The 248,895-nt window shown below is 39.2% G+C and overlaps 5 protein-coding genes and 2 long non-coding RNA genes across 13 annotated transcripts; 3 read left to right on the top strand and 4 right to left on the bottom strand.

Moving 5' to 3' along the window:
* Positions 1–2,697: 2,697 nt before the first annotated feature.
* Positions 2,698–11,929, bottom strand: LOC129350596 (uncharacterized). 3 transcript variants are annotated; one of them, XR_008604053.1, is made up of 4 exons: positions 11,738–11,929; positions 8,933–9,033; positions 5,732–5,855; positions 2,698–5,668 (listed from the first exon to the last, which is right to left on the bottom strand). It is a non-coding gene; the product is annotated as an uncharacterized LOC129350596 (long non-coding RNA). The 3 variants fall into 3 exon arrangements; XR_008604051.1 differs by having other exon boundaries at positions 2,698–5,855; XR_008604052.1 differs by lacking the exon at positions 11,738–11,929 and adding an exon at positions 9,807–9,996 and having other exon boundaries at positions 2,698–5,855.
* Positions 11,930–43,410: 31,481 nt separating this feature from the next.
* Positions 43,411–48,217, top strand: LOC111564273 (elongation factor 1-gamma-like). Its single transcript, XM_055018079.1, has 2 exons — positions 43,411–43,505; positions 47,743–48,217. The coding sequence occupies exons 1-2, from the start codon at positions 43,411–43,413 to the stop codon at positions 48,215–48,217; spliced, it is 570 nt and encodes a 189-aa protein (XP_054874054.1).
* Positions 48,218–61,944: 13,727 nt separating this feature from the next.
* fam135b (family with sequence similarity 135 member B) lies at positions 61,945–117,356 on the bottom strand. The gene is made up of 20 exons (XM_023263746.3): positions 117,069–117,356; positions 108,258–108,354; positions 102,988–103,067; positions 90,507–90,646; positions 86,094–86,164; positions 84,440–84,613; positions 83,083–83,209; positions 79,668–79,827; positions 78,939–78,988; positions 77,021–77,176; positions 74,405–74,478; positions 74,165–74,319; positions 72,084–74,058; positions 69,914–70,080; positions 69,521–69,612; positions 69,299–69,396; positions 68,213–68,364; positions 67,940–68,050; positions 67,285–67,398; positions 61,945–65,350 (listed from the first exon to the last, which is right to left on the bottom strand). Exons 2-20 carry the CDS (start codon positions 108,332–108,334, stop codon positions 65,145–65,147), a joined length of 4,179 nt encoding a protein of 1,392 aa, XP_023119514.2. The 5' UTR covers positions 108,335–108,354; positions 117,069–117,356; the 3' UTR covers positions 61,945–65,144.
* Positions 117,357–125,064: 7,708 nt separating this feature from the next.
* Positions 125,065–155,165, top strand: LOC111565485 (collagen alpha-1(IX) chain). 3 transcript variants are annotated; one of them, XM_023265573.3, is made up of 38 exons: positions 125,065–125,257; positions 128,440–128,525; positions 129,984–130,055; positions 130,945–131,074; positions 133,891–134,287; positions 134,678–134,758; positions 137,525–137,542; positions 138,070–138,159; positions 138,279–138,314; positions 140,690–140,761; positions 141,025–141,069; positions 141,200–141,235; positions 141,332–141,355; positions 141,469–141,522; positions 142,633–142,704; positions 143,974–144,012; positions 144,172–144,228; positions 146,647–146,700; positions 147,038–147,091; positions 147,189–147,242; positions 147,319–147,372; positions 147,475–147,528; positions 147,629–147,682; positions 147,780–147,833; positions 148,659–148,712; positions 149,300–149,344; positions 149,497–149,550; positions 149,669–149,722; positions 149,808–149,861; positions 150,504–150,575; positions 150,672–150,707; positions 150,795–150,839; positions 150,929–150,961; positions 151,242–151,388; positions 152,139–152,193; positions 152,309–152,503; positions 152,973–153,059; positions 154,190–155,165. In XM_023265573.3, exons 1-38 carry the CDS (start codon positions 125,229–125,231, stop codon positions 154,390–154,392), a joined length of 2,850 nt encoding a protein of 949 aa, XP_023121341.2. In that variant the 5' UTR covers positions 125,065–125,228; the 3' UTR covers positions 154,393–155,165. The 3 variants fall into 3 exon arrangements, with proteins under 3 accessions (XP_023121341.2, XP_035801994.1, XP_035801995.1); XM_035946101.2 differs by lacking the exon at positions 137,525–137,542; XM_035946102.2 differs by lacking the exon at positions 143,974–144,012.
* Positions 155,166–155,763: 598 nt separating this feature from the next.
* col22a1 (collagen, type XXII, alpha 1) lies at positions 155,764–234,813 on the bottom strand. Of its 3 annotated transcripts, XM_023265602.3 has the most exons (65): positions 234,522–234,813; positions 231,572–231,720; positions 230,906–231,472; positions 225,829–225,909; positions 210,874–210,985; positions 206,545–206,668; positions 205,953–206,228; positions 205,779–205,859; positions 204,191–204,307; positions 204,034–204,078; positions 203,868–203,930; positions 203,598–203,636; positions 201,956–202,009; positions 201,806–201,859; positions 201,662–201,715; positions 198,169–198,222; positions 198,019–198,063; positions 195,320–195,373; positions 195,159–195,212; positions 194,591–194,626; positions 193,754–193,783; positions 192,061–192,114; positions 191,853–191,906; positions 187,465–187,518; positions 184,219–184,272; positions 184,051–184,104; positions 183,889–183,942; positions 182,521–182,574; positions 182,345–182,389; positions 182,195–182,257; positions 181,820–181,873; positions 181,576–181,617; positions 181,451–181,483; positions 181,175–181,228; positions 180,692–180,745; positions 180,560–180,613; positions 180,420–180,473; positions 180,249–180,302; positions 179,562–179,666; positions 177,832–177,876; positions 177,240–177,317; positions 177,112–177,147; positions 176,976–177,029; positions 176,743–176,787; positions 174,427–174,462; positions 174,221–174,334; positions 173,853–173,906; positions 173,528–173,581; positions 173,358–173,411; positions 173,144–173,197; positions 172,914–172,967; positions 172,745–172,798; positions 172,604–172,657; positions 172,466–172,510; positions 170,868–170,921; positions 168,639–168,692; positions 168,440–168,493; positions 163,239–163,310; positions 163,105–163,140; positions 162,949–162,993; positions 161,503–161,682; positions 161,300–161,366; positions 161,011–161,193; positions 160,140–160,217; positions 155,764–160,055 (listed from the first exon to the last, which is right to left on the bottom strand). In XM_023265602.3, the coding sequence occupies exons 2-65, from the start codon at positions 231,660–231,662 to the stop codon at positions 159,862–159,864; spliced, it is 4,869 nt and encodes a 1,622-aa protein (XP_023121370.2). In that variant the 5' UTR covers positions 231,663–231,720; positions 234,522–234,813; the 3' UTR covers positions 155,764–159,861. The 3 variants fall into 3 exon arrangements, with proteins under 3 accessions (XP_023121370.2, XP_035801992.2, XP_035801993.2); XM_035946099.2 differs by lacking the exons at positions 203,598–203,636; positions 203,868–203,930; positions 204,034–204,078 and having other exon boundaries at positions 234,522–234,812; XM_035946100.2 differs by lacking the exons at positions 201,956–202,009; positions 203,598–203,636; positions 203,868–203,930; positions 204,034–204,078 and having other exon boundaries at positions 234,522–234,812.
* Positions 218,503–219,779, top strand: LOC129350736 (uncharacterized). Its single transcript, XR_008604228.1, has 2 exons — positions 218,503–219,444; positions 219,559–219,779. It is a non-coding gene; the product is annotated as an uncharacterized LOC129350736 (long non-coding RNA).
* Positions 234,814–240,469: 5,656 nt separating the features above from the next.
* On the bottom strand, positions 240,470–244,032 carry LOC118469975 (uncharacterized). The gene is made up of 2 exons (XM_035946120.2): positions 243,945–244,032; positions 240,470–242,435 (listed from the first exon to the last, which is right to left on the bottom strand). Exons 1-2 carry the CDS (start codon positions 243,984–243,986, stop codon positions 241,353–241,355), a joined length of 1,125 nt encoding a protein of 374 aa, XP_035802013.2. The 5' UTR covers positions 243,987–244,032; the 3' UTR covers positions 240,470–241,352.
* Between the last annotated feature and the right edge of the window lie 4,863 nt (positions 244,033–248,895).

The following is a 248,895-nucleotide window of genomic DNA, read 5'->3' as shown; positions in this document are numbered from 1 at the left end:
TATATAACGCCAGTTACAGGTCAAATTGTCTCAAGACGCTTTATTTTTATATTTTTTTGTCATATTTAAAATATGACAAAGTAAGAAATGTAAAGCTCTTGACTAACCCAATTTATTATTTGGTTTTTAAGAGATTAATTGACAATTAAAATAACTTTCTCCACTAAAACTAATAAACGTGAGGTCAAATAGAAGGAACAGTTTTAAATACTGCAGTCCCACGACGACAAGAATAAAGTTTGTCAACAAAAAGTAAATCTGCTGGTGGATTCCATTAAAGTCCTAATAAATTATAATAAAGTGTGATACTAAAGGTTTGTGGTGCTAAAGATGTCCAAGTAAGGATATGAAGTTGAACATGTGGATGGAGGTTGATAAAAGTTGACCTCCCTTCATTTCTCTGGAGCCGACTCCATGGATTTTATGGATGGTGGTTAAAGACCTGCTCTTCTAGTGGTCTTTCTTCTAGTCGCTGTAAAAAGTCAGTCCATCCTGGCTGACTTCAACACCTCTTCATGACAACTTGTTCTGCCTCCGACCTGGTGGAAACTCCAGAAACTCGGGAAAACCCATGGAGACTCGAAGAACTCGTGGAGACTCGAAAAACTCGTCGGGTGGGGGAAGGTGTGGTGGGCGGTGGGGGAGTCCGGGTGGAGTCAGGGCGGAGAGTAGGCGGGGAGGTGGGTGGCGACCTCCCCCCCTCTACTCCCCCCACCTCCCCGCCTACTCTCCGCCCTGACTCCACCCAGACTCCGCCTTGGCTCCACCCATGTGGTCACTTCAGGAACTACGATGCCAAAGGGACGACGAATTCATTTCTTTCTATCTGATCTGTAGCTCAGTGAGTTAAGGATTTGCCTATGGAGCTGCAGGTCGCTGGTTCAAGACCAGCCACTTCTTAAATTTATATCAAAATCCTGACAAAGACAAAGAAAGAAAACTGCCAGCGGTGGGTCTCGAACCTGCGACCCTCCAGTTGGGAGTCTGTCTTCTTACTCCCTGAGCTACTCGCTCAGATACTAATTCTTCTTTTTTTTGCGCATTTATCATCTATTTTTTGTCGTTTTCGAGTTTTTTTTTAACTCGTGTCTCGACTCGGCCGTTTTTCTCAGGAGGTTGGACTTCAGCCTTTGTGCTGGAGGGTGGAACCCTCAGTTCTAAGACTTTCCAAAGCCTCCACACCTCCCGAGTCCTCAGGACCTGAGCTTTCAGACAGTCCAGGGACTGAAATCTTCAAAGTTCCTGAGTACTTCTCTGTTAGTCTGAACCTTCAGACAGTCTGAGGACTGAAATTTTCTAAGTCCCACAGTAGTTCTCTGTTAGTTTGAACCTTCAGACAGTCCAAGGACTGAAATCCTCTAAGTTCCTGAGTAGTTCTCTGTTAGTTTGAACCTTTAGACAGTCCAAGGACTGAAATCTTAAAAGTTTCTCAGTACTTCTCTGTTAGTTTCAACCTTCAGACAGTCTGAGGACTGAAATCTTAAAAGTTTCTCAGTACTTCTCTGTTAGTTTGAACTTTATGGTTAACAGAAGCCTTAAAACTTGTGACCATGAGTCTTGATTTCACATTTAGACCATCCGAGTTCTTCTCAGACCTTCACCTGTGGGTTTTTTAGAAATCCTGAACAAACTTTGATTCTCTTCACTGAACAGTAAAGTTTGTGGAGATCAAAAGGTAACATTAGTTTGATCAATGCCTTCAACTACTAGTAGACTTTATCTGGAAAGTAGTTTTCTTAAGTGAGTTCTTAGTAAATCTGTCCACAATCAAACCAAGAACATAGAAAAAAGGAAATGTTTGAAGAAACAACTTGATATTTTCATTTCAGACTAGAAAACGCTTTCAGACCTTTATCTGTTTTTGCTCTTTTTGATCATTTTATTGTCTCTTCTGTTTATTTGATCTTCTAAAGTTTAACTGGTGTCTTTTCAAATGTTTTGTCTTTAGTTTGATTCTTCTTAAATGTTTCGTTTTGCTCTTTTCTCACCCTTCATTCTTTTCTAATGTCTGATTTGATTTTGAAATGTTTTGTCTTTTTAATGTTTGTTTTTTTTTAAATGTTTTATCGGCTTGTTTGAAAAATTTTCTTTTCTTTCCCAATGTTTAATTTTTTGACAAAATCTTGAAGGTTTTTCTTTTTAAATGTTTTACCACCTTTTAATGTTTAATTTTCTTTTTAAATGCTTCATTGTATTTAGTTTAATTCCTATTTAAAGTTTTATTGTCTATAAGATTTAATTTTCTAATTAAACATTTAATTTTTTCATTAAATATTTTGTCTATTTAAAGGTTTAGTAATCTAATGTTTTGTATTTTTTAAAGGTTCAATAATCTAAATGTTTTGTATTTTTAAATTTTTTAATATTCTTGTTTAGTCATATTTTTTAAATGTTTAATTATCTAAAATATTTCAGCTTTAATGTTTAATATTTTTGTTTAAAAAATTTAATTTCATAATTACATTTTGTATCTTCTGTTTATCTAATTAAATATTTTGTGTGTTTAATATAATTTAATTGTATTTCATGTTTAATTTTCTTTATAAAAGTTTTATTGTATGAAATGTTTTTCCTTTAATTGCTTTTTTAATGTAGTTTATTTCTTTAATCTTTTTGTTCCTGTCAAGATTTTAACCCTAACCTTAAAAATGAAATAAACTCTTAAATCACAGTGAAAATACTTCTGTTGTCACAATCATGAGTTAGTCAATTATTCAGTTTATCAATTCAACTTTATTTGTTTAGCACCTTTCACACAGATGACAAAATTAAACAAAGAGAAAAAAACTATGCTAAAACTATGATTAAAACTCAAAAACATTAAAAAAAAAAAAAAAAAAGATTTAACATCATAATTAAATGTGTTGTGTCCAGGGGATGGGGGGAGTTTATTGAAGTCTTGGGCTCACATGGGAAATCATTTAAAATATAAACTTGATATTCAGTCTATGGAAACTGGAAACTGCAGAGTGACAGAAGAACCAACAATATCACCGGTTTTCTCCTTTAATGAGTCAACTCTTCTTGTGCTTTCAGACCAAAGAACTACAGACTCTTCACAACCTGCTCAAACTCTTGGTACAGGACCTAACCACATGGGTCAAGAAGGTTTCCGTCTCATTTCTACTCTAAAGCTCACCTTCTCCTGCTCAAACTGCTGACAAATGTTTCTGCTGCTCTAAAGTCTGGTCTCCAGAACTTCCTGAAAACTCTCAAAGTCTCTTCTGCTGCAGGTTGCTATGTAGAACTGTTGCAGAAAACCTCACTAAACCACATGGAGGGGCCTCAAGATAGTCGTCTAAATGAAACCGTACAAAAACCAAACTAGCACAACCCAAACACTAAAGTCTCCTACAGCCTACCAGAGAACCTCTGAGAACAGAGAATCAGGACAGGAACTCTTACCTTCTGGACAACCAATGTTGCTTCTCAAACAAGAATCCAGAATGTGTCTGAGCAAAAACCTCTAAAGACTCACTACAGCCAAGATAAAGACACAACTCAGCTGTACCAAATCCACTAATCACTGCACACATTAGCACCACGTGCTAACTGGCTAAAGAACCACATTTACCAAGACAACTATCCAGTACAAAGCCCTAAAACACACCAAGAAACACATTAAAGATGATTTTACTGCTGGAAGCTGCAAGCCAACGCCTAAAGAACAAACTAAGGCAACAGAGCCAAACCCGGTTCAGTGGTGAACAGAAGCAGAGGAAATGTTTGTCTGCAGCTAAATAAAGCAGGAAGACACTGAGCTGCTCAGGTGTTCCTGATAACACCAAGCAGCCACCTGGACAGCCAATAGGAACACAGCTTCCTGGAAGTCCAGAGGGCGGGGTTAGTGAAGGAAATTTAATTTAAAGTTGAAGCAGAAAGTTAACAAAGAAATCCCTGAAATCTGAGTTTTCACACAAAGAACGCCTGAACATGTCAAACTGGTTCCATAGTAGAACCATCATTGTAAAAACGTCATAGTATGGTGTGTTGCTCAAAAGACATTACGACCTGGCTGTCTAGGGTCGCAGAGGAGCAACACAAAAACAGGACAAACGCTGGTTTCCAGGGGGTTAGGAGGATATTTATTTGAAAGAGGAAGTTTACAACAACATGTGAGCAGAAAAATCAGTCTGTCTTTAGTTCAGCTGAAAATATTAGTTTTTGTCTTTTTTATTGACCAGACTTTTCAGGAAGTAGATGAAGAATAATTAAAGCTCTCATGTAGAAGTCCAACTTATTTTGGATCCTTGTGGAGAGTTTAATCTTAGAGTTTGTAAAGCTGTTGAGTTTTTAGAGTCACATGGATTGTTTTGACATTGAATAACTGAGTCCTGAAATAAAATTACAGTTGTGGATTTCTGTCATTTAGTCTGGACTAAAAAAATAACAGCAGCATAAATGTCAAATGTCATTATGAGGAGTCTGGATTGAGGTTTCTCACTTGAAAATGACCAAAACATGAAATTTAGGTTGGTGTAATGGAATATTCCACCTTAAATCTTTGAATGTTGACCTAAAGGGTTGGTTTCAGGAAGTATTCCACCTACAAGGTCCTCAAACATCCACCTTAAAGGAACATTCCACCTAAAATCCTTGGACATGCACCGAAAATGTTGGTTTAACCGAGTATTCCATCCAAAATCCTCAGAGACCTGAGGGGCTGGTTAAAAGGAATATTCCACCTAAAACCTCAAATATAGACCTGAAAGGGTGGTTTAGAAAGAATCCTTCAATGTAGACCAAAAAAGTTAGTATGGAGGAATATTCCACCTGAAATGTAGACCTGAGAAGTTGGTTTGGAAGAATATACCATCCTAAACATCCTTAAATGTAGAGTAAAAGACGGTTTGGAAGAAAATTCCACCTAAAATACTCCAATGTAGACCTAAAAGGTGAGTTTAATGGTATATTCTACCTAAAATTCACTACTGTAGACCTTGGAGGTTGGTCTGATGGTATATTCCACCCAACATCCTTGAACAGAAACTTAAAAAGCTTGTTCAAAGGAATATTCCACCTAAAATCCTTCAATGTAGACCAAAAAATCTTGGTGTAAAGGAGTATTCCACATTAAATGTAGAGCTAAAGGATGGTTTGGAGTAATATTCTACTCTAAAATCTTCCAAAATAGACCTAACAGGTTGATATGATGGTATATTCTATCCAACATCTTAGAACATTTACCTGAAAGGTTGGTTTAATGGTATATTCCCAGAAGAACCCTTGAACATCGGGCTTATTGGTATATTCCACCCAAAATACTTGTACATATACCAAGAAGTCAGTGTAAAGGAAATGTAGACCTAAAAGGCTTGTTTAAAGGAATATTTAAACTATTATTTTCATTATTTAATAATCTGTTATCAGTCAGAACCCTGGCAAACTTATTTTCATCAGTTTTTTTAGTGGAAGTCACAAATAAAGGAGCTCTTGGTTTTTCCCGGCGTTACTGAGTCCAAAGCTGCTGTTTCAACACAGATACGTTCACATGCATCCACAAACCTCTCAGCACTCAAACACCCACAGACAGGAGGCCGGCTGGACCGAGGCTCGACGGCGTCCTCAGACCCACGAGTCGGGGAGTCAGTGAACTTGTTGACGTGGATGTTTGATGGTCTTCCTCTCTAGTGCCAGATGATTCATCCATGAATCCAGCAGCTACAGACTGAAATGAAGCTCATGCTGCAGTTATTGAATTCCTGTTCCAGATCAAATGTTCAGAGCTCACCTTGAATGCAGCCGTCTGCTGTCTGATAGTTTTTCTCATTGTAGTCTTCAATAAAGTCTTTTTCCTCATGTCAGGATGTGGTGAGACTCTTTCTCAGTCACTGCAGACGTCCTTCATTGTGCATCTCCAGAGAAGAAACAGAAAAACTGGTCACTGCTTCAGCATCAAACGCTCTCCAGCATTGAGAGAGTTTTAGGAATTCATTCATTGTGTTGTGAACTTTGAAGGAGCAGAAACTTTACAGCTGCCAAAGATATGAGCTCCAATTCTGGATGTTTTAGGAAATGAAGTTCATCAAATGAACACTTGATTATTGCTGATAACGCTCATTAAATTACTGAAGAAATCCAACATAAAAACCTGTAAACTCTGAGGCAGCTTTTGTTAAAGTTTGTCTATAATTCTATCATCATGTTCTGGAACCAGGACTCTGCGGAAGTTCCTTCAATCAGATACTTGTGTGTTTCTATTTAAGGCCTCAGGTTTGAACGTACAGCAGAGGATTAGAAAGAAGTGATTTTTATGTTTAAATCAGTCCAGAAAATGTTTGGTGTGAAAATTATTAAAATTTTGATTTAGATAGATTTGTGTCAAATAATATTGTAGAGTCTCACTTAAATATATCCAAATGAGTTCAGTGTATTTACATTTTATAGAATATTTGATTTCTTAATCTCAATACTGTAGGGTCTGACCCTAAATATTATAATAATGATGTAAATCTAAATAATAAATAATATTGTAGTGCAGTCATAAACTTTAATCAGTTAAACTTACATAATAAATATCACTGTACAATCTTAACCTGAACATTCATATTATTGAGGTAAATTTACATAAATCCTGATATTCTAGAGTCTTAACTGGAATATTTCTAACATTAATCTTTTTGCATTGTGCTGATAAACAACAATAACCCGACTTTCAGATAATATTGTCTGTGGTTGTGAGACTAAATTCCTCCACATTCTAGAACTTTAAATGCAGCAGCTGGAGGCATAATTAAAAATAGAATCTGTTCATTTCCACATTATGCATATTTATTTATTCTTAATATCTCAGACTGAATGGTAGCTGGAGGTAAAAACAAATTCATCTGATCATTCTGATCAATACTTCATGATCAGTATCATACGGTGGCCGAGGTGTGCAAACGCAGCACAAAAACGGAACGCCCTGCAAGAGACAAAAACACCCACAAAAAATAAATGCTGCAAGATAGAAAACACCTACAATAGAGAAATGCTGCAGGAGACATAACACGTACCAAAATGAAACCCACTTCACAACAGAAACGGACTGCAAACAGAAACGGACTGCAAACAGGAACGCGCTTCACAAGAGAAACGCACGGCAAACAGAAACATACTACGAAACAGAAACACAAAAGATAAATGCTTCAAGAGACAAAACACCTGCAAAAAAAAAAAAAAATAGAAATATTTATTTGTTGTTTTTTGGGTTGTGAATTAAAAAAAACATGGGGCCTCTCCATTTCTCTTGACATTTTTTGCTAACACCTAAAAACAAAAGTAGTAGAACAAAGAAATGTTCCTATACTTAAGCACATTTAGCAAGTTTAGAAAAATCATTCAATATTTGTTTTAATGTTTTCTGTTTTCTGGGACCATGGTATAGGCGGATTAAACAAGTTGGAGCCACTAGGGAGCTGTAGGGCCCTCTGCAGAGTAACACCACTCCGTGGAGTAACACCTCTCTGCTGCACGTTGTAGTGTTCCCAGTCCGCAGCTTGTCCTGGTGTTCCTGATCCACAGCTTGTCCTGGTGTTCCTGATCCGCAGCTTGTCTTGGTGTTCCTGATCCGCAGCTTGCCGTGGCTTTCCCACTCCAACCTGTGACTTAGAGTGGTCTAATACACGGTTCGAAGTTGTTTAAATCTTACTGAAATTGGAGAGACAACTTGAAAAGGTATACTTTTCTCTTTCCTAAGTTTTTACATGTGGCCCTCAGATGCTGCTGTGAAAATACTTGCGTAGGTTTTGCTGATTTACACAGCTGATTTTAGTGGGCTTGGGGTTGTGAGAAGTGAATTTGTAGTGTTAACGTTACTGTAACAAACATTAATTTCTGGGACACACCAGGTATTTAACAAGGTACCTGGACGACTCGCACATGGGACATGACAGCCTAGAAGAGAAGCATTGATAATTGTGGACTGCTTCAAAAACACATAAAGTGATTAAATTAAATGAATGTAAACTAAAATGAATGCAACACACACACCTGGTGTGTCCCATAATGTTAGTTACAGTAGTCACAATCTCAACCCCACTAAAATCAGCTATGTAAATCAACTATACCTACACAAGTATTTTCACAGCAACATCTGAGGGACACGTAAAAACGTAGGAAAGAGAAAAGTACACCTTTTCGAGTAGTCTCTCCCTCCAACTTCAACTTTCTTATTCACTCGTTATCTGTTTCTGGTGTTGAAACTCAGCTCTGCCATCTAGTGACCTGGAGCACTTCCGTTGTGGAATCCCCTCCATTGTGTCATCCTATTTGTGGCGCGTTTCTGATTTGCAGTGCGTTTCTCTTGTGAAGTGCGTTCCTGTTTGCAGTCCGTTTCTGTTGTGAAGTACGTTTCATTTTGGTAGGTGTTATGTCTCCTGCAGCATTTCTCTTTTGTAGGTGTTTTCTATCTTGCAGCATTTATTTTTTGTGGGTGTTTTTGTCTCTTGCAGGGCGTTCCGTTTTTGTGCTGCGTTTGCACCCCTCGGTCACCATAGTATCAGGACAGATGTTACAACTCCAGCTGTTCCATTAGACTGCAGTTATTCACAGAGAAATTAAAACATCACATTCCTCATAAAAACTAGACGGGACTTTTATTAAATAAAGTGTTGGTGAATAAACAGCGTAAAAAGTGCAAAGCAGCTCCATTAAATCAGGAGATGTGAGACTTCCACAGCATGGATCACCATCTGCTGTGTTGATTCATAGCTGAATGTCAGAATGAACTGAGATAGAAAAGCTGCTTTGAGCTGCAACATTACGGTCTGACAATCCAACACCATCACAGTTTTCATCTGGAAGGATTTACTTCTAAATTCTAATTCAAGTTTCAGTTGGAGCTCATTGCATTCACAAAGAAAAACAGCGATACCTTCATAGCAACATTTAATAAACCTAAAGCTTCCCTGTTGGCTCATTGGTGGAGTTTGTTATTGAGCATCTGTACCTTAAATCCAGTGAGACGACCATCTTCAGTCGAGGCCAGTCAGAGAACTTCAAGACCTTCCATCAGCTGGACCAGATGTGGCATCATCTCCCTCTGAACATCTGGATGACAGGAGAAAAGACAGAAATCAAACACAGATCACAGAAATACAATTTATTCACTTTCATCATTTTATAAAAGTAGCATGAACTTTATTAAAACTTGACAACATCAGTAATGAAAGTAAATGTTTTTATCTCGTGTTGAAGCTAAATTTAAAGTCAATTTTAATGACAGTTTATCCTGAGAGGAGTGAGAATGGAGCTTTTCTTTCCTTTTTAGAATATTCCCTCAAAATATTCTGTTTATTATTAGCTTTAGAAGCATTTTTCTTTACTTATTTATTTTTAGATACCTCAGACTGATGCACTTTGCTGGTTTCCAGATAATTTCATGTACAATGACAATAAAGATCTTCTATTATAACATATTTTGCTGAAACAAGAACTGCAAACCTTCTCAACCATCTCTCAGGCTGCAAAATTCCAACTGCAACAAAGAATTATCTGATGTAGTTATTATTATAATCTTTACTGAACCAGCCCTGGAATTAATAAAAATCTGTATATGGATATGATTTTCTCTGATGGGACCACTATGGAAGCCGTAGTAAGAGAACAACATCCATCATCTTGTTCTAATGCAACATTTTGCTGGGAAACCTTGACGTTCATGTGGATGTTTGACATGTACCACCACCTAAACACTGCAGGACAAACAACTCCCTCGTCCCCATGGCAACAGCAGTCCTTGATGCCAGCTGCCTCCCTCAGCAGGACAAAGTGAAACTGCTCAGGAGTGGTCCGAGGAACACGACAGAGCTAAGCTGTTCAACCTGGGTTCCACACTCCCCACATCCACATCTGATTGAGCATCTGTGGGATGGTCCAGGATCAGCCTGGTCTAGGTAGGACCCACCCTGCAACCCACAGGATCCACAGAATCCACAGGACATCCCCAGAGGTTCTGATGAACCACTGGGTCAGAGGAGTTTTAGCAGCATAAAGGGACCAACACAGTATTAGTCAGGTGGTCAGAATGTTGTACTGTTATATTGTCATGCTGATTATATGATCAGTGTACTGTAGTATCATCAAATTCACTGGAGCCATCCGTTGGCTCCTGATTGTCATAATACAACCCTTGGTTTGATATTAAATTTAAAAAATCTGAATTTTAAGGAATTTTTGTAGTCAATAAAATTCTATCACTTTACTCTTAAACACTGCAGAAAAAATAAACTCCATCCAACCATCAAAAGGTCCTACTGATCATACCTTCAAGTTTTTTCTTCCAAGTATTGTCCGTACAGTCCTTAACGGAAAATATTATTAGCTGTTTAACATTATGGTTTAAATGAATCAGTTAACGCTGCAGCCTTGTAAGAAGGCATCTTATTGTCTTTCTTCCCAATCGTCAGTACTTGAGGAGACAGTCTAAACAGTTTAGTTTGGTATATTGGTGTTATCTGATCCTCTCTTTGGTGAGGATTCCAGGTTCCATTACTATTCAGTATCATGTATTTGGACAAACAGGTGCGCTGTGGATCTAAAAATATAGCACCACATACATCAAGAGAAGAGCCATCAAAGCTAATTTACTGATAATCCTTAAACTTCACACACAAGCATGCACACTAAATAGTGTGCACAACTTCACATGGCAATAAACAACCCAAATAAAATAAAATTCAGTTACTTTTGGTTATTAATGTTCCACAATCTACCAAAAAATGGATGAGCACTTTTATCTGCTACAACAAAAAATATTTGAGATATATAACAACAATTTCAATACTAATAAAAAAATCCTTAAAATCATGAAAAATAGTTAAATATCAAACCAAGAGTTGTAGTATGATCAACAGGAGCCAACTGATAGTTAGACAGTGTAATCTTTCTGCAGTACATAAGAGGGAAGTTACTGAATTTTATTACTAATAAAATAAGAAAATAAGAAAAAAATTCCTTAAAATTCAGATTTTTAATTTATTACCAAACCAAGAGTTGTAGTAGGACCAGGAGGAGACAACTGATGGCTCCAGTGATTTTTGGTGACACTACAGTATATAAGAGGGACGTTACTGAATTTTATGACTAATAAAATAATAAGAAAATAAGAAAAAATCCTTAAAATTCTGATTTTGTATTTAGTATCAAACCAAGTGTTGTAGTATGACCAGCAGGAGACAACTGATGACTCCAATAATTTTGGTGACACTGCAGTATATAAGAGTGAAGTTATTGAGTTTTATTATTAATAAAACAATACTAAAACAATGAAAATTCCTTAAAATTCAGATTTTGTATTTAGTATCAAACCAAGAGTTGTATTGTGACCAGCAGGAGACAACTGATGGCAGCAGTAAATTTGGTGACACTAACAGTGTATAAAAGTTAAGTAATTGAATATTTGTCTCTCTTTGCTGTTGCAGCGGTTTTGCTATTTGCAGACGGTCCCTGTTCACTCGTTGCACAGCCAGCTGTTCATCGACATCAATGTTATTTCTGCAGCTTGAAAGACAACGACTTTTGATAAAACTGGCCTTGTAGCACATTGTCTAGCTTACAAGGATGGGAAAGAGGCATTGTTTATGATTTTACAACGTATATCTCATGAGTTATTGATGCCGGAAGTCCGAATCTGTGAATATCTTGCCAACTCTACCTAACTTACATATTTTAATACCTAATAGATAAACTGCAGCCATTACAGGGTCGTTCACAGGATTAATATACGATAGCTAGCGAACTAGCATTAGCTTACCCTCATATCATAGTTCATATCCTCTTGTCTTCAGCTTGATACTGCTGCATCGCCTCCCAAACTCTCCTGTGTGTCTCCTGAGTGTTTCCACTCGCCGCTCTCAGCTTTCTCCGACTCTTCTATTACTTTGAATCTGACAGAAAGCCACAGACCGAGCAGCAGGTGAACCATCGCCTCCATGTTCGTTGTTGTGTTGCGTTTGTGTCGCACACAAATGACGGTAAGGGACTTCCGGTCCGCCGTGCTATGACGACTCCACCCACGATGAGGTGGTACTCAATGTGATAGAAAAACAACTAAGCCGAGTCCAGTACAGTAGTGGCGAGCCGTACCGCGCCGAGTAGGTGCTAAAGGAAACGCTAAAGGAAATTTTGTCTTGCACCGCGCTGTATCAACATTTGGGGTAGAGGACCGAGTCTTTACGGTTGCCAATAAAGTTTTGTTTAATCCAAACCAACGTAGAGGTGAATAGCGCCACCCAGTGTATCGGAATGTGTTCACAAGCTCTGCATCAATCCATTACCTGGAATCGATTTGCCTTGACTTGATGTGCAGGGTAACCAATCAGGTGTTAGGATCCGCCCACCGACTTTGACGGGCGAGGTTGACAGATAAAATAAATTCATGATCCCCTGCAACACAAGGACCATGAAATCATTAATTAATTAGTGAAATAATAATATATGTTGTTATTTCTTACCTAAAATGAATTGCTATTTTAATGAATTAATGACATATTTAATAACACATTTATGTATTTAATACCAATTTTAATGAATTAATGACATTTAATTCCAATTTTAATTAATTAATGACATATTTAATTAATTATTTAGTGATGTATTTATTTATTTAATTTTGGCGCTTTTAGTCCTCCATGTATTTCAAGTTTTTAAAAAAAGTTTGTAGGATGTGTCATGTTGCTTTTCTCTCCACTTAGGAAAAGTAAAATTGCTTGTTTTGCAAACGGCTGCAAAAATTTGATTTAAATGTTATGAACTAAATAGCTGTTATAAGTGGAAGCCTCTGTTTTGCTTAATAATTTTAGTTTCCTGTTTTTTTTTTTTTTTAGTTTGTTTGTTTGTTTTTTGATGAATGTGACAGAGTTCCATATTGAGTTTAAGGGATCTTTGCCTACCACACCTAATATACTATTTCTTTGTCATTTCATTGTAGGCGCTTCCTTGGTATCAACCCTGAGAGGGGAACAAAGGCCAACCAGGAGAAGGTGATGTCCAAGAGGTCAGGAAGCTGCTCCAGAAGAAGGCATCTCCTGTAAATCCCCATGTAGCCTCCTTTATAAACAGACTCATGGACTCTGAGTGGGACTTCATGTAAACCCACAGCACCTTTTCCACACAGAACCTCACTTTCACAAAGGAAAAGCCCAGTCTGCAACCAGATGTTCATACTGTCATTCTAATGTAACAAGTCTCAGTATTGTGTTGGGTTCAGTAGAAAATACTTCAGTTCCAGGTTTGTTCCATAACTTGGTGTTTATTGAACATGATCATGAGTTATGAAAGACTGATTCTGAAGGCAGGGTACCTGAAATGTGATATGCAATTTTTAAACAGATTGTTGACATGTTAAACATCATTAATTTTTTTTGTAGATTTTATTTTGCAAGACTTGAATTACTTGAAATTTGTTAGCTGCTGAATGTGTTCAATGCAGTATTAAATAATTTAAATGATATATAGATATCTTGCGTTACACTTCAGGAAAAATGGAAACCAAACTCAGTGTACCTGAACTAGAACATGCACAATGGGAACCTGTTCACCATGAGGAAATGATTGTATGTGACTAAAATCTAATGGGTTAAATAAGTCAGTTTTTGAAATATGTTTGATACAGAATTGGTTTTAATAAAAGCTGAATGTTGAAAAGTCATCTCTTGTCTGAGCCATTTCTATGCTATGCTATTTCCTGGGGCTTTCATTTTGAGATGTGACATTTTTAAATCATTAGTTTTCAGCAATGTTATCACTTCATATCATCACATTCTCTGGTATCAATTTTACAGTAATAAACTGTTTATGAAGATTACAGTACAAACAGTAAAATAACAGTATAATGGCACCAAAATACTGACAGTAATATACTGTAAGCATAAACTGTAAACATCATAATACTGTAATATTTTTACAGTAATAAACTGTTTTTGTAGGATACGGTAGGTTTACTGTAGAATAACAGTGCTCTGCTGGCAACTTTTGCTGCCAGCTCTTTACCGTGAATTTACGGGGAAATTTCTTAGAGTGTGCTTCCAGACTCATCAGGGCTCCTGATAAATAACAAACTTGATATTTTTTAGTTAAAATATGGATGGGTGTGATTATCACAGAATCATCCAAAACAATGGATGAACAATGGACAGATGCTGTTGCCAAGCAGCACTGAACATTCAAGCCCTCAAGGCTAATGCTAGCTACAGATATTAAAACTGATTAAAATCTTCCCTCCAGTCCTTGCTAAAATAAATCATATTGACCACATCTTTCCAAACATTTTCCCATCCACACTCATTCAGCCTCTGCTTCTTTTTTTCCCCCACTGTAAGGTCTTGTCATATCACAGCAGGTTGTTGCACCACAGTCTCCATTTAAATTCATGAGCCAAAGTTTACACAGAAACACACATATCATTGTCACAAAAGCAATCAGGCATTTTGGTTATTCCATATTTCAAAAATATACATAAAGCAATTCTAATACTCGGTTAAATGTCCCTCTTTATCATTTTTGATGTGTGTTTTGGTTCATTGTCTTGAAACACCGAACTGTTTCCAAGTTCCAACCTTCTGGCTGATGATTTTAGGTTTTCCTGAAGAATGTGGAGGTAATCCTCCTTCTTTATTATTCCAATTACTTGCATAAAGCACCAGTTCGACTGCCACCAAAACACCCTCAGAGCATAATACTGCCACCACCATGCTTGATGGTAGATTTGGTGTTCCTGAGGTTAAAGGCCTTACCTTCTCCCCTACAAACATAATCATCGTCATTCTGGCCAAACAGCTCTTTTTTTTTTCTTGTTTTGCTTCATCTGACTGCAGAATTTTCCTCCAGACGGCCTTACCTTTAATTTCAGTCACGATGTAAGGTGCTGGTTCAGGAGAAAGTGCTTCCCTCTGATATGGCATCCTTTCTGTTCATGTTGATGTACAACACACATGACTGTGGACGCTGACAGCTGTGTTCCACCAGCTTCTATTTCATATCAGATCTGCTTTTTGGTGATACTTGGTTGAGTCTTGACCATCCTGACCAATGTCTCTCAGCAGGTGATAGCTTTTTGTTCTTTTGTTCTTCCTTGCGATACAACTGTACCATGCACTCAAAACTGTCAAATTACTCATGATTTTTACAAGTGTATGTAACATTTGTTGACTGTAATTTCCATCTGCTTCCCTATGAAATCATGTGAGTTGGTTCTCTGCTCTCTGACTGCTCCCTCTGGCACCATAATCTTATTAATATATCTTGTAATGTGTGAATTTTTAGAGAGAGATTTGAGAGAACATTTTCTGTAAAGTTCATCCTTACATGTGTGATGCAACCCGATTTAAAATCTGTTAGCATTTTAAAAGTTCTGTGGTGTCAGCCTGGCTTTCAGCAGTCAGCCTAAGCAGTAACATGAAACTTGTTATCAACTCGTCAACTTTTCTGAGGCAAACTCTGAGTGGGTTCCATAAAAAGGTCGGTGTTGGCACCAGACAATCAATCACAAACACGGACAGGTCTGGAGCTGCATATTTTTCACATGAAAAAGAAACTATTATCCTTAACGAGTATGAGAGGTTGAAAAATGTAATAAAGAAACACAGCTACTGCAGCCAAAATCAGGAGGGAAAGCTGGAAAAAAAAAAAAAATCTGACTGTGTGAATGTGAAATAGGCTTATCAATATCACTGCCCAATCATAAAGGCACAAGTAGCTGTGACTACAATTGCAATTGTGTCTTCCAATAAATGTACTGCTTAGATGTTGACTGTTCTTATGGTGTGTAGGACAACTTTAGCCTTATTCTTTCAGCTACAATTGTGGTGCTGTTAAACGGTCTTGGGGGCAAGTAAAGAACAAATATTAATACATAATTCAAACCGATAAGTAGGCTTACTGCAAATCTTCTAAAGCCAACAAGTTCAAGGCATTAATGCTTTAATCAGTCATGTTTTAGGATTATATCACTATACAAAGGCATACAGAAAAATATAATGGCTTTGAGATAGCTTTCAGTCAGTAGGCAGCAAATAAAGTGAAGAAGACTAAATTTTCCTCCACTGAGAATCTATATCTCTCATTGCTACCATGGGGATGAACCCTGGTAAGAAGTGAATGATCATTGTAACCCTGAAAACCCAGGGTTAACCTAAGGTTACCTTGCTCACCTCAAATCCTTCTAGCACAGGCCTCAGGAGCTTTTTCAATATTCTTGATGGAGTTCCCACATAATCCGAGCACTTCTTGGCTGGTTTTGCTTCACCCTGTGGTTTATCTGATCCCAAACCATCTCTGTTGGGTTTAAGTGGGTGATTGTGGAGGTCATGTGATGCAGCACTCCATTACTTCTTGGTTAAACAGCACTGACCCAGCCTAGAGGTGTATTTTGGCTCATCGTGGTACTGTGCCACAGCAGGATTTTGTGTTAGACATACTGGTTAAGTGTTGTATTTTGAATATATCTCAAACAGTGTCACAATCAAAGCCCCCTAACTTATGTTTCTTGGCCCAGACAGCTGTCATCTTCCTATGGGTCTCCCTTCGTTGTGGTTTCTTTGCAGGAATCTGGCCATAAAGACCTGATACACACAGTTGACACAGTTGAAACATTAAAAAGATTGATTCCACGTTAGGATCTCATGAAGCTGGTTAAGATACTGTCAACAGTGTACACAACTGTCATGAAAGCAAATGGTGAAATCTAAACTATAAATCATGGTTTGGTTTGTTTAACACATTTAATGGTTGATATATGTGTTATTTCATATTTTATTCAAAATGTAAAACCTAGTGAAAAAAATAGAATAGAATAAAATAAAATAAAATGATATTGCCCTTCTGCAGGGATATCTTATACACATTCATAGTGGATTACATTGCCTAAGGCTTAAGTTTGCACTTGAAATCTTTTTTTTTTAAAGCAAAGCAAAAAATCAAAGAACACGAAAAAAATCCTCTCTTGAGCTGCATAGTAAAGCTGTTTCACATGGTCCTCATCAGCAGAAAGAGTTTAGTAAACTCCACTGACTCATGCTATGTGGTGAAAAACTTCAAACAAAGCTAGAACTATAAGACTTTTTGGCGGTAAACTACTACAACAAAGGTCATAAATAAAATCTGAAACTCAATTAAATGACATTAATTCTAATCTATGTACAAACTGTGACATAAAAATCAAAATCAAGGCAAAGATGTCCTGAATTTTAGTTTCTAGAATTAGTCAAGCTTTAAAAAAACCTTGATTCTACATTTTCCATAATACAGCACTAATGATAGATTCATTCGAATGTTCCTGTCTGACAAACATCTTTCAGAAATCTTTCAGATTTCAACCCCCAGGTTCAAGCTTTCTTTTGAACAGACATTTTGAAGTACTGAAGAAAAACTGAGAATACCCTGAATATATCATCAAATAGGAATGATTACATTATTAAGATTACTAAACTGGTGAAATACAAGCATCTGTTGATTGAACCACTCGAAGGGGCAGCCTCATCACCTTTGTCTCTGTCACCGTGGCCAGCAGATAAGGAGTGTTTATAGGTGGTGGTGATTTTCTTGCTGTCCAGGTTTACAGGAGAAAACAGGTTGCTAATGTGACCATTACAGGGCAGCTAATTAGGCCATGAGGTAAATTATTACTCCAGATTCAAACAAGACCAAAACTCTTCAGCCATGCTGGCAGTAGTGAGGCGGTAATGATAATTACAGTGCTTAAACTATCCACTACCATTAGTCGGGCACAAAATGTAAGTCTTGACCCGAGGGCAGTGCTGGAAATGTTGTCTAAATCAGAATACGTTATCCTCCATTTGTCACACTCTATTCATTGCTCTCAGTTATGCAATGCAAAACTTTTATACTTCTCAGCTTTGATGGCTCTAACCTGGGTTTTGCTTTACTTAGATGTACGTAGGTTCAGCTATGCCTTGGAAAAAGTAGTACAAGAAAAGACTCAAATAGCCACATTAGCAAAACTGTGAGATAGTTATGCTCATTAAGTGTCAGATAAAGAAGTCATTGGCTGGATGACAAGTGCCTCAAGTAGTTCCACTAATGGGGCCACAAGATGTCAGGTTAGACTTAAGGATGGCCCTAACGAAAAGTTATCTGAATCAGAATGACTTACCCTCTATAGGTCAGACTGTCATTCATCTAACTTGTATTTTGTCGGCCTCAGCTCTCTTTTGGACATAATTTTAATCATCATCTAAAATGCTTACATTTGCATTTTAATATGTGCTTATGCTTACCATGTAACATTAATATTCAGTGTGCCATGTGCTTTGAGCTTAATGCCAATCATTAGGCCATCTTCCACTGCAGGAATTTGTATGCCGTTGTAGTTAGGCCTGAACCCTTGCACATGTTCTGACTGCATGAACCAACCCTGTAGAACATCTTTCAGGGCCATTATCAGGGAGTAAAAGTACCTAATCCAGGGTCTGTACCTCTGAACTGTCCTGTTTAATTGCTGTGCAGGTCTTGACGGAGACCAGATAAACTTGGAGAGGACAACAATAGTCATTTTTCTATTCTGTCAGTGTCTAGTTCTATGACAAGTCTTCAATGAATGAGGTTTTCACTCTCCACAAACAATCTGCTGATGACACTGATCTTTCTATTTTCATAGCATCTTCTGCCATCTTTTGCTTTGCTGGGCCAACATCCACTGGGAATTTTATATTGAGGATGGCAATGTTTTACATTACATCTAGTAATTGCTATTTTAAAGCTGTAGGACGTGCCCATGATACACCACAATATAAACAGCAAAACTGAAATGGCGAATCGAATAAATGCTTGCACCACATTGCACCTGCTCCAAGTTCCTGCAGTTGTAGGCCGCATATTGTAATAGTTTAGCATGCTAATGTTAACATGCTTTAATATTAAGTGTGAGCATGAATAGTTCATAAAAAAGAACAAACCAAGAGGAACTTAGCCATGTTAGCAACTCTGTAAGGTTATAAAACTATAGGTACCATAAGGAATTCCACTGATGAATTTATTTGCATGATTTTAAATGCAGCTCTCCTATTTTTGTCTCACTTATGTTTTTACTCTCTGTACTATGGCAAGTCATTTTAACTTCTACCTGCTGAATTACACCATATGCAATATTTCAGATATCTATTCTGGTGAGTTAAAACAGCAGTTAGAGATACAGTATGTGTAAATCAGTGTGAGTCTAGTCAAAATAATAGTAGTAGTTGCAGATATCTTAAACATCATGATGACTAGTTGAGCATGATGCTGTTCACATGTGGCTTCCCAGTGGATGCCTGGCAAAGCATTTAAACAGTTCAAGCAGAAGTGATGGTGGTTATTGCAATATGCAATTACATTTTGACTAGGCTGAACTCCAGTTTGAGACATCTACAATATCATTCTATATACTACGTATGTATACTGTGTATGCTTATCTTTTCTTATCTGATTTTATTAATAGCAACAGAGGAAGAGGGATGAAACCTCATAGCAGTACTTCTTTCCAAATCCAATTTGGCTGTCTTCTGCTCCACTGTCAGACATTTTCGACTCGGCTCATCAGGCTCAGCTATACATTGTCAGATTTTACAGTCAGAGTTCTAAGCTCTAGCATGTACTGCCCTTAGGCTCAGTAATGCTTTAAACTTAATGCTTATGGCCTGTCTGCACAGTGGTGGGATTAATTGTGGCGTTTCTCTCCAAGCAGCCTCCTCAGTTTTGCCAGCATTGTGCTCACTGTGTCTTGTGAATAGCTATCGACAGCACATCTGCTTGTTGAAGAGTCACTAATATGATAACGGACCACCCAAAATGAGGTACATCACTTATGAAACGACTCTGAGCTCAGTTGCATTACATGATACTGATCAGAGACACGGCATCCCCCTGTTGCAGTAATTATGCACCGTAATGGTGCCAATGCATTTAAAGCAGCCACATTATTACAACTGACAGTAGACTCATCTCTTCATCACTTATTCAGCGCAAGGCAATTTTTCAAGGCTTCCCCAGATGGTTGTCAGTTTTATTCAAAATGGAAAAGAGATTCAGTCCAGCCAGGCTCAAATTGATATCTCCCAGCCATGGGTTGGATAGTTATTTGAAAGCCTTAAAATAAAGTACGGGGTCTTGGTCTCATATCTGTCTGAAAAAAGTGACAGAGAAAAATATATGTTTCTCACAGATATTTTTCAAGAAGGATGACAAAACATCCTGGCTGGCTTTTATGGAGCCATTTATTCCACTTTAACATCTCCCACACTTTTAAGGGTCACTTAGGTTGCGTTAAAAGTGGCCATTAGCACAGCTTTCAGAGACAGGGACCTCTTGTACGAGGAGCACTGCGAGATACAAAGAGCTTTCTTCATCTGATCTTTCTGTCTAAATGCAGCGCTTCAACCCAAAAACAAACACATCACGCAGGGTTAAATTAGAATGTGTCCAGATAACAGATCTCAATTTGCTGGAAATGCATTAACACCACAAGCATCAAGAGTATTCACTTGTATTCAGCAGCCTATAATTATTATTGTGACATGCACAATGTGATGCTTCATTATTTGTATAAAACTTGATAGAGAGTCTTGCTGTTCCATTCATGCACATCTTGTAATTCTAGGTGTTACGTAGGTTGTAAAATGAAAATGACTGTAGTACATAGAATAACACTTCACTCTTAGTAATATAAGCATTGAAAACACTCAGTAACTTCATAACAGGTAGTCGCCATCTTGGAACTCTCCTTCTACTTCTTTTTTACGGCATCTTAGTAAGCATCGTATTACACAGTGACACCTAGTGGCATGATGTATAAATGTATCTAAACACAACACTAGGTACAACTGTGATTTATTTTTTCTCTTTTGTTTTTGCTTTTTCTTTGAAGGGTTGTTTCTTTTAGACCCCTTTGCTTAAAAGCTCCTGATGACCTCAGTGAACTACTGCTTTAGTATCATCGAACTCACATCCAGAGCTGTGAACTAAAATGTGCTACAAGAATATAATTGCTCCTGCCAGAAATGTTTGTTGAACCAAATTACTTTAATTTTCACCCACGTAAGTTAAGGATGGGTGAAAACTAATCAAGGGCTGCACAGTGGCTTGGTGGTTAGCACTTTCGACTTGCAGCTAAAAGATCCCTGGTTCGCGTCCCAGCATTACCGGGATCTTTCTGCATGGAGTTACTATGTTCTCCCTGTGCATGCGGGAGTTTTCTCTGGGTTCTCTGGCTTCCTGCCACAGTTGAGAAACATGCTCAGGTTAATTGGTGATTCTAAATTGTCCATAGGTGTGAATGTGAGTGTGATTGTTTGTCTCTATGTGTAGTCCTGTGATAGACTGATGCTCTGTCACAGAGCTGACTTAAGTCAGCTGGGATGGGCTCCACCACCCCCGCGACCCTAATGAGGATGAAGCAGTGTATAGATGATGGATGGATGGATGGATGGAAAACGAATCCAACTATTCAGTATCCTCATCTCGCTAATGCTAGATATCCACTAGGTCTGTTTTTCCCACATGTAAAGGCACGTACCTTAATTCATACTATGGTCATTATACAGCATGGCCATGTTTGAGACAGAACAGCAAATTTGGGGGAACACTGTATAAACCTCAGGATCTCCAGATGTTGTAGGTACACAAATGTGTTGTCATTATTGTATGTGTTTACATGGACTGAAGAAAACATTAAATTAATCACAAATACAGCCTAGACATTGTTAATGTGGTAAATGACTATTCTAGCTGAAAACGGCTGATTACTCCTCCAAGCAATGCGGCGGAGTTATGTGATGATCGGCGTACATTTGTCTGTCCGTTTGTTTTTCTGTCTGTGCACAATATTACTCAAAAACAGACTAACGGATTTGGATGAAATTTTCAGGGAAGGTCAAAAATGACACAAGGACCACCTGATTAGATTTTGGCAGTGATGCGGCTTATAGTCTGGATCCAGAGATTTGTTAAATATTTCTGTATGGCATCACTGTAACTATGACAACAAGTGAATGCTACATCCCCTGCCTGCTGACGATCATGATTGTGATCCTACTACAAAGCCACCACTGCAGACTTATCCGTCCGACATTGTACAAGGAACAATTGATTAAATTGTGGGGGTGTTTCTGAGTCCCATCAATTCCCTCCTCCTGCTACATATTTAGGTCAAGCAATTTGGTATCCATACATAACGTACACATGCATAACAAAAACATGCAAAAACATGAAATTGCCTAGGTGATCACAAACTTTTGAACGGTAGTGTACATGCTGTCCAGGTTTTTGCCAAGTGCAATAAGAGAGACACAAACCAAGCAACATTCCCCAAAACTAGAGAGATTGTACAACACTATGGCCACTCTCATGTGGAATGGAACTAGTGTTTGTACTATTGTTTTCTCTGGTCTCATGGACAGTTCAACTGTGCCAAACAGCTGGGAAAAGGATGCTTTACTAACACAGACGTTTTGTCTGCACTTGGGGTCACTGAACTCCATCATGGTGACCCAAACCCACCACTTACGGCTGCATATCTTCATCCACCGCTCCCTTGTCATATGTTGTGACAGTCACAGTGACAGCCTGACACCAGTCAAACTTGAGGACATGTTTAGTATTTCCTGTGGCTCTCATCTCCCTTTGCTGTAAGTAAAGTGAATGAGGCAAATCCACAAAGCAATGCTGGTATTTAAAAGTGCATTTCATAGTTGGCATCTAAAAACCATTGATAAGCCAAATTAATTTACCAGTTACAGAAATGTCAAATTGAATTGTCGTCTTGTCACAGGCACCTGTACAAACAGAACACAATAACCAGGATACAAGTTTTTGCTGTATACACCTGGATATGGAAAACTTGATTTTTCAGTTCTCTGTATAAATTCTATATCTCAAATGTTCTCAAAATTGGGATGAAGCCCTATTTTCACGAGACTATATGGGGGTCTCATATGATTTGGAAATTACCTCTCATGTCTGTGTTTTCGGAAACATATTGGCAGAGGATTTTACTTGAATTTACCGAGACTGTTCCTGGATATGATATTAACTGACAGCCACATAATACCTGTTGAGCCTGTTGACGGTGTGACAGCCTAGTAGTAGTAGTTTTTGAAGTTTTTTTTTTTTTTTTTTTGGCAATGCAGAAAGTTTTATGAAGTGATACTTCTTTTACTCATAAACATTCAAAGGCTGGTTGACAGCAGCTTCCAGAGAGCATTTAAATCTAACAACAGCATTTATTTTGACTCTGATATGGAATAAAACACAGACAAGAACAATAAAGAGAGGATCTGTGCTTCACTAGCTTTAATATAGCTGATACAGACCCATTACTGTCAACTATATTAGAGCATACAGTATGAGACTGTAATGTCTGAGATGTAGCATAACAACTCCTGCTATCTGCCTGGATCAGATTTTATTAAGTGTGGTCTTACCCAGAGACTACAGCCATGCCAGAGGTTTACAAGACTGTTCTTTCCATGTTTACATCATATTATATAAACCAACAGGAGCAGCTGAGTGGAAAAAAATCACATCAATTTAAGACTAATTCAGCATCAGACAATGTTTTACAATGGCAAAGAAATACATTTCGAAAATGATTTAAAGGTAGACAGACATTAAAATCATACAAATAAAACATAACAGTAGACATTGAGATCACAAAAGTGCATTAAAAGACAAGAAAACAGATTGAGCATCTAAGAGAAAGCTGCAGTAAACAATATGGTCTTCAGGCCTGATTTAAAAGAGCAGACAGTTTGAGAAGACCTCAGGTGTTCAGGAAGTTTGTCCCACAGTTGAGGAGCATAATAGCTGAATGCTGCTTCAGTATTTTTGGTTCTGGCTCTGGGAACACTCAGTAAACCTGTCCCTGATGACTTGAGGGCTCTGGATGCTTCATATGGAGCTAATAAGTTCAGGATGTATTTTGGTCCAAGACCATTCAATGCTTTGCAAACCAGGAGGCTATTAAAATTTACCTAACCTATATGCCAAAGCAAATTGATGCATTAAAGAGTGCACCCGAAACTGGCAGTTCTGAACCATATTCTTATCCTACAGGTCTTTTGCTTCCCTTTCTTACCAACCAGATCCCCTCCTGCATGCACTCCACCGCCGGCCAACACCACCCGGGACGTCGGCTAGACCGCTGGTTCCCGGTACCGTCACCCCCCTCCCCGTCACTCCCCTTTAGTTAGTTGCATTAGTTCTTCCCCTCACTTTACTCCGAGTTTTTCTGTTACTAAACCGCCTTTTGCCTCAGTCTCTTTCCCTCGTCTGTTTGCTCTCTGCACGGGTTCACACCCCCTCACTGTGACAACACCATACTGTACAGTACCTACATCTCAATGTAAATTCCATTCATTTCATAGCACAGACTTGAAAGCATTTTTAAATCTACCAATTATAGCGAGCCTTACATTTCTTCTATTTCACATTTGTTCATTTACCACAGTTCAATATTTTGCTACATTTTCATCTCAACGTAGTACAGAAATCTTTTCAAAGCTCTCCATTTTGCACCATCATCAGTTGTAAAGAAACAGCAGCAGAATGTTTGTCGAAGGTTACGTTTTTAAGTTATGGTTTAAGTTTTAGTATTTTGATTGTAAGAAAGTCCACAGGTTTAGTCAGAGATTCACTACTTTTTTACATTTCAGATGAAAAAATATATTTTCATCCAGTTCAGTGCAAATTTCCAAAGAGCTCAGACTGCAGCCTCTATGAAAACAGTCTTATGGTGCGTCTGAGTTCTGTCAGACTAATCTTTTTAGGATCCAGAGATAAAGCAGATTTCTCTTTAATGTCCCTGTCTGAAAAAAAAACTGCACTGAAGACAGTCCTCTTTATGACAACATACTGTATCTGCACATTGTTTTCCTCTATTTGTTTTAAGCTGTCTGAACTGGAGCTGCTACTTACGGAGGCTGGCTCCCTGGATGCTAAATTCATTTGCTTTCTATAAAATTGATTTAATTGCTTTTGTGGAAGCTTTGGACTGAGTATAAAGAAAGTTGGCTGCCATGTTAAATAAAAAGTCCCTCCTGGTCAGATGAGGAAATCTTACCCTGTGTGTCCTGTTGTTGTTTCTCTTCTTGATGGCTGATACTGAAGAGAGCAAATAACAAAATGTAGTAGACTATTGAGAGTATTTCACTTTGGACAAAAATGTCTCAGTTCTGGTTATCAATAAAGGTGAATGTGTGGCCATAATGGTATAGCACAGACTGTGGAGGGACTGAATCTTCATAACTACAATCCATTGTCAGCTCTGGAATCTCATGAAGTCCATTTACTTTCTGTCAATGTATATTTTTGAAAAAAAGAAAAGAGACCACCATACAAACTGAAAATATGTAGATTCATTTGCTGTTATAGAACATGTAGAGTATCATCATTTAAACATGTGAACATTTCATATAACCCCTCATCCAAGTGTTTTAACCAGTATGAGGCCTACATTCAACATCTGATAAATTTTTAAAATACCTAGCAAAGCTTTTGCGAGTTAGTTATGGTATGTTTGAAGATTTTCACTTACTACTACTTTTAACATAGCAGAGAAACAGCCCTGGTGAAAGTCAACAATGATCTTCTTAAAGCCTCAGACAATGGAAACATCTAAATATTTGTCCTTTTAGATCTCGGCACTGCATTTCACACCACTGTTCACAACGTTTTATTACAGAGACTGAACATGACATTGAGATCGAAGGAGCCACCCTTGACTGCTTTTGATTACATTTACCAGATAGATTCCAGTTTCTCCCAGACACTCACAAAAGTTAGTCCGAGTTCCACAGACAAAAACCAATACTTTTCATCTGATACAAGCTTCCCTGAGGCAATATAATTATAATTAGGAAACACCGTGTGCTATGATGATGACACTCTGGTATATATATATATATATATATATATATATATATATATATATATACATATATATATATATATATATATATATATATATATATATATATATATATACAGACTTATACACTTAGAAATGTCCTTATTTCTCAAAGAAAAGCAGTTTTTTTCAATGAAGATAACATTAAATTAATCAGAAAATCCAGTCTAGACATTGTTAATGTGGTAAATGACTATTGTAACTGGAAACAGCTGATTTTTAATGGAATATCTACATAGGGGTACAGAGGAACATTTCCAGCAACCATCACTCCTGTGTTCTAATGCTACATTTTGTTAGCTAATGGTGTTGAAAGGCTAATTGATGATTAGAAAACCCTTGTGCAATTATGTTAGAACATGAATAAAAGTTTGAGTTTTCGTGGAAAACAGGAAATTGTCTGGGGGACCAGAACTTTTGAATGGTAGTGTATATACAGACAGACAGATGAAACAAAACAATCTGAACTATAAGCTTGTCTTAAAGACATAAACCTTTTCTCCCAAAAAATACATCCCAACAGTATTTTCAATTATGTTTTGAAAGTAATGTTTGTTTGTTTTTTTCCCAGCAAGATAGTATTACCTTGGAGGAAGTGTTTCCAGTGTCTAAGAGTCACAACGTCATCCTGGTTGAACTGGTAGTGGTGAAATTAGTGAAACACGGGACTTCCTGGGGTTTGTGTGTGTGTGTGTGTGCCAGTTATCATTGGGCTTAAGTTTCGTCTTCGCTCTCTGTTTACTTTCATTGTCACTGTTGGGTTACACTTCGACAAAATAACCATTTCGTTAAAAAAACAAAACACATCATATGACCCTCTGACAACATGTTTGAACCTTATCCTCCATTTTCTGGGTTAGCAGGGGGATGAGTCCCACTCCATCCAACATATAACTGTTTGGCTTTAAGACAGCAATAGTTGGAAACAAATACAGTAAATGAGAAAGAAATGTAGAACCCTATTTGGAAAGCTTCCCTCAAAACGAGAATGCAGTTCTCTGGGAATGTAATTTGGGAGACAGGGCTATGCCTGGATGACCTGTAATTTTCTTCCTCTAACTTTATAAACTGAAGTTATTGCATTTGGACCTATACATCTGAGAAAAACACTCCCTTACCATGCAGTCACTCTGGCTGGCATTAATTTAACCTCCAGCACTACTCTGAGAAACTTTAGATTTATTTTTGACCAGAATATGTCCTTTAATTCACTTATAAATCGGATGTCACGAATGGCCTTCTTTCACCTGCGTGATATTATCAGAATGAAAGTGTTGCTGAGAAACTGTCCATGCATTTGTTATTTCTTGGATGGATTATTGCAATTCTTCACTTTCAGGATGTTCCAGTAACTCTCAAAACACTCCAGCTGATCCTCAAACATCAAATAGTATATTTATCATTTAGACTGGCAGCTTTTCTTTACTATAGGAATGTTTTGTGTCCTGTAGGAAGTGAAGGTCCTTGTACAAGTTTCCAGCATGGTGTTGCTCATGCTAGACCAGCAGCATGCCCTGAGTAATCAAACAGGTGCCATGTTTTGGAATGATGACTATACGTACAGGCTAAATTACATTATGAGAGACAATTCTGTGCCCATGCAGCTGGCGAGGACAGGGCTTTATTTTGTCCTGTGTTTTGTTTCAGCAGTGCTGCCTGATGAAAGACTCTGCTGGAGACCCTGCTGAGAGCCACAGAGGTTTATATTGATGGGATGACTGTAAAAGATGCGGTACCCTTTGCTTTGATTTATTAGCTAGTGTTCAATGTAACTGTACCCACATTTGAAAGGTACATATTGGTCACAGCCCGCTATCGATTTTTCTACAGTTAAATGGATGGCTTTGTTTAGCAGTGAAAAAGTGAGCAATTTTACCCGCGCTAGCAAGCTGTTTAATAGTCCCAAATCTATATTTCATTAAAATGATGACACATTGCACCCCTAGCCCCTCTCCTAACTCCTGTTCTATTGATCTCCAACAGTTTGGGCCTTGTAGAGAATAATAAATCGTCCCGGCACCGGTGGCACTCTTTTTAAACACTCACCTTCCATTTCACATGTAATGAAGCACAGGAATTACACAGTGACAAGAGGGAATTTGAGGTCACCCTGCTATTAATCTTTATCACTCAAAATGTGTTATAGAGCAATTTCATCCTCATGATTGCCATGCACAGCAGATGGACAGTAAACACCGTCTAGAATGTTCTCACATGACGTACTGCATGCTCTCCAGCAGAGGCAAGAAACAGGAGAATTCATCTCACTTAGCCACTCATAGTTTCACAGTTTTTTTTTTTTTGTGGATAACAGCAAGGACTGCAACAATCAATAGCACTTTCTCTATTTTTCTCTACTCTCGCACACTCAGGCTCACACTTGCCTTGAACGATTACAGATTAAATCCTTGCCTAATAAGCTCACAATGTGTCATCATTCATGAAACGATGACCTTTACTGTTCCTAAACACCCATGTAGCATTGAGCTGGAAAATACGGCGCCGCACTTCTCCTGCCAATCCTTTCTTTTCACTTTATTTTCACGCAATTAAACAGGAGGAAAGAGCCAGTGCAGCTCAAAATGGGATGAAGGAATGTTCCAGTAATGGGAACCTGTTGTGTTTATGATGGATACTGGCCAATCTGTCTGCCTCTGGAGGGTAAACACGGTTGACATTTGGTGATGACCTTATCCCTTCTATTAGGCTGCTTGTTTTTCTGACAGAGATGGATAAGCATGCTTTTTCTCATTTCATCATATAGAATGATGCTGGTTAACAAGGTGTCCTTGTTAGGTCAAAGCATATTCACATTTACATGTTTCACTGGGACTGTCACAGCTGAGGTGAGCTCAGAGTGAACACATGCTACTGATCTGCTTCAGTAAGGAGGCTAGGAGTGCCATCCCTTTCAAATCTAAGTGTTTAATGATTTTAAGCAATAACGTGACATTTTCAGATAAATGTATTTCTCTGCTCACTATCAACCACTAACATAATAGCGAAGCAATGTCTCACAACTTCATGAAAGGTTTCTGCTGCATTGTTATTAGCTTGTATGTTAAAATATTCTCAGATTAACCGGAAAAAAAAACAGTTTGAGAAGCAGAAGCTATTGTAATAACAGACAACAGTGCTCTGCTCCTCACACAAAGTCAAACAGTAAATCAAAGAGACGTCACATTACAGAACACACCGCTTGATTGACAGGTGACCTCTGGGAGGTGCTGGGCCGAAATGCCGCCGCAAGATGCTAATCAGGGTTAGAACGTAGGCTCTGTGGCAAGCAGTGGCAGCCAGTGATAAAATAGTAGATGTGAAAACGTGACCTGGTCTCACGTAGACGCGCTCCACGAACCGCTGCACGGCCCTTACAGCTCACAGTGTACGCATAAAATGGAGCAAAGTATTCTAAAAGCTTGTTTTATTTCACTTATCAGAAACAAATATAAATTACATTCAGTCAGTTTGGTCATTTCCAATTGTGCTTGGATTTATTGTTTTCACACAACACAACCAGTCTGACATTGTTATTTTAGTGCATAAATGTATAAATAAAATCGTGGAATGTACCAAAATACAAGTTGGAGGGGAGGATATGGCACTTATGTCTTAGTTAACCATTCCACCAGTCTAAACACACCATGATCCATCACTGTCAAACAGCATGAGGCTTTTTTTTGTATCTGTGTAGTGGAACTCACTGCTGGATCACAGGTCAACCACTGCAGGTGTGAATTTCCAGCTGCTCCATATGGCCACATGCTCTAAAGCTTACCTCTAGTGAAGTGGTTCAGCTCAGATTTTCTTAAATTTTGTTCACTGGGGTGCTTTTGACCAAATGTGAAGGTCTGTTTTTATATGGAAGGTTGGACTATAGAGCTCAGCAACCAAATATGAGACACATTTATGTCTTAATTTGCTGCTTTGAGCAAGAATATAAAAATCATACACGGTTAACATCCATTTTCAATGTGTTTTTATTATATTAAAAACTTGGTGGTTTGAAATAAAATCTGTGGAAATCAGGAGACACTACTGGCATTCCCGTGGACCCCTTCTTCTAGGTGGCCACCAGCTCTAAAGGCCAGTCAGAATTTCCCATGCAGAAACCAAGAAATCAATAGTTGTTGACCTAAAAATTGGCAGAATCCTGCTCCCTCACTGCCCCTTGCTACTAATGTGAACCACTACGAATGAGCAGCTACCTTATAGTATATGTATTTCAATAAATAAATGTCTAAAGTAAATATCTAGGTGATTAAGTGCAAAAATATAAGCAGCCATGAGAGCATGGTGAATTCCTGTAACAGGTTTTTGGTGACAACATAACAGACATGTCTTTATCCTCACTTTCTTAGGTGTGGACAATTAGGACAAAGAAGCCCATGAACCACCCAAAACACTGTCACTTGCAGTGACAGGGGGTAAGAAACTAATAGGATTTACCTCAAAACTGCAAGAAAAAGTATTCAGTTAATCATATATTTATCTACTGAGTGTCATTTATTGAAGTCTTATCTAAATTTGTATGTAATTAAATATAGCAGAAAAAAATACATTCTAAATTAGAAATTAAATCTTCTATTTTTTAAAAAAAAAGTCTAATTTGCCATTATTAGCTTAAAGTTTAAAATAACTGCTGGGTTGTTAATTTACAGATAATGTCTGTAATTTTACAGGCTTGTGTATACAAATTCAACAAGTGAAAAAAACCACAGTAAAATTACACATTCTGTCTATTTTCTTTATCCATACTATTAACTAACAATGACAGCAATTAGCCATACTTTAGATGGCTATTTTCGCAATTTATCCTCATTGGTGCATTCCATTTTGCTGGCCATTACTGCTTAGCCATTAAGTGTAGTTAACTGTTAACCTTTCTGCTCAGACCTGTTCAGGTCCACTCAGCTCTTTAATTATGCTAGAATTTCTGTTTTTTTTCAGCTGTGTTGAGCTAATGCTTCTATACAACAGGCCTATATTTTTCTGTTCACATGTAGCCAGTAATTCAGGTATTGTGAGGCTTTTTACTGCAGCATAATGAACCAATCTATCCATCCATCCATTATCTATGCACCAATTAATCCTCATTAGAGTCACGGCAGGGCTGGAGTCCATCCCAGCTGACTTAGGGTGAAGGCAGGGGACACTTGGGACAGGTCACTAGTCTATCACAGGGCTACATATAAAGATAAAAAAAATCACACTCATGGACAATTTAGAGTTACCAATTAACCTCAGAATGTTTTGGGACTGTGGGAGGAAGCAGGCGTACCCGAGAAAACCCACACATGCACAGGGAGAACATACAAACTCCATGTAATCCTGGGAAGGTCGGGACACAAACCGAGGATCTTCTGTTTGCCAGGCGAAAGTTCTAACCACCAAGCCAATGTGCAGCCCTTGAACCAAACTTATTATTCACAAAATATAAACTAATTAAAAATGACTAACTATCAAAAATCAGAAGAAAAGCAAACTGAGTTTGTCCTCCACAGAGGGGCACCAGCAGCTGGAAAATTTAGCTTAGAAGATGCAATGCGGCCCGGAAGTATATCTACACTCTACTCATCCTCCACTATGCAGCATATTCATAGTCTCCAGATGATAAACCCCTGATGACTTTATTGATCCCCTCACTTGTTCTGTATGGCAGAGTTTGGGGCAACCCATTGGCCAAGTAACTTAATGGATAAACAATCCTGCAAAACTCGTCAGCCTCGACTGTTCTTATGCAAATTAGCAATTATTAGTATGCTAACAACTAGTACATGTGCTTATCATGAGCATGATGCCGATAAAGATTAATGTCAGCATTTTAGAGTTGTTGTCGAGAGGATGTTGGCAGACCTACATTAGCATTAGCATTAGCATAAAGCACCATAGTCCCTTTGGTGCAGCATCACAGAGCCTGGTTGCTGTTTGCAACTGACAGGTTTAACATGGGTTTACTGTCTATAGGGCAGCACAGAACAAGCTGGAGACAAAACACATACAGCATACCCTTCGAGTTGCCTATTTACACATTCAGCACACAAAGAGCAGCAGCAGAATTCAATGGGACAACGTTCACCCTTATTTTAGCTCTGTATCTGCTAAAGGGTTCACTGTGTTTACCGGGTAGTCAATACTTTTGTCTGTCTGTGGTAAAGAAGGTTTGTTTTTGTTCCGTAAAGTAACAGTTACCTGATACTTGTAAAATGCTGAGGGCAGTTGCAGAGTTGGGTGATTTTTTAATTTTTTTTTTTTTTGTGAGTTTGTTACTACAAGCAGCTAAAGTAATTTGATCCACCAACAAGCTAAAAAGTATTGATCAGAGCAGCTTTAAGCAGCAACACTTTAAGGCATCGGTGCCATTTGAATTTGATTTTTGCCAACTGCCCGTATTGATTTGCAGTTACACAAAATAAATAAATAAATAAACAAAATCCGTAAAACGCCAGTGGGAATGAACTGGTGGTAATTTGCACATTCTTATCCAGCCTTTTGTCACATTTCATGCATTTATCATGTAAGAAAGAGAAAGAACAAATTGATAATCCCTTCCTGGATGTGTACACATTGTGTAAGCCAAGGTTCACGCTCCTGAATCTCTTGTACTTTTGGAGCTCGTGAGGCTCACAGAATCATAAACATCTTTCTTTTGTGAGTTCATAGTCTCTGGGCCCTAAGAGAACACATTACAGCGCCTGTGCTTCCACCTGAACCCTGGCTTTGATTACAGAAAAGAGCAGGTGTGAATTAAGCGAGTGCAACAGGACAACTTCCTGTGAATAAATGCATTTTGATTATGAGCAAACATTGCCCTCCTTTGGCCCTCATTATGCAAATTAGGAATTGTATTTTAGGGGAAGGGAAGGGATGGAGGGCGAGGGTGATTTGTTTGCAAGAGGATTTTGTGCAGCCTGGCAGTCATATGCTGTTGATTAACGGACTAATGGACAGGCAGGAGAGTGGGGTGAAGTAATTTCATACCAATCACTATTCATTACTTAATGAGAGATGATGACTCGGGGCACTCTCCCGCTCAAACGGCAGCAAAAGGCAAAGTTGATGAATCGTAATAAAAAAATCATATCATTATTTACCTCTTTAAATTCACCAGGGCCATGGAATATAATTAAGAGGCACACGGGAGAAAGATGGAACAGTTTTTTCACAGAAAGACAATCATTTATCATGACCTAATAGGATTTTTGTTTATAGCTCGGGCCATCACAACAGCTCTAGTCTTTACCTGTTGAACCAGAGCTTAATCAAATCAAATAAACCAATACATCTACCATATATTTCGCTTTTGTAACGCAGCTCAGTAATGCATGGCTTCCCATTGACTTTGTAGATGAATGAACCAGAAAGAGTCACCTTATATAATGATTTTGTTTAATTAAATTTTGCTGAATTCTGTTTTAATGACATGTTATTTCTGGGGTTTGTGCAGCAGATAATGAAGTGGTTTTAATTTTAAAACAATGATACATGAGAACATATTTATCTGAGCACCTGAAATGGGCAATTCTGTCTTTAGTAAATGGATTGACAAACGGAGCGTGGCTAAACATAAGGTAGCAGTGTTGGTATAATGAACACAGTGTTTGTCATGCCGAGGTAGTTGTTGAAGTTAAGTATATACAGAACATTAGAAAATGTAAATTATTAGCTGTATCTATCACATTTCTTTACTTTTTGCAGCCTACAAGGCCATAGAAGCTTCAAGTTCACAGTGTATTTGATGAACTGTCAGTTCATTTGAGGATATAGACAAACAACTGTCACATCTACTGAAATTTAAGGGCCTGAAACTGTGGCCAAATCATGTTTCTCACATATCTAGAGTTGCAAAATACAAATATTTTCATTATCAACTGACTTTTTAATTTGTCCGTTAATGGTTATCTACATAATGGCATATTCACATTAGCATAGGGAATACCTATTGTGCCTCCTCATTATTTTGTAGTACATTAGCTGCTGACCCACAGATTGTGTATAGACAGACATAGCCTTTAGGTCTGAAAAATTAAGACAACATTGTAGTGTCTTCAACCCGCATTCTTTTTGACAGCCAGCATGGAATGACTCCTCCGGTTGCAAAAAGAAGTCAGATTGTATAGAAGTCAATGGGAAATTTATCCAGTTTCTCAATTTGTTTGGTCATTTGTTAGGTAGCATTTTCATAATGAGAATATGGTTTTGATCGCTAGCATGAAGTCATTTTCAAGACAGCATGATGTTCATTTTTACACCGCCAAGGAGCACGGACTCGAACTTTGTGGGTGCAACAAATAGCTGTTGAGCATCCTTGAACTTAAATGTGAATGAAAAACTGTGTTTCGTGACCACAGTCTGCCATAACTGTACAACAACAGTAACTGCATTTCAAGACCAGACAAAAAATAGCAACATGAAAATGTTGCTGAAAAAAATGCATCTACCAGGTTGGTTCAAGTCAAATGAAATGTAGCATTGTAGTGAAAAAAGCAGAATTTAGTATGAAGCAAATAAGAGTTTCAACACAGTAAATACTACGCAGACAAACATCAAAAAAGTCAAAATGTGAAAAATCAAAGTGAAAGCTTTAGATTTTTTTGTAATCTGTTGCCCCAAGTAGCTGGATATCATAGTAAGATATTTCATACTAGAGGTGTAACAGTCCACATGTACATCCTGAACTGTTCAGTGCACCGCATTCAGTTTGGTGTGTGAATTCTGTAACAGTGCTGGATGTTTGCTTCACTTTCAGTGCACTTCTTTTAAGTTGTGTCCTCTCACCTCAACAGTCACTATCACTAGTTAATTTGTACTAACTTAGAACTACCATCGGTGCACTGAACTGTCCACATACACAGTTGTGGAATGGAAATTCTGTAGCGTGAATTCCACCTGGAACATTTTGTCAGAGTATCATCAAAGTTTTACCTAAAGCATGCTAGTAGAGTTAGCCTTTATTGCTGCCAGACATTATGCCATCTTGTATTGCTTGTACTATACATTTTAATTGGACTTCCTGTATAAAAATACGATAATATCTGCCAACAGGCAGGTTAGTGTGTGATTCATTTTTTTCTGTTTGACAGTATGCTGCATCTGAGTGTCCTAACTATAACAGCAAGAACTATCACAAATGACACACTTTTGAATGTTTTCATTTTTCTAAATATAAATGTCTTCTCTTTTGTAATGTAAATGTAATGTAAAGAAATGTTCGAAACCATTAATGCAAAACCAAGGAACATGCAGACTGTGTTTTTGTGCACCTTTATATTCCTAACTGGCATCTTTCAAAACCGTCAACACATTTTGAAGAAAAAGGATTCATATGAAGGGCTGCACAGTGGCTTGGTGGTTAGCAGTGTCGCCTTGCAGCTAGAGGATCCCTGGTTCACGTCCTGGCCTTCCAGGGATCTTTCTGCACGGAGTTTGCATGTTCTCCCTGTGCATGTGTGGGTTTTCTCCGGGTTCTCCAGCTTCTTCCCACAGTCCAAAAACATGCTGAGGTTAATTGGTGATTCTAGACTGTCTGTAGGTGTGATTGTTTGTCTTTATATGTAGCCCTGTGGCAGACTGCTGACCTGTCCAGGGTTTCCCCTCCCTTCACCCTGAGTCAGCTGGGATAGACTCCATCCCCCTACAACCCCAATGAAGAATTAGGCAGTGTATAGATAGTGGATGGATGGATGATTCATATGAATCTTAATCTTGTTCTGTCTGTCATTTTTATTGGTTACATGAAGTACTTTAGCTCAACAATTAAACTGTAAAGACACCATCAGGTAAGTTATTTAAAGTAGTTATTAATATTAATAACAGAAAATGAAGCAAACCATATAAATGTTACTCAGAGTTTTTTTGTTTTACAACATGTCTGATTGTCTGGGTGCTCTGGTTTCTAGCCCTAATTTAGCTAGTAAAAAAACTTTTTAAGGAAAACACCGGTTGCTATAAATGTTTGAACAATGTTAATGGCATTTTTGTTCGATAAATGACTTAACAATTGAGCAATTATTATTAATACTATTGTCAGGTAATTTTCTGTCAACAGACTAATTAGCTAAACATTACAGAAAAGTATCTTATTACCTGATAAATGTCTGCTAGCATTTCAGAAGGGGCCTAAAACTTTTTTGTCCAAAGATCCTCCTTCAAGGTAATCCAGCCATGGCTAATTTCTTTCAGATGCCTCATCCACACTAATGCAGCACATATCCTCTGTGCAGAGACGACAACCACCTCTAACTCATTAAGAAAGGTGCTCTTGACACTCTCAAGAAAAAAGCATTAATGTGCTTGTTAAAGGTCTTCAGGCAACTATCTGGCAGAGTTTTTAACAATATGTGTTTTATGTCCTCATTTTTTTTTTTTTTTTACCATTCTTGTTTTTGAAGTGAGCTGAGTTATTTGGTGGTCTTTATGGGATTTGAAGCAGCTTTTATTTCTTCTCTGCAGGCTTTTATGGGGTTTTTTTTGGAGAGATGCGCGTTACTTCAGCAACTGAGGTGCCCAAATGAAGAGCTGAAGTACATATGGTCCAATAATCTAATCCATATGGCTGAAGTTATTCCTCATGTAAACATCCAATTAAATATGCTCTCTCGTTCTCCTCGCAGTGTTGATCTATCATTACTGAACAGGTGCTGTTTGAATAGTGAAATGTGTAAATTTTGGAGCTTGCCCGAGTCGCTCCTCTCCCATGATAGTTGGTGTGCATGTGAGTGCACGAAAAGAGAAGGAAAGAGACAGGAACTAAGTCATTTTTCAGATCGCAATATTCCACTGTGGGATGGAGTCGGAGCGCCTGCAGCGGACCGATCCTGGTCATCACAGTAGATCATATTGCAGGTTCAGTAAATCTGAATTCTAAATGCTGCCACACTAGAAACCCAACTATGTGGCTGCGAGCTTTCTCTGTATCTATAGTGTGACTGTAAAGCATATGGTATATGTGTAGCCCGACAGATATTCATCACTCACTAATAATGTCTGCTTCACCAATTTTTTCCTGCTGCATAATGACTCTCTGGAGACATAACCATCACTTCAAGGCACACAAGGAAACTCTTAATCTGTCATCACACCAACATGTAAAAACAAAGATATGTTATCATTCAAAAGTTTGGGATCACTTAGAAATGTCCTTGTTTTTGAAAGAAAAGCTTTTTTTTTTTCAATGAAGATTAAAATAAAACTTGTGCAATTATGTTAGCACATGAATAAAAGTGTGAGTTTTCATGGAAAACATGAAATTGTCTGCGTAACCCCAACCTTTTTGAATGGTAGCTGGAAGCCTTTAGTTTAAGCTCAACCAGTCTGGCTAGTATACTGTCAGTTACAGAGATTCTTCCACAGACAACTTGCTATCTCAGAAATGTCAATATATAATTGCACAAGGGTTTTCTGATCATCCACCACCCTGTCAACACCATTAGCTAACACAATGTACTGTTAGAACACAGGAGTGATGGTTGCTGCAAATGTTCCTCTGTACCTCTATGTAGATATTCCATTAGAAATCAGCCCTGTCCAACTAGAATAATCATTTACCACATTAACAATGTCTACAATGTATTTGTGATTTATTTAATGTTATCTTCAATGAAAAAAAATGCTTTTCTTTCAAAAATAAGGACATTTCTAAGTGACCCCACACTTTTGAATGGTAGTGTGTGTATAATTTAAAACGCATGACTTTCACTTGGTAAGAGTAATTATACACCATCGTTTTGGTACTTTTACTCAACCTAACTGAGCACTTCCTCCACCTATGACAGTTTCACCTACACTGGATCTACATATTCACTCTGTATTGTCTGAGCTGTACTATAAAGTGTTGCTGCTATCATCCAGTTCAGTTCTACAAAAAACATGACATCCACTTTAAAAACTAAGTATTACTTTTAATGTTACCACTGTGTAAGTCTGACTCCACAGTCGTACAAGTTTCCAACATCCTCCAGCTGTTAGATAATGAAAAATACATCACCATTGATCCCCACTCTGTTGCAAATTTTGCATAACGTCGACTCTGCTCAACAAACCGTCGACTTCTATTTCTGTTATTCATTCTTTGTCCTACCTGGTCACCATTAAAATATAATCTTGACAGTTAGAGCGTCCAACATAAAAGCCGCTGGCGCCGCTTCCACCCAAATGAAACGAGGCCTCCTTTCAATTAAAACCGACTCCTGGCTGTTCTTTGTCAGAATTCCTGTGTTTGTGAATTCCCTGTAACCCTTTCATCACCTGCTCCTCATTAACTCACCTCACAGGGCTTCACTGTAATTTTTCTCCTCTCGCTCTCCTGTTTTCTGACTCTCGTTACCACACGTCGGCACCAAATGATAATGAAACTGAGAGTGGCCACCACAGGCTGTTGTCCACGTTCCATGCAAGACTGCATAATGTGGGCTCCTACAATATGCACACACCTCCCCCAACACACACATCCAGCTGCAATTTCAGCAGGTCGCTCTGCTCGGCGAGGGTTAGCATGAAGGTACAATGAGGCCTGGGCTTAATAGGCCAACACAGCTTTACTTTAGCAGAATTTTTTTCCCTCCTTTCAAATTCATGAAGTTGTCTGTCCCTCCCTCCTTGCTAGAATCCCTGCTGGATGTTTCCACTGAGGCGGACTGAGACTTCATGTTTAAAAATCATCTGCATTTGACCCAATATCTCTGCTTGATTCCTCTTGCAGGCATCTCTGCCAACATAAACGGCTCCATTCCAGAGCAGCATCTTACAGTAGAGCTGCTGGAGATGACATTTTAAAGAAATCTCCACTAAAATCTTTTGTCTTCACTATCTTTTCCCAGAATCCACATCTGCTAGTGATTAAACGGCTCAGCAGCTCTAAAAATTAGCTCAGAATCATATTACTTTTTATTAATAGACTTCTCCCTTATAGTCTGGAGAGAGAAAGCTATATCTCTGTAAAATGAAGAGTGAATAGCCAACTTCTCAATTCAGTTCTGAAATTCAATCAAATTGCCAATTAACTGTATTAGCTGGGGAGACTACATGTTTAGAATTGATGGATCCCAGTTGCTCCTCTTCCTGGCTCTTTATGAAACTGTAAAGCAAGTGAAATCTTCTGAGGAAGACTTTCATCTACTAATCTGCTAATTAAATTTGAATTAAACTTTGATGCTTGGTTATTTACCTGCATATGTACAGCTAAATATTCGCAGATTCCGGGGGGTACAGCATAAATAAAGATGAGGGAATTTGTGTAACGTGTCTTTTTGTGGGGTCCAACTGAAGCCCAGGCGGCTCTTCCACACATCCTCCCTCATCTGTCCCTCCATCCATCTCAATCTACCCTTCCCCCTACTTATTCCCATCGAAGCCCGTGTCAGAAGGAGGAGGGAAAAAGCATTTAGGGAGGAAGAAAATGAAATAAGATTTTACTCTTCCACGGAGGACTGTGATGCTGTGAAAGTGCACAATGCTTAGTTTTTATGTAGCGAACAGACACATTTACCGAGTCTAAATTGCAAGATGGAACAGAGAAAACCACCTGCAGTGTAAAATGTCTGATAATATTATGACCTCTCAGCATCACCTTTTTATTATATTCTTTTTTTACATTCAATTTTATGTCTAATGGCAGACAATTTTTCTGTAAGTAATTATGGAGTTACTTTCCTTTCTTTGAGCAAGAGCAAGGTCTTACAGTTTGAGAACTTTTTTCTAGTGCTTTTCCCTCCAAACCCTGCCCTCTGCTCTGGTGCAAATCTGCTCTGCTACTGCCTGCACTCAGATATGCTGCTGCTGCACAAATTTCTTGAGTTTTCTGTGCACTCAAAAAGCTTCTGCTCTCAGATTTGTCTTCTTGATCTCGGATCTTTCAGAAAACCTCGTCGCCAAACAATTAAATGCCCACTATGGCATGGACCAGTGCTGTCATTTCTGTCTCATTGTAGGTGTGCTCCCTTTACCTTTTGTAGCATCCATACAGGTGGTCACTACATAACCAGGCTCATCTACTCCCACCCTCCAGGGCTTATTATATGTTATGAGGTTAGCAGGGGAACCCAAGCGCAGACTCACAGAAACTGACAGACAGCTGAATGAAGGCTTATAGATTTAATTAATCAAAAAAAACAAAACCAATACGTAAATGGAGAACTGAACTGAGAGAACAGAATAAAACCAAACAACTCAAAGCTCGACAATAAACACTATGAATACCAAAATGGAAGTCAACCAAAACTAAACTGAACTTACAAAGCTAAATTAAGGAGGAGTACTCACTAGATGGGGAACTGAATACAGAGGGGAAAACAGGCTGAGGTAATCCAGGGGCAAATGGGGAAGAGGAAGGAACAACTGGCTAGAGACTGAAGCTGAGCTGACGAGAAACCGGGAGGAAAACTGAGTCCATGTGTGAGAAAATCCAGGAGGGGGGAAAACGGAGTCCAAAAGCAAAGCCAACAGAATGTCTTGAGTCCGTGACAAGATGTGAGTCTTTGAGGGTATGTGGGTCAATGATCCGGCAGGGAGTGAATGAATGAGCAGGGTTTAAATAGTGAACAGGAGATATTGCGGGCAGGTGAGCTGATTACTGCAATGTGAGTCAGGTGTAGTAATCAGGTGAGTGTAGACAGGTGAGAAGGGAAAGCAAGAGACAGGGACGAGAGAGACAAGGGGGAAAGAGATGACAGACAGAGGGAGCCAAAGGGACAGGTCAAAATAGATGCAGAAAATCAAGGAGGAAGAAAGAAAGAGGGAGAAAGAGGGAGAAGGAACAGGAGCAGGAGCAGAATCATAACATTATATGTACTTTACGTGCTTTCTTGTAAGTCATTTGGAGTTAGTACATATACTACTGGTCAAAAGTTTTAGAATGACGCTATTTTTCCATTTTTTTTAATTGAAATTCAAGTAGTTCAAGTCCAATGAATATCTTGAAATGGTACAAAGTTAAGTGGTGAACTGCCAGAAGTTAGAAAAAGGTAAGGTTACAAAAAAATGGAAAAAATAATGTACATTATTACAACAAGAAATGAGTTAACAGAAGGCCCAAAGCCACAACAGAATCTGAAGACAAGTTTCTGAGAGTCAACAGCTTGGTGATAGGCAGCTCACAGGACAACAGCTTCAAGCACAGCTTAATAGTGGTCGTAGTAAGAAGTCTCAGTTTAAGCTGTGAAGAGATGGCTTGGAGTTGCAGGTTTGACAGGATGAGTTGCAGCAAGAAAGTCATTGTTAAGATGTCTGAATAAGAAAAAGAGGCTTGCCTGGGCCATGAAACACCACCATTAGAGTACTGAAGACTGGAAGAAGGTATTATGGACTGATGAATCAAAATTTGAAATATTTGGTTCATCATGCAGGATTTTTGTATGCCGTCAAGTAGACGAAAGGATGATTCCTCAGTGTGTGACATCAACTGTCAAACATGGAGGAGGAAGTGTGATGGTCTGGGGCTGTTTTGCTGGATCCAGGGTTGGTGACTTGTACAGAGTGAGAGGAACCCTGAACCTAAACAGCTACCACAGCATTCTGCAGCACCATGCAGTACCCTCTGGTATGTTCCTAGTTGGTCAGCGGTTCATCCTACAGCAAGATAATGACCCAAAACATAAGTCCAAGCTATGCCAGAACTACCTTAGGAAAAAAGAACAAGATGGTAAGTTTGAAAACATGGAGCAGCAGCACAGTCTCTAGACTTAAACCCCATGGAGCTGGTCTGGGATGAACTGGACAGAAGAGTGAAAGCAAAGCAACCTACAAATGCCACACATTTATGGGAACTTCTGTAACAGAGCTGGGAAGAACTTTCTGAAGAAAATTTGATTTCCATTGTGGAAAGAATGCCGCAGGTGTGTTCAGCTGTTATATCTGCCAAAGGTGGTTACTTTGATGAGTCAAAAGTTTGGAATACATTTTGATTTCTAAATTGATTTTTTTTTTAAATTTATTTATTTGTTCTATGCTTTCATTTTAGAGTACAGTGAGACATTAATGTGCATAATTTCCAATAAAAGACTGGAAACACTGTGGTGTTCACAAAATTTTGACCAGTAGTATATATCAGTCTTGTATTATTTCTTAGACAGCACATTTAATAGTTGTCACATATTACATTGGCTTCACGTCGCTAAAAGCAAAAAATTGGTCCGTTCATTTTTATTGAATTTTCAGCAGACACTGCAGCTTGTACCACCTAAATCAGAGACCTCAAGTAAATATTTGATTTTAATGATACTGTCACTTTCTTCAAATAAAATTGCTGAACACATATTCATAGCATTGGAGCACAACTATGATGATATCCTTGCCGTCGCATTAATTATGCTCAGTAATGCCAACACAGTTACTAGGCAACAACAAAATGGACACCAGCATGTGTGTCTGCTTCCCTGTCCAGGGTTAAAGATCACATGTTACATAATCTCTGTAAAGATACCAAAATAACTCCATGGTAAACAAGTCGATTTTGCAATGAGCAGTATTAAAACATGCTCCTGGCCCTGGACTCTACCATATGCCAGAGAAAAGGGAGATAAGGTGGGGAGAGACCTCTTTAGACTGTGAGTGTTTCAAGTTGATTTTATGAGTTTATATATGTATATATATATTTGTTTGGGGGGGGGGTTCTTTTTGCAAAATTGATATTGAGTTTGTTGAAAACTATCTGTCTTGTGTTCATTTGCAGTTCTGTTAATTAATTAGTGTTTTTACCTCTTCTAATGTGTCAAAATGGTTGGGTCAAATGAGTGTATATATGCCTATGTTTCTGATTGCAGTTCAGTATGCTGTGTTTTGCCTTGAGTTCTATCTTGTCGACCTCTTTTAGGCTCCCTTTCATTAATATCCTCTTTTGTCCTTGTTACGGTAAATAAATGCAATTCCCCCTTTTTGAAATCTTTAATGCTTCAGTCCCTTCAACCATCGCACAACCACACTGATGGAGATATTGCAGATTTGTCATTTCATGTGTCAAGTATAGTTCCTTCTCTAATCTCTGCCGAATGAAAACCTCAGCAAAAAACAACCTCATTATACAGCAGAGAGCGACGGCTCCACCCAGAAAAAAGTCGGACTCATCAACATTAGATCTGCTGTGTCTCTCAACCCTTTGTCCCTCTTTTCTTATGGAATATAAAAGGTAAAGAAAACAAGACGAGTCTGAGTTCTGTTTCGATGTGCTTTGAAGTTCGACCCTCCCCTTCACCTCTCAGCTTTCTTTGCATGAATATCGCCCATAAACAATCTATTATACACAGCTTCTTCAGGTTGTTATGTAGCTATCAATTACTCATCTTGAAGCATCTTATCAGTCTGCATCCCTTCAGTGTCTGCAGCCTGAGGCGGGCCTACAGCGCTCCAGCTCTCAGGACCGCCGCACCTTTGCAGCTTCCACATCGCCGGAGAGGAAGCAGGTTGAAACTGTAGCTAAAGCACAAGTAAACAAGAATGCGCCTTGAGGACAAATGCTGTGCGAGAAAAGCATCTGATTGTGCCTCGGAGGAGTTGTGTGATGTTCAGACGAGGATCACAGCGGCCCCTGACATCTGAAGATGGCGTTGTTGATTCCCAACAGTCCTACACTGCTCCAGATCAGGAGGCAGATCCTGATGGGGAGGGAAGGAGGGGTGGGAGGGGGACTGAATGCGTATGAATATATGCAGCTCTGATGGTGGATTTGGGTGCATTTCAGAAAAGCGCACCATATGCACTTGTCACTGAGTGGATAATCCCGAGATATGCGGGATCAAGGTTAATCTGTCGTTAAAAATGAAATGGATTCAGAACATATCAAGACGCAATATCTCTCGCTCAGCATGTTTGTGGTTTTTGCCAACGCAGCACATTTAGTTGAAGGGCGAAAGTCATGATGACTTACTTGAGAGTCCAGACATAAAGCCTGTATGGGTTTTTCTCCAACTCAGTACATTCTCCACCACCTTTCTTTCACAGTCTTTCTTTTGCACGATAGAGAGTGGACCTTTGCAAGGATCATCTATCATTACATGAGATTACCATTTCTTTGCATGCAGGGATCTCTTAGGATTACAGGGAGATTACTTCATATTTTTAAACCCCCCTGTGCCAGATCTGCCTTTATCTTTTCCATCCAGCAGTTTTTGGTAAGACGCTGAATCTCAACCGAGCTGAATACTTCTCAGGGAATTCATTTCCACATTCTCACCATTAGTAAAACTTGTAATTTATGTGCGTCCTTCTTCATTCCAGCTACTTTTGTACAAACAAATGAATATTATATGCCTCAGTCTTTACATTTTTCATACCAATTAACCAAACAAGCTTTAAATTTCCCTCAAGACTCGCTTGCTCCACATCCCTAAGGCTTTGAAGGAGATGCAGGAGTGGTGCTGTGGAGGAAACCACACTTCATTAACAATGCGGGGAGCCATAATGGGTAAATGTGAAGGTCATGTTCTGATGATATTGTCATTACAGGACTGACGTATTACATGGATGATACAGAGGATAAAAATGATGCATGAAAATCTTGTCACCAAACAGACAAGCAGGCTTTAAAAAAATGAGAATACATTACATGCCTCTTAGAAGAGGATATTACATGCCATATGCTTATTTGCTTTCTTTCAAAGAGTGAGATTAGAATATTCATATAAAAGTCAAAGTCTAAAGCTGAAGTTAGAATTTGTTTAGACCAGCTTAGCATAAATACTTGTAACAAAGTGGTACATCTAGCCTCGCTCTGCACAACATTAAGAATTAACATCCACTAACACAGCATGGAAAATACCAATATTGTTTAACTGGAGTTTTCTCAGCTCATGAACTTGTGAACCTTATCGTACAAAATTGTGAAATTTGAACTCTTGCAAAATGTCTATCAACACGAGAGTAAGTCTTGCTAAAAGTAGCACTCATATTACCAACACATGTAAATGACAGACTCCGTATAAGGAGGGAAGAACATCACTCATAGGTTTCATTAAGCACAGTTTTGATCCTCAGTGTGATTTCTTTATCTATTGCCATTGTGAGGGAAAAATTACTCTTTCTCCTTTCTAAGGTATTTCCTTGCAGCTGTTTGCTGACATCATCCTTAATTATCTTCAGACAGGCAGATGCTATAGGAGGAAGATATACAAGGACTCTCTGCTATAGTCAAGGTTAGATATCGTCAGTTCTGACTTGACTAAGCAGACGAGTTGTCTCCATATTGGTCTGTAATCTAAATCTGACCTTCTCCCAACTGCAGTACATACCCAAAGACCAGAGAGAATCCTCAGAACTGATGCTGGCATTGCTTGCATGTCCTGCTGCTCTGTTGGTGTCACTTCTCCTGATGTCAGTAAACCTTACTCACAATATAAGTCATCTGAGTCTCCAGTGTGTCTCTCTGAGTCTGCCTCCTCATCCTCTCTCGACCTTGTTGAACTTCCACAACAGCCAGTTCCTGACTCATTCTAACTCCTGGCTAATCCAAAAATGAGCAACAAGGTGAAGCGTAGGTGGTGATAAGGCGTGTCAGGCAAACATCTCTGACCCATAAAATGTTCTGTGGTGATATCCTCTTGTTAAATCGGTGAGTTATATAAAAAATTCTATAAAAATTCACCTTCCATACAGGTGTCATTGACAGGGAAATAAGCTATAGAGCCTAAAAGTGCTTTTTTTTCCAAACATTTTTCCAAAACTTCACTTTAGAGGTGGTCAAAACTAGCAAACCCATCGTCCTGTGTGGAATAGTAAAGCAGCTATAATCATGAGTATGAAACTCAGTTAAAAAAAATACTAAAAATCTCCTTTTAACCCAAAAACTGATATATAAAGCAACAGTTTGTGATTTTGATGATGTATTTTGGACCTGTGCAAAAAATGGCATGGGGGTTTATACATGCATGTGAGCTGTGTATACAGCTACACACTTATAGGTTTTGTGTTAGCACAAGTATGACAGTACAAATCATTAATGTCACATTTTGAGGGTACATTAACATTAAAAATGACTGTATTTCATTCAGGTGACTGTGTGGTTTACTAGAAAACTTAAAGGAACCAAGGCAGCATTAACAAAATTCGCTTCATATATGCATTTCTTGCTGTGACAAGCCAAAACATCTGGTCTGCTGTTTTCCAAGAAGAGATACCAGTTAAAAAGGTACATTTGGAAGTAGCAGCGGGCATTTTCCAGTCTCTATTTTTACAGTGTCAAGACAACTGTTATATCCGAACATATCTTGAGCTGGAGTCCATCACCATGCTAAATAATCTCATAACATCCTGACTCTACCTGATGCACAGAAATGACATTTATATCAAACTTCTCATGTCACTATCGGGGAAAAAGGGTCAAATAAGTATAGTTATCCAAATGTTGAACTCTTTCTTCAACCATGTCTTTTCCCCTCTTTCCTCCACTTAGCATCTCGCCGCTCTTTCTTGACAGCCCATCATCCCCCACAGATGTATCTGGTGTCAGGATTCACTGACCTCTACAGCTACAGCCCACCCCAGCGTAGAAATGATATAGCTGTGACTGGTGAAGTGTGTTCTGTTCACCAGCAATGCCACAAAACTGCTGGTTATTGTCTGAATCACTTTTAGAAGTCGACTTGTTATTATCCAACACCTGACAGGGTTGGTCACCTTGTGGACAGGGGGGAGTAGGAAACGGGCTCCGACTGACACCAAGATGAAGAGTTTTAGTGTATTTTTTTTTCCTCACTTTCGTTAATCAGATGTTTTTAGTTGTTGCTACCACTTATTGGAGAGATGAGGAGGCATCTTGACACTATGTTGTCTGTACAGATACTACAGTCAGCATCTCCGGATCAATATTGTTTCCTATAGTTCTGCACAGTGCACAGTCTCTCACTGCTCTGCTCATTAGAGATCTGTCTGACCTATAGGTTTACAGTGTGGTCCAGCTCTAAACCTGCACAAACAGGAGCCACCTAAACATAATGCAATAAGACGGTCTATCACAGTGCAAAGGGCATTGTGTTGATTTTTTGTGTCTCATATTACTGACAAAATGGCTTCATTGCTGAGCCTTTTAATAATTGCAGCCTGTTTCACGTAACAGGGGAGAATAGAGAGTAGCAGCACCATCTGCTGGTCAGACTTGTCATGACAGAAAGAAACCAAACAATATTTACATCTCCCCTTACATACTGTATATATGTGAATTTGCATATATAAGAAATGTCACCATACATGGCTGCTTTTCTCATTCTGACAGACAGAGGACAGACTATAAATGACTGGAAGAAGACAAGCCTTTTCCTGGATTCACAGAAATGTCTCCAGCAATTAGGGAACTTCTTGAAATTGTACTTCTCAGTGAAACAATCTTTGATGGATTTCCTAGACACTAATTGTGAAGTAAACATGGACTCCTCGGTGACAGATGAAATATGTTGGACGTCCTCAACCCTGTAAGTGCTGCATACACAGCAGCCCCCGGTGGTTTTATGGTGCCTGGAGAAGTTTAATTTATGCTCAAAAAACTTTGTATAAAGTGGCCCATCCAGTAAAGGAAGCACACCCCTGTGCTAGACACGGTGACATGCAGCACTGTTTTTGCATATTTAGTTCAGCCAAAAATGGGCTGTTAGTATTTAAACATTGTCACCTAACTTTTGCTGCTTCACTTCAAGGAGCATGAATAATTAGGAAACCATCAACCACAGAGGAAGTAGAGATCTCACAGGCAGTACTGCTCACCAGACAACAGGCTGAGACAAAAACGTGATTAAACATTTTGAATGAACTCTTCCTTCTTCTTTACTTAACCTGGTCACTTAATTTTTCGCTCCAGGGATTAATAGTCATCTAAGTCTAAGTCAATGCTTAACTTGCAAGTCTATGGGCCACTGGTGTCTTTTGTAAACTGTCTCTTTAAGTAGCTGGTTTATAGTAAATAGTAGAAGGAATTGGAAAAAAGAGAAGATGCCTACTCCAGAAGAGGAAATGGATGACTGTGAGCCTGTTTTGGCTGCAGAGCCCAAAGCCAAGGACCCCTTTGCACACTTGCCAAAGAGTGCATTTGTCATGGACAAGTTCAAGAGAAAATATTCCAATGAGGACACCATGACAGTAGCCCTTCCCCACTTCTGGGAGAATTTCGACCATGAGGGATACTCAATCTGTCTCCAAATACCCCGAGGAGCTCACCCTTACCTTAAGAGCTGCAACCTTATCACAGGTATGTTCCAGCACCTGGACAAACAAAGAAAGAATGTCTTCGTCAGTGTCATCTTGTTTGGCCCCAACAATGACAGCTGCATCTCTGGTAGCTGGGTCTTCAGAGGCCAGGAACTAGCCTTCACTCTGTCTGACTGGCAGATTGACTACAAATCATATGACATGGTAAAGGAGTAGTTTTAAAATATTACTGGTCCTATACAGGCTTAATGCAAGAATATAGAGTGTAGTCAAGATGAGACAAGCATGAAGTTTCAGTCATAGATGAGTTTATTTCGAACAAACGTTTAGCCACATCATTGTCAAGCTACACTGTCTCTAGAATGTGCAGATCTATGTAGACCCTGCCTTTCTCCCCATACACTCCTCCCATTCACTGCAGCACGAGCACACCAGCTTATCTACAGCTCTGCTCAAGCACAGTAAAACTACTCTACGCTACACAATAGCAAGTTGTAACACTGCAGTAACTCAGCCAAAGATGCTCAAACCAGAAACTGACTCTGAAGAAGAGCATAGACAGAAAGTCACTCTGCAAGTTGACATGATTGGTTCCTTTGGTTGTTATTTGTTTGCGACTGTTTCAGTGTGGACATGTTCAGTCACTGTGTCTTCCACGATGTGATAAACACCATATGGACAAATTTGAAATATTTGGTTCATCACACAGGATTTTTGTACACCGTTGAGTAGGAGAAAGGATGGTTCCTCAGTGTGTGACATCAACTGTCAAACATGGAGGAGGAAGTGTGATGGTCTGGGACTGTTTTGCTGGATCCAGGGTCGGTGACTTGTTCAGAATGAGAGGAACCCTGAACCAAAACAGCTACCACAGCATTCTGCAGCACCATGCAGTACCCTCTGGTATGTTAACAGTTGGTCATGGGTTCATCCTACAGCAAGATAATGACCCAAAACATAAGTCCAAGCTCTGCCAGAACTACCTTAGGAAAAAAGAACAAAATGAACCCCATGGAGCTGGTTTGGGATGAACTGGACAGAAGAGTGAAAGCAAAGCAACCTACAAGTGCCACACATTTATGGAAACTTCTGCAATAGAGCTGGGAAGAACTTTCTGAAGAATATTTAATTTCCATTGTGGAAACATCGCCTCAAGTGTGTTCAGCTGTTATATCTGCCAAAGGTGGCTACTTTGATGAGTCAAAAGTTTAGAATACATTTTGATTTCTAAATAGATTTTTTTTAAAACTGAATTTGTTTGTTTGTTCTATGCTTTCATTTTAGAGTACAATGAAACATTACCATGCAGCATTTCCAATTAAAAAAACTGGGAAAATTTGGAATTCTAAAAGTTTTGACCGGTAGTTTTCCAGAAACATTCAACCAATTCAAACCAACTTCAACCTCCTATAAAACCACTTGTTTGCCATTACAGAAACATCTGTTGCTGTAGGGAGCAGTTGCATCTGGAACACAGTATTTGACAAAATGTAAGCATAAGTACTCCACAAGATGGTCAAAAACATTTCTAAATAGCATTTTTATGTGGATTGGATTGTTGTTTAGTTTTGAGTGATGCTAAATTTTGGTTGATGACATACAAATTAAAAACGCTGGCATGCTACAGACAGTCCACAGATTTTAAATTGGCCTTCCTGAAGCCAGAATCTGATACATGTCTGCTCACACTGTCCAGGTCAATCAACCCACCACCAAGCCCTCATTCTGTCTGTCCACTCACAGTTCAATAAAAATATGTCAGATACAATGGCTGTATCATTTGTGTTCACAAAAGAGAGGCAGGCAATGTCACTTTGTGCAATTTTTAAAGCTGAAGTTGCACTGTTGGCTTTTATTCTGCTGTACCTGTATGAGCAGACATTTTTTTGTTTGATTTAATTAATACTTGAGAGTCAGCAGCCGTAAGTGTTTTCTTATTAAGAATATGTAGCATTAAATGTCTTATGTGTTACAGTGGTCCATTAGAATGTTTTCATTTTTCAAAATAAATGACGTGTTATTGTGGCATTTCTTTTGTGCTCTTTCTGTTGTACTGGAAACTGTTCCTCCAAAACCAAAGTTCATACCAAACACTGAATAGTGTGTACTGTTACACAATATGACTGAATCCAGGAGAAAAAACGAGTTTAGAAAACCAAAAGTCTTTTACTGGTATTGATTTACATCCCTGTCATGTCTCATTATGGTCATTTTGTGTCATGTAGCAGCACCTTAAATAAAAATAAGTCTACTCCTCAGTGTCTGCTGCTTGTAATAATGCACTGCACTTGTTTTTGAAAGTATGTACTTTGTAAAAGGCTGTTATTGTTATCAGGTTGAACTTTCTTTCAAAGGAATTGGTCTCCAAACAATTATAACTATGCTGGAAAATCTTCAACGATTTGCTTTCCCCTTTACGACTCATGCACTTCCATACATCAGAGATAGAAAGACATCTTTCAAAGCAGTCCTGAAAGTCCAGTTCTGCCGCATTTGTGCTGCTTTATCTTCCTGATATTTAGGTGTGAAATCCTGCTCATCAGTGTCAGGGGAGATAATGAGACCATGTGAGATCTTATTACCTTCCAGCACCGACAGTTTCATGCAGCAATAATTACTCCCACTGGCGGCTTGCTTATTGACGATGCCTGCCCAAAGTATCACTCTGGGACTAATGGTTTCCCTCCTTCACAAGGCAAACAATGGAATGAACACTGCTTCAATCAACTCTGAGTGATGGATTTAATGACAAAATCATTTTTCCTCCGCTTTATGGCCGAGGAGGAGTGACATATGCAGAATAAGATGGGTCTCCGAGGGGATGTGTTTGTGCGAGAGCCGAGCTGTAAACAAGAGTGCGCCTTTTATTTGCTGTGATTTCATTGCATTTGATGATAAGTGAATGTGACCAACCAATTGCTGTTAACTTGCAGCAAATGAAATGCATTACTATGTGTGAGCGCGACTCCCTCATCAGTTTTTGGCGACGGAGCGATGTCTTTAGGGTCGGCGTGGAAAAATGAGCTCTATTGATTTCAGGGAGGGAAGAAAGAGAGGGAAAAGGCAAGCAGAGGGACTCCAACTAGCCTCAGTTGGATCATGAGTTCAACATGCAGTGACAAATGGGTGGCGGAATGAGAAAGAGCACTCTGAAATCAAATTGAGTATGGATTGTTGTGGGCCTGGATTTATAGCTCCAGGGTATCCCAAACCTGGAAGTCATAAATTGATGTAGTTGAAATGGGGCACCAGTGGGGGATTGGTGCTATGATTCGTTTACTGCGCGTGTCACTGACGCACAATACAAATGGCGAGTCATTGTTGTCCCACAACAGGGCTCGTTAATAGAATATACACAGACAGAAGTTAAAGGCCGTGACAAATCTGTCTCTGAGGGCCGAGCGGCTCAGGGAGCCAGGAAACAGCCACATATCTGCACACCACAAAGCACTGCTCAGACAGAGTGACAAGGTGACCGTCTGCAGAGGCCACTGGATCGGTCCTCAGGTACAGCAGACTGCAACACAGAGGCAAAATGCATTAACAATGTGAACGAAATTAGTCTGGAGTCATACACCCGTACTAAGCACTGACACCTGTTGGGGATACACAACCTGTGTTGCTCGTAGTCCACTTTTGCAAAATGTCCGGAGACAAGTGGACAGTTATTAAACAAACAATACTATTTATCAGACAAAATGAAAAAAGGATAACCCTGTGAGGCTATTTCCAGGGTAGTTCCACAAGCTTTACCTTGAAACTCTTATCTTGATCGTTATAAGGACCAGCACTTCTGTTTTTTTAGAGCAAAGCCATAAACATCTTTCACCACTGGATATGATGATACTGGCAGATTTTTCATAGTCGCCTTAAACATCCCATATGGTGAAAATCCGTTTTTATTGTGTTTTGTGCTCGTAGTAAACTTGGAGGTGTAACATAAAAAAGCTGTTAGGATATGCGGATGTTTACTTCAAGCCCCCCACAACTAGATAGACTTCACAAGCCGGTGAGAATTTAACTTCAGGTGTTATGTAGCACTTCACCAGCGGCCATCCAGCTCAAAGTGTGATTGTCACCTCCAGGTATCAGTCACAGATGCAGACAGTGTGTTCTTCCTGAAGGGGGCGGGAGCAGCAGTAGCTCATTAGAGGAAAAACAGCACTTTTAGAACATCGCTAAAACCAACAGTTACACAGTCATGGTAGATTGAGCCATGTTTGTAGTATTTAGAACTGAGAAACTGAAAGACAAACTGTGGGGACACATGATAATTTGATGAGTTTGCTAAATATAGAAAACTGAATGTCAAGGAAAAATCATTGCATATTATGAAATTATTGCAATTTTATATGTATAGTAGCTGGTGATAGGGATATCTTTTCATAGTTGCCAAGAGGAGATTGTATGGAATCTGGCACTATCAGGACCATATTGGTTGCGACTTAGAAGTTGACTAAACTATGTATGTAATACCTAACTGGAGTTCAATGAGGAGAGATCATATGAAAGTAAAGAACAAACTTTAATGCAGAAATGTGAATGTGGTAAATCAAAGTATTCTATATTTAGACTCTGATAAGAAGCAACATCATAGAGCGGAGTCCCAGATGAAGGAGGGAGATATGGACAGGATCTCCAAGAGAGTGATGGAGCAAAGTTAGCAGAAGGCTGATGGGACATTTGGAGATGGCCTGAACCACAGTGCTGAGATGGAGATGGAGAGGAGTAGGGTTGATCTCGAAGGGAGAGTGATGGAATTACAATGACTCTAAAGAACGTGATTGAAGCAGATAGATCACTGGACAAGAGTAGCGATGCTCAAGTTGAAAATCAAGTGACTCTGGCAGCTTGGGAAAATGGAAATGACAACGAGAATAGACCAGCAGTAAAAACCTATATTCACAGAGAAGAAAGAGAGAACTTGAGATCTTCCTTATGAATTTATACATAAGCTTTGTTCAACGCCATTGCTTCATTCACTGATGTGTTCACATACAGTATTTGTAATCGCAGCACTACGGTGGAGACAGCGCACAAATTTGCTATAATTTGAAAACTGCATTACTCCTCACGGCACAGATACACAACTGGTATCATCAGAAAAGATGAGTTCTGCTGCTTATTTTGTTATGCAATAAGCGTATTTTATGAAGCAACAGGGATTTTGTGATGTCTTCAACCAAGAATATTTTTTTGTGCATTTATCATCTATTTTTTGTCGTTTTCGAGTTTTTTTTAACTCATGTCTCGACTCGACCGTTTTTCTCAGGAGGTTGGACTTCAGCCTTTGTGCTGGAGGGTTGAACCTTCAGTTCCAAGACTTTCCAAAGCCTCCACACCTCCCGAGTCCTCAGGACCTGAGCTTTCACACAGTCTGAGGGCTGAAATTTTATAAGTCCCACAGTAGTTCTCTGTTAGTTTGAACCTTCAGACAGTCCAAGGACTGATATCTTCTAAGTTCCTGAGTAGTTCTCTGTTAGTTTGAACCTTCAGACAGTCTGAGGACTGAAATTTTAAAAGTTTCTCTGTAGTTCTCTGTTAGTTTGAACTTTATGGTTAACAGAAGCCTTAAAACTTGTGACCATGAGTCTTGATTTCACATTTAGACCATCAATCTGAGTTCTTCTCAGACCTTCACCTGTGGGTTTTTTAGAAATCCTCAACAAACTTTGATTCTCTTCACTGAAAAGTAAAGTTTATGGAGATCAGAAGGTAACATTAGTTTGATAAATGCCAACTACTAGTAGACTTTATCTGGAAAGCAGTTTTCTGAAATGAGTTCTTAGTAAATCTATCCACAATCAAACCAAGAACATAGAAAGAGGAAATGTTTGAAGAAACAACTTGATGTTTTCATTTCAGACTAGAAAATACTTTAAGACTTTTTTGTTTTATTGTCTCTTCTGTTTAATTTGATCTTCTGAAGGCTAACTGGTGTCTTTTCAAATGTTTTGTCTTTAGTTTGATTCTTCTTAAATGTTTAGTTTTGCTTTTTTCTCACCTTTTATTCTTTTCTAATGTCTGATTTGATTTCAAAATTTTTTCTCTTTTTAATGTTTAATTTTTTTTCTTTCCCAATATTTAATTTTTCGATTAAAACTTGAAGGTTTTTCTTTTTTAATGTTTTACCACCTTTTAATGTTTAATTTTCTTTTTAAGTGCTTCATTGTATTTTCTGTTTAATTCCTATTTGTTTTATTGTCTTTAAGGTGTAATTTTCTAATTAAACAATAAATTAATTTTTTAATTAAATATTTTGTCTTTTTTGTTTAAAGTTATTTTTGGGCTTTATTTTATGAGGCACAGTGAGAGAGAGACAGGAGAGAAGAGTTTGGGGAGGACACGCAGCAAAGAGCTGCAAGCAGGAATCGAACCCGGGCCGCTACATCAGAGACCAGCTCTGTACATGGGTCACCCGCTTAACGCGTTGAGCTAAACGGGCACTGTTCTGTCTTTTCAAAGGTTTAATGACCTAATTAAATGTTTTGTATTTTTTAAAGGTTTAATATTCTTCTTGTTTAATTGTATTTTTTGAATGTTTAGTTGTCGAAAATATTTCATCTGTAATTTTGAATATTTGTATTTGAAAAATTCTGTTTAATTTCATAGTTACATGTATTGTACCTTGTTGAATTATCTCATTCAATATTTTGTCTGTTTAATAGAGTTAAACATTAAATTACATTAAATTATATTAAACAGACAAAATATTGAATGAGATAATTCAACAAGGTACAATACATGTAACTATGAAATTAAACAGAATTTTTCAAATACAAATATTCAAAATTACAGATGAAATATTTTCGACAACTAAACATTCAAAAAATACAATTAAACAAGAAGAATATTAAACCTTTAAAAAATACAAAACATTTAATTAGGTCATTAAACCTTTGAAAAGACAGAACATTTAATTAGATTATTAAACCTTTAAAGAGAAAAAACATTTAATTAGACTATTAAACCTTTAAAGAGACAAAACATTTAATTACAAATTAAATGTTTAATTAGAAAATTACATCTTAAAAACAATAAAACTTCAAATAGGAATTAAACAGAAAATACAATGAAGCATTTAAAAAGAAAATTAAACATTAAAAGGTGATAAAACATTTAAAAAGAAAAACCTTCAAGTTTTAATCGAAAAATTAAATATTGGGAAAGAAAAAAAATTCAATTTTGTTTTATTTCATAATTACATGTATTGTATTTTGTTTAATTATCTAAATCAATATTTTGTCTGTTTAATAGAATTTAATTGTATTTAATGTTTAACTATATTAAACAGACAAAATATTGATTTAGATAATTCAACAACATACAATACATGTCATTATGAAATTAAACAAAATTTTTCAAATACAAATATTCAAAATTACAGATAAAATATTTTCAATAATTAAACATTCAAAAATATTTTTTAAATTATAAACCTTTTTAAAAGTTTTTTGTATTAATTTTTTTTCCCTTTGATTTAATTGCTTTTTGTTATGTAGTTTATTTATTTAATCTTCTTCTTCAGTCACAATATTAACCCCAACCTTAAAAATGAAATAGACCCTTAAATCATAATGAAAATACTTCTGTTGTCACAATCATGAGTTAGTCAATTATTCAGTTTATCAATTCAACTTTATTTGTTTAGCACCTTTTACACAGATGACAAAACTAAACGAGCAAAGACAAAAAAAAACTATGCTAAAACTATAATTAAAACTCAAAAACATATTTTAAAAAAAAATTTAACATGGTAATAAAATATGTTGTGTCCAGGGGATGGAGGGAGTTTATTGAAGTCTTTTTGGGCTCACATGGGAAATCATTTAAAATATAAACTTGATATTCAGTCTAAGGAAACTACAGAAGGACAGAAGAACCAACATTATCTCCTGTTTTCTCCTTTAATGAGTCGATTCTTGTGCTTTCAGACCAAAGAACTACAGACTCTTCACAACCTGCTCAAACTCTTGGTACAGGACCTCACCACACGGGTCAAGAAGGTTTCCTTCTCATTTCTACTCTGAAGCTCACCTTCTCCTGCTCAAACTGCTGACAAATGTTTCTGCTGCTCTAAAGTCTGGTCTCCAGAACTTCCTAAAAACTCTCAAAGTCTCTTCTGCTGCAGGTTGCTTTGTAGGACTGTTGCAGAAAACCTCACTAAACCACATGGAGGGGCCTCAAGATAGTCGTCCAAATGAAACCATACAAAAACCAAACTAACACAACTCAAATGCTAAAGTCTCCTGCAGCCTACCAGAGAACCTCTGAGAACAGAGAATCAGGACAGGAACTCTTACCTTCTGGACAACCAACATTGGTTCACAAACAAGAATACAGAATGTGTCTGACCAAAAACCTCTAAAGACTCACTACAGCCAAGATAAAGACACAACACAGCTGCACCAAATCCACTAATCACTGCACACATTAGCACCATGTACTGACTGTGGCTAAAGAACCACATTTACCAAGACAACTATCCAGTACAAAGCCCTAAAACACACCAAGAAACACAAAGTCTATTTTACTGCTGGAAGCTGCAAGCCAACGCCTAAAGAACTAAAGCAATGGAGCCAAACCAGGTTCAGTGGTGAACAGAAGCAGAGGAAATGTTTGTCTGCAGCTAAATAAAGCAGGAAGACACTGAGCTGCTCAGGTGTTCCTAATAACACCAAGCAGCCACCTGGACAGCCAATAGGAACACAGCTTAGTGGAAGTCCAGAGGGCTGGGTTAGTGAAGGAAATTTAGTTTAAAGTTGAAGCAGAAAGTTAACAAAGAAAGTTGAAAACCACCTTCTGATACCTGAAATCTCTGAGTTTTCACACAAAGAACACCTGAACATGTCAAACTGGTTCCATAGCAGAATCATCATTGTAAAAATGTCATAGTATGGTGTGTTGCTCAAAAAACATTAGGACCCAGCTGTCAGGGGACAAACATGTAAGAAACATGAGAACAGAGAGAACCCAACCAGTAGGTCACAGTTTATCATCCCCCAGTCATCTCCTGAAGTCCATATGGTGAGAGACATCAGTATCTGGTTGTTAATTTACCAGAGGATGCTTATAATCATGCTGATGTGGTCATAGACTCTACAGTATTTTAGTGACTCAATAAATGCCTAAGTTGTTTTTTTAAAAATGCTTTTTAGTTTTTAATAAACATTTAAGAGCCTATATGTAATCAATAAATGGCCTTTGCCTATCTTAAGAAAAACTCACTCAGAACTCTGATATGTTAACAGTACTAAATAAATCAACAAATACATGCATACACACATAAATAAGTTAATACATTAACTGTGTTAAGATAAGATTTAGATTTTTAAAAAAGTTGTTTATGTTTTTGCAGAATCCAGTATTGCTCACTGGTTGGTCATTACATTTTATTAGTTTGATTTCACTGTTTAAAATGATGCCACCTCTTTTCAGACAGAACCTGTGATAATAAAACAATACAAAATTTTTAGTTCCGTGTTAATAAAGCACTTAAAGCTTTAAGTATGGCTAAATGCTTTTTTCAAAATTAAATATATCACTCCTTAGGTGGTAGTGGCCCCAAGTTCAGTAAAGTTGGAAAGATATTCACAGATTCGGACTTCCAGCATCAATAACTCATTAGATATAGGTTGTCAAAACATAAGCAGTGCCTCTTTCCCATTGTTGCAAGGCAGACAATGTGCTACAAGCCCAGTTTTATCAAAAGTAGCTGTCTTTCAAGCTACAGGAATAACACTGGTGTCTATGGAGTGAACAGGATCCGTCTGCAATTTGCAAAACAGCTGCAACAGTAAAGAGAGACAAATATTCAATAACTTCACTCTTATACATTGTAGTGTCACTAAAATCACTGCAGCCTTCAACTGGCTCCTGTTGACAAAGTGTTTTAACAGAAATGTAAATGCTGTAATTTGATTCTTTTAATGAACCATGTAACTTGAATGGATGTGATGCTGGTGTGACCACAGTGCACACGTCTGATGTTGCTCACAGTGGTCCAAGGGACGCTCAGGGAGTTTGTGTGTTTGCTCAGACTCATGAAAAATTACAGGGAACATTGGTCTAGACATTGTTAATGTGGTAAATGACTATTCTAGCTGGAAACGGCTGATTTTTAGTGGAATATCTCCATAGGGGTACAGAGGAACATTTCCAGCAACCATCACTCCTGTGTTCTAATGCTACATTGTGTTAGCTAATGGTGTTGAAAGGCTAATTGATGATTAGAAAACCCTTGTGCAATGATGTTAGCACATGAATAAAAGTGTGAGTTTTCATGGAGAACATGAAATTGTCTGAGTGACCCCAAATTTCTGAATGGTAGTGTATGCTGCACCTCAATGTAATAAATTCAGCTGAGAAGAAGTGATGGAAATATGGACGCAAAGTGCAGCTGTCGGGCTGAAAGGCTTAAAAGGCTTATCACTCATCTTTGTTTGAATTTATTTATCTTTAATATAACTGAGCAACAACAAAGGGGCATCACTGAACATTTACTATATAAGCCAACAAAATAATTTCCAGTGTTAATCAATTTCTTTGCAAGTTACAAATCCATCAGTGTGCCAGTCAGTACCCTATCTGTAAGTTTAGTGTCACTGACCTGCAGTACAGATCTGATTATTTATGCAAATATCCAATCACCTGGCAGCAATGAAGTACACAAAATCACACAGATACAGATCAGAAGTGTCAGTTGATGTTCACAATGAACACCTGAATAAGGAAAAATGCAAAAAGGAAAAGATAAATAAATTAAAAAATCTAATTCCTACTACCTCCTGCACTGCCTGTAGACACCACGGTCCTATTATCACACTTGAGCTTGTTTTATGACACTTTTCCAGGTTGTTTTCGCCTGACCTTGCTTGTGTTGTATCTACTCTCATATGTACATCGCTTTGGATAAAAGAGTCTGCTAAATGAAACTGAAGAAATTGTAAGTTGTGATCTTCGTGACGTTGGTTGCGACACCATGGCTGGTTTGAGTGTTTGTGAAACTGCTGATCTCCTGAGAGTTTTCTCAGAATGAAAAATGAAGTAAAGAACAAAAAACATTTAGTGCAACACCTTTTTGATGGTCAGAGAAGAACTGCTAGAAAGTTGGCAGAAAGGCTGCAATAACTTAGATAAGGACTCTTTATACCTGTGCTAAGCGGTAAAGCAGCTAAGACTCACAACACGTCCAGCTTTGAGGTAGATGGACCACAGCAGCAAAAGACCAGTCAGGTTCCCTCCTGTCAACCAAGAACAGACATCTGTGGCGTCAATGGGCAACAAAACAGGGAAACATCACTTGGTTTTATCTATCTTGATTTCTGCTAAGGCTACAGATGGTAGGCCACAATTTGGCAAAAACAGCCTGAATCCACAGACACAATCTGCCTCATGTCAGAAGTGCAGGTTGTTGATGCTGTATTGATGTGAGAAATATTTTCTTGGCAAACTTTTTTGGGGCCCATTAATATCAATCAATCATGGTGTGAATTCCACAGCCTGTCTGAGTGTTGTTGCTGACCATGTCCGTCCATAATGACCACAGTTTACAATCTTCTATTGGCAGCTTCCAGCAGGATGATGCACCTGACGCAAAGCAAAACTCAAATTGGTTTCGTGTACATGACAGTGAGTTCAGTGGACTTGTCAGTCAGCAGATGTGGGGCCAGAACAAAACCTTTGGGATGTGGTAGAACAGGAGATTGGCAGCTGACAAATCTGCTGAAATGAAGTGATGCAATTATGTCAACATGAAGCAGAATGTTTGAGGAATGTTTCCAACATCTTCTGGTATCCATGACACCAAGAAGTGAGACTGGTCTGAGAGCAAAGGAAGGCGTTAGTATGATGTTCTTGATGAAGTACTCCAAAAATGCACACTTAATTTTCAAGGAATATAGTAAGAAAAGCACTAAAACTAAAACACCCCTGAGTTCCCTGAGATTCTGTTTGTTGGTTCAGTTAGTTCACTTTTCCTCCTCCTATTCTGTACTTTAAATGGGGAACCTCAGTGATTTCCTTTGATCACTCAACCAGCTCAGATTTAAAGATGAAATAACAACAAAAAGTAAATATTCCATGTAGTATATTTCTTTTTATCATTTAACTGCAATGAAATGTGATCTCAGTGCTTATTTGTATGAAATGAAGATTAAATAAGTCTGATGCTCCTTTGCTCATCCACTGTGTATCCTCTGTTCATCTGCCTCGGCGATTTGTTCAAAGAACGCTCTCTTTTTGTTCTTAGAAAATCATCAGACGCAAAAAAAACAATCTGCATCAGCAGGACAACATTGGATTATATTCTTTAAAATAGAGGTGCAGCGGTTAGTCGCTGTTTCCTTAAAGCTTCTGATCACAAACCTGCTGGTCGACTTCTGTGTGAGTGTTTGCATGTTCTCCATGTGCCTGTGTGTGTTTCCTCCCACAGTCCAATTATCCTACCATGTAGGATAATCACCAATTATCCTACATGGTAGGATAATTGGTGATTCTGAATTGGTTGTAGGTGTGAGTGTGAGCGTGCAGTCAACTGAGGGTTACATAAAAAAGCTTATTATGCTGTATGTGAGTTCTCATGTAACCCTGTGGGCAGTCCTGCCTGCTTAAGAAAATGACAAGTGACCAGAGAAATGACCATTTGGCCGACAGTGTTTTGCTGAAAAAAGAATTAATGAGACATTGTGCCACCCCACTGTGGGTAATTGCATCAGCCTGACCATCCCTATTAAAAGAGAATTTCATTTAAAACGATTTTCCTCAGTATGAACTTTTATGCTGCGTTTACTTTCATCTTACTTCAGCTGAGAAGTGTCCTCCGATCTGTGGGTCTTAAGCAAGAGTAGTAGGTTCTGTTGTATGAGGAAGTAAACTTTCACTTATTTTGTCTCATTAGGTCCACTCAGATCCATGTCCTTTCTAATATTACACTGTCCTTAATGACTACATGCACTACTGTTCAAAAGTTTGGGGTCACTTAGAAATGTCCTTATTTTTGAAACAAAGGCACGTTTTTGTTTTTTTGTTTTTTTTTAAATGAAGATATCATTATATGAATCAGAAATACAGTCTAGACATTGTTAATGTGGTAAATGACTATTCTAGCTGGAAATGGAAATGGCTGATTTTTAATGGAATATCTACATAGGGGTACAGAGGAACATTTCCAAAACTATCACTCCTGTGTTCTAATGCTACATTGTGTTAGCTAATTGTTGCTAAGTATCTCAGGATCTTGGTCACGAATGATGGGAAAATGGAGCGAGAGATAAACAGGCAGCTTGGTGTGGCGTCAGCAGTAATGCAGACTTGGTACTGAACTGTCTCAAATTACCAGTCCATCTACGTTCCAACCCTCACCTATGGCCATAAGCTCTGGGTTGTGACCGAAAGAATGGGACAAGCAGCCGAAACGAGCTTCCTCAGCAGGGTGGCTGGGCTCAGCCTTAGAGATAAGGTGAGAAGCATTTGGTCACTTTTTCTGTTAACCCACAATAAAGTCATAAAAGAACCAAACTTCATGAATGTTCTTTGTGACAAAGAAGTATCTGTTCCAATCACTCTATCAGAGAAAAATCAGAGTTGTAGAAATAACTGGAAACTCAAGCGAGCCATGACATGTTCTTTACAAGTGTATGTAAACTTTTGACCACAACTGTATTTGCTTAGTTAAATCCAGGTGTTAGCTTTTTTTGGACAGTGTATATCCAGCACAATAAAGTATTTATCAAGTTCAGGAATCTCCTCAATTACAGGATGAAATGTCAGATTTTTAAATATTGCATTTGGTTAAGGCAATGAATCACAAAGTCTGTTGCAATGGATGCTGGGTTTGAAGGCATCCGGGAAAAAACATCTCTATAAAAAAATCTTCTGGTAAGCATGCATTGAAGTGAACAGGGACTTGAAAGCAGGCTCAACAGACACACACAACACAAAAATTATGCAAAAGGAACATTTTTTATTCTAATGTCATATCTGTTATAATAATACTATGCTATGTATAATATACATATATATATTTATATTTTTGTATTTATATTTTTACATAGAACACAAGCTACTAAGGAATACATACAGTACAGTCAGCAACATAGAAAAATATTGGAGTAGTATTGGCACAGATGAAGTAGTATTTACTGTACTTTACATGTTGTACATTCAGCAAAAGAACTGCAGAATGAAATAAATACATGTTCCTCACAGTGACGCCAAACATTTTTTACATTCAGTTCAAACACATGAAGGGTGACGCAGCAATGGGCAGACGATGATAACTCATCTCCTTTCATTTCAAACACACACACGCACATGTGCTACACATGAAAAAAAGACTCTCAGTAAAGGGCAATCAAATACAAAAAGGTTCAAGTCAGCTAGTTTTGAAGGTTGACAGCACTTGCAAGGATCTATTGAGTTTATGGATCACCTCTGAATTCACTCTCAGTTATGACAGCAGCATAAATGTACAGTTAACACTTTCAGAGACACATTTAGCCACACAAAACAAACTGTTTGTCTCAACAAGAAGAGTTCGGGATGATGTACATACATTTTTATTTGTTTTCTGATTCACTACTGCAACTTCCAGTGAAAGCTTTTACAGGGCAGCCGTCCATCTCATCAAACTATTTCATATTTGCCCTTGAAGCCGCCGGTCTCCACACCTCTCAAACACTTTTTCCCTCCATTGATTCCTGCTGACCCCTTTGGGTAAACAAACCCTAAACATACAAAGGGAGAGCAGCAAACAAGCGAAAGCCTCATCCATATACTGGATGTGTGTGTGCTGGGGGAGGTTTGTGGGCTGAGAAATGATGCATGATGCATGGCAGCTCCTACAGATTGCTTACGCAGCTTTGCTTAGTGGCTTTTTGAAAAGTTTCTCTACGTCCTAAAGGAGCCCATTTGATTAGAGTCAATCACGGTGACACTCTGCTTACCGTGCAGCAGCTTCCACACGGAAACCGAGCACTTTGCGATGTCATCGGTTGTTCTCTGAGACAGCCCACTTTGAAGACGATACAATGCTTGAATGGCCAAGACGGACAGCCGAGGTTAGCTTCTACAATGAGTGCAGGACGCGACCTTCACTTCTAAAAAAGCAGTGCATGTTTTAACAAAAAAAATAGCTGTTTGTATTTTGTAAAGCAAGTGGAGGTTGATTCAAGGTTGTCAATAAAGTGCACTTGCCATCAAACCAGTGCAAAGGTTAAAATATAGCTCTCTGTATGTACATAACTACATATGCAGCAGATGCACAACCTCCGCTGGATATGAGACGTCAGCGATAACAGTTCTCTAATGTCAAAATATGTAAACATCATCTGACGGACAGCTCAGCGGTGAGGAAACAGTCCTCACCATGATGCTGGAAAACAACACTTGGCGTGCGACAGCAGAGGAAGAGAAATTCTAAATACTTGCTGATGAGATGTTCAAAACATGGCATCGTGCATTTTGACGTACATGAGACTGCTACGACAGTGCTTCCCTGCTATCATCATGCATCACGTTGATTAGATAGACAGTGTGTGAGGGAGAATCTTGGCAGTTGGTCTGTGTTACATAATATCAAGCAGTTTTGAAGAAAAGAAAAGTGATGACACCCTAATTTACACCATTTAAAACACAATGAATTTCAATTTTCATCTGCGGTTTTAAATGGCTCGTTATAAAGGTAATGTCTTTAGACAAGACTGTAGTGTATAATCAATAATAATATGCTTTTGTTCACATTATTAGCATATGATATCCACTCTTGATTATATTAATCAGCCTGTTTGCTGCCACACAGTTCAAGGAGCAACATGAAAATGACTCATTTCTTAAGTGGCTTATAGTGGTCGCCATAATTCATTAAGTTTGCTTCAATGTCGTTGCTGTTCTTCCAAACAAAACTGCATTTGCTAAGCCCCACCCATGAATAGCAATTGTCCAATCACAAACTGGCCTTTCCTTTAGTAACGTTAGGAGTAAATACTGCTTGAAAATATAAAATCAGAAGCCAAGCAGTCGAATGGGGTTAAGTTAGAATAAGAAATCATCTTACATTTTCCATAATGTAATGTCATGTAGTCAAGCCAGAGACACTGTTTTCAACCAGGTAAAATTAGCTTATTTAGCAAGCTACACCTGAAAAAAAATCTCTTGACAGCTGACAACAAAACCTAGACCAAGCAAAGTCTGCTTTGTGTTCCTCTGTCTCATTCTTTCACAAATTATTTCAGGTTCAGTGGTTATAATTGTAAGCTACATATGTACCTGTTGATGCCAGAAAGCTGGACAGGTGTGTAGCTAAGGAGGGCAGGGCTCAGCAATTTCTGCATTTAGTTTTTCAATGTGTCAACCAGTCAGTGCAAATAATCAAAAAGTGAAGGCTAATGTAGCAGACAGAGCCATTCTTATTAAATGATGCATGGTTTAGCATTAGTAAATGTTCAAAAAAAGCATACTATACTGAATTGTCAGCTACATGGGGTAACATTTCTGCCTGCGTTGTATAACACTTTGCTTTTTGTTTGACGGATTTGATGATAACACACAAAAGATCACATTTAAATGGACTACTTACAGTGTGGACACAGAAGCGGATAAAAATAAATAATTTGAAACAATATATTGATTTCTGTATAAAGGAACATCTAACAAAATTCTTCATGTACAATCAAGGGTTTGCCTTGGGTGTAACAGTAGTGTAAGACTATCATCGATGTAACCCTTAAAGAAGAATTCAATCAACGACTGACACTGAAGGCTCTAAACCAACTCTAAAGGGAAAGCAGGTAAATGCTTTAGACCACAATTAGCTTCTGTTAGTGTTCTGGCTGAGAAGTTATTCATAAGGCCAACAAAACATCTACAATCAATCCTGCCATCGATGTCAGATGTTTTGTTTTGCATGGCTGCATTTCAGACTCAGACTTCTGAGTTAGCAGTTTGAACAGTCACAATACACAGATCCTTTAATAACAGCTGCTAACAATCCTAACAAATGGGATATACAGTTCTGGCCACTTGGATACCAGGAATTATATACGTTACATGTACTGTACAGGAGACGGTAGAGACCTTATCCTCCAAATCCGACTCTGTCAACCGCCGACAGCATCTGTCCTGTATGCCTGCAGTACTAGCACCGTTATTTGAAGTAGTTGAGCCCTGCCACTAAGAAGAACTTCTCCAGGAAGAGCTCCGAGTCCAAGACGGCGATGTGGGCGGCGCGGCCGATCAGTGTGTTGGCTGTGTTGGGCAGAGCATGGAACACATTCTGGCGGATCAGCCGGCACTCTTTAGCCTCCACAAGCGGCTGCAGGAGGTTGTTGATCATCTCGGTGTACACGGGACCTTTAGGGCAAAGAAGGGGAAAGTTACAGGAGTCCTCTTAAGTACTAAGTGAAATCAGCAACTACAGTCATTGGCAATAAATCTGATTAGCTTAGTCTGTTTATACATTGTTTTGTTAGAAAATTGTAGCAACATCATTTCAAAGTTGGAAAACCACATAGTTATGGTTTTTTAGAAGCCCCAAACAGAATGTTCATGTATGTATGTGTACTGTACTTAAATGTTGTATATAGTTTTTGCTTCCTGTTACGCAACAGTTAAACCAAGGTCTGGGAAATGAAATGAAAAATAAGATACGCCATCTGTAGCAATAAGATTAGATAAGATAAAATTCATCCATCCATCCTCTATACACCGCTTAATCCTCATTAGGTTCGGGTTCGGGTTAAATTGACCCAGGACAGGTCACCAGTCTATCACAGGGCTACACATAGAGACAAACAATCACTCTCACATTCACACCTATGGACAATTTAGAATCACTAATTAACCTCAGCATGTTTTTGGACTGAGGGAGGACGCGGAAAACCCGGAGAAAACCCACACATGCACAGGGAGAAGTTGCAAACTCAACGCAGAAAGACCCCAAGCCCAGGCCGGGACGCAAACTGGGGATCTTCTAGCTGCAAGGCAACAGTGCTAACCACTTAGCCACTACACAGTCCGATAAGATGAAAGCGCTCAAATGTATTAGATGCAAACCATAAAAGCACGTGAACAATTACAATTTTTGGTTTTATGAACAACTTGACATGTATTTCCTCCCTGGTTCATAAAAAGGCTTTCATATCCTTTGATAACTGAACCTGTCTGCTGCGTTGCTTTCCCTATTTGCTTCCGTGCACGTCTCCAGCCAGTCCACACCTGCAAACCTCCCCTAGTTGTAGTCAGCAGGGATCTGTGGCTGCCCTTGCAAAGCAGTCTTCGTGGTCTATAAACACCCATGACTGTATCCTAGGCCACCTCCACCAAAGTGACCCTCTACCAGCAGCCTGCTCTGGGGGCTGACGGACTTGATGTCGGGTTGCATGGCCAGTCATCAGGAACCTTAAGCCTTAGTGCGAACACGATGCAGCTACTTCAATGGCCGTCTTCCACATGCCTCCAGTTACCCAACACTTAGAAAACCTTTTGTAACATTTTAAGTTGAACACTTTCTTTAACATTTGTTCTCTATTGCATCCTACTAATGCTTGTTTAGTTTATGTCATAGCTGATGTTTCTTTATTTATTATGTTTTATCTGAGATCCTTCCTGTTCTTATTTTAAAAAGAAAACTATTTATTTGTGTGTTTTTCATTCTTGTACTAGAATAAACATTATCATCAGTGTGCCTTGATAATTTGGTTGGTAAATTTTTTTAAAAAGTCTGTTTTTGAACACAAATAGGTCCTAATTAATAATAAAAGGTGATCAATATTGACTAAAATGAAGCATTTTATTGTGATAAATTTTCAGCGCCCTTCATCGCCCAGCCCCAAGGGAATCTGCATATGTTTTGTTGAAGCCACTGTGGCTACATGACAATTACAGAATATGCCAAATGTGAACATTTGTTCCCATAAATAAATGTTATAAATTTCCAGAAAGCACAAAAAGTCAGCAAACTTTCAGTGTGTCAGCTACACAGTAATATGTATTGGAAGCTAACATTAGCCACCATGAGCTGCTGCTTCTACCAGATCAAGTACATTATAACACCAAACCTCTGAGTACATTAAGCTGGTCAAGGATGAATTCTTTTCTTTTCAACTTCAATACAAAGAATACATGGTTTCTTCTTTCCAAAGTTGCACAGTGGCACTTAAATTGATTAGCTGAGTTCAACATCAGTACTCACTAACTACATACTGTAGGTACTGAGGCATAAAAACAGAATGTGACACAAAACTATTGAAAGAAGAATCCGTTATAGCATGAATATGTGCACTGACCTGTGGTTCTGTCTTTGAGAGCAGTTTTGCACATCTCTATTCTGGCAGAGTGGAAAGGAACATAACGGTCCTGTGGAGACGCCACCAACACCACGTTCTTGAAGAACTGGAGCCCTAAAATAACACAAAACAAACGAGTGAGACAGACTGCAGAGAGTGTGTGAGAGAGGGGTAGAGAGGGCAAGACAGAGGAAAGGAGTGAATCAGTTGTAAAATGCAAAGTACAATCACAAAGTGCAATGACAGGCTTGATACGATAAAGCTGTGTTTTTTATTCTCCGGTCTCCTGCGTGTGCTTTTAAGAGAGTGCACTGGTGGGTTTGCAATGACAGGGTTTGGATCATTTTGTCAGCCTGCCACAGCTCTAGAAGGGGGAGAAAAAAAAAACGTTTTCAGGCTTATCTTCTTCAAGCCTGTGTGACAAACGACTGCTTTGTTCCACTCACACAGTGGGGAGGCCTCTCACAGGCCTCTCACAGCTCGCTGGCAGGGGTTTGAGTGTTAGCGAGCTGACACATACAGAAATTTGACAAAAAAGACAAGATGACAACATTTTCATGAATATTTGAACAGACTGTCTTTCAAGTAACAGTCTGTAAAGCGCGGCAGTCAATACACTGCCTCTGTTTCACATTTGGCCGCTTTCATCCCGTACCTGGTTTCTGACTCAGGAGATAGAGGAATGTTTTCCGTGGATCCACGTGATCTCTGAAGGTGAGCTGCAACAAGGATCCTGATTTCTTCAGCTTCTGCATTAACCACAGACCTAAGGACGCACACACATGCAGTCAGGCCCCCACAGCCAGTAGCTGAGCAGTATGATATTCTTAGATAAAAGGCAAAGAGAAACGCAGGATACTGGGATGCAGCGCCGCACGGCAGCACATCTGCAGCGCGCCTCCTTCCTGGCGCTGAGCGGTGGCCTCACCTGTGCTGACCAATGTGCTGTTGTTGTACAGCGTTCCCAAGTGTGGTCCTGACAGCGAGAGGAAAGTGTGCAGTTTGGGCAAATAGCAGCGGAAGCGAGGCCTCGTCAGCACCGAGCGGATGATGATGTTCCCCAGAGAGTGGCCGATGAAGCTGTTGGCCGAAGACAAACAACTTTCAGAGAGAGAAACTTGCAGCTTGAGTGGGCGGCTGGAAAAAAAAAAACAGTGCCTCCAACGCTGCTGACCTATGACACTGTGCAGTAGCTTATCATAGACTCCTCTGGAAACAGGAACTGGTTGCAACGGAAGCTATTGTAAAGATTTGTACTACAACATTCGATAATTAGAGAAAACACATTAACTTGTTAAATGTTTAAACATTATCAAAGGCAAAGACAACTTAATGTTGCTAATACAGAGGACACACCATATGAATTAATAGCATCTTTGCAGCAGTGGGAAATATTAGATTCATCAAGCTATGTCTGTCACTTAGTTTAATTACTGTACTGTTGCAGCTCTACCCAAAATCCCTCATCAGCACGCCTGCTCCTTCTCATCTGTCTCCTACCAAACTAAATATAGAGGTAATGTGGAAAGAACCAGATGCTGTTGTGGCAGTCCATTGCTTTTGTCTTTGATACTTGCTCTCTAGAGAATACGTCACAATAAGAGAGTTAAGAAACTTGGGTAGAAACTCTTACAAAGAAATAAATTGGCACATTGAGGGCAATTAAGGAGGAAGATGAATAGCTTAATTTGATTGGAACCAGGCAGCCCAGTGCTGCACAAAGGAGCACAGTCTATCAAGTGAAAGTCAGAAACTTATTGGCACTGTATGATAAGAGCTTTTCATCCATTCTGTGCCGCTTATCCATTTTGACTCTATACATTATCATGAAACAGTGATCCTCATAAGTTAAGACATTCATGCTGAGCACAAGAATCAATGCACAGTCTCTGCTGCCATCTGCTGACCAGACTAAATGCAGCTCTGTCCTGCCGCAAATAATCAATCAAAATCAATCAGACAGAGGTTTGTCAGTAATGTGTACGCTGCACAGTGTTAAACCTGAGCAACTGACCTTATCCTGCCTATGGTGAGATTGTACAGCTGGATATGCTGAATGATCTCATCCAGCAGCCTGTCTGTCATGGTGTCGAAATCTGCAAACGTGTCAGCCTGCGAGGGGGAAATGGCAGAGAAAAGCACGGCCGTCAGCGCTCTGCAAATTGCCTTGAAGCGCTTCCACGGAATGTGAGCGCGCACGTGACATCGAATTTGCTCCCATTGCCGTCAAACACACCTGGTTCCGCTCAGACATGAGGAAGTCGAGCCTGGATCCCGGCAGGCCCAGCTCGATAAATGTCTTCACCAGCCGAAGGTCTGCACTGTTTCCTGGAAACAGAGGAGGAAATTAGACTCACAGTTTGCAGCTCAGCTTTTATGAATGGTGGCTATTAATCATTTAACAGATACCTGGAATGTGTTTTTAGGAATTAGCATTCACAGACTATACAGTGCAGTGTGATATTTTCAGATCGTACGACATATTCTCATATTACATTTACAATGCTAATAGGAATCTAAAACAAGGATGTACAGAATACTACGGATGTGTCAGTTTAATAGCTGTTACACTCCAAGGAGGGAATTGGACTGCAGTGAAGCAGAATCATTTAGCTGTGTGCAGCCTCACCATCAAGCCCGTGGACACATACTACGAGGTGTATGCCATCATCAAACTCCTCGTCATCCTCCTCAGGGGGGAAGTAGGGCAGATCTGATGCCAGCAGAGGAAGGTCGCTGTACAAGCTGGCCTGGAAGGTCAGCTCTTTCAACAGCTCCTCTTTGGCTTTGTAGAAGCTACAGGAGAGCGAAATGCCATTTGGAAAAAAAAGAAAGAGATATTATATTCTGTATGTTAGCAATAAAACGAAAAACTTTCCTTTAATGTGCAAAAATTTTAAAAAGCTGATCTAAGATTTTATTCTACTGAAAAATTAATGTAACACTTAAAGTGCATTTCTTGCAGTTCTCACCCTTTGGGTCAAAATATAATAGAAAACCTGCCCTGCATTTCTGTATTTGATTAGTAGCATTCACTCTTCCACACTTCTGAGCAAACCAAAGGCTTCTAAACAAAAGTTTTAGACTTACAAGTAAGCTCCTCAAAGTTTCATTACCCTGTCATCCCGCCAGGTTACAGATTTTGTCAAAACAAATCCGATTCCAGTTCCTGTACTTCCAACTAATCAGGATGGATTTGTCGGTGCGCTCTTTGATGTGATTTAATACACTCAGGAGGCATTTCACCTCGTCTTGACTTGCTCGCTTCAAATTTGCCCTCACTTCATTTTGTTATGGTAGACTTTCCAAGGATGAGTAACTGCCAGCTACTGCACCAGATGTCAGCAGCCGTCTCCCATAAAGCCTTGTGTTTTGGCCTTGTTTCCTGTAGTTGGTGTGGATTATAATCTCACTCCTACAAAGTTTCCCTTTGGGAAGACAGCCCAAATATTTAGAAATGTTATTTACTGACATACAAGTGGGAAAGGCATTATTCTCCCTTGCCTGAACACACATAACACGTTTGAGCTTTCAAGTCCACCCTAAATCAAAACAGTCACTACTTATTGAAGTTGAAAATCTTGTCAAAAGGGTTTTCCAAGTTCAGTGTTCAGTGAGAAGCAGTTATACATCAAAACAGTCTCCAAGCCTTTGATTCAAGAGGACATGTTTGATTGATAGCTGAGGAGACAAGCACCATGATGCTGCATTTTAGACAACTTAAGCATGTCTGACCTTGTACTTGAAAAAGAAAAATGGAGTGACTTTGGAAGAAGGATGAAGAACATTTGAGAAACTTGGGCCAGTTTCTGCTGTCACTTAGAACAACAGGGGACAACAGAAATGAAGTATGTCAACACCTTAAATGGTGGGTAACTGGCATAAAGCCATACAGTCACTTCCTCTGCCTAAAACACTGTAAATACATTTATCCTCTGTTTCATTAATACATACAATTAAGCTCTGCAGATATTGCAAATGTTCATATGTTGCTCTCCATTAGATGACAAATTTATTACATACGAATGAGGTATTTTCAACATGAACATTTCTGCAGCATGATACATAATATAACATTAGCAAATTTGTAGCCTATTAAACTAAAAGTCAAGAAACTGCTTAACAAGTATAAAATAAAATACAAATTTACTGAGCTATATCAAATATTAAGGTTAAAACCCTACAGTATTATTTATTATGTAAATGTACCGAAGCAATGTATATGCAGTCGTCTCTCGCCGTATCACGGTTCACTTTTCATGGACTCACGGTTTTTTAAATTGTATATATATAATTTTGTATCGCGGAGTTTATGCTATATCGTGGGATTTTACAGTATGTGGGTATTTTTATATATTTGTTATTTTAATTATTTTGCGATAAAATAAGAATTTTCTAGCCTAAAAAATGAAAACAATAAAAAATATTTTTAAAATAATACTTAAAACAATACTTAAAACAGTATTAAATCGAAACAAAATGCGTAGCATACAGCGCTGGCTGCTGATTGGCTCACTGACCGTAGCATCAGTGTCCTCCATCTCTCTATCTGTATATATTTCCCTTTTGTCCAACCATAACTGCCACTGTATCTCTGTCTGACAGTGATGCTTACTAATATCCAGACAGCATCCTGCTACACAACACAAAAAGATACACTGATTTTAAACTGCAACTTTTTTAAGTAGAATTAGCTTTCTTTCAGGTAGAATACATCTGTATCTGTGCATTGTCAGATTGTAACATTTACAGAACATTTAGTCTTTTTTAACACTAAATTCAGCAAAAAGGAAACTCACTTTAGCATCCGTTCATTGGTCTCGTCATCCATGTTCAGGGGACTGAGCGAAGATGAGGAGATGATACCAAAGGAGCCCAGGGGCTGATGGGTGATTGGTGAGGTAGCCTGGCGAGTGGACATGCCACTGATGGAGGGAGAGTCTCTCAGGACAGATGAAAATGGCAGACAGGTCGGGGCACAAGATACGGACATGTTCACCACCTCCACCATCTTCTTATTCACAAAAGCCAGGCCCGAGTTAGGGATCTTAGAAGGCTTATTCTGGCAGTCCAACGGCTCTTTGTCACTGGTTGGTATCCCATTGAGCTCAGCAGAAGATGTGATATCGCTGGCTGTCAGCCCTGTGAGGTCGCTTGGCCTCTGTGTGGTGGTTGAAGTGTTGGGGAGGTCACTGGAGTGTGGTGGTTCTAGAGATGTCTGCGAGGGATCCAGATATTCCTGGTCCTCAACACTGTGGGGTTTGCTGTGGTGGAAACTTTGGCACTCATCTCCAGCGTTAATACTCTCCTGATCTGCCACACATGGTTTGTTTCCACAGCTGCAGGGCGCTGCTTCCGATTCAACAAGATGCACATCCTCCAGTGAGGCGCTCACTCCACTCATGTGTGTTTGATGGTTCATATTCTCCCTTTGGCTGCTAATAACCGCACTTTCCTTCGCATGAGGGCTTTCTACAGACTCTTGTGCAAGCAACACTTCAGACACACCACTTAACACTGGCTTGATTCTGTGTGTCTCTGACAGGTGCTGTGGAGAATTTGACTCTTCAGAGCTAATATTCTCCTTGAGAATGTGGCCAAGATTTGCTGTTGAACTCGTGTCTAACAGAGATAATTCAGATTGCTCTGAATCCAGGTTGCTGTTCAAAGAGGAACAGTTTATCCTACATGAATCCTGGTGTTGCACTAAGCTCTTACTGTCTGTTTCCTGGTTAAGCAGCATGTGGTCCTCATCTGCATCTTCTGGGCTACTTATCTGCGGTGCAGAGACCGACTTGGTCAGTTTGCTGAGCTGCCTCTGCTGCTGGTCCTCCTCATAGGGCAGGGAACTAATAGAAGTGAGGGAGGCCTGTATACCTCCACTTGGAAGGCTGCCATTGCTCTCCATCTGCAGGCCTTCTAGAGAGCTGCGGTGGACTGGGTGGTGACAAACTATTTGCTGTGGGATCTCCCGTTCACTGGAAAAGTCCAGGGGAGGTCGACCTCGCAGTGCGACCTCTACAGGCCACACCACCGAGCTTGGCTCACTCTCAATACCTGAGTCAGAGATAACAGAGGATGAGCGCTTCATGATCTTGGAGCCGACCAAGCCTCCACGATGAGTCATCTCTTTTCTGAGATCACCGGGAAAGGGAGATAAAACTGGATGCACATAGGCAGTGGGTATGCTGCTAAGAGGGACATCCTCACTCTCATCATCCATGGAGTGATTTAAAGGCATGGCAATGTCAGACTCCTCTTCATTGTTTTCATTCTCCTCTGCATTGCTATGGTTTGTGGCATCACAAAGCTGGATAATTTCTGTGACATGATGAGCAGGCAATTCCTCTCTGCTGTGAGCAGAATCAACGGGGGGAAGATGGTTTGAGGATACATCTAGAACAGTCTCTCCTCTGTATGGATCCACATCACAAGGCTTAACGGCGATGTGTGCCTGGCCAGAATTACAGCTCTTCTCATCTTGGCTGTATTTCACTGGTTGTTTTGAGTTTTCAGCCTCTGCCAGAGAAAATACAGCACTGTCCTCAGCAGGATTGAGGTTCTGGGTACTTCTGACGTTCTTACACTGGTCTGCCATGAGTGAGACATACGTGGGCAGGTCCATGCATTCATCACTGTCCAAGGAATCTTGGGGTATTGCTGGTGATCTGACTCCCTGGCTGCTTCCAAGAATCCTGTTGGCAGGAGTGATGGTGGGATCTGAGTTGGTTTGCTCGTCGGTGGTTCCAAGCATTAGCACGTGTGTTACCCACTCTGAAGACAAGGACAGACCAGTTGCAGAACAAAAGTTCAGTGTTGAGACAATCAGTGATGATATGTGAAGTGCAAATAAATAAATACAATGGATATTTTGTATTACCTGTCTGAGGAGACTCCACATATCTGTCCTCAAAGATGATGGGCAAGCTGTTCCAGTCCCCATCGATGTCCAGGCACTCAACAGGTAAAGGAGGCATCTTGGTCAGGTAGTCTGAACTTCGCACTTCTGCAGCTATCTGGCCATGTCTGTTGATTCTGAAATAGGAAAACAACATAAACAACACACTTCTCTCAACCCAGAAAATGCTTTCTGAGATTTTCTGAGAAGACTGGTACTTACAGTTCCTCTTGAAATGTCAGAGATATCTCTTTGGGGTGTTCTGTGAAGAAGTAAGCCTCTGAGAACCTCCTGACCTGGTGTTTCCAGAAACAGACACAAGTCATTTCACCATGGTGGAGCCTCAGTCACATCTTTAATGCCATTAGCACGAGAGGATAAAAAAACGAAAACCACAGTCTGTGCAACAAGCCTCACCCCATGCTTTCTCCGTCTACAGCTGCAATTAGAAATGCATCACCCTCGAGAGTCAGCCACTATGACAGGCAAATCACCAAGAACACTGTTTCTGGTGTATTTCCAGCCCACAATAATTACAGAATAAGTGTTAATTGAAATCTAACTCCACTGGTAGGGTGGAGGCATGACGATATCCCCTCAGGGTAATCTAATACTAAAGCAAACATGTTCATTATTTTCCGACAACTGAGACAAAACAGGGCTGCATAATAGAGCATGAGAGCTACTCCACTGTGGAGCACATATTCATATTAAACAGCCCAGTGATTAGATTCAAATTGCACTAGATATCATATCAGCCTCCACAGCTACTGAGGTCAGGAATGGCATCTTATCATTTCACTAATTCCCTCTGCAACACTTGCAGCTCACAGAGCATCATGCGGGTAGAAACTCTTGTATTTACAATCCTCCCAATTTACTTTTTTAACAAGAATACGCATTCGCTGTGGTATTTTTAAACATATGCTTTACTCCTATTCAAATAGATGTTTTGAGAAAAGAACATTCCCTTTGCTCTCACCTTTATGTCAAGCTGCGCTGCTGTTTTATACATTCATTTTTATTCCTTTATGAGACTGAGGTGCTGATCCCAGGTGTGCTGGTGCTCTGTAATTGTGCTGCTGTCTACTTTCTCACGCCTCTGTTCATAGCAACATAACAACAATGAGACAAAGTATGTTTGGCCTCATGTTTTATGCCACAAACTCAGAGTGGGAATGCTGGTCTGAGGTCAGTACATCCCAGAACTGTCATGACACTGAACTGACAGACAGCAGTAAGTGTATCTGTTGTCTCAGTGCTAATAGGTTTAGGGCAACATACACACAGTATTTCATGCGTCAAAACTACTCTTTATTCTTTCTGTGCTTATGTTATTATTGGAGCTAACTGTGAAAACCCCAGAGCAAATTATGCGCATGAGGAAAAAACAGGCAACTTATAATACTGCTTAACAAGTTACTTATAGTTAACAATGACTGTAGACATGGTAAAATGATGTCAATTAGATTTTTTTTTTATTATTTAAAGTTATATTTTTGGCTTTTTTTGATGGATTAGTCAAGACGCAGATAGGAAAGTAGGGAGAAGAATGAGGGGAAGACCTGTAGCAAAGGGCCATGAACTAGAATCGAACCCAGGCCGCTGCGTCGGGTTGTTGGCCATTTTAGTTTTTGCTATAACCAAATTATATAATTTGCACCACATCTCCTGAATAAAATGTGGTAACAAAGATAATGGATGTCTCCTCTATGTTTTCATGGTTAAAACAGAGACAGATAAACTGATTCTTTTGTTATTGTTGTTTTCATTCTGAAATAGAAGTGTGCACTGAATGGAACTCTTTTGCATTGCCCCCAGCAGCCTATCTTGCAGCTGCAACTTCAGAGTTCAAGGATGGTACATATATCACCTGAGATCACATACCACCTTAAATTCAGCACATGTCATCTGGTACACTTATTGTCTTTATGTGATTGGACAGGGCCATCCTTACTTTCATCTGTTTGGAAGTACCTACACTACCAGTCAAAAGTCTGGACACACCTTCTCATTAAATTGTTTTTATTTATTTGTATTATTTTCTACATTGTAGATTAATACTGAAGATTGACACTTTTGTTCACAATATCATCCCATATGTATTCTTTTATAGTTTTGATGTCTTCAGTATTAATCTACAATGTAGGAAATAATTAAATAAAAACCATTGAATGAGAAGGTGTGTCCAAACTTTTGACTGCTCGTGTAAGTCTATTACACTGTACCATGTTGAAACTCTTTATATTTAGTTTTTAACGGAAGTAATCTGGTTATTTATTTACTGAGTCAGACAAGCATCTGAGAAAGCAACTCTCTTTTAATCACAAAGTGACCATAAATACAGGTGTATGTTCGATTCTTTACCTGAGCAAGGGCAGCTGCGGTTGACATGATGACAGTGATATCCACACTAAATCTATTTTCTGCATATACTGGACTGGATAAATACTGTTACTTCTAAATAAATATTTGTTTTTACAAAATACCTACTTAACCCATGTCTTGTCACAACTTTAAAATAATTTTCCTGGTCTTACAATCTTCTCAGTGAGATTATTTCAGTGTGCCATTAGAGAATTTATTCAATAGCATGAAAAACCTTTAAGAAATCTGGTCACAACATGCCTTAAGGAGCTGCTTCCAGGAATAAATTGTCGCTGGTTACGAAACCTGCAGTATTTTTGTATTTTAGTGTGGGTGCTGAGCATCAGCCTGACTATATTTAAACATATCTGCACTGGGCTCTAATAAAGACACAGTAACTCAGAGGACACACAGTAAATGATGACGCTGGTGCATTGTATAAGCCTGCCTTTTATGGAGTGGGACTCTCACCCTGAGCGTGTGGTGCTCCTGGGCCAGATAGGACAGGATGTGGGGGTTGAGAACAGCGGCCTCCAGGAAGCGGCTCCACAGAGCAGCCAGCTGGGAGCAGAGCTGGCTCACGTCCCTGCTGATCTGCTCCGCTACCTTCTCATGGCCTTCCTGCAACTGGAAAAAAAAATTAATTCCTGTGATATCAAATTGAATGCGCTAGCTTTCAAAGACCTCCCAGAATATATCCTGCGTGATTCTTTGTTAGGGTCTTTGCTTTTCCTGCTGACATATTTATATCTACCAACAGTGTAGAGTCTGCGATGTGTCTGCCTTGAAAGACTGTGAATTGTGGGCCCACTGATAATAATAACTTTCTAAAAAGTCCAGGAACAACTGTTGGGTCAGGGACTGTCGGACCCATGACTTTCTGAACGTCTGAGATACAGGTGTAAAGCATACACTATCATTCAAAAGTATTTTTAAAAGAAAAGCAATTTTTTTCAATGAAGATAACATTTAATTAATCAGAAATACAGTCTAGACATTGTTAATGTGGTAAATGACTATTCTAGCTGGAAACAGCTGATTTTTAATGGAATATCTACATAGAGGTACAGAGGAACATTTCCAGCAACCATCACTCCTGTGTTCTAATGCTACATTGTGTTAGCTAATGGTGTTGAAAGGCTAATTGATGATTAGAAAACCCTTGTGCAATTATGTTAGCACATGAATAAAAGTGAGTTTTCATGGAAGACATGAAATTGTCTGGGTGACCCCAAACTTTTGAATGGCAGTGTAGATACTGTTGCAGACAAAGCACATCTCCCCATGGGAACAGTATTCTCCAACAGACACAAGGGGTCCTACACAATATTGGACATGTTGTTGTAATATTGTGGCCAACTGATGTGCATACCATAGTAAAAGATGGACAGCTATCATTTAGTTAGTATAGCTGTACTGAAGAAAAAAGAAAGAAAGATATACTAGTGTATGCCAATGTGATGCACATCATCAAACTGACATCAAGCTGACATCATTGACACATTGTGCTACTACAACACATGCTTGTATGTGCTGAGACAACAATGCCAGGTGTTGGTTATGTATCCCTGTGTGTCCCTTCAAATCCAACCATCCCCCTGAACTAATTACTTATTAGCACTGTCTGAGGTAAAACCCACTGTGCTACAGTATAGCAAAGAATACATATACTAGGGCTGTCCTTGACTTATGTCAGAGTTCTGTTCCTACGGATTGACGTAAGTCAGAACTCTTACAAAAATGTAAACAAAGCTGTTACCTGTATCACAATACCAATCAGTTCTTCGGAAAAGTCATGAATACCAATGACTTTCATGCATGTATGAGTCATTTTACAATTAGATAACAGAATTTGTTGCACTGTTTTTACAACTTGAGCGTTTTATTATCTCTAACTTCACTTGCATTTCTTCAAAGCACTGTCATCAGAAGAGTCTGACTTATGCTTGGGAGCCATAATGAAGGGCAAAAAGTTAGCAAATGTAGCACAATCCAAGGTGGCGTACAAGCGGTGAAAGTAAACAAAACCATCTTATAGCGCGATGTATTCATCCACTCCACTTGCCAACTAATTCCACGTAACCAGTTCCGACGTAACGACGAAACGCTATAGGTCGAGTACGTCGTAAATTGAGGACGCCCTGTATGGAATAATAATATTCATATTTTTGAAATAGTCACTGTAACTAAAGCAACTAATAGAGACCAATTAGTGGAGATATGCCAGAACTTCCGAATGTGTTGACTATAACAGCAAAAATAGCAGAATAAGTCCGTATATTTGTCTATATAGTATAGGGTTTGTGTGGAAGCACTCTTTGGATATAATGAATATCTACAAACAGCTTGTTTTTGTTTTGACTTGGTGTAAATTTTCAAAAGCACTTACCTGCAACTCTATTGTCAGCTGATTCAGAGTTTCTTCTACCAGCAGCTCCTCTGTGGAAAGAAATGTTAATTGCAGAGATTAGTGCAAAGGTTCATCACACTGTCTGTACTTGTAAGAAGGCAGAATTACTGCAAATTTAATGCCACAGCTATCAATTTGATTTTGAAAATCCCATAATACTTATTAAGCTTGAACATAAGACTAAAGTTTGAAAGCCCTCTATGAAAACTCAAAGCTGTAAAATGATACTCATGGTGACTGAATATCGAAGTTATAAAAGTCTGAAAAGCAGCCAAATACAAGTAATTGCTAAAGGGCATATAATCATATTGTTAACCAGCAGGATCAGTAAAGCATATTACCAGGTGCTTGTATTTATTTTTGGAGCATTTCTATTTGCTGTGATTGTATACTTACACTCAACTACATTTATTTAGCAATTGTCTCATTAAGATGTCATAGTTACCATCTACAGCATATGGGTGGCTTATAAAATATGAAGCATTATATAGACAGTTATAATCAGCTCCACTGTGTTTGTGTAGATAATAACACATGTTAAATGCTGAACCCGTGCTTGTAATTTTACATTAATACTTCCTCCACCCTTGTTACTGTCCTAATGATATTCATCTATTTGGGCATAAAGAGCTGAATCTAATGCTGGTATTTCAGATCTCATTAGATGTCCAATAAAGAAATGAATACAAAGCTTTGTACATGCATCACCTGATTCTAGTGGAATCTGCTGGAGCTGTGGGATTTCCTTCATCAGTGCTGTGTAGTACGTGTGCAGGCCTCTGTGTGCCACCAACAGGAGGCGACAGAGCCGCCGGTGCCACGTATGAGCTCTCTGCAGGCAGTTTTCACTGGGCACATAAAAGCTTCCCTGCAGAGAAGGAGGCACAGAGGAAATGTCAGCTGCTATGTAGGTCAGTAGTCACCTCTCAAGTAAAATGGCCTGCCTTAATGATGGGCATGTACACATAGTTGAACTTTACAGCCTCCACTGCAGCAGTTGTGCAGGCATGTCGTACTGACCTTGTGGTAAAAGGAGCTTATTTCTACATGTGCAAAGTCACAATAATTACTTGGAGGATCAGATACCATGTTAGGGACAAATGGGCCCTAAACACAGCTTGCTGTGAGCTGTAAAAGCAGATCAATACATTTATGTGGCACAGGGGGATGTACATTTTCCATGTAATGATCTTTGAAGGGCTGCAAGTGTGGGAAGTTGACCCAAAATCCAAGGTGTCACCACTTGAGAAAAGATCAGATTTGAAGAGCTATAATAAGCAGCTAAGACACTTAAAAAGGACAAGTAAGCTAAAGACAACAAGCAGCAAATAGTAAGAGAATAGCCGTGGCTTACAGACCATCCCTAGCTTTAGTGTGAGCTGTCTAAATATGAGTTGTAATATGGAGCGTGTTTCCAGCAGATGGCTCTCTAACAATAGAGTAAAAATATTAGCAGTGCTTCACCTGGTCAATCTACAGAATGAGTGTAACACAAGCCTCTGTACAAACAGCTACAAATCACCAACACCCTGTTCATTGTGTCACTCTGTCTTCTTCAAGAACTAATGACCCTCAAACCAAACAACTATTATTGTACACACCAGCCATCATAATATGGAGATAGGGGACGAGTGACTGCCCTTGTCTCACGGACCTGAAACAGCCATCCATGGCGTTCTTCCCATGGCTGGGATGTTTTGGCAGCGCCACTGGGGCTCAGCGCTCTGAAAGGCATGTTATGCCTGAGTATCTGAGGATGTACTGTAATTTGCCCCGAGCAAGTAAAGTCTCTGGCCCTATCATCATACTTGCACACACTCTGTAATTGCAGCAGTGCAGTATCCCCAAACCAGGAAGGAACATCTGTATGTTTACTTTCATAATTCTCTTTAGCTTTATAGAGGCCTGCTGGGATCAGTCTGTGAGCAAAATGCTGAGAAAAATAGCTATTTTTTCCTGTATGAACTAGTCATTATCCTAAAACCATAGTTTCTCTCCACACTGACAATGATTGGGATGTACCTCAGTTCCAGTGACATGTGACTTTCTGCTTTTGTGACTAACAGTGTTTAACGTTATCTTAGCAGTCAATCACAGCTGCTATCAAAGACGTTTTGCGCTCGTATAAAAGAGATTCATTCTGACAAGATTTCTGAACTGTTATCTCTGATTTGTGTTTTATCCTCATCAAAATCACCTCCACCTAAAGTGTCACTACTAACAGCACCATTTTCCTCTCAAAATACCCTTTTATACCGACATGTTTTTCCTTTCAGGTGACATCATTTGAATTTTACAATGTGTAATTTTTCTTTTTTCTCTAAAAAATACCAGGATGACAGTTAGAGGAAATGGCCCAGTGTTAAAGGGGAAAGTGCTGAAAACGAAACATCGCCGCAGGTGAAAAGCTCTAAATAAATAAAGGTGAAGGAGGAGGTGGCGTTGTGTGCAGATTTCACCTGCAGCTATGTGGTACGTGGCGCTTGTGAGCAGAACTCATTACTGCGATCAAACGCAACCCCCCTGCTTGGCTAAACGCAGAGCTTATTAAAGTGCCCAGCCAGGGGTGGGAGTAAAAACCAGGAGGAGGAGCGGGGAGAGGGGTGGAGGGGCCAGGGAGCTCATTAGGATTTACAGTTCGGCCTGTGACGTCCGCAAGAACCTGGAAGATGCAGGTTATAAAAGGGTAGAAAAAATGGAACCTGCAGCTTTACAACTATACGTACGGTGTGTTGCAATAATTAGCAAATCGAGCACAACACACCGACCACATATTTGTACACTACCGTTCAAAAGTTTGGGACCACTTAGAAATGTCCTTATTTTTGAAAGAAAAGCTGTTTTCAATGAAGATAGTATTAATCAAAAATACAGTTTAGACATTGTTACTGTGGTAAATGACTATTGTAGCTGGAAACGTATGATTTTTAGTGGAATATCTACATAGAGGTACAGAGGAACATTTCCAGCAACCATCACTCCTGTGTTCTAATGCTACATTGTGTTAGCTAATCGTGCTGAAAGGCTAATTGATGATTAGAAAACCCTTGTGCAATTATGTTATATGTAACAAATTAATTAACAAGTCATATGTTGTTTACTTATTCTACACAAAAATCTGAATATAAAAAATGTGAATTTCTATTTTTCTTATGCTGAGCTATGTGTTTGAGCTATTTCTTGAATTTTGAGAATATCCCAGTATAACCACACTTCCAAAAATATTGGGCTATCCCTTTGCATTTTTAATAGTCTACTATACTGCATTTCTAAAGAGGTTTTCTAACTTTAACCAGAGTCTGTCAGAATTGGTAAAATCTGTATAATGTATAATATGTAGTAAGAAATGGATGCAGAGCAAAGAAACAATTGACCAAATGCTAGAGACTAAACCTATTCCTGAAAATATAACTTGACTTCTTGGCATAAAATTTAGTTTTCACACACATCTGCTACTAATGCTGTACTATATGCCGTATAACTATATGTTTAGGTGATTAAAGGGTGATATAGTTATTTATCTCCAATAAAGTAAGCCATATGTAATCATGATTAATAATAATGATAAAACTAATTGAGTTATTATTTCTGTCATCGTGTAGTTGTGTATGTCAAGTGTACTTTAAATGAGCACAAAGGCCTGAGAGACTACACCATCATTTCCAGAGAGAGCTCCTATCAATTCCAGATGCTCAGCCTGCAGCCTACATGCCTGGGCAGGTGGGTTAATCAGATATTATGAAAAGCCACAGCACTGCATGGTGATAATCACTGTGTTGGCCTCTGGTCTTTAAGCCTCCAAGACTCCAGCGAGGCCCGACAAACGACCAATTCTAACGAGACAGACTATAGAGGTCTAGAATCTGTAATCCAGATCAGAACAACTCTCTTTTCAGCTCAGAATCCTTTTGCTTCTGGATGACATGCTAAAACAAATTCCGGCTAAATCCGTCGGCCTCTGTCCTTAAACCATGCCTGCGTCATCGCTTGGCATTTAGCTGCTTGCTTGCGAAAAAGAGAAGAAGCAGTCGAAGAGGGGTTTTCAGCTTTGCAAGACAAAATGGGCTCTGGCTTCCTGCGACTCTCTGTTTGAGCACAGCTGAACTGCTAAAGGTTAACATACCTCAGAGATGACAGGCTTGCAGTAGCCAGCTCCAAACACAAGGTTCTCTACAGACATGGCAGATGGGTCGCTAGCGCTCTCCGGCGAGCCCTTCCCCAGCCAGGAGCCCTTCCCCGTACGTGCAAAGCTGGAGGGGGAACAGGGAGGACACAGGCAGGGACAAAGCGTGAGTGTGAAGGAAGACGGATAAGCTGAGAGACAGGAGCAGGTAGTGTTCCAATCATTCAAGTGCCGCAGTAATCTATGTAATGCATGCCTGAATACTGAGGTTATGGTATCGACAGCTGAATTCATCAGATAAGTGTTTGGAAAATTATCCATTCAAGCAGCTAACAAAACACGATGAATCGCAACAGCCAAAACAAACAGGAAGGACAACAGCGCCGTGCCAGTAATCCATTCTCAAATTCTTGTTTATTTAATGGTATGGATTGCAATTAAACTTTGAATTCTAAAACTAGGATCTCCTCATTGCAGACAGTTGACCTTTCCCTTAACCCTCTCCTTAAAGAGCGTTTGCATGTTGCGCTTCAAAACCATTGTCAACCTTGGCATGGCTGTAAAGATTTAGATTTCTTCAGTGATACTCAGAAGTCAAATATAAGGACAAATTTTTAAAATATGGATACAACATCTGTAATCAGCTCTAATGTAAACTCAAAAGTTTGGGGTCACCCAGACAATTTTATGTTTTCCATGAAAACTCACACTTTTATTCATGTGCCAACATAATTGCACAAGGGTTTTCTAATCATCAATTAGCTTTTCAACACCATTAGCTAACACAATGTAGCATTAGAACACAGGAGTGATGGTTGCTGGAAATGTTCCTCTGTACCCCTATGGAGATATTCCATTAAAAATCAGCCGTTTCCAGCTAGAATAGTCATTTACCACATTAACAATGTCTAGACTGTATTTCTGAGTAATTTAATATTATCTTCACTGAAAAAAATGCTTTTCTTTCAAAAATAAGGACACTTGTAAATGATCCCAAACTTTTGAACGGTAGTTTAAATAGTTACTTAGAGCTTTCATTAGCATGTCCTGCCAACTACCTCAGCACCAAACGAGGGCTTACATTCAGGCCAAAGATTACATCATTAATGCCCTCTGCAGTCAGAAATTAAACCCATAAACACTAACCTTTCTGTTTGAAAGTTGCATACGTTTAGAGTTTTTTTTCCCCCATGACAGTAATTCCTTGCTGCTTTAAAAATACTTTAGATGTAACTCGGTACTATTGCTTCCTCTAGAATTTTCAGATGTATGAAGTCTCTCCATTCTTTCCTCCCCACTAATGGCAGCTCAAGCACACCAGCTCCCCCACGATTCTGCTCAAACACTGTAAAACTACCTGATTAGCGGCTGATGTAAGGCAATCAGTGAAGCATGTATGGAGACGGAAATGACGGACAGGTGGAAGTAATCGAACATGACAGGGACGTGGTGGTGGAGGCCTCGTTGCGGGTGGAAGTGGAGGCTGAGGGTCCGACTGCTGATCAGAGGGACGGTTGCTATCTCTGCCAACCTGAAGGAGCGAAAGAAAGGATAGATTATTACACAAATAAGACTTAGCTCTTTAAGTACAAAACAAAAAGCTGTTGTGCTAATTTCAGTTTGACAGTCAAACACAGCTTATAATGGGTTAAGTACAGGTGAGTAACAAATGAAACAAAATAAAACCAACATGAGTGGAGGAGGAAATACTCAGATACTAATATCACACTAGAACAAATTGTCCCTTGGTCAGACAATTAAGATGTTAATGAAAATATGATCAGTAAAAAGCATTTAATCAATAGAAAAAACTGTTCTCTGTGACTAATATATTGTGCATTTTGTCATTAGTGATACATTATTGTGTAGTGTTGCAGCTGCCTGTGTGGCGCTAACTTGAACTCTTGTGTAGGGTTGCATGAAATCTGCAGATCAGTAAATCAATTGACTGTTTGAGGTGTAAGGAATTTAAAAATAACTGTGAGAGACACAATTGCAAAGGCTTGTTTCGTCCCACATGCTTGTAGATACAAGTTCAATTTGTGATAAAGCACCATTTTTACTAACTGCTAACTAAAGCTGCCAAACATGTATAGTAAACATTATTTTTGTATTTATAATGGAGTAGAGGCTTAAAGTTCCATGAAGAGAAAATAACTAAAATAAGTTTGTCCTTATGTAGAGTGCTTTAGTAAATATACTGTAGTTACATTACAGTACTGGCAGTACATTAAAATAACAATTAAACATCAGTTAATCTCTGTATCAGTGCCAATTCCAAACTACAGAGACTGCAGTTTAATTAAAGGAGTGCAAGTTAAGTGATTTTATTGCATATACTAAAAATGTGACCCCAGAGAGTCTGTAATTTGGCACTAAAAGGAGCAGCTCTTTCTTAAGGGAATGAGAAATATCACTGACAAATGTCTTTACTTTTTGCCAGACACTTTTTAAAAGATGTCTGAGAATGCAGACTGCTGCACACTAATAATCTACATTCATTCTCTCAGGACATGCACACTGTCCTTGTAGCTGTGAAAGAAAGAGTCTGAGAGAAAGAGTCTCCGTGTTGACCAGACTATCAGTGAAAGCAGCCATGCTAAGGTATGAAGGAGCTCCAGAGTTCAGTTTTGTGTGATGTTTGTGGACAACTACTGTAATCAAACAGGTATGACAAAAAAATTTTAAACGCAACACTAACTACACCTCCCTGATGCGTGGCTGCTGGTGGATACAAAAGCCTTTTGTGGTGAATGCTAATACAAATGACCCATTTCTTCTTTGATTCGTCCCAAACGAACCGAAAAATCACAGTAATCAGCAAGTGCGAGCACAACAGTAGTGATCAGGTGCTTAAAGCGATGGCTATGAGCCAAAAAACATAACAGCCTGTCCTCATGCTAGTTTGCATTCTCACTCCTGCATAAAAGCTGCACAAAGGGACAGTCTAGCATTTTCCTGTTAGTCCTCTTAAACACACACACACATTTCCATGCAGCTCCAAAACCTACTGTTGCTCATTGTCTGTGAAATGAAGATCCAGCTTCAACTGGAAATCCACCTCACTCAAGGCTTCTTCCACCTGCAAAAGATCATTACATTAGTGTTGCTGATGCATGAACGTTATGAAAGTGACAAAATAACAAAAATGGTGTGTGGAAATAGGCTTATATTTTCAAGTTGACTGCTACAAACTGCTACAAAGGTGGGTCCTGGTTTAGCATTTTCAACATGAATAAGCCAACAGAGGTGCACAGAGACCAAATATTTATTATGCTGAAAATATATCCACCTTGAGAATGTGCTGTGATACACACAAAAAAAGATAACACACAGCATAGGTGACAGATTAAAGGAAGAACAACGAGTGTCTTATTTGTTTTCTCAGAGCCTCCAGAACAGCCTCAGTGCTCCTTTAAGGATTATTTTCACCTCTTTCTGGTGTTTAGATGCCTCCTTCTATATTTTGTTTACCTGTGAATCAAGCTGCCTATTAACCTGAACTAAGTTCTGTATCATACACATTCAAACCTCAAATTATTGACATCTTACAAGCTATGTTAATGTAGTTTTGCTAGTAGTGGACTACAGCATATGCATAATAAAAGCTACAAGAAGTTATAACTTGTCATTAGCTTAAAATATAATAAAACGGTAAACTTGCAAGAACATTGTTTTACCTGGATATGTTTGTTGTGCATGAACCAAGGTTTCTCTTGATTTCAATGTCATTCACTCCACTGACAAATTATACTATGAATGGAGCTGTTGTCCTTTCTGTCTACCTTTGATATTTTATAACTAATATTCCAGAAAATTGCTATTACGTCCTTTACATGTCTCTCACTGATAATGTTGGATAATAGATTTACATGCAAAAGCTTGACAGGCATCGCAGCAGTAACCAAAAGGGGCAAGACTAAGTGAGGAGTCAGTTAGTTACATCAAAAACCTACCCACTTTTCCAATTTAATTGTATATAAACATCATTCTTAGAAGACAGGATTGGTTTAAGATGTCCAGAAATCCTCCACAGGTGGTCAGTTGACTGTGACAGTCATAGCAGGATTATCAAACCGTTGAGAAGAACCTGCCTCTCATTTATTCACTGTCACTCATGTGCATGTCAGACATGAAATACTGAATTAATGAACAGGAACCAGCCATCCCAAAGAGACATTTTGGATTTACTGCCATTTGGCAGAGAAGCTAATGTGACCAGTCTTGTTTGTAATGCTTGTTTAGTCACTTTGATGTTCTCTTTAATGAATCTATTTATGTTCTCTGTATGCCAGCATTTCTTTAATGTGATGTAGGCTCAACAAAATGGAACCACTATCATGTTCAAAGTGCCATAGAATGCAATGGCATAAATTTGGACAGCAAAGTGGGGGAAAAAAGCTATGAGTGAACTACAAAGGCAGTGCCGAGAGTAGATGTGACAATCTTTTGAAGACTGAATGCAGTCTTGCTGATTTCAATAGAAGTAGTTGTATACCTCTCTTTCTCCTATCACTAGACTGAATATAAACTCAGATTTATAGTAAATGTACAAATCTTTGCACTTCTGACCAGTATTGATGTACATATTGATTAAGCATACATATGGTTGCACACAGGAGAAATGAGGGGCTATTTTTGTCTGTGCTCTCTGTAGCTGTGAGCAGCAGATAACCTCCCGAAGGTTAATGAGCGGGGAGCCTTCGGGAGGGCTTACAGCTGAAATCTGATATGCCTTTAAGCTCTTCTGTCTCCACACTTCCATATGAACGTCTACATTTAATGAAATCTTCTAAATTTAGGAGTCATGTGAGACAGAATATCCACATTCTGGCAGGAGCAGGGATCTCACTGCAGTGAACCAAACATCTATAGTGTAGCTATATGTCAGAGAGCAGCTGAGCAGGGTAATGTCAGTGTGTGAGTTATGGCTATCAAATGGATGATTAGCTTCGAGCAGGGGCCATCTTCAGTCCCACACATCCCAGCCTCAGGCCTGTGCCATTGCTGTCACCGCTGATGGCTCCAAACAGGCAGAGTGGATTTTCAGGGTCGCGCCCACGTTGAAACCGTAAAGGATAGTACATCAATAACTGTCTGGCAGGTTTACACGCCTGATCATTTCAGCTAAACATGGGCAGTCTGGGGCACAAGCAATTTACATGTGTCTGTCAGGTAAAACACATTATTTCCAAGAGGCAAGTAGTGAAACTCAATACTCCTCATCCTGGTTGTGTGTCTTTAATGGTTAGGGCAGCACTCTTTTGAGACTGGGGATTAACATTTTAACTGTGTAAGCTTTATGGCACTTTGGGGGAGCCACACTCCAGTCAATCATTGCTTTACCTGTCAGGTGATGATTAAAAAAAAACTAACAAATGTGCAAACACAGATTCCCATGGAATGTATAGGGGTCAATAACAGATTTGAATCTCTTAAAGGAACATGTTTTTAGTGGTTGAGAACTCCTTACAAAGGATGATTAAAAATGTCCTTTGGGATCACCCAGTGATCATCATTTTGCCACTTTCTGCATTTAGTGAAGGGAGGGGCTATGCTGTGTTTGAGGCACACCAATCAATTGTTCCCACTTTGGAGATCAGGCTCTATAACCTCCTCCAGAAGCCTAAAAGACAAATCTGTGAGAGAATGAGGTTCATTTTATGTTTTACTGCCCTGTATACAAAGATATCAGGGAGGTACCTTTCAGTCAGATGTCCTCTGTTTATTTTGATTTCTTTAGGTTGGATGACCATGAAAAACTTGAGTTATGTTTTAGAAGGGGGATCTTTTTTATGGCAGAGTTTCTTTGCCAGGAATGGGATAAAAGGCAACATATTTTGTTTGAGAACTGAGCAACAGAATACTGTGTTGTGGATATATTGCTGCAATGCTAGTACATTGGTGTCTTGTAAACCCATGAGGGCTGGGCATGCTTGTGCGCATGACACAAAAATAAAGAAATCCATCAATCAATCAATCTGTTGGGGGCAGCATAGGAAAGAGAAAAATCCATAGTACTATTACTACTACTTCACAAGTTAAGAACACTTTTCTCGAATCTGTTTCTTTCTTCTTGTGATCCTTTTATAAATTCTGTCATGAAACATTGCTCCTTGGTTAAAATGTAATCAGCATATGAATATAAATATTTAAATAATCTAGAAAACAGTGTAAATAGACCATTTAAGGTAGCTTTAAAGAGGCTCTATGCTGATCATGCGTGTCCATATCTGTCAGACTTGAGCAAAACCATATGTGGAAACAGATGCACATGGAGTGGAGTAAAACGAGAAAAACGTGGAGAAGGAGAAGCAGAAGATAGTCACAAAACAGCGGCAGAAACTCCTTCAATGAGCTCAAATTAAACAACTGCCAAAAAATCAGGGAAATAAAAAGTATTAAATACACTGTTTTAAAATTCTTCAGTTTAATGGCACCACTTCAAAGCTCTGAACTGCACTTTCACTTTTAAAAAGCAGTGTGAGAGGCCTTTTTGGTCCGTTTATAAATGTAGTGAGGGCCAAAGTTTCAAAGGAAAGGACTCTCATTCACTAAAATGCAGATATACCACATAACACACAACTAACATTGATCCCAGAAGCTCAGATTACAACACAGACAGAGTGAGTGTGACCTCATTCTTATACCTTCACATAGCAGATAGCTGTTTGCTATTAGATAAATGTTTAACATCTCACATTACAGAAGCTCTGCATGCTTGCTGTGACAATAACATCAACCCAGTGTAGCATATTAGCAGACTAACATTTGCTAATTAATTTGCTGTTCAATTGTTCTTAAGATACTTTAACAGTGGACTGGCCATTGTCATTCATGGAGCCGCATCCCTAATTTTGGAATGTTATCTTGAAGAGATAAGTCTGAAAACCTGCAAAATGGATATCAAGACATTTAGATCAACTGAATGCACAAAAATTCTACACACTGTTTTTTCAGGACACTTTGAGCGTAGTTATTCAGCATAATGATGGCATTTCTTCACTAAATAGCAATGTTAAATATCTGCTCTTATTAGTAGGATTAAATGTGTCTGTTATGAAACGTGAATATTGTTTGTATCAGATGATAAAAGCTTCAGCGTAGGAGGGAATAGAGGATGAAGAAATGCATTAATTAATAGTCATTTAATATGCAGTAAAGCCACAAGCTACAGCTGTGGAGCAAAACGATTATGCACTTATTTTCACTTTCATTATCTATCAGGCATTTTACACTTTTATAATCTAGCTACAGATAAAACAAACAACCAAATGGCATGAAAATTTCTCTACACTTCATTTTTGCTTCAAGGGAATGTGTGTGTGTGTGTGTGTGTGTGTGTGTGCGTGCGTGTGTGTGTGCGTGCGTGCGTGTCTACGTGTGTGTTTGTGTGCACAGAAAATGTCACCAGCATGACTCACCCTTTCTCCATCCAATAGCAGGTGGACTTTGAAGATCATACAGTCATTCACCACAATCTCCTCATTTCTGTAGAGGATCTGAAATATCCGACTGAACACGGTGCCGTCGTAAACCCCCGCAGAGCTGAAGCTGCACTCTCCTGATGTGGGACACAACAACACAGAACAAAAACTATGAGCTCACTGCTACAGCAGAACCACAGCATTTACACATCTCAAGAGACAGCGCTTTTCCACTATTAATCAGTATGTCTCAGAACTACACTGACTATCATGACCACAAATAAAAGAGGGATCCACTTGGTAAATGCATCATTTGCATGCCATGGACAGCGCAGTGAATATGTGCCCAGAGTTTGAGATGCATAATAAGAATGTGTGACCTGATATTTGCAATTGTTTACAGAGATTTATGAGGGATTGGAGTGTGTATATTCAGATCTGGAAACATCTGCTTAGATTTGTGAGTATGTTTTCAGATTTGAAAATACAAATTAGTTTAACAGTAGCACATGTTTTCCTTCAGATGTCTGAACATTACAAAATGCATGGAAGAAGTTTTCCCGCAAGAGCTCTTCATAATTATCAAAATGTGTCAGAGAAATCTCACCTTCTCTACATATCTGCGTGTGCATATACAGGCAGGTCTTGAAACTTGAAGGGAAATATTAACTTTCTTGCCAATTTCGATGAGAATATAAACACCACTCTGAAATCTCTCTGATAAATCTAAAGCTACAACCAGAGGCTAGCTTTGCATAATGCCCACAAACAGCTAGTTTGGCTCTGTCCAGCTGTAAACCAATATACCCAGCAGCAGCAACAGCAGCTATAAAGCTCACTAATTAATGTGTTGCATCTAGTTTGTTTATCCCATACAAAACCCAGAGCATAAATATGAAACACCTTTAAAAGGAGGTCACTGCACCCTGCCAAGAAAGTGCCTGATAGATAACTCACTTTAAATCTTTAATTTTGTCTTATTTTAATACTTATCTTGTTGTGTGGAATAAACACAGTATATAAGGCGTTGATTAGCAAGGTTAAGAGATTTTTGTTGTTTTTAAAAAGATCCAGGCTAGCTGTTTTCCTTTCCATTATTAATGCTAAGCAAACGGCTGCTGACTGTACCTTTCATATTAAGTGAACAGACAAGGAACTGGTATCAGACTTGTCATAGTGAGGCCTGGTAATGCCAGCATTTAAAAAAAAAAAAAATGTCATCAAGTTTGATTTTGGTACACTGTAACCCTCAAGTTTGTGTCACTGACAGAAAGTCAAATAGCCATCTGGTTAGTGATGGTGTTTAAGGGGACAGAGACCTGGAGGTACCAAAGTGAAGGATTGTCGCTTATTTCAAGTGTGTGCATCCACTTTTAATGAGTCTCCTCTGCCATGTTGCACTGGAGAGAGGACACTGACTGCTCCACAGCAGAGATGTGTTTTGCAGCTATTAGAGAAGGAGCAATGTATAAATACATCTGTAGATTAAACTATTATCCCATTTACAAGGGCACTCGTCTGACTGTGAGTGAGCTTGCTGACTTGGAGAGCTTTATTATCCCGTTTCAATGAGCACTGACTCAAAACCACCTCATGCAAGTATAAAAACTTGAGGATTTTTTTCAAAATTTTCCAATTTCTCATGCTTCAGTTTGTTACAGAATCACAGCTATAGACTTATCTTGAACAAAATCATGTCTAATCATGAGCTAAATGCCAGAGGAAGTCAACAGTAAAGTTAAACTGAGAGAATACCCAGTGGTTACACAAAGATACCTGCATGAATTTTGCTGCATCACTTTGTGGTGTGACCACACCTCAATTCCGCATTAATGTCTATCCATCCATCCATTATCTATACACCGCTTAATCCTCATTAGGGTCCCATCTGACTTAGGGCTGAGGCAGGGGACACCCTGGACAGGTCACCAGTCTATCACATCTCTGCATTAATGTACAGAACATAAGTGTATTTCCCAAAATGTTGAAATATGCCTTAAATGCAGAAATAGGCTACTTGTTATGGACAAATGTAGGAGGGGAAACATACAAGACACAAAGAGGTTAAGATACTGTAGCTTCCCACCAGCTTCTCAATCATATCACTTTTTAAACACAGAAAATACACTTGGCTTACAAATACATTAAAATGGTACTAAATATTCATGTTTTATTGTAAGGCAGACTGATTACACAAAGTCATTCTCGGGACCGAGTGCTCAGCGGTGCAGTACTAAAGAAACAAGATGAAATCGAGGCATTAATGGCATAACTTCACTCTGAAAGGAATAATGAAAAAAGGAAATAGTACAGAAAATGCAGAAACAACAGTTTGAAATCTATCAGTTATAACATGTTGATGGTAGAGTTGAGGCTTGTGTGTGTATAATTTAATGTTTTCTTTATACCAGTATTTAAGCACACGAAGAAACAGATCAATCTGACTTTTTGAGCAGAAATATGCTCAGACATTTAAGCCCAAAATTGTTTCCACTGTCATTTCGTATGCTGCAGTACTTTTGCATGCAGTGTGGAGGCTGTTTACTGTTCAGCACCGGTACACTCTCTGTGGCAGAACTGCAGTCGCCGAGCTGCAGCCCAGCTGTGAGCCTTGAGAGGTCGTTGAAGTCACCTGCTGGGGTTGTGCTCTGTTCTGTCTTATTCCTACTCTCCCTCTCTCCACAGGCCTCCTCCTGATAATGCTGTCACCATTTGCAGCATCAAGCAGCCCCAGCCAGGATGACGGATGTGCGGGAGCGTGACTGTTGTCAAAGACTTGGTGGATGTGTGACAGAGGCAGCGTAATCCCTCCGGGGATGTACTTTATATGGAAGGAGTTGTAGCTCTGTGTTAGCACTGTCGCCTCACAGTCAGATGAATGTGACTTTGATTTTTTTTTTGTTTTTTTCCTCTTGTTTTTGTTTGTGTTTCCAGGGCCCGTCCAAAGTAAACTGGATTAGAGACTCTAAACTGTGCGCTGAAATTAACATAACTGATTCTCCACGTGTATCCGACCTGTGAAGGACTCATCATCTCTCCCAGGTGCTTCCATGCCCTCTGCTATGCACTGGGTGGCCCTCGGCTGCAGCCAAAGTCACTAAATCAATATGCTGTAGCTGCTGCAGTTGCTGTTTTCACACCCTAATACATACCTTCAACGCCAGTTTTTTTTTTTTTTCCCCACAGGATTGATTAAATGTAATGTTATGTACCAAGGGACCTGAAGTGATTAGACCTTGATAAGAAAGCTGCTTTGCTGAGATATCAGCTTTGACACTGACAGCAGTGATGTGCGCATACAAGGGAGAAAAAAGAAAACAGCATATGTATAATGTAATGCAATATATATTATATATATGCAATGAGCAGTATGATTGTAAATGTTATAATCTTAGAGTTTTAACTGACATGGAAAGGTGCTCATTTATATTTCACATCTGTAGGTTATGTTGGTGTTAGCCTATATCTTAAAGTACAAATATTTCTGTTCTGATAGAATTGTCTCTTAAAATGCAGTGTGATTTGTTTATCAAATATTTGTAAGCATTAGAGACTAGAAACTGGTGATCACAAAATATAAAGGAAGGCTATAGTAGCAAAACACATGAGAGTACTAGGCAGTCATAGTTGTGGTTTCTATGAAATATGCAGTTTCTTTTCTAAATTGGCCATAGGCTTGAGTATGAGGGTCAACAGTTGTTTAGCATCTCTCATCTCTTTGTATTAGCCTTTTAGCAGCCATTTCTTAGTCCATCACTTTCATCCAAAGCCAGCAAGGCTTTAAATTCCCTTATTTTTCTTTCTTTATTTCTTTGGCTTACAACCGGGACCCGAGTACTAAATTCATGCCACTTCATGTGAATACATGTACTGGTATGACAATAAAGAATACTGAATCCTTAGCTCTTCGTAACTCTTCATCTCTTCTATTTTCTGCCAAAAAGACTGAGGCTATGTCATTTAATGTTAACACAGACAAACAACCAATCACTGGAAAAGGAGAAATGATTTCATGGGTTGAAGACTTCAAGTGGATAGTGGCTAAGCTCTTCAAAGAAAGGCATCAAGGTCAGCAGAGAATTAGCATGGAAAGTATGCCACAAATAAATTAAAAAAGCATCTGGAAAGCAAACATCGATGGAGATATCAAAATCCATCTCCTCGTTGCAACAGTAGAATCAGTTCTATTGTATGGATGCAATATGTGGACATTTACAGATGCTCAGGAAAAACCACTCAATGGCACACACACAAGATTGTTACGTATGGCCCTGAACATCTCCTGGAGAGAGCACATGACAAACAACGAGCTACATAGAAGACTGCCTTAAGTACTAACAAAAATTCATGAGAGGCGTCTAAAGCTGGCTGGTCACCTTGTCAGACATCAGGATGAGAAAGGCTTCCAAACTGATCTTATGGGAGCCTACCAGTGGAAAAATTAATAGAGGAAGACGGCCTATAAATTACATGGACTGCCTGAGTAAAGACAGTGCTGCACTGATGACAAATGAGATCAAGTCGTTAATGGCAGACCTCATATTCTTGTATGATTGTTAATTCTGCTCAGACTAATGTCCATCCAAAGTGAAAAGTGAAAAGTTTCTAACTCTGTACAGGATGAAGCAGGTATAGCTAACGAACTGAGGACTGATGTTAGTTTGTTGTTTCTTCAATTTAAAGTGATATAGTGGGGCGCCCAGATAGCTCAGGTGGTGTTCATGGGTTGGAATCCAGCCCATGGCTACTGCATGTCATTCCCCCACTCTTCTACCCATGACTCCTGTCTCTCTCCCCACTTTCCTTTACAATAAAAGCAAAAAGGCAAAAAAAAAAACTTCAAAAAAAATAACAAAATAAAATAGAAAACAATATAGTGTCCCTTTCCTGTCTGAGGAAGCCCATAACTGCTAAGAAACAACATTAATAGCCATGGGGGCAAATGCCCTGAGAAGCCCTGAGGTTTAAAAATGTCTTTATTTCTTGTGTACCGACACTGTTCCTGTCAATAAAATCACAGAGATACATAAACATGAATATATAAATGGTTATGAGATGCTATGTGAAATTTGGGTGACTTTTGATGTTCCTCTCAGGAGGTTAATTTAACCCCTGAAAACTCATCGCTTTTTGCCAGAGTTACATATTTAGTTACAGATTTTTCCATGAAAATAATCCCTTTGCTAAGCGATCTTACAACTTAGATGTGACTGGGCATCATTGCTTCCTCTAGAATTTGCAGAACTATGAAGTCCCTGCCTCTTTGTCCACCCACTGCTCCACACTTGCTGCAGCTTGAGCACACCAGCTCACCTATGAGTCTGTTCAGACACTGAGCTACTACTCTGTACTGCCCCATGGCAAGTTGCAATGTTGTTATTCAGCCACACATGTCTGAACCTGAACCTGATTCTGAAGAAGAAACTCCACCCTGCAAATTGACAGATGGGGTCCTTTGGTTTTTACAATGTATCAAACCCTAGAACTCTACCTCTGTGTCTCTGACACCCTGCAGGTTCAAGGTAAAAATTGTCAGCCCTGGTGAGACATGTTAAAAAGGTAAAAAAATAAAAAGTAAAAAAATAATAAAAAATCAGCAGAAGGTGTCTTTGAAGTCAAAGTCAGGACTCAAGTCAAGTCATAATTATTGACTTTGTAACTCATAAGCTTATGTTAGTATATTATGATTTTGACTTACTAAAATTAAAACTTATTCTGTCACAATTCTGTCATTATTTTCCTTTCATCCTATCATCTAATTTCTGCACATTTCTAAAAAGAGATACATATGCCTGAGTGTGTGAGACGCTTTCTTACTTAAAAACCAGTGATTTGCCTCTAACTACAATCCTTGCTGTGCATTACTTTTTTCAAATGTCACATATTCTTTTGAAGATTTAATACATGCTTAGCTCAAAGCAGTTTCCACTCTGGCGGATTAGGAAATTTAAAAAAATGTTATAATTTGAAACTAAATGGCTATAATTTTGAAGTGTCATGTCATGATTTTGACTTTGTTGTTTTATTTTTGTCATTGTTACCGCCAGCACCTCCTACCCTGTGTGTGTGTTTTAACTATATGTTGTGGCTATGCAAATAGGGCTGTGTGATCCCCACTCCCTGGTTGGACCACGACGGCAGAGGCGTGGCTGCAACCAGGAGTCCTGCGATTGGTGCGGCGCTCACCAGGCTGACCAACCGAAAACAGTTCAACTGAACAGGCAGCTGACTTCTAGCGTGTCATTCTGTGTGATCTGTGTGGTTGAGGCAAGATAGACTGTGTAGTTGGAACTGGGCCAGGATTAGTGTTAAAAACTGATACAGCAACATTTCATTTCTTACAGGTAGTTTTCGTTTGTCTAGTTTTCACCAGGGTTAGGGGTGCTGATTCCCATGTAGTTTTTGTTTTGTGCCAGTTCCCAGGTAGTGAGCCTTTTTGTTTAATTTTTTCTTTTGTCCACAGTGATTGTATTGTAGTGTAGTGTTAAGTTCTCCTTATGAGAGCTCTTCTTGTGTCTTGCTGTTTTCTTTAATTTGAGCAGCACCCACCAGCCCTCTTCCTTAGTTTTGCCTCATTTGTATAATATCTTGCACATTTTTGTTCAAACTATTCTATAATAAATAATTTGACTTTTACCAACTACAACTGTTTATGCTACAACCCCCCCCCCCACCCCCACCCCCACCCCCCCACCCCCCCCCCAAGCTGGGGTTGTATCACATCAACAAAAGTTCTTCTGTGTTTTCCTTTTTTTAAAATTTCTTTTTAGTATTGCTGGTCCTCCATAAATGTACCACACAGCCAATTCACAACATGCTGACCCCGTGTGTTTGACACCAAGTTGACTAACACTATGAAATTAAATGCATGTTCACAAAGAGAAACCCATCAAAACCACCCACTTCTCACAGTTTGGCATAATGTGGTTCTCACAGGTGTTGGGGTGTTATCACATCCTGCATATTAAAACCTGCTGAAATGCCCCTAAGCTTTAGCCACAGCGATTCTGTGCTGGAAAATAATCTGCTTACAGCTTCTGGTGCTCTACGTCTGCTGTGTGTGCTGGTCACCGCCTATCAGTAAAACACACAAAACTCTCAAAGCAGAATTGCTCTTTATGATACTAATATGAGAGAGCATCTTAGTCTGTGCAGTAGGAGACACCGTAAACTGCAATCCAGTTCTCCCAGTTAACATTGTGGCTTGAAAATCCCCATGTTAATGGGCATGAATCACAGTCATTAAATGCTTCAGTCGAGTGTGTGGCACGATCCCTCACACGTAATTCTTTTTTTTTCTGAAGGGCACAGACAATTGAAATGTCAAGCATACACTTTCAAAGAGAACACAGCAAGGGATTATTTCCTGGGTCTGTGTATGATGAATGTATTTTCCTTCACTGGCCGGAGCACCGGCTGGTGCATTGATGCCGAGGACTCAGTCTGTGAGGTGTGCAGGCTTAATGCATGACCTTGTGGAAGGAGCTGCAGAAGGAAGGGAGGGCTTCAGCCGTCCAATTACAATATGTATATGATCCTCACAGTAATGCACCCTGCTGCAGTGTTCCTTATAGGCTACATCTGCTAGTCCCTGGTGAAACAGCGGATTGCAGCCAGTGGATTAGATGTACAGTGTTTGAAAGCATTTACTCAGGTTGACGTGTGCATTTTTAAAGAGGCTACAGTTGATATTTTTCACAATAACAATGTGACAGAAAGAGTTATCTCATTAATTTGCAGCTCCCCTCAGCCTCACGAAGCATGATATTAATTTTCAGCTCATTGTTTAGCTGTCTGATACGCAGCTTCACTGTTTTGGTTCTGACCTCATGGTCCTTTTCGACTGTTTGTAGAAAAAAAACTGTAAAAAAAAAAACTTCAAAAACCCACTGCACATAACCTGTTCAGCACCAAACAGCAGACACAGCACTTAGCTCAGGACTTGATAGAGACCAACAATAGAAGAAAAAGATGAAAGAGAGTAAATATATGTAGAATATATAAAACATAACATGTCTCCAAATGAATTAGAATGTTTTCCATTGCAGCTGGATGTGCTAATAGTATACTGCTTGCTAACCAACTCGTCACTTAAAAGGTGAGAATATATCAACACTGAGCTCTCACTTTATTCTGCTTTGCTAAAGTCCCTACAAGAGAGTTATTGCGGGATTATGGAATAGGTAGACATTTATAGAGGGGTGTATCATTTAGTTTCTCTCAGTGTGTGAAACTACAAGAGCAAGTTGACTCTTGTGTGCAGCTGAGCTGAAAAAGCAAGAGGAAACAGTAAGCTTTGCTCTATGTAATGTCAAAAAATCTGCAAGGAAAACTGATTTGTTCGGATATATTTTTTACCCTGTAGATGGAGAGATATTCCCAAGAAAGACAATCTGTGGTTTTAGGGGTAGTAACTGTATGTATTAATCAATCTTTCATGATAAACAACCGTTTTGGCAGCATCTCTAGTTCTATTTTAAGATAACATACAGTTGGTTAGCATACATATTGTTCACCAAGTAAGAGTTTTAGCTAGCATCCTGAAAAAAAAACAAGCTAATAGTTTTCAGTCTTTTATTGTATGTATGCATTAAACTAATGTCTAATGTCTTATTTAGACATGTGATTAATTACTCCTCCAAGGAACGCGGCAGTGTTATGTGACGATCGGCATACGTTTTTCTGTCTGTCATTACTCAAAAACGGTGTAACGGATTTGGATGAAATTTTCAGGGAAAGTCAGAAATGGCACAAGGACCAACTGATTAGATTTTGGCAGTAATGTGGATTACAGTCTGGATCTATGGATTTGTTAAGGATTTCTGTATCATTGCGAGATAGCGGCACAGCATCACTGTAACTATGACAACAAGTGAACACTAGGTCAGCTGCCTGCTGACGGTCACATGATGCGATCCTACTACAAATCCACCGCTGCGATGAGTGCTTTTCTTGTTGGTATTGTAAGAATACTGATAATGGCTAATTTAACTTGTGTTTCACGTGAGATCTTCTCATCTCAGTCTCATAAAGGGCACTTCACGAAATGTAAAATTACTCTAGCAGGATTTAGAGGATAAATTGCAGGCAGGATAATTCTGAAAATGACCTAAAATCCCTCAAAAATGAACTAAGTGTGTTGTGTTAACTGAAGCAAATTTGTCTGTATTTAAACATAGAGGATGTAAAATAACAAACTGTGTTTTTTGCTTAAGCCTCCTCATGACCTATGATCTACCTCCATTTCATCACCTGACATTATGTAACCCGGCTCCTCTGGAATTTAGAAACCTATAAATAGGATACTTAATTAATATTCTTATCATTTCTATTCGATTCTAATTATATTTTTTGCTATTTAAGATTTTTCAAGCTTGGAAATGGTGTTCTCTGCTGTATTTCTGTCACAGTGAAAACACACAGGTTGCCTTCAAAATCACACACACACACGTCAAACATACTAAAGCTAGATAGCTGTGAGAACCTTTCCACTGACAGCAGTAGGATCTACATGCCTAAAACTAAAATCCTGTTCTTAAAACTACCAGTAACCAAACAGAGAGGACTAAAATTCCCTCACAGTCCTTAATATCCTCACAGGAACAGTGAGCCACACTGTCAGGCACTGGTGCTCACAAGTACAGCTAATACACACACACACACACACACACACACACACACACACACACACACACACACACACACACACACACACAGACACACACACACACACAGACACACACATGGTGCTCCAGTCATGACAAGCTAAAAATATCCGTTATTACTGAGAATCAGTATTGCCAGTGAAACGGCTTTCTGCAATGCCAGAGATCCAGATTTTGATGCTTGGTTAGGTCCAGAAACGCTCTGTCACAATGCACGAACACAAAAGAGGACAAGATGTGGGGATTTTTTTATGATCCTAACTATCTGCAAGTAATTGTTTTTAGGAATTAAAAGCATGTAAAGAGCACAGAGCATGAAGGAAAGTAATGTTTTCATTCCAGTTTGTATGTGTTGTTGTTGGTTATCTGGATTATATTTGATTAAGAAGAAACCACTGATAGGAAGACTTAAGCACTGCAAGAGATAATTTTTAGAAAGCTACAAATTAATATAGTTTTCTGTGAACTTAGACATTTCAGATTGGCTCTTTTATTGCGCTGCAAAAAAACATCCTGTTCTGTCTTAAATCCCTCATTATGACAAGAGTAAATGCCTCCACTGGAATTCCAATACAGTTTTATTTGTGCACTTATCATCAAGAAATAGATATAGCTTTCAAGAAACTGAAGTTGTCTTGTTTCAAATGTGAGTTTGAAAAATATTAGAGCTGCAACATTTTTTGCAGGAGGAGTGAGTCAGTGTTCAACCCAAAGACAGCCAAATGTCCTAAATCTTTGGAGACAAGGCAGAGTTATAAAATTCCCAGACACCACTCTCATTCTCTGATACAGACCCCAGAAAGCTGGCACAATGGCAGCATCACTTATTGTGCATAGGTTTTGTTATTCTTTGGCTTGAATCCACAGCTACAATGAGAGATTCAAGTGCATTCTGACGTAAATCCACCACACCCCAATAGGCAAATGCAGAATACATGGCTGCTTTGTTTACCTCTGTGGATTGTTCTGTTCTAAGGAAAACCTTAGTCACGTCTCTAATTGACGCTGCTGGCAGATGTCAAAAATACAGCCAAGACATGCAGAAATGAAAACACATCTAGAGAACACTGTACAAAATGTTCATATTCCCACATTCACGATACTGTGGAATTATCTTCATTTATTCCAGGAAAGGTCAAGGCTAAGAGTCCTCACTACACCACCATACACTTTAACACAAACTCCTGTGAAAGGTTAGTTTTTTTTACACAGACTTCAAAAGCAGCCACGTCCAACACAATGTGTGTAATACAGATACAAAACGTGTGGTCATGAGGTCACTCCCTCTGTCAAGTGAGATTTTCACACACTCAGTTACCCCTAACCTCCTGGATCACTGTAGGTGAGACTCAAACATCAAAAGTGAAGCTAAAGTCATAATTTGATCATTGACTTAAAAAAACAGTCTAGAAATTTTAGGATTTTATCTGGTCAGATGTAAAAATGTCAAAAACCGATGTTAAGTCACTGTAGTTCATGTGCAACAGTTTGTCTTCATTACACGTACTTTAGTAAATACATGGACGGATCACTAAACAGGCCCACTGGGCACAGACTCTGAGTCCAGTGGGGTCAGTGGGTTCCTTAGTTGGAACTTCTGTCTCAAGTGACTGGACATTTCTTGGTGGAAAGTCAAACAACTGCAATAATTATGCATAACAGAGAGACAAACATCTCGATCAAGACACACAAAGATACCACCAAGAAATGCAATAAGAAACTGCCAAGATGCAAAAATCATAGGGATATAAAAAAAAAGTTAGAAAGCAATAAAAATTACTACAGAGAAACACAGCATGACTGCAAAGAGATGTAAAGAACATCACTGACATCCACAATAACCAACAAAGAGATGCAACATGACAACAAAGAGACACAAAAAAATCACAGAGGTACAATACAACCATATGCAGTACAACGATAGAAATATAGCATAATTGCACAGAGATGCTGAAAGACAGACACAAAAACTCAACACCAAGAAACACCAAATAATCACACGAAATTGATAACTGCAAAGAAATGCAAAATATCACAGGGACAAAAAACAATCAGAGAATGCATGAAATTACAACAAAGAGATGCCAAGACAACCACAGACCCACGAAATTATCTAAAAGGAAAAAAACACACACACAATGAGGGGAAAAGTAACCACAAAGGGGGACGGTATGACTGTAATGATGTCAAATGACTATAAAGTGAAGTCAAACAACTACAGAGAGACAAAAAATGACCGAAAAATGACCACATGCGAAACCAAAACCACCAACCATGAGCTTACACAACATAAGCACAAAGAGACACACAGTGATCTGCAGACTGACTCCAAAGCAATGCCATACAACTACATAGTGAAAGAAAATGACCACAACATTCTGCAGAATGACCAGAAAGAGCCACAAACCAACTGTAATGCACATAAAAAAAAATCACAAAGGCTACTTTGTTGTGCAGCAGCTCTGTGTTTCTTTGTTCTGGCAGTCTTCTGCTAGGTGTGGGAGCATTTTACATGTCTGTGTCCAGGGGCCCATTGTCACATAATCCTTCTATGATTAAATATACTTTAAGTTGCTGCCAGTAAAACCTAAAATCCTCAGCCTCCACACATGATTCAAAACTGTAAATATATCAGCCCTCATATTCATCCAGCAAAAGTGCAAAAACAGATTACTAAAAACCAACATAGCAAATTAGGAGCTTATCCACACATGAGCAAGGAGGAGGATAGTGTTGTCAGATTGGCCAAGTGTATGTGAGGTCTAAAAATATTGTAGGTGTGAGTGTGTATAGACATGTAAAGATCCTCTTACCTGTGTTTTCTTGTGTTGTTGCTATCAGCCTGTGGGGCACTCGAGGCGAGACCTTCAACCCTGCTCGTATCTGATAGAACCTGAGTTGGTGGAAACAAATAACAAGTCACACTTCAACCTGCACATACTCTAAATAACTACAAGGTATCAACAAAAAACGAAAGGGAAAAGTAAAATGTGTGTGTCGCTGTCCATCATCCTGCTGTGCTTGATTCCACGGCAAAAGAAAATGAGAGCTTTTGCAATGTGGTCACTGATGACCACAAGTGACACGAGATTTTCTTGTGTGTTTTTTTATATTTCACACTAATGTGAATGTTATGTTTAAAATGATTAGTTCTTAAGTGCATTCTTCAAGTAGACTTCACCATTACCAAATGAGTGATGTGTTAGCTTAAATTCAGCAAAATGCAACATCGCATCAATATGGGAAGCAATATTCCTCAGTATATTTCAAAAGTCACTTGTTTCTACCACTTTTATAGTGGTGTATACTGTGTCAGTACAGAAACAGACAGGACTATGCAAACAACTGTTTCATGACTTGAAATTTTTGTGGCTACTCTAATAGCTCTAACCATATACAAAATGTGATATAGATCTACAGTACCACTCAAAAGTTTGGGGTCACCCAGACACCTTCATGTTTTCCAAGACACTTTTATTCATGTGCTAATGCAATTGCACAAGAGTTTTCTAATCATCAATTAGCTTTTCAACACCATTAACTAACACAATGTAGCATTAGAACACAGGAGTGATGGTTGTTGGAAATGTTGCTCTGTACCCCTATGTAGATATTCCATTACAAATCAGCTGTTTCCAAATAGTCATTTACCACATTAACAATGTCTAGACTGTATTTCTGATTGACTTAATGTTATCTTCATTGAAAAAAACTGCTTTTCTTTTTAAAAAAAAGAGGACATTTCTAAGTGACCCCAAACTTTTGAACAGTAGTGTACTTACACCAAATATGTGGTTGGTGTGTTGTGTGTAGTATATAAATGTGAAAACAATTAACAATTAACCTCAAATACAACTATAATATTAATATTATAAGCCACTATATTTGGGGTTCCGGTTTTATGGTAGGCTTTTTCATTTATATCAAATCCATACATTTCTGTCGTTCAATTCAGACTAGTTAATTCTTCTCAGTTTAAGAATTCTGCATTGTGAATTTTAGATACCCTCCATTAAATCTGTAATAGTCAGAATGACATTGTAGATATCTCAAACTGGAATTCACCTCATCAAATTACAGTTACAGTTATCTTAAATTAGAGTTTGGAATCAGCGAAATGACAATGCAAACATTTGTAGTTGTGTCACAAGCTACGGCAAGTAGTTTGCTTCTCCAATGAGTGAATGATGCAATAGATATATTGTATTAAAAATTGTGACTAGTCACAGTGTAATCATGATGAGTCAAAATGATGCTGCTGGTATCTGTGGTTTTAATTCCAGATAGTGAAATTCAAGTAAATGTTGAAACCAGTTGCCATTAAACTGACAGTTTTCATATTACAGATATCCCTAACGTGTTCCTGACTGGTCACTACAATTTATGGTATCAGCAATGACATTATGATTAGTCAAAATTTCCATTAAGGTCAATTCTAATGATAACTTAAATGTTTGACTAGCCATAATTCCTGTTTCAGACATCCACAATTGACTTGAGATCACACGTATAATTAAACTGTGGATATTTGAATTAGTTTTTTTTTTAATACAACTCAGAGGACAATTCTTAGTAGCCAAAATGTACCTACAGAAATCTTTGATGGGAATTTTGCTGAGTCACTATTCAATTACAGTTATCTGTAAAGTTAATCCTGTGGACCGTTGACATGACATTAAAAAAAAAGCCTCCCATGGTGGTATTACTTTTTTCCATCCTTTGTCTGACCTAACTTCAAGCTGACTAATGGTGGTAATAATGTCCAAATGGAATATGGGACGGTCTGTATTAGCAGTGGCAAGACAGACAAACGGGCCTTTCATGACTTGGACGAAAAGTTAACAATCATGTTAAACAAAATCAGCCATGAATGGTACAAATGTCGCTAAATTATTAAAGAATAACGGGCAAATGGTTATTAATAATGTAAAAGACATAATAATGTGTCTCTACTCAGAGACTGTAAAGTATACTGGAGTGGTATCAGATGAGTGGGTGCTAGAATATTGGCAAAGATTTGAATTAAGATGATGATTTCATTGGTTTTAAATAGAAGACAGATTATTTGGATGATATTCCAGATTATAGGTCACTTTCACAGCTCAAGTCAGCCAGGCTTTCTGTAAGAGCACATCTCGGCCCTCCGGGGAGACATTGGCAGTCTGACAGACCAAAGCGTGGCTGTGAACACAATCGACACATCAATGTGTTAGTGCCGGCGCTAGTAAAAATGGAGGCTTGACAGAGAAGAGCACAGAATAAAAAAGTGATGTTTATGGAATGGAAAAAGTCAACTCAGTGGACACTAACTGGTAGAGAGAGAGAGTTGACAGAGATTTATAGATGTGTGTGCCCAGTATTCAGATTTTAATCAGCATCATTATTTTTTACTGTAACCATTTGGTACAACAGGCCATAAGGCACGCATCTGAATAGCATATAGGACAGTGGAATCAATTTGCATTTTGTTTGCACATTTACGCAGGACTGAATGAGAAAATGCAGCTGGGTTCCTAATTTGAGTATTTGTAGCAATCTTGGACTGTGCCTCCTTCAGTGAAAACTAAACATTCTGTGCTTATTGCCTTCTTTACAGCTCAAATGCTGATTAAATCTGTATTTTTAAAGCAATCATGGTACAGCCAGGCCCTTAAGTGTACAGCTGTGTGGCCCATTGGCCCACTACGGGAATTACTATTGATTTCAGCAATTACATTTCAGAGTGGCGAGATGCATAGATCTTGGAAACTAGAGCATTCTTATTCCACAGTGCTTCATCAGTACACTGGGATCCAATTCAGTTTAGTGGTCACATCAGATCTCTGCTGCTATCTGAAGCAACATGGCAAATGGTAAAAACAAACATATTAGTGCACTCAGCTGAAGGGATTACCAAGATAAAGCTTTAGTCCATCCCATTTGGAGAGGGAAAATCATTTTGATAAAGCTGGCGTTTCAGCCAGCCAGATGAGAGGTTTTAATCTTCCTGCAGACGCGTCACCACAGGATGAACAGGACCTTTTATATGTTCTAGAATATCACAGAAAATCCTAATATAAAATGTTGTCATTAGCTCTTTCATTAACAGGTCTTACTGATCTCCTTATCAGTATAGACAATAAACCAGTTTTTATTTCAATGTTTTGTTTCTTGTGTTTTAATTTACAGTATATGTTTGTATGTTGCCTCACAAGTGCAAATCTCAATTTTTTTGCCTTTTTGTGCTTATCATTTCAACCTTCAAAAAGAATTGCCATATGGAAGCTATAAAAAGAAGGTATACTTTCAACGTTGTTGTGAGGGGGAGTTTTTCTTTAGCTTTCTATGCATTTTAACCAGCATATATGTTTTTGGTTTAAATAAAATAAATGCCTCTGTTTTGCAAGGTGTCTGTTGGCATGTTTTTGATGTTTATATTAAAATCAATACATTGAATTCATTTGCATCATATTTAAATATGATTTAACAAACAGCAAGAACTCCACCATAGAGTCAAAAGCAGAGCTAGCCGCTACAAGCTAATTATAGCAGCTTCACTGTAACTGCTATTTTTCTCCATCATGGCTTGATTTACCTACTAGAATGTGTAAGCCATCAAACTGCAATAGAAAAATCTCAGTTCATCAACAGTGATAGTTCTCAATTAGAGATAATACCTAGGGAAAATCTGTGGGGATATTTAGCTTTAGCTCTGTGTGTGTTTAGTTATCTATTATATATATATATATATATATATATATATATATATATATATATATATATAGAGAGAGAGAGAGAGAGAGAGAGAGAGAGAGAGAGAGAGAGAGAGAGAGAGAGAGAGAGAGATAGACAGATAGATAGATATATATAGATATATATGCACACGCACACACACACACACACACACACACACACTGGTTTCCAGTCCAAAAATATGCTGAGATTAATTGATTATTCTGATTGCCCGCAGGTGTGAGTGTGACTTTTTGTCCTGTCTGATGTTACTGTATTGCTTTTGAGTTCCTTTTTTTTTACTGTGAAGCACTTTGGTCACCCTTGGGCTATTATTATTATAAAATTTGATTGATTGATTGATTGATTGATTGATTGATTGATTGATTGATTGATTGATTGATTGATTGATTGATTGATTGATTGATTGATTGATTGATTAATTGATTGATATGCTTTTGTTTTTCTAGGTGTTTATATAATTTAAAAAAAATTTTAAAGTAAATTCTAATTGTTCCACGCAGCTTCCCCAAATCGTAGGAACTCAACTGTGGAGTCAAAAGCAGAGTTAGCAGCTACACTGTGCAAGCTAGTTTTCTCTTAGCAGCTTTAGTTTAACTGTTACAGTTGGCTTTAGCTACTGGAGACAGCAAGCTAAAATACCAACATTTCAGTTCATCAACAGTGGTAGTTTTTAAATAAATATAACAACACAGCAACAATTTGTGAGAAAAGCTTTTTTTTTCATTTGTTTGTTTTTTGGCTTTAGCTAATTCTAGCTGTATTTATATCATGAGTTTCCAGCATCCAGCTAGCCGTCCCTCTGACACACAAATGGTCAAAATCATACTTGTACACTTTATCTGGTAAAATCAAGGTTAAAAATGTTCTGGTCCATTCTCAACTAAGTACATAGTTACTGCATTTTGATGTAAATTAACGACGAGTCCAGTCAACCTAACGTGCTGCCATTTTACTGAACCACATGATGTTGTACACACATGCCAACACTCAGCTCAGACGAAAGAGTCAACACATTCTTTTTCTCCTGTTGGATGAAACAAATCATATTTACAGTGTAATCGTTGTTCAGCAGCATTGAAGGAGGTGGAAAGGTAGTTGACTTTTACAAATACCCAATAAATTCAATTAAACTTTCATCATTCCAGGATGACTCACATATTCATTAGCTTCACCAGTTTTTTTCATACATTTTCATGTACCAGTGTTCTCAATAGTTGGAGGGAAAATGCTTTCTCTACAGTCTGTTACATTCCTCTTGACTACATTAATTGAGTGTCTTATAAATTCAGTTCAGTCTTTTTTTATTCAGGTAAGGTACATTTGGAAATAACAAACAGAAATTGCTTACCCCCTTTGAAAGAGATCCACATTGTGAAACTTGTGCAACTCTAGAGAAAACTCCAGTGTTCCCTGTACTTCAGACATGATATAGTCCCACTCATCACCTGTCAAAAAGAGAAGACGTGCTGTAAATATGACATGTCACACAAATAAGCCAAAACAATTCAGAATTTGCAGTGAAAAATAAGACAAATGATGACACTTGTTAAACCAGCTCCTGCTGTTAGTCTGCTTAGGAGGTGACTCATACATGTGACTAAGGAATTTCAAAGTGAAAGCATTAATGTGTGCAGCTGTAGGTTCTCTGTGTCTGCCTTAATAAGACATGCTGTGAGTTGATTTAAATTCAGCTTTTATTACCGTAAATGTCAGCTCAACCTGCAAATGTAGCAATTACATATTATCTTCTTTGTAATTTTAAACTAGAATTTTCATGCACAATTGTGTTTTTCATGTTTTTAATTAAAGCCTAATTGATTAAAGACATCATTTTGTATTTTAGTGGTAAGTCTAAGAGAGTCCTGATATTTTTAAATCCATTTTTGTACCGAAACAGGCAGACAACAAAGAACTCAAATTTATGTTTGACATGAAAACATGAAACGGAAGTGTTCCATATGCTATACTGACAGAAAGACAGGGTGATTAGTAATTGCACTGTGCTGTGTTTTAGCACAGCTGAGTTTAGAGTGAATCATCTGAAATCAGTTTTGGTCACAAAACACTGAATCTTTCTCAGGGAACCTCACTGTTTTACAGGTACATACATGTATACAGAAGCACAAATTTAATTTCCATTTGTCACTGACTGAGCGGTTTCATGATCCTTTGTTTTCAAAAACTAAGAATTACACCACCATTCAAAAGATTGGGGTCACTTAGAAATGTCCTTGTTTTTGAAAGAAAAGCAGTTCTTTTCAATGAAGATAACATTAATCAGAAATACAGTCCAGACATCGTTAATGTGGTAAATGACTATTCCAGCTGGAAACAGCAGATTTTTTATGGAATATCTCCATAGGGGTACAGAGGAACATTTCCAGCAACCATCACTCCTGTGTTCTAATGCTACATTGTGTTAGCTAATGGTGTTGAAAGGCTAATTGATGATTAGAAAACCCTTGTGCACTTATGTAAGCGCATGGATAAAAGTGTGAGTTTTCATTGAAAATATGAAATTGTCTGGGTGACCCCAAATTTTTGAATGGTAGTTTCTGTTTCAGCTCAAATACAGGTAAATACTAAAAGTGAATGAATGCATCATACCAACTGTCTAAATAAACCTTCCATCAGCATTTTTCATGTTCACTTGTACTGTAGTGTTTTGTATTAACAGTAACTAAAGCTTGCAGCATGAATCATCTAACTTTAATTACTTGTTTACATTATCATTGATATGGACTTTATACTATACAGTGTGTGGAGGAAGTGCCCTGAGAGCTGTTTATAGCAGAGCGTATCAAATAACCCCTCACTGAATGCTTTGAAATATAATCCTTGCATGTGTGCGGTACTGGGTTAGACTTCTTGTAAATGTTGTAAAAACTGACACAAACAGTCACCACTTGAAAGAAAGATGCACACTCTAAAGTGTCATTACAGAAAAACCCAGTCATTCCTGTAAAGCACCTTTCAGAAATGCAACTTGTGTATTATAGCCAGGCCTCAGCTTAGCTGGCTTGAAAGCATAATACTGTTCCAGTCCACTTTCTTTAACCAGTGAAGATTCATCTAAACAGGCTGATTTAACTGTGCCACTGCTTAGACACAGGGGTGTAGTCAGAAGGTCTTTGCTGCAGCCAAAACACAAAATGAACCACTAACTACAGCCACAGGTCCGCTCTTTTAATTGTTGTCTTTTTTGTTCAGCATGTATGCAGTTTCCAGTGATAGCTGGGACAGGTTTACATGTGCACAAGCATCCCAGTTATATAAGGCTTGTGGCAGTTTGGATTACATTAATAATATGGCATCTATGTGGTGCACAGATAAATGTGGTTATTCATACCCCTGTACACATAATACATTTGTGGTTACTGATTACTGCTTTGTGTTTTCACAGGTGTTTTTGACAAATCAGAAACTTAATCTGACATTGCTGTAACTGTCAGCCTTACCTTGAATTAAACTGTGGACAGTTGCTATTGAAAATGAGGCCACTTACGCTTATAGCAGCATTAGCACTAACATATGGCAACAGCTCACTGCAGATTTGGTTTATCCACATTAATGCCAGCAATGGAAGACGAGACAGTGAGGAAATATTAAACATGTCCTCCACTTTGACCAGCATCAGGCTTTCACTGTCACCACCACTGCATAGGACAGGATAGAGGTGGATTAAGATACCACAGCATGACTGGCGTGATGGGGTCATCAGAATGGAGCTCAGTGACCCCGAGTGGAGAGAAAATTTCAATATAAGTAGAACATCCTTTTACAGACTGTAAGACATAGTTGAACCGTTCATGAGACCAGAGGAAACCTATGAGCACCAGTTCTGTTACAGATGAGAGTATCTTATTCTACAAACTGGCAGGGAATATGACTAGGTTTGTGCTTCTGTTAAAGCAGCACCAGGACAAGCAGTCAGCTGCAGTCAGAAACCATGATAAGATGTATACATGCTGCACTATCCAGTTAGCATAATCAGGTTCCTCGAAATCATGATAGGATCTTGTCAGGGTTTCTGAAACCGGGGAATGATGTTTACATGTGCATCACAAAAATGTGATAGTTCAAAAACCCAACCATAACTTGGATTCCTAAGTCCATGTGAGCACAGTCATTGGTAGACAAAAGTTCACCGTTCTAATTTTTAGCCAGAAACAATCATTTTTTTCATCTGAAGCACTTTTCTGCCTGTTTTCTCCACTAACTTTATCTCTCCAGTTTACCGTCAGATAGCCTCGGGAATCGTTTGTTGTGTTTTTCTCGATTAGATAATTTTGCAGCATTTTCACCTTACTATGTGAAGTTCCCTAAGATGTCTATTGTTGTTATTTGGTGCTATACAAAAAAATGTAAGCAAACTGATTTGAAATGACAGTAGTGGGTGGTAGATTGTCAAAGCTAGCAAACTATTTAAACTCATGTTAGCTACATTGGTTTGTCATTTGCAGACTTTTTTTTCTCACCTGAGTCATTTTGAAATGAGAATTTGACAAGACAAGTCTTTCTCGTGCACTTGAAAGCTACATACAAAGTATGACATGCTGACTGCTAATACCATATGCTATAATAGCAGTTACTAGTCAGCTTAGAAGACATTAAACAGCAACGCTGTTGTATTGCAGTCTACAGTTAGTTGTGTAATAAGTACGATAAACACTAATGTAATTCAATTCAATAAACTTTAATTATGGTTATGTGATAAAGGGCATTGGTCTGTTTGTCTGTCTGTCTGTCTGTTAGCAACATTACTCAAAAACAGATTAACAGATTTGGATGAAATTTTCAGGGAAGGTCAGAAATGACACAAAGACCAGTTGATTAGATTTTGGAAGAGATGCAGCTTATAGTCTGGATCCACAATTTCTTTTAAAGGTTTCAGCTGTCAGAAATGATACAACAACTGAGTAGCCTTGGCAAAGTACTGCGCTCTCTGAGTGCTTTTCTAGTTTTGTTCTGTGATAGCTATTTAGGTTCTTAGCTTATCTGTTCATGTTTAACAACACACTTCACCTTTATGTTGGATAATGTCGCTAAAAATGCTGGAATGTTAAATCCCATAAGCAGCAGGACAAGCCATTAATGTCAGAATAAACTTAGCCAGAATCCACACAGTAAGGACATAAGTAAACAGGGTTTTCTTTGACATCACCCAGAAGTACTTAGTTACTGATGTGCTCCTGGGTTGGATTACTATTGTCGGTCATAAACTAGATAGCTGGACATGCTTGATTACATTAGAGCAGAAAAACATGCATTTAATTCATTCCTAAAACTTTCACACTTATGACCAAGTATACCTTTTTACTATATACCCATGCACACTGCTGTTCAGGGAATGGTTAGTTAATTGTTTAAAATGATTAGTATTGCAACCACAACTGATTTCTTTGGTTGGAGGCAGTTCCCTGAGGTAAAGAATTAGATTCAAACAATTTTGGGTCAGAATTCATCCATCCATGCATTTTCTATACCTGCTTTATCCTGTGGGGGTTTGGATCCCAGCTGACATTGGGTGAAAGACAGGATACACCCTGGACAGGCTAAAAATGATCCCCAGTGTTTACTGTGTCTCCTGTTACTGATTGAACTTGTGGTTGATTTTTTGGGTAAAACTTAAAAAAAGATACACCACTGTTCACAAGCTTGGGGTCACTTAGGAATTTTTTGAATCAAAACCTTTTTTTTTCAATGAGGATAACATTAAATTAATCAGAAATACATTCTAGACATTTTTTATGTGGTAAATGACTATTCTGAATGGAAATAGCTGATTTTTAATGGAATATCTCCATAGGGGTACAGAGGAACATTTCCAGCAACCATCACTCCTGTGTTCTAATGCTACATTGTGTTAGCTAATGGTGTTGAAAGGATAATTGATGATTAGAAAACCCTTGTACAATTATGTTAGCACATGAACAAAAGTGTGAGTTTTCATGGAAACCATGAAATTGCCTGGGTGACCGCAAACTTCAGAACAGTAGTGCAAACACACATCTATAGATATGATTTGTCACCCCCTGTGATCCCAAGAAATCCTTCCTCACCGTCCTTTCCTACCTCTGGAACTTTATTTGAGCAAATAGAGTTAATCAAAGGTGTCTTCTCAGTTGGCAAAGAGAGACGCTCGTCTCTGACAACTTGATACAGATGATGAGATGGATTAGAAGGATCTTGCCAAGTATTGAGAAAGAAAGGCCAGGAGAACCTTAAGTAAAATACAAATTTGAGCCTGCCAAAAGCAGCGGTCCGGTGGAGAACAATAAGGCATTCATGTTAATGCACAGGATCATAATAGCAAAGCAGCTCAACCCAGAGAAACACAGAGACCTTCTCTACTGTGGTACATCACTCAGCTACTGCTAAAAAATGCCTGAAGAGACAAGAAATGACAGTGCTGTTTAGCTTCTTTGTGCTGACTCGGCATGCTGCCTATGACAGTGGACATGCTGCTGATATCATGAGCCGGTCATAAGACTGTGAGACACTGGAGTATGTTTTTCAGCTCTGATTAAAATGTAGCTGAAGCTGCTTCATTGCTTCTCTAATTCACTGTGCTGTGCTGCGAGGGAACGTCCCAGTTATCTGCTATCTGCTGGCTCAGAGATTCATAAGACGGAGCAGCTCACTTCGCCAGCTATGTGTTAGGTCGGCAGCGAGGAGGAGAATGAACATTGTGTACTTGATTAAATGGAGGCTCTCTGACTGGGGGACTTACTGTAATATGCTTTCAGTCCCACCAAAACAACCTCCAACCTAAATTACATGACAAGAGCCCACAGACACATGCACTGATCGCCAGGCTCTGCTGAAAATTCATCAATAAGTTAATCAAATCAGCGAGGCACAGACCAAAGCAGCCCCACTGACAGCTTCAAAGGCATACAGCTGTCATTCATCTATGCAGGATACATTGTGTTGCCTTTGTTGACGATGACAAGACGATCATGGACGATGATGAAAAAACACATCAGCGAACGCAGAACTGCGGTATAAGACCTTTGAAGGGCAATGTGGTGTTACACTTAAATTTATGCTGTCAGCATATCCCATTAAGAGATGAAAATTAACTGTGCGTTTCACTTAATTCTGGCTTACTAAAGATCTAGAAAGAGTCTGCAAAAACTGACTTGTTAATGAGACAGTATTTGTTGGATTTGGACTATTTATTTGATTTAATGACAGAAAAGGATAAAATAAAGAATATGATAACGTTGTTCTCTTTTTGGCTGATTCCAGTAAGCCAGCTGTTACACAGGATCCACTATTTCACCAGCAGAATTTAAAACAGCGTTTCTACCTGGATATTGGAAAAAAAGTGGAAACTACTTCACTTTTTTTGTAAATTTCCTGTAATTTTTGAATAATTTAAGGGAAATTGAATTTTGAATTCAAACGATTGTGTTTTACTTAAATCTTGAAGAATATAGAACCAAATAACAGAAATAAAATGATTTCAATCATTGCAGACATTTAATACTTTCTCAAGTTAGAATCCCTCAGATTTTCATTACCTCAAACTCCATTTTTCAGCAACAGCCTTGCCATTCTTAGTAGGGGATTTATATTACCTGCCTGAGCTTTTCTGCTATGTGAGTTGGTTTGGCTGCTCTGCAAACAGTTAATATTCTGCTGTATTTCTGGCAAAGCATTTGCTCAAGGAGAGGAGAAGAATTGTGGGACACGTAGTATTAATATTGTCAACCATCGGTTTGAGCTGAAATCTTACGGAGTATAACAATATTTTCCACTTTCATACCAGCAGTAACTGTTTTGGTTCTGGTGATATGTGCTAAAACAAAAACCCGCTTTTTGATGAGCAAAAATCATTTTGCTACAATATACTTGAGCCTTGCTGGCTTTTCCGTACCAATCCGCTGCTCTATAGCTCCCACACATATCTGCTCAACCTGTAGCCGAGCTAATGCTTCGGATTTGCTGCTTCTGCACTTTTAGCAGCTAACTCTTTCTGATTTTCTACTTGCAGTGAATCATTAAACACTAATCATTACAAAACAGCCATCTGCTGTCTGATTACTATTTAATGCAGGCCACAAACACAAACACACACACACACACTAGCATTCTTGGAGGTCTAGAGTTTGTAGCTCCACTGATTTTGCCACCTTCAGGAGAAACTAAAGCTCCTGGCTGCCCTCCAGCTGCCCTCCTCTCCTCCCTGCCACTGCTGTTGGTGTCAGCTCAGCTGGGAACACTGACTGACAGCTTCGATCTCAATTTGGGGGAGGATGAAGAGGCAACATGTTTGTATTGTCTGAATGTGGAATGAGCAGATTCTACCGTCTTCACAGGCGTAGGTGTCATTGTAACACACAGAGTCATTGTTTGCCAAAGCTGGAAGCTGCTGTATGTGTGCACGACTCAAAGGGCCGGAAATTAATCTCAGGCTTTATTCCATTCGTTTACATCCAACTCCCTCAACAGCACACAATAACGGACAAAGGGTTATCGCCGGATATACGCAAAGGTGGCAAAGAATCACTGGGGTTACGGAACCATTTCTAAGCAAGGATATTAACATCTGTCAAATCAAAGTTAACAATACTTCAGTTTCACTGTTTATACTTTTTAAAAAAATGCTATCCTGCTATAAAAAGCTATACCGAGTCAGCCCAGCAAATCACCCATCCATCCATCCATTATCTGTACACTGCTTAATCCTCATCAGGGTCGTGGGGGGTTGGAGTCTATCCCAGCTGACTTAGGGTGAAGGCACCCTGGGGACACCCTGGACAGGTCACCAGTCTATCACAGGACTACATATAGAGACAAACAATCACTCTCACATTCACACCTACTGATAATTTAGAATTATCAATTAACCTCAGCATATTTTTGGACTGTGGGAAGAAGCCAGAGTACCCGGAGAAAACCCACACATGCACAGGGAGAACATGCAAACTCCATGCAGAAAGATCCCAGGCCCATGCCGGGACTCAAACCGGGGATCTACTAGCTGCAAGGCAACATTACTAACCACCAAGCCACTATGCAGTCCCCAGCAAAACATGTGATGGCATAATCTAGCATTTGCTAAAACCCTCCATGATGCTGTGTTTGAGTCTTTGTTGTTAAATTCCAATGCCAAATCCCTGCAAAGGCAAAAAAAACAGAGAAAAAGAGAGAGAGGTGGCGTGGCCTGAGTTATGAGTCAGAGTATGACTTTGAGAGGATGTGACCGGCATCCTTGCAATCTCCAAATGAGATTCTCTTAGGATGAAAGGGATTTTCTGCAAACAGAAAAAAAAGCTAAAACCCTCTGTTTATTACCTCAGAAGTGTGATGTGACATTTGGAGAGCTGTATGCAATCATAAATAGACTCACCATTTGTATTCAAAACTCTAAATCACTGTTTGCATTCAAACCAAGGGCTGGCCGCTGTGTGTCCAACAACTGGTCAAAAACGATGAACATGAGCATTTAAACGACTTCGTTTATTTGGGTTAACTGCTTTGTAATGACTCACTGTACGGTATTGTGGTTTTCTGCTCTATAATGAAATGTTTACAACAGGCGGTCACATGAGTGCCTGAACTCCTGCTACATTACATCATGAGCAGCCTTATTAACTGCAAGATATTTAACCTTGTTTCGCTGTTTCTGTCTATTTTTATCATTTCGCAGCCGGCTGTGACAAAGACACAGCTTGGGAGCTCTGCTTTGTTCGTGTCCGACAGCATGTAGGACTATTTCAGACTACAGCATCAAACTGATAAAACAGCAGCACACGCTGTAGTGGCGAGCAAACCACTTTTAGCACAAAGAGACAGAACTGCACCAAAAACAGGCGCCACTTTACCAATCTGAAGGAGATGATCCTGTAGTTGATTTAAAGTGCTTGAATAGATTCATAGTAACTTATCAGTGTGCTTTCTGTCATATGTTGACCACAGTCAAAGACCCTCAGAGGAAACACACATGAACTAGGAATTAAAGCTCTTTCATCCATGTTTCCCTTCAGATCATCCTCTCCCAGCCCTCTAACCGAACTGTAGCAGCTTCCTCCTGCTCTATTGTGTGACAACCAGCATCCCATTCCCTTCATGCCCCGCACACATGCAGACAACAAGCATCCCGCTAAATCAGGAGGAGGGTGTCACATGTAGAATAAAACGGGCTCACCTTAGCAGTGATGCGGTGTGATATCCGCAGAGGGGTTCGGCTCCAGCCTTTAATGAGTGAAACTGCTGTTTGCGGATGGATGTGCGGTTTGCAATGTTTATATCATCGCTTCTCTGCTGCTGCTGCTGTTGCCATGGTTATTCATCCAGACCCTGTATGTTCTGCAGTCCCCCCCTCTCTCCCTCTCTCTCTTCCTCTCTCTCTATGTCTCTCTCTCCTGTCGGGGATTTCAATTTGGGAAAGTGCGGCAGCGTCTTGTCGCGGAATTCGCCTGTGTGACGCGCTTTAACACAATGCATACAGAGTGTGGACAGTTTCATAAGGGGAATATTAATAGTGAGCAGTGTGTGTGTGTGTGTGTGTGTGTGTGTGTGTGTGTGTGTGTGTGTGTGTGTGTCCTGCCGCCGCCGCCGCTGCACTATTGTGTGCGTCTGACGTCAGAGCCTGCCCCCTAAAAGTGAACCGCGCGCGCTAGGAAATCACCAAGCAAAGAAACAAAGGAGTGTTACGCAAACAAAGCTTTAATGCAGTAATAATGCACGCGCAGGTGACCAGGACACCGTGGAAGGTTTAGCAGTAGCAAAATTAAACCCACCATCCTGCAACACAGCATAAATTAGGGCTGCAACCAACCACAGACAAACAACAGTGACGACAAAAGCAATAACCTCGGTGAGTTAGTAAAAAATAATTATAATAACTTTATTTATATAGCGACCTTAAGAACAGCTTTCATAAGGTATAGAATAATTCAAAATTATGCATCCCACCAATATATACTGTACTGAATTTTATTACTAGTCAAAAGTTGCACACCTGCTCATTCCATGCTTTATATTTATTTGTATTATTTTCTACATTGTAGATTTATACTGAAGATTAACACTTTTTTGTTTCCAACATAATTCCATATGTATTCTTTTATAGTTTTGATGTATTCAGTATTAATCTACAATGTATAAATAAACAAAAACAATTGAATGAGAAGGTGTGCCCAAACACAACACACACACATACTTATATGTATATGTATCTATATGTGTGAGTACTTGTACTCTGCACAAGGAAGATAACTTTAATCTAACTGAGAACAAAAAATAAGGCCAAAAACTCCAAGGTTGGGGCACCCCTGTAGCGGGTGACCCATGAAAAGGGGCTATAGTCCCCAATGCAGCAGCCATGGTTTGAGTCTGACCCATGGCCATTTACTGCATGTCTTTCCACCACTCTTCTCCTACATTTCCCGTCAGTCTCTCCACTGTGCACTATAATAAAGGCAAAAAAGCCAAAAAAATAAAAACAAATGAAGGTTGATGGATAGGTTGACACAACACTCAAATTTAATGAGGTGGGCCATTGTTTTCTGTTTCAATACTTGACTTCAGTTGTGACTGGGTCTTCTAGTGACCACAGTATTTATAATAGAAAACATGAAAGTGAGATGACGTAGGTGTAGTACTACAAACTCGGAGATTTGGGTGGATGGATGGGCACACCAAACACTGGACTTTAATGTGGGAGGCCACTGTTCTTTTTCCATTTGAACCCGAGAGTCAACGTTTCTCTGAACTAGAGTCTATCTCAACTCCAACCACATGTTTATTGTTGTAACCATAACAACACAAGTTATCCATTTTGATGTAAATCCCAATTTTTCTATAACCCAGCCAAGTTGTTTGCATCTATCCCACAGGGGCAAGAAATGTCTGTGCTAGATTAGTGTCATGTTACCCAAACTTGCACTACAATATGGTCTGTCTGTACCTCATTGTCATTCTGCTATTGTGCAATAATCAAATCCTCAGCAAAACTTGAAATGTTCGCAGTAATAGCTCGCTGGGTTGCTGTTGTTGTCTCCAGTTGTGAAGGAGACTTATTTGGAGTTGAGTTTCTCGCAGAATGACTAATATTCACTCTCTTTTACGCTATAGTTTGGTCTCTGTCAACTTTTGAGCAAAGCATTTTTCAGTTTTGCAGCTAAATGCTCCACTGTTCTAGCCTTACTGGTTGCTAACTTTGTCTGTCTCCTGCTCTTTTTTCATTGATAACAGCTGTCTGCTTTGACTGGAAGTGATCGTGACAAGGGTAAAGCAAAACGATAAAGCAGAAGAACCAAGACAAAGGCCTGAGAGATGCACAAGCTGCTATGGAGTCGCAAACTACTGCCGAGGTGGGTGAAGACGGTATGAATTTTTCAAATAAGAGAAAAACAAATTTCTTTATTTATATCCTTGAACAACACATAGAAGTGTTTTCTGATCAGACACTCCTCTTTTTAGGATGAAGTTGACATCTGTCTGATTCCAAGGAACACAAAAGACACAATGAATCCAAAAAGTAACCACTGTTTCATGTGTTCCTGGCAGTCAGGTACTGCAATTAAAACCAAATCCATCTGTCCTGGTTAAACAACTCCTCACAGACTAATCACTTGTCAGATAAGGGGGAGGGGAGGATTATATAACAAACGAATAAAAAATGTTAATGGCACATAAGCTGCTGGCTTTGGTAACTGTGTGTTTAACTGCTGTCAGCAGTGGGACATTAGTTTCCTCTATCAAGCAGTTTGCTTCTTCTATGTCTCTGATTCACCAAGTAAGTGCTGTTCTTGTGTTCTCTAAGCTTCACCTTCTGCTTAAAAAACCCAAAGTCAATTGCTGCTTTTCTCTCATGGCATTCTGCCATAAGCTCCAAGCACTCTTGATTAAGAGGGGAGCGCTGTTGATTTTCTCTCTCTCTTTTAGGCAGTTGCCAGAGCCGAGATAACCATATAGTCCGGGAAAAAGGCTGGCACAAATATCAGAGAGGTTACACAGCAAGGACAGCAGTTCTCACACAGTCCCACTCCAGACGACAGTAAGACTGCAGATGACAACAGGGACCACTGTGGTTGAATGCTATATTTTGATTAGAATTTTTGATTAAAAATTGTTGCGACGCATTACATCTCTACAGACATCTGCCAAATCAACAGCATGGGGAGGGAGAATTATAGAATATTATCCTCATCACTGATGGGTATGAAAATGATGTGAATTGCATGCTCTAGGCTTCACATTTACTGGATGTCATCCAAATCCAGCATCTATGGGAGATTTGGAGCAGCTCTGTCCACCCCCAACAGCAAAGCTGCAGATGATGATGATCTATTATCCCACCAGAAGCATTCAGCACACCCTTAAGAACCTAGTCGTAAGGATACCTTAAATGTGCATTTTTTGGTTAAAGATATTTTTGGCTTTATTGAGAGGACAGCAGTGAGAGAGAAAGAGAGGAAAATGAGGAGAAGAATCTGCAGCAATGGGCCATAGGCTGGATTCTAACCCATGACCGATGCGTCGGGGACTATAGCTCTGTTTATGTGTCACCCACACAACCTGTTGAGCTACCGGGGCGTCCCTTAAATGTGCATTTTTAATTTGTGCATACAAGCCTGAGTTGTTAGACAAGCAACGCTCAACATTTTCTCTTTCACTTCCATTTATTTGATGTTTAACTGGTGCTATTACATCATATCATTACTTTGCAAGGGAAAAATAACAACTGAAGAATTAGCATAACCAAAATTTTTTCTGTGTTTTCTGAAAATAAAACTGCAAAAAATCTGGATGGACCTTGACTCATTACAATGGACACTGTAGCTGATAACAAAGACACTTCATGATGGTTGTGTTTATATTTAAATAATGTATTTTTTTGTCAGAGCCCTAAGAAAAGCAAAGTGGAAACCCTCAGCAAAGGAAAATGTTTGTGGCAGATTTCTGGCACACTTTTGACTGATCTGCATCAAAAACATTAGTTTGCCAAACAAATGTTATTAGAGGGTTTGCCAATGTTGTCCACTAGTGGGTTTGAACCTGCTGGTCAGCTGTTTTCTATGTGCTTGCGTGGGTTTCCTCCAGGTGCTCCGGCTACCTCCTACAGTCTGAACATATGGTTTGGTAGTTGAATGGTGATTTTAAATTATCATTCTGAGCATCACTGCTAGTCTGTCGCTCTCTGTTGGCCCTGTGGTAGATTGGCGACCTGTCCGTGGTGTACCCAGTGTCTTGCCAAGTGTCCACTCTCCCTGTGACTCCCTGAGGGACAAAGTGGGCACAGCTAATGAATCGATTTATCATTTTTGAATCAGAGAGGTTTAGCTGCACAGAAATATTTGCAAGTGTGAATATATGGCAAACATGCTGCAAACAGTAAACATTGTAGCAAATGTACAGCAAATAAAAATAATTGTTTCCAATAAGTCAAATTTGAGCTTACAGAATATTTAATTTGTATCTTAAAATATGCATTTGCCACACGTGTGGCAGCATTGCCAAAATTTGAATACAACAGTTTCCCAGAAACCTTACATTTTTGTAAGAGAACATTAGCTCAGACTCAAAACAAAAATCTGCTGAAACTGCCCTGGACATAGGCAGCAATATTAGAGGCCTCAGCTCTCAAGGTAACAGCTAGTTGCATTTCTCAGGTCAGAATACAATGAACTGCCCATTTTGACAGAACTGCAGTCACAGTTTTAACGCTTTTCAAAAAGGTAATATTGGTAACAAACTAAATGACTGACATGGTATTCCATTCTTTTTTGTCCTGTCTTTCTGCTAAGCTAAGCTAAGCTAAACACATACAAACATAAGCTCTGTGCTTTAAGTAAATGGGAAGTTGTATTTGAAAATGATCAATCACGCTTCCTATTTATGTACTTGTGAGAGCGACAGAAAATGCTATCCCACTATAAAAAGCTAATCACCCATCCATTATCTGTACACGGCTTAATCCTCATTAGGGTCATGGGGGGCTGGAGTCTATCCCAGCTGACTTAGGGTGAAGGCAGGGGACACCCTGGACAGGTCACCAGTCTGTCGTAGGGTTACATATACAGACAAACAATCACACTTGCATTTACACCTACAGGCAATTTAGAATAACCAATTAACCTTACCATATTTTTGGACTGTGGGAAGAAGCCGGAGTACCCAGAGAAAGTCCATGCATGCACAGGGAGAAGTTGCAAACTCCATGCAGAAAGGTTCCAGGAAGGCCGGGACGTGAACCAGGGATTTTCTAGCTGCAAGGTGAAAGTGCTAACCCCCACGCCACTGTGCAGCCCAATCCAAAAACATGCTCGGGTTAATTGTTAATTCCAAATTGTCCATAGGTGTGAGTGTGAATGTGCCTGTTTGTCTCTATATGTAGCCCTGTGATAGACTGGTGACCTGTCCAGGGTGTCCCCTGTCAGCTGGGATAGACTCCACCCCCCCAGCAACCCTAATTAGGATTAAGCAGAGTATAGACAATGGATGGATGAACATTGCTAACTTTATATGTCTTATATGTTTTCTACTGTGACATTACACTTTCAGATGGAACATTATCCATAAATGTTCCTTAAACTCATGGTTTGCCTGTATTTAATAGCTGATATTTATTTGGAGAGGCAAATGTGGAGGGGTCGCTGGTTTTTACCCATTCAGTCTAAGACATAGACCGCATTAAAAAGAAGGATAACGACCAGCTCTGAAAAGTGAAGCCAATGTGGAAGCGTCTTGAAGTGCAATACCACAGAGTGCAGCCAGGTGTCGGCTCCAAAACCTTTTGGCACTCTTAACCTTCCTTTCAAAAGTCATCATGAAAAGTTAGGTAAACATTTCTTTTCCAATAGCATTATGATTTCATTTGTTGATTTCTCTCCTTCTGATCAGGGTTCTGGTGGTCCATCACCATGATTAAATAAAAAAATAAGGCCTAACAATGTGATGATTGGGGGCTTGTCTGACTGGATTTACATGTCAGGTGAGTAGTGAACATAGACGAGTCAGGCCAGTATAGGTGGCCCCATTGTCCACAGTAGACTCTGTTTTTTAGTTGTCCCGCCCCCTCATTCCATTCCAGATCTGCCCTCTTTTTCAAATATTGTCACATCTGGCTCCAAAAACTGCAACAAGGCCAGATAGAATGATCAAACTCAAGGGTTCAAAACAACATGTGGGTGACATTATAGTGGCTGTGGGAATTATATAGTTAACGTTAAAAATGTTCTCAGCTACATCCTCAAATGTGCCTGGCACAGAAACTCGTGGTTATGGATCAGTCATGCAGGCTTGCTTATGAACCAGCTGTTTATATAGTTAACAGTAAAATACTATATAGCCACCATAGAGGTCACAGCACTACAGTTGTCAGTTCAGCCACAAAATGACCACAACATTTAAGCTAAACTAACTTAAGGATCACTCATTACAAAATCACCTTTCTCAGTATAATAGCTTCTTCCCACCATTAACAGTATATATCATGGAATAAATTTTGAGCTCAGTAATTGAATGTTTCTTGCAGAAATGCACCCTGGGAGTTAACTGCCCATCTTTTTTTTGTACACAAGCTCATAACTTTGGTTAATGACTGAAATGAGAGAGTCCATCCTGATCCAAGTTGCAACATTTTTTATTCCTTTATTACCTTACTGTTTAGCTGATTGGCTAAAAGTGCTGTAGAAGTTGTGTACAGGTTAAGTGAGTTGGCTTTTGTAAAGCTTTCATGTATGTTCATTATACCACACAAGGATCATTTGTTAACAAATGATCCTCATTGGTCCACAAGGTTTTAATTGTCACCTCTCATGAAGTAAATTTACACTCATAGGAAAGCCAAAGAATTATGGCAAGCAAACCAAGTGTCAGTGGAGCACAGCTTGTTATTGTAGCTTTGTGACCAGAACACTCATTTACACATAAGTATCAAGCTGTACTCTGCCTTGGCAAATGTGACTCTAGGTCACAAGTGTACGAGTCATGGGGCTAACCTCGTGGATGAATAATCACAAACTGTTTTCTCTTTCCCTCTGTCTGCACTGTCTTTGCCTGCTCTCTCATTGAAAGCAGGAGTTCTCAATTATCCAGACTGGACACATGATCTCTGAGGCAGATCTCTGAGGAGGCCCAGCCACTGTATCAGGTTTCTCTTACAGCTCTCTCATAGGAACGTTGTGGTGTCGCTACACAAACAATTGATTCATGCAATATGATACAGTAGCAAATGCCTTATCCTTGACCTTCATATCTTTGTGTGTAGTAAACTGCAGAGTATCAGATGACTGTGAGGTTATTGATCCTTGATATCATATTATATAGCAGGGAAAGCAACTGCTGAGATCAATAAACCAATAACCCAAGATATGCACACAAGGAATATGAAAAATAAACAACATTATGTCTACAAAGATTCTGTGGCAAAGTCTAAATACAGTATTTTCAAGCCAAAGCACTCATAATGCTCCTAGCTAAAAGTGGTGAAGCACGTTCATTTAAAAACACAAGTGACATTTGCTTCAGAGAGATCTGTACAGGGCAAAGTGGTTCCTGTCATTTTAAATGGCTGTGCACCATAGGATCTGACATATCTTTTTGGGATGGAAAAAGTCATACCTGTGAGAAATGTCAGCATATCTGTGCAAGCTAAAGAAAGTTTGAATGCCGCAATGAGGAGTGTCACCATGCATTTCCTGCTTTGAATTAATGTGATACTCCGGCAGGAAATCAGCCTATCGTAGTTTATTTTAGATTCCTACATCTTCTAAAGTGGAGATCAAACGCCATGAGATCAATTAGGCTACGTAGCATGCAGGATGCATAAACAGCATGTCTGCCCGAGGCCCCTGAGGTAATGACAAGGCTTCCTTCATGTCAACACAACAGGCTAACACGCATTCTTCAGCTACACTGATGAGTACACATGATTATGAAATCCACATTTCATCACTCACTGGCTGCTTCTTTCCTATCCTGACGATAATTATTAAGGGAATTACATACAGCCGGCACATGTCATTAGGAGGCACCGTAAAGAAAAGAAGCAGGCGGAGGTGTTCACATGAAGGCCTATGGGCTTCTGCATCTTTTTAAGTGTTGGTAATAAAATGTAGTCGCCACCTCCTTAAGAACTCCTGGCCAATGGGAACCCACTGAACAAACCTTTATGTGTCCTCCAAAAATGCTTGAGCATCCCCTGCACCACTTCTCTCAGTCAGTCCTCAACATGTGCAGGTAGGACTGACTTCAGGGAGGGAATTTCATGTCTGTGGCTCCTTCTGCTCCTGCATCTCACAGCTGAGCGCCTCTTTGCCGAGCCCCGTCCGTCTCCCGTCACGGAGGGGAGTGAAACATGGCCTTCCTCAGCTCTGGTTTGAAGAGGTAAATATCTCATGTTGAGTTTCTGTCAGGGCTCTTCATCAGGGACTCTTCTCTCTGAGCTCTTTTGTCTAATTTCCATAATAATGAAGAGCCATTTCAATCTGACTAATAATCTATTTTTAATCTTCCTTTTGAGAGAGGAAACATCTACATTTCCCTCTGTCTCCTAACTCAGTGGCTTTATGGGTGCAATAAGATCTAGCTGAGCATAGATTAAAGACGCTGGCCCTTTGCCGTTTAATCTGACCCACACACGCAGCATTTTAAAGCTACATTGCAACAGAGTAAAAAGCTCTAAAGCTTCTACTCCTCAGCGCTTCACTGTTTCTATTCAGTTTGTCAAGAAAATGCCTGAATGAAAGAATTCTTATCTGACTAGTGCTTCCAGTGTCATCATCTCTAAAGACATTTTTTGCACATCTACAAAACTGCTCAGAGTCACTCACTTTTTCTGCAACAGTCAACTTGACCTTGACTATACTGTACCGACTATACACGACTGCTTCGTGATCAACTGCGATACATTTGGGGGTGATTAAGATAAATGGGAGAGCAAAAGTCATGCCAGGATTGTTGGCTCGCTCTCAGCATTCTGGGAGCCCAAAGTGGCATCACAACATGGGTGGCAGAGAGGGGAAAGTCCCATCAAATGCTGATGAATGTTAGGAATTAAAGCAGATGACATGTCATTACCTAATTGGCTTGACTGATTGGTTACATGACAGGATATTTACAGGAATATATGGGGAATTTTTTGGTCCTCTGATGTTAAATTTCCTTTTTTTTTGCTTTTGGTGGCACTAAATACGGCACCTGTGTGTAATGTGAGTAACCACAATTCTAACACAGAACCTTTATCTTGCAGGATGCACATTACACACATTTATACTTACAGTAAACACACCCCTGGTGCATGTTTCATGTTATAGGAAGCCCTGCCTGCAGCTCAAAAGCCTCCATTAGGAAAGCTGTCAACTTCATTGGTCTTCAGAAATTCAGTAATTGAGAAATTACTTACATTGATAACTTACCCCTAAGGATTTCTTTGCCTGCAATGCTTAAAAACAGCAATTGTCTTTGCAGGATTCTTGCTGTGCTAGCTTAACTGTGAGGACAGATATAACCTGAACAGAACTATATTAAGTGAGGCGTTTATTGATCTTTCTCTTCCCACCCTCTCCTCTTCAGTTGTTGTGTTCAGAACTATGAGAATAGCTGCAAACCCAAGACAAGTTTATTGTGCAATTACATAAAGAGCTATTTTAAGGAAGACAAAGCAAAAGTTAAATCACACTTTGCAGAAAATAGATTTGATTGGATTACTGTTACCAGTCATGAAAGAATTCTTGCTGAGAGTTAAATGAGAAGATCGATGACACTCTCATACAATATATCTGCCAGCAGCCAGTTTCACAAAGATAAACTTTCACTATGGCTTAGATCACTACATTTATATATTTAACATCTATCTGAAGCCTCATCAAGCTGAGAATCAAACTACAGATAGACATCTAAAGTCACCCATTTCACAAAACTGTCCAATATGTCCTAAAGTAGAATGAATTTGCTGTCAATTCTGAGGAAATTAAGAATTTCAAACTCAAACACATGATAGACTAAGCTGCTCTGTTACTTTGGTTTCTGGATGAATTCTGCAGAAAAAAGACATTTACTGGTAAATTTTTGCAAAGAAACACAATACAAAAAGAGAAAATATTTCCAATAATACGAAGCTTCAGTGTATCCATGTCTGGATTCACTTATCAGGGGGCCAGGGAGCTAAACTTTCATTTGGCCCCTATCGTGTCAATTTGATAAATGTCACATTGTACCATGTGAGTACAGGGTCCCTCTAAAAGGACAGTCACAAAATGATCTAATGCTGTCAACCCCTCCTTAGTTGATGTGTTGGATTCAAGCTCTTATTCAGTTAATGAAACTACCAGAAATGTGTCTTTTGGGACCTCGGAGGTCTGAGCCAGTTGCACACTTTGCATGGTTGATGAGTCAGCCTTGTGCAGACATGTGGCAGAGCTGAGATTGTTTGGCTTGTTTGGTAAGTAGTTCTAAAGGTTTGCAGTGCACCATATCCTCAGCAAAGCAATCTTGAAGACAAATGGTATTTGCATAGAGACAAGCCGGCAATGAGGGCAGAAATACTACACTATCTTACATGCTGGAAAAAGCTGTAGTTTGTCTCAGGACATGTCAAGAGCAGTGCACCAAAAATACCAGGATGTCCCTCTACAACTGGTTGCATTTTGTATGATGCATACAAGCAAGAATGTGCCACATGACAGGTGATATCACTCTTAAGACTGTGCAAAACATTCACAGGCATATATGCAATAAAAGAAAGAGGTGCTTGTACAAAAGATACAGAGCAACATAATCATTCATGTGAAGTCCTTATGGGCTTTTCTTGCTTAATGTCATTCTAAATTCACTCTCCTCTTGTTCTAGGCATCTCTAACTTCTTAGAAAAACATCTTTAGCGGTTACCATTCGCTAAATGCTTTGCTATGTTCAGTAGCCGGTTGCTAACTTTGTCAGTGTGAGGCAAGATATAGGTATCAGATTATTTGAAAAGGACTGTTATGTTTTTCCTACAAACAGCCTGCTGTGCTGCTGGAAATAATGTTGGCAGTATTGTGAGCCTTTTAAAGGAAAAAAAAAAACTGGTTTACCAGGTCCGAACAGCTAACGGGTTAGGTAACAGCTATCAGCAGCTTTATCATTACAAGTAACAGTTTAATGACAGGTAATCCATTCATTTTTTATATAAAGAATATGACAAAGCCATGATGATAACCAGTTTATCCGTGGTTTTAAACCTCAGATTTCTCCAAAATTGCTTTGAGTTGAACTTGAGTTCATCTGGTGGAAAGTGGATGAAAAAGTTCTTTCTGAAACAATAATTTTACCTCCAAGAGGCATTTACTGTCACATCACATTTACAGTATTGCTTTAAAAAAAAAATTCACTAGAATGCTAAGCAAACACAGTTTGAAGGAACGCTGTAAACTTTTCTTCTTTTCATGTGCCCAGGATGAGCACCAAGGTCGCCCACTAAGTGCTTCATGTCATCCCTGCAGCGTTTGATTGATTCAGACAAAAAAGAAACTGTCAAAGAGAATGAGACGCATGACTGAATACTGATTTTCTCCATCATTCCTGAACAGAAAGCAACTGTGCAGCCTATTGATGCCGGCGTACACCCCCGTCTGTGTGGCTCTTCTGTCCCTGGTCCTCGCTCCAGCTCTAGGACGTAAGTCACCCACAGCGCAGTGCACAATTATTGACATACCACAAAATCAGAGTACCTTATTTTGCATGGATGCTGCCATTACTGTGAGTCTGTTTGTCTTGTAAGCACTGACAAAGAGGGTAAATGTTAACGCCCACATGCTGACTGTTGCCTGGCCATTCTCTTTAATAGAACTCACAAAGCAAAGGCCAGAAATAGCAGACCCGCTGTGCTGGTCTGTGTCATAGGATTAAATCAGATTAAACGTCCCCTCTGATAATCACAACAAACCCATTCTCTGTTGTTGTTTGGGAAAGCAGCAAATCCGACATGAACGCACAGTGAGAGTCAGATACAGTAGGTGTGCTGCTTTGTGAAATTCGCCTCATTATCACGGTGCGCACATGCAAGTGCATGTGACATCTTAACTGTGGTTCATCTCCAGCTCGTTGCACTAATGACTGGCTTTCTGAGCGTAATGCCGCGGCAGGCAGTAACTTTAACAACTTGAGGCCCACATGCGCAGTCAGATAAGTGTTTAGCGGTGGTAAATATGGGATTATAAATACCGTCTCACCACTTTATCTCATTTCTCAGCAGTTTATGTGGGATGTGGGAACGGCCTCCAGATGTGTGGTGTTCGCGCTGCACATTGTAAATGAGCTGACTCAGGCTATTGACTGGGGAGCCCCTCTGGCTGTCACCATCCTTGTTTCATGAAGTTTTTTGGAAGGTTTCTCCCATTCACAACTTCAAAGAAGGACTTAAGAATAGCGCCCTCTTCTGACACATTCCAGAAACTGATTTTATCGTATGAAGTGGCGTTATCCGCTGTATGTTGTGTTCCTAGCATGAAGCAGCCTTGGAGGCCTTTATCTATCAAATAGAAACTTTGCTGAAGTCACACACAATTTATATTAATGTCACAAAGAAAAACCAGGCCAGTCTATGCTATGAACATAAACTTATGGATTTTTCAAGCATGTGTATAATATTAATGATGAAAGCAGAAATGCAATGGCAGTGTGACGTATGGCAGGTTGCAATTTTCATCAGAATAGGCTTTCATCTTGATGAATCACATGTACAATATGTTTCTGATGACATATGGCTCTCACTGTCTGCTGTATTTATCAACATTGTGTTTCTGGCTCTAATGACATATTTGGATCACAAGAGGTGTCTGAGAGCTCTGCTTTATAAATCTCAAACACTGGGCTGATTAGTCTGTGTTCATGCTTGGGGATGGATGATTATGTGGAACACTATAAGAGAGCCCTGCATTAAAAATGAACCAAAGTGCATTGTGGTGTTAATCTACCGTGACATAAAGACCTTGCTCTTTCCTTGTAGCTGTCTCTTAGAAGATGCCAACTGAATTAAACTGACCACTAATGTATTACATTTGTCCAGTTCAACAAAAAAAAATAGATAAAAACAAGCATAAAAAGATGATTGCGCTTTGTTTCGTCCTGTCAGAACTAGACCTGAACCGACTGGATGGCGATACCGTCTGCCCACCAATGAGAAGCGGACAAGATGACCTTCCAGGTAAAACACTCTTCGGGGGAACCTAGCGAGGTTGTAGTCACAGAAGAGTGAAAGCAGCAGCTGTAAAACCACAAGCTGAAGACTTCAAAATCTCTAAAGGAGAAAATAGAGTATCTGAAGGAAGGTGGTGAGTTTAATTAGTTGAACAGGGTGGGCCACCTAATGCCTCGAGGCTCCTTCAGATTTCAAATGAGCCAAATAAAATGTTCCACTTGAGTTTTACACAACACTACTCAGAACAGTCTGAACTCAGCAAGATTGTAATTGCTCACCACTGCTCTGTTCGGTCCTTTAACACATCTGTGCACATTCTGCTCTGTGGTTGGATTAAGTCATGCCTGCACCTTTTTTGTTTGTTGTTGTAAAGAAAAAAAGTTCTTATTTCACATGGAAGCCATTATGAGTTGTTGTCTTCCTTATTTCATTATCTCAACATAGACTACCATAAATATCCTATAACCACAGAAATAACCAAACAAATAATTATTTCCCTAATTTCACTTATATTAAGGAAACTATACTGACAGTTTAGTTGAGAAGTATAAACTAATTGAAATAACTTTTTAAAATCTTCAAAATAGCTTTCAAAAGACAATCAGAAAACAAAAATTTGAGAAAATTATTTTCCATAATGTGTAAATTAATTAACAACATCAATTTTATTATTGTTTTATTTCATCATTATAAATGTATTATGTATAGAAATAACATTATTGTACATGCCAGTGGTATTACTCAGATTCTTTCTTGAACTGAGACTATTGCTCAGATTTTTTATATTCATTAGTACTGTTATTAGAACCTATACTGTAGTACTTTTTAATTGTGCAGCTGTGTTAATGCCACAGATTGTTGTCTTGTCACATCATTTTTACATTATCCCACACAGGTTTTGATCTGATCACCCAGTTCCAGCTGGACGTGATTCCCCTGAAAGGTGTGAGGAAGGTGGACGGCTCCACACCCCTCCAGGTGGCCTACCGCCTCGACAGGGAGGCCAACTTCCAAATTCCAACCATGTAAGTACAGTAAAAGAAAACAGATAAAAACACACACAAATGTCAAGCAGCAGCAGCAGCAGTGGTCTGCTCACACAGGTGTTGCATTATTACAGGTCCGGCACAGATGTTACTGTGTGGTGAGCAGCATATAATTGGTGGAAGAAAAACATGTCTGGACCTATTTGGCATTTCTTTTAGACACAAAGGCAGAGGAGAAATATTTAGTGTGTGTGTGTGTGTGTGTTTGAATCGGATTGGAAAAGCACCTTGGACTCTGTTTGAAGCCTTTTTTGTATTTCCAGGAAATGTAAAGAGCCATATTTCACCATGCCTTTTTAGGAATGATTTATCTTGAGTTTGGTATAAACATATAATAGCATGTGCTGACAGCAGCACTGGTTTCCTGTCAAGATTTTCCCTGGTTTGTAATTAAAGGTTATCAGTACCAACCTGGTGGGTTTAACTCCACTTAGGAGCCCAGGGGCAAAAACATTCTCTGGGCCTGAGAAACCCGACCACCATCATTACTGTGGAATCCTTGATAGGCTAAATTTAATTTTTGTATGTATTTAAAAGATATATACACTATTGTTCAAAAGTTTGGGATCACCGAGACAATTTCATGTCTTCCATGAAAACTCACACTTTCATATATGTGCTAACATAATTTCTTCTTTTTCTATGTAGATATTCCATTAAAAAGCAGCTGTTTCCAGCTAGAATAGTCATTTACCACATTAACAATGTCTAAACTGCATTTCTGATTAATTTAATGTTATCTTCATTGAAAAAAACTGCTTTTCTTTCAAAAATAAGGACATTTCTATGCGCCTCAGAACTTTTGAACGGTAGTGTAAATGCCATATATTTGTTAAAGATACATTAAAAACATTAAATTTAAAACATTAAATACAACATATTAATTTATGTCAATTTCAGTACTCAATAATTATTTAAATGAATACTCAATTCAAAGAGGAGGTCAGGATTTGATTTTGTAACACTCTCATAAAGTTTGATGACTTGTAGAAACTACACTTGAAAAAATCTGTCCAAAACTACTGGATCCTACATTAGTAACCTAAAACGTGTCTGCCTAGTACAGACTTATAGTTTGTCTCCAGCCGCTGATTAAACACCTAAAAACTCATTTCTGTGCATCAAAGTTACATATTTATAAGTTTTCCTTCTGGCCTTATAATTATTTAAATGTAACTGTTCATTGTTGCCTCATTCCTCCGACCCTTTCCCAGTCACTGCAGTTTGAGCACACAGGCTTACCTACTGCTCTCAAGCACTATAAATTCACTCAATACTACACAACTTGAAGCTGCAGACATTTTCAACTGTACATGTTTAAACAAAATGATACCAGAAGTCCCACCCTGCAAGTTGACATGATTGGTTCCTTTGTTTTCTTATATATAAAACCTCACAAGTCTAAATCTGTGTTTTTGAGCTCAGTAAACTGCAGTTTCAAGGTAGAAATGCTCAGTCATGGCATTGACTGCTTATATGCATGATGTGTCTGTTAGCATCCAAAACACATCATATGGATGTTAAAAAGGTTTTAAAACAAAAGATTTTCACAGGAGAGTCTCTTTGAAAAAGAGGTGACTCTAAAGGCAAGTTCAGAATTGTCTTTTTACTATAATTTATAAGCGGATTCACAGGCATTTATTTGAATTGATTTGCTTTCTGTTTTGGAATGTCCATGTAATTCTATGAAATTCTAAATCCTGTTAAACTGCCACAAAGCGCATGGAATATTTTATCCCCCTCCTTGCAATGTAAAGCTAATCCTGTCCACATGGGACTATAGTTGACCTGTGGATGTCAGCTCTGGGGCTGGTTTGCACAGCATCCCAGTGATCAAAATGCTTTTTATCCCATCCTTAAAACCTTTGAAAGGTGAGGTGTTAGGTACATCATTTCCAATATGTGGTTTCAGGACAGAGTGTGCAGGTTAAAGATTTCACTAACGTTATATAAGCAGAGACATCCCCTGGTGTTTCCCAGTGTGCCTGCTCCAGTCTGTTTTGGCTAATCTTTTCCTGCAGGCCAGCTCTCCTTAGAAGCTGTTATGCAACTCGCTGGCACCCTGCATCTACGCCACTCAGGCCTGTCACACTGGATGTAAATACGTGTTTATTCCCCCTACAAGTCCAGTGGCACAGACTGAGCTTTGAAGTCCTCCCTTGCTTTGGCTGCACTCCCTCTCTTTGCTTCTGCAGGGCAAAAACGGCACATACTTTACTTTCTCACCTCAGGCGAAGCTTAAGAGAGAGGTCTTCGTTTGTTTTATTGGGTTACAGGAAACTCCTTTTTTCATTGCCTCACCTTGATCGTTTACAAGACGTCAGAAAAAGTCCGGCTGCAGCGCCCATCTATGAATGCACCAACTACTGAGAATCTGGCTTGTTAAAAGACACAGAAAGCACCAGACTGTGGATGCTAACCAGTGCTGCATGTTGTAACTGAACCACTGATTTATGCACTTCGACAGCCTCTCTCACAGCGTCTCATTTGTGATATAATAGCATGCCTTTAAACCTATCTTTGTTCTTTGAAGCATATAGCTTTAATTTGAATCAATAAAGCAGCCATGACAAGCCTTTGAGTTATTTTCATCCAAATCTCGCACTTGATTTTACGATAGTTTTGCAGGATACTGTTTATTTTGTGACCATGAATTAACATTGACATTAAAGATATTTTGAGAGTTATAACATGTCTGGGTGTGAGACATCTTTGAGTGTTTCATTTGATCATTTTGAGTTTGATGAATCTGATTATTCAGTTGATTACAACCTCTGTTCCTTGCCTTCCCCCAGGCTGAACTTTCCTCGCGGCTTCCCTGACGAGTACTCCTTCATGGCGACTTTCCGCATGATCAAGAACACAGTGAACAAGGTATGGAACGTCTGGCAAATAGTGGACGAAGACGGCTACAAACAGGCCGGACTGAGGCTGAACGGAGACCAACAGGCTCTTGAGTACTTCCTGATGGGTGCAGATGGAAACCTGCAGACCGTCACCTTCCCCGGCCTTTCTGTGCTCTTCAACACCAAGTGGCACAAGGTGATGATTGGCGTGGAGCGCGACCAGGTCACGCTGTACGTGGACTGTCAGCCCGTGGATAAGAAACCCATCAAGGGCAAAGGACCCATCAACACGGAGGGAGACACTCTTATTGGCAGACTGGATGCTGATCCCGACGCCTCCGTGGTGGTAAGCAAAGATGGAGAATTGCCTGCTGCATTTAATAATGTTCACCGACTCTGCTTACAAGCATTGTCAGGAAAATGGTGCTCTCTGCGAATAAACACATTCAGGTTTATGTGTGTGCTGAGCTCTGCTATAATTCTAAAGTGCTGCTGTCACAGCAAAGCTGCTCAGCTGGGTTCCAGTGGGGGGGGGAGAAAAAACTTAATCCCTGCAGAAAATTACATTGGTGGAAAATCATGCTCAACAGTCCATATAGAGGACACTGAGTCAAAACTACAAAGAAATAACCGCACCATGACAAAAGAATTTCAAGATACTTTTTCCTGTGTAACATATCACAGTGACTCCATAGCCTGGTATTGTATATGCAGTAACATTGAAATCTCTTTTCAGTTTGAGCTCCAGTGGATGCTGATTCACTGCGACCCAAAGAGAGCCCAGAGAGAGAGCTGCAACGAGCTGCCTGCTACTGAGGTACAGTAACAAGGACTCGGGGCTGCTCAGCATGTGCTGCAGTTGGTGGTTTTATTCAGGTTGATGGAGCTTCCAGCATGCTGAAGGGGAGCAGCAAAAAATGCTAAGCTGGAGTTGCAGAAGTGTAACAAATACTCTGTCAAGCAGTTTCAGTTTTGCTACATCCAGAGGTTGCAGTTCAAGTTGGATGATTTAGAGATTGATTTTTATTTTATCTTATTTTATTTGTCAAGCAGCAAGTTTTAGTTCTACAACATTTCTTGGAGGCAGTGCTGTTCGATCAGATATGATCTCATTGGAAGCAGTATTAAACCTCAATGCATCGAGCCAAAACACAAACCCCAATCAGCTAACTGGCAAGCTTTAACAGCACAGAGGAAGTGTGATTACATTTAAAGTGTGAGATCAGAAACCCAACCTGCACAGTGCGTGGAGTGCCACACTTTTGTGGCTACATTCAAATTTTGCACAGAAGAATAAAATATGCCAGATGACATCTGCATCATCATGACACCCACCAACAACAACATGGCTGTGAAGGGTTACTTCTAATCTGTAAGGTTAATACACTGCACAAAAACTCATAGATGATGAAGATGAATTCAAATTGTCAGTCATGGATACATACAGTATAATGCATCTCACCGAACACTGACAAAACAGGTTAACGAAAGCTGGATTTCCAAAATGTTTTGGGGTTTTTTTGGTCATTTTAAAGTATGTTATTAGAAACAGTCAATGGAAATACCAAATTCTGGAGAAAAAAAAACAATCTTCCTTTATTACCCAAAACCTTTTACACTCACTTGAGATAGTTTTGCCTTTTTTATAGATGGCAGATGAAAACACCCTTTTCCAAATAAGTTCTGATGTAGACAACATTTAACTGACACAACTGATCAGCCCATGAGAGAACTAGAAAAGCACTCAGAGAGCACAGTACTCTGCCAAGGCTGTTCAATCGTTCTATCGTTTCTAATGACTAAAATCTTCAAAAAACAATTGTGGACCCAGACTACGAGACTGTCAAAATCTAAGCAATTGGTCCTTGTGGCATTTCTGACCTTCCCTGAAAATTTCATCCAGATCTGTTTTTGAGTAATGTTGCTAACAGACAGATAGGTGAGGAGATACCCATTTTCCAATGGATTTGGGTCACTTTTGACCAATGTTGCGCATCATCAAGGGTTAAAAATATTTTTTCTCCACCCATTATGCTAAAATGTGCAACAAACTATCAACACCAATATTGGACTGCAAGAAAGAATTATATAAATGGAAATTACTACTTCATTCATCTACATTGTACTGGAAGGTCAGCAGAATTAATAAAACTGTAGCTTGAACTGGCTTACTGAGACAGTTTACCTTAGCTTGTTAAAACCAATAGCAGGAGCAATAGCCTTTGAAAGTTAGCTTGTGACTTCCCATTTTGCATCTTTCACAGGGCTTCTGTTCTTTAGACAGAGAAAAAGAAAGCCTCTATTAGTCTTGTTATTGAGGTTAAGAACCAGAAATGGTATTTAAATGAGGCATGTTCAGCCTGCAAGTTTAATCTTGTCTTTTGTCTTGCTAGCTGTAAGCTAGCTTGCAAGGGCCAAGTCAGCTATTCCTTCTGTTATTTTTCTTCATTATATCCCTTTTGGTTTTTCATCTGGTTACATTCATAAAATAATTAATTTAAAAAAAATAAATTTATGAAATTAAATTAATGCATCAATTAACAGCAAATTTGCATTGCAAGTGTTGGTACTACAGTATAAAAGCAGCATTTTCAGAGCCGCAATGATGCAAGTAAGAAAAATAGCAACATGAACTAAATGCTGCGGAAGGAACCAAGATGCAGCTCAAAATGTATAGATTTAATAAGAACTTATAGTACATGAAATAAATGAACCAAACAAACTGTTGCACCCAATTTTGGAAATTTGTACGTCGAAGGAGGATAGATTCAACATTAGCACGGGCCTACCAGTAATCCTATTTCCTGCCTCAACAGTGTTTTCCCATTCACTTCTTTTTTTTTTACAATTACACTCTCATAGGTATACATCAGTGAGTGCTGAGAAGGAAGGACTGGCTCTGTTATGTGTCCATCAACAATTTTACAGTCATACAATGTCCACAGTTGATTGCCCAGTAGTTGTAATCATGAGTGGTTGCTGATCATCCATAATCTTAAAACACAGTTTTATGTACTACATGTGAGATATATATGACATTCTGTTTTTCAGCAAAGTTTATAGGACAATCCATTATCCTGAAATGAAGAAACACACAAACACAATGTGCAAGGCTGTGTAAAGTTTATGACATTTATGATGAAGTGTTATCTTTCATTTCTGTGTGGCTGTAGTACAATTAATGAGATGTCTGCCTCTGAGAAATACTTGTAACCTGCAATGAAAATGCCACTCTGCTGTTTCACACTTCATTCTCTGTAAAGTCTGCAGTGAATTATCAATAGCAACAGAGTTTTTTTTGTTGTTTGTTTTGTGTTTTTTTTTTAAATTCAGTCACATGTATGGTAATTTAAATGACTGTACCCCAGTAGATAGAAACATTTCCTGGCCTGGTGCACTCTATTAGATTTCAGGCTAACACGGGGGGAGTGAGTACTATGTATAGGGCTGTGTATTTAAATGACAGCATGATATCACTCACTTCTATGATTATGAACAGGTGCGCTTCTGCTGACACTTTGGTGAGGGTGGTGTGACTACTTTCACTAACTCTCCCCTTATCTGATTTCTCTTGCTTCTTCAGATGTATGCCAATGCTGAGGTATTTATTTTTCTACTCGACCTTCTTTTCGCTTTGTGATTTTAAGCCAATAATCTTTTTCAGTGCTTTGATTGCCTAATTGCCTCATTGCTTTATCCTATATCTACTTTACGGTGGTTTTGTTTGTTTGTTTGTTTTTTTGCTGTTTTAGCAAATGTTCTGTATTTGTATACCAATCTACATGTGCCCAGCAAACCTAATTCAATCTGGCACAGATTTCCTGTACATAGGATGTAACTGAAATATATGAAAAGAACCTAACCTTTGGCCTACAAGAGGACATTGTAAGAAGTTAAGACATCACTGTTGAATCTATTCAAGTATTTACATTTGAGCATTTGAATTCAGTTAACACATTTGTTTCCAGCATTTGTCCAATTTTCTGTGTTGTTTAATGTAAAAAAAAAAATAATAATAATTTTGTGTTGTTTTGAATGATTGATTCATGTGCTAATTCTTGAAGGTGTCATTTGTTCTAACTTTTTTAGTGTCCATCCTATTTGTTGACTGTTTGTTTCCTCTCTCAGCCTGACAAATCAGTCCCAGGCCTCCCAGGTAGTCCTGGCCCAGAGGGCCCCCGAGGGCCCCAAGGAGAAAATGGCAGAGATGGAAGAGATGTAAGTACTTCCGCCTTCATATCAGCCATTTGTTTTGACCTAATCTGAATCGTTCCCGTTACCATGGAGCCAGCATTTTTCTGCTTTCCTTTTTAAACATCTTTTATTTGTCTGTCCAGGGTCTTCCAGGGTCTCCTGGCAGTCCAGGCACTCCTGTAAGTATTAAATGCAAAATGATTTACTGAAAATGTAGCTGCAGGCTGTTGATATATTCTTCCTCTCTTTGTGCGTTTGTTTGCTTGTCATGACTCCTCAGGGAAATGATGCACTTCACATGTTTGTTCAAGCAGATACGCAGTTTCAAAACAGATTTGTCTAACAAAATATGACTCTGCATCAGGGGATATCTTTTTTAGAGATGCCTCTTCTTTGTCGACCAACCCTAACATAACTCTGCTGTGGATCCCCAGTGAGGAATTCCAGTAATATTCAGAATAAATTAAGAAAAAAATCAGTAGAGGATATTCAGGTATAAGGCAATAACCAGAACCAAACCCAAAGTTTTATGTAACAAAACAACCCAAACCCTTTCTGATGCTTGATACCTTATCAGAACATGTGGGCTCAAAGAACTCAACCATGAAATGCTGTCAGATGTTTATGACATATACTCATAGACTGTATATAAAAGGTGGATGTAGCCTCTGAAAGGTGAAGCAAGTGTAGAAAGACTTATACCTGCATTCTTTCCAACAGCCAGCAGGGGGCAACTCCACTGGTTGAATAAAGAATTCTGACTGTATAGAAGTCTATGAGAAAATCACCTTAATTCTCCCTTGATCTGTTTCCTCTGTAAACATCCCCTAAAGAGTTTGTTATCTCAATTACTTGTTTCAAATCTTTTTGTTTACAGCAGGATATCTTTTTGTAAATAATGATCCTATTTACAGTAAAATAAATAATAAAGCATTGTTTGTTTTAGGGCAGGACTACCTTGTGATTGGCAAGTCACTGCCCTATTGCTACAGCATTAATAAGCATAGCATTCTTACTGTCTGTCTGATTTCACAAAACCAAGATGTAATGGCCAAATTACAAAGTCAAGCAAAGCTCAAAGATCAAGCCACATCATCTTTCATTATCTATCATTATATATGGGATGTGAATGAATTATCTGCCAAAGCACAATGAGGTGAGTCATATGGTTGGGTCACTATGGTCAACTCAAACCCTACACTTTGTAGCACGTCTTGTAAAATGTAATGTATCAAATACAGTAACATAAAAGTATGTACCATATACAGAATTCATAGTCATAGGCTGGCTCACTGCTACGGTCGATTACACTATTAAAGATCAACCAGTTAATTTAGCATTGACCTATTTAGTGCTATAAAGTTGTTACTAACAGCATCTCATTAAGTCTCAGAACTTGCATCTTCACACAGGGGACATATTAATATGAATTAGTTTTATGTACTGAGGTAAACAACTCACCTCAAGCATATCTTTAATTATCTGGTTCCACAGCTAACAGCCCCATTCGCCTACTGAGAACAACAAGCCTACACCACTGAACAAGTCTGCTCAAACCCCACAAAATAAGTTCCACAGTTTGGTCTTTGTTAAGATAAGATAATTGGATTGCTGTAGTAGTTCTTGAGATCCACTTATTATTCCTTCTTTTAAACCCATAATAGTAGTGGAAAGTGGAAGGTAGATTAACTCATGACCCATACTTAGTTTCATTGTGACAACGTCTTATAATGGCCATAATTACACAGGAGCGAGGAGAAAGTCAGGTGTTGTAGTTATACAACAACAAAGCCCATGCAGTGGGGAGGTTGGAGTAGATGGGTCGACAAAACGTTGTGTTACATATCCAGGAAGTTTTCACGTCATCTTGATTTTGATCTTGATTGTTAATGTTATTCTAAACTGAGTCCTCGACATTTGAAGAAATATTTGAATTTCAAAAAATGTGGCAACTATACAGTAGTAGTCACTAGTTACTTTGCAGAAACAAATATAAATACAAACAATTCCATGTCAAGCATGTAAAATACAACACATGGTTATACAGTATAAGAAATCACCCAACAGTATATAGAATATGTAAAAATTCATACAGTGGGGCTGCACTGTTCGATAACTAAGTCATTCTGATCCACATCGGAAAGCAGAACATTCAAGGCCATCAATGGGTTGTTATACTGGGTGTCTTACTGTCTCTTTTAATATCTAGTTTGATCACAAATAGCTCTACAAAATGCATTTGCACTGATAATAATATTAATAACCCATCTTAACCTTTATGGGAGCTGTTTCTGATTGAAGCCGTGAACTGACTGAAGGAACATGTTTACTGAGGCCTCTGTCATTTACAGTTGCTGATTCCAAGCCCAGCCCATTTATTATCTGCATAGTCTTACACAAGCTTGTCTTGTGGTTGATCTAGGAAACACCGAGAGCAGCCCACCTTTCATTGATTAAATGTTGACTTGCTCTGCCTCTGTGTATCTTAGCAACAGCGCGGGGAGATGCAGGAAGAAGATAAAGCTGTTTTATTCGTGTTGTGTCTGTTTCCTAGGGCAACAAAGGGGAGCAGGGGGAGATTGGTCTTCCTGGACAGAGAGGCCTGCCTGGTCTTCCAGGACCTGCTGTAGGGAACATCACCTGACACACACTCTTTATAATATCTATCAGTGCTGTCTGTGTGTCAGTGTGTGTTGTGTGTGTGTGTGTGTGTGTGTGTGTGTGTGTGTGTGTGTGTGTGTGTGTGTGTGTGTTGTACTGGATCCTATTTCTGTCAGAAAATATAAAGGTGTGTGTGTGTGCTGAGTTTGCTGTATGAGTTTGAATGTGTGGTGAAGTGATGACAGGAAGGATTCCATGTTGATATGACTGTGTGTTTGCTGCCTGCAGGGTTCTCCTGGTCTAATGGGTCCCAGAGGGCCTGTAGGAGAGAGAGTGAGTCAACATTTATACATACAGTTACAAATATTGTGATTTTTTATTTATTTATTTATTTATTTATTTTTTGGATATAGGACATTTGGACATAGGAAATGTCACTGATCATTGTTCATTCTTATTGCAGGGACTTCCTGGCTTTCCTGGACCTGCAGGTCCTCCTGTAAGTGGAAAAAGATCTTATTTCGGCCACACGTGTATGGAAATTATACAGTGTAAAATCTAGATGATAAAACCTGTTCTGTCTCTGCTTTCACAGGGCCCAGCAAGTGAAGGACCTGCTGTATGTGTTTGCTACAGTTTCTGTATTTTGCTCTGTCCTGAAACCTCATTCATACGTTTTACATATTGCTTGATGTGCTGCTGTATGAGCTGGTGTGTGTCTGTGTCTGTTAGGGACCTCCAGGAAAACCAGGAACCCCTGGAGATGAAGGAAACATCGGACCTGAGGTCAGCATATTTTTTGATTTGAATAGATGTATACTGTACAACCAAGACTCCTATAAATAAGATCTCACAGGTTTTTGTGAAAGCTGTTTATTACAGTGGTGATGGATGTAATGATTATGACAGGAGCAAACTAGGACGTGAGGTGACAAAGTTGTTGAGCCATAAAATCTATGCAGGGAGGATGTCAGGGTGGATGAATGGGTTGACAAAATCTTGGATTTTAGGATGGAAGGCTCCTGTCTGTTTCCCATTTAAAGCCGATAGTAGATTTTATTTTTCAAACACAACCCTTCAATAACTTAACAGTGTGTTTATTACCGTAGCCATGACAACAGAGATCCCATATCATATACCAACAGTTTATATTTCCCTCACTGAACCAAGCTACATTGTGCCTAAGCCTAACCAGACACTTGAAAGATCTCTATGCTATATTTCCTGCCTCCAACAGGGGCACTAGTTTAGGAGATGCCTCTGGGGTCATATTCAGAGTTGTAATAATCAGTTTGGCAAGAAACTAAGTCCATCTACTTGCTTTAGTATTGCCCAATTATGATGTTCTTTTATTTTTCTGCCAACTACTTTTTTTACTTACTTTACTTACTCAAACAGACAATAAAAAAAGTGTCTTTTCAGCTCACTTCGCAGTTTACTTAAATTTGAAAATGTAATAGTTTTAATGTTTTGGGTGGTGTTTAGCTGTGTCCTCTAGGCATGGTTCAAAAGTTTATTATTTGTTACTGTTTTACCATAGAGCAGCAGAGAAAGCAATAAAGTGCACATCTACAATACCTCATTCTGCTCAGACAGGTGTTCAGAGAAAGCGTTTTGTTTACAGTAACTGCAGAAGCAGTTGGAATGTTTTTACTCTCACGCTGCTTTTACTGAAAATAGTGGTAAATTTAGTGACAAGTTGAGATGGCTGCATAAACTGTAATATGTTATCAGTTCAAAAACAATTTCCAAACAAGCTCCAAATCTGTTTTTTCAGTGCCATAAAAGTGTTTTGGAACTTTTTATAGATTTTTAGCAAATATTTTCAAGATTTTTATTTTTATTTTTTTTAATTTGCTGACATGTTTAATATCAAATGTTGTGATAAAATTGCAGGGTCCACCTGGACCCAGAGGGACCGCTGGTGCCGCAGGGCCTCCAGGTCCTCCAGGTCCACCAGGGCCTGTGGTAAGAGCCAGATCTAACATGTGTTTTGTTGATCTACTAATTTACCATTTCATGTGTACATTACATACAACACACGTCATCCACACATGCACGTATTGCATTTCATTGTCTTTCATTGTTAAATCTTCCATATTGTAGAGCATATATACAACATTAGGAATTGCTGCCTGTGATTATTAATACTGCCCCGCTGCGCTTAAAGTGGTCAATTTTCAGAAAATAAACAAGAAAAGCACTCTCACAGTGCAGTACTTCGCCATGGCTATTCTGTCGTTGTATGATTTCCAACGGCTGAAATCCTGAAAAAATGTGTGGCAGAAATCACTGCACTATAGAATGTGGTCATTTAATATAGATGTAACCACAAACAAAATGACTTTGTGCTGAGCACAAGCATGTCTTATGCATGTGTATGTTATGTACAGATACCGAATCGCATGACCTAAATATGTAACAGGTGGCAGGAATTGATGGGACTCCTAAACACTCCCACAATTTAATCAATTGTTCCTTGTATCATTTCTGACAGATAAGTCCTGATAAGTCCACTTTGTAGTCGATTTGCAGTAGGTTTGTACTCATAGTTACAGTGACACTGTCTTGCAATGATGCAAAAATCTTTAACAAATCCGTGGATTCAGACTATAAACTGCATCACTGCCAAAATTTAACCAGTTGGTCCTTGTGTCATTTCTGATCATCCCTGAAAATTTCATCGAAATCTGTTTGTCTGTTTTTGAGTAATGTTGCGAACAGACAGACGGACAAACGTATGCTGATCGTCACATAATTCCATCGCGTTCCTTGGCGGAGTAATTACATGTCACATATTAGTCTAACATTTATTGTGACACTAGGATGCAAATATACTTCAAAACTTCCATTTTGGACTTCCATCAGGACACTCAGAACACTTCCATCATGCAGCCCTGTACTATGCAGCATGCAATTAACTGTGTCATCCCAAATTCGACAAACCTGTAAGATCAGCATCTGCATGTCTTCTAATTAAAGCTCAATATCAGCCACATGCTGAATATTGACCATCTGGTTTACAACCTTAATAGCCTTCACACTAATTTGCCCTCTCTGTGTGGACACTTACACCTTCCTAAGCTCAGATTTCCACGTGAAATCATGAGTGTGTAGCAATGTTGCATGCGGCTGTCTCTTTTCACACATTCACACTTGGAACTTGTGCTGTGGTGGATTTATGTGGACATCTAAACTCCCCGCGGCTGTTTTAGATGTCACTCTGCTGTGTTTTAGGGACCTCCCGGTGCCAGCAATGAGGGAAGTGGGGAAGCTGTGAGTGTTTTACCGTCTTACATGCTGCCAAATGTTTCCTGGATGCATGGCAATTGGAGTGGTGACAGCGAATTTCTGATCGGAATGAGTCAGTGAAGTTAAAGAGTCTGTGCAGCAGCAGCGCTTGTTGAGAATGTGCCTGTGTGTGTATGTTTGCAGTGCCCTGCTGCCTGCCCTGCTGGACCTCGGGGAATGGCTGGACTACCAGGGATGAAGGTGAGGAATGTTAATGAAGGATGTTCAGTGACTCGGCTAATTTAAAGCCTAGACAGACCAAATCATTTAAATTAGTTTTCTTGTCAGATAAGGGAAAGGTCTCCAACATTTAGATGATCATGAGACTGGAAAAATTCTAATTTACTTCATATCCACTTTAATTTGATTCTGCAAGGGTTGGAAATGTTCAAAGAAGCTAAATAGTGGCTAAACTAGATCAAAAAGTTCAGAAGCCTGTACAAGGGTCAGATGACTAACAGCTCGACAACAAATACTGAGAAAACACGGACATTATAAAATAGATCATGTGAATTTTGTAGCGTCCTAAATGAAAATAGGCACTATTTATTAATGTAGTATCCTTAATGCTCTGCTTTGTTGAGTGAATGTTTTAATCAATTTAAAGGTGTTGAAATGTTCCCAGTAAGAATCTGTCAAACAGTATATGTGCTGCAAAATAATATTAGCCATGCTGCAGATGGGAATATCTGTCTGTTCACAGCTAAAATATCTCAGAAACTGTTGTTGTGAAATCATAGACAGACATCATGATCCCCCAGAGGACGACTAATTGGCTCATGATTCTCTCACTTTACACCTTGTCATTTCTAATTCATGGACTGGGGTGAAATTGAAACAGATATTCATGGTTCCCAGAAGATGAAATCTCATGGTTTTGGCGATTCCTTGACATTTTTTTTAATACAGTCTCACGCCAAAACAGTCCACAACACAAAACATATTAGTTTTACAATAAAGGCTATAAAATTGTGAGATGCGTCTTGAATGTTGCCCCAAGAATTCCCTAGAAAATCTCAGGCATTTCACAATTTAATAACTTTCTTTGGGAATATGGTTTACACTGTGGACCAGTGTAGCTATTACACAGCTTTTGCAGGACTGGGCTGTATTTTTTGTTTGTTTGTTTGTTTGTTTTTGCCACTTGACATCTTTTGGTTCAAACTGAAATGTCTTTACTCTTACTGGATTTACTGACATGAAATTTGGCTCAGACTCTTCTTGCTGGATAAACTGTAGTAACTTGATGACCCTTATCATAAGTTCAATGAGCTTTAACTTGGCTGATACTGTGGTTTGTAATACCTGCGTTGCCCTCAGCAGCACTTTGTTTTTAGGACTCACTGGTAAATAGTAGCACGCTAAACTAGGATGATGAAAGTGCCATACCTGCTAAACATCACGTTTTTGTAAGAATGAAAATTTAAGCAAAAAAGTGCCTGGTATATTCAACTGGTAATCCACCAAGAACTACATCAGAGAAACACTTTTATAAAAGTCCATTTCTGTTTAAACAGAAGATACTATTAAATTCACATTGAATTCTGGTCTTAATTATTGTATTCAGACTATATTTCTAGGAGTTACCTTTAGTCCTTTTGCAATGGGATTTTTCCAAAATGTACTTCAATATATGCACAAACAAAAGCCTTTTTGGGGCATTTATTTCCCAGAAAATGTTCCCCAACAGCTCAAGAGACTGTTATAAATATAAACCACATTAAAATATCTTTATCTAACTGCTCTGGTCATGTGGTCACACCCATCAGTTCTGGAAAGAACTCACTAGCTAAGAATTTTTGTTGCCTTCCTCAGTTTGCTTGAACCTAATTTACACTACTATTCAAAAGTATTGGGGTCACTTAGAAATGTCCTTATTTTTGAAAGAAAAGCATTTTTTAGTGAATATAATATTAAATTAACGAGAAATGCAGTCTCGACATTGTTAATGTGGTAAATGACTATTCTAGTTGGAAACAGCTGATTTTTAATGGAATATCTCCATAGAGGTACAGAGGAACATTTCCAGCAACCATCACTCCTGTGTTCTAATGCTACATTGTGTTAGTTAATGGTGTTGAAAGGCTAGTTGATGATTAGAAAACCCTTGTGCAGTTATGTTAGCACATGAATAAAAATGTGAATTTTCACGGAAAACATGAAATTGTCTGGGTGACCCCAAACCTTTGAACGGTAGAGTGTTTCTTTTTAAATACAGTTACAAAATCTCTGCCCACAATTCTATTATTTCTTGCTAAAAAAATAAATAAATAAAATAAAATACAGCTGCAGTAGTCTGCTCTACATATTCCTCCATAAATTCTATACATTGGAAACCATGAGATTGTTTATAAAGGAGACTCAAGTATTTGCTTAGTATTAATGCAATAGTTTAATATGTATGTCTCATTTACTTATTTATTTTTCATTTTATTCCTGACACATTTTGCATGTATTATTTTTTGTGAAGTGCAAACTTCTGGCTTGTTTGGGCAAGGCTATTTCTTTTTTGTTTGCTTCTGTTTATTTATTTGTTATGTTATGTATGTTCTTTTTAAAATCTGCTGAAAATAAATACAAACACAGCTACAGTAATACAAAATTGTTTGTTGCCTTCAGGGACACAAAGGTCTGGCAGGTGAGCCTGGAAAAGATGGAGTGCCTGGAGATAAGGTATGCAAAGAGCGGAAACAAAAATCTATTAAACTTCCCACCTCCTAAGACCTCTACATATTGGTTCCTCCTTCCCAAATAACTAGAAGAAATCTAAAATGCAAGCCCAACCAAAGCTCAGGTCTTAGGAGGCTGCTACTTGTTCCTTTCCTTCAACACATGCTGGTTTCTCTTTCCCACAAACTATGCAGTTCCAGTAACAGGTGACATGACTGGAAAGATATTGATACAGAGAACAACCTGCACATAAATGATTTGATTGCAGCCTCCAAAGAGCTTAATATGATTAACTCTGTTCTCACAATTTAATTATTGTGTTTGTTGTGTTTTTCCACAGGGAGATGCTGGAGAGCCTGGTCCTCAGGGGCCGCCAGGTCGCATGGGAGATGATGTAGGGAAACTTAATACTTAGTCACCCTGTAATAGTGCCACTGAATATACCTGCCTTTAGAATACTAAAGCGAGCCATATGTATTTTGTCATTTTAGGGACAAAGAGGACCTATCGGATTCCCAGGAGCTGCAGGAGAGAAGGGAGACAGAGTATGTTCTACAGCGATGACACAGCCACTTGTGATTTTGTATTTGGAGATAAAAGCTCACTCCTCTGTGCTTGCAGGGTCCTCCTGGTTTCAACGGCGTCCCTGGACCCACTGGCCCACCTGGAGCTCCTGTAAGCAGGCTTAGTTTGAACAATTTCATGTCCTCTACTGTTTTGACATTTTCTCTAAGAGCTGAAACTGCAGAATGTAACTGATACCTAAGTGTCTGGCAGGGAGTGGAGGGAATCCGTGGACGTCAGGGTCTGGAAGGGCCCAAGGGTGATGATGTGAGTGCTCCATTTTACCTTTGATTCTGGGAAATACTGCAAAATTTGACTTGAGATCATATTTTGGAATTTTCAAAAAATTGCTTTGATCGTTATCTAGGGAGCTGTGGGACCTCAAGGAGAGCAGGGTACTAAAGGAGACAAAGGAGAAGTTGTAAGTCTGCTGTATCCTGATACTGATGAGTGTGTTTTTAATGGTGCTTTTTTTCTTTAGCATGCCACAGTTTAATTGTGTTGGTGTGACATTACAGGGAGAGCCTGGCACAAATGGCTTGGATGGACTTCCTGGAACTAACGGCGAAAAGGTGACTTCTGAAATCCACTTATTGAATTTCCATTCCCCAGTTTGTTTGTTTTTTATGAATCAGAGTGTATAATGCTTTGACCGTCATAGTAAACTAGAACTCACTAACAGCGCTCATAGAATAGAAGTGGATAGGAGAGATATCGATCATCCCTGGCTGTCCTAGTTAAAGAACCACTGCACAGGATAAAAAACATAAGAGAAAATATCTCATCCTTGATCAAAAGCTGACGGTACAAGCATCTATACATAACGTCTTTGAGACTGATATTAACTACGACTTCTATCATCCATTTTAGCAAAAAGCATCCATTGCAAAGCTGAGAAAAATAGACACATAAACCCACATCCCAAAACAGCGAAGTACCTGATCTATTGACAGCAAAATCTGGACATGTCAATCTATTGGTTGCAAAATTCTCCATCCTAATTATTGCTGAAAACAAACTACAAGCACAACAATATTTTTGGATTTTTTCAAAAAGGCGGGCACCTTTGTTCATAACATTACTATTCTTGATCAATCAGCCCACAACTTCCTGAGATTTCTCTGATAGAAACACTATCTACTAAACATTGGCTTTTTGGGAGGGAAGTATGTTCCTAAATTATACCCTCATTCCTCCAGGGGAAATACAGGTAAAGATATTAGGTGCGTCAAGAGGTTTCCTAGGTAAAGTTTCTGGGGTGGAAATGCTCCTAATGAGTCATTTTTAACTTGCCACCAATCTGATTAACACCTCTGACTGGCCTGTGCTTATACACATCAATCTAATCGTACTTATTCATTATATCTGTGTGTATAAACTGTGGATCTACTCAACAGGGAGAGCCTGGTACCCCCGGAACTGTTGGTGTCAGGGGGATTGTGGGTATTCCAGTAAGTCCATCTTTATTTTCATTCATTCTCTGTCTATATCAGTAACTGTCTGTTAAAGTCTGCAGTTCAGTTATACTGGCTGTGATTTTCAAGAGGTATGTTTTCATTGTAAATCAAGTGAAAGCAAGGAAAACTAATAGAAGATGAGCTCCTCTCTGAAGTCACACAGCCGTTCTGATAAATCAAACATTAAAGTCACCGGCAAGAAGGAAACTCTCATGCCAAGGGCACATCTACCTGCCTGTAAGACTGTTAGATGAAAGGCTGCAGATGTGGCTTGAATGGTAAAACTTCAGATGCAGCACACTGGAAGAAGGATGGCATTTTTTTCTACCCTTATCGCCTTACTTCTTTGGATAAGCTGTGCGTTGGTCCCTGTTTTATTTCTAGTGTGCAGTTAACGCTGTTTTCAACTGCTCGCCTTGAACTTCTTCTTTTGAAACCATTTCTCACACACTGTTACAAATGAAAACATGAATACGTTTTTGATGCCACTTCATTCAACCTTTTTCATGATAATTTTAATTTTTACTTCCAAGCAACCATTTTTAGTTTTATTTTTTCTCATGAGATGTTGTTGTTCCTAGGGCCTTCCAGGGAAGCAGGGAGTAGTTGGGCCCCCTGGTGAAAAGGTAATTGGAATCATCTCCTTTTTAATGAGCCATGTCCTTGAAGCATATCCAAAATGTTATTGCTGCTGACAACTTCAGTAGAAGTTCCACTTTGAGGTCTGACCTGATAGAATTAGAAATATGATGCAGTGCCATTCCTGCTGTGGATTTAGGGTGAAAATGGTGCTGATGGACCAGTCGGGCCTGTTGGACTTCCTGGAAAAACTGTGAGATTCTCCCTACTAAACTACATCCCACATGCTGAACATATTTATTTGTTTTTCTGTTTTTTGATGCATATTCTTGTTGTCATATTTCCAAACCCGTCTATGTGTTTACATGTAGGGTGAGGCTGGAAAAGATGGAGCCGATGGAAAACCAGGAGATAAAGGAGCCACTGTGAGTTACATTTGCTCTTAACTTGTCATGATCAGAGTTACAGGTACATAAGGGTGGGAAAGTTGAGGATTTTTTTCATTTACAGGGTGAAACAGGAAAACAGGGGCCAGTGGGGCCTGCAGGTCCAGCAGGAATCCAGGTGAGACCCTATTTACAAACCACGCTTCTCATTCATTTTTATTGAAGCTCTCACCACCCTGGACTTTTTGCCCTTAGCAATGTGTTGGTGTCAAAATATCAAGAAGATGAAAACAGCTTAATTTTATTTAATTTTATTTTTTTTCACCTGTGTGTGTGAATTTAAAATGGAAAGCTTTAGCAATGACACAGTGGTAGACGAAAAATAAAGAAGGGGATGTTGTACTCCATATGGTGCCAGTGTTCCCTCACTGTTGCAATGTTAAAACTCAGACACAACGATACAGAAGACTGTCTATTTGGGTCATTGTCACAGTTGCATGATGCTGCAGCACCTGGTTTACAGATTTAATGCAGAACGGTATTTTACTCGGTATATGGAATTTGATGACAGCAGCTCTGCCAATGAAGTTGTACCTAAGAATGTTGATTCATAAAACAACACCATTGCACCATTCATAAATCAGATCATTCAAAAGCAGAACCAGGACATGAAATTGACAATCAGTTTTGTCCCAGGACAAGTTAGGACTGATTAGGGACTCTCGTATAATTACCTCAGCTGCCTCAACACTCCTCTCATAAATGAACATGCCATATAATATTGTATATTGTAGATGTAATATAAATGTTGCACTTCCAGGGTGACAAAGGAGATAAAGGTGACACTGGTCCTAAAGGAATGAAGGGTCACACTGGGCACAAAGGCGATCAGGTGAGACGGACCTCATTTTTTGCCAGTGTTAAACTGAAACGCTGATTATGATGAGAATCCAATGAAGTACATAATGTTTTCTAATGTTTTATTCAGGGACCTATTGGACCAGAGGGACCAAAAGGAAGTCAGGTAAGAACTATGGTCTGTGAACATCTTCCTACAGTCTATCTAACAGTGCAACAGTTACACACTCACCATGTTACTTTTATTAAACAGGGCGACACAGGGGTTGCAGGAGATATCGGGGTCAAGGGAGATCAGGTATTTGATCTTCTTTGATAAAAGCAACAAACCAGATTTGTTTGTAACAGTATTTGAATGAAGTTGAGTCATCTTTGTGTGTGTTTCAGGGCCCTCCTGGCATTACTGGACTCAAAGGAGAGGTATTCAGAAATCTGCTGTTTAACAAACTTTTTACATAGAAACTGTTCAACAACCCCTAATATTTCAAGTGGCTTGCATTTTCTACACACAAAACATTTATTGTTTGACATATATACTTTGATATATTGGATAGACTTACAGAAAGACAGATCAGAAGTAGTAAAAAAAATAAAAATTAAGGAATCACAAAACTGTTCTGGCATACAAACCACTCTACCTTCAATGCACAAAATCATACAGTGGCATAACCATGGTAATGATTAATGTCTTTGCCATTAGCGTGGAGAAAAGGGCCAAAGAGGAGCTGCTGGAATTGATGGCAGACCAGGACAGCCAGGACATGAGGGTTTGGCAGGTCCCATGGGAGCTCGAGGGCTGGAGGGAGAACCAGGCCTCCCTGGAGCACCAGGCCCCAGAGGTCTACCTGTAAGTGATATTCTTATCAGTATGAAGAATATATCCACTTTACCAGTCCACTAATAGTCTTCAAGAGCTCATCTATACCTCTTTGTCATGCCTGTAACTCTTGGTACTGCAGTGTGGGCTTTTTGGTTGAACGTTTTAGTTCAGACTAATCTCAACAGGATGATGACTTGCCATACAACCTTTTAAATCAGCTTTTAGGTCTTCCTGTACTTTTGTTTTCAACCAAGTACAAAACTAATGACATTCCCACCAGCCTCAGGTGTAGTTTATGCAAAGTACCAAATTTTAGCATGCTAAATCCTAAGCTAAAACTGTGAACATGGTGAAACACACCTGCTAGGGCGCCCGTATAGCTCAACGCGTTGAGTGGGTGACCCATGTATAGGGGCTGGTCCCTGACGCAGCGGCCCGGGTTCGATTCCCGCTCGCGGCCCTTTGCTGCATGTCTTCCCCTGACTCTTCTCCCCTGTTTCCTGTCTTTCACTGCGCCTATCTAATAAAGCCCACAAAAAGGCCAAAAAAATAACTTTAAAAAAAGAAACACACCTGCTAAACAACTGCATGATAACATTGTTTTTCTATCATGTTAGCACGCCGACATTAGCATTTAACTCAAAACACTGGCCCTCCTTTTTTAAAATTCAATTTGTGTATTCTATTAATCCAGATGCTTCTTAATTTTATCAACACTGACTGAAACAATGCCTCAACCATCACTCATTTTCAGTAAGAATGTTTTTCAATCCACAGGGCCCAAAAGTGAACGACGAGAAGCTTCGGGAAATGTGCTCAGCTGTTGTCGAAGGTGCAGTTTGTTCAATTTAATATGATTTCCATGCACATATCCTCGCTCATATTTAACCCTTAATAAGACACATTATCATGGACACATTTTGCAAAATCGTTTGTTTTCCTAATAGAGCAATTAGCAGAGTTTATGAAAGAGCTCCTGAAGAAGCCAGCAGCCATTGGTGCTCCTGGCACCCCTGGACTGGCAGGGCCTCCCGGACCCCCTGGACCAGCTGGAGCGGCAGGAGCAGTAGGAGCTCCAGGGCCGAGTGGTCCTATAGGCCCTCCAGGCTTCTTTGGACTCCCAGGTGCACCAGGCAAGAAAGGTCAGTATGACATTTCCAACCCAGTATCTATTAGCGAATAATGAGCTCTAAACAAACTCACAATCAAAGCTGCTGAATGGAGGTGCTTTACAAATACTGTATGTGTTTCAGTCACACCATGATAGATAAGCTGTGAGGTTATGATGGCTTTTTGCTTTTCCTTTATTATCCTGGAGAGCTTCCAGAGCTGCAGTGGTGATAGTGGACAGAAATTAAATGAGGCCTTTAGAGAACACAAGGCTGTCAGCCCTGGAAGGGAGTCTTTGTCCTCACACTGCCACAACAAATGCTGAGAGAAGTTATGCAGAGCGCTCTGCAGCGAGAAGGGATTCACCCATGCATGACATTATACAATCAATGATTCACCGAACAAGGCTGGATCAGAGTGGAGTCATTACGTTATGTGGAAACAGTAAGCCTCTCCATTTCATCTCAGTATTAATGTGTGGTTCCTCTGTGTGCTCTGCAGGTGATGCTGGGGAAAAGGGAGACAAGGGAGACAAGGGAGAGGATGGTGTGGGAATCAAAGGAAGCCCAGGCGCACCAGGTGCACCAGGTAAGGCTGGATTTTTGTCATAATTAGAGCACATCACAGCTACGAGGAAACCATGGGTCTTCAAAATGTTTAAATATTTCCCGCAGTCCTTTTTAAACAGCAGGCATCCTGAAATAGAAATTCTCCTCATTTTGCTATTGCAAGTTTTTCAAAAGAAGAAAAAACTGAGCAACATGACTGTGAAAACGTGCAGTCAGCTTGTGCGGTGTGCTCCTGACTGCAGCTTGGCCCAGGCCCGTACAGCCTACAGATGTGATAAAAAGACACCATAATTAACACATGTAGGCTTGGACTTGTACTGCTGACATCTGTCTAAGTTAATGTGGACAGGTGCCAACGAGTTTTTATTCAACTCAAAAAGTGTAAGCAAACAAACTAAGCTAACTAGTTTCTAGTGAAGAATGATAGCTGGTTAGCTAAGCTTGTCAGTATTAGCACTGATTTGCTACTTTGTTTCATCTTGTTTCAGAAACTGTAATAATTATTTAAGTACTTGCTGAGTCATTCACAGCCACTAAGACCCCTTCAGTGACTTTTTTTTGACAAATTTGTGGTTGTTTTACAGCAAAGACATTAGTCCGCCAAAAAATGATGAATTTTCTGTGTATTTAGCAACTGCAAGGACAAAAGACATTTGAAAGCTTCCCCTACTAATGAATAGACAACACTTAGAGGGATTTTGCATTTCCTGGTAGTGGACCTTCTTGCTGCTGTGGGAACCTCTTTTTTGTTGCTTTGTGATATTTTAAAGTGATCCTAAATCTTCCTTCCTATCTCCAAGTCTTTGATCTTCTGAAACTTTTGTGGCGAACCAACTCCAGGGCAACCATCTTTTATTCATTTATTTATTTTTAAACGAACTTTGCACATGACCAATAACTGTAGGCAAAATGCCATGACACAGCCATGTGGTGAAGAAGCACATTTTTACAATGAACTAAAGCATTTTAGATTTTTTTTTTTTTTAATATATCATGCGTTAATTTAAGATGATGCGTTTTTAGCATTCACTTCAATGATTATTCTGGCCAATCACAGATAAGACAAGATAACTTTTTCTCTTTAACAGAAACTGGATTTTCATTTCAGCTAGACTGAATAATATTGAACATTTTGTGTGTCCACCTCAGGTGCACCTGGAGCCAATGGCATTGGCAAGGATGGCAAAGACGGAGCACGTGGTGAGACTGGAAGCCCCGGTGTCCCAGGAGCTGCAGGTCCAAGGGGGCCCTCGGGACCACCCGGCCTTTGTGATCCATCAACCTGTATAGGCAGACTTCCACCTCTCTATATGGTCAGCGGCAAGAAATCCGCCAGCTACAAAAACCCATGAGACCTCTCAGCTCATTGACACATTCCAGATCTCATCCTGCCAGTGATCACGTTTCAGGGCTTCTCTCGAGTCCAGATGTGATGATCTTCGGAAGTCTCCATCGAAAACCGCAGATTGAAGAGATGCAAAGTGAAACAGAGACAAAGCACAATTGTAGAGTAATGTAAAAACGTTTTTACTTGTTTGTGATTTTAGAGAGAGCTTATCCATTGTACAAAGATGGCTGCTACTGACGCTGAAGCAGCTTCTTTCGGGTGACGAAAGGCCCGCAGGCCCAAGAGCTGTCTCATTCAATATAAGCCAATACACCTGCTGACCCCCTACATTAAGCCACTCAGCAATGAGGTTGTAAAGCATTAACTCTCTCTCATTTCTTCTCATGCATGTACTTTTATTCCTTGAGTGAACTCTCTCAAAGCATCAATTCTACCCTTTTCGCTAATTTTAAAACCCTGTTGAAGAGAACTTCAAACCAGGTGCCACTGACCCATCTTCACGGCAGTAATGTTAGGAGTTGAATCGGATGATGTGGAACTATGGCTGACAAAACGTGCTGATAATGAACATAAAACCTGAACTGATATCTCCAATACTGTGCTCTTAAAGATCACACTTTTGTTTTCCTGTTTTTTCACATTATTGTTCTTTCTCAAACATTGTAATAAAGTGATGTGTTTTGGAAGCGTTGTACAGTACCGTATGAAAACACACCGTCTGTCTTAGAGCTGCTGAAGCCATGTTCTGTTGAACAATTAAGCTGAAAATTAAGCAAGTGTTTTGGTTTTTTTTTGTTTGTTTTTTTCACAAATCACCGATATTCCACCGCCTCTCTACAGTAAAATGCTTTTGTGTTGAAAACAAGGTCCCTTGGTTGTTATGGATATAATGTTGATTCAGGAGGGCATTTCACAGTTGCCTGGTTACAAAGCAGAGTCAACATCATCCCCACCTCTGTCTGCACAGCACAAATACATTCACAGATCAAATATGACCTTTAAGCAAGCTGCTGGAAAGGAGTTAGCAAAGCCGGCATCCCAAGGACATGCCTCTGATCTGACAGATCTTATCACGGCTCAATAGGTTTTAAGTTGTGTGCTGTAAGTGAAAGCATGCTTCAGGTTCATAAAATCTGATTCAGCAAGAGACTGATGTTTGATGTTTCCATATTCAGCTTTCAGATATTAAACATGATGACTGTCAGAAGAGCAAAGAATACCTCTAATGTATTATCTCATAAATGTGTAAGTGACAGAACTAACCTGGGGCTCTTAGACACTTGAAATAAACATCATCAAAGAGATGTACATTTATGAAAAAGGACTTGGAAAGTTTTCAGTTCAACAGCAGTTCAAAACAAAGCCAAGGCCTGTATTATAAAATGAATCTGTTCCAGTCTTTATTATACAGTACAGTACAAGTGTCTTTCCAATACTTACATTTGCTACTATTTTAAAATATCTTAGCACCAATTTATCAGGAAAAAAACAGGAAAAGGGTTAATAAATTTTACTTAATGCTTTCAAACACATTTGTATTTGTTCAAATCATGAATAATTTAGCAGTATAACTTAAAAGTATGGCCTTTATGCGTTACAAATTTTAAGCTGTGTGCAGCAAATCATCATCTCACCCTGTAATGCAAAGCCTATTAGGAAACTGTAACAAGCATTTACAAAACCACACAATAGCAATACTGTTCAATACTAAACCGCTAATAGAGAAGCAGTTAACAGACATATTGAAGAGTAGAAAGGGCATTTAGGACTAAACTTGTGAAAATACTGTACATTTACATTTTACTGCATTTAAAGCTGCTCTCTGCGGTTTGGAGAAAAGAGCTAATATGTACTGCAGCTAACTAACATTTGCTAAGAGTTGCTCTGAAGGCAATAGATATATCATTGATGACAGAGGTAACAACGACTTTGCCATAACATCACAAATTGTCAAAAATGTAAAAGCAAAAATAAAAATTGATCCCATTGTGTTTACAAGTTAGCTAGTTAGTCAAGTTGTAAACATGCAGTTGGGGGTGTTAACACCAGCTAGCTGAATGTTTAGGCTTAAAATGACCAACAATTAATGAATAATAGGTCAGTTCCATTTGTATTTAAGTTCTAATTTGAGACCACTTTATTTATTTATTTCAAACTACTCAGTTACTGCAGTACTGCAACAAGGTAAGTTTTGCTTTAAATTTAATATTACCATTAGTGGCTAAAATCTACTGGTTATATGAGGCCAAGTAAGGCAACCACAGATTCTCCTCGTCGACCAGAAAAGTTTTGGTTCTAGAAACAGTGACATAGTGGGCCTGCATTTCCACCAGTTTGTTGCAGAACTGCTGTGTCACCATAACAATTGCATGTCTTCCCATTTTTACAGTGAATGTTGGTCAGGAAAAACAAAGCAAGATGGCCGACCCTGCAAGACTGAAGCATCCTCTTGGAAATATTTACATCAATCCAGCTAAGTTGTACATGATGAACAGGAGGATGTTTTAAAGTTTAATATCTAAGTTATCATAGTACTACAGATAACGTCAACAACAAAGTCATTTGACTGGTCTGATATCTACAGTGTTATTCTGAACAGTCAATTTGATAGTTAGAGATGTCTGTCACTGAGTTTGGTTTAGTTGCGGATATCTTAAATGTCATAATGACAAGTCCAAATTGTTGTGCATGATGCTGCTCATGTGAGGCTCCTTATTAGATACTGTTTGTGAAAGTAGGAGTAAATTTTCATTTAAAAAAGTACTGAACTAGAAAGAGCTCATGAACAAGGAGGTTTTTTTTTTTTCAAGATTTGTGATCTTTAACCTCGGGCTGCTCCTACATGGTGGTAAAACTGCGTTTCATATGCAGTTACAGCTGCAGCACCATAATTTGTTTGAACAGTAAGCTGTTTCTCCACTTGCAGCAGTCTCTGATCTCTGAACTAAAGATATTTGCAACATCATTTCACGCAGTCAAAACTCTAATTAAACATATCTGTAATTACATTTTGACTAAGCAGAACTCCAGTTTCAGATATCTATTACATTATTCCTACTAGCTCAAACTTAATTTAAGATATCTCCACTAGTCGTAATTAAACTGTAGATATCTGAAACTGGAATTAATACTGGTCATAATTCAGCTGAAATGTAATGGGAATTTGTAATGAGAAACCGCATACACATGAATGGTAAAGATAAAATTATTTGTCCTGGAAGTGGATATCTGAAACGTTTTTTTTGACTGGTAAGAACTGAATTATGGATATTTGCAAAACGTATCCAGTCTAGCTATTCAATGTTAATATGCCTGGCTATATGCATTAGCCAATTATGGTTAAATCTGCTATGTGCAAAATAAGTGGTACAGAAAGTGTTTTTCTCCAATTATTCTTTGTGTTTCCATTTCCAGCAGGAAGCAACTTTTCAGGATATAAAACCTCTTATTTTGTCTAAAACATGTGGAACCTTTCAAATTTAGGTTAGCAATTTAGAATGAAACCAATTCAGTCTACATTAGTGGAAATGCATTTTGAATGTGTCAAATTTAGCAAGAGAGGGTTTTATTGTTTAGAAATTTTAGAAAACGAGATTTTTCTTCATTCTAAAATGACACACTCTTGCTTTAACTCAGCATGTTAAATCATTTATGCCTCCAGAACAGCTACAGAAAAATTGGTCAACCAGAAAACTCCAATCTGCTTTACCAACACCTTAAAAACCAAACGGTGTCAGAGTCGCACCTTCACATTCTTCATGAATGACCTTCCATTAGGTAACCTGAGCAAGGGATGAAAAGAATGACTGGCCATTATAGTAAGTCATATTGTACAGTTTGGCGAGCTCACAAAAACTTTATCTTCTCTACAAATTTGCACTTTCACTTCTTACTGTGGTCATTGATGTGTTTTTTCTTGTTTTTTAAAAGAAGATAGATGTGATACCTTTAGTGGAGGCTATTAAATAGGTTCTAGATGACCAGGGAGTCTGAGGTTGGGGAGAAGCATAATTGGTCCATGAGGGACATAAGGCAAAGCATCTCTCAAATGGTTGCCACAATGGTCTGGTCATCAAGATGCAGGAAAGCAAGTCTCCAATTTTAGGTTCCAGGGGACAAATAAGAGAAGCAATGTGTTTTCGGAGCAGGGCTAAGCTGCCTGGTCGCTGCCACTGTGCAGGCACTTAATAAGCCTCAGCGAACACCGAGGAAGTGACACATTTAGAGAAAGCAGTGTGAAACAGGCAGCTTTTCAAGAAAGGTGAACAAAGGCTGCAATTATACCACCTCCTCAAAGCTGTTTGCTACTCGGGTCTATGCATAGCTCTGAGAGAGAATGACAAGAGCCACTTCATTAAACATGAAAGTACAAATCTAACAATGACATTTCTTCCTGTCCTTACTTCTGCCTTTTAAACTTTGGTTTGGGAAGAGTTGCGTGGGTGAGTCGGCAGCAAATCATTACATGGTGCGTACAGGATTTTGGGCAGATTTGCAAGCAAATTTAAATGATTTTCTTATATTAACATATTGATTATTTTACACAAATAAGCATGGATTTTGAAATGAAATCCTTCAAATTTCTCTCAAAGCTTAAAACTCTATTGCTGAGGCGCTAATTTATGAGTTGTGATAGAGACGACATTTCTGCCACCTGCAATTTATTCACGGAAAAAAAATCTGGGTTCCTTCACGTCTAAGCAAATCAGACTTGGTCATTTCAATAAATCAAGCACAATTTCAATGTGCTGAGGGGTAGATTTCTCGAAATCTTATTTCATTTTTCTGCCTGCTTTAGGATGTCAATACTGCCCAAAATAAGGTGATATAATAACACTGCTACTGGCTTGGAGGCAAAAAGTGTACAAATGTGGACATTCATCATTCTCCACACAAACTCATTAATTGTCCTCCCACACTAAACCTCTGCCCCTCTTTCCTCATCAATGACAATATAACAGATAATTCCCTTGACTGAGTAATCACCATCTGATTGGTAGAAGATCCCTACCAAGAGAATGATTTAGTGAGCAGTAGCTGACATGGTACAGCTGTGAAGGGTAACTGGTGCAAAATAGCATGAGGCAGGCAGGAAAACGCCTGGCTGAAGTGTTGAGATAATTACTGATGAAATGATACAATATCAGACTGCCAAATCTTCACTCCTGTTGGGGGTTGGGTGTTGCACCATCCTTGTTATCTTTATGTTACAGGGAGCATGCAAGTGAGGGAAAAAAAACTATTTAGCTGCCCTCTGTAGCCCACAATAGATCCGAAAAAAGTCCTGCGTTGCTCAGTCCCCATCCATCCCAAGCTTCGTACCAAAAACAAAACAAAGAATCTGACCGGCAGCACCTGTTGCTTCAGCCCTCCGCACTGAGGTTAGCTTGAAAAAGAAAAGTTCTTGATTCAGACTGACACGACCAAGTTCATAAATACAGCCAGACTACCGGCTCTGTGTGTCTTTTCTTCTTTAAGTGCCCTTCATATTTTTGCTGTGGGGTCTTTGTGCCAGGCTGGCGTAGTAGGCACACTGGGAGGGGTCGCACTGGCCGGGAGGACCGGGAGGTCCAGGCTGACCGTGGGGGCCGGGATTTCCTGCCTCTCCTTGGGCTCCCGCTGCTCCTGGACTTCCGTCTTTGCCGTAACCAGGCATACCGGCTGGGCCTAGAGCAGAGAGAGGAGCAATTATGGACTCTAAACTTGATCATTATTAAGAATTAGAACAGTAAGTCAGAGTCTAAGTGTTACCTATGGGGCCAGGTGGGCCTTGCTCTCCTCTGTCACCAACACCAGTGTCTCCTTTTTCTCCTTTTGCTCCTTTTTCGCCTGGAAGAACAGGGGAACAGTCAACAGGATTTCTGTACACGATGTCTTAATAAATCATTCTGAACAGCTGTGAGTAGACAGTATAAAGGGAGGGAACAACAAGAGAAGGAGGAAGATGATATGCTTCAAGCTTATGATCACCTATGTGGTGTGTCATTGCAGCTAAATTTACCACAGACACAGTCTCAAAGATATATTTTCAATTTCTTTTGTAAGATGTCTCAACAAGTGGAAAATATGATTACAGCTCTTCAAATGAAAATTATGTTAACCCTTTGCACCCCAAAACCATGCTCTTTTTTTTTTTTTTTTAAGTACGAAAATTACACTATCCATCAAGGCCACAGACTTTAAAAACAGTCTAACTTTCAACTTTCCAATAATCCATGAATTAATCCTATTGTTCTTTTTTTAAAAGAATTAAACCAAAATGATAATTCTTGGTTTAAAGGTGTAGCTGGATTTTCTGTCGTTTAGACAAAGCCAGGCTAGCTGTTCACTACTGTTTAAATTCTCTACGCTAAGCTAAGCTGACTGAGAGCACAGTAGCTCCATTTTTATCTTATCATTATGAGAGTAGCATCAACATTTTCATCTATTTCTTGGGAATACAACAAATTAATGTCATTATTTGCATCAGATGTAAAAGATTCATTAAATGCTACTGAACACTACACAAAGAGATCTAAAGAAAAATTCTCCTGAATACATCAGGTTCAAAACTATCAGCCATCACATTTGAGATATAATACTAGTACAGTAAACAGTGCACCACAACCAGTCTTTGTCCTACCCTTCGGGCCCATGGGTCCCCTGGGTCCTTCTCCTCCGTTCTGTCCAGGCATACCAGGTTCTCCAGGGGGACCTGGACGTCCAGTGCTGCCATCCTTACCAGGAGGGCCTGGGGGTCCCGGGCGGCCTGCTGTACTCTTCACGTGAGCTGGCTGGATCTGAGCCATGAGGTAAGCTAGTTTGGCTGGACATAAAAGAAAAGTTAGTGAAGTTGCATGGAACTCTGTTGAGGTTATTCTAAATTAGCTCAAACATCTTAATGGGCTCCAGAGGAAAAATGGCCTCCTCACCATCTAATTGTTTTGCCAGCTCCTCCTGGATGAGCCGTCTCATCTGCTCCAGTGACACTGACTCTCCCTGAAGTGGCAGAGATGTTAATGAACAACTCAATTATTAATATCTCCATATAAATCATTTGCTGGTGCGGTGCTTATTGCTGTGGTACCAGCACTGTTTTTAAATTCTCTTTAGCTGTTTCACTGATATGACTCACCCTGGGGCCCGGGAGACCGGGGTTTCCTGAAGGTCCTTGCGGCCCTGGGGCTCCTATTTCTCCTGGTGGTCCCGACATGCCCATCATCCCCGTGTGGCCTTTTCTACCTGGGGGGCCGGGATTTCCGGGCATACCTGGATCTCCTGAATGTCCTTTGTCTCCCTTTGTACCTGGGTCTCCCTAAATTAGACGACAACATCTTTGTGAAAGCTTCAGCTTTGAAGAAAAATTACAAATTCAGCATTTGTTTGTTAGTTATTGATGATCAGAAATCACGGCAACATGGAATGTGGCCATTTAATATAGATGTACCCACAAACAAAATGACCTTGCGCTGAGCACAGGAGTGTGTTATGCATGTGTACGTAAGTAGAGATTTGGCTTAAAACGCGACCATAAGTGTCTGCATCAGCATCTGTTTGTGTCATAAATATATTTGTATATTTCTCTTTAACACAAATCTGCACCAAAATTTAAATTCATAAATGTTTTGAGGATAAAATAACGGATAAACTCCTCTAATTTAAAGATTACAAACTGTTGCATTGCCTGTAACGTTTGTGGATGCAATGAACTAAAAGAAAGATTTCATGTTTTGTTCCTACCAGATTTGTATGTGTACTAGAAATTGCTTGAAGCAGAAGCATAGATAGATAGATAGATAGATAGATAGATAGATAGATAGATAGATAGATAGATAGATAGATAGATAGATAGATAGATAGATAGATAGATAGATAGATAGATAGATAGATAGATAGATAGATAGATAGATAAAATGCAGTATATTACACAATATGTATACATTTACATAACTGTTAATGATTCAGACAGAAACAAGTGAATGAACAGTGGAAATGGAGTTTTAATAATGTCATCGAACTCCCTATTATGATTTTTTTTTTTTTTTTAAAAACCAACAACATTGCCAAGCTGTGTGCACTTATTAGCACTATGTTCCCTTGCTTAGTAATTTGCTCCCTCAGTTTATTCATCCTTAAACTACATTATATTTCTATTAATATGGGTTGTATTCCTCTTTACTTAGACTCTGTCTGATTCGGAATTCACAAAGTTGGCTCAGAGTACATCAGACTGGTGCACTGAGTCCTTAGGTGGGTTGGGTATTTTGTAATCCATTGTCCAGACAATACACTTTGATATGTAGGTATTTCCTCCACAGTGTAGCCCAATTCATGGGGATTTTCTCATAGAGTTCATCTACTTACTTTTACAAAAATAGTATTTGTTCTTTGTGTACTACTTTTTCTATATGCAGATGACACTTTTCTTTTCTCAGCTTTGTTGAACATTGATCTAAACTGTGTGTCTGAACATCGAGAGCCATTATAAAGGAGGAGGGGAATTTCTTGTATGTGTGCACAGACTGAGGCAATAAATCTGACTGATACTGATGCCATACTTGTTTACATTGGAGGTTCTCACCTTATCTCCTTTGGTTCCACGATCACCAAGTCTGCCTGGCATTCCCTACAAAACACCACAGACAAGTAGATGTGAGCAAGAAATATCCTTACAGCATACAGTATGGATGTTATATAATTAGAACATCAGTCATTGGGGATATCTGGAGGTTCCTACCTGTTTCCCTTCTGGGCCAATTGGACCAGGTGGACCCTGGAAATCAAGGCAAAAGTTACAACATTAGTGTTGGCTGCATATGTTTGTGAGCTGCGATTAATCTTTAAACCAAAAAGAATAAGTGGAGCACTCACCGCCGGGCCTTTAGGCCCACTAAAGCCTGGTAATCCGGGGTTGCCAGCTTCTCCCTTGTCGCCTCTAAGACCCTGTACGACAGCAGCAACATGACCATCCATCACACGCATGCACGTGGCATACTGTACATGTATTCTGAAAGCTTCACTCATTACTGAGGACTCAGCAAGATTAATGTGTAGCCGCAAAAATCTCATAAACCAATCTTGTGGCAGGACATGGCAGCTTGAAGAGATTAAAAATCATATTTACAAGAGACATGTGGGCCTGAAGACAAGCTGGTTGCAGCAACCACAGATTCATGCATACAAAAGCAGGATTATGTTCATCGTCTTTTGTTCATCTGCACTATTCAAAAAGTTCTCTTCTTTATATGCTGATAAAGAAATATGTTGATATTCTTCTCCATCGCCTCTGCTTGACTGCCTGCACTACACCCTTGTTTCTTTGTGTGGTGAATTAGAACATCTGATAACATTTTTTGTTAGCGTCTAATCCTACCTCTAAATACCTTCAACGTCCACTGAAATCGCTCTATCTCCTCTTCTAACCTTTGTGCATTGTGATTTGCAGCCTTGTCCCCTCAAAGCTGTTCCTGACGATCTGCTCCCTCTGCTGACTGATATCATCGACTGCTCTCTGATAGCTGGCTGCATATCGTCTGCCCTCCAGTTAGCAACAGTTGCTCCTCCTCCCAAGAAACCAATCTTCAGCTCACAGACCAGTGCACAGCTACTTCTCTTTATTTCCACAACACATTAACATTCTGATGCACCAACACAAAATCACACTGTGTTCATGCAGCATTTCATTACTGCTGTAATTGTTCACGGTAACCTCTGTGCACAGAAGTTGCCTTGAAAATCCCATAAATTCATTGTATTTCGGTGAACCTCTAATACATTGCCTGCATGTATAGTTAAATGAACAAGTGTGACCTCGGCATACAGTGTAAAAACATAAATTTAGAAAAAAAATTTAACTGTATATTTATGGACAGTTTAATGCTATTTTATGCATTTTCCCTGTTTTGTTGCATTACAGATAATAACATGTAAAATTACGTCAAAAAATATAATTTTAAAAATCAAACATTAAAAAAACAGGTTAAAACTGTAAATAATGTCCACAATTAATTTGTCTTACAAATGATTTTTCCTCACATTTTTGCAGTCATTAATTCTATAGTAACCTTCTTCAAATTTATATAATAATTTATATACATATTTTTTGTTATTTTGACTTTTTAAAATTATACTGCCAGTGGCTGTCTTCCACATAATAGTTTCATATTCTTGTAATTTCATATTTCATTTTTTAAATTATACATTTGCCTCAAACTTCCCTTTAAGTATTCCAATTCTTTTTAAACTATCTTCCACGATCGCCCTCACTGACATCCCTGGGTGTTAACATATGCAGATTGAGTAATCATCAAGATTTAGGACCAATTCCATTCCCTCACTTCACTTTACCCCTCTGTTTTTGTCCTGCTGTGCAGGATAGGTTGTCCCATTTCTTTTAGGGAGCAGTGATAATCTAGTCCTTCAAATTACTTTCAATGCAACGGCCTATTGGAAGGATATTAAATGAAAGGTTAGGGCCAAGGCAGGGAATTAGGACTGGACTTTACTGTTAAACCCTAAGATCAGGTTATTTTTTATCATAATTTAACTACCTATAATTTTTAATTCTTATCTCGCCATTTTAGGGGTTACTCATACGTACATATCTGTAAAAAAAAAAATCTAGGACATCCATATCTTCCATCATTTGATTTCATAATACTTTATAACAAGGGAAAAATGCTTTGTGTTATGAATTATGTGTGTATATGTACACTACTGCTCAAAAGCTTGGGGTACTTAGAAATGTCCTTATGCTTGTAAGAAAAGCAGTTTTTTTTTTTTTAATGAAGATAACATTAAATCAATCAGAAATACAGTCAAGACATTGTTAATGTGGTAAATGACTATTCTAGCTGGAAACGGCTGGTTTTAATGGAATATCTACATAGAGGTACAGAGGAACATTTCCAGCAACCATCACTCCTGTGTTTTAATGCTACATTGTGTTAGCTAATGATGTTGAAAGGCTAATTGATGATTATAAAACTCTTGTGCAATGATGTTAGCACATGATTAAAAATGTGAAAATGTGAAATTGTCTGTGTGACCCCAAACTTTTGAACGGTAGTGTATCTTACCATAAAATGACTGCAGTAGAGATATTTTGTCAGAATTGTGAGGGAAGATTGTTTGAATTCTCAAAAAAATCACAACCATGATGGTGGGATACTGTACGACTTCAAAGCTGCTTAGCGCCCTGAAATGTTCATGTAAAGTAGCCTATAAAACAGGCAAATGTTTGCCTCTAACAGCCGCTCCCAAACAAGGGACCTACAGTGACCACTTGCCCTTTGAACCAGAGTCTGGAATCATTACTGCTTTCTTCTGCATAATCTTTAACAATTTACAGTTTCATTTAGCAGACGCTTTTATCCAAAGCGACGTACATCTGAGAGTAGATACAAGGTATGTAGGTGGGGCAGCACTAAAGACCTTGCCCAAGGGTCTTCGCTGGACAACTGCACCCTGACTGGGATTTGAACCATCAATCTCCAATGCCAAAGTCAAGGGTGCTAATCACTGAGCCATCCAGCTGCATAGAATTTAACGCAGCAAAACACATCATCACAACATGCCTCCTACATACCTTCAAGCAGCCAGACTTTAGCCACAACTTTTAAGTCAGAGTCAAATCCATTGGTTTGTTTTGTATTGTTCATGCAATGTCAGTCCTATAAGGGAGACAATGCAGGAATATGCTATTATGTGGCTATTATTGTTGGAATAGAGGACTTCTGCTGTGTGAGATTTATGAAATGACAGAATCTGTGTGACTGAGCAGAACTGTTTAAATGGATGAAAAAATTAGTAAAGATATCACTTTCACAGGTTTGTGTTCATAATCTCATTACTTCAGTACAAATAGACATAAGCTCTGGTTTCCCTCTTTCTTGTGATATTATATTAACATATTATTGTATAGCTACATTGACATCAAAGCAATTATTGATTTGCATGGATATTAACATACATATGCAACGACGAGTTCTGGAGTAAATGCAACCAGCATACTATGAACTCACAGCTATATGCAGGTTGTAACAATGATGAAACTTGGTGTAAATACAAAGTAATTATTCCTCGCTGACACTTCATTGCAAAACAAGGAACTAGAATTGCTGGAAAGGTTAAGTAGTGCAGTGTCATTTGTCATTTTCTCACTGCAGTGAATATTTCAAGAGGAATTCATCCAGGAAGACGGGTTGTGAATTTGGATGCAAAGTGCATTTGTCGAGTACCAAAACCTCAGACTGAGAATCAGTGTTTTGCTGCCCTCTCTGGCTGAAGGTTTCAAACCTGTTCCACCTCTGAACAACACCTGACATCACTGATCAGTGCAGTTATACATGTGTCTGTAAATGACAGCCAGAGGTGATCTCATGGGATTCTTGAGGACACGTTTACATCACTGCAGCAAAGTTTAAAAGTCAAACCCCTGGAGGTTCTCAAAAATGAGATTTTCAGATTGTCTGGTTTGTGTCTCAGGGTTTTAAATGAAGAACTATTTTATCCAACAGATCTAACTGCAATAATAAACATGTTTTGATTTTTTAAATTAGATCCTCAACGACAAGGGTAGGCCTAAAGTTAGTTAATGTTTAAAACGGTAGCGAGAAGGTCTAGTGAACAGCCTCATGTACAATTTAACAGCAGCCTGTCTGAACTGAGCATCTTATCTTACATTGTGTGGCCAAAATGCACCACAACTCAAAACTGAATCATGGGAAATTGAAAAACATCTGGTGTGGTTTCATGGTGGGCTGTGATTGGGATAAAGGCATTCTTGGGTTTTCTAAATGCAAATGTGCGTTTAAATTGACAGCACATGACAAATTGTGCTTCTACAAGCAGGGTCAGATGAGATCAAAAATAAAATCTGCCCTTTCAGCAGTTGACGGGATAACTTTCAGGATTAGTTGTTTGAGTGACCAAATATTTACTGTCATTTGGGCATATTTTACATTTGACTTTGATCATCGGGTGCTGCTGTGAACTCTGATGCAGGTTTTGCTTTGTAATTATTCCACCTGTTTATATTGGACAATTCATATTTAGTTCCAATGGGAGTGACTAGGCACAAAACTCTTGCTCCATATAAAAAGGTACACTGCCGTTCAAAAATTTGGGGTCACCCAGACAATTTCATGTTTTCGATGAAAACTCATCGATCGTGATCGTCAACAAGCAGAAGACGTAGTGTTCACTTGTTGTCATAGTTACAGTGACTCCGTGACGCTATCTTGCAGTGATACAGAAATCCTTAACAAATCTGTGGATCCAGACTACAAGCTGCTTCACTGCCAAAATCTAATCAGTTGGTCCTTGTTTCATTTCTGACTTTCCCTGAAAATTTCATCCAAATCTGTTCGTCTGTTTTTGAGTAATGTTGCTAACAGACAGACAAACAGACAAACATATGCCGATCGTCACCTAACTTCACTGCATTCCTTGGCAGAGTAATAATAAATGCGAACTTATCCATTAAAGGAGATTCTGTAACTTTTCTACCAATCCTCTAAGCTGCTCATCTTGGCAGGACAGGTTACCGTCTCTTACCTCAACCTTTACAAGACACGTGTCTCTGTGCAAAACCTTCCAATCCTCACATGACCTTGTTTGTCATCTGCATCATCGGATGATTCAGACTCTTTCTCCCCAGGGACTCTGTGTAGATTTGTCTATGGAACTCCTTTCTATTGTGGCTCACCCAGGAGATGTGATGTTCCCTCCCCGGTCATGCCAACATTTCCTCCAATCCTCCATCACAATCTGACAGCTTATTTCTTCAAGAAATCCTTTACAGCCTCCTCCTGCCTTCAGTTACATCCCATGTACAGGCACCCTATTATTACTAAAAATGCAACCTGTTCCTACTCTTCTCGCTGTTTCTCCACTTAATGCAAATCTTTCTGTAAAAAGCATTTGTTGCTGTGTCTGATCAAAGTTTCATGGCTCTTTTCATGACTTTCCTTCTATGTAGGAGGTTTGTTATACTGATGTGAAAACAAAGCTGCAGAGAGAGACAAAAAAAGCAGAATTTCATTATGTATATTAGCAACAGATAAACTCACTGGTGTTCCAGGAAGACCTGGTTTTCCTGATGGTCCTGGTTCACCTGGCTTGCCCTGGGATGCAAAAAAGAAAAGAAAGAATGAGGAAATTGATGGGTAAGAACAGGAAGAGAAATGAGTGGAATGCCACTCTGTCTGCTTGACACTGTGTGCCTCTGTCTGCATCAGACCGTCCTGCCAGTGATTGAAAATGACTCACCGACTCTCCTCTTGGACCAATAAGTCCCTCTGGGCCTGGAGGTCCCTTAGAGCCCTGTAAAAACAAAACAACTGGCAGTTTTATCATGTCTCCTGCACGTTGAAATCACCGTAACTTCATCATATTTCATCTCCAGGGCATACAGAGAAAAACGGCAGGCGTGATCATTTCAATCTTTACTGGAATACAGCCTCTACCGCAGTACAGAGTTAAATCTGAATTCCTGTTTTTGTCAAAGGAGTAGGCAGAAAATATATTCTTACTTTAGGAGACTTGTGCTGTGAGAACATTCTGTCTCCACGCCTCACAGCCACAAGATGAGTTTGGTAAAAGAGTTTCTGTGAAGTGTTGCTGCATATTCTGCCACTTGACAAATGGTGGGATATAAGAGCTGCAGTCTTTAAAGGTGTATGTGAGAGAGTTTTCAGTCTCTCATTTGATCAATGGGACTAAACCTCTTATACTGAGTCAAAGGATACAACACTGCACAGCAATGACTAGACCGCTGGTGTTGCATAGACATGATTAAAGATTCTGGTGGTGCTGTGCTGGGAAATTTTGTATTCAGTCCAAAACGTTTTTTTTAGACTGAGAGAGAATTATCTGCATTCTCTCAGTCAATGTACGACTGGCTCCAGACAACAGTAATGATTATTCTCAAGAACTAGGCGAGCAAAGAAGCCAGCAAAGAATGCACAGGGCAGAAAATCATAGAGGATAGGGATGACAAATACTGCTGCAGGGCAGCATGCATAGGAGTTTTATACAGAAAAGCCATTAGGGAAAGCAAAAGGAAAGGCATACTGATTCATTTTTTCTCATGTGCAATTCATGCTTTTAAAGGTGTCTTCTGTGGATTGTATGCATTATTAATATGAATAAAGACCCCTAATTGCAGCCTTTTTTCTCTCAGTGTGTGATATAGGGTAAATACTAAATAGCATGTTTCATTGTGGTGGTTACAATTATATACATATCAAAAAATACAAATGAAGTACACGAAAAGAACAAAGGCGTATTTTTTTCCTTTTGGGTTGATTTTCTTGCAGAAATCTCACTGGACACTGTTCTACTTTTATTATCTCACCATCATCCAGTTTTCTTATTATGTGCTCACAGCAATGAGCTTAACAGGAAGCAACAAGTTCTTTGCATAAGGCTTGTTGACCTGTATTTGCTTTTTAAGCTAGATACAGACTGTCATACCTTAGTAATGAGGATTATTGAGTATTTATTAGACTAGTGTTTTGAAACCTTGAGTTTGGAATTTGGTCATCTTGGTCTTTTGAAACCAGACATAATGTCGTGCCAATGCAGCTCAACTGGTTGAGCAGACGACCCATAAACAGCGACCCATAAGCCCGACTCAGCGGCCATAGTTCAAGTTCGACCCATGGCCATTTGCTGCATGTCTTTCCCCCACTCTTCTTCCCACGTTTCCTTTCTCTCTAGCCACTGTCTACTAAAAAAAAATCCAAAAAAAAAAACCAGATGTAACAAGCAAGGGGTGTATTCATCTGCAACCCGAGGACACCATGACAGAGTAGTCACTCGTCAATTAGTCAATCGCAAGGTGGCTCTGCCCTGAAATGTATCCAGCTTTATTGTCTATTTCGCTCAAGTAAGCGTAATTTACTAAATGAACACCATGATGTGTTCATCCAGTCTAAAAAATTAGTGATTGAAAACATAAACTCATCAGGAAAATATTTACTGAGGAGGAAAAAATCAAGTGAAAACTAGTCATTTTCTCATAGACTTCTATATAATTAAGCTTCATTTTCCAACCAGAGGAGTCGCCCCCTGCTGGCTATTAGAAATAATGCAGATTTAAAGCAACTCTGCATTTGCATTTCAGGCCCGGAAGGTTCATCTATCTTTTGTATACATAGTATTTATGCAGCCTGAAAGGTAAACCTGTAGACACTACTAAGTGTCAAAAGAAGTTCTCCTCAATATGTTCAGCGGGTTAAAAATAATTTTACATAGAATTTTAATTACACCTTAATAATGCATATTAATAACAGTAATTATAATATAAATATTATTCTAAAAATTTAACAGTCAACATTAGTGAAACATAAGGTTGTAAAGTATGGAACTCTTAATAGTAAATATACAAATGGATCATTATCAATCTCTCTAAAAGTATCATTTGTCTAAGAAGGAGTCTAAAAATAATAACCAGCAGAACAGGATGTAGTGTGTGATGTATAAGGCTGAACATACCTCCTTCCCAGGCTTGCCGTCACGTCCAGGGGGTCCAGACTTTCCATCTTCTCCCTATGTGCCGCATGAGAAAATATATAGGATGAATAAAAAGAGAAAATTCAAGTTTTGAGTTAGGGTTGACTCCGTAGCCCAGCAGGAAACTGGTATTAGCAATGTAACATTTTTACCATTAACTTGCCACCCTAAAGGCCCTGTCTGGTGAAAATCACGCTTTTTACCTTGCTATCATGTCCACATGGTGGTATGCTGGAAAACATATCAACAGTTCTTATAGGTTTAATATATGACTGGAGAGGGACCACAGTCACTTTGGCAGTATAGGGATGATTCATAGCACAACCTTTTACTGCCTTTGTCAGCTTTGCTGCTGCATAACATACTGTGGGTCTGCAGACTAGAGATCCACAGAGGTAATCATACGGATCTAAATGACATTTCAACATTGTGTCAAGGCCCTGTGCTAAATCTGCATTCCTTTTAATTTCCTGAATAACAGTGCATATAATTTCCATATGACTGACATTTAGTGACAGTAATTATAAGCAGTGCAGGGTAGATCTCAGTGTCTATGGCAACACTTCACAGTTCCTCTAATAAGTTGTGTGCAGTGTGGCAGCGCGGGCCGCAGGGCTGAGAGGCTGCCTGGCTCGCTGTGGCTCATTCAGAGCTTCTGTAATGAGCCGTGCTATTGGTCACGGGGCCGTGGCACAAACCTTTCCTGCAGGTGTGTGCCGTGTGAGAGGCAAAGCAGCAGGTGCAGTGATTCTCTGGGAGAAGGTGTGTGGAAAAAGTGCCAGTGTCAGGCATATCTTGACATCGCAGTGCGGCATGCCAAACGCTGAATGTGGCTGTGTGCTCGTCCCTGCTCTCCTGCAGTGAGTAGTGTCAGGAATAGCTGCTGAGCAGAGGGTGTTATCTTTGCAAAAATCCTCACTGGTTTTACACCATATTCTTTTCTGTGCAATTATAAAAGTGATGGTGCTGAACTTTTCAGAACTAGCAATGTTTACACTTATAGCCGAATTTGCCATTTTTGGAGTCTGAGGTGATTTTTTTTTAATAGTGTTGGATTCTCCAAACCTTTTAAAAAGATATTTTAAGGGTGAATATTTAAATTGTACACTATCGTTTCAAATTGTGGAAGCTTTCTCTGCACAGCCTTGTCAAAGCAGGACCAAGAGGTGAAATACTGCAGCTTCTAGCATTGTAAAATCTACCGCTGCTTGTTCTTTTATTTTAGCTGGTTAAAGTCTATTATAATTGCATGGTACTTATGTGTGTGTTATGTGTTATGTGCTCATAACTTATTTTGAAAGAGTAAAATTAACTAAAGACTGTTTCAGGAGTCTATCACCACATGAAAAAGAAGAACAATCACACTACCTGCAGCTACAGTTAAACACACTGGATGCTCATCTTTTTTCGACTTTTCATTACAGCAACAGATGAACAATTTTCCACATAGTAAGTCAGCGTGGCTCCCTGATGATGCTGAAGTTCATTAGGCAGGTAAGTGGTGCCAAAGAATAAACAATGGAAATACTTGCATTGTTATCTTAAATGTAAACAGCTTGTATATACAAAATGAAGCTGACCTTAGGTCCTAGAGCTCCAGGTTCTCCTCTGTGGCCTTTAAAGCCCTGGAGGAACAGAAGAAGGAGTCAGTCAGTCACAGTAATTTGCACTGTGCAAGTTCATTCTATCAGATCTGTTTACTGTTGGTTGTAACTTACAGGGAGGCCCCTTAGTCCTGGGTTTCCTGGAGGTCCGGGCTCACCTTGCTTGCCCTGGACAGAAAACAGAAATAGTCTTAACAAAATGTTTGAGCACACTAACCAATCAGATGTATCTAAATACAGTGAATGCCTACTTACAGGTTCTCCTATTTCACCTGGTCTGCCATCTTTTCCCATTTTTCCAGGCTGACCCTGCAAAGAAATTGATCATTTAGCATCTTCAGTTGTGAACACCAACAGTCTTATTTTAAGATTGTAGGAACTATATGAATATTCATGATCCTTTAGATCAAACATTTTTTCTTACGATCAAGCCAGGAAGACCTGGTGGTCCCTGGATTCCTTTGAGACCTTCTTTGCCCTAACAAAAACAAACAAACACAAACAGGTCACCATCACCACAGAAAAAGAAATGATTAATAGCCACTATTACCACAGAGGCTGACTGACCTACATGCTAGAGGGGAGAGGTTTGTACAATAATGACACATGGGTAATACGTTTTCTGAGGGGAAAGTACACAGAGCGCAGCCTGACCTTTTCTCCAGGGGGCCCTGGGGGACCCACGGGTCCAGGCTGTCCATCGGTACCCTGAAGAGGAAAAAGACAGTGTCAGTGAGGGTCAACAGAAATAGAAAGCCTGACTGTTAGACCATATCCAAACAAATGAGCCCCATTAACAAAAAGCCTAAGTGTTTGGATCATCTGATGTGCATGTACAAACGCTAACAAACCCAAAACAGATACTTACAGGTGCACCCATTAATCCAGCAGGACCTGGATGGCCTGGGGGACCTGGGTGACCCTGTTAATACAGACAATAGTGATTAAAAACAAAATATAATGAATTCATAGCATGGTATAGATAGTATAAAGACTGTTTCTTTAAGCACAGACAGAGAAAGGAGATGACAAATATACCTTGTCTCCTTTGTCTCCTGGGCCTCCAGGAGGTCCTCGATCACCTTTTATACCCTGTGGAGAAAAAGAAAAAGGATTATATGAAATGTCGTATTTCAGGAGGAAAGTATCCAGCTGACAAACTTTTGTCAGTGGAAAATAAAACCTCAAAAGTTAAACATCTCACCAAGGAAACAGGTGCAGAAAAATATATATTCCTTGTGAAATATGATTCAGTACTTATTCAGCCTGCTACCAGATGTAAAACAAAAAAAGCGTTGACTGAGGCAATTAATTCGTTTTTGGCCATGGGACCAATATATGTGCAGTTAGTGTGCAAACATGCCTTTCCGCCGTCAGCTCCAGGGGGCCCTTGAGGTCCTGCTGGTCCCGCTGGGCCCTGTAATGACACAGCAGACCATCAGTCTCTGTCCAGGGACACAGTGCCAAGTGCTGTCACCGGGTCCTAATCGTTCACTGCTGCCCCCAGAGGAAGCCGAGCTAATGATGCAGACAGAGCCTCCCCATCCGTCACAGCACGGTGACTGATGATGACAAAACTCGGACCTCATGCCTCACACAGGGCTAATATACTGCTGACACACACTCCATATTACCCCTTTAAGATTAGCCGCGGTAATATAATAGACTTCACATTACAGGTGAAGTGAGGTTATTAACAATAATGATGAGATGTTAATGACTTTGTCCTACTTGGTATCCATCTTGGCCATTTTTCCCAGGGGGTCCCTGGTGTCCTTTATCTCCTGGGAGTCCTGGGAGTCCGGGAGGTCCAGGTGGACCTGCAGGACAGTCTGAGCAAACGTCCTAAAGGTGGTACAGATATATTTGTGTTAAAGAGTCCAAGGATCCAAACCTGAAGTGTTTTCTCATTGAAGAGGAGTGTAGATGTTGCTTACCTTCAGGTTTAGGTCAGAAAGGTCAGCTGCCTTTCCCTGAGAGACAAAAGAAAGAGCTCATCATTAAGAGAAGAGGGCTCTGTTTGCTGGAGTCCTGTCCAACAGTGTCTTTACTATATAGCCTAAATGTGTCAGTGCCTGAACATTACATCCATATGACTGTGACTGCCGAACATCTCCCTCCAATCTTAAACCTGGCCGGAGGGATTTACTCCCATTCAGTCCAAACTGTGTTAGTGAGGTCCAGCTCTGATGTTGGGTTCAGTCTTGATCACAGTCAGTATTACAGTTCACCCTGAAGGTGTTGGATGGTTGGTCGAGGCTCTGTGTTCTTCTACACCAGACTAGACAAACCATCTCTACATGGATTTATGTAAATGGGCATGGGCATACTGAAACAGAAAGGGCCGTCTCTGTTACTACATCTGTGACACAATTGTATGGACCTAAGGGTTCTAACCCAAATAAAGAAAAATAACCTTGGATCAATAGCTAAATAGTGCATATATTCAACTGGGTAAGTTAAATTAGAACTACTTTTGTATTAAATCAAAGCCTGGAAAGAGACCGAATTTCTTTGCTTGTCTATTTCGAAAAACAACATATGAAAGGAAGTTCTAAAAAACAGAAATGTTTTAGCAGTCAGTAGCAGCAAAGTCATAAAAATGAAGCACACGCATCAGAACCTGACATATAAAATATCGTACGAGTTTGAACAGTTCCACAAGAGAGCAACTCCACATGCAGTTGTGGACCTTAAATTACAAATGGCTGTGGTCTGTTGTTGTTGTGACCATACCCAGCTGTGTTACTATGGTGCCAGGATACATCACAGAATGAGGAAAAAGCATGTTGTCACCACTAGTTTGACAGAGTAAGCACGATAATTAAACTGAGTGCAGTTACTCTTTAACTCATACGGGGTCCTTTGATTTAAAAGCGTCCACCAAGCGACTCCGTTTACTCAGATCTAAACTTAGAGCAGCACTGATATGTGTTTTTTGCCTAAAACTCCATAACAAGCTAAACATTAGAATTGTGTTTGACATGCTAAAGCCTTTTAGAGATGCTTTAGCAAACGTGAGCAGAGCGACTTTGCATTGCATGAACTCAAAGCAGATACATGGTGGTGTGAACCCCATTATGAACCTTTTCAGCCTTTCTGTTTCCACTGCAGTGTAGATTTCTACAGCCTCGGCTGTAAAGCATGCCAAAGCAACAACAAATAGCACTTCCTGGATGTAACTGTTGTGTTCTATAAGCACAATGGAGGTTTGTTATGTTAGTCTGCAGGGTCAGTTTCACTTTATGGTGAACTTTGAGAGAAGACTGCAACTCCATGAGAGCAGAAATACGGTACTTCTTGTCCTCTCCAAGTTTAACCAATCAGCATCAAGAACTGCACAGCAGCATTTTAGAGCTTGTCAGAAGTGTATACCACACTGTAGGTTAGTTTCGCCCTGATAGAGGTTCTACAGCGGCAGTTCCTGTATTTAGATCATGTACAAATGTTTGGACTGCCCTGAAACAGCCCACAGGTTCCTACTGTGGAAACGGCCTATTAATGTTCCTTTAGGTTTCTGTCCAATGTTCATTCTCCCTTAACCTCTATTTAGGTCTTTGCCAATTCCTGGGAAACGTATTTAGCTGCTAAATGTACCACTCTGTTCAGTTTTTTGGAGCTTTTTCACAAAAAGAGCTGTCTGCTGTGGTAGAAAACAACATGAATCAAGACAGTAAAGCTGTGGGTTAGAAATCCAGAACAGTTTGGTGAAAAATGCTATATTAACTTAGCTCTGACAAGCTACTCTTTCATAGCCATTTCAGTCATGATAAGCCAAGTCCTTTAGATGGTGAAAGTCTCTCTGTATTCCAATTATTCTACAGTGGGCATACCACAGTTATGCAAACATCTGGAGAGAAAAAGATTGTTATGGCCTAAAATGTGTGAATTTGCAGCAGGTTTTCTAAAAAACTATGATGTAAGTTGCGATGTTTTAGGCATAGTTGCTGTGATGAAATTGCAGGAGACAGTGACAATTGCAAAAAAGTTGCATTTTTTCAGCTTTTAGTACATGTTTCAACATTCTAATAGACAATATTTATTCATAAATTAATTCTATAACATGCTCCACCTCATTTACACAAGCTCGCACACCACGGTGGGATATTAGCACCATCCAGATACGGGTTTAACATGAAGTGGTTGGTAGATTTAAGGCACAAAATGATAATTTACTATTAAAGGAATCATATTTGGACATATCCATCACTGAGACATAGCCAGAAAGCAACCAGTACTTCCATAGTACTTACAGGCTCTCCGGGTGATCCCTTCTCTCCTGGCCTTCCTGGTAGACCCTGCATTTGGAGAAAAAGCAATGAATTAACCTCTCCATCAGCTGAAGACAAATTATTTATTACATGCATCCACCAAAACTATGATTTATCACAGAAAGTGAAAACAATCAAATTGTAAATACGAGACGAACGATCCAAAGAGCGTGACTAAAGTCTTTCAGTCTTCTTTTTTAATTATTGGGGCTTACATTATGTCCTGCTGGGCCTTGAGGTCCAGCGACTCCTGGGGGACCCCTCATACCCTGAAAGTCAGACCAACACATTCAAGAAACACAACTGATAATTATGAACATGTTCAGTAATGTTATTTATGCAAATATTTACCGCTGATCCAGGTTCCCCATTCTTTCCTGGGGGGCCCTGTAAACAACAACATTGTACACTTTAGATATGTGCAAATAAGTAAACCAGTAGCAGATAAATGGGAAACTGGCTAGCAGTGACGTTCATACCGGTGCTCCCACTTTGCCTTCTCCTGCAGAACCCCTGTCCCCTGGTAACCCCGGTTCTCCACGTGACCCCGGTTGGCCCTTGGAGGAGGGGAAAAAGCAAAGTTTACTTCTACCACACTGCTCCTTAAATAATGTCAGTTCAGCTGTAATTTTTGGCTAAGAGTCTGGCATTCGGTGATGACTGCTGATCCCAGAAATACCACTCAGTTTTTAATCTGCGATGAAAAAAATACAATCTAGACTTGACATTTTGGTACTCAGAAGAGAAAATGTATTGGTGATGAGGGTGAGTGATTTGACACCATAAATCCAGAAAATGCCCCTGTCCAGCCTCACTCACTCAGTGCCCGTGACATCAAGCTCTTCACAGCGAAGAGGCAGTCATAATCAGAGTAACGGTCACAGAGCAGTGGACACAGAAATTGCTTTTGCTGCTTTCAACAGAAATGAATTGTTTTTCTCATCCGTACCAGGAAAAAAAAAAAAAGAAAAAGTTTTCACATCAACAGAAGAGCACCTGTGCATGATTTAAAAAAAAAAAAAGAACTCTAGGCCCCTAGAGAACTCTTGCAAACTTCTAAAGCAATGTTACCTTTGGTCCTGGGGGTCCTTGAATTCCCTGTGGTCCTTGTTCTCCCTGTAATGTCACAAATGACATGAATCAAATTGCTGGCACCTTAAACACAGGAATTAAACCTTGGTCGGATAAATCATTTAGGTCTGAAAGTGAGCGTGAGCTGCTGTTCTTCGTGCTCGTAGCTGCAGCGAGGCCTCAGGGCCGCACCTGGCAGCTGTAAAACAGCACAGAACCGCTGTTAGCCAAATCTGTTGTGCCCCTGTGCAGCTTTAATGTGATATGTCTTAACAATGTCTTTCCTGTTTGCTCCTGCTTCGTCAGCAGGACGGCCACATGTCTGGTGTTGGGGAAAAATGATGAAGAAACATGTTGAGCTGCAGCGCAAAATGTGCCTACTCAGGCTCGTTTTCTCCCCATACAGCTGCTCATATTACGCTGCGGTTCAACAGGCCGGCATGTGTTTACAAGCAGAACACGTGGAATACAACAGACTGTTCAGAGGCACAATTACGGATGAGATCCTAATAATCCAAATTATGATAAACACACATGTCTGTCATTAAAAGCTTGCTTGCCATCATCTGTTTTCACACACAGCCAACTTGTAATTAAGTCTTTAAGTGACAAGTCAGATTTCCTCACTCAGGTTTTAGGTATCTGTAAATACAAACTATGTGCTGTGCAGCTAAGCATTACTCAGATCCACAGAACTCCATCATAAATGCTACTTGAGTTTCCAACCATGTAAGACAAAATGTGTGGCAAAATGTATATAAAACTATAATCGGTTCCATCATTTAAACATCAAGAGTCTTCAGTTTGAAACTATTGAATAAGTGTAAAGACGTAAAGCTTCAATGAATAGCTGCAAAAAAGCAATACACAATACACACTACCAGTCAAAAGTTTCGACACACCTTCTCATTCAGTTCTTTTTATTTATTTGTATTATTTTCTACATTGTAGATTAATACTGAAGACTAACACTTTTTTGTGTACAACATAATTCCATAAGTATTATTGTATAGTTTTGATGTCTTCAGTATTAATCTACAACGTATAAAATAACTAAATTAAAAAAAATTTAAATGAGAAGGTGTGTCCAAACTTTTGACTGGTAGCGTAAATGACATTGTGGAATAAGATAATTTCTCTACTTTAAACCTATTTAAGGAGGGAAAAAATTAAATAACATTGTTATGGACTAAAATATGTCCAGACATGACTGTAATTAATGGTAAGCTGAAGCACAGGCAAAAATTCTAGCTATTGAAAACATGATTATTAATAATTACAGTCAAATAAATGGTTAAATGGCTGCTCAGTCGCTGTATCATTTCCAACGGATAAGTAGGGTTGTGTAGTAGGATCTCAATCATGTGATCGTCAGCAGGCAGCTGACATAATGTTCACTTGTAGTCATAGCTACAGTGACACTGTGCCGCTGTCTCACAATGATATAGAAATCTATAACAAATCTGTGGATCCAGACTATAAGTCGCATCACTGCCAACATCTACTAAGTTGGTCCTTGTGTCATTTCTGACCTTCCCTGAAACTTTCATCCAAATCCGTTAATCCATTTTTGAGTCATGTTGTGAACAACAAACAGACAGACAAACGTACGCCGTTTGTCACACAACTCCGCCGTGTTGTTTGGCGGAGTAAAGATATGTCAAGGTAAACAATTGGTAATATAATATTCCACTTTATATGTAGGCTGACAGGTAAAATATGTGCCTTACATTTTGCCCATCTTTCCCTTTCCCTGTTGGCCCAGGTGGTCCAATCACGCCAGGCTCTCCAGGTGGACCTTGGGGACCTGCTTGTCCTGGTTTGCCTGTTTCGCCCTGAAATAAATGGGAGTAGAAAAAGACGACATTATTGTCTCTCAAGGCTACAACAGGCAAATTGTTGTACGAGCAGATGTCTTAGCTATCTTTCTTGCTCTGAATTCAGGAACAGTGTGTATTCTACTTTCCACAGCAACATTGAAGGTAATTAAATTCCCAACTGAATGTGTTAAAGTGTACAGCATTACCACAATCATCGTCACCACTGAAAGTGACACATATCATGCCATGTGTTTAGGTAAACTATTCGCCTTTAGTTGTCCTAAATTACCAGTAATGATATGGTTAAAAAATGCCACTGTAGTATATTGTGGGAAAAAAACAAAGACAGAAAACAAGGCAGATTAAAACGCCCTGAGAGATAGTGGAAAGTGTTCTGCTAGTGTGAAACTCCTACATGTAGCTGCTGCTGCAGGACTGAAACAAATTCAAAGGCTGAAACAATAACGGAGGACATACAAGGTCACTCACTCTTCTCTGCTGTCTGATTTTCTCTCTGCACTGCCAAAACCACTTGACATCATCTGAAAACACATCCACGTCAATGTAGACATGGCGTTTTAAAAATAGGTGACTGACCTTGTCTCCTCTCTGTCCAGCTGGACCAGGAGGCCCGATGATCCCCGGTATGCCCTAGAAAACAGACGACTGGTACTTTAATTCTGAAGCCATCAAACATTCACAGTTGTAGAAAATGCAACGGGCATCATTGACCTTAAATTAATTACAAAAGATTTTAAAAAGACCTACCACATTTCCTGGTAGCCCACGGGAACCCTGAGAGCCAGCTATGCCAGGTGGACCCTAGGAGAAACATTAGAGTCAGTACAACGGGGAACACCGTCCCTCTTGGTGTTAAATGGTAAATCCTATTAAATCAAACAACTCACAGGGTCTCCAACACGTCCTATCTCTCCTGTAGGACCGGTGTCCCCCTTAGGACCCTGGAACAAAACAGTAAATCAGTGTTGGACTTAAAATGGCTCTACAGTCAAAGAGTGAAGGCATCAAAGGCTTCTTACCGGTAGTCCAGGTTGTCCTTTAAAACCTTGTTCACCAGGTAACCCTCTTTGACCCTTTAGAGAAGACACATGAATTGAAAGACTAGCATTTCTAAGGAACTGTTGCAATGTAAAGATTGCTATTATTCCATAAAACAAAGACATAGAATAAAAACATCCACAGAAGAGGAATAACGATGATACTCTGTGGCAAAATTATTAATGAATCATCTTCACAGACTGCCTTGAAAAACTCAAACATAATGCGTTTTTAAGTGTATAAATTTAAGTGTGTACATAAGTCAAACTGTCTATTTCATCCTAGTTATACCAATATATTCTGTTCTGTTCGCTCTAACATACTGTATATCTATAAACCAAAGTAAATAGAGGCCAGTGTATTACTGTTTTGCTCTTGCCATTTTAAATCTCTACTGACATCTAGTGGATTACTGCACATATTGCCAGATTTAGTTTTCTTGCAAATGAAGACCAAAAATTCACCATCTCTCCAGGTTTTCCTTGATCCCCCTTCTCTCCTTTCTCTCCAGGCTTTCCCTGGAGGTAAGAACAAGCAGTGGAATTAGAAGTTTGCAAGAAGTAATTGTGGAAAAAGGGAAGAACAGAAGACAATTTGAGTCAGAACTCTTTAGAAGTCGAGCATATGGCATTATACAAAGCCAAATATCAGCTTTGGATTGATCAGCTGAATAGCTGAAATACCCATGCCTAAAAAACCTCAACAAGTTTGATCTGTGCAATTAAAAGAAGTCTACTCACAGGTTCTCCAGGCTCAGGGATGACATTTGCCACCTGTGAAGGAAGCAGCAGATGACAGCTTGCTACCTGCATATGAAGCCAATATGCAAACATGCACACTAGAAACAGCATGAAATTGTACTTACATTTCCTGGAGCGCCAGGCGGTCCCCTAGCTCCCACTTCACCCTGAGGCACGAGACAATATGTTCACAGAGTCTGCATGCTAATGACTTTATTAGAGTTAATACTTCAGGGTGACCATTACTGAAACAGAAGGATGACTCTGTAACTACTCTAACGCTGTAGGGTCCGCAGCAAGAACTCAGACATTCATTTCACCTCATAAAATTCTCCAACATATCAGAAAAAAATCTTATTTATTATTTACCTTGTCACCCTTTTCACCTTTTGGCCCCAGTGGCCCCTCCTGTCCTCTTTCTCCCTATGAAAAACAGGAAATATTTAAAACATTTTTGTACAGATCACAGGCCGTATAGGCATATTATACAGGCAATTTGGGGCTTTTTGAGTTGGAAATTCAAAGTGGCACTTGGGTACACGCAGCAGAGCCTGAAGTAGTCCCAGGAGGTTACCCAGCCTAACTAGGAACATTAAGAGCTGCTTTTATAATTTGATTACATAATGTGTAAAAGTGAAGTAAGGATGCATCCCCAGGCATGTTTGAAGAAATAAATCAGACACAAAGCTGCGAATGAACATATTCCTGGTGTTGTTTAATTAAAAGATGTACAGTCACACCTACCGGAACACCTCTGTCTCCTCTGGCTCCATCAGCACCACGTTGTCCAGGGGCCCCAGCTTCTCCCTGTGAAAAAAGTACACATGAAAATAAAACATCTTTTCTTATTATACAAAACATTCGCCAATAACTAAACAAAAAAAGACAACTCACTCTCTCTCCTGGAGGTCCTCTTGGTCCAGGAGGCCCATCGTCACCCTGGAGAGAAAACACACAGCCATTCAAATGTCAGCTTTGCATATGGAATACACATGTTGTCTCATAAGCTGTATACTACATGTCTGTAGTCATGTCCAAGTGTGATCCTGAGTAAGATTGAGCTGCAGTACCTTAGGTCCAGGCTTGCCTGGAAAACCATCTGTTCCACGCTCTCCCCTGGGGCCCTTCACAGACACAAGATTACAGTTTAGATGTCATCCTTTAAAAACCTGAACGAGCCAAAAGCATTTTGCCAGGTGCTACATCTAATGAAGTGTAAATGCACCTCTTGGTCTAGCCTCAAACTGAATTTACAGGTGCCGGTATAAAGTTCATCTTTTTACACAAAATACAACATACACTACTGTTCCAAAGTTTGGGGTCACGCAGACAATTTCATGCTTTCCATGAAAACTCACACTTTTATTCATGTGCTAACATAATTGCACAAGGGTTTTCTAACCATCAGTTAGCCTTTTAACACCATTAGCTAACACAATGTAGCATTAGAACACAGGAATGATGGTTGCTGGAAATGTTCCTCTGTACCTCTATGGAGATATTCCATTAAAAATCAGCCGTTTCCAGCTAGAATAGTCATTTACCACATTAACAATGTCTAGACTGTATGTCTGATTCATTTAATGTTATGTTCATTGAAAAAAAACTGCTTCTCTTTCAAAAATAAGGACGTTTCTAAGCGACTTTTGAACAGTAGTGTATATATTGTGACGCTGGTAGTTACCCTGAAAATCATACTTGATTCATATGTGAATATGATATAAAATATCTGAACAAACTGGAGATGAGATCACTCAGGTCTAGAACCAGATCTTTGGCTAATGACTTGCACCTTAGACACCTACAAATCATAAAAATCAGGGTCACTAAACTTGTAGGCCTCAGTAAATAAAATTAAAGCTGCGTACATAGTTTTTTTTAACCAATATGGGGAAAGACTCCACAACAAGCTGAATAATACACATTTAACAAATCCTGTCCTTGTTAAGCTGTTCGTCACGAGCTGTTGCCTATTTTCACATTTAGCAGACAAAAAGGACCATCAGAATCCATTTCAAGCTGGGTTTCAAATATTCACTAATCTTCTAGCTTTGTTTTCATTTGCAACAACCCTGCAAAAATATATCTGGGTCCTCAGCTGCTAAACGCTAACCTCTGTTCATCATCTAAGCTTTGGGTGTTTTCTGAGCTTTTTAACTGAAAAAGTTTCCCTGCTGCAATGGGAAACGAGCTGAGAATGAAACAAAACAGTCAAGTTGTGGGCAATTAAACAAAACAGAAAGCTAACAGACACTAAACAATTCCATATACTACAGTTTATCTGCAGATTTGAATGATAATACATAGTTATTTTGTCCCTACAAGCGACTTTCTTCAAATTAAACACAGTCATTTGAATCATTGTTCACATTAAATTTGTGATTGGTGCAGTTTTAAAGTGTAGACAGTAAACATGTAAATCTAAAGGTCACACTGACCATGGCACCGTCATTTCCAGGAAGACCGTCCAGACCATCTTTACCGGGAAGACCCTTAAAAGATCAAGAACAAAATGTTGACATTTAGTGACATGAATGGAAAAGCAACAACAGCGACTGAACACTCAATGTTTTTACTCAAGATTTAAAAGGTCGACTCACTGGCTTTCCAGACTCTCCAGGTTTGCCTGAAAATCCAATTTCACCAGGAAGACCCTTCATAAAGAAAAAGGATGTATGTCAACATGATCAAACATTCTGTAGCAGATGTCCATTCACCAAAAGCAAATGAGTATATTTAACAATTGATTTCAGTTTCTGTTTACTTACAGGAGGTCCAGTGTGTCCTTGGATTCCCGGTGGCCCAGGAGGCCCCTGAGGACCCTGAACAATAAAGAATAACATTAGTGAAATTGATATCTCTTGATTGCATTCTCACCTAATGTGGATTTTTGATAAAGTGTACAAGTCATAATTAACATTACACTATAGTTCAAAAGTTTGGGCTCACTTAGAAATGTCCTTCTTTTTGAAAGAAAAGCATTTTTTTTCAATGAAGATAACATTGAATGAATCAGAATTACAGTCTAGACATAGTTAATGTGGTAAATGACTATTCTAGCTGGAAACAGCTGATTTTTAATGGAATATCTACATAGAGGTACAGAGGAACATTTCCAGCAACCATCACTCCTGTGTTCTAATGCTACATTGTGTTAGCTAATGGTGTTGAAAGGCTAATTGATGGTTAGAAAACCATTGTGCAATGATGTTAGCACATGAATAAAAGTGTGAGATTTCATGGAAAACAAGAAATTCCCTGGGTGACCCCAAACTTTTGAAGAGCAGTGTATAAAAAAGTAAACTTTTCCCTATCAATATATTTTTTCCAAATGTGTTCAAAACTAATATTCAGACTTTCTACAAGAATTTTACTAACGTGGAATTAAAAAAAGACAACTATTACTCGTACTGTTCTGTTCTTGACACATCGAGCAGCCACTAGAGGGGGCTATTATAGCACCGTTTACAGCTGATTTAACCCTGGCCACCACTTGTACATGGGGGTATTTCTATTCCGCTTCAGGGAGCAATTTGCAAAATGAATTGACATAACCTGTTGGTTTTAATCTAGGCTCTTTATTTTCCCTCTATTAAAACACAAAGTGACGACACCTCTGAGAGAGCAGCAATTTTGTGCTTTCATCAAAAACTGAGCCGCCCACACAATTACAGTACCAAATTAATTCTCCTCACTTCTCCTTGAGAGGTCATTGAGGTGCTAGAAGAAGCACTGACAAGAGCTGTACGTAAACAAGAGGTCGTTTTAAACAGATCTACACCAACATGGAATTTCAGTATCAGTAATTAGGTCAGATAATGTGTAGGACATGGGAAAATATAAATGGGAAAATAAACAGATCTTTTTTTAAATTAAAGTGAAGGTTATATTTAGAAAGCATAATTTCTAAATAGTCATTTCTAGAAGATAGAAAACAGATTGTAATCTTCATTGTAATAATGCTATAGTTTTAATTTGTCGGAAATCTTATCTCTGGAAAGCAGCTACAAAAACACTAGAATAATGTCACATACTGTTGGACTACATCATGGCAAACAACATAATTAAGCTTAGCCAGTACCTACAGCTAGCATAATTTTGTTAATTCATAAGAAGTCACTATTAACATATATCTATATATTGGATGGAGAGAGGGACAGCTGCTTTGACTTATACTACTATGAAATCAAAGACATATAGATGTTATTATTATCCTAATTTCTAGCCTAGCTGAAGTCTGCTTGTAGGACATGCTTTATACCTACACTGTAAATATGAGTATTTTCTGTCTGCACACTACAATTAGTATCAAACTGGCTCATTTTGATTTTCTACTGCATGGACAGATGGTGACTTTTAGTCATAACCAAAAATTGGAGAGTATGTGTTCATTTACTGGTCATTCCAGAACTTTTGGGGATTTTGTTGAGATTATGTTTTTCATTGATATCTCTTGTAATTGTGGGAATTTTTTTTAATCAACATAATATTTTAAATAATAATTATTGTGCATGGAACATGTGTTCCACAACAACCCTGTTAGCATAACCTGTTTAGCTGGTAGAAGAAGAAGAAAACAGTGAATCACGTGAAATGCTGGAATTATCATCATCAAACAGTTTTCCAAAAGAATAGGCAGAGCAAAGCAATCTCCTCTCTTCTATTTTTTCATATTTTTATAACATTGTCAGCCTTGATTGAATCTCTCACTCTACCTCATGTAACTCTGTTATGTATATTATCAGGATAAGACAAATTCTTTTCACTTTTTTCTTTGCTTTTTTACATCAGTTAGTTTGTCCTGTTGGTCAGCAGTAACAACTAGCTAAATATCTAACTTCTACTCCTGAGAGGAAGCTAACATTAGCATGAATTAGCAACCATGTTACTGTGGTTAGAGTAGGGTTAGCAAACAACAAATAAAAGATGGAATACAAATTATACCACTGATGTGTAAGCTGAGCCAATCAAGCCTTTGATAGTTTATTACCTATTATTGATAGATATGTAGCAGAAAACTGCTTTGTTTACACCCTCTGATAAGGAAATTTACATCACCCTACTGCACCGGAGGACTTTTGTGTATTTGTGGAAGCAGTAATGATAATTATATTGTGTTTGTTCAACAGGTGCCTTTTCAGAACTAAAATGCAATTTAAAAGCAGCTCTTGCAAACAGTGTCAAAAACTGGCATTTGAAATCTTCTTTTCTGACAAAAAAACACTAAAATTTGATAGATTATATGATAATAAATAATACTTTTATTTTTGTTTACATCTGCTTTCTGTATGACAGAACATTGTAGGACATACTTTAACCTTTAGCACTACAGTGGCTTTTACCTCCTCCTGTCCAGCAGAGGGCAGCAATGCAAGAAAAAAACGAGATGGTAGTTTGCTAAATTGAAGGTGCTGCTGCTATTTATAGCCATCTTGATGGCTGCAGTTACCACAAATGGAATAGGTACTTATTTGTTAGGCTGAATAGGACACTAAAGTCATGCCAGTATTATTTTAACAATGTACATTTGGCATTTATGTTATGTAAGTTGCTGTAACATAGCTTTGCTGAGTACACACCATACAAAACGACAAAAATGTATAAAAATGTCTAAAATAACATTTTTAAATTTTATTGTCTTTAACAATGGAATTAGTGAAATAGAGGAATAGTTTTAAATCCACTTGTTCTATTTCCAATGTGGAATTTTTAATGCAGGTCTGAGAATCTAGAATTTAGTTTCAAGTAATTTTGTCAAACTCATCTGCAGATATTTAATTTTTTTTCCAAAAGAAAGCTAAAATAAAAAAGAGTCAACTTTTAGGACCTTGTTATTTAAAAAAATAGATTCTGGTGTGTACAGATGAGTACATCAACATTATCTGCACATCTCTGGTGATTCCATGGATATATTCTTGCATTTGAACCAGCTTTTTTACTTTTGATATTGAGGTTAAAAAAAACACACACAAACAGGAAAGTTTTGTATGTTATGAAAAGAAAATTGTTCTTACTGGAGGTCCAGGCAGGCCGTCCACTCCAGGCAGTCCACTTTCACCTTTCTTTCCCTGAAAGACAACAGCTAGAATAATTGAGAACAACATAAGAAACACTGAGTACATAAGGTGAGGATGTTTCCAGGGTTGGAGCCACCACAGCGGACACTGAGGTCATTCACTCAGTATTCTGTCTGGAGTTCTGCAACTCTGGACGAGCTCTGATTCTGCAGTAAAAACGGACTTCATTGTTTTTAGACTTTGTACTTCCATTCAGCATTTTTCCACCATGACAGGCTTTAAAAATTTAACGCTGGGAAATAAAACCAACACTTTATTTATGGCTCTGAAACAACTAAACTTCCTGGAAAGGACTACCTAATCTGCCACAAATTACTAGTATATAAAAGGTTCTGAGATGGTTGTTCTGGCTGAAGTACAATAAGTTGTTAAGTATGAGTCATTTTCTACATTTGTTTTAAGACATTGTAGGTGGTTTTTTTGTCTTACAACTTGGATGCGTTCACAGTGTTTTCATCTTTCTGGTTTGACAACCTTTTTGTCATCTAAAATGTCTTTTTCAGTTTTATTAAAACATTCGTTTTAAATGTCATCTGCCCATTAAATGGCTGTTTTCAGGGCACATAATTCTCACACGTGTGCTCGCGGGGACCTTCAACACCTTCTAGTAGGCTCAGCTGACCTCATTTATGTGTAGCTGCAATTTTGCATATACAAAGGGGAACAAAAGTCTGCATTTGGAGGACAGAGGAGTCAAAGTCAGCAAAATTCTGTCTCCTACCATTATTGTAGTATTATTTTTTGACTTAAATTTTATTTTGACTGACTTTCACTCAATTTTATTTTGTTGGTCGCTGACTTACTACTTGGTTTCATTTTGAATTGGATTAATATACAGCTGTTGCAACATCTGCGCCTGTTACAAAGCTGCATTTTGGACTTTGTACTTGTACAGTATTACATGCATGTATTGACACTATGGAAAGACGTCGTCAGTGTTATTGTGGTTACTTTTTTTGGTAACTGATCTATATCAATAATAATGCACCTACTAGAAGATGGAGGAGGTCCCTGAGCAACACGTATAGGACTTAAATGTGCTGGCAACAGGCACTGAAGGGGTTAATAATTTCTGAATCTCATGTGTCGGCTGTTCAGTTTTTTTTTTTTTTTTTGGTAAGTACATTTTGTTTTAAGCCTGTTTTTCACTCACCAAAATTAGAATTCCACTTTATATCACAATGGATCTAATGTATCGTTCTAAGCCTGCTAGCGAGGTTGTGATAACTTAGCATTTACTGTGCCATCCAGCTATGCCCTATTGTCCAAGTGTGGTCCACTAAGGTATAAAAAAAATAAAGAAATAGTGAGAAAATGGCAAACTCTGGGCCTAAAAATCGTAGTTCACAAACCTATGAGTGATGTTACATTGGCCTCGCCATCGTTTATATACAGTCTGTGTGCAAAGTAGCCCCAATTAGCCATCGCAAATCTAAATTCACATTTATTTACTGGTTATCGCTAGATGTATCTGTGTTAAGTGGAAAATTTCACTTTTAAGGAACAAAAATTTTGCTCAATATGCTTTGGTATTCAGTTAAATCGAGCACCAACTAATTCCAGTTGTAGTGGAGGACAGCACTAGCTAAAGCTAGCGAAACTAGCTTCCTGGGAAAAGAAAAAGTCCCATTTGTCTCAACTTTCATCTCCAGTGGAATTAAGTAAGTCAAGCTACCTATTTAAAAGTATTACTTTGTGAATAATGTACACTACCGTTCAAAAGTTTGGGGTCACGCAGACAATTTCATGTTTTCCATGAAAACTCACTCTTTAATTCATGTGCTAACATCATTGCATAGGGATTTTCTAATCATCAATTAGCCTTTCAACACCATTAGCTAACACAATGTAGCATTAGAACACAGGAGTGATGGTTGCTGGAAATGGGCCTCTGTATCCCTATGTAGATATTCCATTAAAAATCAGCCATTTCCAGCTAGAATAGTCATTTACCACATTAACAATTTTTAGGCTGAATTTCTGATTAATTTACTGTCATCTTCAGTGAAAAAAACTGCATTTTTTTTTCAAAAATTAGGACATTTCTAAGTGACCCTGAACTTTTGAACAGCAGTGTATATGTTTAATTGAAAACATTTAATTTATTTAACTAAATAGTGAAAATTGCTATTTTTAACAACCAAGCCATTACAAATGGAAAAGGAAGCTATAGGAACACCTTTTGCCTCCATTTTTATCAGATTTTTCATATATTTGTTGATGCCATCCTCTGCAGTCCTTGGAGACAGTCCCTACTCCAGGCTTCCCTCAGCTGTCATATCGGGGTAAAGGTGAATAGACAGGCTTCAGCAGCAGTGACACCCGACAACAGATGAGAGCTAAGTGGCAGTGGAGGTGAGAGTGACTCAATCTATACCAAGTCAACTCTACAGCCAATTCTATCAGCGCTGCCAGTAGTAGAGACCACACTATTATCACAGCTCACAGCACTGCCTTCACCCCCCTCAGCCTCCACCTCCATCCACACACACACTCACACTTTCTGCCAGAGCAGCTTCAGCTGAGGTATAACAACCCTAAACCTTGAGAAAATAGGTCAAGCTCCTCACAATCAGTTTTTTTCCCCAGACTCTCTCAGAAAGCATCCCACAGGGTTGCAAAATCCTTCAGCAGGACCTCCAGTGATACGATTAAATAAAAACAAGCCAGCGCAAGACAGACGAAGAATTTCTACACATTAGGAAACATAAACCCAGTGCAATTGCTCCATCCATATTAATAAACTATAAATCCCTCGATCTCTGAGATGCTCTGGACAAAGTGCATTCTGGTGGTAGGGGAGTCTTTCATTCATGGCCAGAGGAGACTTGGCTTGACTCCGTTGCCCAGCTGAGCAGCTGCAAATGTTGATTCCAACATACTGCTGACGAGAAGTTAATTGCTCCCAGAGGAGAAGGGAGTAGGGAGGTCACTATCTTTGTTAATGTTTTGGAGGAACAAATTATGTAGAATCACTGTGTCTGTTTTAATCACACGCTGTTGTGTAATGAGACCAGCGTGGAGAGAGATGGAGGGAAGAGAATAAGAGGAACAAGGGACAGTTTTTGTAGATAATTCTACAAAGCACTGATAACAGCTACAGTATCAGATCTGATTAGCATGAAGAATAAATATCAGTTTTTTAGCTTCGAAATAATCTGATGATTGCAGCTCTGGGACTAGTATAAACCCAATTACTGCACATCAGAGTTTTGTTTTACTAAAGCTTCTCTGGAGGCACAATAATCTCATTTTAGTCAGCAGACACTTTTTCTGCTTGTATTTTTTTCCCACATTATTTGTGGTTTGCGATTAAATTATTACGACATGCATGAATAATGTTTAGTATTGACATTATTCTGTGTTTTTTGCAAAAAAAAAAAAATTCTAAAGAGCATTCACCTTCAAGTTTGAGATGAGGAAATATTTAGTAATGTTTCAACGTATTGTATGACAGATTAACGAGACAGTGACTACTAAGAACTTCTATAGAGCCATGGTAAGACAGGAGGAAGATAATATACACTACAAAAGTTCAAAAGTTTGAGGTCATCCAGGCAATTTCATGTTTTCCATGAAAACTCACACTTTTATTCATGTGCTATCATAATTGCACAAGGGTTTCCTAATCATCAATTAGCCTTTCAACACCATTAGCATTAGAACATAGGAGTGATGGTTGCTGGAAATGTTCCTCTGTACCTCTATGTAGATATTCCATTAAAAATCAGCCGTTTCCAGCTAGAATAGTCATTTACCACACTAACAATGTCTAGACTGTATGTCTGATTCATTTAATGTTATCTTCATTGAAAAAAAATTGCTTCTCTTTCAAAAATAAGGACGTTTCTAAGCGACCCCAAACTTTTGGACTGTAGCGTACCTGTAAAACCAAGGAATTTTTCTTGCCCTAAACTTGGCCTTCAAGGAAAAACCATCCTCTCAGGTTTTCTGTAGATTTTGCCTGCATAATCATAATCATAATAAGATACTAAACTCTTAAATCTGAGCTCAATACATGGAGTTATAGTATATCTGGCTTTAGGGCAACTATTGGGGATGAGGCTGTGGTTACCACATCATATGCAAGACAGATGAAATAGAAAAAAAAAACGTGTTTAAATTCCTTTGTCTACATAATATGACAACCAATAAGATCAGTTCAGTCTGTTAGCATCACGTGTGATGTTACCTGAAGCTTAGACAGGACGATCAATCCAGAAACAACATGAAAAGATCACTTAATATGTGCAGGTATAACAATTAACAGTGTACAATCAGTGCAGCTGTATTCAGACAGTCTTACATTAAGATGAGATTCTTACCCTCTGGCCAAACTCTCCAGGTTCACCAGGCAGCCCCTGAAGACCAGGAGGACCCTGACGAATGAAACATCACAATCAGAAAGAATCTACACAGCATGACTGGTATTTTGATGGACTGCACAGCAGAGCATCTGAACAGGTGGCTTTTCTACAGAGACACTATATCAAAAGGAAACATAGGAAGGAAGTAATAAATCAGGATCCTTACAGGAGGCCCTTGGGGGCCATCAGCCCCTTGAGGCCCAGGAGGTCCAGCATCTCCCTGAAACAGATCGAGCACATGATGTGTGTTAAACATTTCAATCTATAGACAGTAAGCTGTGCATTGATATTATATAGCAATTTGATGAAATTAACTGATCTTTAAGTCAATGTAGAAAAAAAAATTCCAGCAGAGTTTTGTGATTTTTTTCTTGAGTCAACTTAAAATATCTTGTTTTTGTTGCCAGACTGCATGTGCTCTACTAACTTGACCTGCTTTGAATTCAGTTGAGGAGGTGAATGAATGAACTCACTGAATATTTTCAGGTAAGTGTATAAGAAACCTAAGTCGCATATTGCAGATATCCTAGAATAAATTATGAGAGAGTTAAAACTATCCAGAGACTCTTTGTGTTTGTAGTTTGAAGAAAACAGACATGATGTGTGTCTTTGATGCATGTGAAATGAAGTCATGGCTGTTTCTTTTTATACCAATGAAAATAATTCTAACCATGACAAAGATGAATTTGGTTCCTTTAAAAATTGATCAAATCATTGTAAGCAGCCTCACATGTTTTCTTTGGACTGACTCTGACACCAAACTGCTACAGCAGCTGTAGCTGGAAGTTCCTCTTGTTATTTAACTCTTTAAAGGTCCATCTGATTAGGCAGTTGATTCAATCTGATATTTTACATTTATTGAACAGGTTTTCTCAAATTTGGTTCTTTTAAAAAGCTACACTGCCCGGCCAAAAAAAAGTTGCATACTCTAATATTTTGTTGGACTGCCTTTAGCTTTGAGTATGGCACTCATTCATTGTGGCATCATTTCGATAAGCTTCTGCAATCTCACAGCATTTATTTCTGTCAAGAGATAGATTAATTTTTCCCCAAAACTAACATTTCAAATGTGAGCAAACCTAAAATGTTTACTATTTTTTGAGATGGCTTTAAATTGTGAAATTGTACACTACCATTCAAAAGTTTGGGGTCACCCAGACAATTTCATGCTTTCCATGAAAACTTACACTTTTATTCATGTGCTAACATAATTGCACAAAAGTTTTCTAATCATCAATTAGCCTTTCAACACCATTAGCTAACACAATGTAGCATTAGAACACAGGAGTGATGGTTGCTGGAAATGTTCCTCTGTACCCCTATGGAGATATTCCATTAAAAATCAGCTGTTTCCAGCTAGAATAGTCATTTACCACATTAACAATGTCTAGACTGTATTTCTGATTCATTTAATGTTATCTTCATTGAAAAAACTGCTTTTCGTTCAAAAATCTGGATATTTCTAAGTGACCCAAAACTTTTGAACGATAGCATATGCCAACTAGAAATATAAATCAGGGTTTCTGTAGCAATATTACAGATTTCTTGCTTGAATATTGAGATCTTTTTTCTGTGCCTTTTATTAGTCCAAGTCACTGGATGGAGATTGCATTTTACATAGCTTTCTACTCCCTTTCTCCTACCAGCGTTTTATAGTTTGTAAAATCCCCTTCACTATGGGGAACAACAACTTCCTCCATGCAGCAACCACTCCACTGAAAATTTCCCATACTGCAGAGGATTTGGATTGTGCAGTAAGGCGGCCATGCTGTTTTGTTCGGTGAATTATCAATTTTTAATCACATCACTCATCTCGCAATTTATGATAATTAAGGCTTTACTGTTGAACAATTACTCACCTTTTCACCTCGTAAGCCTTCTTTTTGTACCTGAAATCAAAGCATTAAATAAATAGTTGCATTTTGTAGTTTCCATGTGTCACATTCATTGTGTTAATTACCGTGATGAAATAAAGAAAAGACTAAGGCAACTTGTAATCATACCAATCTAACAATGGTATTTTATGCCACATTTATAACCAAACAATTTCTGTGGTGTCATGTGGAAAAGATATTGTTGCTTCCTCTGTCAAATTATTCCCTGTTTTTTTTTTTTTTTTGCTACTATGAAAAATAAATATGCTGGAAGAATGTGTTCTTCTGTTGGTCAAAGAATTGCAACTAACAAAGATTTTCATCATCAGTTGTGCTGCTAACTATAAAAAAAACACACATTAACATTTTCTCCAGCCCAATGGGAAATAATAAGATTGTTTGCTTTATCAGACCAAAAGTACAAAACCCAAAGAAATTAAATTTACTGTCACATACAAAGAATAGCATCAACATGTTTATACTTTAAGGAGGTGAGACCAGAAAAAGAAATATACTTGTTGCTTGAATAACAATTGAAATAAGTGATTATTCATTAAAAAGTCTTCCTTCCGTTGAACTGAACTGTTGTAATTCTTCACAGTGATTTAACTTCTTTCTGCACAGCAGTGCCCCCTTCCACTTCAAAACAAGATCAGTAGGTCACTCTTGGCCATGATCACCTGACGTGTCTTTAATTAGATGTTTGTTTTTCGTTAAGAGCTCTTAATCTTTCTAATTTTACTGTGTTCTTTATCTCTACACAAGCCTATAATTCCTAAGACTATATTTCTTACATCCTTTTGATGTATTTTTGGTACTTACCACATCCCCAGGTAATCCGGGAAGGCCTCTCTCCCCCTGTGACACAGTTCACATATCAAGGATAAACACCCCGTCATTAGAATCAAGAGATTTTCAGAGTAAAGCCCCCTAAGCGATATGGTAATGACACAGCTACGACCGTAATTTATGAGATGAGTCATGTTAAAGTGCGCACTTATTGTAGGCTGAGGGAAAGTGAAACTAGTCACAGAGAACCACAACAGCTCTTTGTGCTTTTGTGTGTGCGTGTGCATCTGTGTGCATGCATTTGGGTGTGGTGTAAGCATGTGTGTATCCACTAAGTCAGTAATTACAGACAGACAAATGAGCTCTGCATTTTGTTTTCTCAGACAAATGAGTCTGCTGACTTTGATGGTGTACTGAGGAGACTGAGGAATGTCTGGAGGAGGCAGACAGTAGCTTGAGACACTTCTGATGATACGTCTTTGAAATGATTTATATCAGCAAAGCTTAATAACATTATGCTTATAGTAATGTCCTCTATGAACTGTTCCTAATCAGATGAACAGTTTATTCTGCATACAGAACAGCAACAGGATGGACCTACCTTGTCACCTTTGATTCCATTGGGCCCAGGTGCTCCAGCCAGTCCTCTGAAACCCTAATTAATTGTTGACAACAGTTGATTAATGCAACAGGTGATCCACGAAATGTGTCACAGATTGTTGTTGATGTATGTTCGAAATTACAAAATCTCCAACGACTTACATCTTTCCCAGGAACACCAGGTTTTCCAGGTAATCCATCCAAACCTGCCTCACCCTAAAATGGAAAAAAAATAAGTGGAAAGACTTGTATCACATCTTTACAACTGTAAATTGTAGCAGTCAACTTTAAGGAACGTAATGTAGAAAATTTCCTGAACTTCTAAAAATTGACAAGAGACCTTCCAATCCAAATACATATACAAATATTGCGTCAATAAAGAAAAATAAGTTGTGATGGGAATTCTCCTGTTGGGTGTCATTAAAATATTCAAAAAGAAGAGACCACAGTGTAATAACAACAACAAAAAAAAAAAAACGAACACTAGGAGACAGTCTCCAGAAATGATAGCAGCACGGTGCTTTGAACTAAATGCTAATGTTAGCATGCTAAGATGCTCACAATCGTCTTGTCGCAATGCAGGGTCAAGGTTCACAAGTATAGACTTCAACTATGGTGTCACTCTACTAATTCAACTTCGGTAAAACATCAGAATGTATCTGTTGCACAAGACTGTCTCTGTTTGGATATCGTAAGTAGGATGAATTTACAACGAAGTCTAAGTAAATTATATTTTCAAACTTAAAAAACATGGCTGACCAAACAACAGCATCAAACTACTCATCATCTTCCATTTCTAAACCCTCACTATCTTTTTTTTAAGGCTGCAGGGGGCCTGGGTCCTATCCCAGCTGACTTTGGGCAATAGACGTCCTGGACAGGTCGCTATTCTACCACAGGACTTACAGAGAGACAGACAACCAAGCACACTCTCACACACACAACTAGAATCTGTACCAGTACAAATAATACAAAATAGCATTAAAGAACCAAAAAAAAAGAGATCTGAGAAACCATTGCAGCCACAACCGAGTTGCTGAAGTCTCAAAAACCTCCTCTTCTTATCATAATCACATCATCTTCTTATCTTATCATTGTTATTAGCATTCCACAAATCATGCCATGTTCCCCCCTTTTGGTCAGTTGGTCTTAGTTTTGAGCTAGTCTGAGAGTAAGATGAATATCTTTATAGGCTCTAAATTTTTTTTTTAATCTTTTTGAAAACTAACTTGTCAAACATTGATATTGGAGAATATTTTCGAAGGTCTAAAACACTGTAGACCAATCCTAACTAAAATGTCTCTGTTGAACCAGCCAATGATGTTTAGGAGGTACATGTTGTGAAATGTTATGTAAACCATGTTCACCAACTTAGCTTAGAGTGTTAGCATGCTAATATTTGCTAATAATTGGTACTATACACAAAATACAGCTGAGTCTATGGAGGAGATAGAGTTATTCTGCAGGTCTTGTATCATTTACCAAGTATAATGGTGCTGGATGAGAGGTTAGAGGTCCACCAAACACATTACAATTCATCCTGAGAGAAACATTAATATCTGTACCAAATTTCAAGGCAACCCATCTAATAGTTGGCAAAGCATTTCCCTCACAAATGACATGGAGATGCTGGAGGGAAAGTCATGAGTTCACCAAAATTATTAGAATTCATCCTTTGAGCTCGATGGATATCTGTACTAAATTTCACAGTATTTCTAATAATTCAGGCTGAACCGACCAACCTTACCAGCTAGCGTGCCAAATGAAGCAGATCTTTTTAAGCAGTGGACAGCACTGTGTGACCCAAAACACATCTTTGACTCTTCAGTCAGCAAACACTGCCCTGATTTCAATCCCATGTGTCTCTTAAAATACAAATTCCCTTTATCATTTTACTGAGACAAGTACTTTTCCAGTACTTTTCACCTACAGGAAATTGCTTACTGAGTGACTGAGTGGCTGACAGACAGCTCTAAATCTGGCATCAGCATATCTGAATGTAGCTATAGTGTTCTCAGAACCTGCTACACATCTTCATGCCATGTGGCAAAGCAATCAATGTACTGATTCCATGTTTAGTGCCTCATACAAACCACCTGTTCAACTGTTTGAACTTGACCTCTCCACATGATACAGGAGTAATTGGTACAATTTGTTCTGATATCTTCCTGGTTTTACTCAATCTGTTACTTGAAGCTAGTGAAATATTGATTACAAGAACATCATAGCACAGAAAGCATCACTATAGAGGCAAAGTTGGAGAGGCAGTGAAGTAGCTGTTTGGCAAATTATTAGAATAGCATTCTAACATCACTGTGATGGCAGATGAGGTAAGGTGTTAGCAACTCAGACAGAGGGAACTTCAGACATCAACAAAGCTTCAGCCAGCCTCAATGAGCTGCATTATTGCCCTGAACGCCCCCACAGAATTCCAGACAGGAAGAGTGGAGAGTGAATCAAGGAAGCCACATCTGTTTGCACAATTACGCCCCGCAGTTCTCAGTTCCTCTGAGAAGAACGGCCTCTCTTTCTGAGAAGTTAACCCTGCCGTCAGCACAAGCTCTACTCTTTACAGGTTCAACCTAGGATCACAGTTCAAGTCCCAGGATACGCTGGGAAAACATGGATGGTGTAAGTAAATGAGTAACTCCCTCTCATCATTCAGCAACAACTGTTTTGATCAAGTGCTCTTGAGCAAATTGTTGAGCTCATATCTGAAGCAGTGGAGCTCTGTGGTCAAAAGACTAATGGCTGTAGCAGGCCGCCCCCAAGCAGGACAATGTGGAAGTGTGTGGAAAGAAAAGCAACTGTTTAAGACATCATTATTTTATTTGTTGAAACAAGAGCACAGTATAACTTACCCTGGCTCCTGGGGTTCCTTTTTCTCCTTTTATGCCCGCATCACCCTACAACAAAACATGGCAACATTACAATAGATTTTCCAAATGATCATCATCATTATCATCGTCATCATGTGTTTGCTAATCAAAGTACATTCAAGTTATACTCACAGTGACACCTTTTGGTCCAGGTGCACCAGGGATTCCTGCATCTCCTTGAATTCCCTACATAATATAAAATGAACAATCCTTGTATTAGTGGGAGTTACTGACTTGGGAGTCTCACCAAAGTTCTCCATTGCTGACTCAGTAAGTGCACCGATGGCCAACTGGGGACTGCTGAGTCAGAGCTGAATCAATGTAAGAAATACAACTGACCAACAAAGAGACCTGAAACCCTCAAAAAAGTAACAGCAGCTGTCAGTGACAAGACCTCCCTGTGGGAGAACCTTGAACTTCGACCTCTGACCTCACTTTCATTCTTGTCTTGGCAATGAAAAGACAGAAATGTGCCTCCTGTCCTTATATTAAAAGGTAAGGTCATTCTTATTTTTTAAGGTTATCTTCTAAAATGTTTTCCATTCCAAACAATACATCACATTTATTGCTTTTCAACCAGAAATATCTGTGTCTAAAACCAGCTCAGGTATGGAACCATGAATCCACAAGGCCAGCCACCTGTATTTCCACCAATTTGTAGTGGAACCTTTGCATCACAACAACAATGGGCTCTTTTGTTGTCATTTAGTCAATGTTCAAGGATAAATAAGCAATATAGCAAAGCGTATTGTTTACATGCAAGTTGTTAGCATCTTATTTATAATATTTACTAAGGAACCACATGAGCATCTATGGATATTGTACAGAAATGGATGAATGATTTGTAAATGTTTTTTATTCACAGCCTTTTGAATGAAACACACACTCTAATGACATTGTTACATTCCGCTTCAGTCCTACTATCTCATGGCTCCCAACCAAAACATGGTAGAATGATATCTTTTATCACAGTTGTGCCAGATAATAGCTGATTTTCTGGCTGATAGTTCAGGCAACAACTCTAAAGTGGTAATATGCTGGAGCTGATTTAAAGATATACAGGCTGTGTTACTGAAAAACTCTTGTCCATTTATGCATTTATGTTTATCACAAAAAAATATGGTGTTTCTGGCTAAATCAGCCTCTATTCAGTGTGCCACAGTAAGACTGCATTACATTCTTCACAGCATTAGATATAGATACGACAATTATGATTAGGCCTATGTGCTCATGTACCGCAAAGATAAAGTGATAACAAAGCACAAAATGCCTATCTAATTGTGTTGACATTTCACAAAAGCAAAAGTGCAGGTGTAAATAATGCAGTTATTTTTCCCTGTCACAGTGCCATGGCTTACTGGGACACTTAAACAGAAGTAATAGTCTTCTTATTGATAGCACCTGTGCTCTTCCTGCCGTGAAAAGACCTATTATATGAAGTAGGTCAGCTATCTTCCAGGTTCAGGCTAATAGCCTGCTGAAAGAAAACGCTTTGTTAAAAGACTGCAAAAATGATATTTTTTCAATTCCTCAGAGGCAGAACACTCTACAATAAGCTGACAAGTCAGAAGTTGAGCCTGTCTTGTAATAAAGTTGCTGTCTTAAATGTTAGCAAACCCTCGCCTACATATGCAAACAGTAAACAAGAAAAGCACTCAGAGAGTGCAGTATTCTGCCAAAGCTATTCATTCCCCCGTATTGCATTGTCAGGAATGCAATTTTTTTTTTAGAAATACAGCATTTGTTTATTAGTTATTGATGATCAGAAATCACGGCAACATAGAGTGTGGCCATTTAATATAGATGTATCCACAACCAAAATGACCTTGTGCTGACCACTGGCATGTGTGATGCATATGTGCATTATGCACGGATACCGATTTGCGTGACCTAAATGTGTAGCGGGTGGTGGGAATCGATGGGACTCAGAAACACCCCCACAATTTAATCAATTGTTCTTTGTATCATTTCTGACAGGTAAGTCCCAATAAGTCCACAGCGGTCGATTTGTAGTAGGATTGCAATCATGTCAGCAGGCAGCTGACATAGTCTTCACTTGTTGTCATAGTAGCAGTGACGCTGTGCCGCTATCTCAATGATACGTAAATCTTTAGCAAATCCGTGGATCCAGACTGTAAGCTACATCACTGTCAAAATCTAATTAGTTGGTCCTTGTCTCATTTCTGACTTTCCCTGAAAATGTAATTGAAATCCATAAGTCTGTTTTTGAGTAATGTTGTGAACAGACAGACAGACAGACAAACCAACACCGATCGTCACAACTCCGCCGCGTTCTTTGGTGGAGTAATAACTTTGAGTCTTGCAGTAGTTTTTCTGGCCAACTTACAAGCTATGAAGTGAAATATTTACTCTTGTTAAAGCTAAGTTTTGTGTTCCACCAACTGCTGAAAAAACCTTCTGCTTTTGGCTTTTACTTTTACACATTTGACCTCTTTTACTAGCTAACGTGGGTTGCTAACTTTGCCTTCCTGCTGTTGCTACGTAGTTACTGTACAGCCAGCTATAGACTCTTCTTGTCCCTTTAAACAAATGTCTATGCTGTGCCTGAAGCTAATAACACTAAGTTTGGCAACCATTATCCGTTATTTTATCCTTATGGGTGACTACTTTCACTTTATAATGTAAATGAATTCTTAAGTTTTGATGAAATCTTGTCTCAGAAAAAAATAGAAATAACATTTGTATGTCAAACACTACAGATTAGCTATAGTTGCAAAGCTATACAACTATAATGAAGCCACACAAGCTAAGGAGCTGGTGTTTATGTGGCTGAACAAAACTGAACTAAAGGAACTAGTGGTAATGTTTTAGATATCATTTCTAGGTGTAGCTATGGGCAGCTTTCCACTGCAGCAGCTCAGGGCTGTCAAAAGATGGTGTGAATGTTTACAGGATTGTGACTAACTTATTTAACCATCACCATGTTGATGTAGCAAAACACAATAACCTCAAAACAAAGTGGAATGTGCTACAGGTATTTAAAAATGGGGGCTGAAATGATTTGCTGTGAGTACTTGACAGGTCAGAAATGTTCAGCACTGCAAGCCAAATCCCCAAAGTTCCTTTATAGTTGAAAAGTGCTACAAGTAGGGACTTTATAGAAGGCAACATCATTTCCCTGGAAGTTAAGTTAAACTCTGGTCACTGCTGAGGAAACCCACTGTTCCTCTAAAGACAGCCGTTTCAGTGATTTAGTATTCCCTATGTTGTAACAAAAAGGGGCACCATCCCCTCCAGCCTTGGGCTGGGCAGCTTGTTCACAGTTCATTGGTCCAACCCAAGCCAACAACTCTCTCTCCTTCCCCTCCTCGTTCTCCCCCAGCTGCTGCTTCATCCAAGAGAAAACCAACCTATCTGCTCCCCTCCCTTTTTCACAGGAAATCAATATCAGTCTGAGAATTAATTGTCCAGAAAAACGCATGTACACCCACCTAACAGAACTAGTGCGTCTCTCAGATCAGTGCCAAAAACAGAATAACTAAAGATATTCCTTCTATTTTTTCCTCAGTGCCTGACATTTATTTTAAAACCCTTCAACACTGATCCAAATGCATGTGCAATGACTCGTGAATGGATTAAAAACTGGAACACCACATTCACCCACCTTTAATCCAGCTGGACCTGACGACCCTGGCTCGCCATTCCGTCCTGCTTCACCCTAATTATGAAAAAACATACATATTGGCACACTTTTAAGCTGCTGCACAGCTTATGTTTCACACTGAAATTTAAAAAGTGTGTTTCTTACTTTGTCCCCTTTGTCACCGGGTAAGCCATCAATACCTGGCACACCACCAAGTCCCTGTCAGATAATTGGAAATACATAATTAACACCCGTACGTGACCTTTTAAGACTTAAGATTTAAATGAAAACCGCTCCACATCTCCGGGTTCACACCTTCTCTCCTTTTTGCCCAGGAGCACCATTCAACCCTATACTGCCTGTATCACCCTGTAAATAGAAAATAAGTATTTAGATTGAGAGTTTTGTCATACACAAGCATGCAAGTTGGCCGGTACAGTCGACGATGGCGTGCTGTCAGAAATCAACCTGGGAGCATCACAGAACATGGTTTAGTACACGGTGGTTGGATGATTAATGAAAAACACAGTACACATGTTAGAGGGGTATTAATGGACCTGAATCACTGAACAGGGGAACACACGGTAACACAGACAAATGTGATGTGACAGTTACACACAGAACACAAAGAGTCCCATGAAGCAGGACAAACAAAAAACTTTTGAGTAAAGGCGATGGAGCCACATTATGCAGCCTCACCAAGACCCACTACGGTCACACACATCAACCAAAGACTCAAGGAAAAATGGCTTTCTATTGTCTTTGAGTGTTGCACTCTTGCTTTGTACACTGATGTCATGTTCTGTGCCAAAGAATACGGTGGAATTTGAAAGCTGGACTGAGTGAAAAGTAATGGCTGTTTAATTACACAGAACCAAGAACTCTTGCCCACCGCAAGACTTCCCTCTGCTTCATAAACCACTTTACAAGTCTCAGACGGTGGCCCTTTAATTATTTTAGGCCTATATCACATTAACACACGTCATTTCTTTCATCACAGAGATTAGGAGCAAGGGCCCCTGCTCTGTTGTGCACTTTAACAAAGAAGACATTATCTGTAACTAGTCGGTTAAAGATGCAATTAGATGCAATCAAACCAGGATGAATTCACTTTCTCCCCTTGTGATTCGATGACCACCATAGTCATTTTTAACCACAGCTTGAAGTTGGCTTACGTTATGTGTTTGCACCGGGTTTCAAAAAGTTTACAACAGAAAATTGCAGCTTTCAGTGGGAGAAAGTGAAGACAGATGCTCACGCAGACAGTAAGAAATAGAAAAGCAACAGGGATGCTGTGCATTAAAGTTTGATTTAATGCACTTTAGTCAAACTAGCAAGTTTATTCCAGCAGTAAGAACTTCAGAATGAAAATGTATTTATTCTGAAATGAGCTCTGCTGTTCAACTGCACCGCTAATGTTAAAATAAGAAGGCGCCCTGCAGTACACCTATATTATCCAAAAGAATTCACAGGCACATTCTCACAACTATCCCAACCAAAGCGCATAACACAAGTAAGAAGACCTTTTCCCGTCTTCCAGACCTCTTGTGGCCATTTTAAGTGTCCCTCTCAGGACAGCAAGAATGATGTATGCAGAGGAGTTAGTCTCAGGGAATAAATTATACTGTGAGACTCTGGGCTGGCACTAGCAGGCAGCACGAAGGCTGTGATTTGAGCAGACTGGGTGGGCGTCTGCGTAGGACTGCCCTCTCTGCTACACATCCTCTGTGGTAACCTGCCTTGTAATTCTGACAATAACAGCTGTACGAGCATTTCCCTAGACACTCCCTGCAAAAACAGGTGAAATATATAAAAAAGATAAATACAAACCAAGAAATAGAAAGACAGAATGCAATGTTTTGTCTACATGCATATAACATATGCACAGTGCGCAGACAAACATGTATTTGGGTTAAGATGATGCTCATGCAGAGTAGCGAAGGTTTAGTCTACTTACCTTGTCACCTCTGTCACCTTTGACAGAAATTACTTTGCCCTGCAAATAATTAATCAATAAGGATCAATTATTATCGAGGCAGACAGAAAAGCAGAATAGATGGAAGGCATGCAGTGTGAAATGACTTAAGATTGTTTTTACAGTATTTTAACCAAAAAGCTTGGCATTTACGATTGCATGATTAAATGAAATTTAGTAAAGTTTATCAACTATTTTCTCTACATTCAAACCAAAAATCATATGTGAATGTGGACACTTTAATGTTCATACAGTTTCTCCTTTTTCTCCTTTGACGCCAGATGGTCCAACGGCACCCTTAGGGCCAGTGTCACCCTGAAAAGTAGGCATGTTCACACAGTGAAAATGAAGAACTGATATAGGAAACTGTAATCTTTTGTCACACACAAACTGGTACTGAAAGGCAAGGGTAGATGACCTTTTCACCCTTAGGACCTGCAACACCCTGTGCACCAGTGTCTCCCTGTGAGAAATGAAAATACAGGCGTCTTTTAAGAGCCATCAAACATCGGATTCCCACTCATCTGTGAAAATAATAGACAGGGATAAAGTGTGGTAAAGTCAGGTGGCTTTACCTTCTCTCCTGCAGGACAGGAGCAGTTCACTTGAGGGCCTCTTTGTTGCTCCACAACGGTGGGTGTTGGGGTGGGGATCTGCACAGGTGGAGCCTCGGTCACAACTTTCTTGGGGCACTGAAACGATACGATCTGATTTGAAAAACTGCAGGGTGATAGTGTCAATGAAGTGGCAGGGGTGGCTTAAGAGCATTGAACTACAGGAATTCGCAATTATGGTTTTCTGGTGACATCTGGTGTGTTTAATAGCTGGATCTAGAAGTCCATTAGCTTAGCTTAGCTTAGCATAAGGATTGAAGCTGTCTCTAAATCATACAGTTAGCTAACTAACTATAGGTAGTTTAAACCATAGGTAACATAAGGTGGCTTTCTACTTCAGGAATTTAGGACCCTTTGAGACTTTTCATTTTCACTTCAGTGTAGGATCCACCAGCTTGGACCATGATGTTACTTTGCCAAGAAAAAAAGAGAGAGAGAGAGAAACAGTAGTTGCTGGACAAAACTCTTGAGCACAGGACATGTAAAAATAGAGGTTTGTTATGTTAGCCTATATGAATAATCTTATAATAAAGATGGCGATGTTAGTGATGAGAAGACTGCTGCTCAAACTGCACCTAAGATGGTCATTTTTTTAAATCCAACATCTGTGCTGGATGTGATTGTGTCATAAATGTGGGCACGTTCCCAGCTTTGAGAAACTTTCAGGAGGCTGTATGACACAGTCACGACACAGATTTTTAACTGAAGTTAAAAACTTGCAAATAATAACCAGAAGTCAAAAGCCAAAACCAGAAATACAATCAAAGGCTGTCAAATAAGGTCAGTAGGTGCCAAAATGACTAGTGAATGACCGCTGCAGATGTTAATATGTGAACAAGGAGGTCATTTACAGCCTGGGAGAAGGATGAAACAGCTAGCTTAGCTTTGTCCACAGTTCAAACCCTCTCAAATAGAGTAGTTGAAGAATATTAGATCTCACTACAGTAATTGTATGCCATTTATTCAGTTGTTAAGCAAACAGAATAAGAAACTGGTAAGTTGTGGCTTTACTGCTGATTACATGTTGTAACTACTCTTAATGAACAGTGTCTTTCTGTAATCTTGTCATTACCGTGAGGCCAGAGGCAGCCCTCAACTCTCCTCTGCTGGAGTATTTCCTAAAATTCAGAGGCGTGAGCACATCTGACTAGCATTGCAGCTGTAGCCTTTAATAGTATTGTGTATAATTACAAAATTAGCTTAGCAGCAGGATAGCTCTAGTAGCTCACAAAGCTAAAAAACAAATGTTCAGCTGAAAATGAAAATGACTCAAATTAGAGACCAGCTAGAGATAGCAACGAGACATTTTTCTGCCTGAAAGCAACCTACAATTAGAAATATATTCACTTATTTGGATGTAACTTTTCCTTTATACACTAAAAACATCCAGTCTTTTTCAAGCATCTCTCTTTTGTACACTATATAATAACTCCACATTATTATATTAGATACCCATGAATTCCCATGGCTGAGGTAGATGTGGCAGCAGATTTGTGACACTACAGATTCTAAAGTACATGGTTTCAGAGGTAAAAACTGGAATACTCACAGGCCCATTGGGCAGATCACAGCAGGTTTCCAGCTCTGCATGCTTGGAATCACAGTAAATCATCATCCTCTGGAGGTCAAACTGCATGAACACAGACAATTGATGAACAGATCAACCCCAAGAACCTTGACTTACATGAATTGGAATATCTGCGGAACTGAGGTAAAGACTCACATCAATTGGCACACTGTCATAGAGCCTCTTGCCAATCACTGTCTTCCCCTGGATATCAATGTCCTCCCTGTCTTCAATGGTGAGGGTGGCGATGTGTTTGCAGTCCAGGTACAAAGACACAGCCTTGGCCTCCACGCTGAGCGCAATCTTGTGCCAGTTGCGGTCAAACAGGTTTTCAACTTCAGGGTTCTTAAACACAGCTCTGACAGCATCTTTTGTCAGGCCGACAGCGTTGTACTCTACCGCTTTGTTCTCTCCGTCCAGACGGATGGACACCTGACAATTCAGAGGCAGGTCAAGTCAAATCGCAGTGGAACGTTCAGTTATTTAGTCTTTAATCTCTGTTTTTGTAAATGTTAAGGTCCGGGGTACATGTGACCAAATAAAAAAGGCGACATACTTTAAAATTAAGACTTACTGTTACTGATTAAAGCCAGAAACAGAATGTTACATGACTGAACACTTCAACACACTGGAACACTTCACCCATTCATTAAAAAGGAACTGAATAGTGAGTGAGCTGAGCCTTATTCTAGCCTGTAATTCCCTACATACACTCATATTTATAACTATTTACAATTGGCTGACCCACCTGTGGGATCCCATATTTGTCGAAAACCTGCCAGAGGTACCAATCTTCACGTCTTGAGGTTTTCCTGAACTTGAATGTTGTAACAAAGGCATATTCATCTGGCAGCCCTTGAGGAAACACATCTCTGTGGAATAAAAGCACATTGTTATTGCCTTGTTTTATTCTGTGTACTAGAAACACACATTTACAGTGACCGCAGAACAGTTTAAATATTAATGTATACACCCCAAATAGTGTTTATGTTTCACCTGACAACCAGTCTGTTTATAACTACATTTCCTACTTTAGCTAACAAAGTGGCACTGTATTATTCAGGTTCTGAATTTTCAAAAAGATGCAGCAGGCCAGTATGTCTTTTTGACATTGTTTTCTAAATTGCTTAACGTGTTGTCTCAAATACTCACAAGACACATATTTAACATGTTTTGCATATATTACTTTAGAACAGAGGTAGCCAACACGGTGCCGGCAGAGACCATGTGAGTTGCCCTCCACACATGTTCTAAAAATAACACTAGTCACTAGGGCTGGGCGATTTTGCCCAAAAAAAAATCTTCGATTTTTTTGAAAAAAAATCAATTTTCGATTCGATGTCGATTTTTTTCTACGCATTTATAAGTGATTGAGAAAAACAGATATTCTGTCAAAAGTTTGTTTTATTGCAAACAATTCAAGGCCTTGCCATTCAAAATTCAAGTTATAACCCAGTTTCAAAAAAAGTGCAAGAGAACTAAATAGCTTAAATTTTACAATGATTAAGAAATTAAATAATGTTATGATTTATAACACCACTACTACACTTACCAAAAAAAGTGCAAGACAAAAAAATGCTTAAAGCCTGTGTTGAATAAACAGCCTTAATTGTAAACATTTCATCTTTAAAAAGTATCTCGCATCCAAAACATTCAGCAAGTGATTGAAGCCTCGCTTTTCCACGGAATAAATGGGAAGCATGTCTGTGGCAATATACAAAGTGATGGCCTCTGTAATTGCCTTAAAGCGGGCTCCACTCTTGTCATACGGTACACAGTTGGTGAATCTCTCAACAAGTGTTGTCTGTTTTGGCGGAGCTGTGCTCGGGGTGCCGTCTTCGTGTCGAAGCCGCTTGCTCTTCTCCCACTCATCTGGGTGCTTGTTTTTTAAGTGCTGAAACAAGTTTGTCGTGCTGCTACTTCCAGTTGCTACAGTCTTAAAACAAGTTTTGCAGCACTGCTTGGTCTGTTGATCGTCGCTTGGATCAAATCCGAACCAGTTCCAAATGACAGAATTACAATTTCCTTTCTTTGAACAGAGTTGTTTTCTACTCGCGGGGGTAGCCATGTTGTCTCTTTCTGTGCAATGCGCGGGGCGCGCTACGGAAGCCCACGAGTGAAGTGAAGCCTGAACCGCGAAAAAAGAAACTAACGGGGAAAATAAATATCAGATCAATGGGAAAACACTCGAGTTAGTAAAATAAAAATCTATTTTAGGTATAAAATCGATAAATCGATAAAATCGATTTTATTCCCAGCCCTAGTAGTCACCATGAAATTCCTTATAAAAAATTATAGTTGCTGTTCTTTTTAAATCAAAAATACTTACATTAATGCAGATTTTAACTTACAATATTTATTCTATTTTTTTTTTTTTTTTAACAAAAATGTCTTCGGTGTAAATGAACTTTGACCTGGTCCGAGTCAAAGTTCACTGCGCATGTCAAACCACCACAACACTCTGCTGCAGCGTCCGGCGCAGACACTTTGTGAAAGTAGATGTGGTTTTTACCCCCAAAACATGACAGAGAAGTGAAAGAGAAAACACTATTTTTACGATGACTGGGAGGAAGAGTTCTTTTTCACGACAGTGAGAGATAAATGTATGTGTCCTATTTGCGGGGCGACTATTGCGACGGCAAAACGACACAATGTGGAGAGACTTTACTTTAGCCGCCACAAAGCTTCCATGCTAACTAGCAACCTGCTAGCACACATAGACTGTATGCACACTACGGGCAGGAAACGCCCGGAACTTAAAGGCAGCTTTGGCATCTGCTACGCGGCGAAAAGTTTCTTCGTGGAGTAAAATGTACCATTAGAAAGGCTTGTTTCAGTGACGACTGACGAGGCTCCTCCATGAAGGGTCGGCATGCAGGCTTCATTGTACGATGCAGAGGTGATCCAGACTTCCCAACATTCCTGCATTACCACTGCGTCATTCACCAGCAGGACATACGTATGTACAAAAGTGGCCGGATTTGATCATGTGATGACTCGTGTCATGAAGATCATAAATGGCTCCAAAGCCAAACAACCAGGACATTGAAGGTGCTGCTGGAGGAGCTGTCAGCTGAACATGGTGACCTGTTACTACACAGAAACCCCATGGATCAGCAGTGGACCAGTTTTGCAGCGTTTTTTGTCACTGTTGGCTGAAATCAAAGAGTTCATGCAATCCAAAGGGGAAGACACCTCGCTGCTTGAGGACAGAGTGGATTCTTGCCCTCGCATTTTTAACGGACATCACTGGGAAACTGAACCATCTGAACTGTGAGCTGTAAGGCCAAGGTAAGACATGATAAGCTCTGCAATGCCAGGCTTCCCACTAACACACATTTACAGACAGAGAAAGAGGTAACACATGTTGTCATTCAAATCACCGTGCCATTACACAAAAATCTGAAAAATAATTTGTTGAAAGCGTAATGATTTGTTATTATGATCTGTTAAAAATGTTGCAATGCTGGTGAAATATGCTGGTGATTAGTGCTAATGTGACAGGATTCATTTCAAAATGTGAAAGAGTTGATTTTTTTTCTTACATAACTGGTAATTTGTACAAACAGGGGACAGAGTTCATGAATTGTTCAAAAATGTTACAAAGGTAGGGGTTTGCACAAATGAAGCATGATTTGATGACAGTTAATGATTTCCTAAAAGTGTTAGAAGTGACAGTTTGCACAGAAATGTAACTGGTGTGATTTTGAACAAAATGCTGCAAATATGCTGATTCATACAAAACTGTCAAGAAAGATATTTACCAAAGTTTCAGAGATGGGATACCTCTGACTTTTAAATATTGGAACAGATTTACATATATGTGTGTGTGTGTGTGTGTGTGTGTGTGTGTGTGTGTGTGTGTGTGTGTGTGTGTGTTTCCTACCGTCATTGTTGTGGAAATCGTTGTTAATAATTATTGTAAGGAATAATTAACAAATTTGATCAGACAGTCTTTTTACATATTATTTTCATTATTATTATTATTGTTTAAAGATGATGGTGCAAGTTTGTTATTGAGGAAGTTTGTATCAAACAAGGTGCCCTTCATACTACTCTACTATACCCTTGAAGTTGCTCTCAGGTTCAAACAGGTTGGTGACCCCTGCTTTAGAATATTCTGAGCTATTTCTTTTACCAACACATTAATTAAATATGTGTTTGCTTATGTGGACATCTTTATGACAACCGTTAAAGTGCAATTTTTTTTACATCTGAATGTAAAGTTGTGTGGCTGATTTTTGTTTGTTTTCTAAAGAATAGTTCAGAATTTGGGAGAGTATTAGTCTATATGTCTATATTAAGTTACTCATTGACAGCTAGATGAGAAAATACATACTTTTGTCATGTCTGCCTGAGTGTAAGGCTTGCTTGAGCATTTTTTTGATTATAGGGGACACTATATATAGTGTCAAACATTTTGTTTGCTGCATTTTGGAGAATTTGAACAATTTCAGTCTTCTCTGCATACATGTGTATTCGTCTGCATGTGTCTATGAGTAATCTATGAGTGTCTGCACTACAGCCAGTTAGCTTAGCCTAGCATAAAGACAACAGCTGCACAGAGCACACAAGTAACACAATCTGCTTCTCAGTGCAACAATGAAACATATGTAACCAGAACTTCTTAGTTTTAAACTTAGATTTTTGCATGCATTAGACAAAGACATACTGCAGCATGTTAATTCATGAGCTGCAGAGGTGGTGCCATGCAATCTGTACCTTCAGCCTGAACCATGCTTCTCCTTGTTTTCAGTCACCGTGCTAAGCAGGATTACATTTTGTAATTCCTGTATAAGTCTGATTTTATTCCCATTATAATTTTAGGGAACATTGTGCTTCTTTGATTAAAATTCTTATTAGAGTCACTGGAAAATACCAGACAGAAAACATAAAGCCACGTAACGTTATCTATGTTAACGTGACAAACACAATCCATAGAGGAAAGTGGCTTGGTGGTCTGCAGCATTTTTTTGTCTTTACCAGGCCATTCAAGCCTTCAAGTTTCACCTTTAAAAATATTTGGATATAAAATGTGTTCTGAATTGTCTGCAGTGTACTGAACTGTGTCACTTACTCTGTTTGCTGCACAATAGGCATGGTGCCAAGGCGAACGTATGAACTTTGGCCTTCATCAACTCTGGTTCCCAGAATATCTTTCACATTAAAGTACTCCATCAGGTCGAACCCTGCAGCGACACAATAAAAAAGCAAAGTTGGATTCAAGACATTCCCACACACATAAATGAGCTCACCAGGCTCTCCAGTCGTGAGGCTGACTTATGGTTTTGTCAGATTTCTTGGGGTATACTGAGGTTTAACTGGGTCAGTCCCACCACACCCTGCAGCCACTGTGTTTGTGGCTTTTTGGAGAAAGGAATTAAAATCATTGTATTACTAAACAGATGGAAACTGGACCAATTTGTTGAGCTGGTGAAATATTTGTTAGATTTGCTGCCAAAGGAAAAAACTGGTTGCTGTTGCTGGTAAAGCCCTCGGTGTGAGTCTAGGAGTGTGTGCACGTGTGTGTACGTTGCCCTGCAGTGTGTGATTTGAAGTGGTGTAACCACAGACCATATTTAGGTGGTTTAGAAAGGACACTCCCTTGTACAACAAACAAGTGCTGTAGCTATGGCGATGCCAGCAGAATGAGAGCTTGTACAGCACTAATGCTGCCAGTTTGTCCAGCAGCTCTGACTGAAAGCTGGTGGTTATGTTGTGTGGACTGAGCTCTTCTGAAAGCAGACTGTGCCATTAGTGAGTCAACAGGATGAGGACAGCTTCAGCATATTCCTGCACAGCCTTAGTAATGCTTCAAAATCAGTGAAATGTAAGGTTTCCGGTGGGAATATTAGCACCAGCGCACTAATCTTTCAAACAGGAAACTGGAGCATTAAGGTGGTAATGTGAGAGTCTGGTAAAAGCTTAGTGGGTGTCATTAGAAATAGCCTGGAAACAGGTGGTTAGACACACAGGCTGCCCCTGTGCCATTAGCAACAGAGCAAAAAATAACATTAGAAAGCAAAAGCGGTCATAACAGACTGAATAACTGAGGGGATCTGCCCTCAGTCATCCACCACACTTACTGAGTCCGTCAGTGAAGTGTCTCAGATGCACTGTTAGGTATGACAGGTTATCTTATACACTCAGCAGGGTGGTGTGCTGGTTTCTACATCAGGGAAAGCTTTTTAGGGAACATTTCTAATACGCTTTCTGCATGCAATGCTGCTGCTGCTTTGATCTGTGACAGTTACCTGTACTAACCAGGAGATGGTGCTGCTTATTCTTCGGCTCAAAATACAGAATGATTCATCTGTCCTGAGTCTTTTCAGTTTTTATTTGTTTGGCCATAATGTGGGTTTTATTACTCACTGTATAAGCTTGATCTCAGTACTTTGAGCTGTAGTCAGCCTTACGCACACAGCTGCCAAGCTGTCAAGCTTGAAGATTAGTGCTAAACTGTAATTTGTGCCTTATCTTTCATTTTTATTTCATGCTACTTCATCCTGCGTGTTATCAGTATAGTTTTTATAGCATTACCATATGCTTTCAATGTGGCAAGATATTCAGCTAAGCAGAGTCATAGTATCAGTCAATAAATGTTGCTGTAGTTGCGCAGTCTATTGAAAACTACAGGACAGGCTCATACTTGCTAAAACACAGAATTTCAAACAGCATACAACTTATGCAACTTACTATAAAAAGGTTATTTAAATCTGCTGAGAGAAATGTGGTGTAAAAGCGCTTGACTAGCTCTTGAATCAAGACATTAGTTCAGGCAAGTTAGTGCGAAAATTCCCTAGTGGATAATAGAAAAAAACGCCTTTGCTAAAAATAAACCAGCTCAGCAAGTGAAAACATTGCTGCTGTAGTTCTGTCTGTGAATCAGTGGTGATGCTTTGCTGGACAGAAGTGATATTGTTGCTGGTTATCAGTTGCTCTAGGAAGCCGTGCAGCTGTGAGTCCTGCTGGCCTTGGTTCTCTCTGTCAGCACGCTTGCATCGTGCACATTCGCTCACCGCGCCGTTTCTGTGGCTCTTTGGGGGCCATCTGAGCACAGAGCTGTAATTTGGACTGGCAGCGGATAGTGTATAATCAACCTAAAAAGTTATTTTGGACGGCCAAGAACGACCAATGGGGTGATCTGCGGCGAAAACCAGATGAGTTCACTGGCTGGGAAAGGCGACTGCATACACAGAGCATTCTTTTGATCGGTGCAGATGGCAACATTTGCACAGTAGATAGTGAGCGCAGCGCTGCAAAGAAGCTCCGCGGCCTCTTGTGTGCTCAGTACCCCGAGGGGTTGGACGAGACAGCCCATGATAAATGCAAGTCTGACTCAAACCGCAGGTCTCTTGGCTGTCAAATCATAATCAGTGGCAAATAGTCTTGACATTTCTCTCAGAGAACTGCACTCTCTCGCTGCATCAGCGCAGAGAGCATTTGTTGTGTAATTATGTGGGAGCTGCTGGAGTAGTGACGATAAATACTGTTTGTCTAGTCCTTCTCTGTATGTAGAGAAAATCTCTATGTGCTTAGCCACAAACTGAAAAAAAGTGCTTCACTCAAGCAAGTTTGACAATGTAAAATTGGGCCACAGTTATAGACTTGCTGCAGTTTGGAAATACCCCGACATCTCTGTCATGTCAGGGAGCTTCAGACCTCTGACCGCTGTTCGATGACATTTTGCCCAAGTGGGGCCCACAGCAGGTTTTGACTCGTCTGATTATGACACAACTGTCTGTGCTACACTGGAGGTCGAGAAAACCAATAATCAACTTTTTACTTTGTCCTCACTGTGCCAGCATCTAAGATAAATGAAAAACACCTTTTGTGTGGACCCGCTTCGGCTTCCTCAGGTACTGCTGGTGGTTCCTGAACCTTACCATTAAAGTGTAGAGATCCATTTTCAAATTAGCAATCTAACATCGAGACAGAAACTAAGGATTTCAAATGATTATAGTGACTAATAGCTCCCAGAAAGCACCATTTCATTTGTGGTGCTGGGAGCTAAATGTAAAAGAATTACAAATCATTGCAGGGTACAGTTTATTTATGGTCTATTCCACAAAAACGTAGCCATTGGTTAGCAAAAAAATTCTCATATAATGTTCAAGTGCAGCAAGACTTTGCTCCAAGATTTTCAATCTGACGAAGAAAGACAAACAAAACACATCTCGGAGGATTTATTCTAATTTGAGTGCTTCCAGCCCATCCAGCAAGTTAGCTTAAGAAAACTTCAGTGGCTTTCAGTGATTTATCAAAAGTTTGTTCTAATTTCTGCTGCGGCTCAGAGGAAAAGCGAAACCACATAATTAGCACTTGGCCAGTGACGAGGATGTGATAATGTGTCTCGACAGTGTAAAGTGATGCTGTCATCTCTGATCATTACCACACGCTCCTCCACTCTGTACTGTCTCATCACTGCTGATAGGACGCTCTTCAACTTCAGCCAAAAAGCCGCTCTCACTCCTAAAAACAACTCCTGAGAATGCCAGTTTGGGTCATTAAATTTAAAGCTTTCTCTTTAATGGTGGAAAGTCACTTAGTAAATTTACTCATTGTTGCACCTCCATACAAATTTATCATCTATCATATGCTTCTTTAGGTAAATACTGTACTTTTTAGTCCACTGTGCCAGAAACATTAAATGGAAGAGACCAGCCGCTTAAGGAAACCTGAATAGAAATCTAAGGGAGAATTTGGTAATGGTAAAGATAGAAGTTGTATGGCACGTGTCCTGCCCTTCCTGCCAAAAAGCCAATCAACTGCTTTTTAACACTAAAAGCTTCAAGCCGGTCCCACTGTTGCACTGACACAAGCGTGATGCTGTAAAATTGTGTATGAGTGGAAGAAGTATAACCTAAACACTCTCAGTGAAGTTGACAACATTTTTTAAAGCTTTTTTTTTTTTTTTTTTTTTAAATCTGACTAGTGCACCCATTTAGGCAATTCTATTAGCTTGGAATGACTGTCCAGGGGTGTTACCAAAAGAGGCCCTGCTGAATTTTGAAACTTGCTCATAAGGAATATATACACTCACTGGCCACTTCATTAGGTACACTTTGCTGATGAGAGGTTGGGCCCCCTTTTGCCTCCAGAACTGCCTTAATTCTTGGTGGCATACTTTCAACAAGGCGTTAGAAACATTCCTCAGAGATTTTGGACCATATCGACATGAAAGCATCATGCAGTTGCTGCAGAATTGTCAGCTGCACATCCATGATGCCAATTTCCCGTACCACCACATCCCAAAGGTGCTCTGTTGGATTGAGATCTGGTGACTGTAGAGGCCACTGGAGTGCAACAAACTCATTTTCATGTTCAAGAAACCAGTTTGAGATGATTTGAGCTTTGTGACATGGTGCATTATCTTGCTGGAAGTAGCCTTCAGAAGATGGTCCACTGTGGTCATAAAGGAATGGACATGGTCAGCAACAATACTCAGGTGCTATGAATGTCGCAGTTGAAACTGAGACTCATCAGACCAGGCAACATTTTTTCCAACCTTCTATTGTCCAATTTTTGGAAGCCTGTGTGAATTGTAGCCTCAATTTCCTGTACTTAACTGGCAAGAGTGGCACCTGGTGTGGTTTTCTGCTGCTGTAGCCCATCTTCTTCAAGATTGGATGTGTTGTGCATTCAGAGATGGTATTTACATTCCTTGGTTGTAACGAGTGGTTATTTGAGTTACTGTTGCCTTTCTATCCTCTCCAACCATTCTGCCCATTTTCCTCTGACCTCTCACATCAACAAGGACCATTTTGGTCCACACAACTGCTGCTCACTGGATATTTTCTCTTTTTTGGACCATCCTCTGTAAACCCTAGAGATGGTTGTGTGTAAAAATCCCAGTAGATCAGCAGTTTCTGAAATACTCAGACGAGCCCGTCTGGCACCAACAACCATGCCATGTTCAAAGTCACTTAAATCCCCTTTCCTCCCCATTCTGATGCTTGGTTTGAACTTCAACAAGTTGTCTTGACCATGTCTACATGCCTAAATGCATTGAGTTGTGGCCATGTGATTGACTGATAAGCTATTTGTGTTAACAAGCAATTCAACAGGTGTACCTAACAAAGTGGCCAGTGAGTGTATATAAAGAAAGTATGATGGGTACAGCACATTGTTACAGATAGAAACCTTCAATAATATGATATAATACAAATTGAAAGGGCCATTGTATGGAAAAATATATCTCATAATTGTGAGATAATGCAAGAAAGAACACAAATGGAATGGGAAGTGGAATAACATTTTCCAGCAGATTAAGTGACATGTAATGAAATGGAACTCTTCTAAAATCATTGTATTTTATTCTCCACAATGTCAAACAAATAGAGGCTAAAAAAACAGGGCTACAATCTGCAGTGAAATTCCTAGTATCTACAGCAACATCATACTGCCTTTTTCTTGTAAAAGTGTTCATCTGTTCACACAGACTTTGAAAGGAACTTTTGTCAAAATATTTGGTTGAAAAAAAACCCACATATTGATATTCAAGTTCATGTTCATGACCTTAAATCAGATGGCACCGCTGCCCCTGTCCAGTAACTGATAACTGATCTTAACCTTTCTGTCTAATCACAGGATCTTGATCTTATAATTCTGAAATCTTTTCCTGTAATACTGAGAGCTTATCTTGCAATTATGAGACAGTAAGTCACAATTAACATATAAGGTCTCTAAATGTTTTTCTAATGTGAATGTAATGCATTTTACACTTACGTAAAAACACTGCAGGTGAAAAAGGGTAACACTTTAAACCGTTAGATATCAACATGATGCTTCCCCAGTGGGGCTGCACAGTGGTATAGTGGTTAGCACTTTCGCCTTGCAGCGAGAAGATCCATGGTTCGTGTCCCGGCTTTCCTGGGATCTTTCTGCATGGAGTTTGCATGTTCTCCCTGTGCATGCGTGGGTTTTCTCCGGTTACTCCAAAAATATGCTGAGGTTAATTGATTATTCTAAATTGCTCGTAGGTGTGAATGTGAGAGTGATTGTTTGTATGTAGCCCTGCGACAGACTGGTGACCTGTCTAGGGTGTCCCCTGCCTTCGCCCGAGTCAGCTGGGATAGACTCCAGCCGCCCCCCCGCGACCCTAGTGAGGATTAAGCGGTGTATAGATCATGGATGGATGGATGGGGCTTCCCCAGTGTGATACTTACATTAGGACAATGATAATTTATTGTACAAGTTTCCTGAAATTCTATGCTTAAACATGCAAATGAGCTATACTCATAAATGCCCTAGTTTGCATTCGTGTTTTGAACAGAAACCTGAATATTAGATAATGACATTTTTTCTTTGTTTATTTTACTGAATGTTAGAGCCAAAGGTTTTTGCAGAGGTGATTCTGAATCTCTCTTTTTATCATTCCATAAATCAGACATGACTGTCAAAAAAGGGAAAAACAAACAAAATTTCACCATGTGCTTAGAAACAGTTTTACATAAATCAGGCGGCAAATGATATTTGAACAAACTCTGCTGTAAAACAAAATCTTCAGAATATAGATGAGAATAAAACTGGAAAGTTTGGTGTGTGAAAGTGCTGCCGAAGTGAAGATCTCTGACTCTGATTTTTTTTTTTACTGGAAACTATTATTTATGGGTAAAATATAAGTAGATATCACCATGAAACTTCCCCCAGTTGATTATTTATATGAACCCTTCTGTTATATTGTAGGTCAAATAGACCCATTTTAAAGTGAAAAAAAAATCTTTTAAAAAAATTGTTAAAAGTGCTTTTTCAGTATGAAACATCTTCTGTTTGACAGTAATGAACATTTAAAATAAAAATGTTTCATTTCACATATTTGCAAACCCACCCTGAACAGAAGAGGTGTCTCATTTTAAGTTATCAACATCACTCCATGAAAAAAAAAAAAACTCAAAATGTAAAAAAAAAAAAAAAAAAAAAAAAAATCAATGTCATGTAAAACTATTTTATTTGCGGGTCTATCCAATATACATTAAAAAAAAAAAGTTTTAACATGCTTTTTTTTTTGAAAAACGAGTGAATTATCCTCATTGACCCATGATCTGTGAGAGCTAAATGACATCACAGCACTAAATATTGATAAAAAAAAATATTTTAAAAAATGGTCATAATTAAACATGACCCAGCAAAATAATTGCTGTTCCTGGGAAATGAACTTAATAGGAGGGTTAAAGAGTTTTCTAAAATTGTATGTTTAAACATGCAAATGAGGTTTTATCTCAATAAATGTGTGCTAATAAATGTCCATTAGGCAAAGGGTGGTAAGATATATACTTACCTGTGTACTGCGGGTGTTTTCTTTTCACTGGTCTAAAAAAGACATCGTGTGGAAGCAAAATAATCCAAAATCTCAAAGTTGACCAGTGAATGAAAAAACTGTGGTCACTTCAAGTAACAGATGTAATTCTTAGACCACTGACTGCCTTCAAGAACACTATAAACACAGCAGATCACACCCGTGTGGCTCATTTTTAGAATAAAGTATCATTACTAGACATAAAGCAACAATCTAAAAGGAGATGGCTGCTTTTCATTTAAGAGTTGTCGGCTATCCTTTTTTTATTGTACTTAGCGGTTAACACAGTAACCTCATAGCATAAAGGTCTTGCATTTGAGTTCAATGCAAGCTGGGGTCTATGGAGGACTAAAAGTGCCAAAATTAAATAAATAAATACATCATTAAATAATTAATTAAATATGTCATTAATTAATTAAAATTGGAATTAAATATTTCATTAATTAATTAAAATTGGAATTAAATATGTCATTAATTAATTAAAATTGGAATTAAATACTTAAATGTGTTATTAAATAAATATATCATTAAATAATTAAATATGTCATTAATTAGTTAAAATTGGAATTAAATATGTCATTAATTAATTAAAATTGGAATTAAATACATAAATGTGTTATTAAATATGTCATTAATTTATTAAAATAACAATTATTTTAAGTAAAAAACATATTTCATTATTTCACGATTTAATTAATTATTTCATGGTCCTTGTGTTGCAGTGGATCATGAATTAATTTTATCTGTCAACCTCGCCCGTCAAAGTCGGTGGGCGGATCCTAACACCTGATTGGTTACCCTGCACATCAAGTCAAGGCAAATCGATTCCAGATAATGGATTGACGCAGAGCTTGTGAACACATTCCGATACACTGGGTGGCGCTATTCACCTCTACGTTGGTTTGGATACTCAATAAAACAAAACTTTATTAGCAACCGCTAAAGACTCGGTCCTCTTTCCCAAATGTTGATACATGCGGTGCAAGACAAATTTTCCTTTAGCATTTCCTTTAGCATCTACTCGGCGCGCCACGGCTCGTCTCGGTTTAGTTGTTTTTCCATTACATTGAGAACCACCTCATCGTGGGTGGAGTCGTCATAGCACGGCGGTCCGAAAGTCCCTTACCGTCATTTCTGTGCGACACAAACGCAATGCAACAATGTACATGGAGACGATAGTACACCTGCTGCTCGGTCTGTGGCTTTCTGTCAGATTCAGAGTAATAGAAGAGTCGGAGAAAGCTGAGAGCGACGAGTCGAAACACTGAGGAGACACACAGGAGAGTTTGGGAGGCGATAAAGCAGTATCAAGCCGAAGACAAGAGGATATGAACGAGACGACATATGAGGGTAAGCTAATGCTAGTTCGCTAGCTATCGTGTATCAGTCCTGTGAACGATCCTGTAATGGCTGCAGTTTGTCGCTATTAGGTATTAAAATATGTATGCTGTGTATGTGTTTCAGATGCTCTCTGATGAGACTTCATGGGATTTACCTGAAGCAGCAGCACATGAGCCTGCAGTGGCACAAGGTGTAGAGGAGGAGGACAGAGATGTACAGGATGCACTGATGCACTACGTGTCATGCAAAGTTATTCTTCTTGTTATACTTCTGTTTTTCGGTCCCCGGACCGCTATTGTTTTCTTTAATGCAATTCTGACAATAAACTTTTGTAGATGTGTCTATACTATTGTTTGTTTGTGAAGGTTAGCAAGATTAAATAAAAAATTAAACGCCAAAACATTAAAACAGCTGTTTTAAGAAAATTCCAGTTTGATAAATCAGTATTGCTTTGGTGTAATTCAGTCACCAGAATTATGAACCATAAAGGAGTTTGTGTTAAAACATGTTAAATCCCATTAAACACAAATACATTATTAGGGAATATAGAATTGTTTGGTTCAGACTGTTGACTCTTTTTCTACCAGTGTCTTAACAGACAAAATGAGAAGTTATGATGCAATCACATAAGTCACAAAATAGTTTATTAGTCATCAGCAAAATCAAAACTATTTACAATGTGCAAAGTACAAACTGTGGTGGGCCTCTCCTACAGTGGAGGACTAAAAGTAAAACTATATACAACTACAGGTGCTGGTCATATAATTAGAATATCATGAAAAAAGTTGTTCATTATTTCAGTAATTCCATTCAAAAAGTGAAACTTGTATATTATACTCATTCATTACACAGACTGATATATTTCAAATGTTTATTTCTCTTAACTTTGATGATTATACCTGAATACTAACAAAAATCTCAAATTTGGTATCTCTGAAAATTAGAATATTGTAGAAAGGTTCAATATTGAAGACACCTCTAATCAGCTAATTAACTCAAAACACCTGCAAAGGCCTTTATATGGTCTCTCAGCCTAGTTCTGTAGGCTACACAATCATGGGGAAGACTGCTGACCTGACAGTTGTCCAAAAGACAAGCTTTTTCATGATATTCTAATTATATGACCAGCACTTGTAAATCTCAAGTCTATGGGAGGTGGACTCGCTCACACTCGCCGGCTGCCCACTGCCTACCCAGCTACCCCAGCACACCCAGGAATGACTGGTTGAAGGCAGTATTCTGGGCCATCTCCTCCCGCTGCAAGGCCGCTTCATTCTCTCTTGCCTCGCTGAGGAGCAACCAGATGTTCTCATCATGCTGGGCATGACTCCACTCCTCCTCAGCCTGCATCTCCACAAGTACGCTAGGAAGGTCCAGTTTTCTGTGGCCCCCTTTCCTCTTGCCTAGACCAAAGACAGAAAAGTGATCAGAGTCAGCTTTAATGGCCAAGTAAGTACACAATATACACGGAATTTGGTTTCGGCTGTTGGTGTCATCCTAGGAATATGGAAGAGAATAATAAAAAATAAACTATAGAAAGAGGAACAGGGAGGAAAAAGAAATAGTAGTAAAATAGAACACAATATAAACAGAAATGTACAGCTAGACTGGAATGTATGAACACATTAGCAAAATGGTAATTGCTATAAACACAGTAGTGGTGATTTTTGTGTACAGGGCTCTGTAGTCCAAATGTCCAGGGTGAGTGGGGTCTCTGATGATGTTTTCTGCAGTCCGTACTATGGGCTGTAGTCTGTTTCTGTCCTGCTGTGTGGTTGATCCAGAGGTGCACAGGACAGATCGGATGACTGCAGTGTAGAACTGGATCAACAGCTCATGTGGCAGGCCATGTCTCCTCAGCTGTTGTAGGAAATACATCCTCTGCTGAGCCTTTTTCAGGAGGTCCTGAGAGATTGTAGTCCCCAGGAGCTGGAAGGACTCCACAGCTATGATGTGATGTGTTTAGCCACCCGTCCATCCATTTTCAATCATGATCATGTCTTTGATACTTTAATAAACTTCTGGCACTCTTCGCTTTAACCAAAGCACAAGCAGTAACTCCTCCACCACAAACAAAAACGACGTGGTGTGAACTTCATTTCATCCTGTGCACATTTTGGAGTTGCTAAGAAGAGCTGTGTTTTCTCATTTTTATGTATATTTTCATTCAGTTTCACAGCTACCTAGTGACTATAAGAAGAATGGTTGCAATACTACACTGCACCAGAACGTAAATTAATTAGAGTGACTTACTTGTTAAGTCAATGGAAAATAAATGCAGCTGCATGTGTTCTGTTTATGTGTCACTGCAGCTACATGTAGCTTTCATCAGGCGTTCCTGAGCTGGCTGCTGCACAGTTTGCATTTACACCTGCCTCAATTCTTGGTCGTTGGTCTCACTGTTCTGATCATGCTTGCAGGCATTTACACCTGTAGTAATAATAATAATGCGAAAATCAACCATGCTCTCTGTTTACCGTGTCTTACCGGTGATAAGACGGTGCTGTTGACAGGGTCGGTGTCGAAGCTGGTGCTGGAGAGGAGCTGCTGCTGGTGGTAGAGAGGAGACAGGGCAGCCGGGGGCTCCGCGACGGAGGTGGAGTAGGCTTCGCATGTGGAAAGGGATTCTTGAACAGAAATAAACACTCACTCTAAGTACAAGAAAAACACGGCATGCTGACTGAAGTATTAGCTTCTGAGAGCTAAACGTTAGAAACAGCAGCACGAAATACAAGCAGAGCATGGAGTTAGCGCCGATGGCTAACTAGTTATCTTATTGTCTGCTACAGGAGACAACGACGTTACTTTCTAAAAATACTTGTTTGCTTAAAAGAAGGTTGCCACCAATGGAATAAATGATGTATAAGTTTCTTGAAGTCACAAAACACTCACCGTTCTCGAACGTCTCCAACAATGCAGCGGCTGAGTCTCCCTCCTGTTGCTCGCCGGTGCGGTGCCAGTAAATAGCTTCCATGAAACCTCTTCCAACACCTCCTGGTTGACCCACGCCGGCCGTTGTGGTCCTGGGTGGACCGATAGTCACTTTTGAGCTTTTTCAGCTTCTCCCTACACTGCTTCTGTCCTCTTTATATACAGTCTACTGTATATGTGAGCGGCCATCCGCTCAGAGACCTCCTGATAAACTTTCTCCGTCCAGCTCTCTCTGTATTCTTTGGTCCACCACCAAAGACAAAGTCTCGACCTCTTCATTCACCCACGGTACAGGTCTGGCTGTCACATTAAAATTATGAAGAACAGAGAGTTTCGTGAAGAGCAATGCACACCGTCGCTGTTTACAGTCATTTTTTAATGCAGGATTTTGTTTTCGTGCTGAAGTTGCTCTGTGTCGTCACTCCCTGTCCAATCAGTGGCCTGCACTATGTAAACGCCACATTATCGGCTCATCTCAGCTCGCTGGGAACCTCAGCCGAGAAGGTGCTGAAAATTAGTCCGTATGGAAACGCTCGCTAACAAAGATGAGACGAGCCGTACCGTGCCGAGTAGATGCTTGTGGAATCGCGGCTAAACAAAGACGAGCGGAGCCGTGCCGCGCCGAGTAGGTCCTAAAGGAAAAGCGCTCGACACTCCGAGCATCGCTGCAATTTGACAGGCTGGTAATCCACAAAGAACGTGATGTTCCAGAACTTCCCTCGGTATGCCAAACGCCCTGGTCCCTGTGTGTGCTCCTGTTGCACCCTGGTACCAGAAAACCGGCGGAGTACTTCCTCTAAATTTGCAGTCACTCTACGGTCAACATCTTGGTCGGAAAGTGCGGAAATGACTTCAACAACTTCAATAAATTCCTCTGCTTTACACGCTACATGCTCGCGGTCAGCAGGTCCTGCTTCCACATACTCTGCAAGGTCTAAAAGATCTCTCACCAACTCTCTAGAAAGTTCACAGCGACTCTCCCTCTACACAGCCACCATGTTTAGAAAGACTTCTACTTCCGGTTTCAAGGCAGACAAAAGCAGTGGATTAGACTAGATTCACGTTAGTCCCGCCCACGGACTTTGACGGGCGAGGTTGACAGATAAAATTAATTCATGATCCACTGCAACACAAGGACCATGAAATAATTAATTAAATCGTGAAATAATGAAATATGTTTTTTACTTAAAATAATTGTTATTTTAATAAATTAATGACATATTTAATAACACATTTATGTATTTAATTCCAATTTTAATTAATTAATGACATATTTAATTCCAATTTTAACTAATTAATGACATATTTAATTATTTAATGATATATTTATTTAATAACACATTTAAGTATTTAATTCCAATTTTAATTAATTAATGACATATTTAATTCCAATTTTAATTAATTAATGAAATATTTAATTCCAATTTTAATTAATTAATGACATATTTAATTAATTATTTAATGATGTATTTATTTATTTAATTTTGGCACTTTTAGTCCTCCATAGGGGTCTTCCTATGTGGAGTTTGCATGTTATGTCTGTGTGGGTTTCCTCCAGCTTCTCTGGTTTCCTGCCGCAACCAAGACATGCAAGTTAGCTGAACTGGAGACACTAAATTGCCCGTAGAAAAGCTGCGTTTGTTTGCGCACGTGTGTTAGCTGTCATTGATTGGCAACCTGTTCAGTGTGCTCCCTGACTCTTACACCATGTGTGCGCCATCACAATGCTGAACATAAAAGACTGTACAAAATAGATAGATGAAGCTTTTGAAATGTTCCAAAATCGGATCAATTAATTCTCTAGTTTACATGGCCTTTGATGGTGTTTTTTAAATTTTTATATAGGCTCTTTGGATCATTTTGCATTAAACCAAAAAGACAGCTAATAGGCAAATACTGACACAGATGAATCTATTCACAGAATTGTGCACTCAGGAACCTGTATCAGCTGACCTAATTATCAGATGCCACTGTGTCAGCTGAGTGTGGTCAGAGTCAACATTTGTAAAACACAGCTTTCAGTGCTCTGACATCTCTTTTCCCCTTGAACTTGGACATAGCAGGAGTCCAAACTCATGTCTGTGCATCTGTTTTCTCTCTTAGTGTGATGGATGTGGGTGGGAGACAGACAGGAACTCAGATCCCCCAAAAGACGCTCTTATAACATCCGACTTCTCTGGATAAATGCTATTCAAGACTTCTGAGAAAAGCCTTTAACATAGTAGCTTGGAATGTATAAAATAAAACCATCAAATGAGTAAGGACTAGCAGTGTGTTTGCACATTCTACACCTTTAAAGGCACAGTGGACATTTTGGAAGATGGTCTCATTTAATTTTTTGCTGAGTTACATGACAAGACTGCTCTGCACTGTTGTTCAGTAGCCTAAACATGACTCTTTCAGCAGAAACTGATTAGCTTAGCTTAGCTTAGCTTGGTGTAAAGAATGGTAATGGGGTAAACAGCTATGGGTCACTGGTAGGATGGTTTTGACATGTTCAGACAGAGGCAGGTTACCTGTTTTCACTTATTTGCAGTATTTATGCTAAGCTAGGTTAACCAGCTGATGCCAGTAGCTTTACATTACTGCAGCTAGCAGTATTTTCTGCAAAGCCAATTGGCTGCAGGCAGGAGCTTTGTATAACTATGGCTAGCATTCTTTATGCTGAAGAAAGCTAACTGGCTGTAGGTAGTAGCTTCATTTTACCATAGCTAGCAGTCTTTATGCAAAGCAAGGCTAGCCGTTTGTGGGTAGTATCCTTGCAATACTGCAGCTAGAAGTCTTTATGCTAAGCTATGTCAATCAATTGCTGGCAGTAGCTTTGTGTTGCTATGATTAGCAGTCTTCATACTAAGTCAGGCTAATCAGCTACAGCCAATAGCTTCATATCAGAGTTGCTCAAGACATCTAGAGTAGCTCTCAGCAAGAAGGCAACCCGGTATATTCCTGCAATGCCAAGCATCTCCTCCTGCTGTAAATTTTTTATACTTTGCATTTTGCTGTTGGGGATTGCACAAAACTGCAAATTTGAAAAACCCTACTGATTGATTTTCATGTTTTATAGGGCTTGGTGGAATCTAACAGCTGCCTAGAACAAAATACATACATTAACATACTAAAAACACAATCTTGTTATGCAAAAATGCTCGATGTGAAGTCAAAATATTTTGTTTTTGCAAGCCTGTCTGTCACAAGACAGATAATGAATGTGCCAGAGAAGTAGCACCTTCCAAGTCATATATAAAACCAATTCTCTTTCCAATCAGATAGAAATAGAGAAGAAAATTGTGAGTGAAAGCTTCATATCTTTGCATATAAGAAAGTATATTTTTGTGTTTGAGTAAAAAAAAGCTACACGTGGGAGTGTAGGAAATGTTCCGAAAAATACAGAACTGACTTTGTGGTTGACAAGTGTTGCCAGGGCTCCATGTTGCCGTTCAGAAAGCAGCAGTTTGCACATACCTGGAACCTCTTCAAGACCATAACTGGTGCTGTTGGGCTTAAAGCGATCAGGTTGGATCTTCATGTTTGGACACAGGACATCTGAGGAGAAAGGACAGTGGCTCAGTTAGACGCGCTGCAAGACAAAATATGATGCTCTTATGGGAGCGCAAAGGAGACAAATGTTCAACCACTTTCATGGTAACCTTATATTTTTATTTAGAAAGTGGTTATTTTATTAAAAGAAGAAGTCAGTCGTGTGCTTTATGAGGAATCAGGTGACAAAGCTGTGAAGAGTTGGATTGTTTTAGGAAGCTGTGTGACTGATATGTGATCTGTAGAGCAGCAGCACAGACAGACTCTACTGTCTGATGTCTGAGAGAGTGAAGTGTGACGATGGGTGAGTGACGGGTGAGGTGGGATCTGCTAGCAAGACCCGAGAAGCAGCAACAGTTTTGTATTTCCACACACACATATTTTAGTGATGGTGACGACAGTGAGAAAGGCAACACCTTCGCCCTCAGTTTTTATTGGCAGGGGAGGTATTTTCTATTTGTGTCAAGATGTCAGCTGCCCTATGAAAGAATGTAGAGGGGGACACTGTTTAGTTTAATAGATGTAAATGTTGGTTTAATTTGAGTGACATTTTGAAAGGGTTAGTTCACTCAAATTCCAAAAATACATATATCTCTTGAAGGCAGGGAATTTTGTTTGGGTTTCTGACAGCATATGAAATAGGGAAAATGCTACCTGAAAACTGTTTGTAGAGATATTTTTTTGAGAAACGAGGACAGTGTTTCTGAAAGAGTTCTTATTCTGGGGACATGTCAGTCTCTTGGGTGATCAGTAGGTCCAGATAATTTCCTCCAGGCTGAAATATCTCAACTATTGCAGACGTCCACAATGCCCAGGGGGGATAATCACAGTGACTCTACGACCTAACTCTTCCTCAAGCGCCACCACTGCATGTTTTTCAGTGAACTGCCTCGACAACTATTAGATGGATTGCCATGAAATCTTGTACAGACATTTATGTTCACTGCAGGATGAACTGTAACAACTTGGGTCTTTGCACTTTCCATCAAGCACCAGCAAAACTGCAAAACTAATGACTTTCCCATCAGTCTCAGATGGATTTTAAGTTTAGTGTCAATTAGCAAGTATTAGCTCAGTAGCTAATAAATATTCTACCAGCTACAAACTAGCTTGTTACATTGCTACTGTGAACATTATTGCATGCTGACATTTATATTTAGATAGAGACGCAGTCGTAGAGAGGTTTGCGTGTATGTATATATATATATATATATATATATATATATATATATATATATATATATATATATATATATATATATATATATATACCCAGGCAATTTCATGTTTTTCATGAAAACTCACACTTTTATTCATGTGCTAACATAATTGCACAAGGGTTTTCTGATCATCAATTAGCCTTTCAACACCTTTAGCTAACACAATGTACCATTAGAACACGGGAGTGATGGTTGCTGGAAATGTTCCTCTGTAAACCTATGTAGATATCTCATTAAAAATCAGCAATTTCCAGCTAGAATAGTCATTTACCACATTTACAATGTCGAGACTGGATTTCTGATTAATTTAATGTTCATTGAAAAAAAAAATGCTTTTCTGTCAAAAATAAGGACATTTGTAAGTGAGCCCAAACTTCTTAATGGTAGTGCACATTACAGCTATTACATATTATATAGCTATATATGAAACTGTATTTACTTATTTTCAGGTGTTAGATATGGTCACCGTGTGTCAAATGAATATCCATCCATCCATTATCTATACACCGCTTAATCCTCACTAGGGTCGCGGGGGGGGGGCTGGAGCCTATCCCAGCTGACTCGGGCGAAGGCAGGGGACACCCTGGACAGGTCACCAGTCTGTCGCAGGGCCACATACAAAGACAAACAAGCACTCACACATTCACACCTACGGGCAATTTAGAATGATCAATTAACCTCAGCATATTTTTGGACTGTGGGAGGAAGCCGGAGTACCCGGAGAGAACCCACGCATGCACAGGGAGAACATGCAAACTCCATGCAGAAAGATCCCGGGAAAGCCGGGACGCGAACCAGGGACCTTCTTACTGCAAGGCGAAAGTGCTAACCACTACGCCACTGTGCAGCCCCAAATGAATATCTAAAAATAAAATATTTTAAACAGCACTTTTCAAAGTTAGCATGCAAGTATTGTGTATTGTAAGCATTGCAATAGTCAAGCCTTTCTTCACAGTGCTTTATCAGAATTAGGGAATGTTCTGACGGCACTTAACTATCATTCTGCTATATGGGGAAAAAATGCTCCGGCGTCTTGCTCTAAAGCAGCCACAAATTATCCTGGGTGATGCTAAGCCCAGGATACAGTGACGGTGCCCCTGAAAAATGTTGACAGAGCATTGATTTGGTGGAAGACAAAAGAGCAAACAGGTCTGCCTCATTGTGCAATCTATATCTTTAGCAAAACTTTCCATTTTGCACATTTAGGTCATTGTTTTTGAGGTTGCTGCTATTTTTACTGTATCAAGGTTGGGCAAGAACCTAAAACCTCAAAATTATCTGAGTGACAAAATACCTGAAGAGAACAAATATGTTTACTTTTGCATTTGGGTGAACTAACCCTTCAAAGCTGAGTGACAATACATTCCAACAGTCTAAATTCTCTAGTGTTCCATCCTCAATGATTCATTTCTTAAGTTAAATTTAACTTGTCAAGACAAACCTGAACTTATCAGCCTTTGAAACTCACTATGATCAGCTATCTTGCATTGTTTAGACAACTGTCAGAGTAAATATGAATGAAACCTTTTGTCCCACCTCACATGGGAAGGCAAAATTTCAGGCAACAACTGCAAATCAGAATCGTATCATCATTTTGAAATCAATCTGGTCAATCTGGTCTCATTTAACCTAATATTAGTCCAACAATTTGTCTGCACCGTGACTGCCAGTCCTAAATATCACTTGTGGCCGGAAATATCACAGTGAAAGAGTCCAACTTCCCTAACAGATCAAGTGTTTGTCAAACATCTGCCATCAAAGCCTGAAATGTTCCTAAATCACAGCTGTAAGAATCATCACATCAGAGTGGCTTCAAACCTTTGTGCCGCTGATTGTGAGGACAGCTCTGTTGACACGGTTTGTTTTTCTGCTCCATGCAAAGCCCCAAGCATGTCTAATGAGAAAATCCAAGCAGCTAATATAACTGTCAGCATTTGCATACTTTTTCATCATTCCACAAGAGGTGGCATTATCTCCATTTCTCACGCTTTATTTCTAATTTCAGCTGTGCGCTTTGTTTGTGTCTGCCTTCAGTTTGTTTAGCAGTCAGGCTGAAGCTGTGTTTTCCCTTCTGTCTTAAAGTCTTTTTAAAGTGATAATGTGAGATCTCTGCAAGGATACTTGGTTTATATTGTTTATAAAGCCAGAGAGTTTACCAAAAATTACCATTCTGTGAATGAATGGAAGTGCGTCACCCTTTTTTAAAGACGGTGTTGTTGCACAGCCCTGAGACTTAGCATGCTAGATAGCTGAGCTACTCCCTGCACTTGTGGCCCTAAAGCTATAATTTAGGGAACAGGCTGTGAGTTAAATTGGAAGCAATGTAAAGCTGCCTTTGCAAATGTATGTCTCAGACAGGTTCAAAGTATCAGCAGAAGGTTGAACATTACACTCCTACAAAGTATATTTCTTTGACTTGCATTCCCTGTCACCATTATAGCTGTTTTAAACACACGCTTGGTCCCTCATCAGTGAGGGTCATGTAAGGTCAAGTGCGTGATTATACGAGCTTGTATTCTTAGGTAAGACCACACATGCTCTAATGAATCAGTGCAGCACAGAATAAGTAGCGTCCATTTTTAAACCTATAGATTAAAAGGTGAAAACATTTAACATGGGAGTTTGAGCGGCTGCACTAGACCCACTTGAAACATTAGAGCTATAATTTTCTGGGTGAAAATAACTCGCATTGCTCAGTCGTGCTGACCACTGATATACTTGGAGACTCCCTCGTGGCGATTGGAGATTACAGAAAGAAAACACTGGAACATTTTCTTTCATTATAAATTTAGACTCTGGTCAGTTCAAGTCTACAAACTTGCTGTACAGCATGCTTTGTAATATACAACCTACACTACTGGCTGCCAGATTGAAAATCTATGTAGTCAAGGAGCAAAGTTAGAGGTCACTGCCTGTAAAATGAATCTACGAGCTGCCTTTGCAAGACGATACGCCCTCAAAAAAGAATAAAGGCATTTTAGAGTCTGAATCATCACTTTCTTCAGAGGTATCTCTGCTTTTTCCTTGCCAAATCTCTACTCTTTTTCTGCCATAAAGTAAGAGTTGAGAGTTTGTCATTGCACATCTCTGAGTGAAGTGTGTAATCATGTCATTTCCGTTTTTTATATTTATTGTTTGTGGCTAAGACTTATGGCATCCTTTTCTTTCCCGTCTGGCTAATTTTAGGCAGGAATTTCAAGCGATGGAGTGCAAAGCATCTATCTTCTCCATGAAAACACTCACACACAGACACTTGCCCACTTCTCTGCACAGCTACTGGACAACATAATGATGCTAAAACTGTTTATTTTTTTTAAGCTAATTTATTTCTCTGTGTGAACTACCTTCTAAGCCTGTGTGCCTGTGTTGAAAGCTTTTCTCTGCACATTGGTGAAAAAACCATTGAGGTTAGCATAAGACAGGCTTTCCAGTGCTAAACGCCTCTGCACCAAAGCAGCAGAAAGGCAGCTACACCACAGATATGTCTTGGTCGTAAACTGTCATTTACAAGCCAATTTCAGCAACAGCCCCCTTACACGCTTCAAATTCGATCAAAAGCAGCCAGGATAGCACAGTGTGCATGTGCAGCTCTTTGTGGCTGGGGTGGGGTTTCGTGGTTAGGGTCTTTCCTCCGCATAGTGGTTAAAGGTTAAAATAAGAGTCTAATTTGATTAAGTGCATGTTGAGGGTGAGGCAGGCTGTTCAAAGTGAGGCTTCAAAAAGAAGCCGTGCAGCATGCAGTGTGAGTGATGTGTTGGCAACACGCCTGATGGCTGACTTACTCTCACACAGCCTCCTCCTGAGCCTGCCCCTGATCTTGTCAATGGCATTAAAGTCCGTCACATGGAAGACGTGTGCATTCTTTGGCTCAGCTGCGATCTCCTCCAGCTCCTCCTTCAGAGCTTCCCCAATGCCCACGGCAAACATCCTGATGCCAGCTTTGGCAGCTGCCTTAGAGGGCTCCAGAACATAATCCTGGCTTCGGCCATCTGTGAGAAGGATGGCCACCCTCTGAATGCCTCTGGCGTTCGACCTCGCTCCGTTCCGCTCTGTGAAGATGTTGTTGGTGGTGTAGCTGATAGCATCCCCAGTCATTGTATTCCCCCCCAGGTAGCGTATGTTACGGGCGGCTCGCTTCACATCTTCCAGGGTCCTGTGTCGGCCCAGATTGAACTCAGTGGTGGGTCTGTCGCTGTAACGAACCACGGCTACTCTTGTCTTGTCAGGTGCCACATCAAAAGACTCCACCAGGTTGGCCACCCATTGTCTAATCTTCTCAAAGTTCTCTTTCCCCACACTGGATGAGGTGTCCAGGATAAATGCCAAGTCATAGTGAACATTTTTACACCCTGGAGTAGGAACATACAAGAGGATTGAATCACATATCGTCAATAAAAGCTATACAACTGCTCTCAAAATGTCAAAACTTTCAATCATGATGGCCTTACCTGCCCTTTGAGCTTCCACTCTCTCATTAGAAAGAGTCAAGGCCAGGATGACCAAGACCAGGGTGATCCTAAATCCCAGTCGCAATTCCATCTTGGCCTTAGCTTGGGTCTGTATTGTTTAGCTTATTACCACCATCCAGCTGTCCAGTCTGTGGAAAGGTCAGTGGAAGTATCAACAATTCACCAGTTAAACTACATTGTAAATGCACAGCTGAACTTCAGGACATTTTGGGGTCTAAATCTGTCTCTTGCACCTTTTCATCAGTGAAACATGAACAGAATTTGCAGTCATTTCTCTCCAACAGTGAAACCAAAGTGGATGAAGCGCTTCCTGTAGTGCTGGGAGATTGCTGTGAAAAAACAGGCTACCTACAATAGCTGCTGCCACATCTTTACTCAGACAAGGGCCTGCTGGAAAGCTGATTTAAAATTGCATTAGGCACTTTATATGTATAAAGAAACTTGAGCTCCAACGAGGAAAGACATTTTCTATTTCATCCCCCCATTGTCCAGTATTTCTGTCGTCCTCTCTTTCTTTTGGAAGCTGGCAGGAAATGTTCTCCATTCTGAGGATGTGATAATTGAAACTTAGACTGAAATACACATTTCTCTACGGCAGAGAGTGAACACTCCATCCAGAGTAAACTGGACTCACCAAAGATTGTTGTAACTTGCTGCCAAACTATTTTTTCTTACCATCTCCACCCACATGACAGTAAAAGAACAATGTCAGGAGTGTGCACTTTGCTGATGTTGCACTGCCTAACTTCTCCACAGTGATTTTTTTAAAAGTTTCACACAGGTATTTCTAGCTGACACTTGGAGCTGCTGGAGTGAAATGCGTGCAGGTTTGATCATGTTGCGAAGCCCTGATTAGTCTGTCTTTGCTGGATTCATTTACGAGGTTGTTCTGCTGGGTGGCAGTGACAATCCTGTCATATAAACACAAAACTATTCTTGCACTTACTGTACACCAGTGGTTGTGATGCCTGCTGTTAGGACTGATGTGTGACTGACCGTAGCCATAACATGGGCTCATCCTGACTGGAAGAGTGTGTCATTGCGGGGGGTCACCGTAGGAGGTTGAGGAAAGTCTGAGTTATGCACAACTTGAAAAGCAATAATACCTCATGAACTGAGTGTTTTACCATCCTTTGCCTCTTTTCACTGAGCTCTGATGTTTCCACAGAATCAAGCTGTTAATGCATTTTGTTTTCCAAAAGTGAAATGCAACCACATCTACAGACACTCAAGAAGCTTAGCATGAGGTATTGCAAAATCCAAGTTCATTACTGTTACTAGAATAGCTGTAAAATAATAAACATTATTATTAGCCCAAATCTTATGAAATTGCTCTTTTTGTTATCAGGATTTGAACCAACTGGACCAAAAATAATTGGAGACAGTAAAGCAGCCACATGATTCATTCAATCAATCAATCTGCTGAGTCAGTAAGTCAGTTACTATTACAGTTATATTCACTTTTGTGTATGCAGAATGTCAACAGCAAACAGACTGTATGGACCCAAAAACATGGAAGCGTGAGGAAGCCTGTGGAAGCTGTTCCAGCATATGCCCTAAGGTAATACTGGTAACTTAAATGGAGCATCAATTATAAATGCAGAACCCAGTTGTCTTTAATACATCCACCATGACTGATTTAGCTGCAGCTGTGACAAAACTCTCTAACATCCAATAAAATCACAATTTGCCATTTTTACATTTTTGATGTTTGCAAACCAGATTAAATAATGGATTAATGGGTTGTGGGTGTACAAAAGTGGCTAAGGGGTGCTCGATAGAGCCTAGCTGTTTCCCAGATCTCCAGTCATTTATGCTAAGCTAAGCTAACATGCTTTTTTTTTTTGTTTTTTTTTTAAGTTTAACTCTTGACAGGGAAGTAAAAAAGAAATATTGCCAAAAATGACAAACTATTCCTTTAATGTATTTTTAAGACTACAGTGGAGATTGAGGAGTGAGGAAGGAGTAATAAATCTTAGTGCAGTAAATATATGCTTGTATGATTTTGAAGTACAAAGTGAAAGCAGGAAATGTTAAGGAGGAACACAGTTTTAACAACAGCAGCCTGTTGTCTGTGGCCTGGTCAGTGTAGCTTGTGAAATAGAAGGTGCATTATTTACTGTGGGCAAAGCAAAGTGCTTTGGCCTCCAGATACAAATTTCCTTATCTGATTCTCCACTGGGCTATTTCTGCTACTTGGTTTCACTGTTGCTATTAATGAGCAGAATAAGCACGCAAGCTGAATCGCACTAATTGCTCCAATTAGTGTGCATTTAAAATCTAAGAAATTCAGCCCAGCAAGACTATAATGAAGAAAAGGGGAGGGGTGGGGGAGAATCACAGCCGCACTACGAAAGCAGCTGAACAAGATGTGGATTCATGCTCCTGATCCTCTTTACCCAAGTTTGTACAAGTCTAACATATTCCAACTTGACTCCCTTTCGTCGCTGATTACATTGAAATGCACTGTATGGGTCTTCCTGCGCTGCATTGAATCAATCTGCAGTTTTACGAGCAGATACAGTATTTGAGATAAAGCAAAAACCAAACTGGTTTGCTTCCTGCCAGCATCTGAAACAGGGGCCAGATTCCTTACAAAGTGCAGGTCTGTATCATCAGGCCTGTTTCCACTTCCTCTCTCAATGGCAGACCTGGGACTGCAACATAGATGTGTATACCAGAAGCACCACGTTTATCATTCCCAAGATGTAGAAAACAGGCAGTGTTTTTTTTTCCATGTGCAAACCAAGATGAAGTGAAAAAACAGAAGAAGTGTGTTCTCTGATAGGGCATCAGAACAACATGGATAGAAAAAAACAACACACATTGCCAACAGTTGAAAACTGCTAAAGAATAAATGTTTTGGATTTCATTTTTATAGCAAGACAGCAGTAACAGAAGGATGACTTTATGATTTTTTTAATCTTACCTGTCCTGTCAGTAGGTCAGTCAGTTAGCGTTGCTGGAGGTGTCTGTCTCTCTGCCTCCAGCACTCACACCCTGAATCAGCACCGGGGCAGCATCATTATCAGCTGGTAATAATCCAAAATGTCTCCCCTACAGGCACCAGCAATCAAGATGAGATTGTTATATAATCCAGGGTGACAATCCAGTGTTCAGTGTTGTTAAAAAGTGAGCTGAGGTGAGTTTCAGCAACCTTGTGGATGGTTGGACAGAGTGGGAGGGATCTGCAGAAGGAGAAAGTGTAGGGTTTCACTGGGGGACGAGGTGGCTTCTACTGTTCTCGACTGGGCTGTGCTCACACATAAAACCGGCTGAGAGGCGCAGCCAATTATAGACTCAACTTTCTGGATATTTTCGTCCATTTTTTTTCTCTCTCTCTCTCTCTTCTCCATGACTGCACCCATCTGAAGTGTTGCCCTCAAAGAAAAGACACAGCTTCTTGGCAACCGCCTCAACTGTCCGGCCTTTGCCACTGTGATAGCCACAGCGGAGCCGCCCTGGGGCTGGAGATGGGCCGGGCCGCGTTGGCTTCAACCAGCCACACACTTATGGAGAAGGGCTGTATTTAAGTTGGGGAAATGATTACAGAACACTCGTGCTTGCAGCTTTGTCTTAAATGTCTGTCCGTGCGCCGACTTACAGTAAAGCTCTGTGATCTGTATTACTCATGTTGTGCTCTTTTGACAAGTTTACTCTCATGTCTGACCACACAGCTCTCATTATTTAAAATACATATATATCCATATACATGTAGTTCAAAAGTTTGGGGTCACTTACAAATTTTCTGATTTTTGAAAGAAAAGATTTTTGTTTCTATGAAGATAACATTAAGTTAATCAGAAATACAGTCCAGACATTGTTAATGTGGTAAATGACTATTCTAGCTGGAAACGGCTGATTTTTAATGGAATATCTACATAGGGGTACAGAGGAACATTTCCAGCAACCATCACTCCTGTGTTCTAATGCTACATTGTGTTAGCTAATGGTGTTGAAAGGCTAATTGATGATTAGAAAATCCTTGTGCAATTATGTTAGACATGAATGAAAGTATGAGTTTTCATGGAAAACATGAAATTGTCTGGGTGACCCCAAACTATTGAACGGTAGTGTACGTATTGATATATATCATATAAAATATATCTGTATATCTTCATTTATGTCTTTCCTTGCCTCGATGGTTTTTCATATTTTGTCTTTTTTTGTCCATTTCTACTTTCCTTGGTCTTTGTTTTCCTGTGTTGTGACTTTTTACCGTTTTCCTTTTGTAATATCACAAACACCTGAGAGATGATAAAAGATTTATTTGATCTGATGTCTATTTTGTAGAAGTTACTATCTGCAGCACAAGTGAACATAAAAACAAAACCCTAAAGTTTTTACTTCCTCTCCAATCCTCAATAGAAAACTTGTTGTTTGTGAATCTACAGATGTACATGTGTTCAGATTTGACTTTCAGTGGATGTCTGTGATTCACATTTGGGTTCACAGTGATGTCCTTATCATGTGTGGTCATGCTCCTTGGCAGGAGAGGAGGCTGCAGTGAAACACAGCAGCCCTGTGTGTCTCTGTCTGTGTCAGACGTCCTGTTCTTCCTCCAAAGTCTCCTTCATCTCAAGTCTTTGCGTTGGAAGCTCTTGATTGAACTCTCCTCTTAAAAGCTCTCCCTGCAGCTGCCACCACATGCTTTTGCTGCACTACACCCCAATCTCCTGCAGAGCTGTCGAGGCACCAAATGCTTTGAAACGCTGTCAATATTTGAATGTCATGGACAACAAACAAGTTAGCCATTACATCCTGGACTATTTACAGGGCCTTTGTAGCCAAGGAAAGTGAGCGCAGGCCAAGCTATGTATAGTCTCAGTGTGGAGTGGATGGGAAGTGGGCTGATGCTTCGGGGCAGATGCACGATATGAGTGATGGTGTCGGTCTGAAGAACCGTCTGTCGCCTTTTGTGAGAGGGCTAAAGAGGTGACCAGCATGTTGGGTGAGCAAGAGGCTGCAAGTACCATGTAGTGTTGGAGAAAGCCATCTGTCACCTGACTGACAGCCAGCTTTCAACCTCCCACGTCACAGAGAGGCTACTCTCTTTCCAAAACATGCTCAAAATATTAATGTGTGACTTAGTGCCAAAGCACAACACTTTAATTTTACCATATTTTCCCACCTTACTACAAAAAAAATAACCACATTCATTTTGGTATATCTTTGTATAGTTATTCTGAAAAAAAGACATTGTTTTATAACCTCTCCTGCCCTTTGGAGTACATTTTGCCATACATGCCAACAGATATGTCAGGAAACTCACTAAACAGAGCCAGCTTTAGGTTTTGGTTTTATTGCCCTCCGCTTTAAGGTTTTGGTTCAGTTTCAATGTTTTTATCAACCAGGGATAATAATTAATGTACATCTGGCATGAGGCATAAACACAGGAGCAGAGTACAGCGATTGTACTTTAGAATAGATCAACAAATACCCATCTATGGTCCTTTTGTGAGGAGCACACTAAGGTTCTGCTTTGTGATTTGGTAAGACCACACTCAATAAGATATAAGGTAATATTTGTAAAATGTGGATCAACAACACAGCATAACACTGCATGTAGTGAGTAATGAGTGGTGATACTCGGCAAGTCAACTGACCAGTCAAAGGTGTTCTTTTTGAATTTATTACTCTGCCAAGGAACGCAGCGGAGTTATGTGACGATTGCCGTACATTTGTCCATCTGTCTGTCTGTCCATCTGTTTGTCTGTCTGTCTGTCTCTCTGTTCGCAGCATACCCAAAAACGGAATAACGGATTTGGATGAAAGTTTCAGGGGAGTTCAGAAATAACACAAAGACCAACTGATTAGATTTTGGCAGTGATGCAGCTTATAGTCTGGATCCACGGGTTTGTTGAAGATTTCTGCATCATTGCGAGGTAGCGGCACGACGTCACTGTAACTATGAAAACAAGTGAACACTGTGTCAGCTGCCCGCTGACATTCACGATTGCGATCCTACTACAAATCGACCGCTGTGGACTAATTGGGACTTATCCGTCCGAAATCATACAAGGAACAATTGATTAAATTGTAGGGGTGTTTCTGAGTCCTATCAATTCCAGCCGGCCACTACAGTTTTAGGTGACACTATTTAATATCCGTACATAACGTTCACATGCATAACACATGCCTGTGCTCAGCGCAAGGTCATTTTGTGTGTGAGTACATCTGTTTTAAATTTCCACATTCTATGGTGCCATGATTTCTGATCATCAGTAACTAATAAAAAAAAATGCTGCAAAAAAGAAAAATAAGCTAAATTTCTAGCAATGGCATATGGGGGAGATAACAGCCCTGGCAGAGCACTGCACTCTTTGAGTGCTTTTATAGTTTTAAATGAACTATTTAGTAAAAAATGGTGATTTGTGTAAACCTACTCAGTAGCATATGCAATTTATGAAATACAACACACAGTCATTGGGGAGGGAAATGCTGCAGTAGTTTCCTTTCTGGAGGTGATATAGAAACATCACCTCATCAGTGCAGCAGTGTAGCCAGTCACTGACTGAAGATATGCACATAGCCATATTAATTTAGCCAATCGGCATCCTCTAATCCTATTACAAAAGGGCAATTGTTGTATCTTCCCATGCAGAATCAATCAGCAAAAGTATTGTGACACTTGTCATTTTACAATGGTAGTGACAAATGTGGGGGCCCAAGACTCAAAACTTCAGTCATCAATCACACTTGAATAAACTTTCTCCTCCAAAATCCATTTGAAAAGAGAACTTTGGTGCAGAAAGTATGTGAAAAAAGAGTTGGGCTCAGATCAGTCAGACATCATAATCAGACAACAGGTTCAGGATAAAGACAAAAAATACATACAAGGCTGCTAACTGGTACGGCAGAAAGGCAACCTGGATTATTTAGCTTTCTGCAATTACTTTCAGCTAAGAGTGATGCAAAACAGACTTCACAAGAAATACTGAAAAAGGAAAAAGTAAGACCTCTAATATATAATTCTACCACACAAAAACTGGAGCTCAGTCACTCGATAACTTTCAGGCAATACATCAACTTGTATAAAACATTTAACTGGCCCATATAGTTAAATGTAAATGTTCAGCTGGTCTATTTTTTCATATTATACCTGTATGCAGTGTTTGTGATTCCTTGTGTGTGGCTGTGACTTTTTATTGTTGGCCATCGATAGTGGCCAAAATGGACCATATTTGCATTTGTTTGATACTGAGCATTTAATCCTAATGTGATAGTTACTGACCCACATGGTGTTTATGATGAATATAAGGTTTCATCATAAACAGGTATAGGGCACGTGTTTATGATGGAATACCATCATAATGTTCCGTAGAGTTCTGTTAACTAAATCCTTGCATTTTATTGCTCTTAATCTTAGGCCCTTCAGTGCTGTTGTTGTGTGCTCCTGTGCTGTTTGACACTACAGAGCACTGTAGTGTGTGATGTCTTTTTTAACTGCACTGTCCTTTGTTGTTGTTGATATATGACAATTGCAACCAGCACAAAAAGGAATTTCAAGAATCTTTAACCTTGACAATCTATTGTAAACTAATTGTACGCCACCCTTTGAACACAAAATAGCAGACGCACAAAGTTAGTTGAAGAAACTGGAGCACATGGCAGCGAAAGAGCCACACATCTCCTTCAGGAAATATTTGGCACACCAAAGTCAGCACTGGACTTCATCAGGTGGCCAGAAATATGACTTCAAATGTTTGCTGCTGGTTGTGCAGATATACTACACATTAGCCATAAAAAGTACATGAGGTTAAAACATATCAGTTTTGTGTTTGCAGTTTGTTTTACTGACCGCAAGCGGCCAGAAAATCATACATTACTGCTTTAAATATAGCACTTAGAGTTAAAATAATATGTAGTTAGCATTCAGGGGTAGCATGGTGGTTGCTACGGTCACTTCACATTTAGAAGGTCCTGGGTTTGAACCTATTGGTCTGATTGTGCAGTTTTTATGTTCTCCCTTTACCTGTGTGGGTTTCTCAGGGTGCTCTGGTTTCCTCCCACAGTCCAAAGACATGCATGGTAGGGTAGTTAGTGATTCTAAATTGTCCATAGCCGTGAGTGCGCATGGTTGTGTCTTTATTTTAGCTCTGTAATAGACATTAAAAGCTCAGTGTGCTGGTGTGTTGGCTGGACATAATGGCTGCCTGGGAGTTGCCGATGGTAGTATGACACTTGCAACAGGATCCTGGGACAGTTTTCTGAAGATCTGGAAATGAAGCCTGAGGATGAAAACAAAATCTTTAGGCTGACAGGCTCCAGCCCCCTGTGACCCTCGACAGGATAAAGCAGGTATAGCTGACGGATGAATAGTTGGCATTCAACTCCTAAACCTCTGCTGAAGTGAGCCGATTTCCAATCACAGCTGAGGAGCAGGTTGTGAGGCAGGTCTGGTTTGAAAAGTGTCAGTTTTTTAAAAAAATGTATTATGTTTTGTCTTGACAGCGGGTCATCATTGGAGCTGCTGTCTTCCATGACTGAGCAAGCTGCAAACTGTGTAAAGCTTTCCTGTATAATTCATAAGGGGTGGAAATGTAATATTTCTAAGCTTTTGAGCCATTTGGTAGCAGTGGAAAGAAGTCTTTGCCTTGGTTTGATTTGTTTATACCATTCATTTACCAAATATAAAAGAATAAATGAGCCAGACATAGTATAATGACAGTAGACAGTGAGATCATGAGTTCCTATTTTAGGCTGAGTTATATCTCTAATGTTACCTGTCTGGCTAATAGCCAGAGGCCACATTAAGCAGAGCGGAAGAGGTCCATCAAACAACAACAAAAACTCCACTGGCATTCAGAAACCCCTGTAAGCTATATTTTAATTAGGAAAGCGGAAATACTCAAAAGATTTCTTATAAAAGACAAATTACATTTTTAATAGTTTAGTTTATTATTTGTACACTTGGGGCAAAAGAGAAAACTAGTCATTTGGGTCTCAGATTTATTATACTGTATATACATTCACATTGTGTCCATTGTAATGATAATTTTTCAACCAATGGAAAGGAGCTCTATACTTGAAATTTCCATGTAATAACAACCACTGATCTCAGGTCAGAAAACATCCTACACACTCCTTAATTTCTGATCATTTCCCAGATGATTTTTGCCTTTGCAAGAAATATCTGCTGTCCCATTATCTTGGTTCGACTACAGTGATTTTGCTCCTCTTGTGATGTGCCAGAAGCGTTGCTTTGTGCCATGGCTGCTTCACCTAATTGAATCAGTGCACACTCTGATCTGGGGAATAGCTTTTGGAAATGGGACAGTCCATAACTTAAAGTAACCTGGCACATGAAATGCTGTTCAGTCTTTTTATTTATTTATTTTCTATTTTGGGAGCACAAGAGAAACTGCTCCCGACTATTAATGAAGTTGAGGGTTCTTTGGCTTTTGGCCAGACACTGAGATTTCATGAGGTGCCTTTTCTAGGACTGGCTTTATTTACTCATGTTGTCATTAAAAAGAACAAAGCTGCTTTTGCAGATTTTAGACATTTAAGCTCATAAAAAGAACTAATTTAAAAGCAGTCTATAATTGCACAGCTTTAGAAAGCATTTTCTCATTCCTACATGTGTTATTTTTTTTCATCTGATGAGGAAATTACATTGTTTGGTTCTTTTATCACTGTTTAGTAGAATACTAAGAGCTTCCAAACTGCAACATGAGCCTGTTTCTGTTGAGTGTGGCCATGACAAGTGTGTCTCTATGTATGACATCATTTTGTGAGTTTCCAAGCTGCAATTTAATCACAGTTGGAGACGTCCCAGATGAACTACATTGTTGTGCTTTGCGATCAAGGGTTTTCTCCTCTTTAATCTCCAATTAGAAGCACTTTGGTTAACACCATCAAGCAGACATTCACTGCTTCCAGCTTCGGCCGACTGGTGGTTCAGAGAGCATCCTGCAGATTGCTGACTGCCTCCTTCCTGATGGCTCTTCCTGGCACTTCCATGCTCCCAGGGAGTTCCAGGTCCAGGAATCTCTTTAATGACTTTTCCTGCATGTGTCTGGCCTCTCCAAACCCTCTCTGCCTGCTGCCCTTTGCCTTGGACACCCGGGGCCAGTTTGCCTTCATCTGCAGGTAATCCTCCTGTTGATGGGTTTGAATTGCACTGATCCTCTTGGAGGCATTGTGCTCTGCTCAGCCTCAGCCGCCTCCTCCCCGTCTCTTGCTGCAGGGTGCCGGGGTGCTGGCATGCCGTCCCGCCGCCACGTGTGGCCTGAGCTTTAATTCGCTGAGAAAGCAAAGGAGGGGCAGGTTTGCTGCACATTGGAGCTGGGGTACCTCGACACACCACGTCCTCCAGATTCTTGCCTCCGTTCTGCTCTATGGGGATGCAGCGTGTCAGCTGGGGCCTGGAGGATCTGTTTTGCTGTTGGGCTTTGAGTGGCTCAGTGGAAACAGAAGGGCCCACTTTTGCTTTAACTGGTGTCTGCCTCACGCAGGATTTCACAGTCCTTGTTCTGGGCTCATCTAGCTTACAGGAAGCAGGTTTGGCTTCTTGCTGGAGTTTCTGCCTCTGAGCCTCCATCACCTCCTCTGGCAGCTGCAGAGGGGCAAGCTTCAAGGGGCGTCTCATGGGCTGATTCTCTGCCTGCCTCTTTGAGTCAGGCCTGGCTGACTTGAGCACCAACAAGTCCAACTGTGCTGTGCCCTCCTGGGTCGGCGAGGAGACCGTAAGCTGACCCAGTGCCTCCTTTCCATGTGTGGCTGACAGATGGAGGCCAGGTGTTTTTGAATTGCGGCCATTTTTAGCTGCCAGTCGGAGGTTTTGCCCATTCAGATGCAACGTGGTATTTTTAACTTGGATGGTCAACATTTCTTCTTGCTGCAGAGCACCCAGAACAAAACAGACATGAGTGATTCATATCAGTCTTAAAAGTAAAACATTACTTTTATCAAGCTTTAAATTAAGAAAATTGGTTACATCAGGACCCGAAAAGGCATAATGGCACTTAATAGTAGTGACAAGTGCAGTATTTACAGAAAAATGAGTCACTTCCACCATTTTATGACAATACAACAATAACCCTAATCATGGCCTCAGTTAATGAAAATTAATTATTTGTTTATGCTTTACAGACTTGCAGTAAACCATTAATAATTTTGAAAGTTCCAGGTTGTGGAAAAGTTACAGAGCATCTGGACACTGGTCCATTTATTCACAGCTGATTAGTATTTACAGGTTGATGGTCTATTATGAATTGAGAAACAAGCAGCTTCCTTGTGTAAACTTGTAGATTTGTATTAAGTTATAACTAAACAGTTCTTTTTGCTGTGATCATCGGCAAGTCTGGAGATGTAAACTCTAATCACTTCTTAATACATTTATCTTTTGCAGCTCCTCCTATTGTCCACTAAAAGAGCCACGAAGACGCATTAGGTAGAACCTAAGAAAAATTCTTATACACATGAAGATTCTTTACACATTCTTCTCATCTTGCCCCTTTTTGCCCCTTATGCTAAAAAAAGAAATAAATTAAAGTTAAATTCGCTCTTTGATTAAACTGCTCACAACAGGGCTGAGGAGGAGATCTTACTCAAAGGGCTGCATTTCACTTTGTCATTACTGATTAACACACCAGTTCAATCCTTGATTAACTGATTATTTTTTTATTCAAAATCAAATGCTATAAAATAGAAAGGCATTTGCAGTTTCTTTGAGGTCACAGTGAAAAGCTGATTTTGTCGTACCGGTGTTTCACATCTTTAAGATATTTGATCTATGACAAAGAAAATCAGGAAATCCAGAGACAAAGTTGACAGGAGCATGCTGATTAATTCGCAGCCTTTAATTAGGCAAGCAGACCACATCAGAGGATCTGTAGTGAAGACACAGTTGATTTAAAAAAAAAAAAAAAAAGTCTGCACAACTAAAGTCTGTGAAAATAAATCAGTGTGCTCCTCTGGAAGTTTGCTGTTCTCTGCTGAGAAGTGTCTGATTCAACTGCATTCTGACAGAGGATGCTAGATTTCTCCAAGACTGTTTGAAGAATCTGAAAAATGTCACATAAGACAAGCCCGACAAGCTAATTTTTAAATAGGACAGGTCAAAATAGGAATAAGCAAAATAAAGGCTGCAAACTATGTAAAGCTCTACCTAGTAGACCACATAGTTGTTTCAAGCTAAAAAAAAAAAAAAAAAAAAAAAAAAAAAGCATTAAGAATTACTTTAGTAAAGGCATTGCTTCTAAATTATTCCTTATTAGGAATTGATGCTGAGACTTCTTTAAGACAAAGAATACTGTGAGATGTAACTACACTTACACATGCACTTTGAGTTCCTCTGCTGCAAAGATAACAGGCTGCAGATGAGAATCTACCAGAGTATACTCACAGGTTTGGCAAACACCTCTTGCTTGAATTTTTGTTGAATCATATCTTGCGGACCAGGAGGACGATCGTGCCGTGTTTGTTTGCTCCGTGTCTCCTGGCCAAAGTCACTGACATTGAAGCTGCAATGGGTCTCAGCAGCCTTAATGGAATTATGCAGATTAGGGTCACAGCGCAGCTCGGTGATCTGTAATGATCTAAAGCTCAGGGGCGGCTAACGTGCACACTCATGGTATGACCTTGTTGACAACATTTTGTGTTCATTACCCTCCACTGGATTTTACAGCAACACAAAATGAGTGGCACCTTGCTGCTGAAATGATGATGAAGTGAGAAGTAGCAGTCACGTTTGTGTCCCTGTGGCCACTAGATGGTGCCAGAGACCTCCTTTGCATATTTGCATCAACAGTGGAGTTTTGTGACCTCATCATTTCATATATACGAGCTGGGGCAGAGCAGCACAGCAAATATATGCAACACATTCTTTACATTTGATCTTTAATGAGCCCAGACTGTATTATTTATTCACAACTATTCATATAATAATAATTTAAATTCTAAACCCCAGTTTTATACATTGTCCTTTTACTATGAGGGAGGCATCTGATTGGGCTTAAATTAATTCTGCTGTGTGTTGATGAGCCCAAACATACAGCCAGAGTCTTGAAGGAGGATCAGGCACAAGAAGAACAAGGAGTCCTGCAGCAGATGGAATGGCCTCCACAAACATGGAGTCAGCCTGGGGTTGGATTCACATCACATCAACAGAAGAACTATGAAAAAAACAAACAACCTGTCTGGTACCTTGACAAACCGAGCGCCTAGGAGAATTATTACACGCAGAATTTGTACAGTTCTTATTGTGGTCACACCAAATATTGACTCAATTCAATTTTCCTCTTCTATACTTCTCATATTGTGTGTAGCAGGATGCTAAGCAATTAACCTCGTGTAGTGTTGGTAATGGCAAGTTTTGCACTAAACGGAACGACCAGAATCAGAGATGAACCTTGTTTGGTATAGACAGTGATGCATTCACTTACCAATGCAAGGATGCAACAGCTAAGCTTAGGTAAAACAGTACACTGATGACAAAATCACTGACTATGAATCTTTGAATTGATTTGACATAATTTAAATCAGCGAAGCGGCTTGTGATTTCCAAGTCTTTTGCCAATAATTCACACAAATTGTGTATGCTTTCGCCTCTTGTGTCATCACAGTTTGGGGCGTGGCCAAAACAGAAACATGCCCTGCATCTTAAATCTAGTACTTTTTCTTTTTCCTTTCAGCCTGCACTACAGCTGCTCTTATAAAGTATGTGCTGTTTCATGCAGTATGCATACAACTGAGACATGCTACTTTGTCATAATATTGTGCCTCAAGCTTTCACCATCTTGCTCATATATCCGTTACAGTCTGCAGAGTGAAATCTCATGTTTGTGCACGGATCGCAGCATATGTGATGTATCTTCCACTGCGTCAAGGATTGTGGGTCAGAGTGGACAGCAAAAGCATACTGCAAAATGAAATTATATATATATCAGGACATCCTGGTGTTTTTGACACAATACATTTCACATACTATGTGTCGGTATGTAATAAATCTCTTTCTGGTGCACTATAGTATTGTATAGGTGGTATGGGTGCTGGAACACAGAATTGTTTTTAAAACACAGCAATTCAGCAACAGTTTTCTCCCTTGTGTAACCAATTATTGAATTTTCCCTTTTTGAAAATGTGCCAATGATAGAAAAACACTATTATGTGAATTTGTGCAGTAGCAAGGTATCTCTAGAAAATTTAATAATTTTATAGTCATTTAAACAAACTGAAGCTTACAATGTCACCTTTGTATCTAATTGATTTCACTGATTAAATACAAGCTAGTCACAAAGAGGAAATATAAAGGCAAGCTTTAAATCAACCTGAATAGAGGATGAAGGTGCAGCATATGCATATCAGAGAGATGTCCTTAATATTGTCTTCATTCACTGCAGTTAAACTTTGATCAAATTCTCTTCCAAGCTGCAGTTTGTTTTTTTTTTTTTTTTTTTTTTTTTTTTTTTTTGTTTTGTTTTGTTTTATTATTTTTTTTTAGTTTTTCAGCCTAAATATCCTCAGACAGACAAGATAAGCCAGTGATGTGGTGTGTGTTGCCTGCAGGAATATCTGCAGATCTTAATCACTCTCAGACAGCAGCTTGTTTTAAATTTTAGCTCCATCGCTCCCACGTCAGCCTCATTTATTGTATTCAGAGGCAGACTGTCGCAGAGTTTTACTCCGATGGATGAGATTCGTATTAGAGTGCAGCTTTGCCTCCGACAGTGGATCCATTTTTCATCAGGCAGACAGACTCAATCATCACTAAAAATCTCCTGTTCTCCATTGTCTCATTTTCCCGCCTCAGTCCCCAAAAAAAGCAACATGTCAGCACCTGCTTATTGGAAAGCTTCATCATATCATTGGTACGGTGGAGATAGTCCCACTGCCGAGCAACTTGGCTCTGCTTACATGATCATTTAACATGCAAAATTATAGGCTTAAGGCCAAGAGAAGGCCTTAACGCCCCACTGCCACTGTTCTTATTGTGTCGCCCTCTGCGTTGCCTGACGTTCATGGCTGGCAGTATAATTATTGCAATGTGGGAAGGGATAAAAAGGGATGTTGCATGCTCATTCTCCCACCTACTGAACACCCAGCTGCACTGCACTGTCCACTCAGAGAGGAAGGCGACTGGATCCAGCAGATATTTACCAGACAGAATTTGCTTACAGGCTGTACCCACACTGCAGTGTCAAAGTCACCGGACTGTTTTCATGCCAAAACTTCCATGCATTTTCAAGCACTGATGGATGTAAATCTGACAAAATGTCCCTAAAAGGAATAGTTTAATATCTTGACAACTGCACTTATTTGCTTACATGCCAAGAATTAGATGATGAGATTTTAGATCAGTGTGGAGCTGCAGCCAACAGCTGGTTAGCTTAACTTGGTGCAAGGACCAGAAACAGGGGAAACAACAAGTCCTGCTCCGTCCAAAGGTAACACAATATCCCAAAGAGCAGCTTTTCAGTTAGATAAAATCCTTGAGAATCTTCTATATTCCTGCAGAAATGTGACCTAAAACTTCATTGGATTTTCACACAAGACTCAATTAAACAGCTGAGACAGAAATAATATACTTGGCCACTTATTTATTGAAGACAATTAAGCAATATTGCATTTAGAATTTAGGCTTATAGTTGAGAATTTATTGTTCCAACAATGAGCCATCCTGGCCTGGATGCAGCAAAACAGTCTCAAAGCATGATATTACCGCTACCATGTTTCAAAAATGGGATCCGGATCTTATGCAGGTGTAATGTTTTCCTCTATAAACATGATGCTTGACATTGAAACTGAATAGTTCTGCCTTGCACACAACTGTTGTTCAGTGTTCTACTGATGGTGGACTCACGAACATTAACAACAGCAGATGTGAGAGAGGCCTTTAGGTGCTCTGCGACTTATTACACACCTTTGCCCTTGGAGTGATCTCTGTAGGTTGCTCTTGGAGACAGTAGTGAGAAGTAACAGTGCTCAGAATCTGTCTGATTGGTTTGGTGGAATCCACTTTCTTTTGAGATGAATTTGTAACCTGTTCCAGCCAGAGGTGAATCAAAACTCTTTTTGAGATTCTAAAAAATCTCCTTTATATGTTCCATGATACTCTCCGGCAAGAATTTAGGCTGAAGATAGGACTTTGATAGATCACTGTTCCTTCAAAAAAGTCAGGCATTCACTTACATAATTGTCCCTTTATTGAATGAAAACTTGATTCTAATTTCACTTTCAAATTTGATGCTAATCCCGGAGGTTCACATTCTTCTTCCACTCACAGATTTGTATTATTGGATTATTTAACTCAGTGAATATATGACCAAATATAGTATTTTTCTCCATGTGTCTAATTGGGCTCTCTTACATGGAAATCTTAATATGTTTTATAAAAGGGTTAGGTATGCAGAAATTTTTTTTTTTAAAGTACCACCGTATATGTAAATATTTTATCTGTTTTATTTTTACACTTTGGCTTGCACATATTAAACAAGATAATGATTATGTATTGAGCTTTAAAGATGTTGGTAAGCAGATTTTATGACCTTAGGACAGAGTCAGTCTTGCTTCCCCTCCCTCGTTATAATTTTTATGCTAAGCTAAACTAAGAAGCTGCTGGGGTTAGCCCTGCTTGGCTGGTATTCCTCTTTTCATTTTCCTCTCAGCAAGAAAGAAAATAAGCATATTGCCCAAAAGGTTAAGGTTATTCCTTTTAAACCTGATACAAAAAGCAAAAGTTAAATATTCAAAGCAGAGGCATGGTGATTGGATTCACATATAATTATCTTTTTTCTTTCTCTTGCAGCTAAGACTTTTCCAATCTGATCTGATCCTTGCCAGATCATCTGAATATTTAACACTGAAACAGTTTAGCTCACAGTGTCTCCTTGTATTTATCACCAGATGCTTTTTGGGCTTCAGGCAGGAAATGTTAGAAGGCCACACTTCTCTAAACATCATCTGATAAACTAAAATCAACATTATATTGGAATTTTGAGGGAAAAAAAGTTCTTTGTGAATTAAATATTTCCAACAGCTGTGTTTAATAAATTATTACAGTTGATCTTTTTAGTAGATAAATCATTGGAACTGTTTTCTTAATGAATATGTAATACTAGAACCCCAGGATTTATTATTATTATTATTATTATTATTATTATTATTATTATTATTATTATTATTATTATTATTATTATTATTATTATTATTATTATTATTATTATTTTGCCATTTTTAAGAAAGAAAAACTCTTTTTCTCTTATCTAGTTTGCAAATTGACTTCAGAGTTGAGCAGCTGGAGATGTGAAGCACTTAGAAGAAGACAGAGCATTTCAGAAGGAGGCTCATCATTTTTA

Source organism: Amphiprion ocellaris, chromosome 15 (assembly GCF_022539595.1).
Source record: "Amphiprion ocellaris isolate individual 3 ecotype Okinawa chromosome 15, ASM2253959v1, whole genome shotgun sequence".
NCBI lineage: Eukaryota > Metazoa > Chordata > Actinopteri > Pomacentridae > Amphiprion > Amphiprion ocellaris.
Note: the sequence above shows the minus strand (reverse complement) of the source record. Positions and strands in the feature narration are given on the sequence as shown.

Coding starts and splice junctions, on each gene's coding strand:
- LOC111565485 (XM_023265573.3), top strand. CDS start 125,229: ATGGCCTTCCTCAGCTCTGGTTTGAAGAG. Junction 141,070..141,199: donor GAGGGCCTGTAGGAGAGAGA/GTGAGTCAACAT, acceptor TTCTTATTGCAG/GGACTTCCTGGCTTTCCTGG. Junction 151,389..152,138: donor CAGGCCCCAGAGGTCTACCT/GTAAGTGATATT, acceptor TTCAATCCACAG/GGCCCAAAAGTGAACGACGA.
- col22a1 (XM_023265602.3), bottom strand. CDS start 231,662: ATGGAATTGCGACTGGGATTTAGGATCACCCTGGTCTTGGTCATCCTG. Junction 184,273..187,464: donor ACGGCCTGCCTGGACCTCCA/GTAAGAACAATT, acceptor TTTATTGTTCAG/GGTCCTCAGGGGCCTCCTGG. Junction 161,194..161,299: donor GCTGGCAAAACAATTAGATG/GTGAGGAGGCCA, acceptor TTTTATGTCCAG/CCAAACTAGCTTACCTCATG.
- LOC118469975 (XM_035946120.2), bottom strand. CDS start 243,986: ATGATTCAACAAAAATTCAAGCAAGAGGTGTTTGCCAAACCT. Junction 242,436..243,944: donor AAGAGGTGTTTGCCAAACCT/GTGAGTATACTC, acceptor GGTGCTCTGCAG/CAAGAAGAAATGTTGACCAT.
- fam135b (XM_023263746.3), bottom strand. CDS start 108,334: ATGTCTGAAGTACAGGGAACACTGGAGTTTTCTCTAGAGTTGCACAAG. Junction 90,647..102,987: donor AACAACACAAGAAAACACAG/GTAAGAGGATCT, acceptor GTCCCACATCAG/GAGAGTGCAGCTTCAGCTCT. Junction 84,614..86,093: donor TTCACAGACAATGAGCAACA/GTAGGTTTTGGA, acceptor TCGCTCCTTCAG/GTTGGCAGAGATAGCAACCG.
- LOC111564273 (XM_055018079.1), top strand. CDS start 43,411: ATGGCGTTGTTGATTCCCAACAGTCCTACACTGCTCCAGATCAGGAGG. Junction 43,506..47,742: donor GTGGGAGGGGGACTGAATGC/GTATGAATATAT, acceptor CTCTTTAAGTAG/CTGGTTTATAGTAAATAGTA.